This window comes from Episyrphus balteatus, chromosome 2 (assembly GCF_945859705.1).
Source record: "Episyrphus balteatus chromosome 2, idEpiBalt1.1, whole genome shotgun sequence".
NCBI classification, from domain to species: domain Eukaryota; kingdom Metazoa; phylum Arthropoda; class Insecta; order Diptera; family Syrphidae; genus Episyrphus; species Episyrphus balteatus.
In genome coordinates, this window is record NC_079135.1 from 108633894 (window position 1) to 108922251 (window position 288358).

The 288358-nt window shown below is 30.2% G+C and overlaps 3 protein-coding genes across 4 annotated transcripts; all 3 read right to left on the bottom strand.

The window, feature by feature from the left end:
- Positions 1–3671: 3671 nt before the first annotated feature.
- Positions 3672–233355, bottom strand: LOC129912160 (acetylcholine receptor subunit alpha-like). Of its 2 annotated transcripts, none has more exons than XM_055990294.1 (11): positions 231988–233355; positions 126363–127447; positions 72059–72353; positions 71803–71983; positions 58584–58699; positions 36350–36518; positions 25740–25876; positions 7432–7578; positions 7264–7356; positions 6403–7195; positions 3672–3901 (listed from the first exon to the last, which is right to left on the bottom strand). In XM_055990294.1, the coding sequence occupies exons 2-11, from the start codon at positions 126415–126417 to the stop codon at positions 3701–3703; spliced, it is 2187 nt and encodes a 728-aa protein (XP_055846269.1). In that variant the 5' UTR covers positions 126418–127447; positions 231988–233355; the 3' UTR covers positions 3672–3700. The 2 variants fall into 2 exon arrangements, with proteins under 2 accessions (XP_055846269.1, XP_055846268.1); XM_055990293.1 differs by having other exon boundaries at positions 6403–7207.
- On the bottom strand, positions 95515–96301 carry LOC129912161 (uncharacterized). Its single transcript, XM_055990295.1, has 2 exons — positions 95797–96301; positions 95515–95734 (listed from the first exon to the last, which is right to left on the bottom strand). Exons 1-2 carry the CDS (start codon positions 96212–96214, stop codon positions 95544–95546), a joined length of 609 nt encoding a protein of 202 aa, XP_055846270.1. The 5' UTR covers positions 96215–96301; the 3' UTR covers positions 95515–95543.
- Positions 127376–134129, bottom strand: LOC129909640 (uncharacterized). Its single transcript, XM_055986717.1, has 4 exons — positions 133292–134129; positions 131170–131500; positions 130839–131115; positions 127376–127447 (listed from the first exon to the last, which is right to left on the bottom strand). The coding sequence occupies exons 1-4, from the start codon at positions 134127–134129 to the stop codon at positions 127376–127378; spliced, it is 1518 nt and encodes a 505-aa protein (XP_055842692.1).
- Positions 233356–288358: the final 55003 nt, after the last annotated feature.

The window sequence follows — 288358 nt, forward strand, 5'->3', positions numbered from 1 at the left end:
GGGTTGAGTTGTGTGTGAGAAAGGTATCATAACAGCTGACTTATATTTTATTACTTTTTAAAATTTGGTGAAAAAGTTTTGTTTGGTATAAAAAATTAAGAATCTATAAAAGGTACCAAATTATCTTGAGTCAAAGGGTGTTTTTTTTTTAAAGATATGATGAAATTCGGAATTAGTATACCACAAAAACTGGTAAAAAATTGTTACACCAATAAAAATTGGTACAAATATTTGATTTATTACAGAAATCAAGAATCTAAGTAGTCTATAAAAATATTTTAGGTTAAAGGGTGTTTTTTTTTTTTTTTGAGATATAGAGAAAATCCGCGATAAGTCCGATAAAATCACCATTACGAGATTTATTAATACTAGTGGTACCCGAGTGAAATTCAGGAATTATGTTACTTTTGAGATAAAAAACAAGAATCTACAGTGTCTATAAAAATACATATCATGGTTAAAAGGGTGTTTTTTTGAGTGAAAACAAAAATGATGGGTCACCATAATGAAATTTGGTGAAAACATTGAATTTGGGATAGAAAGGAATAGAGTTTTCATAAAAAAAAAAAATAGTCGATAGGGTGTTTTTTCGAAGATACAGTAAAATTAGTAATTGGTCCCAAAAATCCAATGGTTCCTGTAAAACGTCTAAGAACTTAAATATAAACTTCATATGCCAACAGCTTTTTGCCAAGTTTCATGAGTGTAACAATTTCTTTTTTTAATGCCTATTTTACCTGTACTATAATGGAAACAAAATTGTTACTTGGTTTGAGGGATTTTCAAACTACGGTTTTATATTTTTAATTAATAAATTTTTATTGTGATTTGTGTATAATACTTAATTAGACATTCATTACTGACTTAGGGCACAATGAAGATGTTGTGCGGTATTATAATTTTTCATAAAACATAATAATTCATCATCTACCTGCCAATTATAATTGTTTCAAAATTGCCTTTGGCGTATTATATTGATCTCAGCATACAAAAGCCAAAGTGCCAATGAAAATCAAAATTAGATAAATCATTAATAATAATCGCAACATTAGGTAACTATGGTTTCGAATGTTTCTATTTAGGTATACTATAATAAGCCATCATGCATTGGTTTGAGGATTATTTCCCTAATGCATTGTTATTGTGTTTATTGTTTATAGTCATGGGTTATTTTAGACTAATTGAATTTAATTAAAAGCAATTGATTTAATTTCATTTTGTCAAATGATATGTTTAATGTTAATTTGTATACCTGCAATAGGCAATTGAGTTTTAATTAATTTTTGTTTTCTTCTTGTTTAAAAGATTGAAACTTAGTTTTTAATATTTAACTTAAACACCTTCCAGAAATTGTTTCAGAAATTTGTGAAAGTTTTCATAAAAAAAGTGAGATTCAACACCAAAGTTTAGTGTCAAAGTAATGATGAGTGAAAAATATTTTAAGGGCATTTTGTGGGTGATTTGGAGTTGATTTTGAAAAGTTTAAATATAAAAATGATTTATCAAGAGTTAATCACCAAAGAATACAAAATTCGTATATTTTTTGACATTTTTTTTAGCCGAAATATGCGTGCTTTTATATTTTTATTTTTTATTATTCATAGAACAATCAATTTTTTTTAAGTGAAAACTTCTTAAGTATCGTAGTGATTTGAAGATGAAACGAAAACGCGACACGACTTCAACTTGTTATAACTTTTTTGTTTTAATAGATAGATGAATTGAAAAATGTACTGTAGATAGGTAATTAAATAAATTATAATTGTACTAAATTTCAATTAATTTCATATTCAAAATTCGGAGATAACGGTAAAAAGATGTTTTTTTCCAACACACGTTATATCTTTTGATCTAGTGCACATACAAATTTGATTAAACTTTAATACACGTCCTGAAAACATAACCTTTTATTTGATATATCACACATAACGGTACGTGCTCTACAAAAAATTGAAAAAATACCTCAAAACATCTGTGGAGATCTGTTGGCGATGACCAGCTACCAGTGTAGGAAGCACTGTAATCTCAGTCTGGAAATTCGACATGGTTGACTTTAAAAAATTCTAACTTCTCTTGTAGACATCTTTGAAATAAGATTTATGTATCATTATACAAGGTGAAACAAAAAGCTTTCACATGGTATAAAATTTTTTACAGGTTGTCAAACAAAAAAATTGATATAATAGCATGAGAACATAAAAATAAATGTTTTTTTTGCTTTTTGGATGAAATTTCATCGAGTTTAAAAAATTCTAGCTCTTTTTGTAGATGTCTCATACACCTGATCGATATATGTATATATTTTGAGCTCTTACAATAAGCTTTCAGATGGTATAAAATCTTTATAGGTTGTTAGGGAAAAAATGCATTTACTAGCGTGAGAAGACAAAAATACGTGTTTTTTTTTCGCTTTTCTTGATGGAAATTGATCGAGTTCAAAAAAATTCTAGCTCTATTTGTAGATGTCTCATAGACATGATCGATATATATATTTTGAGCTCTTACTATAAGCTTTCAGATGGTATAACATTTTTTATAAGTTGTTAGGAAAAAAATGCATTTAATATCGTGAGAAGACAAAAATACGTGTTTTTTTTTCGCTTTTTTTTGATGGAAATTGATCGAGTTCAAAAAATTCTAGCTCTTTTTGTAGATGTCTCATAGACCTGATCAATATATATATATTTTGAGCTTAGACAATAAGCTTTTAGATGATATAAAATTTGTATAGGTTGTCATATAAAGAACATGGATTTGAAGGTGATAGAATAAAAATAGGTAGATTTTTTCTATTTTTTTTTTTTTGCAAGAAAAATGATTTCTTAAGGATCACTTCTACTACGTGTGAATTGCACACATGATTTTTTTTAATTTTCAAGACCCCCAAGACAAAACCTGAACAATGTTAAAAAGTTATGTTTTCAAAGCCATTTGGATCCTAAGATTTCTCTTTCCTTGAATGCTATTTTTTATTTGAAGCTGTTAGTGTGAAAGATGCCACATTTTTACTTGAAAAAGTTTTACCACTCTCTCAAATTTTAAGGTTATAGACGGTTTTCGCATTCCTTGAAATAAAAGTTTCTAACAGGTCAACATTGAAAGTTTTTCCAACTTAAGTCTCACTTGAGAAAATACTGATTTTCCAAACCTAGTTTTTTTTAAAGATCTTTAAGCAGAAATTTGATTCACATGGTCCATTGCAAAAAAGTAGTAAAATAAAAAAAAATAATTATAACCACAACTTGTATGTCCTCTTCGCTGCAAGAAATCGTTATACATATTTTTTATCTATAAGAGAATAGTATTTCTTCCTATCTTGTATTACAAATTTAAATCTAATTTTGTTAGTTCCCATGTTTGAAATTTCTCTTACCTTGACTTTTAGCATTAAATTGTTGTATTCTTTTGTTTCTAATGAAAAATTAATCATTTTTCATTTCTGTGTTCTTTTTTTTTGGTTTTAAGTATATAAATATAAATGTATAGTAAATGTTTTTTTCCCATGTTTGTGTTTGTGTTTTCGTTTTTTTTTTTTTTAATTTTCATACATATACACTAGAAATTATATTTATACTGTTTTTTTTTTTATAATTAATATCTATAATAATTTTTTTGTTTAAAACTAATATATTTACCTTTTTTCTATTTTATGTAGTTTTTTAAAGTTTTTTGTTTTGGTTTTTTTTAAATTTCAATAAACTTATAACACAGGTCTGGCAATGTTTGGTTTAGCTGTTGTCGATGCAATTTCGGACAATTTAATATCGATTGGTACTCGGGTGTCGTACAAGGTTGGTGCTTGTAATATGATTCCAGCTGTTCCAACAACAACAGCTATGGTAAATATCCATAAGAATAATCGATCCAATACCATCGCCACATATTTCCAATCTTCTTTCACCTAGAAAAATATATAATAAAAAGATTTTGTACATAAGAAGAGAAAAATTATAAAAAAAGAAAAAAACTTAAAAAACAATATAAATTTGGTCAAGAATAAAAAGAAAAGGATAAAAAAATTACACTCTGATGTCTGTTGTCTATATTGTCCAAGGGTTTTTATGACGTAATATAATTTTATCATCTGAAAAGTTACTATCTCGAGGATGAATAATGTCACGTTCACATCGTCGTCGTCGTGTTATATACGTATAAACATGTTTGCACATTCAAATGCTTTTTTTTTAGTCACAACTGAATTTATGGTATTAAGTGGAGAAAGCTATTGACAGTAGCGAGATATGGCTGTGCAGATGTGACAGATCCATCATATTTTGCTATAGACAATTCCGTACGACAGGAGTATTTTCAGTCGCAGCTGGTTGGTTTTTTTTTTATGATATTAATACTTTGTTTTTTGTTTTATTTTTTCGCGCTTACATTTGAAAAAGATGAAATTATCTTTGGGTAACATATTGGTATCTGATGCGTTCGCTATTGAATCGTTAGACATTTTTTTTTTTGGTTTTGTTGGTAGACGTGTTATGTGTTTTCTTTTTTTTATTTTGTGTTTCATTACTTTAATAGAAAGAAATTGATAGATCAATTTCGAATAGCGATGTTTTATTTCTTAGAAGAACCTGGATAAAGTTTGATAACAGCTGGTTCACATAAGAAAGGATAGGTATGAGATGAACGTGTACACTGTGGTGTATACGTACTTTTTTTGTTGAAGATTTTATTTATTGTTTGTTAACAATAATAATAATTTTGAACTTAAATAGTTAAACTTTTTATGAAGGCATAAAAACAACGTTTCTCATAACTTCAATATTGCCCTTAGAAGAATTTACTTTCAACTTCTAATAAAACATTGAATTTAATATACATAAGGTTTTTTTTCTGTCATACAATATAAATATGCAACATTGTTCAGCTTATCTCAGACATTCATTATTTTGATTTTTGCTCGTCTTTTTTTAACTTAATTAAAATTAATGTTAAATTTGATTTTTAATATAAAACGACTTTTTATATATGTAAAAATTCATTTATTTTTAAATTAATAAGCGAGTCGTTATTTTCCTGATTATTTCTCAAAAAGAGTGATGAATTTTTATTTTCATAGATATAAAAAAATTACAAATCCTCTGTTTTTTTTAGTTAAAACAGTATTTATTGATCTAAATGGAAAATTATCTGAAAAATTAAAAATTTTGAAAAAACTTTAATTCAAAACCTCTCAATAGTTTTTAAAATACAGCTTTACAAAAAAGTTATCATTTTTTTTGGAGACTTTGAAATATTTTCGTTATTATAAACCCCTTCTTGCTATTTTTTTTGTAGGCTACAAGTTTTTTTTATTCCCATGCTTTGTGAAAAGCTAAATTTAATTAAGTAAACAATTTGGATTTCTTTGTGTTTTTCAAGCATTTATCCGGTGCATATCGTCGGCGTAAAGCAAAACTGTTCTAAGTGTATACAATTGAAATTGGTATCAAATGAAAGGTGATGATAAGCACATTACGTGGGTAAAATATTTTCAAAATCGTTGGTGTGGTTATGGAGATATTGGAGTTTGAAGTTTCGGATTTCAAAACCAAGATTTCAGCTATTTTTTCAAACAATTAATCGTAGAATGCATAATAATGGATGTACAAAAATAATATTGGTATCAAATGAAAGTTATAGAAAATCTTTTTCTATGTTAAAAAAAATTATACATATAAGGTATTTACTTCTCAAACGGTGTTTTTTTTAAGCGAGGCCTTTGAAACATCGAAATATCAAGGTATTCAGTGGTTACATGTACATTTTTTTGTGATTATGGCATAGCTAAATGTGATGCCTTTAATTCTATATAGGTATAAAACAGTTCTATAAATCATACAAAAACCTTATAATAAGCAAAATACACAAAAAAGCGCTGAAATATGTCAAAATGGGAAGGAAACATTTTTATTAGGGTGGTGCAAAAAATGTTTTTTTTTCATTTTTTGAAAAATTTGGATATTCATGGCTACCAATAATTTCTTTATCGTGTTTTTTTGAGTTACTGAGTTTAAATTAAATTTTTGCTTATTAGGGTGGCTCTAAAAAATATCATCTTTTACAGTTGCAGTTGAAATTCAAAAAAATCTACTTTGATATTATTTTAACTAAATTATCGAAGAAACAAAAAATTTCCCATTAGGGTGGTTCAAATTTGTAACCATGAATTTATGAAAGCACCCAGAATACACAGCTATAATTCTAACAATGCAATACTGCTTCAGATTTTTCAAGATGGTTGATTTACTAGAATTTTTAGCATGTGAGTGAGGGCACGGCACGAACAATTTCCGCCAGTAAAAATCCTTTTGTACTTATATCATTTTTGTCAAATTATTCAGTACTAGGAAGTAATTTAAATTTCAATTTCATATTTTGTAAAATATAAAGAATATAAAAATATTCACTTACCCTTGTGCTTTCTTCTTCCTTTCTGGTTTGATCCGCAATATACGTAACACCATCCATCGCTTTATGCAATTCAGGACAAGTGTGCCACCGATGACGCACTGTAGTACACGATCTCCCCGACGAACAACAGGGTGCCTGTCTCTGTTGCTGTTGCTGATGACAGCTACTACTACTGCTTGCACCCGCTGCTGCAGTCCCCGCCAGCGAAGTACTCTGCTGCTGCTGTTGATGATGTGTGGGTTGATATTGAGCTTGTATACTGCAACATGACTCCGCCAATGTGGACGCTGTCGCCACCGAATTCACCGTCGTTGTGGACTTTATCACATTTGAGTTGCCCAGCAGGTCGCACGTTGTTGTTGACTGATTCTGCTGATGCGAATGCAACGGCGCTGGCGAAAAGGTCGCCGACGACGTCGATTGTTGGCGATACAAGTGATGATGTTGCTGCTGTTGCGATTGCTGCTGCTGATGATGATGCAACGTCGATGTGGATGCTGATTGATGTGGATTGTAACTGCCCATGCCATTGGTTTGACACGAGGTCGATGTCATTTGACGAAATCGTGAGGGCGTCAAGGGATGGTCGAGCAAACTGCCACCCGTCTGCTGGTACTGGCTGTGATGGTGACCGTCAATTAATGACGATGTCGTCGATGTTTGCTGGTTGACAGTGGATATTGTCGATGGATATGGCAGCGATGTCATTTCGTCCATCAGATTGAAACTTTGTACTCTGTGCTGGAGATGGGGCGATGTACTCCGTGACGTTGTCTTTGGACTATGGTGGAGTCTGTAAAAAGGACTATGACTTATTAAAAATCCCTTTTCGACACAAAAGCTTTTATTTTGGTGACTTACTTTGACAAGGCAACTGGTGGCGGCAGCGGTGGTATTTGATCCCTCAATTCCAGTCCATTGCATGTCCGGACCATTAGACGTCTAGATGATTGTCTATCAAATTGAGAAGTAACAAAATTCAATTAAAATCGATTAAATTGGTGACAACAAAAAAAAAAAGCTTCTTACATCATCTCACTGATTGGATAGAGTGGTCGCCGCATCACCAGTATTCGTGGCAATTGATTAATGAACACAGTCCGTACCCATGGGGCCATTGTATGAGTTTGTGGCGAACGAAAATGCACATTCAATACGACTACTGTAACGCATATACTGTTGTTGCGTGGTGTTATAGGAGTGTTACAGGAGTGTTACCGGAAGTCCAAGGATTAAGCGTGTAAAAGGAAGGAAGATATAAAAAAAAAAAACAAAATCATGAACATATGTATGTAAAAAGAGAGTTTTTTTTTTGAGTATTTAATAGCTTTCAGGTATAAAGGAACGTTAAGTTCATTTATTGGCAATTTCACTTATTTACTGTTTCGGGATACCATCCTGGGTTTTCTTCTCTACGGCGACGACGGACGGAGGGGTTAAAACGATTACTGGCCGGAAACAAATTATTTTACAGTTAAGGCCAAAAAGGGTTAAATCAAATTACTTGCGTTGTTGGTGGGACATGAGGTGGTTTTGCGCGCAAAGTTGATTGGGTGGTTGCTTTGGTTTGGTGTAATTGAGTTACTTTTATAATACATACATATACAGATACACAAAACTGGGACACGCGCGTAATAGTGGTGGTGGAGAATGTATAATTTGTGTTCGGGGGTTTTCTTAATTTGTTTTGAACACAAAATCAGGCAGAATCTTACACAAAAGTTAACGGTCTTGTTGTGCAGGTAAAAAGTTTTTTGTTTTTTGTTTTATTACATTTGTTTAATGGCAGAGCGAGGGATATTCGGCGAAGATTTTGGTTTTTAAAGTTAAATTAAAAGTTAAAAAAAAAAGTTTTTGTTGCACTTAGAAGAGTTTTTGTTTAAAAGTAAAATAAATCACAGTTATGGGAAAATTGTATGATTTGGAAAGGTGAACAAACGAATGTCTGAAGGTAATTCCAAACATTTCTTGATTTTGAGAAGTTTAGGAAATATTTTGGAAGAAATCCAGGGTCAAATTAAATGCACATATTACGGACGGATATTGTCCCTTTTTGTTTTGAATATTAATTTTGAAAAGCTGAAATAAGATCAAATTGATCATAACAGTCAAGTGTCTGCTTAGCTAAGTTATAGAAAACTCAATTTTAGTATGAAAAAATTACATTTTGCAATTGTTTTCTAAGCCAGACCAAACTATTAGAATGTTTTTAGTGTATGGAGGTGAGGGTTCTTATGCTTTTTATTCAGTTCTTATGGGACATTTCCGAAATAATTTCATTCAAAAAAATTGTCAGTTTTGTTTTGGAAAGCAAACAATACACAATTATCGATTTCGATCAAACTACACTGTTAAAATTACTACAAAATTTTTTTTAAAACTGTAAATGTGTAACAAGTTAGTTTAGTCTATAAATCAAAATGGCGGATACTTATAAAATACACTGGAATTGGGGAATTAAAACTAATTCCTTCCTTCCTAAATTATAACTTTATCTGGTTAAGAATTGAAATAAAATACTCGTCTTTTTTTTTTTTTAATACAAAAAAATCAAATTTTAGTCAAACTGAAAATGAAAACGAAAATAAAGCCATTTTAAAAAGGAAATAAATGTTTGTGTGTCTGGATTTAAGGTTATCGTTACTTGAAAAAGTACCTATATAAAAAAATTTGGGTTCAGAAAATGCATTTGGTAGGTAATCTTTTTCTGATAAAAAATTTAAAAAAATCTGAATTTGCACTATCTTCAAGGCGCTTTGTGTTTTTTTCGAAGTAAAATGTATGAATTACTGACAAAATTTGATCGGCAATTAGATTTCACTTCACATAGTTTGTGAAAAAAAAGAGATAATAATATCACCATTATTATTTTTATGATTAGTAATCACTTTTAGAAAAGTTTTGTTTCATTTTGAAGAAGTAAGAAAGAAAATACTTAAGATAATAAAAAATAGTAAAACAAGAAATAAATATCATTATAATAAACTTACACATTAAATTAAGGAATCTAATAGATTTTAACGTTCTTAATTCAAATTCGAAGTCGAAAAAAATCTATGACGTCACGTTTTTGAGATATAAGCAGATCAAAATTAATTTTTATCTACGAAACGTAACGTCATAGATTTTTTTTGATTTCGGATTTGAATTTAGAACGTTAAAATCTATTAGAAAAGTATATTTTGGTTTACGGAAAAAATAAATTCTCAGTTTCATTGAACATTTTAACTTTTCATTTCTCATGTTTTCTTCATTTACTTAAAAACATAGTTGGCAACTATATAACTCCAATATTTTCAATTTTCTTATGAAACATAAATAGAAGAGATCTCAAAATTGTGATAAGTGAAAAAAAAAATACATGAAATAGCGTATTTAGAGGTCTTAAAGTGTGTTTTACTAAATTGGCATTTTTTGGACTTTTTTTTCAAATTTTTTGATTTTTTTGTAAAGAATATGAATCTATGAATCCTAAATCTTAAATCTAACAACTTTTTGACATGAATTTAGCCCAATTTCTAGCTTATATACTGTTTTGAAAATGAAAATTCTATAAAGCTCATTCTTTCCGCCATTTTGGAGCCGCCATTTTGAATAAAAAGAGTTGGCAGCCTTTTTGTATTTTCCATACTATTATCATTCAGTGTACCAAACTTAATGACTTTTCGTCTAGAAATGACCGTGCAAATGAATTTTGACGCCAAAAACGAAGAATGGCACCACTGTGCACCCCCCTAAATTGGTTCCAAATCAGGAAAAAAATACCCTATTTTTTCATATTTTTGTCTCTTACCCTTCCTGGCTATATTTTGATAAGAAGTTACTAGAGCAGGGGCTATATTCTGTGTCCAGTGTTGGGTAAATGGCGGATGTTTGATCATTCATACGTTTAAACTTCTTAATGAAATAGGGTCAGAAAGGGTTAGGAATAAAAATTTGAAAAAATTAGGGCACTTTTTTCCCTGATTTGGAACCAATCTAAGGGGCGCGCCCGGGCGTCCCCAACTTTTTATCCTAAGGGCCACCAGGTAAATCAGTCAAAATATGGTCATTAAATCGCATTTTTCTTGTCAAATTGTTTTCATGGAAAGTGTTTTTGGCTGTATGTCCTGACCATTAAAATCAATTGGTTAGAATAATAGGTAGCTCAATTTGTACTAATTTTAACAAAATTTAAAGACGAAATGTGCTTTTGATTTGATATTCTTTACTATAAAATGATTTTCACATATAAATATTTGTATTAAATTCTCATACAAGCTAGTTTTATTATTTTTGCTATAATTTATTGTCAAAGTTTCTTATTCAACGGCCTTAAAAATGCAATTCAAGAATTAAAAAAATGTTTTTGCAAATAAAAAACATGCACTAAGATAAACTGTATTGTAAATATTTTTCGAATATTTTTACAATGTTGACCATTTAGCTTAACAGTAGCTGTTATTGGAAATCGAAATGGCAATTATAAGATTAAATATTTAGTAAAAAAAGTAAAAAATTCGACGACTATACCTAACTGAAAGAATATAATGCAAAATGTGTGCATTTATTATTTATTTAGTCCAAAATATGGAAATGTTTTTTAAAATTGTTTTTTATGCAATTCTTTTCATTTTTTTATTTGATATTTTTACAACCCTGATTCTAAATTTGGTTTCCATATTTATTGATATAAAATGAGTTTAAAAATATTCACTTTTAAACTTTTAGCAAAAGTGGCCTATGTTAAAAACGGCCAAAAAACTTGGGATAAAAAAACTTGTTTTTCCCGTTATACGGCCAAAAATTAAAAATTTGTAAATGCTTGCGCATGACTAAGGCCTATATTTCCTATAAATTTTCCCTACCTTTAATAAGCCTTTTGTCGAAGTTCTACCACATGTTTTCACTGCACAAAAACCTTCACAACTTAGTTTTGAAATTTTTTAGAATTTTTGCATCCGACTTTTTTATGAGGTAATTTTTCCATATTATTCAAGTTTCAGAACATTTCAGAATACAAAAACTTAAATAATATGGAAAAATTACCTCATAAAAAAGTCGGATTTCTTAAGAAAAAAAATTTTATCTCGGTTATTTATGAAATATTCCCAAGAATGTTACACCATGTTGAAAAGAGAATTGAACACACCAACTTTTAAGGCAACTTGCCGAAACATCGTAGTGCATTTTTGTTACACTACGGCTCATTTAATTAGAGTCTTGTAAAATTTTTGGTAGTTGGGTAAAAAAGTAATATTTTCTTTAAAACTGATGCATCTGAATTAAAATTTTTGAATGCATTTGATAGCAGGGTCACGGCACATGAAAAATCGTCACAGGGTGACCATTTTTTCGACTTTTTTTCAAATGCCCATAACTCCCAAAATATAATGGCTGCGATTATTTTTATTATTTTTCTGATAACTGTCACCACCTACCCTATCTACCGTTTTCGTTTCGACGTTAACTTTTGGGACACCCTGTATATAAAAAGCAAAAAAAACATGTAATTTTATTTTCTCACGCTTTAAATGTGTTATCAAATGAAAGGTAATATTATCAGGATGCTCAATAAAGATAAATCAAATTTTTATAAGCTCCAGATCAAAAGATGTAATATGTTGAAAAATATAGTTTTATTTTACCGTTATTTCAAATTTGTCATTACAAAATTAATTGAAACTTTGAACAAATATAGTCTTGCCCATTATCTATCTACACTGTAAATTTTATTCATTTATCTATTGAAGAAAAGAAGATAAAAATAAAAAACTGTTAAAAACGGACAAAACCTTCACAACTTGGTTTTGAAGTTTTTTTTTAATTTTTTCAATACCTTTTTTAACTATTGAATAAATTAGTCTATCATTTAAAAAAAAGTCAACTCTTTATGACTTACCGTTAAGAAATTAGCATCTTTTTTCAATGTCTTTTTTTTTTGCCTTAAACCTTCTCCTCTTATGCCTCTTTGATTTAAAAAAAAATTAAGAAAATAAGTCAGCCGGTGTGGCCGGTTAGCGAACGTACACAAAACTAAACTTTAATATATATAATAGATAAAATTATAATTGATCAAATACCTCGAACTAACCATTTAAACCTTGATCCTGCCTCTCCTCATGTGTGCTTGTTTTGAAAACCCGATAGACTTGATTCTTTTATGCCAGCCTCTTTTTTTTAAATATATAAAATCCTAAAATCTGATATCATCATTGGAGAAAGTTGTCCGGTTAATCAGTATTTCGCTTATGAAAAAGTTATTAAAAATGTAGTGTTTTTTTCATCGTCGATTTATCGACCAATCAGCTTAAAAAACTCCGATTAAGGGAAACTCGCATAAGTGAAAAACCCTGATACTTGAAACGTATCGCAATTAAAATTTATAAAAAAATTAATCAAACATAACAAAAATTTGCTGAACTCTTTCATTTCTCTTTTATTTTTTCAACTTCACCACATTTTCGTCACAAAAATGACATTTGAATTTCAAATTATGTCACAAACGTTTACAAACGGTGACAAAAAATCAAATTCTTTTGTGCTATTTCACAAACTTTTTTAAGTATCAGAATTAAAGCTCTTATTTTACACAAAGTTTCTTAAAATTGGAGTACACAATTTAAAAATTTTATAACTTAACTTTTGCTAATTGTCTGCATCTTCAAAGTTTCAAGGTACTTTCACTATGCAGTAGTTAAATAAAATTGGCAAAATTACAAAGAAAAAAGTACCAAAAAGTTAATTATGGTGTTTTCATTACACAAAATTAGTCACTCAAATGTTCTGTAAAGATAGCCTTGAAAAAAAAAGTTGCGTAAAAAGTAAATTATGCACTTTTATTAGCAAGCAGGCGCCAATATCAGTCAGTATAAAATAACTGCAAGTAATTCTGCTGCATAATATGCGAGTCATATAATTTTTATAACGCATAATAACTTGACATTTGCCAGTTAACTTCAATAAAAAAAAAAAATTGTATTATGTGCTCAAACTACCAGCAAATATAGCATTAAGCATGAAATTCCATTTGAAATTGTTGACCGTAATATATAGTACCTATACACTACACCAACTCTTCTTATATTTTACTCGCATCCATACATTCTACGCAATAATAATTGGGAAATGCTTTAACTTTGCAAAAGACGACGACGACGACGAGAATGACGATGATATTAAAATCCAAACGACTTATAACATGCGACACGAGTAATAATTTCTTATCTAAAGGAAATGCCATAAAAATTCCTTAATTACATAATTTCACTTTGCCATTTACTCAGTGCGAGTGTAGTCCAGTCAAATTATATTTGGTTGTATGGAGGTCTGAGAAATAATTCGCAACTGCAATTCGTACCTAAAATATGAAAGTACACTAGTACAGGAACTAAACCCCCCATTTTCCGAACAAATGTCTGGACGACTTTGGCCGCCATTTTGTTTTGAACAGTTTTGCGACTATCGCTTGTAGTTCGGCTAGTTTTGGTGTTAGAGAAAAATGTTATGAGACAAACTTGTAGTAAATTTTATTTCCCACAAAATATATTTTATAACTTTTTACTCTAAAACCCACCATTTAGGAATTATAATGATTTTCGTAAAATGCTATGCTCACTTTTTTTTTATATGCACCATAACTTTTTATTTTAAACTTTTATCAAAAAATTGTTGTTATAAAAATTGAAGAACTATTAATTAACTATGTTTTTCTCATATAAGGTTTTTTTCTCCGACGTACCGTTCCCTCACTAGAACGAAAAATCAATAAAAAAAATTAGAAAAAACAGGGTGAGGGGAGAGCACGATAACTATGGCGCTGAGATTTGATAACTGTATTTTGTAGAAGGGTTCAATACAAGTATTTTTTACTTTGGGAGGGGGGGTCTATCTAACCCTGTTTAGGCGGGAGGGGAAATTTTCTAAAAAACAACCTAATATTTAAAAAAAATATGTATTAAAAAACAACGGCAACACTAAGAGTTATGAAGGATATTTTTTTCAAAAGCCACAATTAAACGCTTTATTTTAATTTTTAAATAGTTTTTTTTTAAATTAATAGTTTTTGAAATAATCGATCTCAAAGTTAAAATTAGCGAGACAAATTAAAAAAAAAACACATTCAATACTATTTTTGTCAGGACCATTAATTTCAATACAAATTAACTATTACAATAAAACTACCTTCGCTGATTTTCTAAGCCTTCTTGTTTTTGAGAAAATTGAAAAATGAAACAAAAAAAAAAAAAACAGATTAACAATTTTTTATTTTGTTTTGCTGTTTTGATAACTTTGGTACTAACAATATCATAAACAAAAAAGATCTTATGTATTTATTACATATAGAGTTAGTTGAGAGCTTTATGCGTTAAAAAAAAAAAACATTTTACGCTCACCACAGAGATGCTGAGAACTCGCAAAGCAGGGCAGGCAAGGTACTTTTAAGTTAAAAAACTGTTGACATTGGCGCCTACCTGACGACTTTTCGTACCCTAAGTGGAGCAGAAAATTGCCAACTTTTTTGTTGATGGCCAAAGTTATCAAAATAGCAAAAAAAAAAAAAATAAGTGAACATCTGATAAAAAAGTATTTTTTTTTTTAATTTTCTCAAAAACTAGAAGTCATGAAATATACGGTTTTCAGTGTTTGACAGAAAATCAGCCAAGGTAGTTTTATTGTACCTAATAGTAAATTTTGTATTGAAATTAATGGTCATGACAAAAATAGTATTGAATGTGTTTTTTTTTTTAATTTGTTTCGCTAATTTTAACTTTGAGATCGATTATTTCAAAAACTATTAATTTTAAAAACACTATTTAAAAATTAAAATAAAGCGTTTAATTGTGGCTTTTGAAAAAAATATCCTTCATAACTCTTAGTGTTGCCGTTGTTTTTTAATACATATTTTTTTTAAATATTAGGTTGTTTTTTAGAAAATTTCCCCTCCCGCCTAAACAGGGTTAGATAGACCCCCCCTCCCAAAGTAAAAAATACTTGTATTGAACCCTTCTACAAAATACAGTTATCAAATCTCAGCGCCATAGTTATCGTGCTCTCCCCTCACCCTGTTTTTTCTAATTTTTTTTTATTGATTTTTCGTTCTAGTGAGGGAACGGTACGTCGGAGAAAGAAACCTTATATGAGAAAAACATAGTTAATTAATAGTTCTTCAATTTTTATAACAACAATTTTTTGATAAAAGTTTAAAATAAAAAGTTATGGTGCATATAAAAAAAAAGTGAGCATAGCATTTTACGAAAATCATTATAATTCCTAAATGGTGGGTTTTAGAGTAAAAAGTTATAAAATATATTTTGTGGGAAATAAAATTTACTACAAGTTTGTCTCATAACATTTTTCTCTAACACCAAAACTAGCCGAACTACAAGCGATAGTCGCAAAACTGTTCAAAACAAAATGGCGGCCAAAGTCGTCCAGACATTTGTTCGGAAAATGGGGAGTTTAGTTCCTGTACTAGTGTACTTTCATATTTTAGGTACGAATTGCAGTTGCGAATTATTTCTCAGCAAAAGTATAACTTGACTGGACTAGTGGTGTAAGCGCAGAGTATAGGTATTCCACACATTACCACAAAAGTTCTTGATGTCTTGGTTTTTTTTTTTTTTATTTCCCGTGCTTGGGTGAAAATTCCTGTTCGCAGCTTCTTCCAGCACACCCTCTCTGTCTGTCAAAACAAATTGAACTTACCACAGGAACCCATTGACATGGTTGAGGTAAGAGCCTTTAGCTCACCCTTACTTGGTTCTGGTAATGATACCAACCGCACGACACCATTTCTAGCACACATCATTATCTACAACACGATGACATAACTTCCGTCTCGTCGGCAACGATATGACGATGACGATATGGCAGGATGTAAGGAGATTAACCAGGATTCGGAGAGGACATAATACTCTTGTAGACTGCATAACGCCACACGCCATTTCTATTCCATACAACATACAGTTATGACACGTTGCTTCATTCTAATGACTAAATTCAAAGACGTTTGCAAACTTGTGCACCCCTTTGCTGAATAAGCTGTTTTGAATTTAAGTCGATTAGAAGTTAATTTGAAGAAAGGACTTTTGTCAAAAAAGCGGTTTCTGGACCAAAATTGCTTAAGTTTCAAGAATTTATTGACGAAAAGTAGCATTTATTCAATTTTTTCTTGGTAAAGAACGAAATAAAAAGTTTTGACTTCCATAAAATATTTATATATATGTACATATGTATGTGAAAACTTTTTTATGTATGTTTCACCAGACAGATAATTTAAGTGCTCTAAAGTATGTCTACGTACTTTTGTATGTTATAGTAGAAAATTACATATTTTTATTTAGATTTTTTTTTTTTATTGTGTCTGAAGATAGAAAATGTTTTAAGTCCTTGACAAATGACAATGAGTGATGAGGGGATGCTTTAAATGCTGTCAAAAGTCTTACATACACATGCGAGGATGTACGTGATTAGATTTGCTATTTTTTTTTTTTAAGATTATGTTAGGATCAAGTCTTTTGAATATAAGTAGACTTTAAATTTATTGTGACAAAATTGATTTTTGTGGGTGAGAAATATTTGTCTACCCAAGAAAAAATGTTTTCACCTTGCATTTTTGTAAAAGGTTCAAAAGGTTGTATGAGTTTAAGACGTGCTTTAAATATTCGAAACACTGAAACATTTTTAAATTAAATAAAATAAATTTTGAAAATTGACGTAACCTTGAGGAAATATTTTTGATGGAATTTTCTATAAGTGTAGCTAGCTAAAGAAGCTAAGAATAATAATTCTTATCATCATATCTTCTTGAATGTGAAGTTTCAATTTTTTTAACTACATCAAAAAAAAAAATGTATCAGGGTTTTGTTGTAGCTCACATGGATTTATAGTTACTGATTATATCGTTGGAAGAATAGCCTTTTTCAACAGGTCAAAAAGCGACCGAAGTAAAGTGAAGTGACCTGTAAGCAATAAAGTATTGCGTTCTTTCGTAGATAAAATTGCTTCATATTCAAATTTAAAGTTAGTATATGGGAAATTATGCATTGTAATTTTTTCTAGTCAAAACAGACTGTAAATCTTAAGTTAATGAAGAGAATCTCAAACAAAGCTGGCAGAGAAATGTCTAGCGTCTTAAATGCTTTTTAACTACAACAAACTTTCGTTCTTGTAGCCCAAAAAATTATTGAAAGTTCTCAACCTCGTTAGGAGTCATATTTTATTTCAATGCATTTCAAATTATCTTTTAAATTATCTTTAAATTTTTTTCCAATAGTTGTAGCTTTAGCTTAGAATTAAAAAAAAAAAAAAAACAATGCAGAACAATGCAAAAAGAAAGTAACAGTCACCCAAAACTACTCCCTCTTAAATATGATCTAAATAATGGAATTTCTATATTTGTTTTCTTTTCCCGAAACTGTTATTTTCAAAACAAAATATAGTCTGTGGATAGCTATAATAACAAGCAAAAAAAATTCATAAAGGTCATTTTTGAAAATGTCCAGCAAACCGGAAGTGCATTTTTAAACTTAAAATTACAATGATATGCAAAATTGATTTTTTCGTTAAATGTTTCCTTTTCAAGAAGCTGGAAGTTCTGGAAAAGTAAACAAAAATTAAGAAAATCAACTTATTTAAAATTTTGGATAGTGTAGATAGGACTTCAAATAGAAAAAAACATTTGGAGCTACAAAAATGATGTTTTTGCTGTTAAAAACTTAAAAGTTTTTTATTGTTTGAGGTTTTGTATATTAACTTCAGACTTATCTTAGGGAACTACAAATATTTTGTTTTAGCAACAAATTATTATCATTTAGCCCGTGTGTATATATATGCTTCGCAATAGATGATCGCAAATGTGGTTAGAGGAGAAAAATCACAGGTAGATGTAACGCTGTTTTTGGCAAAAGTCGACCCTTTATCAGAAAAAAATATATGTTAAAGTTCTAGAAAATGTCTAAAAATGTTATTCCAATCAGCTTTTAAATATCCTACACCGAAAAAAAAAACCAATATCAATTTAACATTTTTTAAATATCAAATTAACATTTTTTAAATATCAGCCAAAAATGCTCTATAAAATGTGTTTTATGATATTTAAAATGTCAAAACAACATTTTTACTATCAGGATGATATTTAAATGTCACATTTTGGTAATTTTTTTTGATATTTTATTATCATTTTTTCATATCAATTTCTCATTCCAAATTATTGAAAAATATTAAATAAAAAATTCTAAATGTGTACTAATTTAAAGGCGCTTTGTGTTTTTTCGAAGTAAAATGTATGATTTGCTGAGAAAATTTAATCGGCAAAAGGATTTTACTTCACACAGTTTGGGAGAAAATAACCAAACAATTATATCACCTGTAATAGAAATAATAATATCACTACTATTTTGTAAAGAATATTCACTTTCATTAATGTTTTGAAAAAAGAAAGAAAACACTTAAAATAATAAAAATAATAAAAAAGAAAAAGAAAGAAATAGGTTTCATTATAAAAAAACTAAAACGTAAAATCTAGTCAACATTGATATTTTAACTGTAAAAGTGAAATTTTCACTATCTACTTAAACTTAAAAAAATTTCAAAATAATATTTTAATTATCAAAGTGAAATTTTCACTATCCCATCTGAAATTAAAAAATGCCAAAATGATATGATAAAATATCAAAATTGATATTTTAATTGTTGGACGACTTTTGTCACTGAAAAATGTTAATTTGATAGCTGTTATTATCAAATTTTTTTTTCGGTGTAATAAAAATGAGGAAAAAGAAAAAAAAAAAAAGCGTGTGTGTACACCTGTACACGCGATTGAAGTTATACTTCTTCATCATTGACTTATAAGAACGCATATATCGCTCATTTACTTGAACACTGTCATAAGTCAAACAAAAAAAAAAAAGAGTGTGTGTACACATGTACACGCGACTGAAGTTATACTTCTCATTCAGTATATGTAAATGAATTTCATTTGATATTTTTAATTTCTATTATTAAATTAATTAATCCACACTTCGTTTTTTTATATTTTTATCAAGTGAACAATAAATTAATTCTTTCATCCTCCTTGCGTCCATGTAGTTTTCAATTTATTCTGTGAAATTTACTTATGTTGTAATATGGAACTTGCAGGGTTGCTACAAAGCTCAAAAGTGAGCTGAGCTCAGCTCACAGCTCAGCTTAAATTTTGAGCTAGCTCACTTTTGAGCTATGTACCATAGCTCAGCTCATTTGAGCTGAGCTGAAAGTGAGCTGAGCTGATGGTTGAGCTGAGCTGTTGGGTGAGCTGAGCTGTCGGTGAGCTGAGCTGAGCTGTTGGGTGAGCTAAGGTAAAGTGAGCTGAACTGAGCTGTGATGGGTGAGAGGATACATTGATTTTTATTTGGAAAGTATAATGAAATATGAAGATATTTTAAACTTTTATAAACCACCATAGCTTAAGATGTTTGGTTCTAGTTATTAATGGAATTATTTTAACACATGGATATTTTTATAAATAAAACAGATAATTTTTCGTGATCTTTTCTCTTGGTTTTTTTAATAGTAAATATATTTCTATTTTTTTAGTAAAATATTTCTTTTTTTATCATAAAAAAAATTTCGGTACAATCCGGTTTTTCGACTTTTTTCAAAATTCCGAGAAAATCGTGTTTGAAAGTTGGGGTAAATTTTTTTTTCGAAAAATCCCCGAATCTTTGAACGCTCCTGGAAGCTAAACCGCTTGAGAGCATTTTTTGGGAGTGATGCCAAAAGATAGCTTGTGCCATGGGCCTACGCTTTGCACATTGTCAGATTTTTAAAAAATCGCCTTCCATGTTAAACCGCCACATCATGCCTATTTTTTCAGAATCGTGCCTATTTTTTTTTTACTTTTAAGTTCTCCCGGTTTGAGAACGCGTGGACCTACAGGGATGGGAGTTGTACCCAAATGTAGGTTAGAGTCCCCGCTACCTTTTGGCATCAAAAATTTTATTTTCATTTTCTTCAAAATTCCGCGATATAGGCGTTGGAACGCTTTGATCTAGAGACAGGGGAGTGGTGCCATATGAAAGGTTATATTCTCAGCGACCCGATAGTGGTATAATCCGGTTTTTCGATTTTTTTCAAAATTACGAGAAAATCGCGTTTGAAAGTTGGGGTAAATTTTTTTTTCGAAAAATCCCTGAATCTTTGAACGCTCCTGGAAGCTAAACCGCTTGAGAGCAATTTTTGGAAGTGATGCCAAATGATAGCTTGCGTCATGGGCCTACGCTTTGCACATTGTCAGATTTTTAAAAAATCGCCTTCCATGTTAAACCGCCACATCATGCCTATTTTTTCAGAATCGTGAATATTTTTTTTTTACTTTTAAGTTCTCCCGGTTTGAGAACGCGTCGACCTACAGGGATGGGAGTTGTACCCAAATGTAGGTTAGAGTCCCCGCTACCTTTTGGCATCAAATATTTTTTTTTTTTTCATTTTCTTCAAAATTCCGAGATATAGGCGTTGGAAGTTGGGGCGCTCACTTTCAGCTCAGCTCAAATGAGCTAAGCTATGGTACCTAGCTCAAATTTGAGCTGAGCTGAAATGTGAGCTTTTTGCAACCCTGGCAACTTGCCACATGGAAATTACCACATGCAACTTGCCACATTCAACTTGCCACATGTAACTTGCCACATGCAACTTGCCACACGCAACTTGCCACATGCAACTTGCCACATGCAACTTGCCACACGCAACTTGCCACATACAACTTGCCACATGCAACTTGCCACACGAAACATGTAACTTGCAACGTGTAGTGTGTTTTATGTTTGCCGTACTGCGGCGTACTGCATTTTTAAATACTAAAGTACTGCCTACTCTAAAGGTGAAACGACAGCCCTGCTACCCAGGGTGATAGCGTCATAATCCCTTTGACATTCTTGTCAAAAAGTAAATTTTCATACCCACCCTCCCATAAGAAGTATAACTTCAAAAAAACAATCATTTTTACTTGCGATATAGGTACTATATATCATGTTATGCATTCGTACATAATAAAAAAGTTGATAACATTTTTGAAAATTTTTTTTTGAAAAATCAAATTTTCGAAAACTAGACATTGAATTTTTTTGAAATTTTGTTTTTAGATGTTGATTAGTGATTTCTACAAAATGGCATTACAATTTTATTTTAAAACTTTTTTTCCAAAAAACTATTTATAAAAAATTGTTTTTTTTTTTTAAACGGCTCTAACGATTTTGAATTTTTTTTTTTTAAAATGCACGTTAATATATCAATCAAAACTGCATACTTGTTTTGGAGGGCAATTTAATTTCAGATTTTATTTTTCTTTTCTTTTAACGAATTTTATTTTTTTTTCCAAATTTCTATATAAAAAATTCTAAAAATTTAAGCAACTTTAACTCCAAGAGCAAGTTCGTGCGACCCAGTCGTGCATTTTATTTTTATAATAAATAATGTTCGGTTTTGAAAAAAATTTAAGTAAGTTTTTATTTCATTTTAGTTTACTTAAAGCTTTCATTTTGTTCAAAATATTAATTTTTCGATTTTTAAGGTTTTTTTAATGGTTAATTTTAGTGCTTTGAGAATTTCGTACGTTTAGTAGAGTAGGTATTTGAAATAATAAATTTTAACCATTAAAGATTTCATACAGAAATAACCGACATAGCACGGGTCGTTTGAACGCGACACTACTCGAAGTGTCTTGCACTCCATATGTTTTGATGCAGAAATGTTCCTTGGGGTCTAAATAGTAAGAAAAAAGCTTTTTTAAAATTTTCTATCGAGCTATTCGTTTTTTATGAGCTTAATAAGTAATGAAAAAACGTACTTTTACGTACTTTTTCACACATTTTTGTTAATAACTCTGTTAATAATATTATTAGAAACTCAAATAATGGCTCTATTTTTAGAAAAAATATCCCTCTTTTTAACGGCATTTCAATCAAATTAGTGGCATTTTTAGATCTTCAGATATTCGAATCTAAGTCCGTTCATTTTTTCTGCCTAATTCGATTTCTCTAATCAAAAAGTTTTTTTTTATAAAAGTCAGGGTATAGTTTTCTAATGGTTTTTCGTATGCTGAACTCGAATCCAAAGTCAAAAAAATTCCATCACATCAAGTTTTTGAGATATTACCGTTAGAAAATCCAAAATACAATTTTTTAACAGTTTTTGAGGTTATGTCATCTTGCGTGATAAGTTTTTATAATTACATTTGTAGCGGTTTCTTAAAGAACTAAGTTTCTTCTTTTAAAATCCGTTTAAATCATTTAGATATCGCTTTTCTTCTCCGAGAAATCCTAAAATCAATTCAACATGTTTGGTGAATATTCTCTATGAAAAAAAAATCTTATGTTCGTTTGGGTTTCATGGCAAATCGCAAAAAATTTTTGCATTCCTTTAAGTTTTTTGGTAAGTTTATGGGTAAGAAAATTTTTGACTAACCAAAAAACTTAAAGGAATGCAAAAATTTTTTGCGATTTGCCATGAAACCCAAACGAACATAAGATTTTTTTTTCATAGAGAATATTCACCAAACATGTTGAATTGATTTTAGGATTTCTCGGAGAAGAAAAGCGATATCTAAATGATTTAAACGGATTTTAAAAGAAGAAACTTAGTTCTTTAAGAAACCGCTACAAATGTAATTATAAAAACTTATCACGCAAGATGACATAACCTCAAAAACTGTTAAAAAATTGTATTTTGGATTTTCTAACGGTAATATCTCAAAAACTTGATGTGATGGAATTTTTTTGACTTTGGATTCGAGTTCAGCATACGAAAAACCATTAGAAAACTATACCCTGACTTTTATAAAAAAAAACTTTTTGATTAGAGAAATCGAATTAGGCAGAAAAAATGAACGGACTTAGATTCGAATATCTGAAGATCTAAAAATGCCACTAATTTGATTGAAATGCCGTTAAAAAGAGGGATATTTTTTCTAAAAATAGAGCCATTATTTGAGTTTCTAATAATATTATTAACAGAGTTATTAACAAAAACGTGTGAAAAAGTACGTAAAAGTACGTTTTTTCACAACTTATTAAGCTCATAAAAAACGAATAGCTCGATAGAAAATTTTAAAAAAGCTTTTTTCTTACTATTTAGACCCCAAGGAACATTTCTGCATCAAAACATATGGAGTGCAAGACACTTCGAGTAGTGTCGCGTTCAAACGACCCGTGATAGAAGATGATTTAGAGACCCTATAACATTTTATTTATTTTACATATCTTTTTTAGTCAGCTTAATTTTAAAGGAATGAGCACACCGGATACCTTTTCGGTGTGGTCTTTCTTAATGTTTATTTAAGCTATTAGGTGTATGAGGAAATTATACTTTCTTGTTTGCATTTTCCATTTTGAAACATTTTAAAAAACGTCATGAGATCGACTTGTCACACAAAAAATTTGCAAATACATTTATGATTGCAAATATAAATATTTTATTATAATCTTTGAACAACAACAACATCTTGAAGGTGCTACCACCAAGTGTTTTATGGCTAGAGTTACAGTACTGTTTCACGGATGCCAATCCGATCATCAGACTCCTTTTTTTTATTCCATTTTGTGTGTGGTGCTTGGTCTAGTAATTTTTTCATTTGATTTGAAAAACTTCTTCCGTCACACTTGAGTATTGAACCTAGACCAAGCGAGTTCAGAAGCCAGTACACTACGCACTGCGCTACCTCACCCACGTGATTAGCCTCACCCAATTGCAGGTTTTCTTAGTTTATCAACATGCAAATGATAGAACAACAACAATCATACTTGAAGGAGCTAGTAAAAATGCTAAAGTCTATTCATTTGCATGTTGATAAACTAAGAAAACCTGCAATTGGGTGAGGCTAATCACGTGGGTGAGGTAGCGCAGTGCGTAGTGTACTGGCTTCTGAACTCGCTTGGTCTAGGTTCAATACTCAAGTGTGACGGAAGAAGTTTTTCAAATCAAATGAAAAAATTACTAGACCAAGCACCACACACAAAATGGAATAAAAAAAGGAGTCTGATGATCGGATTGGCATCCGTGAAACAGTACTGTAACTCTAGCCATAAAACACTTGGTGGTAGCACCTTCAAGATGTTGTTGTTGTTCAAAGATTATAATGGAATTGACGGAACAAAAAGCAGTCACTGCAAAGTATGGAAACATACGAAAAAACTGTAAACTTAATAAATATTTTATTTTTCTTCCCAAACATCATATTCTTATGGGTTTACATATTTTCAAAGCAAACAAAGTGTGTGATTTTAAATGTTTTCAACTTCCGCCTCTTCTTCTTTCCTCCATTATTTGACTCTTCATTGACATGAATCATGTTACAATTCCATGAAGACATTAATTAACATCAATTTTACGATGTAAAGAATTAAATTATTCACCAACAAATAATAATTTGATTACCCAGAACTATACAAATTTTATGCAATTAGTCACATAAAATATCCCAGAGCGCTCTACAGGTGAAAATAAAATTAATTAAATATTGGTAAATTTATTCAATATTCAATATAGTTCAGTTTTTCATTCATTAGCCATGATACTTATATAAATTACACATTTTGTTTGTGTGATAAATACTTTAAAAGAGATCCTTTGTTTTACAAAATGACTTATTTACCTCGAAAAATTAAATGTTATTAAAACTAATTAACACTATATTTATGAATAAAGTTTTTAATTTACAAATTTCAATTAAAATTATTTTAACAAAATTTTTGAATTAAATAATAAAAAAAAAAATAATTTCATAATAATTTAACCAAAAACATTAAATTTTATAATTTTAAATTTAAAAAGTTCAACCGAAAACCGTTAGCTTTAACCTTTTCTTTAAAAAATATAAAAACAAAACAAAAAAGAATTATTTTTAAACGTTTACATAAAAACCTACTCTCACAATCAGCCTTGAAAAAAAGGTAGATTAACACAAAAAAAAAGGAAGATAAACAGAGCCCTTGCCTAATCAATTCACTCAGATTACCTTTATTCGCAGCCATCTTTTGTTTGTTTATATTTTTTTTTGTGTTTTTTTGTTCGACCTTTATAAGAGTGGAGAATAAAACAACTGCTACTGTAGTAGAGGTCGGTTAGGTAGCAACAAAGTAGGTAATAAAGTTTATGTATTCAATGAACTTTTAAAAGTTCTGAAGAATTGCGGTTCCCGAGTGGTTAATTTTTTTTGTTTTGTTACTTGCTGTTGTTTACCTCCTGAGTTAAGGGCTTAAATGACCCATGGCATTGTAGCAAATTTACCAATACCCACTCGTTTTTTTCGTTCACTTTTTATATAAGCCTCATTTAAACAAACAAGAAAAAGGATAATAAAATAAAAAGGTTTTTTAACTTACCTGAATGTATCGAGAATCATTGTAAATAGTACGAATTTTCCTAATAACGGAACAACTAATGATGTTGGGGGTATAATTTCTGCCAGTAGCAAGAAGAACACAGTCAGCGAGAGCAGAATAGATATGCTTAATGATACCTGGAAAAAAATGGTAGAAATTAATTTAAGAGAGTGAAGAAGAGAACATAAAATCAAATTGGTAATTGATGGTTGAGTAAAAGTGTTTGCTCAGGTGAAAAACTTAAGAAAATCATAAAAGGTATATAGCAAAATGCTAAGCTTAATTCAATTTTGATTGAAGGGCGTGGATGCGTGTGATGTATTTTTTTTTTCTTTTACTTCTTGTTCGTGAAAAGAGCTTTATGTTGGAAAAAATGTGATAGGAGATAAATGGGGATTATTAAAAAATAAAAAAAATAAAAATAAAAGAAAACAGCGATTCAGTGTTCCCACATTTTAGGTTAAAAAATTAATAATTAATTAGGCATTTTACAAAAAAATTAAAGACCAGTTTGTCATTTCGGAATGGAGTTTTATAACATTTTTGGCGAGGATGTGTAATTAATAAAACACAATGTAGCAATCGAATTTATTTTTTAAAGAACATTAATTTTTAAATGACATAACACATTATTTTATAAATAGTAATTTTAAAATGTTTGTATATATTTTTAAACATTTTATAAGTGAGGAGAGTTTTGACTTTGAAAGCCTAATTATTTTAGAAAAACTCATCTTCCTTGACAGGGGCGGATCCAGGATTTTTTTCTGGGGGGGGCACAATGGACGGATTGGCAAAAAAAAACAGCAATAACAGTTAGAAATAAAGTGAAGTACCATACGACTGACTAACAAGCAGAAAATTTTAACGACCCACAGTGGTCTAAAACCTGGCCAACAATATTTAGGCACATTTCCCACATCAAATAGGTACCAAATGACCAAAAAGTTATTCGGAAGGAAAAATTTTCATTTTCTTGTAACAGTAAAAGCCACTTAAGTGCTAACCCTCTTACTCCTGGATTAGCCGGAAGAAAAAAAAATATAAAAAATCAGAAAATGCACGTACAATTCTTTATTTAATTTTTTGACTTAAGTTGTTTCACCAAATAGTTTTTGAGAAATTAAGTTTTAAAGATGAAATTTTGAAAAAATAATGTTTACGTTTTTTAATTGATTTTGTATAAAAATTTTGCAATATTATGGACATAATTATACCATTAGTTAATGACCTAGTAGTTTTTAGTCAAATACTAAAGACTTCATTCTAATAAATATTAAAGTTCCTAAGAATAACAAAAAAAACTGAATCATACTTTTTTGCCGGGAAACCCAGTTTTGTTTTTTTTTATTTGCATTAACCTTTTGTAACCCAAGGTCGTAAATTTAAAAAATAATAAGTCAATCGATTGGCCTTTATCTTTAATAAAACACGTATTTTTTAAAAATTCAATGAAGTGATTATTTACTTAGTTATTTCGATATTTTGGGAGTAAAAAAAAAGTTTAAATAATTTATTTTTATATAAAAATGCAAAAATTCAAGCAAAAAACTATCTAATATTAATTTTTAGGCACTTTCCTAAAATCCAAAAATAAAACCCCGTGGGGTTTACTAACAAAAACTATTTTTTTTTCTGAATTTCGTAGTTTTTACACAAATTTGCTTATTTTCAAAAAAAGCCCAACTTTCAACATTAACTGTCAATTAAAAACTATTGGTGCTATTTATTAGAAATTTGAAGTACTATTTCGATAAGCAATACTTAAAGATTATAATATTAGAAGCTTCAAAAGAAAAAAAAAATAGTTTGTAGAGCTTTTATGCAATCTTTTTCGGTTTGTTACAGAAATGTCACATGGGGCTACAAGGGGTTAAATTGTTTTATACCTCAAGAATATTGTGTTCAAATTGTAGGTCTCTTGGAGCCAAATTGACCAAGTTATGAGTATTTTAATACTTCCCTTAGAAACGTTTTAGTCTTTAAGTCCAGAGTTCAAAACTTTAAATCGTTATCCCCACAACTAATGTTTTCAACGCCGGTGCTCCTCATAACTTCAAAACTACTGCACCGATTTTTTTGAAATTTGGAACACTATTTTTTTTACATATTTTTAGAGGTATCCCTGGAGAAATTTTCTCAATAAAATAATATTTATAAAAATCTATAAGTAAGGGTCGCTTTTGAGGAGTTTTTTTTCAAGGGGTCTTTATTTTCGGGGTGCAAACTTGGGCAAACTTCTGAAATGCAAGTTTGTTCTACATATCCAGCAGTTCTATAATATATAGTTTATGCAATTTTGTGACGTGTTCCGCTATTTTAAAAACACTTATGTTAAAAAAAAAAAACAACGAAAAAAGTGCAAATTTTTTGACCCCTCTGTATGAAAAAATAGAGTTGCATATACAATTATTTTTTTATATCATTCAATGTCATTCGATGTCCATATCAAAATTTTTCACCAAAATCACTTTGAAAATTCACTTTTTTTTAAATCGAAAAAAAAATTCGTGTGTACCCAACAAATAGCCGTTTATTTATTTGTGAGGTGGAGCTATTCATGGGAAAGGAATGCAACAATCAACAAAATTCGCATTTTCAGCCAGGAATAGACAAGAGTTTCACTCAAGTTCTTTCTGTTATTATTCATATATTTTTAAAACTCTTATAGTTTGATTTCCTTTAAGTATGAACTTTAAGTTCTGGGGGGGGGCACGTGCCCCCGTGCCCCCCCCCTGGATCCGCCTATGTTCCTTGAAGTCAAAGGGATGGCCTTAGGCTTGGCCAATCTTCGATTTTAAAAACTGTGTGTTTTTATTTTACTCAAAAATTATTTTGAACCTTCCAAAAACACCAAAATGTTTCTTCATTTCAAAAAAAATATTAATATTTAATATAAAAGGCTTTAATTCTTGCAACTATAATCATAATAAGATAAATATTCTGCAAAAAAAGTTCTTTTTAAGACCACATAACGTAACTCAATCAAGTTTTTGATCTAGAATCATTTTTAATGCATTTTGCACCAAAATATCTACAACTTTTTTTAATTAGGTACCTATGTACTTAGAATAGAAATGGAAACAACTAACGTTGAATCTTCAAATAAGTAAGTTTTGGTTTTTATTTAATCGAAGTCAGGAATTTTAAAATTTTCGGTTTAAGTTGTCAGAAACGAAATTCAATAATAAATTGAAGCGAACGTGTTCAATTTTCGTTTGGCTTCTTTTACTATTGATTAGGAATCAGAACCAATGACATGGAAATATTTTTAATACTGAAATCAAAGATTTTTTAGGTATACTTTTTTATAAGAGAACTGATTAGGAATGAGCTTATAAATACTTTTCTTTAAAATAAATCAATTTTAAACATTTCTTTGCCATTCAAATCTCACTACGGATATGCACTATTTGACTTTGACATGTTAAAATAAGTCCGAATGTCAAAATTGGCAGAAAAGTACTAAAATCAAATTTCGAAATTAGGTGTTATTTTGCTCTACGTTTTATTCCAAAGGGAAGAGTCCCGTTATATATACGGTTATTATACGTTATTATACGGTTAACTTCATCTAGGTTCGACTTTTTCCTAGTCAAATTATTCTGTGATTCAACACTTTCACTTGTTATGTTTAGGTAAAGAAAAACAAATATTATGTGTCTATTTCTATTTTATTTCTTCTACATACATACATACATACATCATAGAGAATGCGAAAAAATGGGTCTCGCAAGTCCATCTGTCGTCTGTCTGTCAGTCTGCATAAGGAGTTACAGTCTAAACGGATGTTTCTATCTACATACTTCAAAATTGGTATGTAGCGGTTTTTGAAGACCTTACAAAATTAATTTTTTTTTTTTCTTAATAAAAATAACGGTACCTGTCATGAACAAATTTGAAAATGTAAAGTTTTCTCGAAAACGACTTTCATTCAAGTGTCAGTCCGACTTACTATAAAATGACTGGTGCAATTTTAACGAATCTCCTCAATATAAATCAAAATCAAAATTTTCAAGAAGTACACTTTTGGATTTGAAAAACAAATTGAAGTTTTTTTTTTTTTAAATCCAATTTTCGAAAACGGGATATTGATTTTTTTAAATTTTTGCTTAAATTGCTCATTACAAATTGAGAGGTGAATAATAAGCCATTATTTGAATTGTTCATGTTTTCTATTAAAAAAAAAATGAAATCTGCTTTTTAAGGCAGAACTAATTTTCAATGGCAACGCCTTATTTCTTATATATAAAACGACCCTTCAAAAACTGATTTTCCTAAAAACCAGGCATAATTTGTCACAGTTCTTTAGCGATTTCTGAATAATTTGTGTCGATGAAAATACGGCCTTTTATTTATTCACTCAATTATTACCAAATGCGAAATTAGCTTTGTTCAAAATTTTTCAGAAAAGTTTATTATAAAAAATAAATTATAATAGGTATAATCTAATATTGATTTTTTTTATTCTCAAAATACATGTTACCAAAAGAAATGCATACTTTGTTGGAACTCAATTTATTTTAATTTCATGTTTCCATTGAAAAACAAATCCTTTTTTTTTAAATTATATATTTTAGCAACTTAAACTCTAAGAGCAAGAACGTGAGACCTAGTCGTGCATTCCGAGGTTGAAACCTTTTTTGACTGGAATCAATAAAATATAATTACGTCTTAATACATTTCAGGTCTTTTTATGTCTAAATCCAATCAAAAACAAGGACCAGACGATGACTCCCTGTCATAAGAGTCGAAACCGACATACAACGTGACGCCTGTTCTATTTCTATAGGCGTTGATGGTTTTACATACCTACAATTTTGCAAATCCAAACTAGTGAGTTTTAATCGACCAGAATCAGCCAAGCATTGCAAAAGCACTAGGTACATCAGATTTGATTTTAAAATATCTGGAAATAAAATTCAACGAGCTGCATTCTGTTTAAATTCAATTACATTAAAACGAAATAATTTGGGCGTCTGCACTGGGATACATCACGATGGGACGTGAAGACAATAATCAGCAACAAGAAGCTTTACAATGCAGCAGAAATTTAGAAAACCATCCCAATCCACTCATTGCAAGTATAATAAGCAGCCCAAGACACCCCAAACAATACTTAGGAGCTAAGGATCTACTTGATGAGGACTTAATAAATGCTAAAGTAGAGGAGGACATCAGATCATATGCTCACTCTGTGTCAGAAAACTACATATATTCCCCTTCCTCTTTTGTTCTGCTGTTCTGCATAACACAACATCACAACAATGACAGTTGAACCGGAACAATCAAAAACAATAGTTTTCTTAGGAAATTCTCCCATGCAAATCCAACAATTTATAGGTCACTGTGGTGTATACGTAACATTTTTTTGCAAAAGTAAAATTTAAATCCTCAATACAAATTTTCTATCGCTGACCAGCAGTGAAACATTTCTTTGAGTAATTTTGAGGTGACCTCAAGCCCACATAGGAGTTACAATTATATTAAAGAAGGTCACGAAGATATAAATAATTCATTTCTTTGAGTATTTAGCTCAACTTATATTTAAAATACAAAATATCGTTGATAAGCAAAAGCAAATACATGAAACCTGGTCGTGAACTTTATGTTTAAGTATATTTGCTATCATTTTCCTTTCTTTAAGAAAATTAAAGCAAGAAACCTCTGTTCCTTCAAAAAGTTTCATCATCAATTTACTGAAACCTATGTAAAATGTGATTACAAAGCAAAATAATAAACTACCTACTTTTAATTTATTATTGTCTTTATAGAGGTTGTCTTAAATGAGCCTCAGGTAATGTAAATACACAATCATAAATATCACTCCAAAATAGATTGCCACGGCGGTGTTCAAATAAATATTTGTTATTTTTGTGTCATGTCATGACAAATACAAAGCAAAACACCGAGATATACAAAGTTTTTTTCAAATTTCAATCCACGACAAGTCCAAATCGGTTAATGGAAGTTTTGGTCCCCTTGGCAATCAAATTGCCAAACTAGGGGCTTCTTTTTCATTTAAAACGAGTACATATTTGTAATAACCAAGGTTTTCATTCATTTTCAAAGGCCATAAATCCGCCAGCGGATGTCTACAACGAAACTGACATACGCCGCCTACAGTGTATAGGAGTTCTTTTTCCATAGAAATATGTAGGATATAACCTTTTCAGTCTCTGATGGCGAGCTTTTGAGTTTTTTTTTTTTTTTTTAATACAGCATATATGGCTGATGTTTGAAAATTGAAATATACATTTGGTTGGTGTAAACGAGGTATTTAATCGATTTTTGATGCGCACACAGTTAAAGTCAAAGGAAGTTTAGTGTGAGATAAGAAGACTTCCATAATACATACAACATGTTCCCTCGAGCATAAGAATAAACATATCCTTTTGGGAGTTAAACGTCATACATTCATGCATATACGAACGAGTACATGGGTACATTTCGTATTTATTTTTCGATTATGAATTTTTATATTTTCCGGAGAGATTTGAATTTGACATGTGTATCAACACAGGGGGTTGTGATTATGGGAAGCTTTTAAATATAAAAGAAATGAAATATTGAATTTTATACCAGATAAATATAAAAATCAAATAAATGACTAGCAAAAAATAGTCTCAAGTGATAATAAGTCGATTGGTTATACATATTCTAAAACAATATTATTAGGTTGAAGATATTTTAAAATTTAACTCATGAGAAACGTATTACATATTCAGTAATTTGATATAGAATACTCAATTTTTTATTTACATAGCTAATAGGAAAAGCCTGTACATTTATTATGGTCTTAACATCTTTCGTTTTTGGGTTAAAACTTTTTTGTTGTTAGTTGAGACTTTAGTTTTATTACATTTGGCAAAAATTTTTAAAAATTAAAAATTCAGTTGGACTTTTTAGAATATCTACAAATTTGGACATTTTTAGAATCGTTTCTTAACAAAGTGTTTATTTAAGGACTTCTTCCAATCAAAGCTGTCGGTAGACGTATGAAGTAATTTTATCGTATTCTATTTGTTTTCAGGTTATAAGGGGTTTTTATGTTTTTTTCAGGAATTAGTTTGCATATAAGATTTGTGTAATTTACAATGTTTTTTTTTTTTTTTAATTGATACGATTTTTAAATAAAGTGTTTGTTTTTTTTCACTTTATTTTTTTTTTCAATAACTTTACGTCAAGGTAAAAGAACACCTTGCCTGTAAACAAATTTAATATGCATATGCAATAAAAAATAAAGTGATATGCAATAATTTTGGGACATGTTTTTAAACAATATCATTTTTAAAATACTGACCGTTTTCGAATAGTTGAATTATAAAACATAAAAATCCAAAATTTAACTTTTCAAACCAATGCCAATACTCCTTAAGTAAAACTCTGGCCTTATTTTTCTTACAAATTGTGTTATATTTTTTTTTTATTTTTGAGATTATGCCACTTTACTTTTTAAGAGATATTAACACCTTGTGAATTTTTGTAATGGCTAAATATTTCTATTGGGGGAATATCTCCCAAAACTATTAAAAAAATGATGTACAAAAGCGTTTTTGCACGACAAAATATTTCAAAAATCATTTTTTTACCTGAACTTTTTACGTACGCTCAAAACTTGAAAAGCGTTTTTCATAAGCCCATTTTTTTTCATCGGACGACCCACTTACTTCTAAATTTTTAGCCGATCGGCCTGAAATGTTTTGACCAACACTTATCTCGAATTCAATTTTAGTTCAACTTATAAAATTGTCACTGTTAAGTTATTAGCCCAGCCAAATTAGTTTAAATATGGTCATGAAATCGCATGTTTTGCAGGACAATTTCATGGAATGTGTTTGCGTGAATGTCCTTGTCATAAAAGTCCATTTGCTGGGATGATCGGGAGAAGCGACCATCTTGGAAAAGAGATTGGTACCGTTTTTATAAAAATATAAATAACATTGTATTTTGAAAAAAGAAGTTAATGTATGCACCTATGCATGAAATATTTCTTATTAATTTAGCTACTGAAATAAGTTGGCTTAGAACGATTTTAGATTTTTCGGTATAAAACTTAAATTCAAAAAACCCAAAATGGGCAAAATGGACTACTTAGTACTCGGGTAAAATGGTATAGGTACTTACTTTCACATGCCATTTTATACTTACTTTCACATTTTTATTTTTTTATAGTGAAAATATGGTTGCTAAATATAAAAGATCTACAGAGAGGAAGTCCTAAATTGAGGAAAGTCCTTGATTCCGTCCAAAATCTGGAAAAATGCATCCAAAACATTCAAAGTTGCAAAAACTACAGTAATGAGACCAGCAACCAACATTAAGAACGTTTTGAATGACTCGTAGAAAGATCTGGGGGGGATTAAGCACCACTTGTTCCAAGAAAATGGAAAAGGAGCCCCTTGACTCGATTTTTTATGTAAAATCACGTATGTTTGGACAGTGTGCCATTTTACCCGGATAAATTTAATAAAAAAATTTAAATACTTTTTGAAATTTTTTTAACTCGCATAGTAAAAAAATGTGAGAGTAATATTAAACTTTGAAAAGTATATGCATTTAAGTGTGAATGTTACTTTTTTTTTCGAGATATGGGACATTTTCCTTAGGGGGGCCATTTTATTTGAATGTAAATAAATTAAAATTAATTCATCCACATCAACATTTATCTGATCAAATATCGGTTATGAGTGCCAGGTTTTAATTGAAATTGAAGAATTTATTTTTTTGACCGGTTTTATGGCATTTTCTAAATTCATGAATTTGATCGTTTCATAAAAATGTACCTTTTTGGATAGGTGGCTAATTCTTTGTTGTACTAAAAACATTGAACTATATACAATTTTACTAAAGTGAAGTGAAGAGTTTCTAATTTTATTTCAGCACTAAAAACATCTTAATTTTTCAATAGAATCACTTCTTCTCACAATTTGTTTTAGGGCCAATTTTTCAATAGTCAGTTAAACAGTCAGTTAGTACTTATTCCTAAGGATAGGGAAAAATTCAATTTTTCAACAAGCAGATATAGCTTATTCCTAAGAATAAAACTATCTGCTTCTTTCGGAGACGAATAAAAATTATTCTAAGGAATAATCTCAACAAAAATATTGTGTCAGTTGTCAAAGCTGTTTTGAAAGAATTTTTAAAAAAATACAGTGGAACACAAGAAAACAAAAACAATCATGAATAAAAATGACGTTTAATTTTAAATATTTTTGAATTTGACAATTTTTTTTTGTTATTCTGTAGAATAAATTATTCTTGATTGAAAAATTCAATGTTTTTATCTGACTGTTTATGAGCCTAATAACTTTATTCGTCGAACAGTTAACTGACTGTTTATTAGAAGATTGAAAAATTGGCTCTTAAAGTAATATCAAAAACGCTAAAAAAAACGAGTAATTGTATCCATTCTCGCAAACTAATTCCCAAAAAACTTAGATAACTTTAAACAACACTTAGTCTTCAATCGCTTCATTACACTATGACCCCCTTCCCAGTCATTAATTTAATTTTTGTGTCTTTTGAAAAAGAAAAAGAAAGTATTCTTGCTCATTTTTGATGTTTTACATACAAACTAAAACACCCTGTCAAGTTAATGCATTCCCTTGTATTTGTTCTGCTTACAGCATAGATGAGTTTTTCCAAGTACTAAGAGTAGCATCATCATTATCATGCCAGTAATATAGACAAAAATCATATACACTCAACTTAAAATTACAGAAAAAAAAAAAAAAAATAAAAAAACGATGACGACTATTAAGGGAGATATATTTATGTTTTATGATGATGTGGAACCTTTTCCTGTCGCTAGATTTTCTCGTGTATATTTTTTTTTTTGCAATGATTCCAGTACAAACACTTCACAGTACGAGGTCGTAAGAGCCAGAAAGATATATCTCGATGCAGAAAATAAAAAAAAAATCTATCTTCCCCCATCAAGAGATGCATTTAACTAAACACACATACAGATCTTTTTACGTTGTATGTATGTTTGAATGTATTCGCATGAAATGTATGATGGTTTGTCCTGCAGGCAATTAGAAAGCCAAAGCATCGTTCTTTTATGCATATTTTTTGACACCCCCTCATTTTTGATGTTGTATATATTTTTATTTCTATGATTTTGCATTTAGTGACTGGTTTAGTTATACAATCGATATGAAAAGTTGAAAACATTATTTTTTCATAAAAAAAAAATCCTTCTGCCTTTTTAGTAGAGAGACAGAAAATAGCTGTTATTATGCTACACGCTCCACATTATTATCCAACCAACACACAACATACAAACACACAAAAATTGTTGAATTAGAATTTAAATTGAAAAATTATGAACTCTATTAGAAATTTCCTAATAATAAAAAGAGAATATTTTAATAGCCAGTAGCAGCAAACTCGCCATCATACATAATGAAACATTAATTTACAAATTGTTTTTACTTTTAAATTTTAATTATATTTAAGTGGTAAAGTAGTTTTATTAGTTTTTTTAATAGTAATTAGCAATAAAGTGGGAGCACTGTTTTTCAAAATAAAAAATTAAAAATTAATGAACAAGACATGAAAAACTTTTGAATATTTAAATTTTTTAGGTTATGTTGAAAACTTACCTTCTCTCCACTATCCGATGGTAGGTAAAAAACTAAAATTGTTAAAAAACTAATTCCCATACAGGGAATAATTAAGTTGACAGTGTAAAATAATGTCTTACGTCTCATTGTAATATTAAATGTTATATCTAAATATGGTTCATCGCAGCATGTGTAGAATTTTTCATTTCTGTAAATAAATAAAAAAAAAAAAATATTTATATAAACAAAATTATTTGAATCAGATAAAATTGCGCACTAATTTTTGTTTTATAAAGTCAATGGGCGAAAAGGATACAACATTATTAATTAATTTAGTACTCAAAAACGCCACCAGGTGGTATATGTGTATATAAACTGACCAAATTATTTATGCCCATTTGTGGGCATGGAATATAGAATTTTGTGAATGGTGATGATGGTAATGTTGATAATGATGATGATATGGTTGGTAGGAAGGACTATACTCGGATACCTATATATATGGGATTTAAAAGCTAAATTGGTTTGAAGTTGATATAGGAATTTAGAGTATTACGAGAGAGTGGATTTGCAAAATGAGATAATCATGTATATGGATGTGTTGTATAGTGTAGAGGAGGTATATTATTTTGCAATCCAATTAGGTTTCTACTTAAGTGATGCGGTTTTGGGTTTTGAAATGAGAGAGAAAGCGAGTATGGTGCTATTTTCGGAGTAAATTGGATTAATGGATATTGATGAATAATTGCCATGTAGGATGTTTTCTATTTGTGTACCTATATTATAACAAACCAGGTACTTTATTTGATTTATTTGAATTTTATTTTTTTGGATGAACAAATTTGTATATTTTTTTTAAGTGGATTTTTCTTGAATTTGTGATTAATTTATCTGTTTAAAGTTGAATACCAAAAAAAAAAAATAAATAAATAAATAAATTGATGTGGTTGGTAACTATCAATTTGTGTTTTTTTAGAGTCAACATTTTTAATTTGACATTAAATTCTACAAAAAAAGGATTATTGTTTTTATTGGATTGACCAATAAATTAATGCGACATTAAACTGTCAGAAAAGGTTTATTTTCAGATGTATGGCTTAATCAAAAATTAGATGAACTGACAAAATAAAAAAAACTGAAAATGCGGTAATATATGCAACCATCCGGGAATTATGATGAGAAATGTAGAAGACATGCAATATTTCTAAAAATGACAGAAGTATATGAATTAGATGTTATTTGGACTGGGATGACAAAGACAGGAAGTCTTTCACTTTTAATACATAAGCGAGCGCCTTGTCACAATCTGCATTTCCAAATAAATTTATAACATCCTTTCATCTCTGCACATGCGTTCAGAGGTGAAAGATGACCCACGACCGACGTCAAGATTATCCTTCGCGATTTTAACGCCAAATCTAGTTTTTTTTTTGGAAGTTCAAAATTTTATATCTTAAAAACTTTGCACATTAGAGCCATTATAGTGCTAGATTCAAATTAAGAAGATCAAAGGCCATTAGAAAAGTATAATTTGGTTTCTATGGAAAAATATTTCTCGCCAATATTCATTTACGGAAAAATCGATCTTAAACATCGTTTTTTGTTTTGTTTTTTTTTTTTTAATTTTTCTCAATCTTTTCTAAAACAAAAGTATAGTTTTTCTACATAATCTTAAATAATTTAAATAACTGCATTCCTTACTTTTCAAAAATCAAAATTTTTTTCCGTAACTTTTTTGATCCAAAAATTAATTTTTTCCTCAAAAAACACTTAAAATATGTAGGTAAAAAACATAACAAAGTAATTTTTAGCCAGGTATTGTTAAAATCCAACCATTTTTGTAAAAGATAAAAATAAAAAAACCAAAAAATGGTATTTTTGCATTTTTCTCAATATTTTTTAAGTTATATTAAAAAATGGTTTGAGTAAAAGTTGTAGACATTTTTACTTTCTACAACTTTTGAATTTATTTTTTTTCGATAGAAGGTGTACTTTTGGCAGAAATCGTAAAAAAATACGATTTTTGACACATATCGCAATTTTTCGCCCCCCCCCACACCCCTTTTTCTCCAATTTGTTTGTGGGCAGTTTATTTTTTTCCCTTTTATATTCTAAATTTTCATACCACCCTTTTGCTGCTAATAATTTTTTCAACAATCCATTCAAAATCGTTAGAGCTGTAAATAATTTTAAAAAATCTTAAAGCAATCAATTTAATGCCAATAGCTTTTTTATAGAACGCTTAAGCTACTACAAGAATACATTTAGTTAATTTGAATTTAAATTGAATTTAAAATGACATTTCATTGAATTTGAAAATTTTGAAAAGTAAAAACATTTTTTTATAATTTTTTTTTAACTTTTAATAATAGTTTCAAGACCTTTTTTGTGGAGCAATATATTTCCTACAAGAATATGTCCTGCCCGTTTGATTATTATAATTTTTCAGTTTGTTACAAAATTAAGTACAAAAAACGATTTTTTAAAGATTTTCTCGATTTTTGGACCTCAAATGTCTTTTAAATGGTTAGATAAACAAAAAAAAATGTACAAGCCCTTTTTTGTAGAGCGTTCAATTTACTACAAGAATATGTAAAGAAATTTAATAAAAAGTCGATTTATAAAAAAATGATTTTTTTTAGTAGAAAATTGATGTAAAAATGGAAAATCGCGAAGCGGAGGACCTTCCTATTAATATAAAGAGCTCATATTTGGTCAGTATATTCTAGAGGTGTCTAGCAATCTACATTGCTGGTTTTTTAAGAAAATTTAAATTTTTTTTAAAATTTATTTTTCCATCAAACTAAATCTCCTGTGAGCAAGCTTAAGATATAGCACCTATTAACTCAGAAATATAGGAACATCAAAGTCGGAATCTTTAAAACTTTGAGTATAAAATCGGCTTTTCACTGCCAGTTTAAACAATATGCTTTACCTTGACTTTTACATAATGAGTTTATCTGTCTTCATCAAATTCGCTAATGTTGATTGTACTTTTCAAAAATAAGTCAAGAGTTCACAGAAATTGAGAAATAAAACCCTCGAGTCCTTAAGGAATTCACTGTCCTTTCTTTATTTCCCTATATCACTCTTTATTTATCGCTACTACTATATGGCCCGTTTACGAAATCCATTACTCCAATTTTTACTACCAACTTGTTTCGTTTCCATGAAAACAAAAATTACTTTCTCAACCTCGTTAAAGAATAAAAAATGAAGCAACTATTTAAACAGAATACGACTATAATATTTTCAAGAACGTTCCATTTTAAAATCTTCAATATTGTCCCATTAAAACTACATCTACCGCGTTTTACTTTAAACTCCTAAAGTGCCTTAAGGCTTCTTTGTAGGATCCATGTTCGCAACTTAAATGCCCATCATCTTCCTACTTTACCTGAAGAAACGATGAAAAAGTTCCCATAAAAATGTAAGAAAAAAAAAAACTAAAAACACAAAAAAAAAAATATCCACTAAACCCTCAGGATGCGATTATGTTCATTATAACTATACCAGCGAGTCCTTATTTCTCAAACACGTGTCTCTTCTGTCCATCAAAGAATTCTTATTTGAATGATGATGAAGTTGTAATCAAGGGCGTATACAGGTTTACTTCTGGGGGGGGGGGGGGGGGGGGGTCACGCTGAATTTTTTTTTTACAAAAGTATAGACTTGAAAATGTGCTAGTTAAATTACAAATATTTAATTTTGTTCATTTCGCATTTTGAACCGAACAGTATCGGAGAATTACTAAGGTATGTGATTCGTTTGCTTTAGTTTAGCCTTAGCCTTGAGCCCAATTGCTTATAGTCTTAGCTTGGACCATCCTGTTCTAAAAATTAAACTGTATACTTCGATTTTCCGCTAGCCCAAAATCATGTTTAAAGATACATACTATGAAAATCTTCTTTATTAAATAAATATGGTAACTTTTTAGTTGAAAGTCTTCCTAAGGCAAACGAATCACAAAGTTAAAAAAATAGCATTTCGAAAAAAAATATTCTTTAAATCTTATCTTATCTTATAAATTTTATAAGACTATTAAATTAATGTAAATTGAAGCTAGTATTTAGCTGTACTAAATAAATAAATAAATAAATAAAAGACTAGGGGGATAACATTTTTTATAATATATTAAAATTTAATGCAGTTTGCATAACATCCAACTACGATCGACCCAAGTTAAGGATAATTTTCGATTTAAAAAACTATCTTTGGTGTAAAACATAATGCTAGTTTAAAGGTATCTATAGAAATTTTGGTAATTTTAAACGGTAATATTATTTTGAACAACATACTTTATATTACCTACTTATTTAGGATTTTACAAAATATGGGTCTGATTTCGTCAGCCTTCGGGTTACAAAATAACACACATTCAGTTATATTTATTAGATTTTCTTAAATTGGTTCTTAAATATTAATTTTAATATTCTAAGCTTGCTGGAAATATGTATTTAATTTGGCTGTACACAAGGTTACTTAAATTCTTACCTATAATCGGTTTAGCATTGATGATTAACAAATGAATAGTTGTTTCAAAAGATAAAGTAAAATTTACTATTATATTTTATAAGCAAAGAAAATTCACAAACTCTTCGCTTTTTAGATAGTTAAATAAGGGAGCGATTTCTTTTTGTGAATGTATTTGTCCAAGTGACCGATGAAAAACAAAAAAACAAAAAAATATACAAAACTTCATCGTAGGAACAAAACAACGTAACATTTGTTTGTTTTGTTCACTAAAAATGATTTATATTTCACAAATAAACAAAAATTGGCTCTGGTTCTTCATTTCTTTACAAAATTTTATTTTGGTTTGTATTTGACAAAATTGTATTGTTTGTGAAAATGTGTGTAAATACGTCTCGATATAAAAAGGATCGGTTCTTCGGGAAAAAGTAGCGAATTTATTTTCATTCATTTAAGGAAAAAGTAGCAACTGCAAGTCGACTGCAGATCGAATTTTTGGTTATTTAGAATTCGACATAATGTATAATATTTTTTCTTTTGCACTATCAAGAACGTATTTTTTTCTAGGTGCCAAAGAAGAAAAACTTTAATCGTACTGGCAAGCCACATGAAAGAACATCCATTTAAAAATAAACTGACTGTGACCTCCTGGGAAAATTTTGCGTGACCCACCATGGGTCACATGGTGGTCAACGTGTTAAGGATACGTTTAAAATTGAACAACTTTTAAGATTGCTTTATAGAAACGACTGTTATTTTATTTGCTGGTTAAGAGCTGCTCACTAAAAATATGACCACATCTTCAAAATAATATTGTAAAATAGTTCGTTCACACCAAAAAATTTGTTCACTTTTCATTAAGTTTTGAGTTCTTGGGGGGGGGTCATGACCCCGTGACCCCCCCCCCCCCTTGTATACGCCGTTGGTTGTAATAAGGCTAAACGTTTTCTGAATAAAAATAGATGTCAAATTTTTCATTCTTTGAATTTTATATATATTTTTGTGTGTTTGTTATTATATTATAGTAAACTAGGTAGATACTCAAGTTTGATAAAAAAGGATAACTTAGTTAACAACAAAAACATGTTTGTATTAAATTAAAGGACTCACATGAATTGACAATCTTTCTATGCCAACAAAATATCACGATCTTATTTTATTCGTTTTTGTTGTATTTACACAAATATATTGAATAAATATAAGAAAAAGTTTGTTTTTTTTTTTCTTTTAAAGTTAAAAAGGTATACAAGGTACCTTTTTTTTTTTTTGTTGAGAGCTGATTAAAGTTCACACGTGGCAAAATAAATAACCCAACCGGACGTGCCAGGCAAATATTTATTCTCTAACAAGTTATTTGATGAAAGATTCTTTTAGTTTGTTTTTCAAATGAAAATCCATTGAGTTTCACAATTTCCAAAGCAATGGATTCGGTTTTTTTTTGTTTGTATGTTTAAGGAGGAAAACGTGCTGTCCCTTACTAATTCCTTAAAAAAAAAAATAAAAACTGAAACGAGGATTAAGGTGTTTTTTTTACTAAATCAATTCTTAAATAAATTTCTAAATAATTTCGTAAGAATTTTTAATGTATTGGTTGTTCAGACAGTTGTTAGAAGTTTGAGAATAGGTGTTTTGAATTTTGAATAATTAAAATGGCAGATATTCAAATTTAACTTTTATATCACGACCTTTTGTGGAGAAATGGTATAAGATTTGAATAAAATTCGATATTCATATGAATAAATTGAAGAAGAAGAAACGAATAAATTTCTATACCTACAAAAGCATTTTTACACCCCTATTCGAGTGATTTGAAATAAGTATGTTCACGTCTTTTTCTAGTTCTTAGGCTGAATTGAATGTCTTTTCAGGGTCGGACTAAGTTATTTAAAAATTCAGAAAAAAAATATTTTCAATTAGCTGCAATATTACCCATTCACTTTTGAAAAAAAAAAAATGTTAATTATATTGGCAGTTCAAAACCATCATTAACAAATTATTTCTGAAATCCTTACTTTGCTTATTTTTTTTATATTTGACTTGTCCAATTTCGACTACTTTTTTTTCTACAAAATGTCTCAAAAATGTTTAAGTAATTGAGAAAAAAATTTATTTTCTTGGATAAATAAAATTAATTTCTCGGTATTTTTAGTTTTATCGTTTTTTTATAATGATTATTGTTTTAATGATTCCAATGATTTGTTTTTTTTTTTTTTAATAAAATTCATCTCATTTATATAAATAAAAATATAAAAATATAAAAACAAAAATGAAAAATATAAATATAAATTAAAAATCTAATAAATCTTGTGGGACCTTTTTTAGCAAAATAAATTCTACTTTTTTTATTTTCCTAAAGTAAAAGTGGAATTTGTAATAAATATTTCAAAATATTTTTTTGATAAATAAATTTTTTGAAAAAGGGTTATAGAATTATTTTGAAATTTTGTTTTAGTTGGCAATTAATTATTTCTTTAAAATGGTATACTAACTTTTTTTTTGACAAACGATAGAAATTTTGTATATATAAAAAATTAATTTAAAAAAAATAAACGTCTCTAACGATTTTTCAATTTTTTTTTTTTTAAGAAATTAAATGTCATATTTCGACTAAGGTCCAAACCAATTGAAATGTTGTTTTTGCTACTTTGAACCAAATTTTATAATGATTTTTAGGTTTTTATTTTTAAATTCTTAAAAAAAAATTCTTATATGAATTTAAAAAAATAAATTTAATTACCTAAATAAAAAAAAAATTATTCGAAATAATTTATGAGAGTTTTCTGAAGAGAGTGTTTGAATTTTAAAGATAATTAAATTTGTTGAATTTCGCTCATTATTTTAATAGTGACATTTTTTAAAATTGATTTTAATTTCAAATTGATCTGATACCAATTTTTAACTTGCGATATAGGTACTATGGGGCAAGTTTAGGATTCGTAAAAAAAATCGAACTCGAGATAACAATTTTACATGACATTACGATGATGGAGAATGCCAAAAAAGTGGGTCTGACAATTCTGTCTGTCTGTCTGTCTGTATGTACCTCGAGCTAGAGCCTAAACCAATGAAGTGATTTTGTTCAAACTTGGTAGTTAACAGTTTTCGGCGATTCCCTAGAGGACAAATTGAAATTTTTTTTTTAGGACCAAAACTAACAGTACCTGTCATATAACGGAAATAGAAAAATTAATTTTTTTCAAAAACGGCTCTAACGATTTTGATTAAAAATTTTGTGTGTAGTATTGCACATATTCTAAAATAAAAAAAATATTTTTTGTACCGTTATTAACGGTAACTGTCATAGAACCTTTTTTTTGATTTATGAATATCTCGTACAAGACTTACCTGATTTCAACGAAAATTTTTATACGAAAACGTTTAGGTTAGACTAATATTAAAGTTTTAGAAAATTTTCAAAAAATACATTTTTGGATTTTTAAGAAATATTTCAAAATTTTTTTTTGAAAAATCAATTTTTTGAAAACGGGTGTCTGAAAAATTTTGAAATTTCGTTTTAATGTGTAAATTAGTTATTTCTTCAAAATGGCATACTAACTTTTTTTTGAAAAATGTTAAAAAATTTGTATAGGTATATAAAAAATAATTTTTTTCAAAAACCGCTCTAACGATTTTCGAATTTTTTTTCTAAAAATTCCTTTTCATACTAGGAATAAAATTTCATACTTGGTTTTTTGTAAAAGATCATTTAAAACTGTGTTTAGATTATTACAAAAAACAGATTTTTTTTTATTTTTTTTTTTTTAATTTCTTGAAAATATCAAATTTTAAAGTTTTCCCTAATTTTCTTGAACAAAAAGCTTTAATATTAGAGTAACTTTGAGCATAAAAGCAAGTACGTGCGACCCCAGTCGTGCATTTTATTTTTTAAGAATTTGACAAAAAGCTTAAATTAATCCTTTGAGTGCCAAGCTTTTTAAGGCCCTACAATTTTGCATAAGGTGGATATCAAAAATGGGTGACATGGCAGCCAATGGCTTAAATGTTCGATTTCTAGCTTCGTTTATAAGAACAAAAAAATTATAGTAATAAAAATCTTAAAATTATCCTACAAAATGTATAATATGGGAGAATTTTAAACCAATTTATCGATGTATAAGTTAACCTCTTCTAATTATAAATGCGATAGATTTTTAAGATATTTCCTCAAATTTTTCAATTTTATTTAAATTTTTTCAACAAGTTGTAAAAAAAAGTTCAAAAGATCAAATAAAATTGAACAAGTTCAAGAAACAATACTCTTCTGGGAATAAGTATTTTATTCAGATTGACAATGTCTTGAAAATAAGAAGACCTTAATTTAGAATATCATTTATTACTGTTCCTTAGAGACTGTGGTATTCAAACTTGCAATACATGACTATAATAAAAAAAAATCTTAAACAGAATCCAGCACTGAAAAAAAATTGCATTAAATTGAGTAAAATGTGTTTATTTGCATATAAAACCAAACAATGAATACCAGAAGTAGTTATAATGCTGTATGCATCTGAACACTTTGAGTTCAAATGCAATGCAAAGAATATTTAAATATTTTAAAATCCTCTTCCCTCTTGAATTGGATTGTGAGAAAGCAATAGAGAATGCGATCTACATACTAAATAAATGCATTCTCTTCAACCAATAAGAACAAAAAAAATGAATACAAAAAAAAAGGACCGACCATCATGTGTGTATTTGAGTAGGATAAACTTGTACACACATATAGAATTTCTCAAGAAGTGCGTTCTTTGAGTGCAAAATCAATACTTAATGTGTGTGCATTATAAATTATTTAGGATGACTTGGCAAAAGATTTAAAGGTTTTTTTTTTGTGCAAAGAATATCGTCTGGGTGGATTTGAATTGAGTTTTATTGCAACATTTTATGTGAATACGAATTAAGTTTTCGGATTTGGTTTAAATTTTTACTATGCAATATCAATAAAAATTCAACTTTGACACAGAAAATGTAGCCAATTTGAAATACAAATAAAATGGACTATCATTTGCTTTCACTTTAAGGTAGTTTGGATTTGTTTAGTTTGGAATTTCATACTTACACACAAGTTGTCTCTATGTTATTTATTGGTCTAGAATTGGGTAAATAAATATTTTGGTTTTATACGTATTTAAGAATAAGAATCGGCTCTTTGAAAATCTTTTAAGAACCTCTTTTATATAGTACCTATATATTTTAAAATAAGAAGTATTAGCAAATGACATTCACTTTTTATCCATCTCTAAATACATATGTACATTCATCTTATGCTAATTTGCGACAACAGTTTTTATTTTAAGAAATGTTTTTTTTTTTTCAAAACCCTTATCACATTTTTAACGCCATCAAATCCCCATTATACCAAACCCTTTTCTCTTTTGCATTTCAAGTTTTTTCAAAAGTCTATGGGATTAAAAACATACAAAATAACGTCCGCCTTTTTCATGTTTTCCCATCTTAAGTGGATTTATTTTTCCTCCTTTCAAATATTTTATTCACTTTATTCTTGGCTGTAAACATAGGCTGTTTTTTTTTTTTTTATTTTTCTTAAAACAATAAAATCAATGTCGGATATACGCTTAAGTGATTTTGTCACATCCTTAAATTTAAGGTCAATCTAATAAATAAACTGTTTGAAGTATGCGGGAAAGAAATTAATTCTCTTGAACAAAAATAAGAAGAAGAAAAAAAAAAAACCAAACCATTATTCATTCCTAGAATCACATTTTACTCATTTATTTTTCTCGGTAGGTGGTAAATATATGAACTTCGAAATCACCTTCACATATCTAATTATAATTATAGGCCAAGAGGGAAAACCAATTTTTGGGAGTCATTCGAGTAAGTCTTAGAAAGGCTTTTAATTTTTACTCAAAAGAAGTATCTTTTAATATTCGTTTTCTCTTTAAGAGGCATTTGAAAATAAAAGTGTACCTAATGAAGTTTTTAAAATAATTCTGATGCTAAAGATTACATTGTTATACCATCTTTCTTCTTATGTACAAGATAGTTTTTTTTACTTGGATCCATTTTGTCACAAAATGCTTGAATGCGGTCAGATAACTTACTTTTTTCGATCCATCAGCATAATAAAATTTACGACTGGGTCGCACGTATGTATTTGATCTTATGGTAAAAGTAGCTGTTATCTTAGAGCTTTTTATGAAAAAAAATTTCTGATAATATAAAAACTAAATTAAATCTATTTTTATAAATAATGAAACACGGTTTTTAATGGTCTTAATCACAAAACGAAGTGTGTTAGATATCTGATTTCTTGTATGAAAAGGAATTTTTAGAAAAAAATTTTTGAAAATCGTTAGAGCCGTTTTTTAAAAAAATATTTTTTAATTTATAAAAATTTAATAACATTTTTCAAAAAAAAGTTGGTATGCTATTTTGAAGAAATAATTTATTAAAACTTGAAAACGGCATTTCGAAATGTTGCACAAAAAAAAAAAAAAAATTGAAATATGTATTGTTTGAAAATCCAAAAATATGTTTTTTTTTTTAATTTTCTAAAAATTTAATAATGATGGTTTAATAAACGCTTTTTCAAAAAAATTTTCGTTTAAATCGGGTTGGTCTTGTAAGAGATATTTTGAAACCAAAAAAACGGTTCTATGGCATGTATCGTTAGTAACGGTATATTTTTTTTATATCAAAAGTTGGATCTTTTCTGTATAATTACAAACAAATATTTTAATCAAAATCGTTAGAGCCGTTTTTGATAAAAATTTACTTTTCTATTTCCGTTATATGGCAGGTACCGTTAGTTTCAAATCAAGGGGCACGGTAGTGCCCAGCCAAGTTCTCTAGCAACTTTGGGACTACACCCTTATTTACAGGAAACAACTCAGGCCATTTTCGACCCTCCTCCAACTTCTATACCAAATATGTCAGAAATTTCAAACACGCTCCATTTGTTGAACTAGTCGAAAACAAAGTCCTTACAAAGTTTCAGCTGCCTAGGATGAGTAGTTCCTGAGATATAGGGGTTCGAAAATCTCAAAAACCGTAACTGACTGACTGATTCACTCACTGACAGATCATCAAAATTATGGAGAACTTCCCGTTATCGTAGAAACTTGTAATTTGGCTCAGTGATGGGGATTAAGATGCATACAAAGAAAAAAATCGAAAATTTGAGATTTTCAATTCAGGGGGCGTGGTAACCGCCCATTTCTGCTGAATTTTCATCAAATATTATAGAGCATTTCTAACTGTTGTAGAACCTTAAAATTTGGTAGAATGGTTTAAACAAAAAAAAAATTAAAATTTGAGAATTTTAGACAAGGGGCGTGGTAACCGCCCATTTTCTCTGAGTGTTCTTCAATTATAGAGATTTTAAGTTATACAGCAATACCTTGCAAAAAGTATAGAAATTACAACAAAACCATTACTGGTAAAAAAGGAGCCAAGTTCTCCTATGTTGAAGTTATGCTGGCACAAAAATTACTGAAATGTAAAAGTGTACCAAGTTCTAAAGCTTGGCTTTAAATTTGTATAAATAAAATGTTGATAGCTTGCTTGGCAATTTTTCAAATAGCTTTAAAAATCGGTAATTTAAAGAAAAATTTTCAAGAGAACAATCAACATTTTATCTATACAAATTTAAAGCCAAGCTTTAGAACTTGCTACACTTTTACATTTCAGTACTTTTTGTGCCAGCATAACTTCAACATAGGAGAACTTGGCTCCTTTTTTAACAGTAATGTTTTTGTTGTGATTCATTTAAAGGGAATCACCTAAAACTGTTAACTACCAAGTCGAGGCACATACAGACGGACAGAACTTCCGGACCCAATTTTTTGACATTCTTCATCATCGTAATGTCATGTCTGATTGTTATCAGGAGTTCGATTTTTTTTTCCGAATCCTAAAATTGCCCTATATCGCAAGTAAAAAACCTTCAACTAATTTAAACGAGTATGAACATTTTTTGGTTGACATAAAGGACGAAAAGGTTGCTGGAAACAACTTTTCTTAAAAAATGTATGCACCAATATTGTTTTCTCAAATATATTAGAATAAAAAGCATCTTCATAGCAATCCAAGCCCATTGCCTTTTTAGTGATACCCAAGTTATCAATCTCTAGCAATGTATAGTTGATAACACTGGTCTGAAAAGAAATCCTCCTTTTAATGAAACTATACTTTTATAAAAAATGTTGGTATTCTGATTCTGAAAAATTGATAGGTTTGGCATAATCATAACAATTGGCATATTATATTTATTTGTACCAGGGACAAAACTATACTTTTTAATTTATGTTTTTTCAATCCGAATTAAAAAATTTGCGATCAGCTCTAGTTTTTGAGATAGGAATACTAAAATTGTACATACTTGAGATTTTCTAAAAATTAAAACTGGTTTTTAATATGGCACCTAGACCAAGGTTACAAATCAGATTATTTTCACATTGTCCACGTGCACTGTGGCGTATACGTACTATTTTGTTTTTTTATTTATATCTTAGATTATTTTTTTAACTGCATGTGAAAGATTGGGTGTAGAGATGACGGTTGATCAAGCTAGAAATTTTAATTTTAAATGCTGAATCTGAATGGAAATAGAACGAATACTTGGTTTTTCGTAATTTATTTTGTTTGTGTAAAATTTCATCCCGGGCTGAATTGAAACATTTTTCCTGTGTAGATACGGCTTGTTCCTATTTCCGTTTCATTAAATATAAAAAATAAGAAACAATAAAAGTCTATTTAAATTTTTCGCGTGAGAATATATTTTTTGGGAGAAATGAGAGGATCTGCAACCAGCGCCGAAACATCCTGTGAATATAAAACTTGTGAGAATTTAGTAAAGTGTTACAATTGATATAATTTATGGCATATAATCAAAGGAGCTAATGAAAATATCCAATATATGGATATACAAAGTTTGTATTCGATACAAAATTTCCCAAAAATTTATCGATCCATTCCAAAAAAATTGAAAATTTCCACAAAAATAAAAAACAGGGTTTTCAAAAATCAAATCAAAAAATATAATATCACGGGTACTAAGAATTTTAAATACAGATGTAAAAAAAAAACGGTCTTATGAGACACTTCAACCTACTTTTTTTTCTTGATGGGGCTTTAGTTCACTTTACAGGGATTGTTGAACATAGTAAAATGGCATATTTAATTTTTTTTTTCACAAATTTGTAGTAAAAAATATTTTACTTTAGAAACTCCAGCGTCATCAATAATTTGCAAACAATTTCAGTGCTTGTACATGTTAATTAGATATTAAGAAAATATCAATGATGTCGTCCTAGGGTCCTAGGCGAGGTGACACCATAGAGAAGGGATAAAGTTTGCATTTCAGGCAATCCGTACAACGACAGCAAAAAAGGACATAGAACTTTGCAAAATTTTTTCAAACAAAGAAATTGCTCAGCAGTTGACTCTTCTAAGCTTTATTTGGAGACACTTCTTAAATGTCCTCATTTAGCCAAGACTTGGGAAGCAATTTGAAGAAATCGAAGAAATCTTTAACAACAAACTAATGGTTTGATTGAAATACCAAACCATTAAAAAACATCTCTTTTCATTTACTAGAATTCAAAACTGTTCATGAATGTACGTTTTATTTCCGCTTAATACAGCTCTAGTGTCCTAAAAAATGAAAGTGTGACTTCTTTTATAATTTATTACTATCACTTTGTTCACAAAACGATCTGACAAACCTATTTACTTATTTAAAAAAAAAAAAAACCTCTCAACTTTAATCTCCTAAATATATTTACGTGCTAACAAAAAAATCCTATCCATAAAATAAAAAATCGTTTTACAGAAAAAAAAAAAAAAAAACTAGCCATCAAGTACCTAATCCTCTCCTTTCTCACTACAAGCCTCTTTACAAACACCGGAAAAAAGGTCTTCTGCCTTTTTTTTACTATATCGAATGAATTCACTTTAAGCCCTTATATCCTTGCACATGAATTGAACCTAACTACTTTTCTCCCTTTATTCCATTTTCAATGCAACGGTTTCACATTAAATTTGAGTTACTCAAAACATCACGTACCTACTTGCTTGCAGTAGAACTACCCCCAAAACCAATACCATCATCATAGAGCTTGCTCTATGCTCAATGGAACTTCGCTCATGCAAAATTTATCCTCCTCAAGGCTTCTTTCTTTTCTTTAAACATGCTTTTGAAATTCACAAAAAAAAAAGTAAATAAAAAAAAAAAATAAACTCGCCTTTCAAAAAGGACGAATACGGAAGTAAACTTTAAATGAAGGAACTTTTAAGTATCCTGAGCGCCTCTTTCAAGACCTTTTTTCACAAGACCACCCACCCACTTTCGAGTGGAAAACTTTTGAAAATTATCCAATTCGATGGCAAACACCTTCGCAGTAAACTTATGTGTACCTTTCAAGCTTCGAGGTTAGTTTAGTTTTTTTTTTATTTTAAGGACCAACTGGGTATTGACTTGTGTGTTTTCTCTGCAATGATGACTGTGGCGGTATTTCTTGCACATAGATCCTCTCTAGTTTTGTTCTTTGTGCAATATAAGACATGTAAACAGTACAGAAGCACATAAAAAAGGTCCTAAGGACATTGCATATAGCAAACAAGACAAATCGTAAACTCAGTTATATGTGGCGAGGAGGAAGCCTTTCAAAAAGCCTTCACATTGCAACGACAGCTAAAGGTATTGCTTTGCATCAAGAATTGATGCTGAAACTTATTAGGAAACAATAACCTAGCACTCCGTCTTTTTTTGTTTTTTTTTTTGTTTTCCAGGACATTTGAAGGATTTGCAAAAGGATAAACCCCTTCAATCAACTTTACCTCGTTGTTCGTGTACGCGTGACAGTATAAAATAAACCACACTAATATAATGACAATGTGTGACTGTGTGTTGTATCCAATCCACTGATGTCGAAGAGAGGTTTATCTAAAGGTACAGAAAGATGCTTGCTTTCTCTACTCTGACTCTGTGTTGTAGCGTATAGCTTAGCTAACTTGAAACGACTTAACATTGCTGGTCACGATTCTCAATTTCCGTCGGTGTAATTTTATCTTCTTCTCTTTTATTTTTTGAGTGATGTATTTTTATGTTTACTTTTTGATGCATAAGAAAAAGGATATATGAGAAAGGTAGGGAGAGGGGGAAATAGTAGTTCAATGGGCTTGGTACCTACGTTAACTATTCTTCTATCGTAGGTATAGAAATATAGTGAAACTGTGAAACGTGTGTTGGCGTTGAGGCAAAAATTGTGTCAAGGGGCTAAAGTTTTTTGGTATTTATAGCTTCACTCTCTCGATTTCTCGCTCTCAGGGTAGTTATTTCATTTGAAAGGTTTGTGTTCTTTCCCTTTTCGGGGATACAAAACTTATCTTTGAATTGCTATTGATTGAATTCTATATTTCTTTTCTTTTATTTTTTTTTTGTTGCTTTTACTTTGGTTTTGATGAACATTTCTCTCGTTTTTAGCAGAGAGCCAATATGGGACTTTTTGATTGAATATTAGAAAAGTTAAAAGGATTTAGGTCATGGCAAATGTAATGATGGCTTATAGCTGCTACTATTGGTATGTGTCAAAAAGGAAAAGAACGATGATGATGATGGAAATATTAGAAGGGAAGTTAAAGTTTGTTTTAGTTTCTATTTTTTTTTTTTTTTTCGAAACAATAGATATTAATTGCCAATATACTGAAAGTTTGGATGGAATTGAATTGGTTATTGCACAATGTTTCAGTTTTGGAAAACGAAGGAAATTATATTTGAGCTTTGCTAAGGTTAAACAAAAAAGTATTTTTTAATTTTGATACGGTTGCTGGTTGGATTTCTTTGAGTATCAATCAAAAATATTAAATAAGCTTTAGGGACCTTTGGCTTTGGCATATTTGGTAAATGAGTTTTAAAGGCCTTAAAATGAAAAAAAAAAAACAGTATCAGTGTCAGAACATAAGTTCAAAGTTATGAGTGATATAGAACTGGATTGAAGGATAACTGCTTTTGAGAGTTGACTTTTGCCAATACAAGTACCGCGTACTGGCAAGTATACGCGAATCCAAAATATTAATGAACTTTACAGCTGTGGTAGATGTTATGGCATTGAAAAAAATTCAACTAAGGAAAAGTAAATAAGCGAGACCAAAACAAAATTTCTAATTTTCAAAACGAAGGTAAAAGTATCCAAAATTGGTATGAAAGTTTTTGTTTCCAAAATTTAACTGTTTTGAAAACTTTGAATTTAATTATTATCTTTGATTTATCTAAAATTAAAACGATATACTCGTTATTAATTAAATACTCAAATAAACTCAAGAGAATTTGATTTTGGTGATTACTGATTACAAAAAGTAATTTACAAAAATGTCGTATTTTATTTCATCTCAAAGAAAAATTATTGTTTGATGAATAAATCTGTTAATTTGCAAATTTATTTTAGGTAGGTATATGAAGCTTCAAGAGTATGGTTTTTTGTAGAAAAAAAAAAGATGAGACAAACAAAAAACTTGAAGCTTAATAAATAAAATTTTTAATAATAATAAAATCATTGCATCAGAACTGGTACTGGATTACACAGACAGCAAAAATCGATCTCAAAAATGCGTTTTTCGGTTGTTTTCGTTTTTAGCAGTATTTTGCTACAAAAACAGTAAAAGTTTCAACTAAGAAACTGTAGCATTAAAATATTCAAAATAAAAAAAAAAAAAAAATCGCCAACTTTTTTGATTGAAAAATAGGTATTAAAAAAAAATTAAAATTCAAGAAATCAAAAATTAATACTTTGCTAAACAAAATTCAAGCTTGCTTGCAACGTAAGAAACGTAAATTTTCATAAAATCATTTCAGTTAGAGCCAAAAAAAGTTTTTTTTTTATTTTTTCTCTGTATTTTCAAGGCAATGTAAAAAATTAATCCAATAAAAGTTGTAAGCCTTTGAACTATTAACAAGTTTCGTATATAACTTATTTTCTAAAAAAAACACAGTTCTGTCACAATGCACCCTTTTCTACTCCTCCATCCTACTTCTGGCCTTCTACTGCGATCAATTGATTATAATCCACTCATATTTTAAATAATCATGAATGTCCTCATTACTCATATTCTACTTTTTTTCAAAAATTAATGTAATTTTTTCATTTTTGTTGAAAACATTTTCAGCTGACATGACAGAATTTTAAATTCAATAAACAAGTTTTTCCATTTTTGACGTGATAACGTCTTATTAATCGATGAACCATGACAGCCACCACAAAAAAGTGACGCCATTTTCTAACGTTCCACTCTCGCGGCAAAAATACAAAAATCTTCTATAGCTTATTTGAAAGATAATAACTTTAAGTTTAATCCAAATGAAGGATTTTTAAAAATTCCGTCATTTAATAAGGTAAACAGGGGTAAAACGGAAAGATGAAATTTGGGCTAAAATCTAAACGCCAAGTTGAAGAGAGTTGATGTTTTTGCTATAGATAGATGAGACTAATTTAAAAATAACTGCATTTAAGAAAAAATTCTTAAAAATTTTTAAACTTAGGTATAACGTTTTATTTGAACGTTGTACACGTGTTGGGACTATGACAAAATAATTATTTTGGGTAGGGAAATTTTTTTTTGACAATTCTAAAGGTGCCAGGTGAAAAATGAGGGAAAAAAAAGTAGGTGTCTGATACGGATTTTTTTTCAACACTCTGCCTTTCGAAATATGAATTTTTGAAAAACACCTTGTTTTTAGGGTTATTTTTGGGTAGTTTTTGATTTTTAGCTTTTTTTTGGAGAATTCAAAAACTTATAGGACATGTAGTTGGCCTAATGCATACATGTGCAAAAAATTGGAATTGTTTAGTGAGTTTTGACTGAATAACGGAAGAAACAATTTAAAAAAAACACGGTTTTTGACCGTTTTTAACCGATTTTTATCGTTTTTTATTTTTATCATTTTTTCTTTAATAGATATAGGAATAAAGTATATAGAGTAATAATAGACCATGACCACTGCTAAATGTGTGCGAAGTATCAATCATTTTCGTAAACAAAATTTTGAGATAACGGTAAAATAAAATTTTAGAATTCAACAGGTTATAACTTTTGACCAAGAGCAGATAAAAATTTTATTAAACTTTTATGAGCATCCTGATACAATTACCTTTCATTTGGTATATAAATATAACACATAACAGTAGACTAACTACAAGCTACACAATGTTTAATCAAGAACTTGCGACAAACCTCAAAACACCAGTGGAGATCTGTTTTTTTTTTTTTTTTTAATAATCTGATCAATTCCAAAAACTTAAATTTTGTTTGAAATTAAAGCTTTTGCTTTTCTTAGAACAATTCAGGTCACCAAAAATTTGTTATTCAATCTTTTGAAAATGTGTAGCTTCTTTACCAGCCGAATATTAAGAGTAAAAAAATGCTCAGCTCATGCACAAGTGAAATGACCCACATAAAAAAAAAAAACGAAATTTGTCAATGTTTTGTTCAAGAGTTCTGAATATCCTTCCAGTTAAATTCAATACAATACACTGTGCTACAAAATAAAAAAAAAAAAATACACCCAAGAAATAACATAGTGTAGGCTGTTCGTATGGTCGAATAATGCATAAAAATATTTTTGTTATGTTTTTGGAACCCTCCATTTTTTTTTTTATTTACAAAAAACCATTTTTACAGACCTTACGATGTAATCTATCAATATTTCAGTCATTTTTCTAACATCTCTCAATATGTTATATGTTTTTGGAAAGAGGATTTCCAGACCTTTTAAATGATGTATAAGTCTATTGTTTAAACAAATTAAGTGTAGGTTTTTATCCCACAAATCTTGAAAAAGTGATTTTTTTCCGAATTTTTTCAACTTTACCCATTTTTTTTTTGCAAAATAAAACAAACAAAAAAATAAAGTAAGGTTATATTCTGAAAGAATATACATTTAGGCACAAATTGGCGTATTTTTTTATTGAATTTGCTATTGCTATTTTTTCGTAAATAGAAAATGTGGCTTTTCATGATGTGAATTGCAAGGTGCACAATAGGGTGTTCATTATTTTAAAATAATAAGAATTCCTATGCTCCTAGGATCTTATATGGTTGGAAATAAACTAAAAAAAATATTTTCCAAGTTTCAAGTCTCTAACTTAATTCTAACCTGTGCCGCCAAGCGGTTGAAGTTTCTTATGGGAATAACATGGGGTTTCTTGGACCTTGTTCGATCAATTTTAAATTCCAGCCAAACCATTCGTTCAAAAAATTTAAAACTTTACAGACTCAAATTTAATAAGTGTAGCTATCATGCGAAAATTTTTCAGATTTGTAATTGTTATAATTTTAGAGATTTAGCTTGGTAAAAAAAGTCATTTTTTCAGACTTTTTCAAAAATTGCTTTTTACATGTTTAATGCAAAAAACATACATTTTTATTCACAAATAAGCATAGCATGTATATTTAAAATGCAAATTCAATTCATAGTTATATAAAAAATTAGTTTTGTATTCATTCTTCAAGTCACATCGATATTCAAAAAACGTGTTCCCGATTTAAGAAAAAGTACTGTAGTAAATAAACAAAAAACTAATTAATTATATAACTTTGAATTGAATATAAATTTTAAATATACATACTACGCTTATTTCTGTTTAAAAATGTATGTTTTTTAATTTTTTGACATTAAACGGGTAAAAAGCGATTTTTGAAAAAGTCTGAAAAAATGACTTTTTTTACCAACCTAAATCTCTCAAATTATAACAATTACAAATCTGAAAATTTTCACATGATAGCTACACTTATTAAATTTGAGTCTGTAAAGTTTTAAATTTTTTGAACGAATGGTTTGGCTGGAATTTAAAATTGATCGAACAAGGTCCAAGAAACCCCATGTTATTCCTATAAGAAACTTCAACCGCTTGGCGGCACAGGTTAGAATTAAGTTAGAGACTTGAAACTTGGAAAATATTTTTTTTAGTTTATTTCCAACCATATAAGATCCTAGGAGCATAGAAATTCTTATTATTTTAAAATAATGAACACCCTATTGTGCACCTTGCAATTCACATCATGAAAAGCCACATTTTCTATTTACGAAAAAATAGCATAGATTCCGCAGTTTTGGTTAAATTCAATAAAAAAATACGCCAATTTGTGCCTAAATGTATATTCTTTCAGAATATAACCTTACTTTTTTTTTGTTTGTTTTATTTTGCAAAAAAAATTGGGTAAAGTTGAAAAAATTCGGAAAAAAATCACTTTTTCAAGATTTGTGGGATAAAAACCTACACTAAATTTGTTTAAACAATAGACTTATATACATCATTCAAAAGGTCTGGAAATCCTCTTTCCAAAAACATATAACATATTGAGAGTTGTTAGAAAAATGACTGAAATATTGATAGATTACATCGTAAGGTCTGTAAAAATGGTTTTTTGTAAATAAAAAAAAAAAATGGAGGGTTCCAAAAATATAACAAAAATATTTTTATGCATTATTCGACCATACGAACAGCCTACACTATGTTATTTCTCGGGTGTATTTTTAGTGTCGCACCGTGATTAATTAAGCTTTACTTCATTATTTACTTAATCTATTTTCTGTCCACGAAGAAAAAAAAAATACATACCTTAACAATTCCTTAAAATAAAAAAAGCGTCTATACGCCATAGTGAACGAAACTAAAAAAAAAATTGTAAAACTGGGGTCGAACTACGGCATACGTACGTTAACGTATTGACTCCTTATGTCTCTTTCATCTTCTAATATCGGTTAGGTCTGAGAATCAGCCAACATCTATTTTTCATACCTCTAAATTGTTAGGGTGGTCCAGCTAAATTTTATATCTTCTTGGAACGATCTTTTCAAAATTTTTTGTGTATGTCGAATCGGCCATTCGACCAACATGAATTTTCATATGATAAAATGGTTAGGGTGGTCCAAACAAAAAAATTTCTATAGGTATGAAATTTTGTAGGTATATCGGGTAAGTCTAAAAATCGGAAAACATTTATTTTTATACCACTAAATAGTTAGGGTGGTCCAACCAAAAAAAATTTGTATGTATTTTTGGCACGATTTTTATGAATTTTTATTTTTACGATTTTTCCAAGTCCTTGCTTCATATTGTTTTCAAGGGGTTCAAAAAAGTTAGTTTTCCAACTCATATGAATAGCCTAAATTTGTAATATTTCATATTCTAAATGAAGGAACTTTAAGCCTACAAACATCAATCTCGATAATGCGATCAATAGAACTCAAAAAACACATTCTTTTATTTATAAAGACCTGTATTTTGATGTTGTGACCCGATTTTTTTTTTGGAAAACATTGACACACTCCAAAATTGGAAGTAATGGAAGTAAATAGCAAAAGAGGCGTAACGAAGTCCGCCGGGTCAGCTAGTTTTCTAATAAAAAGAACAGAACCGAAAGAAAAGTATGAAAATTTATATGTAAAAATACAAAAAAAAAAAAATCTTTTCAATTATATATTTTATATAGGTATCTTTAAAATTAACTTCAGTAACGAAAAAAAATTAATTGAAAATTGAAACATTTTAATGTATTTTTTCCTATGTAATTATACGCCCTCTTCTTGAATGATTCGCTAAAAACAGGAAATCTAATTAATTTTTATTTTAAACATAAAGTATGTCTTTATTAAGACTTAGTTATTTTATTTCGATATAAACAACTCGCATTACATTTGTATTCAAAAGTGATTTATAAATTAATTCTTTTAATTTCACTTTTAAATATGGTCATGAATTTTAAGTAACTTTCGTTTTCTTGTGTGCTGAATAGTTAATTGATGATACAAAAATATATATTTTAAGTAGGTACTCACCTTACAGCAGGAACTTCCAGTATATCCCATTCGACTGATGTGTAAAATTCTGATAAATCAACACCAACTTCAACTATATTTGTACCATTAAGTTCATCGATATGCCTCAGGTCCACCTTAAAAAAAAAAAAAAAAATAAAGAAAACAAATAAATATTACGAATAAAAACCCTAATAAAAATCAAATAAAAAATACACATTATAATCACATATAAAAGAAAACATACTCAAAAAAGCCAATGACCTGGCTATTATCAAAATAACAAATAAAAATTCCTATATCCTTAGGCGCGGAATTGAGTTGAAAAAAAAAAAAAAATTCTTGAAAATTCAATACTTAAATCAATCGGTTTTCTTTTTAGTCCTTTCTACAAAAAAAAAAGTTGAAGAAAAAAAAAATTAATTCGAAAAAAAAACGACAACAGCTTACACAAATTCCCTGACAAGAGAATTCGAAATTGAGAGCATGAAACCTGGCAAAAAAAAGGACAATGGCAACTGAGGCAAGAGAGTAGAAAAAAGTGATTTCAACTTTTCTAACATAGTCTCACTGATTGCGGCTCGGGGTTTTTTTTCTTGATCCTTTTAACGTAGGATACACAATTTTTTTTTCTACTTATTTCTTATCCTACCAACCCATGTCCTGTGTGTGTCTAGAAGACTCTCCATTTCAGCCCACTCGACTCGTTTCATTGTTCACGTCATTTGTGAAAAGTCAAATGAACATGAAAAATCTTGGCATCCCTGCTGCTGCTGCTGCTGGTTGAGGAAGAAAAGTTTAGAAGCAACAAAGGAGCAGCAAAATGGGAGAAGAAATGTTTATTTAAATAAAAATAAGAAAGAAGAAGAGAAAAAAAAAAAATTAGTAGATATCAGTTGAAAGGATAATATTGGTCTTGTATTGGATTTGTGCAGAGGCAAATTGCTGCTGATAGGATATCTAAAGGAATTCATCGGGGGATGACAATGTACACTTTGACAGATATTCACATCAGAGTCCTGATGACGATATAGAGAGTATAGGTAGAGGTAAATTGCGTCTTTGCTGACATTAAAGATTTGCATAAAGCACACGAAAAGGACACCTCACTTTTTTTCTGCATCGCAATAAATGGACAGCACATGGACGAGTGAACAAATTTTCATCTCCTATTTCGTCCTTTTTTTTGTATTTCCCAGCTCAACAGTAGTTTCCGATTGAAATTGTTGCCAAAACTATAAAAAAAAAAAAAAATAGTGACTACACCTAAAACTCCTTTGGCACGAAACTGCATATATTCGATGAAAAAACACTGTGTTGTCCTAGTAAAGCTGAGGAACTTTGAGGATTCAGAGGCACCGATTTCCGTTTATTTATTACTTGGCATGGCAATTGCCTTAGGGTAGGTAATAGTAGAGGTAGCAAGCAACTCCCAGCTATATGATGGTGGCTTTTGGGCAGCAGCAGAAAAGCTTAGTGGAATGGAATGGAACACTGGGAACGGGGGAAAAAAACCTATATCAAAAAGCTAGCATTTCAGTTTTTGTGTTATATATGGAGGACGGAATATTACAGAGTATTGGCCCGGCAGGGGTTTTGCTTGTAATTTGAAACGTGTCTTCCTGGCAATTTGCGATAAATTGTGTACACGAAAATCTTGAGAAGATTTGACTGGAGCTGAACTGATTTTTTTTGGTTGTTGTTGTTGGGTTGTTGGCTCTTCTGTGTGATATATTGGTTCCCGCTGCAGGGTGTTGAAAGCGAAAAACAACAACAACATCAACCAAAACCAAGGATATACAAAAAACACGTAGTACACAAATTGCAAATGGTGGAATATATATTCGCAAATTGATGAAGTGATCCTTTATATTTAAATAAACGAAAGGAGATTAATAAAATAAATACAAAGAAAAAAGTGATGGTCGATATTTGTATTCTGTCTGGATAATTATATAAGAGTACGTATGTGGACTTCAATATTAAATGAATGGGTATTTTGTTTGAACACGTACGTACACATTAAGTATTGTTTTTTTTTTTTTTGATTTTCACAAAGGAAAAGAGCTCTTAATTTAGTGAGATTTTCTTTTTATTTGAGATAATTACAATGGCTAGTCAATGATTTTTTGAAAAAAAAAGGATATTTAATTATTGATGAATAAATGAGATCATTAATGTAGTTAAATGTAATGAAGGTATTATATTTTGAAGAGAAAAGTAACATCATTTTCTTTTATAATGGTTGTTGTGAATAAATAATTACATAAATAAGCTGTTTTGATAGTCAGTTGATGATAAAATCTGTAGGTAATGCTCTTCATTTCAAAAGGAACAATTACAATATCTTATTTTGGTGAAGGTGCAAGAGCTGATGATTAATTTTAATAAGCTTTCATTTTTATGTCGTGGCTATAAAAATATGTGATATAAACGTAGTATTTTGAAATAAAGTAATCGTTTTTGGCAAACGACGTTTTTAAAGCAGAAATATCAGCTACGTCGAGTTTTTCGCTGGTTCAGACCATAAGGACAAAAAATAGCTTTTGGTTGCACAAATTGCAACGAAATGATTTTTGAAGTGAAAACTTCTTTAGTATCGTAGTGATTTGAAACAAGATGAAACGAAAAAGCGACACGAAAAATAAATTGATCATAACTTTTTTGTTTTAATAGATAGATGAATGAAATTTATACAGCAGATAGGTAATTAAATAAAAAACAAAATTTCATTAAATTTCATATTCAAAATTCTGAGATAACGGTGAAAAGATGTTCTTTTTCTAAACACGTTATATCTTTTGATCTAAAGCACATAACAAATTTATTTAACTTTAATACGCATGCTGATAATATAACCTTTCATTTAATATATCACACATAACGGTACGTGCTCTACAAGTTATATAATCTTTAATTGAAAAACTTGAAAAAATACCTCAAAACACCTGCAGCAGCCAGCAGTAGAGGAAGTATCGTAATCTCTGTTTGAAATTTCGACATGGTTGGCTTTAAAAAATTCTTACTTTTTTTGTAGGCATGGTAGAAATATGATTGAAGCGTCATATAAAAGGTGAAATAATAATGATATAAAATTTATTATAGGTTGTCTTTAAAAAAATGGATTTAATGGCGTTAGAAGAGAAAAGAGTGATTGTTTTGCTTTTTTATGAAAACTAATTGGGTTTAAAAAAATTCTAGCTCTTTTTGTAGATGTTGTATAGACATGGTCGATATAAATATTTTGAGCTGAAACAATAAGATGGTATAAAATTTATTGTAGGTTGTCATATAAAAATAGTGATGGAATAAAAAAAAGTTATATTTTTTCGATTTTTTTTTAAATGATTTTTAAGGTTTCACTTCAACCACACATGACTTTTTTTTGTATGTTGCAAGATATCAGTACCTTAAAACCAAGTTTATAGCTGTAAAAGGCCTGTTCGGTACACTCAAAAAATGTATTAGTAAAACAGCTACGAATGGCATTCGTAGGTAAAATATTCGTGCATTGTACTCATATTCGTAAAATACACGCAGTATTCGTGCAGTGGAATATTTACGAATGCATTAGTGAAGTTTTACGAATAACTGTAGTAGTATCCACGAATTTCTTCGTTCAATGTACTATTTTTGTTCGTAAACAAAAATTAAACAACTTTTATGAGTACATTGTACGAATTATTGTGTACATTTTACTAATAAAATTCGTTAATTCTTCGTACGAATGACTTCGTAATTTTATGCATTAAATTCGTAGTATGTACTAATAAATTCGTACTATTTACTAAGTAAATACTAATATTCGTAGAGAAATTTATTCGTAGGGTGCCTGTACGCATTATTCGTAGAATATACGAATAATTCGTTGAGTGGTACCAAATTTGAACCGAAATATCCGTTATTTCCGTTATTTGTTAATCGTTTTGCATTCCTAAACAGCATCAAAAAAGTTAGTTGCTATGCTATACGCGTGTCGTCGCTAGTAGAACGTTTATATTTCACGGAAAATATAATTAGATAAAATAAAAATAATTTAGAAACATATAACAGTGATTACAGAACCGAGGATCGACTGAATCACAACAAAAATCAGGTGAGTAATCTATGTTTAAGATTAAATCATTGTCCTTTATAGCTTATTTAATTAATCCTCATTTATTTTTTGACTTTTTACTTTCATTTTGGAATATTCTTTCAAGGTTGCCATCAAGAATTCATCAACAATCAGCTTTACCAATTGGCAAATGGCGGACCATATCAAAACCTCTCTGGTTACTAATACTTTTCTAAAATATTTATTGTAAGTATAGACATTCTTTCGAGTGATTTTCAATGTTAAATGTTTATATATTTTCAGTGGTCTTCCTAGAAAAAGAATATGAACACCGGGGAATACATATGGTATAATATTTAAGGTCCAAAAACTTATAAATGTAAAAAATGTATGCAACAAATTTGTATAGTTTTGAAGTACTAATTATTTCAACAATTAATATTTCAGGAAAAAAATCAATGTTGGAAAGTTCTACAGTAAATAACATTCGTACATTATACGAATAGCACTGTATAATGTACGAATTATTAGTAAAGCCATTCGTAAATATTACAATGCTATTCGTACAATATACGAATAGTGCTGTACAATGTACGAATAAATGAGAAAAGCATTAGTAAACACTACAAATTATTCGTGCAATGTACGAATGGGAATGTAAATCTACTAATAGTATTCGTACAATTTAATATTTTATTAATACTAATAAAATATTCGTAAAAGTACTAATAAACGTCAAATAAATAATATTCGTGGCTGAAAATCACGAATAAAATTCGTAGAATGTACGCAGTTATTAGAACTATTTACACATGGAATTTTTTGAGTGTATGGTCAGCGAAAAACGGCGAAATTATCAAAAATTAGATATTTAGTTTTTGGCTTAATAGTTCTAAAGGGAGCATTTTATGAATAAAGGCACCAGCAAAAAGTAGAACAATTATTGTCTTGTTGCACTTTGATTGACCCAAAACAATATCCGAATGATGAGACCGAATGGACAATCAAAGTGAACATTGCAATTGAAGTGTGCTGAGTTAAACTCACGACGATTTCCTCTGGTATGTATGGAAGAGGGCACAACAATGATATAATTTGAGAGCAATTGCAGATGTGTGAATCCAAAACTTCTGAAAATACACCACTCTAAGAAAGTTGCAAATTTTTCACACACATTAGATATGGCACATATGAGGCGTTCAGAGTAATAAATTGGTTCAAGTCCACTTCTCCACAGTTTGGATGTTTTAAGGTTTTAAAAATTAAGTGTTTCGTTTTATCTTAAATAGAATGAAAGAAAGAAAAGAAATTCTGTAAATATAGAGCTATTGATCTATGAAACTTTTTTTTCAAAAGTTCTTTTAGTTGCAGAGAAAGAGCTTCTCAAATTCTGTATAATCCTTCTTTTCTATGACACCAATTTCATTATCTATTAGATAATCCTAAAACCTAACAGAACCAGAATGTGCACGTGCCTCTTTTAGCTCAGTTTACTCGATTTATACTAGGTATATTTACTAAAAGCTTTATAAATTAACTAAGTTGAACAAAAACCAAAAAAATAGCTTGTAAAAACTATCCATATTCTTTTCGTTTTGTTTTGTCTTTCTTTTTAAAGGCATTCTTTCTTAAAGCATATCTAAGCACTAAACAAGTCTAATTTGTATCTCTGTTTGTGTCTTGTGTACAAGAATAAAAACACAATTCCAAAAGACAAATCATACCTTTAGGTTGAAATAAAGTAAGAAAATTCCCGCGCACTGTGCGTACAAAAACAAAAAAAAAAAAACAAAAAAAAACAAGAAAAACATCGTAAATTGTCTTGAAAGCAGGGATAAACCCCGACACAAAAGTGTCCACAGAACTTAGAAAAGCCCTTCATGAACAATGGCAATTTTAGTGATAAAACACGTGAGCCGAGAAGAAATAAAGACAAAAACAAAAAAAACTCACAGGCAGATGGGGGTATTTTGGCCATGTTTATACACACCGTTGAGAAGCATTAAGTCGATTTACGTCGGCTCCAATATTCATCCTGATCTCAGGATTTATTATAAGTTCCCCCGTCTGGTGAGATGTATCCTTGAGCCTTGAGGGCATATCAGATGAAGGTAAACCGTATTTTTTTTGTTTTTCTCTTTTTTGTTAACTCGAATAGAAAAACCGACACAAAGGCTGATGTCGAATCGATTGGCAAAAGATTTGTTAGTCGAAATTTTTTCCCCACTTCTAAAAATTTTTTTGTTTTGCTTCTCTTTCCCAAATCCAGAGGAGTCTCTCTCTCGGATATAGAACCTTTCTCAAGTGATGTGTAAATTCAACTTCCGTTTAGGCAGAACGGATGAAATAGAGCGAAAGCCAATACTGACTTATACGTTTTAGGTTATTAGCAGTGCTGGTAAGCCTCTATCCCTCTTTATATAACCAGATGAGTAGGTACCTACAATTGCTGTCTTCTGGTAGGTACATATAGAATCTCAATAGAATCTCAAATTCTAGGTAAATGGATGTATCTTGAAGGTATAAGGAATATGGAAAAAAATACCTTAACCTTTACCAATGTTGAAATGTTAATGGAATTTTTTTCAGCTGGTTTCAGGGATTTTCAGCAAAAGAAAAAAAAAAGTGTAAAAGAAAAATAACCAAGAATTGAATTAGATATTCCCAATACTGTTGACATGATATAGGCAATCAAAAAGACTCTGGGAGTTATTATTCCTTCTATTTTTTTTCACTGAGATGGCTCTGTGTTGAATGATAGCGACACATCAGCAAAATAATTTGTTTTCTTTCCTGATAAATGCAATCAAATATTGAATTTAAATAAAAAGCAATAAATTTGTTTGTCGATGATGAAAAGAGAAATTGATTACCTCTACGAGTATAGCTATGTACGAATCAATTTTAGGAAATATGACATTTTTTTTTGATTGATTTGATTGCATGATTGAACTTATTTTGATTGAAAAAAAAATTGATATTCTATGTTGAATACATTCATGTGGGAAAAGCTTCTTATTAGAAAAATACACATACTCGTATCTGTATAGATTTAATTTTTTTGTATACTTTTGACTGAACAAACACAATTATTTGAAAACATCGATACTCATCCTTAAATTGAACATAATTTTCCAAGAATATACCATTAGCTTGCAGATAGATAAGATTTATAACCAAAGTTGAAAAAGAACTCTAAGCCAAAACTGCCAAAAATATGTGTATATAAGTTTGAAGACCATAGTTTCATAAAATTGGAAAATTGGTACTATACTTAAGTTTCATTCAAATTTATTTTAAACAATTCATATAGGGGCCAATTGATTCGTGTATTTCAGAAACGACATAAGTCCATGAGCATAAACTTTTCAGGAGCAACAAAAAACTGTTTTTTACTTAAAATTCCACCACACTTCAAATTTAGAGTATGCCGAGTTATGATCTAGCCTAAGATGCATTTAGAAACCTTTTAAATATAAACTTTTTTTTAGGTCTTTGCGGGTTTTTAAGCCTTTAAAGTCGGTGGACTTATGTTTGTGGTAACATTTTTGTTTTTATTTAGCTATAGTTTTTGAACCCTACTTTCAATTTTAATAAATTAAATAGCAGTAGATAGAGTAAATCTTTACCTTTTTCTAGATGTATAACTTAAAGGCTTTCGTGTCATGATGTTTGGCAACAAAATTTAAAACTGGTAAAATGTCATATTATTCAAGAGTTAAAAATGCTGCCACCACCAGAAATCTGGCTATAACTTTTGAATCCTGAGTACAATTTTAATGAATTAAATAGATATATAACAAAAGGGGGTGCGTGTCAAGATTGCTGCCAAAATAATTTAAAACTGGTAAAAAGTCATGTATTTAACAGTCAAAAATGTTGTCACCGGGTGAAAATTTTCCATATATTTTGAACCCTTTTCTTTCAGTTTTCGTATTTTGGGGGGTCTGACATACTTAATTTTTTTTCAGAAGATGAATAATTATACATAAATGAGAAATTTCCAAAAAAAAATTTTTTGGAAAAAGTGGACTTATTCTGTTTCTGAAATAAACGATTCAATTGCAACGAAAATAGAGCTAGAATCAAACCATACTTGTTTAAAGGATTTTTTTATGCTGATTATGAAATTTCACTGGCACGTAACGTTTTTGAAATACTTAAATATTAACAGGTCAAAAACGGTTTTTTTTTGATACATTTGACGTCAAATTAGACCACGGTTAAATATTTTTTTGCATAAGAAATGCAATTTCAAAACGCAATATTTGATCGTCCTAAATATATTTACATTTTTTTCAAAATTATTTTTTTCTCAAAGATATTGCAAAAACAAATTTATGATACCATTTTCAAAATCTAAGTATATATCGTAGTTAATGGTTTTTTTTTATTCAAATTACAGTTTGCTACTTCTAATTCGATTTCAAAAAGCAACATTTTAAGAAAAAATGTAGTTTTTCGATTAAACATCAAAAAGAACTTCATTGAAAATTAGTTTTTGAGAATTAATAATGAAAATAGAGATGAGTATAGCTCGAAAACTAGACGTGATAGAAAAAAACTGGAAGCAGTTTTGAATTACACTAGTCGGCAAAAAACAAAAAAAAAAAAAAAGTCGGGAGCAAGAACTCAGTAATGTGATTACAATTAACTTGAGTGTGCTGAATTCAAAACTGTTAACAGATTTATTCCATCACGTCTAGTTTTTGAGCTCTGCTCATCACTATTTTCGCTAAAAAGTCCCAAAAACTAATCTTGAATGAAATGTTTTTTGACGTTTGATCTAAAATATATATTTTTATGTAATATTTTACTTTTTTGTTATCCAAATCAGGGTTCCAAAACTGGAATTTGCTTCAAATATGCTTCAAAAACCAAAAGTTACCTTAACCACCAAGATTTTGAGATATCATAAATATACCAAATATCTTTTAGAAAAAAATAGTTTTGAAAAAAAAATAAACATATCGTCCCGTTTCTGCTTGAACCTCGTAAGTACATTTTTGTTTAAGATTTTTTTTTCTGTTAAAATTTGCTCTAGAACTTAAAAAAAGAATAGATACAAAGGTTTTAGTTTAGAAACAACTCAATCAATAGCTATGTCATGAACATAACTTGATTTCCTTTTGTTCAATTCATATTTTTAATTTTGAGAAAAATGTATATTTCTTTTAAGAACAGAACAAAATTTGCTATGTAGATACGTAGTTCACGCAGAAACGGGACGATATTTAAGACGATAAAATATGGCTTTTGGAGATAGCGTAAGTAGTTTGAAGCCGGAACTACATCAAAACACAAAGTCAAAAAAGTACAAAAAAGTAAACAAAGCTCAAAATAAAGAAATATATATATTTACCTGACATCTATTGGAAAAAAAATAACTAAAAAAGCTCTTTTGTTTTTTGAAGTTTTAAATTTCAAATAAAAAAAAAAATTGAAAAAGTAAACAAAATACAGTCGATTCTATCTAAGTCGAATTTTTACAGGACACGAAAATTGGTTCGAGTTTATAGGAAATTTGAGTATAGATGCCTCTTATCTTATCTTTTTGCTGCAGACGGTTTTATTAAAAATGGTGAAAAAGTTCGATTTAGAGGGAAATTCGACCGGATGAAGTTCGACATAGAGGGAATCGACTGTATTTGAAAAAAAAAATATTTATTTGTCAAAAGAGCTTTTCTTCGAAAATGACAGGAACTATGTGATCGCAGAGCTACCTTACGGAAAGGACATACAATATTGTTTGAATGTATTTGTTTTTGAAACTTTGTGAAAATTGAAAGCTTGGTCATGTTCAAGCTTTTTGACTACAATACTTTTTTAAAATGAAAGAGAGATAAATACAAATAAGTTACTAGTGAGAACAAGAAAAAAATCGTGTTTACTTTTTTGTACTTTTCTGACTTTGTGTTTTGATGTAGTTCAGGCTTTACAAAAAAAAAATATTTACGGTGATGAAATTCAACGCCAAAGGTACCAACAAAAGGCGTTTTCGACCTGTTAATATTCAAATATTTCGAAAACGTGACGTGCCAGTGAAATTTTGACTTCAGATTTGGAATCAGCACACAAAAATCTTTTAGAAAAATATGGTTTGATTTAAGCTCTATTTTCGTTGCCGAAAAGTGTAATCAAATAAGTAAATACATAGTAACAAAGAAGGTCACGTAGATACAAATCATTAGTAAATACAAACATTTTTCGAAAAATAAATTATAATAAAATATTTTTTTCTTTTTTAAGAATAAAACCACATTGGAAAATAATAATTTTGATAACAAAAAAAAATAAGATAAATCCCCAGAATTCGCTATTTCTACCACAAATTAACCATTAATGTCAAAAGATTTTATTTTCTTTTAAAATTTGGTCAAAATTAAAAAAAAAAAAATGTTCAAACGTTGAAGTACCTAAATGAAGCGTTTTTCTATTTTTATTCCCGCTCTTGGGATTTTAAGAACAAAGTTTTAATTTTGTAAACAACTTTACATTTTTGCTTTACTAAAATGATAAAATAACACAAATTTTACAAAATTCAGTTTGAAAAGCTGTCCATGTCCAATGTTTCAATTATTCATACTCCATTATATTTTAAGTTGTCATTTAAAACGGGAAGTTAGTACTTAATAATAATAGAGTAAAGTCGGGTGTTGTGGTATACATGTTTCTTTTTGGAATATATTTCGGAAAATATTATATTAAAGTAATCGAAAATTTGTGAAGATGTGCAATGGTATATTATTTTCGTGTTTTGAATGTTTTGCAGTGGTTTTTCGTTTCAGAAAAAAAGTTTTATATTAAAAAGTGCAATGACCTCCAAAATGCCACATTTGGAAAGTGGAGGGTAATGTGGTACACATACGTCTGCTAATGTGGTATACTCTTTTCCTATACAATATTATATATTTTATAAACGTCTTCATTTTTGAAATAACCAAGACAGATGTTTTTATTTGTTTTTGTTAAGAATAGCCCTGTTCCATTGGAGGTGGTAGTTTACTCGTGAGTAGAAATCTAGTACAACAACTACACATTCCTATCTCCTCGAGTAGAAGATTATATGTTAATTCTAGTACTAGATCTACTCATGAGTAAACTACCACCTCCAATGGAACGGGGCTAATGAAAGAAAAAACTTCAGAAGATTAAAAATAACTTGTGTTTTGTTAAATTTAAGATAAAATATTAATTTCATTTTTTGCATAATCTAAAGGAGTTTACTATACCACATTAGAGTATTGTAAGTATACCACATAAGCGGAAACAGAGATATTGTACAAAACAAAATGAACCAAACTCACATCGAAATCACGTAAATCAATAGCAAACTTAAAAAATACATTTTTGTAAATATTGCTTTTTAAACGCTTGGGAATGCATTTTGTAAGGCTCCTAAAACAAGTCCACGTAACCGTTTATAAAGATTTATCAGTTTTTTGAAATGTGTGGAATATTTTTGTGTGTTTGAGTACGCTTTTTTCGTTAAACAAAAGTTTTCATCTATTGCTTCAAAAGACGTCCTTCTATTATCTTTAGTATCTTAGAAAACAATGTGTACCACATTACCAACCTATACCAGATTACCCGAACTTACTCTAATAACATAAAATAAAGAAATATTTTCGAATTTTTTTTTTCAAAATTTTGATTTTGAAAAAAGGGTCTTTCAAAATTGTTCCTTAAAACATTTTTTTTTGAAAATAAAATAAAAAACATGTATTGTCTAAACAGGTATTAGCACATCATTGCCAACTAAGCTGTTGATTTTTGGTAATTTTTTTCAATTCTAAATAATTTTGTGAAAAAAACACGGAAACGAAGCAACCAAATATTTTCGGGAATTCTGAAGTTAATTATAACAAAAAAAAAAAAAAACTAAAAAAAATATAAAATACATCTGAAAACAGTTTTTCAGATCAAACAAATGAAAACAAAAAAGTGTTACAGCCTTTCCAAAATCGCTTAGAAATTCAAATTTTGTAACACGTTTTGCCACTAGTGTTATTATTTTAGCAAAGGCCATTTAAAAACAACCTGAGTTCAAAGCACATAATTGTGGAGTATATTTCAAAGCTTGAAAGAAAACCAAATATTATTAAAATTTTGGCAAATTAAAAGCCAGTTCCTGGAAGTGGAATGGTTTATATAAAACTATATTTATCTCAAATTACTCTTTTAAGCCTCATGTTACTGAGTTTTTTTTTGATGTTGTTAAGATTTTAACCAATTATATTTTAGTGGATTATGTGAGAAAACAGCGTACCTACTGTTCTTACTAATTTCAGTAAAAAATCAATTAACCTTATTACTTTTCAAAAGGCGCCTTCTTATTATGAAATGTCACACTTATGTGTAGTATTTAGGTATCACGCTGGTAAGTCTTCAAATGATTATATTTTTCATCGTTTTGTGACTTATTTTGAAAAAATACTGGAAATCAAAATGCAGACAGGTTGTGTCCCTATTTTCCATGGAATCTATCTACAATGCATCAATTATCACAATCGAGGACAACCTATTAAAATGAACTGTTTTGAGGAATAAAAAGTTGTGTTACCCTCATTCACAATAGATATCAGTGAAAATGGAAAAGCAATTTTCTCTTTAATGTTGTGTACCTACACACTCTACACTACAACAATTTTGTTTTTTATTTCATGTGCTTCAATATAACTTTTTTACTTGTTTTTTTTTCTACCCGAAGGATATTAAATTGTTTTTCTTTTCTCCTTTCATTCTTTCTATCTAGTTTGAACCCAAGATGTGTGGTTCTCTTCGTTTTTTTCTAGTACTTAATACACACACATTCCACATTTGAAACATTTTAGATTCAGACTCCAAGGATATAAGAACCACACACGTACACACGGAGATAAATCCTCCATATAAGAAATATCTACAAAAAAAAATCCCATTTACTGAGCACAAGGACGATGTATGATTGTACATATACGATGAAAATGATGAAACAAACGTCCAACCAGAAAAGATAGATCTTGTTAACGTTAGCGCAGCGTTTCTCACTAAAAACGTTGTGTCCTTTCTCTCAAAAAGCAATCAAACTTAACTGTTTTTAGGTAACACACACAAATGCCTGATGTCACATTATTTTGAGTATGTGAAAGTTTGAGAGAGGTGACATATTGGCAGGGTTTTCGGTGGACAATATAAACTTACCTGAAATCCATCGTACGTCCAGCTGCCGAACTTCATTACACACGTTTGTTCATCGAACGGAAAGTACTCTACATCGATTTCACACGAACTCTTGTAAATCGCTGGCGGACGCCATTCTACTCGTCCTGTGTAATTTAGTGTTGCTTTTGTAGCTAATGTTACCTCAAAGTTTCCATCGGCACTGTGAAGAAAACAAAAAAAGTTGGAATAGATAGAAAAACTATCTATCAACAAAAAAAAAGAAGAACTCTCTTACTTATTATACAGAACAATATCCGGTCTCCATATGTGATCCGAAGGCACATGCAGCATCTCAACACCGCCATACTCTTTTGGTTCCCACTTAAGCTTGTAATCATACCAAGATTGTTCCACCCACAAGTTGGTTGTCATTATTTGATTCTTCAAATTGACATCAATCAATTGGGAGAGCTTCAATTTGATGCGAACTGTCAGTGCATCTGTCACATTGACAACGGGTCTAACCAATTTATTATAATTACTAAGGAGATCGTCGTAGAGGCGCTTAGCATCTGGATTTGCTGTGCTGCCTAGAAAAGAAATAAAAACAAAAAATAAAGAGATAAAAAATGGTTTTTGATTTTTTGTTGTTGTTTGATAGTTTGATTAAGGATAATGACAGTTCAAGCTTCAAGAAATAATTTTCCATCTGTCAGGGATTCTGAAATCGAAAAATCTACATTTAAGAAAAGAGACAGATTTGACAGTAGGAAACGACGGCGACATATTGATATTGGAAGACAAAGGATGCTTATATAGAATCATCACATCATTGACCTTTAGACCTTTACGCTATTTTATTACCTTTTTTTTGCATATTTAGAGGATTAAAATGTTAACAAACAAAGTTTTTACATTAAGAAAACAGAGTTGTTTTTTCTTTAACCTAAGTTAATTCTAATGGTATGAAAGTTTCTTTGAAATGAAAAAAAAAAGAAAAAGGATACAGGATAATGATATCGATATCAATTAATGTTAACTTCGACATACTCAGATGTAAGTATTGATTTTTTTGGAAGTATTTTTTTTAAGGACTTTCCCAATACACAGCAAGTTAAGGTTTTATCTTCAAGAAGACAAAGTTTTATTTTAATAGAATCTTATACATACATGATGTTTTGTTTAATGTAAGTATCAAGGATAATGAGACTTTTTGTTGATACTTGGGAAGATGGCTCTCGACAAGGAAGAGATACATAAGTGGAAAGAAGATAAGAAGAGATGAGATTAGAGTTGAAAATGGATATGACTTAACCAAACTTAACCTAATACCTTATGTATAATAAGGTAACCCATCTTGGTAACCATGGCAATGGTAATTAAATAAATGTTTAATTAATATTTATTCTGTTCAGCTTCAGGGTATTAGATTTTTTTGTCAAAATATCAGTTGAACCGTTTCACAGTGATTCTTTTTTCATTTTGCATGAAAAGTAATAAAGTTTTGACCTTTAAGGACTTTAATGTGGTGAATCCAAAGCATTATTTAAAAAAATAAAATGCACGACTGGGTCGCACGAACTTGCTCTTAGAGTTAAAGTTGCTTAAATTTTTAAGACTTTTTATATAGAAATTTGGAAAAAAAAAATAAAATTCGTTTTTTTTTTAAATTAAAATAAAATCTGAAATTAAATTGACCTCCAAAACAAGTATGCAGTTTTGATTGAGATATTAACATGCATTTTTAGAAAAAAAGTTTTCAAAATCGTTAGAGCCGTTTTTTAAAAAACTAATTTTTTATAAATAATTTTTTGGAAAAAAAGTTTTAAAATAAAATTGGTAGGTATGCCATTTTGTAGAAATCACTAATCAACATCTAAAAACAAAATTTCAAAAAAATTTCATGATGCGTTTTCGAAAATTTGATTTTTCAAAAAAAAATTTCAAATTATTTTTTTTAAATCCAAAAATTATTTTTTTGGAAATTTTATTTTTGGTTTATATTTAAATTGTATAAATGCTTTTTCACAAAAAGTTTCGTTGAAATCGAATAAGCAGTTTAAGAGATAATCGGATTTGAAAAAAACGATTCTATGGCAGGTACCGTTAATAATGATTTAAAAAAAAATTTTTCATTGAAAGATAGACCTTAGCTTAAAACTAACATTTGAATTTTTTAAACAAAATCGTTGGAGAAGTTTTCGAGATATTTCAATTTTACTAAAATCGGTATATGACAAGTACCGTTATTTTTGGTCCAAAAAAATTAATTCCAAAAACCCCTCTGGAGAGTCGCCAAATAATGCTACATACCAAGTTTGACATTAATCGGTCCATCCGTTTAGGCTGTAGCTCCTTATACAGACAGACAGACAGACAGACAGACAGACAGACGGACTTCCGGGACCCACTTTTTTGGCATTGTCTACCATCGTAATGTCATGGAAAAATGTTATCTCAACTTTTTTTTTTGTACGAATGCATAACTTGATATATAGTACCTATATCGCAAGTAAAAAATGGCGCCCAGGATAAGAATTTAATTGGAATTTTCTGTTTCAAAATGGCTTTGAATGTATTCAATCAAAAAAAAATGTTCTGAAATGATAAAACACAGTTTTAGAGTTATTATTTTACTATAAAGAGGATTTTTTTTTAAGTCAGCAACAATTTTTCTAATTTTTTTTAAACAATTTTCACAAAAAGTTCACCGTTTTAAGGTTAAACATGGACATTAAAAAATTTCAATAAAATAATAATTTCAATCAACAAAATGGTATATTATATTTTTTTTGTTGTACAAAATTTAACTATCGATCAAGTAAGAAAATAAAAAAATCTATTACAAAATGGCTTTGAATGTATTCAATCAAAAAAAAAAAAAATGTCTGAAATGATAAAACACAAATTTAGAGTTTTTATTTTGCTTTAAAGAGGATTTTTTACTTGCGATATAGGTACTATATATCAAGTTATGCATTCGTACAAAAAAAAAAAGTTGAGATAACATTTTTCCATGACATTACTATGGTAGACAATGCCAAAAAAGTGGGTCCCGGAAGTCCGTCTGTCTGTCTGTCTGTCTGTCTGTCAGTCTGTCAGTCTGTCTGTCAGTCTGTCTGTCTGTCTGTATAAGGAGCTACAGCCTAAACGGATGGACCGATTAATGTCAAACTTGGTATGTAGCGTTATTCTGCGACTCTCCAGAGGGGTTTTTGGAATTAATTTTTTTGGACCAAAAATAACGGTACTTGTCATATACCGATTTTAGTAAAATTGAAATATCTCGAAAACGGCTCTAACGATTTTGTTTAAAAAATTCAAATGTTAGTTTTAAGCTAAGGTCTATCTTTCAATGAAAAAATTTTTTTTTGAAAATCATTATTAACGGTACCTGCTATAGAACGGTTTTTTTCAAATCCGATTATCTCCGAAACTGCTTATTCGATTTCAACGAAACTTTTTGTGGAGAAGCATTTATATAATTTAAATATAAGCCAAAAATAAAATTAAAAAAAAATAATTTTTGGATTTTTAAAAAAATTTTGAAATTTTTTTTTTTGAAAAATCAAATTTTCGAAAACGGGACATTGAACTTTTTTGAAATTTTGTTTTTAGATGTTGATTAGTGATTTCTACCAAATGACATACCAATTTTATTTTAAAACTTTTTTTCCAAACAAATATTTATAAAAAATTAGTTTTTTAAAAAACGGCTCTAACGATTTTGAAAATTTTTTTTCTAAAAATGCATGTTAATATATCAATCAAAACTGCATACTTGTTTTGGAGGGCAATTTAATTTCAGATTTTATTTTATTTTTTAAAAAAACGAATTTTGTTTTTTTTTTCAAATTTCTATATAAAAAGTCTTAAAAATTTAAGCAACTTTAACTCTAAGAGCAAGTTCGTGCGACCCAGTCGTGCATTTTATTTTACTTGCGATATAGGTACTATAGGGCAAGTTTAGGATTCATAAAAAAAAATCGAACTCGAGATAGCAATTTTACATGACATTACGATGATGGAGAATGCCAAAGAAGTGGGTCCGGCAATTCTGTCTGTCTGTCTGTCTGTCTCTATCTGGAGCTGCAGCCTAAACAAGAGAATTGATTTTGTTCAAACTTGGTAGTTAGCAGTTTTTAGTGATTTCCTAAAGGGGAAATTGAAATTTTTTTCTATGACTAAATATAACGGAAATAGAAAAGTTAATTTTTTTCAAGAACGGCTCTAACGATTTTGATTAAAATTTTTGTTTGTAGTATTACACATAAGGGCCAACTTTTAAAATAAAAAAAATTTTTTGTACCGTTATTAACGGTACCTGTCATAGAACGGTTTTTTTCGTTTCTGAATATCTCGTACAACATTAACCCGATTTTAATAAAAAAATTTATACAAAAGTGTTTTTATTAAAGGTAATATTAAAATTTTAGAAAATTTTCAAAAAACGCATTTTTGTATTTTTAAAAAATATTTCAAAAATTTTTTTTTGAAAACGGATTAATGAAAAATTTTGAAATTTAGTTTTTATGTGTAAATTAATTATTTCTTCAAAATGGCATACCAACTATTTTGTTTAAAAATGTTAGAAATTTTTTATATAAAAAAAATTTTTTATAAAAAAACGGCTCCAACGATTTTCGAAAAATTTTTTTCTAAAAATACATTATTATACAAGTAATAAAATGGCATACTTGTTTTTTTTTTAAAAACATCATTTAAAACGGTGTTCAATTAAATATAAAAACAGATTTTATTTTTTTACACTACCTATAAAATTTCTTGAAAATATCAAATTTTTCCTAATTTTCTTGAATAAAAAGCTTTAACATTAGAGTTACTTTAAGCATAAGAGCAAGTACGTGCAAGTACGTAATTTTTTTTAAACAATTTCACAAAAAGTTGACCGTTTTAAGGTTAAACATAGACATTAAAAAATTTTAATAAAATAATAATTTCAATCCACAAAATGGAATATTAAATTTTTTGCTGTCCAAAATTTTACTTTCGATCAAGTAAAAAATTAAAAAAATCTATTACATTACGTTTCCAATATAAAATCTCTTTTTGGAGTCATGATACATAATCTCAAAAAATTTTACGTTAAAATTTTATTGACATTTTTTAATACTTCAACTTTTTTTTTTATGTAAAGTTTTATAAATTTTCGTTGAGAAATTTTAATGAAACCATTTTTTGACGCTGAAATTGATGCGCCCTAGATTTACAAAATTACTCAAACATTCGACATTTCAAAAACATTTTGAAACTTTATGGAAAAGCTTTTTAAAGATAAGCTGAATTGAATTGGGTACCCTAGTTTAAATTTATTGATTTTCGTTTAAATTTAGAAATAATTTGTGGTTCCATTTCACTTACATGTATTTAAAATCATTAATTGACTGAAATAAGTACATATATTCATAGCACTTATCAGAAGAAAAGGTAGGTGTCCCTTAAATGTCTACGTGGTAAATCTAAATAGACATAGAACAAGAATAAAAAAAAAATCTTTTCTCAAGTACCTACTCCTCAATAATTTATACACTCATTAAGCTAATGACACACCCTAACCTAACCAGCACACATCAAACGAATAAGAGAAAAATGTCTGGTAAATTATGTGGAACAACAACTTGAATTCCACTTACACACTTTCATTTCCAGCCACATAAATCGTCACGTTTCTAAAGAGATACGAGTATAAGTATATTTTTATATGAGCTCACAGAGACCCACCTCCTCTATTTGATTAACTCGGAAAGTGGATCACAGAATTTTCTATCCTCCCTCAGTCGCCATAGAAAAGTCCTTTCTGTTCCGCACATTGATCTTGTAATTTCAAGTGCGAAGCAATTATTGCAACGTAATCAAGAGAAGGACCTTATACAAGCAAGAAGAAGTGCTACCACTGGTCGTGTATGGTCTCGTTGTCGTTCCTGTTCTCGTTCTCGTTCTCGTCGACATCGTTCATCGTCATGCTCTCGTCTGTCCGACATCGTCATCGTCGTTGTTGGAACCAACTTATGTATTCCAAATCCACTCTCATAAAGCTTCATCGTCTGCACAATTTTCAAAAAAGGAAAAAATGTTTGTTGTCATTCTGCCAGCTTGAGAGCGAGATATGGCAAGAGGGAAAGAGATAGAGACTTCTTAGTCCTTTTTCAAATGTATGTGAAATGAGGACATGGTCAATTTACTCATGTTTAAAGGCAAGGTTCATTGCTGCTGCCACTGCTGCTTGTATACGCTTGTATGGCCTTGCTTGCTTGGTATTTCCCTCAAGCTTCAGTGCCCACTCAAAAGCTGTTGCTGGTTGCACCCTGTTATTACTGAGCTGTCTAATTCATCCCAAGGAATAACGTTTTTGAGAGCACGTGATGTTCATAGTCCTTTAAATATTTTTTTAAATCCTCTGCTGGTCTAGGTCTCGAAATGAAAATGAAAGATGCACCAGGGCTAGGCTGGAGAATCAAACGGGATTAATTTATTTTACTTGAAAGAGCACCATGCAGGCAATAACATTATAGACTTGGATTAAAAACGATGTTCAAACAAGGATGCCAATCTTTGACTTCAGGACGAAATAATTAAGTAGTTTTGTTTGTTTTTTGTTTGTTTTGTTTGTTTTGTTTGTTTTGTTTGTTTTGTTTGTTTTGTTTGTTTTGTTTGTTTTGTTTGTTTTGTTTGTTTTGTTTGTTTTGTTTGTTTTGTTTGTTTTGTTTGTTTTGTTTGTTTTGTTTGTTTTGTTTGTTTTGTTTGTTTTGTTTGTTTTGTTTGTTTTGTTTGTTTTGTTTGTTTTGTTTGTTTTGTTTGTTTTGTTTGTTTTGTTTGTTTTGTTTGTTTTGTTTGTTTTGTTTGTTTTGTTTGTTTTGTTTGTTTTGTTTGTTTTGTTTGTTTTGTTTGTTTTGTTTGTTTTGTTTGTTTTGTTTGTTTTGTTTGTTTTGTTTGTTTTGTTTGTTTTGTTTGTTTTGTTTGTTTTGTTTGTTTTGTTTGGTTTGTTTTGTTTGTTTTGTTTGTTTTGTTTGTTTTGTTTGTTTTGTTTGTTTTGTTTGTTTTGTTTGTTTTGTTTGTTTTGTTTGTTTTGTTTGTTTTGTTTGTTTTGTTTGTTTTGTTTGTTTTGTTTGTTTTGTTTGTTTTGTTTGTTTTGTTTGTTTTGTTTGTTTTGTTTGTTTTGTTTGTTTTGTTTGTTTTGTTTGTTTTGTTTGTTTTGTTTGTTTTGTTTGTTTTGTTTGTTTTGTTTGTTTTGTTTGTTTTGTTTGTTTTGTTTGTTTTGTTTGTTTTGTTTGTTTTGTTTGTTTTGTTTGTTTTGTTTGTTTTGTTTGTTTTGTTTGTTTTGTTTGTTTTGTTTGTTTTGTTTGTTTTGTTTGTTTTGTTTGTTTTGTTTGTTTTGTTTGTTTTGTTTGTTTTGTTTGTTTTGTTTGTTTTGTTTGTTTTGTTTGTTTTGTTTGTTTTGTTTGTTTTGTTTGTTTTGTTTGTTTTGTTTGTTTTGTTTGTTTTGTTTGTTTTGTTTGTTTTGTTTGTTTTGTTTGTTTTGTTTGTTTTGTTTGTTTTGTTTGTTTTGTTTGTTTTGTTTGTTTTGTTTGTTTTGTTTGTTTTGTTCGGAAAAAACAATGTTGAACAGCCTAAATTAAATAATGCAGAGTGTAAGCTTCATGTATATTCAAGATTTTGATATCTTAAATATTTGTATTTGAATATGTATTTATATGACCGGCTTTCTGATAAATAGTCCCTCTTAAACCAAAAGGGCAGAAGGTGCGTCCTCATTATTTGCATACGTCTCCGAACCTTTAATTCCCATAAAGTGGATATATTGACATCAAAAATATCCCATACATCTTTTTTTTTTTCATATATTTACTTATATTCTCCTTTTCTTCTTCCTTTCTATTTGTCAGCACAACAGGCTTTTACAGTGCTTTATTAAAACCTCCTCCGGATGTTAAAAATATAGAATTGATGTTCTGTCATGTCAGGATATTACTCAAGTGTGCTTCCGTTCCGAAAATTTACATATCGAGAGAAAAAGGGAATAAATTACTCCTGGGAGAAAAGGGCTTTTTCAAAAAGGATTATTATAAACATAACATCGTACTACAACATAACAAATATAATACATATTTCTATACTGAATGTGAATTATACTTTATTATGTATTGTACAATTTTGGTCGATGAGTTAGCATTTTTTTTTTTTTTTTGGTTTTATTCGTATTTACTTGTAAATGTAATTGAATATTTATGGTGAATTATAATGAATATACAAAAGAGGATGAAAGAATTTGGAATTTTTATTGCAAATTAACTGAAAGGATGGAAACTTAAAGACTTTTCTTTTCATTGAGAAGTCAAACTGACAGAAAAAAAAATTAACCAAATAATTCAAGGATACATAAGTTGTTAAAGCCTGGCATTTTTTTTCGTTGTAAAGCTCATAGTTGTTACAAAAGAGGTCACTGAACTTACTGTGAGCTTTCGGGTCAAAAGACGTTACTTTTTAATTTTATTATATTAAAAAAAAAAAACGAATTACCGTTATTAGTTGAGAAAGTACTAAAAAAGTACTAAAAAAGTACTATTCATGTACTGAAAAAGAAATCACTTTACACACCATTTTATATTTGTTGTAACTTTTGAAAAATGTTTGTATAAATTATACTAAGCATGTATCTTTTCTAGGTGCTCAAATAGAAAACCAAATAATCAATGATTTTTACAAATTAAAAAAAGGTCACTGTGGTGTATGCGTACTATTTTTTTTTTGTAAGTTGAATAAAAATAATGCTTCTAGAATTTTTATACAAAGGCTGGTATAGGGAAAATAAAAGTTGGGCTGTCATGGGCTAATATTTTGCAGACAAACCACGATTTTAAACAAACGATTTTATTCACAGGTTTCCGATATGAGAAAAAGTTTTTTTTATTGTATCTTTTGAAAAAATGGTGGAATAAAGAAAAAAAAATATGGCTATCCTAAGCTAACGTTGGGCAAACGAACCACAGTGCAAAACCAACAGTTTTTACACCGAATAACAAAAAATATTTTTTTTGTAAATTTTTGAAGAAAAAACAAAAATTCCGTTATAATTTAAGAACTAAGGTTGGCCTAGCATAAACCATCTTGTTTTATCCTTGGCCAACCTTTGGCAGGTTAGAAAAAAAAAATAGCATTTGGGGGTACCATTTTCACAAAGCTACCTAGCCTATGACAAAAAGTTCCTCACAGACTGTGCTAGTAACTTTTTCCTACAAAAAACGAAAACATCCTTTTGAATATTATCAAATCGATTCATCGCATCTGCAAATTTTACTCTCTAATGTAACAATAATGGTTACTTGGTTACGAAGCGTAGTAAAATATCGCAAATAAAAATGAGAAAATGTCAGTATACCTATCAAAATATTCTTTCCTTGTTTTTAAAGTGTAAAGAATATAAAATAAAGGCTTTGTATACATCAATTCGAACGTGAACAACATATCTGGAGCCCAGGCACATCTGTATAAAAAAGAATTTATTTAAATAAACTTCAGAGTAGAGTGTTCCGATGGCTTTAAATATTAAATACAGCTTAGTACATTATCAGTGACTTTTCACAGATTACCATGTAAACTCATAGGTATCATAAAGAAAATCTGTAAAAATTGTGTTGAAATGTCTACTCAACAACTCAGCATTTTAAATAACATTTTGACGTAAAAGTGTTAAACATAGTTGAAAGAATTTATTATTTCCTTACGAAAAAGGCCTTTTTTCTGTGTCAATCATTTTTTTTTTCCAAAATAAACGAACTGCCTTGAAAGTCCTACACGTACCCATTTGTACATTTTATTTCATATATATTTTTTAAATTTACAAAAATAAAACTAGGTGTTAATTTTATTTAAGGTTAGATAATCTTAACTTCCAGGACATCCGTGTAAAAAGTTTCACATAAAAACGACTAAACTTTCTCTTATAAATGCTCAACAAGTTTGCTCAGCTTTAATAAGCGTTCATATATACATTAGATAACAACAAATAATAACCATCTCTGCATTTTTCTCGCACGTTTGCCTTTTAAACTTTTACCTCCCCCTATCCTCTCTACAACCGCATATATTTTTACGAAGGGCGTTTTCAAGATTTTCTGCCTCGGGAATCACACAAATTTCTATATAATATTTCCTTCAAACACCTCGCAACACTTGTTCTCTCTCCAGTTTAGTTCAAGGATGCTGATGTGATGATGCTCTCCTTCGGTCTTCGCATAATCGTCCTAGGGTGATTTTGCTTGGTGCTCTTCTCATGGCACTGAAAGTTTTATGTGTGAAATAATTTAATACCACCCGGTGTGGAATGTACATATAAACGAACGTACACAGTGTCGACCTCTCGACTATGGCTATAGGCTTTATGCTATGCATAGAAAATCCTTCGGGGCAATGTCACACAAAATGTATTTATTGTTTCGTTAATTTTGAGGCATTTTTTCGATTTAATTTATTATATTTGTCTATTCGTAGCGTGTCGCCAACATCACAGTCTTCTGAGGTCGGTCGCGTAAGACCCACTCAGTTTTCTAAGCTGGCTCTGTTGTGTCAAAGTTTTGGTTATAACGGGTGGGTGTCCTGGGAAATCCCTAGGATTTGTAATTCGCTTAAAATTTATTGAGTAAACCACAGAGAGACACTACAGAGAGGACAAAGTAATAATATAGACCTTAACATAATAATCACATAAAAGGGAATACAGCTCTCAAGTTGCCTGCCACACACAATTTGGCATGTGGCAGATGGTGGCGTTTCTTATAAACATTTCTACACATTTATTCACGGGATAGTAGGCTTTCAAAAATTCAAAAATTCTCAAGCTTACCAATGTCAGCACCACTGCTATGCCTTTTGAATGAAATACACTACGAGTCATTTAATAAGACACAGTTAAAAAACAGTTTTGTTAAATATGTTCAATAAAAATATCAAGGACATTACTAAAAAATGTCCTGAGAAAAAAGTAAGAAAACATTTATTAACTTTTAATATTTCGGTTTTTTTACAACTCATTGAATTGTTAAAATAAATGAACCTATTTAAATGACTCAAAGTGTCCTTCTGAACGAATTTATTTTTAGTATTGTAGGCAAACGCAAAACCACATTTGGTTATGAAGATCAAATTTTATTTTCATTTCTCTGTGAATTTTGAGTGAAATTTTATTTCATTTTTCTTGTTTTTTGGCCTTTAAAAAATTTAAAGGTGATGTGTTATTGCCTGAGGTTAAATTGTAACTCTTACTTCATAAATTGTATTATACTGTACGTGCACACATATCCTGTTTGCCAGCTTTTATATATATAAGTAGGTATAATATTGGAAATAAAATTAGAATGTGAAAATGTGTGGAGCTTGAAGGCGAATGAAGGTTATAGAAAAGTTTAAGGTTTTAAAGGACTGTGATGTGTATATAAAGAATTTCCTTTAACATGGATAAGAGTATGAAAATTTATGGGTTTTATGTGAGCGTGTTTGAAGAAATATTTAGAGGGTTTTTTTTTTAGAGAGGATAAAAATAACTGCAATTCAAGTTGCTTTTAGTTACACAAACAAAGTACAGAAAAAATAAAAAAAATACTTTAAAGTCTTGAGTTTTTTATGATTGTCTTATCGTAAAATCTTAAAAGAATTATTGACGTAGTGTTAAGGAAGCAACGAAGGTAAATTAAAAAGTTAGGATACTCAAGATGATGCTCGTGGCTTATGTGATGTATGACAGCATACGTTAATAAAAAAAAAATAATTTATAACTTTATGTTTTAATACCTTTTGTATAGGTACATTTAAGACCATGTAATCGTATAAATTTCTAAACCTCAAAACGGTAACATTAGAAGTACTTATTAATAACTGAAATAAAAGCTCTTACATTTCAATTAACTCTTGGGTATATATAAGAAAAACTTTTTATTTTGGAAAAAAAGCAATAAAATGAAACATGATATTACATTCGATAGCACAATAAGTTCAACAGGAGGTGTTTTAAGTGAAAATATATATGTACTAAATCCAATAGTGGTTTTGGCAAAAGAAGAAAATTTAAAATCGAACACTCATAATGTAGCATCATTGAAAGGATGTTCTGGCAAAAAGCTCAAATTGCCGTATGTATCTGCATTTTTGATACGTTAAGGCAAACGGGTTATATATTTGAATATTCAAAATTAAGACGATTTTCCAGAAAAGCAATTGCAAGAGATTTTTTTTTATTCTATCGAATTGAAATAAACTGACTTCTTACAAAATGTTAAAAATACTTCAATTCAAGTTTATACGACAGCTTACTTCAGAGCATAGATTTGAAAATCCTACGAAAAAGGACAAGAGTAAAAAGAAAAACCTTCAAGTTTTCATATTTCATACTATTATCAAAATAATCTCAGAGTCTTTGTCATTATACTTTCAAAAAATTTTTGACAAATCCAATAAAATTTTAAGCCCATAGATTAAACATCAATTTCAAAAGATTAGAAAATATTCTAAAGACCTTTTTTATTATTTGGTCAGCAACAAAAACATTGTTTACGTCAAAAGACAAAAAAATGTTACGTATACACCACAGTGACCTGAAAATCACTTAGAATGACCTGTCAAGGCAAACTTATCAAAATATAACTAAATTGAACTGCCAAATACTCTAAAACTCATTTTCTTCGGATGAATAACAGCAAATTGTACCAAGTTACCATGACTGTTGCATTTTAAAAATTTACATATTTTTACAAAATTAACTAAAATTTAAATTTAAGATAATTTCATGGCGCAATTTGTATTTGTTAGACATTGAAAATTCTTACAATGTAACATTGGTGCATGAGAGCGGACATTCATGTAAATAATTTTCACATCGTGTTTCGTGTCAAAAAAAATCGAGGTTTTAATCAAAATTTAGTTTACGATGATGGAGAAGTCCAAAAAAGTGGATCTCGTCATGACGTCCGTCGGTCTGGATAGTTCGGATAGTGGAAATATGGCGTTTGGCATTTTTGGCGAAAATTGACATTTTGGTTATTTACGCATATTTTATCAAAGAATCAACCGATTTTATTCAAACCATACACACAGATATTTCTTATTGTTTAAAAAAATTGTGTGTATTCAAATTAAAAAAAATTTTAAAAAATTAAAAAAATAAAATTGTTTATGATTTTTAAAAATTTGTTTTCTGATTTCTAACTAAATCGGTAAAATTCCAATGGTAAGTTAATATTTATGTACTTTTTATTATAAGAGCAAGTACGTGCGACCCAGTCTTCCATTCTTTCCTTTGAGGAAGGAATTTTAAGTTTTAAAATTTTTTTTCCATACACATATGTACATACATTTTAATTAAGAAAAAATTTGATCCTTCAGAGCATTTTCTTTTTCTTTTTTTTTTTCTTTTTTAAAAATACATATCGTCGGTGAAACCAGAAAAGTGTGTAACTCCATTTTAGCATATTTTATGCAAAAAAAAAAACAAAATCGTTTTGAAGGCATTTGTATGAGTTTTCATTTTCTAATTTGCTAATAAAAGAAAAACTATGAACTATAAGGGGATTCTGAGTTTAAGGAACGGTAGATTTTAGGTTTGTCTAACAGATGGCATTCAAATCTAATTTTCAAAAATTTGGAGTTACACACTTGTCTGGTTTCACCGACGATATAAAAAAATCACCATCATTACAGGAAAAACTGCATTGAGAAATCAGGCTCAAAAACCGTTTCCAAACCAAAATGAAATGGTTTCTTTAATCATGAGTTCGAGAGATTTAAAGTTTAAACTTCTTATAACTGTTTGTCAACAACTTTATGACTAAAAACGAAGTTCTTCTTCTTCTTCTTCCTTTTTCTCGGCGCTGTTATGATCTCGATGTCGAGGGGATCATAACCTTCCCACGTTACTGCTTCACACTAGTGATCCGCCTGTGGGGTTCGCCGGGTTGACCTCAGAAATCGGCGGCAAGCCTCCCGGTTTTGTATTGTTCCGTTTCTGAGGCCAACTGAATGCTGGTGTTTTTGCATTTGCTTGTACCAGGCGTTTTTAGGCCTACCTTTCTTTTTATTTCGTGTTGGAACGTTATATGATATTGCTTTTTGACGGGGTTCTCAGGATCTCTCCTTTGAATATGGCAATACCAACTGAGTCGGTCGTGTTCAATTTTTTGGGAGATGGTATTTTTAACATGAAGGCTTCCTCGGATCTTTCTACTTCTAATTCTATCAAGCTTTGTTACTCCTGCTGTCATGCGAAGCATCTTCATCTCAGCTGCCGTTAACTTACTCTCATACTTTTTGTACATTGTCCAACATTGTGAACCGTATGTGAGTGCTGGACGCACAACTGCGGTGTAGAGCCTTCCTTTCAGCTTAGGGGGCATTTTTCGATCACAGAAGATAGCAGAATTTTCCCGCCACTTCATCCACCCTACGCTTACGCGATGATTGATATTGTCATCACAAGTACCTTCGTTATTTATCATAGACCCCAGATATTTAAACTTTTCACACTTGGGAAGCACTACACCATTCAAATAAATGTCAGGAATAGGCCTGTGTGGATCAGTGACTGAAAACGAAGTTACGTGACCAAAATTGACTCCTAATACTATAGCCACTTGTGCTACTAAAAATGAAAAGAGTTGTTTGTGCCGAGTAACTGCTTTGAACAATGAATGTTGTTTCCAAAAATTAAACCTTCTAATTCATTTCATTGATTTAGGGAATTATAAACAATGAAACAATTCCCATTTTTTGTGATATATCCCAGGGGAGTAATGGACTTTGCTAATTATTAGTTTCGTAAGGTATTTGATTTGACAGCTTTAAATAAATTCATGCAACTGAAAATATGATAAACCAAATATTATCGTAAAGAAATGAAACTTAATTTTGTCAAATCAAAATGTCTCAAAATTTATATTTTTCCGGATCACCCAAAGGATTTAAAATCATAAAAATATCTATTTCATGAGCATCTCTCATTTTCAAGAACAATAAAATGTTCTTCCACATTTCCTTATTTATCTAATACCTCTTCCAAAAGGATTGTATTTCATATTTTTTTTTTTACATACCTATTTCTTCTTCTATCATAAAGATATCTCCAATCTTCTCGTCAAAAAATATAGTGTTTGTCTAAAATGACTCTCAGTTGACATTTGTAATAAAGTTCAAACCGTTATATGCTTGCACTTTTGCTTTATTTTTATCCTCCATGATGATCCTGGTGCTGCTGCCTAGCCTACCTTTTCCTGTCATGGTGTTTTATATTTTACATTTTCTCCTTTCGCTAAAAAAAAAGAAACAGAACACAAATCTAGATGTTCAACAAAAGTGGCGGATTTTCTTCCACATTTTTTTGTTCGAACAAAAAAAAAAAAGGGTGGGTAACATTATCCTTTTGGATGGGAAAATGCGTCCCTGCTGTGAGAATAGACAATAATGCATCTTGAAAGCTTGAAAGTGGCTTGCGCTTTTTTTTTTTTTTTGTTTCCTATCCAATTTGTTTCGGGTTGTTGTTGTCGTTGTTGTTGTATCAAGTTGTTGAAATCTGAAGTACCTAGGTGAATTTTAAGTCTTTTCCTTATACAGTTTTTTTTATTTTAGAAGAGGTACAAGGTTAAGTGCAAATTTACAACCTTAACATTGTTGTTTGATGAAGACAGTCTCTCCTAGAGGATATATAAAGGACATATTTCAAGTACTACACAGTATATTATAAGCTTGGGAAGGTTGTGATTTTTTTTTAGCTTACTAACTTGTTCATATAGATCAGACAGATCCGCAAATCCTTTGTGATATAAAAAAAAAATGTCCCTGGGCATGTGTAAGTTGTTATCTGACAGGTGAGATTGCACACTGACAATGACGATGAAGATGTAAAGTATATTTTTTTTATAGAAGAAGAAGTTTTTGTGACACAAATGGAAATTACATATTTTTCAATTTTGGTTTTAAAAAATTTGACATGAACGAGTAATCTCATGGCTTTAGGGGAATGCTTTGCTCACGTTTAAAAATAAATTCATGTCAACAATTTAATAAATTTTAACCTTGATGTTAAATGGTTTTGATTGTTATTTTTAGAACATAATCACTTCCTAACACATGACAAGATATCAGAAGTGGGATAGCATAATTTTATTTCTTGTTAATGTTCGCGACAGTTTATGAAGAAATACAAAAGAAAATGCGGTTTTTTCCTCGGAAATCAATTTTATCAAAAAAGCTTATTAAGATTTTTGGTTAACCTTTTCTCCCAGCGACATCTGGAGTCTCAAAGTTCATGAGTTAACGTAACAGAAGACAAAAGCAAAAACCACATCTCATTTCCTTTAAAATTTATTTTCAATTTTCAATTTAATTTAATTTTTCCTCCTGAATTCGCAGCCAAAGTCAAAATATTTAAATTAAATAATCTACAAAATGTCCTCTACCTGAGGACGAAATTGAATTCAAAACTTTTCCAAACACAATAACGTCATAAAATGTCATTATTTTCTTGGGACCGATCTCGGCCACATTGTGTATCTTACTTCAAAATGTCCATGTCCAATCCGTGTGTGTCAGCATCATTGAACTTTTTTGCGAACTTCTGGGTGACATAATCTCTGTATTAAGTAATTTACTTTCTTTGCTCACACTTTGTTGACATATTGACACAAATGTTAGCTCATTCACTTACACACACAAATACTTTTCACGTCCATTGTGTGTCTTTGTCTGGAAAAAACTTTCTTGTCTTTCTTCTTGTTTTTCAAATTTTTGACAGATTTTACCAATTTAAAATAAAAATCTGTCAACTCTGTCAATATTGTATGTGTTTTTTTGGATTTTGTTTCGTATTTCATTATACCAAACAAGACAAGACATACACACTGTCTCTCGATGATGATGGGTAAATGTATGTTGTAAAAGACAGAGGAGTATTTTATAACTTTTATCCTTTTTATCATATTTTCTTGGGCAAAAGAAAAGGGATCATAAAAGGGTCAAAAAGTCTCAACCTAGGGGTTGACACTAATACACTCATATAAAATGCAAATTAATTCAGAGAAAGTTTTTTCTGTTTTTTTTTTTTTTTGTTTTTATAAAGAAGTGGAAATGTGAATATATCCTTTTTGGTTTTGGTTTGGACTTAGTTGAAAATAGAAACAACAATTGCATTTTCTGGCCAGAGGAGAAGATTATAGAGAAAATTTTGTGTTGCTTTTATATATTCTGACCACAAGATGTTTCATTAGCATTTTGTTGAAAATTTGACGATGAGAGTAGGCGAAACCAAAAATACTGTATCTTAGCCATTTAATGTGGTTGGAAGTGAGAGAAGTTTATAACATGATACTTTGATGGTGGTATCCCTGTTTCCCTTTGGAAGCTGAAAAATCTTTAAAATAAATTTCGGTGAGGTTAAAACAACTGATTCTTGATCCCTTTGAATATAATGGTTTATATTTGCAGGGTGTTTTCTTTTGCAAAATTAAAAAGCTAAGTTGGATGGAATTGGAAATTTATTTTCAAACTTTGAATATTCAAAAGCAAATTTTGAAATAAAAAAAATAAAACATTTTTTTTTAAATTTCCTTAATTTTAACACGTAAGATTTCTTACAAATTGTTACATTATAAAGCGGCAAAAAGTTTGCTTTCAGTATAAGAACCAAGGATCAAAAGAGTCTATAAAATTGGTTGAAAGGGTGTTTTTTTCGCAGAAAAGAGGAAAAATATTGTTTGTGGAAAATAATCATAGGTATGAGTCATGTTCATGGTAATTTTTTGATTTTGAATGTAATGTTAATTTTTTAAACTTGATGAAATCGTTTCTTTTGTTATAAGAACTAAGAGTCTGTCAAGTCTACAAAATTATCTTCATTGAAAGAGTGTTTTTTTCATATAGAAATTATGAAATTCATAATTAGCACTACAAAAACTGGGACGAAAATGTTACCGCAATGACAATTGGTAAAAATATTTCATTTATAACAGAAACCAGGAATCTAAGCAGATTTTAAAAATATTTCAGGTGAAAGGGTGTTTTTTTTTATGGGAAATAAGGAAAAACCGCTATAAGTCTGATAAAATCAATGGTATAAAAGGAAAAGGTACCCTTACAAAATTAATTAAAAGTGTTGTCTTTACCATAGGAATAACGGATAATATTTTTCAAATAAAAGGGTGTTTTTTTTCAGATATAGAGAAAATATGGGTTTATTGGAAAAAACTATTTAATAACAATGGTTCCCTATTGAAATTCAGCAATTATGTTACTTTTTAGACTTGAGGCAATAATCTAAGGTGTTTTTAAGAAAATCATGGTTAAAAGGGTTTTTTTTGATTGAAAAATAAATTAACATTAAATTTGGTAAAAACTTTGCAGTTAGGATAGAAAGCAAGAATAAAAAGTTTTCATAAAATAATTTTCTGTAAAAGGGTGTTTTTTTTGCAGAGATATAAAGTATATTCTGTAAAAAGTCCCAAAAAGCCAATGATTCGACGTTTAAGAACAAACAAAAAATTTTTGAGTTAAAGGGTGTTTCTTTGGGCGGGCGGAGGGAACTTAACTTGAGTATTTACTATTAAAAATCAGTTTTAAAAGTTTTACCCGATTATAATCCACAAAAAATATCTTTTTTTATCAAGTATATTCCATATATGTTGTATTTATATGAAACTCAATAGGTTTTACAAAAATTAAAATTCTGATTAACAGTGCTGAAATCAATATACTTCTAAAGCGTAGCCCAGTCATTCTATAATTTTTTTCAAAAAATAGTCAATATTTTATTGTTTTATGCATAGTTTTGAGAAGCTCAGATCTTAGAGAATTTAAAACTTGTTTGAATTTAGTTTGTTATACAAAGTAAAAATTGGCTCAGAATAATTACTAACTAAAAACAAATTTTCAAAAAATCCATTTAATCCTAAATAATAAATAGGCATAAAATCATAAAAAATCAAAATCGTTATAGTCATTTTTAAATAAATTTTAAAAAGATTGGTTTGGCGATCAAAATAATAAATCGGTCAGTTCCATTTGAAATTTACGCATTATATAGAACTTTGAAAATCTTTTTCTCACCAATTAAAGGAACTTTTGGTAAACAAATATTTCACAGATGAATAGCTCTACATCTCCAGAATTTCTTTTTTTTTATTCTTTTTAAGATAAATCGAAACACTTATTATAAGTAACAAAAAACGACCAAATTGTTGAGAAGTGGACTTGACATATTATTATTATTCTGAACGCCTTTTATAATAACATAAATATTTCTAAATCAACTCCTTAAATCAAAATTTCAAAAAAAAATACAGTTTTAGAAAATAACTTTTCAAAAAAAAAAAAAAAAATTAATATGAAGGTCATATAAAGGCCTTTTTTAACAAAAATTAAGTTGAAATTGAACAAGTCTTAAAAAATCAAAAAAAAATACATCAAAATGCATGAAAACAAATTTTTTTTTTTCAATTTTTTGAGAGTGAAATTGCAAAATCTAGAAAATTTTGTATAGAACCTATCCGTTTTAAGTGGAGATATTAAATAACATAAATAACCTTTTCACTGAAAAATTTCGTCCACGCAAAAAAAAAAACATGCTTTTTCAGATTTACAAATAGTCGTATTGTCGGTTTTTTATTCACACGAAACCGAATGTTACCCTAAAGAGTAAGTAATAAAGTCGAAGATATGCATCTTTTGCACTCGAAACTGCAAAAACTAAAAAATGGATTTTAAGTTCTATATATCAGCCACTTACGCTAATAAGAATACCTATCTTAAAATATTTTTAATAATACTGCTACATTAAATAAAACGTTTCAAACTTTTATCTTCGAATTTGTACGAATATTTAAAATGATTATTTTTTTCTAAAATTTTTTCAAGTTTCTTTTAACTTGGTTGTAAATAAATAAACATCTGTACATACTAATGGTGCCAATTTATTTAACAGAAAACGAAATTCCAATTCATTTGAGACCTCAAATATTGATGTGCATTTTAAACTTTTCTTGCACCATTTCCATATTGAAACACCTTATTTTTCTTCACTTTGTTCCACAACTTAAAACTTTCTCCTGTACGTTTTACGAAAAACCCTTTAAAAACTTTTTGTAATGGACGTTGGTCCTTATGGAGATAAAGTTATACCAAAAGAACGCGCAAAGCAACACCGCGGGAAATCCTAGCTATAACACACAATTTGGTATATCGTCCTTGTTTAATAGATTTTTATACTCGTATTTGTACTTATAGTAGAGAAAGTTACTTTTTACAGTTCACACTTTTTATACTATGCTCTGAATATTTAGGATAAGAAACTTAAGGAATACGGATCATAACACTTTGGGGATAATTCAATATTGTTGTTGGAAGTATTATGCGAAAAATCACAGGAAGTAAGCAAACCAATGAAGAAGTTTTTTTTTTTTTTTTCTTTTTTTTCTTTTCGTTTTTTTGTTAAGACTCTTAAGGATGTGTTGAATATTGAATAAAGTAACAATTTTTGCTGTGCATCCCCTAAAATTTGAATTCACTTGAGAATTACTGCAATAAATTGCATACTTTTTGCCTGCGGTGGTAGTGTCGGTCGATGGAAAAATGGTTTGTTGCACAGGAAATAGTTCGAAGGATGTTAGAATATTTATTTTATTGGAATTGTGTGTGTTGATGGTTACTTTTATTATGCAATTTCTAAGAGGATGGATTTTCTGAATAATTTACTGCATATTGAAAAATCCATTTCGTGGTTTGTGTGTGTGTGGTATACCTGGACTTAAATCTCTATTTTATGGATGATATTTCACAAACAATATAGAATTCTAATAAATTATTTGAAGGATTTCGATGGTCCAATTTTGTTTGCTTTCAAAGTTTTGAGGGTCGAAACTGTGTTTTAGACGTGATAACGTCTTATAAATCGATGAACCATGGCAGTAGGTATCCACGAAAAAGTTACGCCATTTTCTCCGTTCCGCCTTTTTTTTTTACTAAAGTATGTGGTAGACCTTTTTTAAAGTGGTAATTATAGGTAGGGGAAACTTTTTTTTGACAATTTGCAAAACGCAATTCGAAATATAATAAAATAAAATGCACGACTGGGTCGCACGAACTTGCTCTAAGAGTTCAAGTTGCTTAAATTTTTAAGACTTTTTATATAGAAACTTGGGAAATGTATATAAAAACAAAAGAAAAAAAAAAAAACAAAAAAAAAAATGAAATTCATTTTTCAAAATTTAATTTTTTATAAATAATTTTTTTGAAAAAAGAGTTTAAAAATATAATTGGTATGCTATTTTGTAGAAATAACTAATCAACATCTAAAAACAAAATTTCAAAAAAATTCAATGTACCGTTTTCGAAAATTTGATTTTTCAAAAAAAAATTTCAAAATTTTTTTAAAAATCCAAAAATTATTTTTTTCAAAATTTTATTTTTGGTTTATGTTTAAATTATATAAATGCTATTGAATAAAAAATTTCGTTGAAATACAATAAGTAGTTTTGCACAAAATCCGATTTGAAAAAAGCGGTCCTATGGCAGGTACCGTTAATAATGATTTTCAAAAAAAAAATTTTTCTTCAAAAGATAGACCTTGTTTAAAAACTAACACTTTAATTTTTTTAACAAAATCGTTGGAGCCGTTTTCGTGAAATTAAACTTTTCCGAAATTTTTGTATGCCAGGTACCGTTAGTTTTGGTCCAAAAAAATTAATTCCAAAAATCCCTCTGGAGAGTCTCCAAAAATTGCTACATAGCAAGTTTGGAGTCAATCAGTCCATCCGTTTAGGCTCTAGTTCCTTATACAGACAGACAGACAGACTGACAGACAGACGGACTTCCGGGACCCACTTTTTTGGCATTGTCTATCATCGTAATGTCATGGAAAAATGTTATCTCAACTTTTTTTTTTGTATGAATGCATAACTTGATATATAGTACCTATATCGCAAGTAAAAAATAAGGGGTCTAATACGGATTTTTTTTAAGTTTCCCGTTTTGAAATGTGAATTTTTGAAAACCACCTACTTTTTAAGGGTATTTTTTTTTTATTTTTAACAATTTTTTGGAGCTTTTAAAATGACTTTTTGGCTGAGTAACGGGAAAAACAAATTTTTCTTCCCCAAGTTTTTTGGCCGTTTTTAACCGTTATTTATTTATATATACAGATAAATGAATGAAATCTATACAGTTGATAGATAAAACGCAGGACTTATAAACCAAAATTTAAATAAATTTCGTATTCACAATTTTAAGATAACGGTAAAATGATTTTTTCTTAACACGTTATATCTTTTGATCTAGACCAGATAAAAATTTGATTTAACTTTATTGAGCATGCTGATAATATTTACTTTCATTTGATATATCACACATAACGGTACATTCACTACAGGCTACAGAATCTTAAATTGAAAAACTTCAAAAATACGACAAAACACCTGTGGAGATCTATTACCGATGATCAGCCACCAGTGTAGGCAGCACCGAAATTTCAGTTTGAAATTTCAACATGGTTGGCTTTAAAAAAAAGAGTGTGTGTACTAGAGTGTCCGCAAGAAATCGATTTTCGAAATTTGGTCGGGGGAACCCCATAAAATGTTCCGCCTTTGCAGATTTTTAGATAGCCAAAATTTAAGCTCGATTGGATAAGTCTAAATGGTGCCGACACTCGCTCAAAGTATCAAAAATCTCTGTTTTTTCACTGTTTTTCGAAGAAAATTAGCTCTAGCTCCCAAACAGATGGGGTTATTTTCACTTTTTATATATTAAATGAAAGGTAGTGTTATTACACATAATTCAGATTCAAAATTTGTTTAGTTTTACAAAAAAAAAAAATATTGTCATCAATTTAAATTTTCAGTACCTACCTCAAAAAGAGCTGAAGTGCAAACTCGATTTAAAATGAAACTTTTTTTACTGTTTTATTTAAAAAAAAATTGAAACATTTAACAGATTTCTCAAAAACAAAATACTTAACATCGTGTTAAATTTCTTATACATAATTATTGAAGTAAATACTAAAAAATTTAATCAAGTGACTTACTTAAAGTAGTTTTGGAAGCATCAGGATATAATTTTCGGCACTCACTGACTACCTGAAGTACATATTGTTTTTGTTCCTCATCTTTAGTTAAAAGATTATTAAAATCGGTTATTAACTTGACTCCTCTTTCTGCCATGTCATTTACGACTTTAAGTGTTTTCACTTTCTTAAAGCCTTCTTTAAAATGGGGGTTTTCGGGCCAAAGATTTGGAGGTTCTTTGAGAAAACTTGTGTCTATTTTCAATCGGCCGAAAAAGTTCAATGTTTCTTTGTTCACAATATTTTTTAACCCTGCTGTGACAAATTGTTCAATTTCATGTGGATGTAGCTTTGGATTTACTATTCTGTTGGTTTCTGTTTCCCTGTTTTTTAAAATTATGTTGGCCATTTCTGATTTCTCGCCATCTGGTAAAGTTGGGTCAAAGAACGCCAGACCTACCAGCTCTGAACTCAAATACTATAAAAGGTTTGAGAATTTAGCAAGAGCCTTCTCTGAAATGTCTTTGTCTATCTTGCGGTATTCAATGAAATCACGCAAAAGATCCAGATCTTTTTTAGGAGCCAGATAAGCTCTTGGGGCATTAAACCAAGCCTTGCAGTAAATTTTTACGATGAAAACGCAGATATCACCGAGAGCGTTACGTTCCTCGTTACTCATTTTAAACTGGCTTCGAAACATGAATATTTTTAAGCTCTAATAGCTTTGGCCATCCACCTAGCATGATGAGTGGCTCCTGGTGTTCTGAATCCAACTACACTTCCATCTCATTTTCCTGCTACCCGATGGCCCAGAGGTTGCCTGAGATAGAGAAACATCCATTCTATCCCAATCCGCAGAATTCTGGCTATATACTTCTTCTTGAGCTTCCTCCTCCGTCCCCTGTGTTTCCGCGTCATCTTCAGTATCTTTTAAAATCAGTCAACATTAGCAAAGATCTAATTAAAATGATAATAATACTAAAGCTTACCAATATCAAATCTGAATTCTTCAATTCTGCGTTTTTTTTCAGTAATGGTCAAGGCATCTCGATGTGCTATATCAAAGAGATCGTCCATTTTCAACGCAAATTCTTTTATTTTATTTTTGGTGCTTTCAAGCGTTTTGTTTTTATTTCGTTGGTGATTTCTCCACTCATTGTAAAGTTTTTCTAATTTAACAATGGCATCTTTTTCATATTTTGTTTGAATTCTGGCTTTTTCCCAAAAAATAAGTACCTCTCGAATGACAAGTCTTGCAGATTCCTTTAAATTTAATTTTACAATTCGCAAATTAAAAAATAGTGTTGACAAAACTTGACGATTTGAGGGTAATTTACACCCTGTAATTTGATGAGACGGATAGCCTACAAGAAAAATTTTTTCTCGGGTGTTTGCTGCCAATGCCATATCAACGAACACAAAATATATCTGGAAAACACTAACAATTCTTAAAACTTCTTTTAATCTTAAAACAAAAACGCAACAGAACTAATACTCACATTTTATTTTAACTTAATTTATTTTATATACAAAGGAAAATTAGCAAAAAGCGAGAGTTTATCTTAATAAAATTATTGAACTGACAACGAAACGACTCGTGAAGCTTAAACTTCATAAAAAAAACAACAAATATGTATTTTACAACTGCATTTTATTTTGTTTCTATAAAAAAAAAACGTAAATAAACAGAAAAATTATTTCTCTAAAATTTAATTTTTTTTCTATTAAAAGCTTAAATCCTGAAAATTCCATAACACTTCGTTGAATATCTTAAGATTTGTTTTAGTTTGTCAAGACAATTGTCAACATTGAGTTAGCCCGATGTTAAAGCGCTCGCCTATCAATCCAGGCATAGCAGGTTCAACCCCCACTGGGTGCCCTTTTTGTTTTGTTTTTTTTTTTTCAGTCAATTTTACTCTGTGCTTCTATAATTGATAAAATTATTATATATTATTATATATAATACGAGAAGCATTTCAATTAGATAGGTAACATCAATCTATAACATAGAAAGTTTTATTTTAAATCGAGTTTGCACTTCAGCTCTTTTTGAGGTAAGTACTGAAAATTTAAATTGATGACAATATTTTTTTTTTTTTTGTAAAACTAAACAAATTTTGAATCTGAATTATGTGTAATAAGCACTACCTTTCATTTAATATATAAAAAGTGAAAATAACCCCATCTGTTTGGGAGCTAGAGCTAATTTTCTTCGAAAAACAGTGAAAAAACAGAGATTTTTGATACTTTGAGCGAGTGTCGGCACCATTTAGACTTATCCAATCGAGCTGAAATTTTGGCTATCTAAAAATCTGCAAAGGCGGAACATTTTATGGGGTTCCCCCGAAAAAAATTCGACAAAAATTTTTTTCTATGGGAGTTGCGGTCACTCTAGTGTGTACACATGTACACGCGACTGAAGTTATACTTCTCATTCAGTATATGTAAATGAATTTCATTTGATATTTTTAATTTCTATTATTAAATTAATTAATCCACACTTCGTTTTTTTACATTTTTATCAAGTGAACAATAAATTAATTCTTTCATCCTCCTTGCGTCCATGTAGTTTTCAATTTAATCTGTGAAATTTACTCATGTTGTGCGGTTCAGAACGTACGGTATATGCTTAACGAAAGTAAACAAATTGCGCATAAAATATGCTATATGGTAATTTTATGAGGATTGTGTGTGCTTCAGCACTAGTAGTAGCAATATGCAACTTGCAGGGTTGCTACAAAGCTCAAAAGTGAGCTGAGCTCAGCTCGCAGCTCAGCTCAAATTTTGAGCTAGCTCACTTTTGAGCTATGTACCATAGCTCAGCTCATTTGAGCTAAGCTGAAAGTGAGCTGAGCTGATGGTTGAGCTGAGCTGTTGGGTGAGCTGAGCTGTCGGTGAGCTGAGCTGAGCTGTTGGGTGAGCTAAGGTAAAGTGAGCTGAGCTGAGCTGTGATGGGTGAGAGGATACATTGATTTTTATTTGGAAAGTATAATGAAATATGAAGATATTTTAAACTTTTATAAAACACCATAGCTTAAGTTGTTTGTTTCTAGTTATTAATGGAATTATTTTAACACATAGATATTTTTATAAATAAGACAGATAATTGTTCGTGATCTTTTCTCTTGGTGTTTTTGATAGTAAATATATTTCTATTTTTTTAGTAAAATATTTCTTTTTTTATCATAAAAAAAATTCCGGTACCATCCGGTTTTTCGACTTTTTTTAAAATTCCGAGAAAATCGGTTTTGAAAGTTGGGGTAAATTTTTTTTTTCGAAAAATCCCCGAATCTTTAAACGCTCCTGGAAGCTAAACCGCTTGAGAGTAATTTTTGGGAGTGATGCCAAATGATAGCTTGTGTCATGGGCCTACGCTTTGCACAGTGTCAGATTTTTAAAAAATCGCCTTCCATGTTAAACCGCCACATCATGCCTATTTTTTTCAGAATCGTGCCTATTTTTTTTTACTTTTAAGCTCTCCCGGTTTGAGAACGCGTGGACCTACAGGGATGAGAGTTGTACCCAAATGTAGGTTAGAGTCCCCGCTACTTTTTGGCATCAAACAAATTTTTTTCATTTTTTTCAAAATTCCGAGATATAGGCGTTGGAACGCTTTGATCTAGAGACAGGGGAGTGGTGCCATATGAAAGCTTATATTCTCAGCTACCCGATAGTGGTATAATCCGGTTTTTCGATTTTTTTCAAAATTCCGAGAAAATCGCGTTTGAAAGTTGGGGTAAAATTTTTTTTCGAAAAATCCCCGAATCTTTGAACGCTCCTGGAAGCTAAACCGCTTGAGAGCAATTTTTGGGAGTGATGCCAAATGATAGCTTGTGTCATGGGCCTACGCTTTGCACATTGTCAGATTTTTTAAAAATCGCCTTCCATGTTAAACCGCCACATCATGCCTATTTTTTCAGAATCGTGCCTATTTTTTTTTTTACTTTTAAGTTCTCCCGGTTTGAGAACGCGTGGACCTACATTGATGAGAGTTGTACCCAAATGTAGGTTAGAGTCCCCGCTACCTTTTGGCATCAAAAAAATTTTTGAAGTTATACTTCTTATGGGAGGGTGGGTATGAAAATTTACTTTTTGACAAGAATGTCAAAGGGATTATGACGCGATCACCCTGGGTAGCAGGGCTGTCGTTTCACCTTTAGAGTACGCAGTACTTTAGTATTTAAAAATGCAGTACGCCACAGTACGGCAAACATAAAACACACAACACGTAGCAAGTTACATGTTTCATGTGGCAAGTTGCATGTGCCAAGTTGTATGTGGCAAGTTGCATGTGGCAAGTTGCATGTGGCAAGTTGTATGTGGCAAGTTGCGTGTGGCAAGTTGCCAGGGTTGCAAAAAGCTAACATTTCAGCTCAGCTCACAGCTCAGCTCAAATTTGAGCTAGGTACCATAGCTTAGCTCATTTGAGCTGAGCTGAAAGTGAGCTGAGCTGAAAGTGAGCGCCCCAACTTCCAACGCCTATATCTCGGAATTTTGAAAAAAAATGAAAAAAAAAATTTTTGATGCCAAAAGGTAGCGGGGACTCTAACCTACATTTGGGTACAACTTCCATCCCTGTAGGTACACGCGTTCTCAAACCAGGAGAACTTAAAGGTAAAAAAAAAGTTAAGCCCGATTCTGAAAAAATAGGCATGATGTGGCGGTTTAACATGCAAAGCGATTTTTTAAAAATCTGACAATGTGCAAAGCGTAGGCCCATGACACAAGCTATCATTTGGCATCACTCCCAAAAATTGCTCTCAAGCGGCTTAGCTTCCAGGAGCGTTCAAAGATTCGGGGATTTTTCGAAAAAAAAAATTTACCCCAACTTTCAAACACGATTTTCTCGGAATTTTGAAAAAAATCGAAAAACCGGATTATACCACTTTCGGGTAGCTGAGAATATAAGCTTTCATATGGAACCACTCCCCTGTCTCTAGATCAAAGCCTTCCAACGCCTATATCTCGGAATTTTGAAAAAAATGAAAAAAATTTTTTTGATGCCAAAAGGTAGCGGGGACTCTAACCTACATTTGGGTACAACTTCCATCCCTGTAGGTACACGCGTTCTCAAACCAGGAGAACTTAAAGGTAAAAAAAAAGTTAAGCCCGATTCTGAAAAAAAAGGCATGATGTGGCGGTTTAACATGGAAGGCGATTTTTTAAAAATCTGATAATGTGCAAAGCGTAGGCCCATGACACAAGCTATCATTTGGCACCACTCCCAAAAATTGCTCTCAAGCGGTTTAGCTTCCAGGAGCGTTCAAAGATTCGGGGATTTTTCGAAAAAAAAATTTACCCCAACTTTCAAACGCGATTTTCTCGGAATTTTGAAAAAAGTCGTAAAACCGGATTGTACCTGATTTTTTTTATGACTAAAAAAGAAATATTTTACTAAAAAAATAGAAATATATTTACTATTAACCCTAGAAAGATAATCTACGTCTGTAAGACGTATGGCGTGTAAAGAACTGTTTTATCTAATTCAATTCAAATTTCTGGGTTTTTGTTAAATTGATTTCATTTATTATATCACTTCTTTAAAATAATCTAAGTAATGAGTTAAATAAATATGACAAAAAGTGTTAACATAAGACCAAAAATCTTTTTTAGAATCATACGTCTCTGAGACGTATATTATGATTATCTTTCTAGGGTTAAAAAAACCAAGAGAAAGATCACGAAAAATTATCTGTTTTATTTATAAAAATATCCATGTGTTAAAATAATTCCATTAATAACTAGAACTAAACATCTTGAGCTATGGTGTTTTATAAAAGTTTAAAATATCTTCATATTTCATTATACTTTCCAAATAAAAATCAATGTATCCTCTCACCCATCACAGCTCAGCTCAGCTCACTTTACTTTAGCTCACCCAACAGCTCAGCTCAACCATCAGCTCAGCTGACTTTCAGCTCAGCTCAAATGAGCTGAGCTATGGTACATAGCTCAAAAGTCAGCTAGCTCAAAATTTGAGCTGAGCTGTGAGCTGAGCTCAGCTCACTTTTGAGCTTTGTAGCAACTCTGCAAGTTCCATATTGCTACTACTAGTGCTGAAGCACACACAATTCTCATAAAATAACCATATCGCACATTTTATGCTCAATTCATTTAGTTTCGTTTAGCGTATACCGTACGTTCTGAACCGCACAACATGTGTAAATTTCACAGAATAAATTGAAAACTACATGGACGCAAGGAGGATGAAAGAATTAATTTATTGTTCACTTGATAAAAATGTAAAAAAACGATGTGTGGATTAATTAATTTAATAATAGAAATTAAAAATATCAAATGAAATTCATTTACATATACTGAATGAGAAGTATAACTTCAGTCGCGTGTACATGTGTACACACACTCTTTTTTTTCATTTTTTTCAAAATTCCGAGATATAGGCGTTGGAAGTTGGGACGCTCACTTTCAGCTCAGCTCACTTTCAACTCAGCTCAAATGAGCTAAGCTATGGTACCTAGCTCAAATTTGAGCTGATCTGTGAGCTGAGCTGAAATGTGAGATTTTTGCAACCCTGGCAACTTGCCACATGTAACTTGCCACATGCAACTTGCCACACGCAATTTGCCACATGCAACTTGCCACATGTAACTTGCCACATGCAACTTGCCACATACAACTTGCCACATGCAACTTGCCACATGCAACTTGCCACATACGACTTGCCACATGCAACTTGCCACATGAAACATGTAACTTGCAACGTGTTGTGTGTTTTATGTTTGCCGTACTGCGGCGTACTGCATTTTTAAATACTAAAGTACTGCCTACTATAAAGGTGAAACGACAGCCCTGCTACCCAGGGTGATCGCGTCATAATCCCTTTGACATTCTTGTCAAAAAGTAAATTTTCATACCCACCCTCCCATAAGAAGTATAACTTCAAAAATTGTAATTTTTGTATAGACATTGTATAGATATGATTGAGGTAATATATGAAAGCTGAAATAACAGGCTTTTAGATGATGTAAAATTTTGTATGGGTTGTCATATAAAAAAATTGACATTGGGGCTATGGAAGAAAAAGAAGTCTGGTTTTCCAGTTTTTTTTTTATGAAAATTGATTGCATTCAAAAAATTCCAGCTTCTTTCGTAATAACCCTTCGTATGATATAAAACGAAATATAGGTTGTCATATAAAAAAATGGATTTAAGGGTGATGGAAGAAAGAAAAGTTTGATTTTGATTTTTTAGATGAATTATTTACTTTGTTAATGGTATAATTTTTTTTAAGCCTTCCATATAAAAAATTGATATTATGAGAAAATAAAAAAAGAGGGTATTTAGTTAGCTTTTTCTAGTGAATTATGATAGAATGAAACAAATTTTTCCGTTTTTGTATAAAATAAACAGATATAAATATGCAAGGTCTTAATTTTTAGCCTAAATCTTAATTTTTAACTATGAGATGGGTATCTTATAAATTTTCATGCAACAAAATAATTTTTCATTTTTTTTTGTTGTTGTGACGTTATCACGTAAGATTATTATCTTCCGTAAACCGACTTTACAGACAACCAGTTTTTTTTTTACTTACTTTATAAAGTTTTGAGTTGAAACTGTTTTCGAATTTTGGACTTATTAAAAAATGAATCCTGTTTTTATGGAGTTATTATGTTTCTCCCTAACACTACATTTTCATACGACCATGCAATTTATTCACTTTCAAAAATCCTGCACAAGGATATCACATGAAAGATATCGTATCTCTCGATCTGACATTGATACCTTTCGAAGCAAAACGTTTCAATGAAACCTCAATTTCATCGAATGCTTTAATATTCAATTTTTAAACACTACTTTAGTGATAAGCTGCTTGCAAACACACAAATCATCACACGAAGGGTATTAATTATACAACCTTCCAGTCTATCACATCCAGGCTGGGGATATGATGGCCCATAGCACAGGGTGTGTTTTTGTCCTCTTGCTGGCAGTGCTATTGAAATCATGTCCGTAATTGCAATCAATTATTATTGCCTGTAGCCTTGACTTGGTTGCATCTAATTTATATCAACTAATTACAGATAAACACTAAATCGATGTCCCTCTATATAGGAACAGTGTCTAAAAAGAGAGAGAGAAAGAGAGACTATATCGTTGGGGTATTAAAATCTGCCATTTCATTTTATCCCCAATTATATCGGATTTGCCTGTCCGCCTTTGTCACTGGTTTAGGCCCATGTCTCTCTCTCTCTGACCATCCGGTCATAATGTTTGGGTCATTCACACTCTCTGCGTCCATACAGATATTTTGGCTAACACAACAAAGTACCGAGAAGGCTATGACATTATATGGACTTTGTATTGTATGTGCCTATGTTATCAGTGTTATATCGCCTAAAAACTTTTTTTTTTTGTTCATCTTTTGTTTTTGGTTTTTCCGGTTGACCGAATGTGTTCAAGCCAAAAACATTATTATTTGGCTACTACATAGAGTTAGAGTTTAGTTAACCTCGTCCAGTAAATTTATCTCTCATTGAACATTAATAGAATTTTGCTTCGACTTGGGATTCATTGGACTCGAAATATAGTCCCAGTTAGAGGTATATCAAACGAACGGAACTTTTGCTTTGTGGTTGGTGATGGTATACAGATAGAAATAATAAGATTGAAGCAAGAGATAATCATATAGTTAATCAATTTTGTCACAATCCCTTTGTGATAAGCCTATTTTATTTTCCGAGAAATGAGGATACATGATAGAAAGTAATCAAACTTGGTTAAACCTCAAAGAGTGAAAAAATATGAGAATTTCACCAATTTATACATCTAGGTAAAGCTATTCAGCTTAAAGACAAAGCTACGTAAATAAAATGTTACTTCATAGTTACATGAATTGATACAAGGAAGTAGAAAACATTCGAAAATACTACACAAAATATAAAGTTATTAAAAATGTTTATTTATTAATGGGACCTTTTTATTTCAATAATAATAGTTTTTTTTTGACTAAAAGCCTACAAAAAACTATTATTATTGTTATTAAAAATGGATAATTTTATAATATAAGTAAAAAACCATTAAAATCGTTAATTATATAAGAAAAACTACTGCTTGTATGTTAAAAATAGAAGGGACAAGTATTCATAAAGTCGCTTACGCCGTTTCTCAATACATGAATTATTTTTTTATTTATAGAAATTTTCTTACATTCTCCATAGCTGTAAAAATATTTTTTTTTTAATGCATTTATACCTAACATTTCAATTAAAAAAATATTTATTGCAAATAAAAAATTTAATTGCATTGAAAAATACAGCAATGCAAAATGAATTTATTATTTCTTTTCGTCGAATTTCTTACAATTTTGCCTCAGTTTTTAAAGTTTTTGTTGAAATATCTTAAATTTTTTTTCTCTCATTTACTTACACTTACAGTTGGAATAACATACTGTGAAGCTCGCTGCTCGTCTGGTCTTCTACGAATGAAAAAACTGCCAAAAATCTAAGAACCTTGCCTTTTAACCAAACGATCAGAGCTTCACTATTTATGCAATTTAATTTAAGAATATCCCGTTATTCCTCGATACAAAAATTTAAGTATTCCAAAAAAACTTTAAAAATTCAGCAACATGAAGCAAAAAATTGTATTTTTTTTGCTTGGGCCTAATAATATAGCAAGGTACTGTACAATAGTGTTAATATAAAAGTTGAATAGCAGAAAATATTCGGTCATAGAAAATTATTTTTTATTGTTTGCAACAAATGTTTTTTTAAAAATAAAATGTTTTTTTTTTTCATTGAAATATTTTCAACACTGAACCTTTAAAAATAAAAATGCACGACTGGGTCGCACTATTTTGCTCTTAGAGTTCAAGTTCCTTAAATTTTAAAGACTTTTTATATAGAAATTTTATAAGTAAAAAAAAAATAAAATTCGTTTTTTAAAAAAATAAAATAAAATCTGAAATCAAATTGCCCTCCAAAACAAGTATGCAGTTTTGATTGATATATTTAGACGCATTTTTAGAAAAAACTAATTTTTTATAAATAATTTTTTGGAAAAAATGTTTTAAAATAAAATTGGTATGCCATTTTGTAGAAATAACTAATCAACATCTAAAAACAAAATTTCAAAAAAAATTCAATGTCCCGTTTTCGAAGATTTAAATAAAAAAAAAAAAAATTTCAAATTTTTTTTAAAAATCCAAAAATTATTTTTTTCGAAATTTTATTTTTAAATTATAAAAATTCTTTTTCACAAAAAATTTCGTTGAAATCGAATAAGCGGTTTCAGAGCAAATCGGATTAATAAAAAAAAAAAAAAAAACGGTTCTATGGCAAGTACCTACCGTTAATAATGATTTTCAAAAATAAATTTTTTCATTAGAAGATAGACCTTGTCTTTAAACTTTCAATTGAATTTTTTAAACAAAATCGTTGAAGCCGTTTTTGAGCTATTTCAATTTGACTAAAATCGGTATATGAGAAGTACCGTTATTTTTGGCCCAAAAAAATTAATTCGAAAAACCCCTCAAATAACGCTACATACCAAGTTTGACCTCAATTAGTCCATCCGTTTAGGCTGTAGCTTCGTTTACAGACAGACACACTGACAGACAGACGCACTTCTGGCACCCACTTTTTTGGCATTCTCTATCATCGTACACTGAGGGAAAAATAAATTGAAGTTGAAACGTCTTTGTTTCAAAGATGAACTACTTTGATTTATGTGACTTTAAGATCAAAACAATCAAAAATCAACCTTTTTTCCACGTTGATTTTAAAATGTTCATCTTCAACGCAAAATCATTCCGAATAATAGTTAAATCACTGTGGTTTTCATTGATCTTACGTTGTTTTATGGTGGCTAAATATGCAATTGATTTTGCAAGGTAAAATTAAATTTAAATTCAAATTTATACAGGGTGTCCTACAGTCACCGCCCCAAACGAAAACCATGGATTCCTGAGGTCATTTAACGTCGAAAAACTTAAGAGGTAATTTTCTCGTTTTCGTCCCGTTTTCGAGTTACCATGGTTTTTATGATTTTTGTTCTCTTTTTCCTTATCTGGCTTTATCTTTGCCAAACTAAGTTTGATTTGAAAGATTTTCTTTACAACCAATCAAGAATTCATTACAGTTTTAGTTTGTCTCAAAATTTTTTTTCTGCGGACAACCGTTTCTCCACAGTTTTGCATCAAACACAATTTTCTTCGTTTTTTAAGTGGTTTTTTACACTTTCATATCATTTAAGTCAAAAAAACACGTTGATGAGTATTACTTTCTTGTGCTTTTTATTAAAGCCCACTTTATTTTCATAAAAAAAATAAGTTTTATTTCATAAAAAAGGCTACTGAAAGTAATTTTAAAAAATAAACAAACTGAGTGAATTAAAAAAAAAATAATTTTTAAATACAAAATTAATTCAAATGAATTAAAAACCTTTTCTCAGCTATTGCGGTTAAGAAAAGAACAAATAGATAAAGCTCAGAAAAAGTTTTAGTTCATTTAAATGAATTTTGTATTTAAAAATTATTTTTTTTTTTTTAAATTCACTCAGTTTGTTTATTTTTTTAAATTACTTTCAGTAGGCTTTTTAATGAAAAAAAAATTGTGTTTTTTAGAAAATAAACTGGGCTTTAATAATAAGTGGACAAAATTAATACTTATTTACGTGTTTTTTTGAATAAAATTATATGAAAGTGAAAAAACAACTGATAAAACAAAGAAAATTGGGTTTGATGCAAAATTGCGGAGAAACGGTTGTTCACAGAAAAAAAAGTTTTGGAACAAACATAAACTGTAATAAATTCTTGATTGGTTGTAAAAAAAATCTTTAAAATCAGATGTAGTTTGGGAAAGATAAAGCCAGTTAAAGGAAAAGGGAGCACAAATTATAAAAACCATGGTAACTCGAAAACGGGACGAAAACGAGAAAATTACCTCTTAAGTTTTTCGACTTAAAATGACCTCAGGAATCCATGGTTTTCGTTTGGGGTGGTGACTGTGGGAGACCCTGTATTTAAAATGAGATTTTTTTTTGAAATTTCTGGAAAATCGGTTTAGTCCTTTCGAAAAAGTATAAAAACATAAGAATAGGTTCAGCCAGACAAACAGACAGAACTGCGAGTCACTTTCTATGATCAATGATCGTAATGTCATGTATGATTGTTGTTACGATTCTTGTCGTGTAGTTCTGATTTTTACTGGCCACAGGGATTCGAAAAAAAAAAATCGAACTCGAAATAATGATTTAACATCATAGAAAATGCGAAAAAAAGTTGGCCCGGCAAATCCGTCTACCTGCCTATCTATCAATCTTAATCTGGAGTTACAACTTAAATGACCGAAGCTTCAAATTTAGCAGCTAAGGTTCTTGGGTGATTCCCTAAATTGGAAATTTAATTTTCTAATACCAAAATAAACGATGGGCAGGAAAAGGTTGTTTTTCTAAGAAAACGATTTTAATTAAACAAATAAGAGTGTTGTGACGAACAAGGTCCTGCTTTCGAAAGAAAAACAAATTCTGGGTTTTCTTGATTTCACTGGTCTGCAAAATTTAACTTTTTTTTCTCCTTCAAATAATTTTTTGATATTATAAAAGATTAGACTTTCCTGAATCTAAATCTGGTTTCAGAAAAATTCTATTAGGTACCATTTTTGTAAAAATGATTTTTGAAAAATGTGAGTAGTTTCTAAAAAATCACCCTTTCAGATTAATTTGAACTTGTATAAAATTAAAACTATTTGTTGCATTGAGCTCAAATCTGGAGGACTTATTCTTCATAATATGACCTATCAATTTACACCAAATATGTTCTTTTACATTCATGTTTAATCATTTTTTAAAATACTGATTGACAATAAAAGCAGACATTTGGAAATCCTTCACTTTTTAGTAAATCCTACATGAACAAAAGCACCTTAATTAAGGAAAATGTAAAATATCATGCCCTTGGTCAAATATGTAAAGAAAACCAAAATAAAAAAAAAAACCAATTGATAAACTGCCTTGTAAAGCTTCAGATTTGTTTCTTCTAGAAACAATAGTACATTTTTCTTATAGTTTTTGATGTGCTCAGTTAGAATCCGAAGTCAAAAAAATTCTATCACGTCAGGATTTTAAGATATTCGCATTAAAGTATCACAAAAGCAAGTTTTTTTTATAAAATCTCCAAAAAAACTACTATATCTCAAAAACCAGAGCTGACCGAATTTTTTGAGTTCGGATTCAAAATCAGCACACTAAAGTCCATTAGAAAAGTATACTTTTGTTCTAGGAAGAAAGATATATTAATTTTTAGAGATCAGTTTCTTTATGGTAAGATATGCCAAACCTACTAAACTTACTTAAATTAAGATATCTCGGAGAAGAAAAGAGATATTGAGAAGATTTAAATTGAATTTGAAAGAAAAAAATAAGTTCTTTCATAAATCGTATTAATTTTAATTGAAAAAGATTACATGATGCCTAAATATTTCTTCGAAAACCGCAAAACAATGGGTTTTTGAGATTTTCTTACGGGATAATCTAAAATAACGTGACGTACTAGGTCAATTCTGATTCAGATTCGGAATCAGCATACAGAAATCCTTTAGAAAAGTATAGTTTTATTTAAAGGAGGATTTCCTTGCAGACCAGTGTTTTCTACTTCCTCGTGAAGGCCCTAATGGAATTTCAACGAATTTTTTTTTTCAAGACCGAGAAGGCTTTAACGATTTTGAGATTTTTTATTTTAAAATAATTCTTGAAAACTCAAAATTATTGATCTTTTTCATGCTCGCTGCATAGTTAAAAAATAATGATTTGGGATATTGAAAATGGCCCGAAAAATACATATACACAATATGAATAATGAATAACGTTTAATATCTTAAAACGTTTTTTCTAGGAACATAACGTCTTATTTCAGCAATATAATGGACCTTATCACAGTTGTGTCTTTCCATTTATTAAAAGGAAACAATAAAATCAAAAATCTCACAAACAGACTGCGATCAAATTGGGACCCATATGATTTATAGAACCACAAAAGTAATTACAAAACAATGGTGACATCGGGATCGGGTCAAAATTCTGGCTTCAAAATTCTGCTTTTCAAAATTCTGCTTTTTCAGCGAAAATTCTGTTTTTCAAAATTCTGCTTTTTTTCTATTCTGTTTTTCAAAATTCTGCTTTTTAAAATTCTGCTTTTCAAAATTCTGCCAGCATTATATTTGAACAAAAAAAATTCTGCTAATTCTGTTTTTTTTTTTATAGCATATGCGCTGGCTAAAGAAAAATACACCTCATTAATGTAATTCAACATTGGTACTTTCCAAAATTTTTTTATTTAAGTGTCGCAAATATTTTTTGAAATGCATATACTGACTTTCTTTCAAATAAAATATGTATACTAATTGGAACCGATGTTGTATATTCCTTTTCTTATTCAAATTTTTGAATATTCATCTTTATTTGATAAATTAATAAATTTTTAGTTATTTTCGGAAATGTTTAATATTAAAAACCTTTTCTTAATATTTTCAAATTTATTCATTTATAAAACAAAAATTAATTCGCATTTAAAAAATGAAAAATTATGTAGGTAAGTAATCAAATAAGCAGATAATTTTTCAAAAAGATGATTTTACAGAATTCTGCAAAAAATTAAAAAATGGTTTGGAAAATGTTTAAAAGCGCGCGCTTTTTAACATTTTCCAAACCCTTTTTTAATTTTTTGCAGAATTTTGAAAAGCAGAATTATGAAAAGCAGTATTTTGAAAAACAGAATTTTGAAAAACAGAATTTTGAAAAGCAGAATTTTGAAAGCAGAATTTTGTAAAGCAGAATTTTGAAAGCAGAATTTTGACAAAAGAATTTTGACCCCGGCAGAATTTTGACCCCAACCCGGTGACATCATTACAAGATAATTTCCTATAATGAAATTTGTTGTTTCAGGTTTCTAATATTTATAAAGTCAGCTATAATACTACTGGCGAAATAAAATGTTTGTTCTAGGTTAGGTATTCATTGACATCAAGTCAAATAAAATTCCTTATAGACCCTACCAATGAGACCCTGAAATTGGTTCTTCGATAGGTTACAAAAATGTGTGTAGGACAATGACTTTATAGCTAACGGGTTTCAACAGAAAATAGGTACCTACAGAAAGTCCTTTCAATCCGTTTAATTGCAATTAGAATGTATTTTTAGCGCATACATATTTACTGCATTTAAGAAATCCATACAAAAAATGTTCAAATGAGTTGTTATTAAATATTATAATTTTGACCTTGGTTTATTTATATTCCGACTTCGACCAAACTGTTCCATAAAATGTATAGAAAAAAATTGATTTTGACATTAATCCAATCAGAAACGTTTATAAATGCTTGGTTGACTAAATATCTAAGTTTCGTTAAACCTGACCACTATCAAAGTCAATTGAGTGGAAATAAAGCACCTTTCGTAAGAATTTTTGTTCTAATATTTCCTTGAAGCTATTTGGGAACCACGAATCTTGTTGTGGGCATAGATGAACAGGACTAACGTTAGAGGTAGAATAAATAAAGAGCTTACATAAATCAAAAATTTCCATGTTTATGGGGTTGGGGTGGAACTTTTAGTGATCAAACAAAGAAGAAAAATGTTCTCAAAAAAAGAAAAGAAAGAAAAAAAAATTAAAATGAAAAAACACAAACAAAAAAGGTGACCAAGAAGGATATATTCTCTTTATTATCGGATTCGGGACTCTTTTCTTTTTTGTGATATAAATTTCAGCAGGGGTAGCACGAATTTGTTCAACGAAGTTTTATCGAAATCAAGAAATAAAATATTCCATTTATCGGAATGGACACAAAGGGTCGGTCGTAGTCGTCGTCATCATCGTCTTTAGTCGCATATATCGACAAATTTTTGGTATACGGTGAATATCTGAAATCGAAATGTGAATAAAGGATGAGAATTGAAGATTGAAATGGAGCCGAAGTCGGAGATGGAGATGGTGGAGAGATTGAGATCGGGGATTTTTGGAGAATGAGACACATACATTGGAATGGCATTAATACGGTTGTTTATTGGATGAACATAAAGAATATTTCTTGGGGATTATTTTATCGAAGTATAACATCTTTATTTGGGTTTGAAAGGTTATGACTTTCGATATGGGCTTTTGTATTGGATTAAGTCACATAGATATTATATAGGAAGGTGGACATGAGGTTTATAATAGAAAGTGGGTGTGGTTTTGTTAGAGGTGGATAGAAGCAGGCACTCTCTGTGTGGATAGCTGAAGAGAAATGAATTTATTTCGATACTCAAACATATATATCATCGTTTTTGTCTTATTGGTTTGGGAATGGTAAATTTAACTTTGAAATATTACGCCATTGGAAAAAGTGGTTTCTATAGCATAAAATATTTAAGCCATTTATTTAGTTTATTGACATAAATGGATGAGAATGAGAGGAATCTTGTGGTTACATAGAAAAGAGTATACACCTAGATTATCTTATTTTACTTTAAAATTGTTGGATTTGACTGTAACTCTATTATTTCCTAGAAAATTATAAGACTGCTTCAACAGAAAATAAGTTTTTTTTTTTTTAAATTGTTGGAATGTGGCTGCAATACCACATGCAATTTTTTTAAAATAAGATAAATAGTCTACTGATTAGACCTTTTTGAATTGAACAAATTCGTTCAAGAGTTTGTATGGCTGGATATGATTCCTTGCCATAGAAAATGCTCTAGCCAAAAATATGCTACTAAATTTATAAGTACATTTCTGAGAACACGGCGACAATGGTCGGTTCTTAGTTTTTCGTTTTTATAACACAAATAATTTGGCTAAAAAATTAATTTTGATCGAAATTCAAACTTAATTTCCATAAAAAAAAGTTAAGAAAATGAGGATCTATTTTTTTTACAAAGCATTTTTTGAACCACGTCCAAATTTCGTACTATCAAATAATGTAATATTTAAACCTTTGATTTTATCCATCAATTTTTTTTTTTTTTTAAATGGTAAAAGTTTCTTAACAGTATCTAATTGGGTAAGCTGTTCACATTTTATTGTTTTTTTTTAGGCAACATTTTTACTTGCGAAAAAAAAATCGAACTCGAGACAACAGTTTTACATGATATTACGATGATGGAGAATGCCAAAAAAGTGGATCTGGCAATTCTGTCTGTCTGTCCGTCTGTAAGTTACTACTGGAGCGATTTTCTTTAAACTTGGTAGTTAACAGTTTTGGGTGATTCCTTAGAGCTTAGAGGACAAATTGAAATTTTTTTTAGAACCAAAACTAACGGTTCCTGTCATGTAACGGAAATAGAAAAGTTTATTTATTTCAAAAACGGCTAGAATGATTTTGATAAAAAATTTTCTACTTGGTGTTACGCATAAGAGCCTTCTTTTGAAATAAGAAAACATATTTTTTGTATCGTTATTAACGTTACCTGCCATATAACGTTTTTTTTTTCGTTTATGAATTTCAACAGATTTCAAGCAAAACTTTTATACAGAAATGAAAGATAAATTTTCTGATGAATTTTATTGAAACCTCGTTTTTATGTGTTGAATAATACTTTCTTAAAAATTTCATACCAATTCTCAAGTAAAGTAACATTATTATTTATATTATTATATTATTATAAAATTAAAAACTAGTTTTGTTCAATAAAAAGCTTTATTATTAAATCTACTTTTACCATAAGAGCCCAGTCGTGCATTTTATTTTATTGTATTTTCTCATTTTAAAATCTAAAATTTGATTAAAACTGTGTAACACAAGCGATAAATTTCTTTAAATTGAGCTCAAAAGTTCCCAAAATTTTCATAGCTTAGCTCACTTAACCCATTTCCGGCTAACGTTGTGTTTTCGCAACGTCATGTTTGAAAACTTCTGGAACATAACTGATTATATTTTTAAATAAACTAAAAAAGTATTTGGAAAGATAGTCAAATTATCTAATCGACCTGTTTTTGGATTTTTTTGTAAAAAAGTTTTTTTCGAGCTTTTTTGGGGCTATGAAAATTCGAGTTTTTCAAAATTTTGAGGTAAAATTTTTGAACTTTTGACAAATACATATAGTCAAAATTATAATTTTGTTAAATAGTCTCAACTACAGGTAAATAAGGGTTCAAATTATATTCTAAAATAGTGCTGAAGTAATTTATTTGAGTTGCCTGCTTGTCAGGTAAGATGAAAGCATTACGTTGCGTTTTCGCAACGTTAGCCGAAAGGGGTATCAACATTTTTGAAATATTTTTTTTTTTACATGGAGTATGAATAAATTTTATTTGAGTATTTTTATGAAGAAATGAACTAAATAAAGATACACTGAGAGATTGTTGAAAATAAAATAACAAAATTTGTCATAAGTTATACATTATAATTTGGTAATTTTATGCTTCCAAAGAATGGGATTTTGTGCCGTATTCATCGAAGTATTTTTGATGAATCGGGATATAACATTTCTTGGAGGAAAAGCAGTTTGGCTAGAACACTTACAACGTCGCAATGGAGCACTTCATTGGGATTTCCTTCCGTTTGGATATCTGGTTCATTGCTTGTTTCTGATTGCAACAGGGAATCTACAACAAATATTCTAAATTCTAGTTTTGACATTGGTGTTTCCTTACCAAACTTTTTGCAAATGCCATATACTTTTAGGAACGCTTCATCCAGCGCATTTGATAGTCAAATATAATTGATCAGTTCGAATCCGATAATTTGCTTGTAGCGTTATCATATAAATCAATTCCATCCATCGGTTTGATGTTTTCACGAATTGAATTTGACATTGGAATGTTGACAAGTTTTCCCTTTATTCGATCAAACTGTTTTGCCTAATATATTGGTGGATCCATCAAATGATTTAATAAGACTGTTACAATTGTTGTTCCAGCGAACAGATGCAATTTCATTTTCGTTATCGAATGCAAAATCAATGAAACCATGACTTATTCTCATTTGTTTGAGTTCGGTCAGCTCTGATTTACCACTTCTTTTCTCACGAACTATGAATGTAAATACAACACAAGAGTTGGTTTTTTGCTCTGCATTGAGAATAAATCAAAATACCTGTTAAAAGACGGTATTCTAGTTTGTGAGACTTAAAAAAAATTGTCGATTGTTGGCGGGTGCTGATTTGGTTTATCGATTTTTGAAAGGAATCAATTCAGAGAAGTTATCACTAAGTAATTGCACTACGATAAGAATTGAATGAAGTAGTAACTTTTATCATTTTTTTGACAACATCAAACATACTGTCACCAAAACGATGTCGCAAGTGTTTCAGACAATACGTTTTTTTCTTCAAGAAATGTAATATCTTGATTCATATCCAAAATGCTTCGATGAGTACCACACAAAAAACCTTTCTTAGTAAGCATAAAATATCAAAATATAATGTTTAACTTATTAGAAATTTTGTTATTTTATTTTCAACAACCTTTTATTACCCAGTGTATCTTTATTTGGTTAATTTCTTCATAAAAATACTCAAATAAAATTGATTCATACTCCATGTAAAAATAAATTATTTCAAAAATTTTGATACCCCTTTCGGCTAACGTTGCGAAAACGCAACGTGAATTTTCTGGAAAACCAAAAGCTTTTCCAAATTTTTTTTTTTTCAGATTTCCTCTAATTGGGCCAAAAACAGATAGTGTGTAAAATTTCAAGTTTCTAAGTCAACTGGAACTGGTAGCCGCCGGAAATGGGTTAAATCCAAGTTGATTTAAGATTCGAAGAAACTATTGTATGTTTCGTTAAGTATTTTAAAGATGTTAAAAACTGTAGTAACCCTTGTGGAGGTAATAGGTAGTTATAGTGCAGTTAAATAAAAAAAATAAGTATCCTTTAGTATACCTTTCTAAGACGCAAGACTTTTTTCGATGTTAATCGATAATACTCTTATAAATATCATACTCGCAAAAATATTTACAGCTAAGAATTTTGTAAAAAAGAACGAGAGAGGTTCGCGAAATAAAAAGGGGTTGGTGAAAACATTTTACCAAATATTTCATTGTATTCGTTTTTGAAATAATGTTTTTATGTCGCAAACGCGTCTCTTTAACGCGTCACAAATATGTGCTATTGCATTTGAATTCGAATTTCTGAGCAATCCAAATTTGGTAGAGGTAGTACAACATTTTGGAAATACATACTCTGAAACTCTCAAAGAAGCTGCAAAATTTGTTTGAAGAAATTTATATCAGTGTCTTAAAACTTTTAAAAAATTAAGTATTTTGCAATTTTTTGCAATCTTACATCTGGCCTAAGTCAAAAACTCCGATTTCAATTTAATTTTATACTTAATAACATTTTGCAATATTTTTCGGTTAAAAATGTTTTGTTTTTTATTATTTCTTGCTCCTTTAATTGTTAATTTTGTAAGTGGGCTAACTTTTTTGAAAAAGCTTCTTTCAGAAAAAACTATATACATTTACAATTAACGACATTTATTATTTTTTGCACTTCCGTAAAATTTTTAAAGACAAGTAAGAATATTGGTTTACTAAAAACATACCTATTGATTTTTTTATGACAATCGTACAATAAGAAAAAAGTACTCACAAAAAACGGTATTACCTGGTTCTTATTCATTGCTTTTGTTTTATTGCTGCTAAATAAACCAGATTTCAGAAAATAAACAGAAACATTTAATCCATTAATCTTAAGAATTGAAACCAACTAAGAAAACAACTCAACATCAAGTTATAACATAAGAACCCATCTTGCCTCAAGGCTTCCAATTTAAATGCCAATTTAACGAAGCACCATCTTCATAATTTTGATTGCCTCTACGCAGTCTTATTTTTTTTTTTTTTTCTTGGAAAAGTAATTAAGAAAAATACAATTTTTTGTCTTATTTTCAATAAAACCCAACATGAAGATATTTTATTTATAAAACCTCTCATATGTATACACAAAAGAATATAAATCCAACCGTCAAAGTATCTTGCACTTCACATATTCAGGATTAAGAAAAACAAAAAAAAATCAAAGAACTGTTCGCAAATTGCTACATAATACCTTCTCGCACAGCCTCATCAAACACAAAAGACGAAAAAAAAAAAAAAAAAACTGAAATACATTTCAAGAAAAGCACCTTTCGACACGAAAGTGCTTGTCTCTTGTTTCTTTGGCTCGATTGTTTTTCGCTTCAAGAAATAAAACATAAAATGAACAAAAAATATATATAAAACAAAAGAATAGAAAAAAAAAGAAACAAAAAGAATTGCGTTGATATCTTTCTGCCAAATAAATCATAAAAAACACAACACAAAAAAAAAAAAGAAGAAGAAGAATAAATTTCCACCTTTAAGAAAACAAACACACAAAAAAGCAATCAATCGTGAGATTTTGATGAAACAAAAAAGGGGCAAAAGTTTGAATAAGTTCGAAGGCTCCTCCGCCAACAAACGAAATCACTTTTTTTTTCTGTTTTCATCTTTTCTCCTGAAAAAGCTAGCAAACGATAAAGTTTTTTCCTTCTTTAAGGAAAATTACTTTTAAAGGTAAATTCTTCTTCTTTTTACTTTTTTTTTTTTAACTTCCATCCATCAGCAGTGTCAAGGGTTGGGTGTTCCTTCGTCGGTCTTTCCTTTTTTAAGTTTTAAAATTTATTAAGGTGTTTGGTTGTGTCTGGACCAACCCTCGCCATTTTTTTTTTTTTTTGGGCCAATTCACTTTGAAGGCCCTCCAGAGAATGTGGCAACCGGATACTCATATTCATCATGACATAGGATCGTCGGAATCTCTCTGAGGTATTGAAACTAAACCACGAAGCATAGAGAACAGCACAACTTCCCAGACTCGTTACAATTTCCCTTACGACTCGACGTATCCTCTATATCGCATATCCTTTTAACAACCGGAAGGACTATGTAACACACAACTATAATCACCCACCATCAACCCATTCCACCCACCAACTTGCAATGATAAGCACAAAAAAAAAGGATAAAAACAAAATCAGAACTTTTTTGTCGTGTTCCTTTTTATCCGGTTTCGTCCTTTAAAAGAAAGAAGTTTAATGTATGACCGACAAGTTGGCTGAATGCATCCACTTGAGTTGCTGCTAAGAGATTAAGTTGGGGTCGACCAACGCCAACGACGACGGTATAGTAAAAAGCCAAGGCAACAAGCAAGCAAGCATATCCAAGGAATAAAGCAAGGACCTTAGCCTAGTCGGACCTGTACCACACACACACACACACTGACAACAGAAAGAAGTCTATACAATTATATGAGGATAATGTGCAAGTGTTTATGATGGTGACTCTGTTTCTAATTCAATTTAATAAGAGCACAAGTCGACAAGCTTTGGTCTGATTTCCTTGAGGACAGTTTTATGGGGATTTTTCTTTCAAGCATTTTTTTTTTCTATTTTTTCTTTTCTTCATCTTTTTTTTTTTTATTTTTTTTGGTTTTACCTATACTTTCTTTTTAGTACTTCACATTATTCTCAAGTGATGCTAAAAGGATGTGTATCTTCTACTAAAAAGATATATACGAGTGAGTATATTTTCAGGTTTACTTGCTGTATCGACTTTTTCTTGAAAAATAATAAAAAAAAAAATAAAGGATATATGAACGGATGTTTAACCTACCTCCTTTTTATTTAGGACTACTACATACGATATAGTCACCATATAATATAGACTGAAGCGTTATTGACACTTGCAAGAGTGAGGAATTGTGTTGATGTTAGCACTTTAATGAGGGTAGGTTAAATAAGTTTGATCTATATTCTGGGTCAAGTGGTAAGGAAGTTAAAAAAAAATAATAATAAATAAAAATAATGTACCAATATAATATATTATATATCCATCAAGGAGAGACTCTATTTTAAGGGTAACTGTGAAGAAGCCTTGATTGAATTTTGAGGACCTTTTCAGTCGACACTTGTAATGTGATGGAGGATTTTTTGTTGTTTTTTTTTTTTTTTTGTATTTATGACTCATAAACTAAACGTATACTTGATTTTCAATTCAAGACAAAACAAGGAGAGCAAACAATTTTGGAAGATTTTATAGAGTATTGAGAAAAAAAAAAGAACAAAATAAAGAGATGACGACAGAAAGATATCAAATTTTATGGAAGACGTAATTTATTTGGTTGGTTTAACAAAAAAATTAAATTGATTCATTCAATATTGTAGAAAAAGTGTTTGAGACAGAATTGAAATCTCTTGAGGCTGTGTAAATTAAGGTCAAATATGGTGGTGGTAGAATATTAATGTGAGGTATTGTTTGTATAACGAGGTTTTCTTTAGTTGTGTATGGACTAGATATAGGATTGAATACAAATTAATCGATAAAAATATAGTTTTTTAGGAAGTATCGAAATCGATATGAGTGAATGGAGAACATTATATTGAATATTTGGACCTGTCAAATTTTTTGGTTCAAAAAATGTTTTGTAAGACTATTACAAAAATTTATTTAGGTACCTACATTATTTAACAAAAAAAAAAAAATTTAAATAGGTACATAATTAATTTTTTTAAATTTAAAATGTTTTTTCTGACCAATTTTTTGTATTAAGCATGCATAATGCATGTGGTAAAAACTAGTTTTAGATTTCGAAAGATTGATTGTAATTTGACATAAGAAATCAGTTTAATTTTTTAAATTGGTCAGCAAAAGTAAATTTTTGAATGAAGTTTTCCTATGTAATGAAATATTACGTATACGCCATAGTGACTCATTTAGACGAATATATATTTCATATAATAGTTTAACATTTAAAATGAAAAGACAGTTAACAAATAAAGATAAAGAGGTAAAAATAAGTCGTAAAACAAGTAAGCTTAAAAAAATCAGGTATAATATCAAAGATGATATTGGTTTTATGAAATGGTTAAATGTTACCATTTCATACCACTAAAATTTTTCCTTTTAAAAGTTTACTTTTCTGCACATTTACTAACGGAGCGTCATTTTTATTATTAGTTTATTGAAACTTTATACAATCTTTGTCTTTTTTAGTCCCCTAACTGGATTTTTACTGATAAAATTATAACTAGATCAAATTAAAGCATGAAGGAAAATTGAGTATTTTTATTAGCATCTTGTTGTAAAATACTGGACATAGGTTCAAAGTTAGAACAACAACGAGCGAAGTAAAATAAGATAGCAGCATTTAAGTTTTTAAGGTTTATCATTCAGAAATTTCGTATAAAATAGCCGGTATATTTTTATACTTCTTATTAGTGGAGTAACTAAAGCTCAAAAATTGGCAATATTAGGGAACCCGGCCAAACAGCTTAGATTTTGATGATCTTTTTTCAAACATGCGTCGGTAATTAAAAATACTTAAAAGTCTATAGATAAAAAATTGCCGGTGTTGCCGTTTTGATTTTTTAAATTTAATTGAAGATTTTTGTGAACAAAAACAAATTTTTTTCAAAAATTTTTCTTAAATTTCATAAATTAATTGATGCCAAAAGATTGTCTAGGAAATTCAAGGAAAAAAATATATGGGAGTGAGGGACAATCTTCCATAGTTCAAGCGATAGATGCAATTTTCTTATTAATTGACTTCAAACACAAAAAAAAAATATTTGAACACAACGGCAACACCTACAATATTCAAATATACATTTCTTAAAAGCTAGAAGCTTAGTCATATATGTAAAATTAAAATAAAGTTAATTGAATGAACTGCTTTTGAAAGAATGGTAATTGAACTCAGATTTTTGAAAAAAAAAAATTATTGAAAAAATTTTAACATGTCGTTTTTTAAACTTGGTCGTAATATAAAATGCATTTATTTTCAAATTTTTTTGGCCGCATTTATTATGATTTCAAATTATAAAAGGAAATGTCAATATATATTTCGGTTTATGAAAAAAATTAAAAAGTATTTCATTTTCGAAGAACTTATTTTAATAAAAGTTTTGAAAACAAATGTAACTTATTTTTTTTTTAAAGTTCAACATCTAAACATAAAATTATTTTTTATTTATTTAATAACCCTTACTGTTAAAAGTTAAATAGCAAAAATTTAAAGTTCCTATTTACCACAGTCTTTAAGAAAATTTATTATTTCAATGCAAAAATTCAGTTTTAATAAAAAAAAACCATTGAAATTGAAGTAATTTTTCATTTTTTTTTTTCAAAAGTGTGATATATTTAACCTTTTTTGCTTCGAAATTCAACTGATAATATTTATGGCCAAAAATTTTTTTTAAATAAATTCATATTTTATTAGAAAAAGTTTGGAAAAAAGTAATTTTAAATTTTTCTGATGACATTTTTTTTTTAATTCTGAGTTTGAGGACCATTTTTTCAAAAAGTCTTGATTAAATTTAGTGGATTTAAATTTAAGAGATAAGAATGAGCTTCTGGCTTTTTAAAAATGTATTTTAAAATATTGTAGGTGTTGCCGTTGTTTTCAAACTATTTTTTTTGTGTTTGAGGTCAGAATGTTAGAAAATTGCATTTATCGCTTAAACGATGGAAGATTGTCCCTTACTGCCTTTTATATATTTTCCTTAAATTACCTAGAGAATCTTTTGCTATCATTTGTTTTATGAAATTTAAGCAAAAAAAATGGTTTTGTTAAAAAAAAAATTAATTTTAATTTTAAAAAACAATACGGCAACACCGGCAATTTTTAATCTATAGACCTTAAAGTATTTTTAATTACCTACGTTTGAAAAAAAAAATCGTCAAAATCAAAGCTGTTCGGCCGGGTTCCCTAATAATTTGCTTTAGTTACTCTACTATATTGTCTTTTGAAGACCAAAGACACTATTTGCAACCAAGCAACGTTCATTTAAAATTTTTAAAATAATCAACTTAAGTCGGTGTACATAAGAAGAGAAATTAGAATTTAGATCACCAATGGCTAAAATTCTTGTATAAAATAAGTCAAATAAACCGGAATAGCTTATTAAGAAGAGCTAATATGATAATTAGCATTCACATCACATTTTTTTGAGATTCCGTGCAAAAAATACACCGATATTCAGTTGTTTTTATAATATACCATTAATGGTGCATAAAATTATTTGATTCTGAAATCAACCAAAACGGTTTATTTTGTACACTCTGTTTGGTGTAGGAAGCACACCCTGTGGACATAAAATTCACCAAAATGCATATGTGGGAGACGCCATATTTTTCAATGGACGCCATTTAAAAATAGAAGACAGCGATTAATTATTTTATTAAAATAGTATATTTATCGACCTAATAGTCCCGCATTCTTAGTTTTTTCGATTCATTATAAAATAACTTTTCTTAAAAAAATGTAAAACAACACAAAAATTATAATTTTTGAAAAATGGATTCTTAAAATCGAAAAAAAAATCATTAATTCACTGACATTTTTGAGGCGCTCGATTTTTAGAGGGGGTAGCATCTAAAATTAGTAGATAGAATGTGTTTCGTTTTAAAATTTGGCAAATAAAATCATATTTAACCATTGGTTTCTTATGGCAATATTATGAAAGTGAATAAAAATTCATTTTCATTTATTTCGTAAGAAATGGTGTGAATTAGAATTCATCAAACTGTTTGAGATAAAAAATAAACTTTGGTTCAAATTTTAAATCAGAATAATTTAAATGGTGTATTTTATCCATAGATTTATTGTGTATTTTTCAATTTCAAAGGGATAATTTTCACCAAAAACAGATCATTTAATATACCACTAGTGCCATTTATACACCAAAATCGGTATATTTTTTTAACCACCGGAGTTTATTTTATACGAGAAAATGGTGTATTTTTTATATTCAAAATGCATATCACGAAAGTGCAAAAAATACACCAAATATTTTGGTGTATCTTAGACTTTTGTGCTACTTGAGTCTCAAATCCGAAATGATTTGCAACTTACTAATTTTTATCTGTCCACCATTCACAAATATGAGCAGCTTAGAATCATTTTAATACAAGTTCCACATTTTATTATTATTAAAAGAAATAATCAAAGGTTAAAAATGACTGCTGTGAGGAGCTCTGCAGCGAAAAAGAACTTTACTTGATATTAACCCGATGCAACGCATAACTAAAGTGAAAGTTTGAACATTTTCATATGGGTTTGCATTATTTAATCTATATGTCAAAATAAGTTTTATTTTCTAACTTTCAATTTATGCGCTCATTCATAGTAGAAAGAAATCGAAATCATTATTTGGAAAACTAATTTTAAGTTTATTTTTAAAGGCCAACCGAATATTTCAAAACATACTTTTGAAGTGAAAACTTCTTTAGTATCGTAGTGATTTGAAACAAGATGAAACGAAAAAGCGACACGAAAAATCAATTGATCATAACTTTTTTGTTATGATGTTAGATAGATGAATGAAATGTATACAGTGGATAGGTAATTAAATAAATTATGATTGTGCAAAATTTCAATTAATTTCATATTCAAAATTCTGAGATAACGGTGAAAAGATGTTCTTTTTCTAAACACGTTATATCTTTTGATCTAGAGCACATAACAAATTTATTTAACTTAAATACGCATGCTGATAATATTACCTTTCATTTAATATATCACACATAACGGTACGTGCTCTACAAGTTATATAATCTTTAATTGAACAACTTGAAAAATACCTCAAAACACCTGTGAAGATTTGTTGCTGATGACCAGCCAGCAGTAGAGGAATTACCGTAATCTCAGTTTGAAATTTCGACATGGTTGGCTTTAAAAAATTCTTACTTTTTTTGTAGGCATGGTAGAAATATGATTGAAGCGTCATATAAAAGGTGAAATAATAATTATATAAAATTTATTATGGGTTGTCATTCAAAAAATGGATTTAATGGCGTTAGAAGAGAAAAGAGTTTGATTGTTTTGCTTTTTTATGAAAACGAATTGGGTTAAAAAAAAATTCTAGCTCTTTTTGTAGATGTTGTATAGACATGGTCGATTTAAATATTTTGAACTAAAACAATAAGCTTTCAGATAGTATAAAATTTATTGTAGGTTGTCATATAAAAAAAAAGTTATATTTTTTCGATTTTGTTTAAATGTTATATTTCACTTCAACCACATGTGATTTGCACACATGATTTTTTTATTTCAAATCAAATTCTACTAAATACTCTACTTATATTTTTAAATTCCTCAATATATTATTCATTTCCTCATAGAGCGGGCGGCCACTGCAGAAACGCTCAACTCATCGAGCTAAAGAAAATTTCAAATGGGAAGTGAAAGAGGGCTATTAGTAGTTACGAAAACCACAGGTCTTCCCGTTCGCATCCTGGCACGATTGGCGTGGTAAAGTGCATTGTGCATCTCATAGAGTTAAAAGACAATATTGGTGTCAAATTAAAGGTGATATTGTCAGCTATCAAAATTCAGAGGTCTTCCGGGCGAAAGTCTGGCAGTTTTGTCATGCAGTCCGTTTTAAGGTTAGAAGCGATGAAAGTGAGTTTTTTCATAAAGTCTTGTTTTTTGTATTTTGGTCGATGAGTTAAGGAGTTTTTTCACTATAAAATAAAAATAAGAGTTATTAGCATTTAAATATAAAATGATGTTTTGGAAAAAGCTTGATAGATTATTAACAATGACCCAAAGTATATGCAAAACTACGAATAATTCACGAAAAAGTCTCAAATAATACGCTGCGCCCCTTACAACTTACCGAATTAAAAGGCGAATTTAATGTCAAATTAAAGCTAATAATGCCCTTTTTTGAAAACCAGAGGTCTTCCAAGCCAAAAATTGGAAGTTGGGTCACGCAGCTTGTTTTAAGGTTAGGAGCGTTTTTCACTTAAAACGTTCACCCAGGTTGGGTGGTGAAATGTCAAGATGTGGCTTGGAAGACCTCCGGTTTTCAAAAAAAGACATTATTAGCTTTAATTTGACATTAAATTCGCCTTTTAATTCGGTAAGTTGTAAGGGGCGCAGCGTATTATTTGAGACTTTTTCGTGAATTATTCGTAGTTTTGCATATACTTTGGGTCATTGTTAATAATCTATCAAGCTTTTTCCAAAACATCATTTTATATTTAAATGCTAATAACTCTTATTTTTATTTTATAGTGAAAAAACTCCTTAACTCATCGACCAAAATACAAAAAACAAGACTTTATGAAAAAACTCACTTTCATCGCTTCTAACCTTAAAACGGGCTGCATGACAAAACTGCCAGACTTTCGCCCGGAAGACCTCTGAATTTTGATAGCTGACAATATCACCTTTAATTTGACACCAATATTGTCTTTTAACTCTATGAGATGCACAATGCACTTTACCACGCCAATCGTGCCAGGATGCGAACGGGAAGACCTGTGGTTTTCGTAACTACTAATAGCCCTCTTTCACTTCCCATTCGAAATTTTCTTTAGCTCGATGAGTTGAGCGTTTCTGCAGTGGCCGCCCGGACTATCAGTTAAGTGCCCTTTTCTGGAGATGTACATAGTTACTAAAATTAGTTTCTTCTATACGAAATTTTCTTCTTCCACTCATTTCCAAAGTCCATACTTTCTTTTTTCCATACCCAAATGTTCTCAATTTCCTAAATATTTTAAATTACTTAAACTTTTTTTTCTCTTTCTCAAAATTTTCTGAAAACTTCTATCGGCTTCACAGGCCAACCAAAAAGTGGTGGTTTATGATAAGCTTATCATCTTCTTCGAACTTAGCTTCCACTCAGACATCATTCACTTTTTCCTTCTCAAAATTTCATAGAATTCACCTTCAGTGCCATTGCAAAATCGAATTCTACCGAATCTTTCACACTCACACCAGTACCCTTACAGTTATTGGAACTGTACCAAAATTTGGTGAATCCATATTTACACTTCTGCCATTTCATTTTAACTTTAAGGACATATTGACGCTTAATATTCAGTTTATCTTTTTTCTTGAAACTTGGTGAGTCTTAGGGGTTCATGATAAAGCTGATGCTCTAGGAGTTTTACGAAAAACTAAATTATTAACTTAACGAAATTATTTACACTTTTTTGAATTATCTAACCGTTTAGTAGATATTTGAGGTCCAAAAATCGAGAAAATCTTTAAAAATTCGTTTTTTGTTCTTAATTTTGTAACAAATTGAAAAATTATAATAATCAAACGCGAATGACATATTCTTGTAGGAAACAGATCGCTCCACAAAAAAAGGTCTTATGTAACTTTTTTTTATTAACCGAACCATTTGAAAGATATTCGAGGTCAAAGTTGAACAAAAATATAAAAACTTTTTTTACTTTTCAAAATTTTCTACTTCACTGAAAAGTCATTATTATTAAATTAGTAAGATGAATTATTGTAAGGGCTTAAATGTTCTACAAAAAAGTCCTTGGTTGCTTTAACCGTTTAGAAGATATTCGCATCCAAACCAATGCCCACTGATTTCAATAGTTTTCTTATGGTCCCTATGCATTGCGACTTGGATGCGAATATCTTCTTGTAGGCATCTTTGAAATGAGATTGATACGTCATATGAAAGGTGAAATAATAAGATTTCACATGGTATATATTTTTTATAGGTTGTCAAACAAAAAAATTGATTCCATAGCCTGAGAACATAAAAATAAATGTTTTTTTTTTGCCTTTTTAATGAAATTTGATCGAGCTCAAAAAATTCTAGCTCTTTTTGTAGATGTCTCATAGACCTGATCGATATATATATATTTTGAGTCAAGACAATAAGCTTTCAGATGGTATAAAATTTTGTATAGGTTGTTAGGGAAAAAAATTGAATTAATGACGTGAGAAGATAAAAATTCATGTTTTCTTTGCTTTTTTTGATGAAAATTATTGTTTTCAATAAATTATTGTTATACTTTTTGCGCATTGTAAAAATTTAAAAATGGTTTAATTCCTAAGAAACAATACTTGGCTTTTAAATTGCATAATTTTTTTTGCAAGCTTTTAAAATAAAAAAAAAAATAATATAATGAGAAAATAAAAAAGGTATTTTTTTTTTTAGCTTTTTCTTGTAAATTATGATTGTTTGAAAAAAGTTAACGCTTCAATTGACTCATTTTAAACAAAAGCACACAACTTGTTTTCTGACGACGTTATCACGTAAAATCACCGTCCGTAAACCGGCTTTACAGACAACCTCTTTTTCCAATATGAAAGACTACGACTTGAGTCATGTGCAGACTATTTCCGTTTGTACCACTTCAGATTTTCCAATTCCCCAAATTAACTTTTCATTTCATTTAAAATCTCTTTGAAGAAAATTTTATCCCTTTATAACTTTTGCGAATGAGATTTAGCTTTTCATCTCAATTTATCTATCCCTTATATCAAATGTAACCTCAATAAATATCATTGATGCGATTGCGATCCTTATACATTTCTATACAGATATAGAAGAAAACCCGCACTCACTCAGACAAATTGACCTACAGCTATATTACATGTACTCATACAAACCAACCCGAAAAAAAAACAGTTTGTATCATATTATAGTTCAACAAAAACCTTCCAATAAATCTTCTCTGATAAACTTAACCTTACCCAAGAATGATTTGATGGGAAGTAATATATAGGACCACTTCAAAAGAATCAATCATCAAAAATCACCACCACAAGCCTTAACTTGATTCAATCCTCACACACACACAAATGCATACATATAAAAGAGGCATATAACTAATACTTACTTGATATGAATGATAGCACAAGAATCATATCTATCGCCACTTGAAACCACTTCATCTCATTTCCCTCTGAACTATTAAAAGTCCTCTGGCAAGCTTCGAAGGATTGATGTATCTCAATGATGCTGAAACTATTTTTGCTCCAACAACAACAACAACAACAACACACACAAATATGAATACGACGAATACCAACACAAGTACAAAAACCACACAAACCACCAAAGTAGTACGGCTCCACCGCGTTAACTCGATTTGAATCCAATTTGATTGATTTGCCTATTTTAATGCTGATGGAATGGTTTCTTTCCCTTTTGTATACCTACACACAACTTGTACGAGTTTGTATATTTGTCGTACGTTTTCTTGATGATGGGAACGATGTTTTGTGGCAATATGGGTATCTACGACTCCGTGACGATGTCCTCGACCGCAAAGATGCGCTGAAAGATGACAAGATAGATCGATATAGACAGTGCGTTGGTATGAGTGTGTGTGTGTGTGTGGGTTATATGTGTGCTTGCAGGATTGAGGTATTAATATGAAATTGCTTGACTCGCACAACGAACGCTGTGGAACGTCAAGAAGTTCAATTTCCGCTTCTCTTATTCTTGTTCAATTAAATGACAAAAGTCCTTGATGTTGTTGCTGTGTGTGTGTGTGTTGGTGTGTGTGCCGGTGCGATGCGGTGGAACTTGAGAGAGGAGAAATATACATTTATGCGATCCGCGGATTCCTGTTTAATTCATCATTATTATTCTAATCATTCGCATTATTATTGTTCCTTCATCGTGTATGAAGGCTGCGGTTTTAGAATTGGTGCGGTTATCCTTTTGATGGTGGCAGCGACGACGGTAGGCGATAGGAGAAACGCAAGCGAATTGCTATCTGTCGCTAATGATATCCAAACGCAGGGTCCTTGAAGAGTTATTCATGCGACAGAGTTGAAGCCAATTGGCGCTCATTTGGTGGCCTTGATTTGCAGGATATTTTTGTTTGGAGTTTCAAATTGAACACTATGATGGCGTCGTTGTCCGTCCGTTGGTTGGTTGTTGTTGTAGTCGTCCTGTGAGATATCCTTTAGTTTTCTAAAATTAAAAAAAAAAGGTTTTTATTATTTTCTATAGATACGCATTGCGACTGTAAAATAATATTTCTTGGGCAAAAAAAGGATATTTCTATCTATTCAAAATGGTAGATATATCTACATAAATTTCTAACGTATTTTTGAGAAAGTTCATTTTTCTATGTCCAGTGGGGATTCTTAACCCGAGGTTCGGGTCAAGGCGATGTGGGGTTATTTTTGTTTTTTTTTTTCTTCTTTCTTTTCCTTACACTTTAGAATTTTTATTTATTTTGTTTTTTATCAAATAATTTTTTTTCTTTTGATAAAAGAATGTTGAAAATGCGGCAACAAACAAGGATGTTGGCTTTAATATCTATCGTCACTTTTTCTTCCTTTTTTGTATGCTTTTTTTGTATTTGTGTGTGTATGTAGGATATATATAGATTTTATGTGGCATTTTGTTGATGTTCTATCGTGTTCCAACAAAAAGGATATAATGGAAAAATATGTTTTCCTCCTTTCCACGTGTAGATATATATAAATTTAATGCGAAGGCAAGTTTGCTGTTTGGCCTCTTTTTATGCAATTTTTTTTTTTTAATATTTTACTCAAACTTAAATTTTGGAAATATTCCAAAAAAAAAAAAACATAGAAAAACAACAAATTTCTATGTGGCTTTTCTATCGATTTTTACCCTTCTGCTGGTTTTAGTTTTAATTGTGAGTAGCACAGAAGGATTGTGGTACTTAAGAGATGTACACTTTCAAGTTTCAAAGGATTTTATATAAATTTTAAGAATATTGAATATATTCATTTTATGTATAAGTGTGTGTTTGTTTTGAGCTTAAGATGTTTTCTAGTTCCTATTTTTGGTCTAGAAGGATGTTACTTTGCGTATAGGAATTTTGTGGTTGAAGTTGAAAGAGTATAAGCCTTAGAAAGTGTCTGGGAAAATTGATGTGATATATTTATTTTGTCTTCAAGAAGATATCTATTTTATATAGATACAAAAAGACAATTCACTTTGAAGATAAATTCAAATGTAAATAGATTTTTTTTGTTCGTCGAATAATATTATAAGCCAGACAGAATATTTTACCATTACTAAAGAAATGCGAAATATGTAGGTGTTTATAAAATATGTTGGTAGAAATTTCTCATTTAATTAATACACAAAAGGAAAAAATTAAAGATTAAAAAGTCGAATTTTCAGAATTTTTTTTGTTGAAAATGGTCGTTCGTATGGTAGGAAATGGTTATGAAATGCCTTCTTAAACTACCATTTAGTATTGAAACTGCTAAATGTAATTTTTACTGTTCAATGAAACTTAAATTTAATAAATAGATAATATCATAGGTCTTAAAATTAAATTTGTATTTTGAATAAAAATATGAAAACATTTTCAAAAAAAAGGGTAGATATGCCTCAAAAAAGAAACAATAACGTAAACTTATAAATAAAGTTTCTAAAAATTTCACTGATACCTTTAAAAAAAAGGGATTAAAAAAATAAAAAAAAACCTTGAAGTTAGTTTAGTCTTTTACGAGAAAGTCAGAATAATACAGGTAAAATAGGCATTAAACAAAATTTTTTTTACACTCATGAAACTTGGCAAAAAGTTTGCTTTTGGAATAACAACCAAGTACAAAAAAAGTCTATAGAAAAAAGTTGGGTGGAAGGGTGTTTTTTCTTGGACTAGAGAGAGGGGGTGAAGGTCAAAAATATACTAAAAAAAATTGTTTGTCGAATATCGTCATATGACACATGTTTTCAAGGTACTTTTTTGATGCTGAATCTAATGACATAAAAATAAAGTCAGTACGATTGCTGTAAGAAAAGTTATTGCCGATTAAAAACAAGGGTGCTTGTTTTTTGACTTCAACAAGTAAAATATAACCGAAACCCATGTGAAAAACATGCTACACTGATAAAATTCGGGATGTAGGTTTTATATAAAACAGGGACAAAGGATTCATAAAGTTCTTAAAATTATTTTTGGTGAAAGGGTGTTTTTTTGATGGGTTAAGTTGTGTGTGAGAAAAGTATCATAACAGCTGACTTACATTTTATTAATTTTTAAAACTTGGTGAAAAAGTTTTGGTTGGTATAAGAATAATTCTTAATTATTAAGAATCTATAAAGTGCACAAAATTATCTTGAGTGAAAGGGTGTTTTTTTTTTTTTAAGAAATGATGAAATTCGGAATTAGTACCACAAAAACTGGGAAAAAATTGTTACACCACTGAAAATTGGTAAAAATGTTTCATTTGTTTCATTTATAACAGAAACAACCAAGAACCCAAATAGTCTATACAAATATTTTAGGTTAAAGATTGTTTTTTTTTTGGGGAAATAAGGAAAATCCGTGATAAGACCGATAAAATTAATGGTATAAAAGTTACCAAGGGTGTTTTTTTTTTAATTGTAGATAAAATATGGGTATATTTGAAAAAGTGTTTAATTCGAGAGTAATACTAGTGGCACCGTATTGAAATTCAGCAAGTATGTTACTTTTAAGATTAGAAACAAGAATCTAAAGTGTCTAAAAAAATATCATGATAAAAAGGGTGTTTTTTTTTTTGAGTGGAAACAAAATAATGGGTCACTCTAATGAAATTTGGTAAAAACATTGAATTTGGGATAGAAAGCAAGAATAAATAATAATAATAATAATAATAATAATAGAGTTTCCGCATACCATCCTGGCTAAAGCCAAGAGTACCCATCTTATAAATAAGATTGGGCTCTATTAGTCCCTAGCACTAGAAGAGGTAATTAAAAACGAGATTAGTTAAAAAACTTTTAAATATACTTTAAATTGTTATTATTTCATATACTTATGATCTTATGTGTATTATTTGTATTAGTTTATATCAATTTTAATAAATTCACACAATTTTTTTTTGAATGCATTTAAATTATTTTCACTCTTCACTCCACTTGGTAAGTTATTAAAATAGTTAATGCCATCATAGAAGACTGAACTTTGGGTATTACTTAACCTACAACGCTGTGGTCTGATGTTGGTAGCATTTCTCAAACTATAAGGCTGAACTGCGGACACTTCCACTAATCCGTCCGATAAATAATCCGGTAACATACCATTTCGTATTTTAAAAATAAAAATCATAGCGTCAAACGTCAATTTCTGCTTCACATTCATCCAACACAAGCATTCAAGTAAAACACGAATTGGAGTATATACATTCATTCTTAGGATTATTCTCATACCTTTATTTTGCAGTCTTTGAAGTCTTAGTTTCACGTCTGCATTCGAACCATATAATAAGGTTGAACAATAATTAAAGTGTGGCAAAATTATCGCGTTATAAATGAGAATCGCAGCATTGAATGTTAAGTGTTTACGTATTCTGCTTAAAAAATAAATTTTCTTTGAGATTTTTGCACTTACATGACTAGCATGTTCTTTTAGATTCAACTTTCTATCTATGACACAACCCAAATACTTAATGCTTTCAACACAAATTAAAGACTCACTATCCATTTTCACATCAATATCTTCATTCATTCCAAACTTCATATATTTAGTTTTCGTTACATTCACCTTAAGCTTGTTCATTTTCAGCCATACATCAATTCTTTTTAAGTCATCATTCAATTTCTCACACATATCTTCACCATTTTTACCACAAATATAAATCAGACTATCATCCGCAAAAAGTTTCATGCTGCAATATTTCAAACATTTTTTGAAGTCATTTATATACAAAAGAAACAAGAACACTCCCAAAACAGAACCTTGCGGCACTCCCAAATTGTTTACTTTTGCATCCGATGTCACACCATTCACACTAGTTCTTTGACTTCTATTGGTAAGATAAGATTCAAACCATTTCCATTCACGATGACATACACCATATAAACGTAATTTGCTCAGTAATATTTGCCTATCAATCGTTTCAAACGCTCTTTTCAAATCAAGAAACACAGCCACTATCGAATGTCCACAGTCAATCTTCCTCTTCCAGTTCCACACAACACAATTAATCGCTGTTTCACATGAGTGTCCACTTCTAAATCCAGATTGTTCCTGTATCAACAGATTATTACATTCTAAATAATTTTGAAACTGTTCTGCAACAAATTTTTCTAATATTTTTTCACACAATGGTAACATATTTATTGGTCTGAATTCTTCACACTTGTTCGTATTATTCACTTTTTCAACAGGGATAATCAATGATTCTTTCCAACTTTCAGGAAATGTACCAGTCAACAGGGAAGTATTTATTATTTTCATAAGTACCGGACCGATAATTTCAATCGACTGAAGAATCATATCTTTGTTTAGTCTACACATATCTTTCTTGTTATTTAATTTATTTATTAAAGTGTAAAGAGATCTTTCATTACAAAAACTGAAAGTAAAAACAGAATTTATATTTATATCAGGTGGGACAAAGGGAATATATGGTATCGAGGCATTTATTTCAAGAATACTATCAACAAAGTAATTATTAAACTTGTTCGCTATTTCACTGGATTGCATTGCAATTTCATCACCAAAACGTACAAAATCAATGTTGTTTGATTTTTTATTCTGCAAAACCATATTTTTCAAAATTTTCCACATTTCAATTTGATTACCCTCCTTAGCAGATATTTTGGAAATGATGTAGTCACTCTTTGCACTTCGAATTTCATTTTTATATTTATTACGTAGATTCTTGTACCTCAACCAATTTTCACTTGTTTTGTTTAAAACCGCTATTTTATAAGCTCTAATTTTTTCACTTTTTAATCTCTGTAGTTCTAAATTAAACCATTCACTGTCTTCAGATTGGGGACTTAGCTTTGTAACCGTTAACATTTCACAACATTTTTTAAGTTTTTCACTGAAAGTATATGACAAATCATTCAAGTCATTTTTTAAAAATACATTCTGAAAACATTCTTCGTTAAGACATGAATCAAAACGTTCTTTTGTGTATCGTAAAACCTTATACTCGCTTCTTTTAATTTCCGGTTTCTTTTTAATTTGCAGTTCAATAGTTATAGTTTCATGATCCGTAATTTTATCAACTGCATGTATCGCATATTTAACTCTTGACTTCAGATCATTATTTGTAATAACGTAGTCTATTAAAGTAGATGATTGATCAGTTATTCTGGTCGGTTGTTTAACAATCTGACAGAGGCCTTGATCAGTTAGAATTTCTAACATTTTTTCTCCGTAACGATCTTTCGTCAGAAGGTCAATATTGAAATCACCCACCATTAAAACATTATCATCACTCTTAATTGAACGTAAACACCAATCCGAAAAAAATGTAAGAAAGTCTGTTTTTGAAGTACTAGGGGATCTATAAAACACTGCTACCATCCATTTCTCATCATTTATCCACATCAACATTTGTATACTCCACACACTTGAAAAGTTTAAAATGTCTATAACTTGTGAACGAAGTCCTTTTTTAATATAAATAAGCACACCTCCTGTGTATCTTGAGTGTGAATAACAAGCCACTTTTTTGTACCCAACAATACCAATTTCCGATTCATCAATTTCACTAGTTATGCAAGTTTCTGATAGTATAATAACATCAGGCTGATAACTGTGTACTAAAAGTTCCAATTCACTTTTATTCGCCAGTAAACTTTGAATATTCAAATAATAAAATGTTAAATTTTTTGTTGAAATTGGTTTTGTTTGCTACAAAGATCTACTCTGCAACACTCTAAGCTTACGCTTATATACTTCACACTCATTATCAAACGCACTGTGATTTGTTTTCAAATTTAATTTAAGTTCTTCATTCATTCGTACGCAATTCACACATTTCAAACATTCAGCCTTGCAATCAGAAAAGATATGACATCCACCACATTTAGCACACAACTTACTCTCAGCTTTGCAATCCTTACTGTTATGATTAAATCCCAGACATTTAAAACATCTCTTAACATAAAATGATTCTTTCACTAAACATTTATCCCATCCAACACTTAGTTTACCAGCTTTCATTACTTCATTAAAACTCTTGCTATCCAATTCAATCACTGCTGTATACGAATTTTTATTTGGTTTTTTCCACATGGCTTTACACACTAAGTTAACATCTTTCAAAATTTCATTCTGGTTTTTCAAACAATTAATCAATTCATTTTCGTCCATTTTCTCAGATAAATTAAAAATTTGCACTCTTGGATTATTTCTTTTTAACTCATTCACATCATATTTCTGTCCCAGGTTCTCTTCAACTTTATCTCTCACTCTTTTCATCGATTCATCATTCTCGCATGAGACCACAATTGCACCCTTATCAACTTTTTTAATTCCCGACACTTGTATTGAAGATGTTCCTGGGTTAACACTAGATTTCACTTCCGATTTGGTTTTCTCTGCATTCTGGTGCTCCTTTGGTTTTATAATTATGGTACTCTTCTTTACAGCACTAGCATATGATTTTTTATCACTGTTTAAATTTTCATTAATTGTTTTTTTAATTGTTGATATAATTTTATTGTCACTGTTATCTTTTGAGTCACTGTTCAATACTTTTTCAAATTTGACACCAAGCTGATCGAAATTAGCTTTTATTTCTTTTATGTGTTCTTCAATGTGTCTAAGAGAGACAAGCTTATCGCGGCACAATTCACACAATATTACCAAATATGGTTTGGGTTCAATTGTTTTGGCAATATCATATTCGGCTAAGTTTATGCATTTGGGATGGTACATAGATCCACACCCCCCTCTGCATGAAACTAACACTGCCTCCGTTTTATTGCCCCTGTTAGTTTTTTTGCATTCTGCACACACACCACTTGAATTCATGTTTATTTATTTTCTTTGTTTTGATGACTTTTTTTTTCTTTGTTCAATTGTCACTCAAACTAGGTTCGATGTTTGATTAAAAATTCCTAAAAAAAATTTAGGTGAAAGGGTGTTTTTTTCGAAGAGACATTAAAATCTGTATAATTGGTCAAAAAAAACCAAGATTCATTTTATTTTTGGTTTTGATGATGATTTAAACGTTTATACATGAGTTCTTAAACGTTTTACACGAATCATTGGCTTTTTGGGACCAATTACAGATTTTAATGTCTCTTCGAAAAAAACACCCTTTCAAATATGAGAATGATTTCGGTTCCTTCCGACATACTTTGCTTAAATTACTCCTCCTAATATACATATTATCTTCCTAAAAGTTCCCAGTCTGTCAGACAAATTATCAAAAAATTCCCTTGTCAATAAAAATTCTTTAATAAAATTCAATCAGGATACCCAACCCACTCTTAATCAAAAGAAAAGATTGCTTAATTCAAATGATTGATGGTATGATTTCTCATTGAAAACGTAAAAAAAAGTACGTAGGTATACGCCATACGTTGGATAAAAAAAAATGAATATATCTCCTTTTAACTGTTCAATCATCATCATGATCATCAAATCAGTTATTTTTATTTTGACATCTGCCTACATCAACTTTCAGAACACACAGCTTCCGTTTCATTATTTCCCATCAGGAATCGTATACTCATCTTTGAGCAAGGAAATTAATGATAATTTCATACTGTGTGCAAACAATTTTAAGCAAACATTGATTCTTCTAATTTATTGTTCTACTCTATGCGGTGTCTCTCAATAAATTAATTGAAAGAGAAAATGTTCAATACCTGACGGATTTTTGTTGAGTAGAGGAAAAGTAAATATTTAAAAAACAAAAATTCTGTCCATTTTTCTAGGACTTCTCAGATTAGAAAAACTAGCTAATTAAAACAGAAACCTCTTCGTAACAAGCCAATAACTTAATTAACTCCATCTTATTTTAAATGTCACTCCTCATAATAACTACGACCGATAAAAATAATCCTTACGACTACCAACAAAACTCTGATCCGCAAACTCAATATATCGCTTCATAAAATTTAATTTTTTCCTTTTCCTTTTATTCAACCGTATCACTTTCATTTGCCTTCCGAATCAAAGAAAAGTATTTTTTTTTGATTATTCAAAAAAAAAAAAAAAAATTTTAAGGACTTTCCATTTCAAAGTGAAATCCTCCATCGTCATCGCTTGGAATGTAAAATAAAAAAAAATCGAGAGAAATAACCAAACAGCCCTTCTTAAAGAATTTTTTTTTAAATTAATTCATCCAATACAATTTACAGAAAATCCATTTTGTGCTCCATTAACCCCGAGACAACAACAACAACAAAACCAAAGTAAAATGGAAATGGAACAAAAAAAAGAAAAGAAAAAAATTTAAATACCTAACTAAATAAATAAACATTAAAACCATCACAACCTTTTGGGGATAATCTCAACATAAAATTATTCAATAAACTCTCTTTTTTACCTCCTCCACTCTTTCCATTAACGTAAAATAAAATCACAACACAACACAATCTTTCTACGCTGTGTTTTCCAAAAGTTATCAGAACAAAAAATATGTTTTCCAAACAAAGTCAAAACGTGCAGCCTAAAAAATAAACACATAACACACATAAAAAAGGACACAAACAAAAAACTTGGTGAGAATAACTTATTTGCTTGCTAAAAACAACAAACATTGACACAAACAAATAAACCGAAAAAAAAATGACAACAACGACGGTAGAATGAGCCACCATCAACATTGTGCCGGTCCAAAAAAAGGACCCTATACACATGGCTTAGAGAGGATTCAAGGCGTACAAAGTGAAAGAGGAAACTAAATTCAAAAATGCAAATGAACAAAGTTCCCCGGGCGCAATACGACCGACTCAAAACACACACCACACACATTTTGGCGACATTCAACGAGCCACCACACGCGACCAAAGAATAAAACCATTTTCACATAGACGCAAGGACCTCTCCATTGCCATTATACCTCTGCTAACACTACCGCATCGTGATAACACACACAGCATCAGAGAGATCCTTTCCCGCGAGCTTTGTCAACTTTCATAAATGTTGCCATAATGATTATGGTCAAATAAATTTATTCCATTTTTCAGGGTGTGGCTGGTTGGGTTTTTGGCTGGCTTGGCAGAGAGGTAATAAAGGCGATATAAGCCTTTTAGGATGTTTTTTCCATAAGGAGACGACGACGACAGGTCGTCTTTTCTAACCCGCCATTAGTTTGGGAGGAGAGTGGTTTTGTAATCTAAGATGAAATGAGATAGATAATTCGTGTTATTTTCGCAAGGATACTTTTGTGCCTTTCCATCAGAGGACGACCGAGAACCATAACCCTCAAGAGATTTATATTGCATACGCCAAGGAACAATATAATATCACAAAAGTTAAATTTGGACAAAACAGATTGTAATTTATTGTACGAACTTTTTAATCTAGCTCAACTCTTTTTGTTTATGTCAAAAATGTTGGAGTCCTTAGAGTTTTTGAGTAGGTATTTATTTTATACGGGAATTCCCTTTGGTATTTTCGTTTAGATCCTAAATGAACTATTAACAACCTTAAAGTTAAGAACACGTTTTATTGTGTTTCCAAAAATTTCACTGAAACAGAAATATTCTCCCGTATTTATTAATATGCAAATCATGTTTCCACCATTCAACCAGGTATAAAAAGTTTTAAAGTCAGAGTCACGGAATGATTGATGTGCGAATATTGCATAAAAGGACCTTTTGTTCATGTGAATTTATTTCATAAAATGTTTTCATACATGTACGAGTATAATATTTATTGCGTATGAATTAATAAAGTGTTCATTTATACTCCAATCCAGAAAATAGGAGGCAGATTTTTTTTGAAATTGAAAAAAGTGTCTGAGTTCAATTTTTGATTTTTTTGATTGGCATTTTATGAATAATCAACCAAAATATTTTTATTTTTATTTTTTATATGTGATGATTTTGTGAAATGAATGATTTTATTATTTTGTTGCATTTTTACTTACTTTATACAAGTTGATAGTATTTATATAGAAGTTTTTCATTAGTGTAAAAATAATTGAAAGGTTTTGATCAAAAATATATTTTTTTATAAGGATCGTAAACAAACCGGTATTCATAAATGGATGCATTAACTAATTGTAACACGTGTTTTTGAAGGTCTTTAGCGATTATTTATGTTTGAATTAAAGCTTTATAAAGAGTCCTGTCCATTAGAGAGCAGTAATATGTCATAATTTATTTTAATTATTATTGATTTAATATAGCTTTTTAAGGACTTTAGTCGATACAAAAATTTGGCGTTTCGTCCCGATGGACTCATCAGTTGACTCATTTGTTGGAAACAACAAAACCTGGATTTACAGATAAAAACGGTTTTTGGGCCTTGGGCTTTTACAAAAATTGTATCTTCGTCAGTTTAAAGGATTTTCAGTTTTTATATTTTAAAGAAAAGACATTCAGACTTTTCCAACGATGCACAGTGCGGTATTTCGGTCTAAGACTTGACCAAAAATATTTGGGCACATTTTTCACTTCAAATAGGTACCAAATGACTAAAAAGTTATTTGGAAAGAAAATTTTTCATTTTCTTGGTATGTACAATAAAACCCACTTAAGCTTACCTTCCGATAAACCATGAAAAAAAAAACTATTAAAAATCAAAAAATGCACGTACAGTCCTGTGCTATAACTTTTCCTAAAGCTGATAGTTTATTCTTTATTTTGCTTTTTGACTAAAGTCGTTTTATTAAGTAGTTCTCGAGAGATTAAGTTTTAAAGATCAAATTTTAAAAAATTGAGAAATTTTAGTTATAACCACGTTTTAGGTCAAAATACCACACTGTACAATGGAAGAAAACATTTGGTTTTTGTTTAAATGCTGGATTTTAACAAACAAAATTAACAAAATTCTGTCTTGTGCTCCATTAAATCAATAAATTTCAACAATTTGTAGAGATTTTTTACAATAATCTTCTTTATCACTATCTTGATCACTTTCGCTTGTTTTGTTTTTTCCTTTTTTTAAAATTTGATCTAGAACTATCGGATTTGACGCATGTTCTTTAGACAAAGTCACTGTGCTTCTACATATTATAAACAATATTAAGAATGATAACATAGATGGTCTACCCTGTGTTTTAACAAAATATGAGTTCACTGGGGTGTATACGTATTTTTGAAGTTATACTTCTTATGGGAGGGTGGGTATGAAAATTTACTTTTTGACAAGAATGTCAAAGGGATTATGATGCGATCACCCTGGGTAGCAGGGCTGTCGTTTCACCTTTAGAGTAGGCAGTACTTTAGTATTTAAAAATGTAGTACGCCGCAGTACGGCAAACATAAAACACACAACACGTTGCAAGTTACATGTTTCATGTGGCAAGTTGCATGTGGCAAGTCGTATGTGGCAAGTTGTATGTGGCAAGTTGCGTGTAGCAAGTTGCATGTGGCAAGTTGCATGTGGCAAGTTGCATGTGGTAATTTCCATGTGGCAAGTTGCCAGGGTTGCAAAAAGCTCACATTTCAGCTCAGCTCACAGCTCAGCTCAAATTTGAGCTAGGTACCATAGCTTAGCTCATTTGAGCTGAGCTGAAAGTGAGCTGAGCTGAAAGTGAGCGCCCCAACTTCCAACGCCTATATCTCGGAATTTTGAAAAAAATGAAAAAAAAATTTTTGATGCCAAAAGGTAGCGGGGACTCTAACCTACATTTGGGTACAACTCTCATTCCTGTAGGTCTACGCGTTCTCAAACCGGGAGAACTTAAAAGTAAAAAAAAACAAGGCACGATTCTGAAAAAATAGGCATGATGTGGCGGTTTAACATGGAAGACGATTTTTTAAAAATCTGACAATGTGCAAAGCGTAGGCCCATGACACAAGCTATCATTTGGCATCACTCCCAAAAATTGCTCTCAAGCGGTTTAATTTCCAGGAGCGTTCAAAGATTCGGGGATTTTTCGAAAAAAAATGTACCCCAACTTTCAAACGCGATTTTCTCGGAATTTTGAAAAAAATCGAAAAACCGGATTATACCACAATCGGTTAGCTGAGAATATAAGCTTTCATATGGCACCACTCCACTGTCTCTAGATCAAAGCGTTCAGCTCCCAGAAATTTTTTCGCGTCCCCAACTTCCAACGCCTATATCGTGGAATTTTGAAGCAAATGAATAAAATTTTTGATGCCAAAAGATAGCGGGGACTCTAACCTACATTTGGGTACAACTCCCATTCCTGTAGGTCCACGCGTTCTCAAACCGGGAGAACTTAAAAGTAAAAAAAAATAGGCGCGATTCTGAAAAAAAAGGCATGATGTGGTGGTTTAACATGGAAGGCGATTTTTCAAAAATCTGATAATGTGCAAAGCGTAGGCTTATGACACAAGCTATCATTTGGCATCACTCCCAAAAATTGCTTTAAGGCGGTTTAGCTTCCAGGAGCGTTTAAAGATTCGGGGATTTTTCGAAAAAAAAATGTACCCCAACTTTCAAAACCGATTTTCTCGGAATTTTGAAAAAAGTCGTTAAGCGTATACCGTACGTTCTGAACCGCACAACATGTGTAAATTTCACAGAATAAATTGAAAACTACATGGACGCAAGGAGGATGAAAGAATTAATTTATTGTTCACTTGATAAAAATGTAAAAAAAACGAAGTGTGGATTAATTAATTTAATAATAGAAATTAAAAATATCAAATGAAATTCATTTACATATACTGAATGAGAAGTATAACTTCAGTCGCGTGTACATGTGTACACACACTCTTTTTTTTTTTTTTTAATAGGTTTTGACAATAAAAAAATATATTAAAAAGATTTTTTTTACATTATAATTGTTACTAAAAGTCAAAGGAAGGCATGAAAACGCAAATTGCAGTATTCCTCTTCCCTATTCAACACCCCCCTCTCTCATTTTTACTTGGGAATTGCGATATATGTAGGTACCTACTATTATTATAACAAGTTGCCCATTCGTACACAAATAGAAGATGAGATAACAATCAGACGTGATGATTACTACAACAGGAAATAGGGAGCTGAAAATGGGTCATCTGAGAATTTTTGGAAAGGATTTGAATTTGATATTTAATATAAAGAGGAGCATTAAGACGAACATACAAATATATTTTTTTTGTCTCAAAAACGTGTGGTTTGGCCGCCATTTTGAAAAATGCGTTTTTGTGATTTTCTCGGCTTCTGTTTATCGTAGAATGGATTTTTTTGTCTTGTTTTGTAGAAGAACGTATTCTTAAATTTTTTTATTAAATAATTTTTTTTTTTGTAAAGTTTCTCTATTAAAAGTTATTGACGAAAACATGTAAAATTTTAGGTTCATCTAAGGGAAATAGTTCTCATAATAACATTGAAACAACTCAAAATTTCCTACATTTTGGTACATTAAGTTTTCTTATATGTCCAAAACTATTTCAGTTATAACCTGACGAAATCAATATTTTGGTTGGCTACAATGAAATTCTGTTGAAAAAAATTAAACTTTTTTTTTTTTGCAGAAGAACCAAAATATACTTTTCTGAATGTTTTTGTGGGTGCTGATTTTGAATCTAAAGTCAGAAAAAATGTATTGGCCTTAGTTTTTGAAATATTACCGTTATAAAAGCCAAAGACTAACTCAAATTTATCTTATAGGTAAGCTTAAACTTAAGATATCTCAGTCAATAAAAGAGATATCGGAAAGATTTAAATAGTTTTTGGAAGAAAAAAAGCAGTTCTTGCAGACATAATTACAAATAATTCTGAAATAAATTGCTACACATTATAGCTCAACCTCAAAAACTATAAAAATAACGTTTTTTTTGCGTTTTATATCGGTAATATTTCAAAAACTAAGGCCAATAAATTTTTTCTGTCTTTAGATTCAAAATCAGCACCCCAAAAACATTCAGAAAAGTATATTTTGGTTCTTCTGCAAAAAAAAAGTTTAATTTTTTTCAACAGAATTTCATTGTAGCCAACCAAAATATTGATTTCGTCAGGTTATAACTGAAATAGTTTTGGACATATAAGAAAACTTAATGTACCAAAATGTAGGAAATTTTGAGTTGTTTCAATGTTATTATGAGAACTATTTCCCTTAGATGAACCTAAACTGAAGAAAAGTGTAAAAATCACGATCATCACCGAAAATTTTACATGTTTTCGTCAATAACTTTTTATAGAGAAAATTTACAAAAAAAAATTATACGTTCTTTTACAAAACAAGACAAAAAAACAAATTCTACGATAAACAGGAGCCGAGAAAATCACAAAAACGCATTTTTCAAAATGGCGGCCAAACAACACGTTTTTGAGACAAAAAAATATATTTTTATGTTCGTCTTAATGCGCCTCTTTATATGAAATATCAAATTCAAATCCTTTCCAAAAATTCTCAGATGATTCCCTAATGCCTGTAGTAGATAGAGAATGCCAAAAAGTGGGTCCCGGAAGTCCGTCTGTCAGTCTGTCTGTATAATTGACTTGAAACTTGGTATTTAGCATTTTTTTGACATTCTCCAGGGGAACTATGGAAATATTTTTGGTTTACCAAAAAATAACGGTACCTCTCATACACTAATTTCGGAATAGTTTGATTTTTTTCAAAAACGTCTCCAACGATTTTTTCAAAAAAAATTCAAATGTGAGTTTTTAAAAAAGGTCTATCGTTGTTAGGAATATTTTTTTTTTTTTTGAAAATCATTATTAACGGTACCTGCTATAGAACCGCTGTTTTCAAATCTGGTTTCCTGCCAAACTGCAAATTGTATTTCAACGAAATTTTTTGTACAAAATCATTTATAAAATTTTGATATAAATTAGAAATAAAATTTTGAAAAAATTATTTTAGATTTAAAAAAAAGAATTGAAAATTTTTTTTTTGAAAAATCAAATTTTCGAAAACTGATTTTTTTTTATGTTGATTAAATGGCATACCAATTTTATTTTAAAACTTTTTTTCCAAAAAATTATAAACAAAAAAATTTTATATATTAATATTTTATTAATTTAATATGATTAATAAGTTTCATTTATCTTTTTGACTTTTTTTATTTAGATTGACATTTTTATGCGCAATTGTTGTTAACGGGAAAATTATTCCAAACTGCAGGTAAAGTGATGCTGTCAGCATTTATTGACATAAATTCACAAATCACATCGAAAATAAAAATACAATTTTTTAAGAAAAAAAAACTATTTTTTTTCTAAAAAATAATGATAAAAATTATAGATCTTTAAGTTCTGAAAAACAATTGTTCAGCTTTTGACGCAATATGAAATTTACGCAAAAAAAAGTCAACTAAAAAAACAATAATATTCGCTAAGACCACTCCGAAAGTTATTCGAAATGGTAAGAGCTATTTTCCAGAAAACTGCAACTGCTCAAAACCTTTGTTTGGTAAATATAAGAGATATTAAGAAAATTTAAAATAAAGAGATTTGAATTTTGAATTGACATACAAAAAAAAAAAAACAAGTTTTGCTGCAACAGAAATGGTTTTTCAATATAAGTTCAAGTGAAATGGTTTTTTGTTTCCAAAAAATCAAATTATAAATTAGATGTAATTTTTTTTTCAAAAAAAAATTGGAAATGTTTGTAATTACAATTTTGACAATTTTTAAGTTGGCAAAATAGACCTCATCAGTAAATATTAATACCCTTCTTTAAAGCCCGTTTTTTTTTTCTTAAGTTTTAAAATTATTTTATGTGTTTTGATTGCGTTATCAACTGGATCATTAATTCACTAACTGTATTTATTTTTTTTTTTATTTTACTAATAATTTGTTATGCATCACGAAGAATATCGCAAATTACCTTGAAATCATAAACAACACATTTGTTTTTACTGAGAGTTACACAAAATAATTTATAAGCAAATTTACAAAGGCTTTTGTTCTCGTTTCTATCACAGCCATTGAAATTGATCAAACTAAACAATAACAAATATTAAATTCTGTCATATTAAATCCCACAGGACAAAGCAAGCTATTCGCGCTATTATTGAACGATCAGATCAGTTAATAAATATTCCTTCGAAGGTATTATCTATCCGCCTTATCCATTCAAATTGAATCCTTTCCAATTTGCCTTTGTCTCTATCTTATTCAAACAGAGCCTATATCCAAACAGATAAACCCTTTATTTTCCTTCAAAATATCTAGATAAACATTGTATAGATATGTGTTGTATAGAAAATTATCATAACAAACAAGCCAAATCCACTGTGACATGTATTTTGATATTAACATCCTTAATCACATATCACATCCTTTCACATCCATATCTCGGCGGATTTATCGCCCTATATAAAGCTCATATCCTCCGCAGACATGTTAAACAAAATTCTTACAAGCCCACCTGGGGGCATCTCAGCCAGCCATAGCAACACACAGCAGCATTTGAATTGAACCACAAACCTTATCGCATTTAAGGATGCTCTGCATGCTTGTTAACAAATATTTAGCCCTAATTGAATTAAGGCTCCATGCAAAACACAAACACCAACATAAACATAACAAAACACAGAGAACATGTCTTCGGGTTTGACAGGCTCATTAAAAACTTAAACAAGCAAATGCATCTTTAAGATTCTGGTTTTTTGTATTACGTGAAGTAGATGGATATTTTATTTTTTTAAGATTCTAAGCTTTTTAAATCTTCAACAATCCGAGGGTGAATCCAATTCAAAATAAAAAAAAAAATAACACAAAAAAAATATATAAAACGAATAATTGGAAAAAGTTTTCTTTTTTTTTTTTTAATTTAAAAATCATCCAAGCGTAGTTCTTAAGGCTAATTAAAAATTAATGTTATTTTGCCAAACGAGGTTGCATTTTCGAGTTGTGGAACTGTGGATGCGTCCTCCATGCGGCATATTCTCCATGCTTCATGCTCCCAGAGTCTTCACCCATTTGCTCCTTGTTTCGCCCGTAAGAGCTGAAGAACAAGGGAATTCATTTGTTCGGTCTTAAAGCGTAAAATTAAATCGAAGCGCTTGAGTGGAAAGTCTATACTTATACTATTGAATGTATTTACGGTGCATAGCGATGGCCGGAGAAAGATGGCCTAGAGCAGTGTATAGTGGATTTATAGTCTTGAATATTAAGTTGCTTTTTTGAACAAAATTTATATACGTGGCTCTCCATTACAAATTTTTTTTTACAAATATTTATTGCAAATAAAAAAAATATATTTATTGTAACTCAAATTATTTTGAATTAAAAAAAAATTGTATTGGAAATGGAAAAAATTTTGCATTGAAAATAAAATTTTTATTGCAAATAAAAATATTTTACATTAAAAAAAAATATTGTATTGCAAATAAAAAATTTCTGCATTGAAAAAAAAAATTCTATCCAAAATGTGTGCATTAAATATTTTTTTTTTAGTCTTTGTCGAATTTCTTACAATTTTGACTTTTTGACCATTAGGTATTTCAACTATAACATTGAACCAAATGAATGGTCAAATATTCAAAATTGTAGGAAATTTCCTTGTATGGGGACTTACACTTAATTAAGGACTAAAATATTTAAATAAGAGCCACATTAAAAGAATGCACTATAAATATCATTTGCCGTCACATGTGCTTAAGAGAAATATAAAAGAAATAAAAAGTACAAATATTGTGCCAAAATAGAATTGTGTGCATGGTTTATTTTATTCAATTCCGTCATCTTCTGGAGCCTGTTACGCGGCGAATTCGTTTTTGTAGATTTTTAAGGGGCATGAAAATAAAATTTTACAAAAATTGTTGCGCAGAACCGCTTACTACCTACTTCTTTCTAAGAAAAAATGTCACTTGAAATTTTAAGCAACAACTTATTTAAGATCATATAAAATAGAAGATAAGCGTAACAACTTTTTAAAACTCATATCTTCAGGTAAACTAGGAAAAGATTGTTCTTCACATATATACGACTAAAACGATTTTGATTTCAACAAGTATGTATGTTTACTGCTGTTGCAAACTAGGTCGTAAATTCAAAATTGTATTTCCTTGGTTTCTGATTTTTTCCTTAATTTTGTTGTTCCATACTTTTCGGAGCGACATTTTTGAGTAGTTGGATTTTAGATTTTGAACAGATAAAGTAGATATTTTCGGAATCGCTGCAAATTATAAATAAAAGAAAAAATATTATTGTATTGTTTTGTTTCTAAAGGGTGCCACCAGTGCAAAGTAAGATAACAATTGGCCAGCGGACAAGCAATTCCATAACGATTGCAACGATACCTCATTTGTCGATGTATGACGATTGACGATGTAGTTTAAAAGTTATGATGGCACAGATGAACATCGGTAAACATAAGTACCTACATACATTCATAATCAACGGCGTATACAAGAACTCAAAACTTAAACAAGAAATTGTTATGTGCTACTAAATTCTTTTGAGTAAGATGATTTTCAAAATGTCGAAGTTTTAGAACATGAACGAAAATGAAAAGTGAAAAAATTTCGGTTTTCAAACCAACTATTTTCCCATATTTGGGGTAATGTGGTCATATTTTTAGCGACCGCTATGCTGAATTAGGATTATATGGATTTAAAATCGAAATATTTTTTTAATTTTGAGTAAACCGATAATATTAAAGAATATAAGCAACCTTGTCTAAATTCAAATTAAATATTTAAGGAAGCTTAGGTCACTTAAAATAACCTTCGAAAATCAATTTAAGAAAATCTAATAAATATAACTGAATATGTTTTATATTTTAAACTGCTGATAAATACCTGAAAGCTGACGAAATCAGAGCCGAATATTGTCAAATCCTTAGTAAGTAGTGATCTAAAGCATTTCTTTTATTAGTATTGCCGTTTGAAATTTCGAAAAAGTATCTACCCTAAAACTACGATAATTTTGTTTAATATCTTCTGTTACGCCAAAAATATTTTTTTGTCTTGACAGAGGTATTTGAATCCTGTAACCCCCTCGCTTCCTTAATTCAAAATTTACCAGTGTTATTAAATAAAAATGATTTTTATTTTAACTTGTAAAATAATTCTGGACTATAGCGGAAAACAATGCAGAGTTGTTTAAAGGCAAATTATACAATCGAATGACTTGTACATTACTAGGGATCGGGTTTCCATGCAAATGCATGTTTTTTTAGGAACACCTTGGAAGCATGGCAACGAATTATGTATACGAATCAGGAGATTTTCTTTAAAATGGCAATCAATTGTTAGTTCATATTTTGGAAATATGGAAATGGAAATAAATGCATGTTTTTCGTGCGTATTTTCGCAAAAATTGGCAAAAATAACGAAATTAGACTCTTGAAATTTTTGACTAAAAGTGACTGAAAGTCAATTGGAAAAAAGTCAAAAACGTAAGCAAATGCTGTGCAAAACTGACAAACCAACGTTGTCCAAACTCATAAAAAACACGATCAAATGATAAATTGGATTATTTAAGAGTAAATTTTCGGCAATTTTATTTATTTTTTTTTTTAAGACAACCCCAATATTTCCAAAAAGTTACATCTTTGAACTCGGAAATGGTTTCGTATATACCTAGATTTTATAAAAAATACGTAAAATCTTTTTATAATTTTAAAGAAATATTGATATTTTACAAATTCATGTGGCCTTAAATGCATATTTAAAGTGCATATTTTAAGAGCATATTTTAAGCGCATATTTTTCGTTTTTAAGTGCATGAAAATCCTATTCCTATACATTACACTGTACCTTAAGGACAGGATGGTCTTAATTGGTCAGACTTAAGGCTAAACCCTAAACAAAAGCAAACGAATCACATAACGTTTTTGTTTGGTTATTCTTAGAACCCTTCGGAACTGTTCGGAACTGTAAAACTGGTTAAAAAATTTAAACTTTTTTTTTTTGTTGCCGGAACAAAAATATACTTTTCTGAAGGTTTTCGGTGTGCTGAACTCGAATCCGTAGTCAGAAAAAATTAATTAGCTCCCGTTTTTTAAATATTACCGTTTGAGGCTAAGTTTTAAAAATTTCGTGACAGGCTATCCGTTCAAAACATGTTTCGGAAGAAGCTGCTAAACTTTTAACACTCTTAATAATTGTAAAAGTACACTTTTAATTTCAAATAACTAATTCTGTTTTATCTGAAAGTAGGCAGAGTCGTACATTGGAGCAGCTGGGTGGTGAACCGTGTTAGACAGGCAGTATTCTAAATTCTAAGTCTTTACACTGAAAATAATACCGTACATAAAAATTATAAAAACCGTTTATTGACTCATTTTTCATTGTCCCAACAAACTTTTCATTGTCCCAATAAACGTTTATTGATTTCAGATTCCCGAATTCAATAAACTGTTTGTTGGGACAAACAATCTGAGTTTATTGATTTCGAAATCCGGTAATCAATAAACTATTTATTGTCGCAATGAACTTTTACATTGTCCCAATAAACTTTTATTGAATTTCAATTTTCAGCCGAAATAACTCGTTTATTGTCGCAATGAACAGTTTATTGTCGCAATGAACAGTTTATTGATTACGGAATTTCGAAATCAATAAAATATTTAATAGTTTATTTTCTAAATCCCAGTTGTAATTCTATGTATAATAAACAGTTTATATGCACAATAAACGAGTTAAAAACTTGAATAGATTTCTTTAACAAAAAAAAAAAACAAGAAGTGGCCCATGTTAATAATGTCTAATGGTATTTTGTCTCTAATTCTAATGGATTTTTATTTAAAAGATTTGATCTTGAAATAAAAAGTTTAAAATCAGAAGTTTTTTACTTTTTATTTTTTATTTCATAAAAAAAACTATTTATTGATTTTCCAAATCTCAATTTCAAAAAACAGTTAATTTTCAATAAACCATTTATTGTCCCAACAAACAGTTTGTTGTCCCAATAAACTATTAATTGATTTTCCAAATCTAAATTTTAAAAAACAGTTAACTTTCAATAAACCATTTATTGTCCCAACAAACAGTTTATTGTCGCAATAAACAGTTTATTGATTCTCAAATCTAAATTTCAAAAAACAGTTAACTTTCAATAAACCATTTATTGTCCCAACAAACAGTTTATTGTCGCAATAAACAGTTTATTGTCTCAACGAACTGTTAGTTGTCGCAATTAAATGTTTGTTGGCGCAAACAACTATTTATTAGTTTACCCAAGCGCAAAAGAATTGTCTGAATAAACGATTCAGTCTATTCTTCGTTCTTGTGCTGAGTAAACGTCGTAAGTTGTAACAAAGTTTTAAGAAAAAGTTTTAACAAAGTGTTAATAAATAAATTTTATTCAATTAAGAATATTGAAATACATTTTTAATTGAAACATATGCTTAATAAATGCATTGAAAAATTTTATGTGGAGTGGATCAATTCAATTTTATATTTATGTAAGTATTGCATTTTTTCTTGCATCAGTGAAGTGTTCAATAATAAAATTGATTTAGCTATAATTATTTCCGTATTTGAACTTCTTTTGATCAGAGAATGTTTAATTGAGAGTTTATTTTACTTTTTATTAAATTAATTGCTTTTCAATAAATGGTTTATTGTGATTTTTTTAATATGAAATAATTTACTTATATAAAATGGTTCACAAAACAACGCTTAACTATTAATAAACAATTAATTCGCACAATAAACCATTAATTGGCACAATAAACTGTTTATTGATATTCCAAATTTCTATTTCAAAAAAACTTTCAATAAACTATTTATTGTCACAATAAACTATTTATTGTCACAATAAACTATTAATTGCCGCAATTAACCATTAATTGTCACAATTAACTATTTATTGATCTAGATTTAGAGCCGATTTTTCCATCTTAAATAAACATATCTGTCAAACAAACAAAAAGATACATTAATGCATTTTTTTAACTTTCAATAAAAAATATTTTTCATTGTTCGAATACGTTTTTACCTTCCAATGTTTGTTTGTTTAACCAGACATTTTTATCAGACGTAAGAAAAGTCGGCCCTTGTATTTGATTTTTTGTTTACTTTTTGTTTTTGTATTCTTTTTTCATATTGTGCCAACAAGTGAATTAATTAAAACTCAAACTGTTAGAGAATTTATACAACTCAGATAAAACTCGGATAGTTTTGAAAACCAAGGTGCCACCAATGAAATAAAAGTCAAGCTACAAGAGAATTAATACAACTCATTACTCAGATAATTTTGAAAAAGCAAGGTGAGTTCATTAGTAATAAAATATACAAATTATATATACAATAGTCTAATGTCCCACTTGAATGCTTTCGAATTTCAAAAACTGATGATGATTCGCATATTTTTTTTGAGTCAACATATATTTTTTCATTCTTTAAATTATCCCTTTTTTCTCTATAAATCTTTGTTAAGAAATTGGATAGGTCAGAAGTTCAAAGCAATATTGTTTGATCCGACTAAAGTTTGACAACCTCAGTTCCGAGGAGTTCGATAAATGCTGGAAGGCGTGTTCAAAATCCAGACTCACGGATATAAAGAACTTCAGAGCAACTTCGGATATTTTAAAGAAATGGCCCCAGTATAAACTTCCTACTGGATTTCGATTCGTAAGTCAAATTTATGTGTATATTTTTTTAAATTTTCTTTTTTTAAATTGCCAACTTCTGAAATTTTTTAAAATCCTTTAAAAAACACACTGTATGAATAAATTTTTAATTTTTTCTTAAAGTTGGACATGGACTTCGAGTATATTATTAAAAACCACAACTTTCTCCTTGAACGATGGGAAAACCTATACTGCAAAATCCGAGAGTTCCTAACAACGGAAGATCGAGTTAAAGAAAAATCGATCAAGGACGTTCTGGATAAAATGGAATGTAATAACACTACAGAAAGTAAGTTGAAAATAATTTTGTTAAATACAATTAATTTTTGTTTTTTGAAAACGCATATAGTTTATTTCCGTCCTCAAGATTTGGTATTTGTATTAAAAATGACAGGTACTAAAAGACAATGGGACATCCCATTGGTGTAACATTTAAAATCTGTATTATATGCAGGGAAAAAACTATATTGTAATGGTTGCATTTATTTTTACAGTTTTTTTTTTAGATAGAGTTGTATTTATTTCAAAAAAACAACCACAATAGTTTTTTCCCAGCACTACTTATGCCTTTACCATACGAACAATCACCTCTATTACAATTGTCGTTTTAATTTTTTTTTTTTCAAAACACTATCTTAATAGAGGTGAATAATTGCATCAACCATCAAGGACTCCCAGGAGTCGTTTGTTTTTGTTGCAGCATCTATACAGAACGTTGAGGACCACCTTTCAGATCGTCGCCGTACAATGAAATTTTCTAAGTCCATTTTGACTTGTAATTGTAATAAAACATCTATCTTACAATTTTAACAATTACATTAATCTATTTTTGGATTTTTATTATTGGATAATTTCTAATGCAATAATAAAAAAAAGGACTTAGGGAATTTTCATTGAACGACAACGATATGATATAGGTCTTTAAGTGTCACACCAATGGGACGAAACCATCCATTTCATTCGAGGTCTCCTTTATCTTATCTTTCACGAAAGTTTATATTATATATCTTCTAGTTTAATTTAAGTAATTGATAATTATATCACACAATTTTATATCCATCCATGTTTTCATTTATATTTTTAGACTGTCGGGATGCTGCTCTCTTGTGGGCACTTCATGGGTACCTTACCTAGTACCCACATTAAAGTCTGTGCGAAAGGACCGAAAAGGAATGAAGACAACATTGAAGACAACATTGAAACCAACCATCAAGGACTCCCAGGAGTCGTTTGTTTTTGTGGCAGCATCTATACAGAACGTTGAGGACCACATCCAGCACCTTCAACAAAAAGGAGATAACGTCCAGCCGTTTATAATTGTGGTTGGTAAGGATGTTATTAATTTTAAGGAAATATTTTTATATTTCGACGGGGTAAAGTTTACTTTTATTAGTTTCATACGGGCGGTCGATATTTGTTTTAAAACATTCTTCCTTTTTAACTTAGAATTTCCTAATCCGAGTTCCAACTTTTGGAACTTTATTCAGTCATTGTATTTTGATGATAAACAAAAATGTTGTACAAAAGCACACATCCTTCTAAACGCAATTAATGAATAATTTGTATTTAAATTTTTTTTCTAAGTATTTTGATAACTTTAATTCAAAGGGTTTAGGTGTCTATTTTCTATTTTTCACTCTTCTTAAAAAGTGATTATAATAATTTTTTATAACGCATGCACTTCTTTATCCTTTCCACTCCTATCATTATCACTAGTTTGAGATTATACATTATTTACACTTTTCAAATAATTTTTGACTATGCATTTGCACTTTTTCTTTATTATAAAAGAGTAATTATCTATATTTTTAGGTCCCTTTCAATTAAAGTTACGATATCATTAGTTTTCCACTAACATAATAGGGATGTATGTTTTTTATTTGGTGCCACTGTTGTTTTAAACGTGGAATTTATTAAAGAGTTTTCCTTTTTTAACTTAAGATCTACTTTTCCAACTTTATATATACCTATAGTTCAAAAACAAAAAATAGTTTGTATTTCTTAAAATAAGTATACATATATGTTTGATACATAAATTTATATGTTAAGAAAGAAATTTCAATTGCAAAAAATTAATAAATTTTATAATGTTTACCTAACTTAAATGTTTAATTTTTGAACTTAAAACTCTTACAAATTTCAGAAAAGGTTGCGGATAGAAAAAATAAAATGTAAGTATTTTTAACATATACATATTGCTATATAGAAATTTTATAAGTATATTGAAAGTTTAATTTATTTATGTATATATATATAAAATATATCAATAGTTTAGTTATTTATATAAATAAATAAATAAAATTTTTAATATTTTACTAAAATTTTTAGCAATATGCTTTTTGTGACAATAAACTGAGTTAATTGCGCCAATTAACTCGTTTATTGGGGCAATAAACGAGTTCATTGCGCCAATAAACAGAGTTCATTGCGCCAATAAACTCGTTTATTGAGCCAATAAACTAGTTTATTGGGCCAATAAACGGAGTTAATTGTGCCAATAAATAAGTTTATTGAGCCAATAAACGAGTTTATTGTGCCAATAAATTCGTTTATTGAGCCAATAAACGGTTAATTGCGCCAATAAACAGAGTTCATTGAGTCAATAAATAAGTTTATTGGCACAATAAACGAGTTTATTGTGCCAATAAACGGTTAATTGCGCCAATAAACAGAGTTCGTTGAGTCAATAAATAAGTTTATTGGCACAATAAACGAGTTTATTGTGCCAATAAACGGTTAATTGCGCCAATAAACAGAGTTCATTGAGTCAATAAATAAGTTTATTGGCACAATAAACGTTTTATTGTGCCAATAAACTGAGTTTATTGAGCCAATAAACGAGTTAGTTGAGCCAATAAACAGAGTTTATAATTTTTCTTTAAATTTCAATTATTTCAATTAACCGTTTATTGTGCCAATAAATCGTTTATTGTCCCAATAAATAGTTTATTGATCCAGAAAAATATTTCAACTAACTGTTTATAATATCAATAAACAGTTTATAAAATCAAACAACAAATTCAACTAACGTTTATTGAAATCAACTAACAGTTTATTGAAATTTTATGGAAAAAATAATTCAATAAACAGGAGTTCATTGTCCCAACAAACTTGTTAGTTGGACGAGTTTCAATAAAAAAGTTTATTGGGACAATGAACTTTTTTATTGATATTATGTACCTTTTTGGTTCAGTGTACTTTCAAGGGCCCAAGAAATAGATTGGTTAGATATACTATACGTGAATAGCACACAAAACTAATAAATTTTAAATATTTAAAAAAAAGCTTAACAAAAATAAAAACTCAATTCATTTTCTTAAAAATAAAAAATTAAGAGAAGAAAACGAGCACCAAATTTAGTCCTTCCACGAAAACTCAACCTTTCCTAATTACAACGTCTGCAGCCCACATATTTTTTTAATTTCTCTTCGTATTTTTGATAATAAGTTTAAGTCGATTTTCAGAAACTGCTCTTAATAAGTTTTTATACTCCAAATGCTAAATTTTCTTAAGCTCTTTCGTTTTACCTTTTCCACGAATCGAAAAAAAAAAACAATCTTGAATATCTATACCTACATTTTAATTTTGTGTTAAAAATTAAATCGATGCTGCTGAATTGAGCGTTTCGTTCTCGATATCCAAGGAGAACAAAACTGATTCATACATACCTACTAAGTTAATAAAAATGAAAAATTTTCCTAGAAACAAAAACTCAATTCATTTTCTTAAAAATAAAAAATTAAGAGAAGAAAACGAGCACCAAATTTAGTCCTTCCACGAAAACTCAACCTTTCCTAATTACAACGTCTGCAGCCCACATATTTTTTTAATTTCTCTTCGTATTTTTGATAATAAGTTTAAGTCGATTTTCAGAAACTGCTCTTAATAAGTTTTTATACTCCAAATGCTAAATTTTCTTAAGCTCTTTCGTTTTACCTTTTCCACGAATCGAAAAAAAAAAACAATCTTGAATATCTATACCTACATTTTAATTTTGTGTTAAAAATTAAATCGATGCTGCTGAATTGAGCGTTTCGTTCTCGATATCCAAGGAGAACAAAACTGATTCATACATACCTACTAAGTTAATAAAAATGAAAAATTTTCCTAGAAACAGAATTTTCAGATTCAGGAGGCAATAAATTCATGCGTTATGTTCTCTTGCCGAAAATATTTTTTTTCTCTTTTAGAATTTTTTATTAAGAATGCCTTCAAGCTTCGAACCAATCTTTATTGAAATTTTTTGAACAACCTAGTTTCGAAATGATTGCATTATAAAAATAAAAACTTAACAAATTTTGTATGGAGATTTGCTTATCATTTTTAAAGTAGATCAAACTCTGCAAAAGTTCTTTAGTAATTTTTTTTTTTTTTTTTCTTAAATTATAACTCTACCTTCCAGACTATTCTACTTTCCACCATAGTGCAATTGCATGCCATGTCAGTATTGAAAAACAATACTAGGAAAACATGGGATGCCTCTGGAATCAATGAGAAACTGTGAGAAAAAATCAGTGACTGGCTGTTGCAGTCTTGTATTGAGTTTCCATCTATAAAGACTGCCATACGACCCACATTATATTCATTGTTTATTTCGGCATACAAATTAAAGTCCGAAATTGTATTTGATAAGATCCAAATAATTTAAATTTATTCAACGAAAGCAATTTTCAGAGAGTTGAGTTTTCCAAAGAAATTGCGGGTCTTTTAATCCACTTTACAAAAAAAAAAACGAAAAAGGATAAATTTTAATTACAGACAAAAAACAAAGAACCTCGTTGACATACTAAATGAAAAGAACGATTGCCTCCAGATTGTCTTAAATAAAAGGATGAATAATTGCATTATCAAATGGAATTTGTGTTGTGTCTCGTGAATTATTCAAATTATTTTATTGTAATCCGATTTCACTGGTGCTATGCCATTTCAGTGCACATTGTTTAATATTCTTAAGATTACCATGGATTTCTTTTGGTTAAATTTAATTAAGATCAAATTACGATTATCCGCACGATGCACTCTCCACAAAACCAACTCTGAGAAATTAAACTTGGAGAAATCTGCAGATTTTTTAATGTTTTTAATGGATGTTAGAAGAAACTTAAACACCAAAACCAAAGTCGATTACGACTTTTTTTTTTTTTTAAGTTACGCAAACAAGTCCACAAAGGACTTGTGAAAAAACAAATACAAATTAAATCAATTTTGGACACCAAGTGCCGGTGCCGTTATACTTTTCGTATATATTTTAACCCAGAAAATTCGAAAATCACATTAAAAAAAATTTAATGGATAGGTTTTCGAGATATGATTTTTCAAAATTTTTTGTCTTTGTTTTTTTCAACTATTCTTTGTAATCGGGCTATATCTTGAGTAATAAATGGCCAATCTGATGAAAAGATCCGGTACCTAAAAGCTGAATAAATAAGCAAGAAATACTTGAATAATTTTTCTGGGTCACTTTAGATGTATAAGTTTTTTAAGCATTTTTTTTTTAAATCGATTTTTAAAAAAATCTTTCTCAGAGAAAAATTCAAAATCTTTCGAATTCTCAGAGTTGTAAATTTTGTATGTATATGTGTAGTCTGATTCTTGGGAAAGATAACGATATACTATCTTTTTTTTTAATTAATGGATAAGTTGTAAAAAATATTTTCGTAACGATAATAAATGTTGACACTTTTTTTTTACTTTTCGAGTTTTTTTTCTTTATTTTGAAAAGGAAGTTATTTTTGGCAGAAAATTAAATTTCCTATCTATATGGATCCTTTTAAAAATTAAAAAAAAAAATATATATTGTAAAAAATTTAAGAAAAACTATTCAAAAAAGATAGAAAAAAAAAACTGTTTTCCAGTTTATTTTAACAATTTCTTACACATCTCCAAATTAACCAAGTTTAACTTAAAAACTCATTAACCCATCAAAAACTTACAAATTAATGCCATTTATTAATATTCAAACTTATCAAACCACTAGAATAATTCTAAAATTACAAAAGTTTATCTGTAAGTTCAAGGACTTAAACAAACGATTAAAAATTATAAACTTCTCTACAAAAATGTAAAACTTTTCCGTTCCAAAAAAAAAAAAATAGAAAAAAATAAAAACATTTAAATATTTACAACATAAGCCAATCCCAAAATCCAATTCAACCTCTCTGAACCATCAAAAGAAACAAAATTGCTTAGAAAATTACCTCCTTCATTGCCTCAAGACAGACACACAAAAATTAAGCTAATTTATTGTTCAATAGGAATTTTATATAAAACGGCTGCACAAAGGGTTCAAGAAGATGGCATATAATAAAAAAAAAAACCCTTAACAGACCAAGTCCCTTTAAAAAAACTAACATAACAAATAGAAAATGAACACAAAAAAAAAAAAAAATCAACCCGGAAGCTAATAACTTTTAGTAGGTATACTCCCTTCGGATAATCACTTTAAGAAAAAAAAAAAGGACACAAACCCACAAAAATTAGATGAGCTAAAACTTTTCAAATTTAAAGCAGAAAAAACTTTTCAACAACACAATCGTTGCTAATTTTTGACCCTTAGACACAATTTTGTACCCTCTTCTTCGGTACAATATTGTTATTGCTCTGTGACATCAACGCCAAATTCAAGTTTTCCTTTTCTCTCATAAAAAGAAGAAGAAGAAAATAACCTAAATAAGAAAGTTTTTGACCAAAAGTATATAACGACCATCAGCTTCTTTCAACTTCTTCATAACATAAACAAGGACATATAAGTAGAAAACCCCCCAAGTTTTATATATCTACTTTCTATTCTACTCAGTATTCAATACAACGTACAGAAAATTGTTAGCACCATTAAGTTCCATGTCTCTAAAAGGACACATCCACATCATCCTTTAGCCTAGTTCGGGTGATGGTTTTGGTGAATTCAAGGAACCATAACGAGGTGAAAAATTAAATTAATTTTCATCAACCATCAACTTGTCATTATTTTATCTCTGTCTTCTCTGCGAAGCTTGTCTCATCAAATAGGGAATCTAAAAGGACGAACTAATGTATAAATAATTACACACACCGAGATGCTTAAGGATATCCCATCGCCATCAACCATCATATAGAGAGAGAGTGTCAGTGTTCTATCTCTAAATCGACGATACGCTCGAGACCGTGAAGAGTGGTATATGTGTATCCTCATCACGTCATGATGTGTTGTAGGAGTTGTTGTAGGTAAGTGCGTGTGCCATGAATATTTTATCCTGTTTTTCTGCAGGAAAATCTAACTCATGTATCTGTTGTCATTATGTAATGATTCACGCTCTGCTCATCAAGCTTTAAGTCTGAGGGTTGAAAAAGAGATATAGGGTCTTGAGTGACGATATCAGTTCGATATAGTAAAACATCACAGGAATCAATGACAAAAAGCTCCCCCATAACTTCCTTCCGACACAAGTTTAAAACGGTAAAACGGGAAGAGAATTTTTCAAAGTTCCTGGGAAATAAACTTTATGTTGATGTACGATACTTTAGCTCAGAGTCCTTCATTACCATAAAACCCACACAACACACACCCTAACTTTAAATGTCCCGTGTCACTGCTGGGGTTAGATGTCCTGTGATTTTGTTTTTTTCTTTCTTTTTTTTTTTGTGTTGTTAGTGTGAGTAATGTAATCAAGTCTTTTCGTCGCTTTTAAACTCCACAAATCGATTCAATGGAAATAATGGTGGTATAAGGTGGGTATATTCTGCTGCTGATGATGAATTTTCTTGATACCTTATGACAAAGCTTTGATTTTTCCCTCACACTATAAGAGTCTCAGTCAGTGTCCCAGGCAGGACTATAGAACAGTATGGGTCCGGAAATAAGGCAAAATCGGAGAGAAAAAAAAAGAATATTCCACGACAGAGAGGACACAAAAAAAAAAGAATCCTTTTTATGAGCGATAATGACAGGAATAATAATCATGATTATGACAAGATTTATGCAGAACATGTTTCTAATGCTAACGACCGAGAAAATATGCGTCCTCTAGCGATGGGGATGTTTTTTTCTTTCTGTAGAATAATTTTTATTCTGGTGTAGTCGTTTGTCAAGTCATTGTGAATTTTTAGTTGGTTACCTGGTGAGTTGTTTTTTTTTTGTGACTTTAAATTCAGACAGATACTGTTATGGAAAAAGTTTTAAGTTGGAAAACAATGGACTCTTTTTGAATTCTATAATTACATTTTGATGAGGTAATTACATGTTTGAGGTATTTTTGTCAGTTTTTCTTAAGAAATCGTAGGTTTTTTTTTTTAATTCCATTCGAAGCACACATTTATTCATCATTTCTTACAAAGCATTCTCATTTGCTTATAAAAAAGCTTAATTTTTTAGGCCCAGGGACATAGGTTCACATGAAATAAGTTTATAATGGACTTACATATGTCACACCTCAGTTGGGAACTTACTTCACGATTTCATATTAGTACAGGTAAAATAGTACATAAAATTAAGAAATAAAAAAAAAAGTTTGCTTTTGGGATAAGAACCAAGTACAAAAAAAGTCTATAAAAAAAAGTTGGGTGGAAGGGTGTTTTTCTTCGAAGAGACAGTAAAATCTGCAATTGGTCCCAAAAAGTCAATGATTCGTGTGAAACGTCTAAGAATTGAAGTATAAACGTTTAATTTGTCATCAAAACCATAAATAAAATGAATCATTGGCTTTTTGAGACCAATTGCAGATTTTACTGTCTCTTCGAAAAAACACCCTTTCACCAAAATTTTTTGTATGAAAACTCTTTATTCTTGCTTTCTATCCCAAAATCAATGTTTTAAGCAAATTTCATTAGGGTGACCCATCATTTTTGTCTTCACTCAAAAAAACACCCTTTTAACCATGATATTTTTATAGACACTTTAGATTCTTGTTTCTTATCTTAAAGTAACATAATTACTAAATTTCAATAGGGTACCACTAATATTACTCTTGTATTACACACTTTTTCAAATATACCTATATTTCTCTACTTCTAAAAAAAAACACCCTTTCACATAAAAAAAATTTATAGACTTACGTTATTAGTAATTTCGTAAGGGTACCATTTATACCATTGATTTTATTGAATTTATCGCGAATTTTTCCCTATTTCACAAAAAAAAACCCTTTAACCTTAAATATTTGTATAGACTTTTTGGGTTCTTGGTTTCTGTTATAAATGAAACATTTTTACCAATTTTTAGTGGTGTAACAATTTTTTCCTAGTTTTTGTGTTTTCATCATTTCTTACAAAAAACACCCTATCACTCAAGATAATTTTGTACACTTTTTAGATTCTTAATTCTTATACCAACCAAAACATTTACACCAAGTTTTAAAAATTAATAAAATTTAAATCAGCTGTTATTATACCTTCCTCACACACAACTTAAGCCATCAAAAAAACACCCTTGCACCAAAAATAATTTTACTTTATGAATCCTTTGTCCCTGTTTTATCTAAAACCTTCATCCCGAATTTTATCAGTGTAGCATGTTTTTCACATGGGTTTCGGTTATATTTTACTTGTTGAAGTCAAAAAACAAGCACCCTTGTTTTTAATCGGCAATAACTTTTCTTAGAGCAATCGTATTGACTTTATTTTTATGTCATTAGATTCAGCATCAAAAAATACCTTAAAAACATGTGTCATATGACGATATTCGACAAACAATTTTTTTCAGTATATTTTTGACATTCACCCCCTCCGTCTTGTCCGCGAAAAAACATTCTTCTGCCCAACTTTTTTTTATAGACTTTTTTTGTACTTGGTTCTTATCCCAAAAGCAAACTTTTTGCCAAGTTTCATGAGTTTAACATTTTTTTTTTTAAATGTCTATTTTACCTGTACTAGATAGATAGATGGATAGATAAATTCTTTATTTCATAAAATTTTGTTTCACAAATTACTATATAGACTTGTGTCACACTCAGTCAAGTCAGCTATAAATTTCATGCTTACGCCTTTGAAAAACAAAAATCAAGTGGGACATAAAACCACAGGTTTATTTTGTGGATTTAAGATACCATTAAGGTGATCTAGAATCGAATTGTGGAGTTATGTCCCACCGAACTGGGACTTTTAAACATTTTTAAACAAAAGTTAAAATAATTCTGAAAAATATTAAAATTTTTAGTAGATTTCGGGGTAGGGACGGTAAAGTAGAAATCTTTGGCGTATAATTCTTCAGCAAAAATGGTTTTCGAATCCCATTCTCTAGATTCGAGACAAGCAAATTTAACGATAGCCGATAAGAGATAAACTGATGAAAACGACTTGAGGTATCACTGTAGGGATAGTTGTAAATAAAAAAAAAATACAGCCGTGTTTAAGATAAGAACTCTTCATGAGCGTGTTAAAAATTTAAATTATGTCTGTTAAAAATAAAAAGTTGCAGGTTTTCTTGAAAAAAAAGATAGGTTTGTAAGAGTCAACTTTGGAAGGATCTATTTTAAGACCTTTTTGAACTTACAAAGCTGCTAAGATGCACTTAAACTATAGCAAATTTAAAATTTATGAACCAAAAACTAAAAAAAAAAGAACAGAAAATTTTGCTTAAGTTAACTCTTGTTTTTTGTATTGGTTCCCAAGCAATCTTTTTAAGTCCTAAACCCAACTATTTGTCTTAGTTATGGCTACCGATATGAAAAATTAACGATTGCATTTTTTTCACTGCCCTGTTCTTTCAACAACAAGAATTCGACTATTCTTGGTAAAATCTCCTACCCAGACCATTACAAACTTATCTTTCTTTGTCTCATGAAAGGAGCAAGGCCTAGTGACCAAAACCACTCTCAACTATGCTTTCCTCAAACGAGACAGTTACTCTGAATAAAATAAAAATGTTTTAAGGTGATGGAGGCTGGGATACGAACCCAGACCACTGTCGTAATAGTCCATCTTACTAACCATTGCACAACAGCCGCGTACTAGTCTGTGGGCTAGCACCCTTCCTTTAAAAAAAACTTTCAAAACACTCACAAGTTAAGCAAGTCATAGTTTTAAAATTGTGAATATGTAAAGTTACTTAAATACAAAAAAAACAATCATTAAAAATAATAGATTAGATATTAGGGTGGGTCAAAAAAATCGAAATTCTTTTTTTTGATTTGGTACTCCGAAAAATCGATTGCAAGACACCTCTATGAGCTCTATATATTAATCCGCTTCGCAATTTTCCTTGTACACTTTTTTTTTGTTAATCTAACCGTTTAATAGATATTTGAGGTCCAAAAATCGAGAAAATCTTTAAAAATTCGTTTTTTGTTCTTAATTTTGTAACAACTTGAAAAATTATAATAAACAAACCCGCAAGACATATTCTTGTAGGAAAAAGATTGTTCCACAAAAAAGGTCCTATTAACTTTTTTCATTAATCTAACCATTCTAAAGATATTCGAGGTCAAAGTTAAAAAAAATTATAAAAACATTTTTTACTTTTCAAAATTTTCTAATTCACTGAAAATTCAATATTTTCAAATAAAAAAGATTAATTGCTTTAACCGTTAAGAAGATATTCGTATCCAAACCAATGCCCACTGATTTCAATAGTTTTCTTATGACCCGTATGCATTGCGATTTGAATACGATTATCTTCTAAACGGTTAAAGCAATTAATTTGCTGCTAAGGAACTTTTTATAGAACGTTTAAGCCCCTACAAGAAAACATCTTGTTAATTTGAAAATATTGAATTTTCAGTGAATTAGAAAATTTTGAAAAGTAAAATTTGTTTTCCTATTTTTTTTTAACTTTGACCTCGAATATCTTCAGAATGGTTAAATTGAAAAAAAATTATTAAGACCTTTTTTGTGGACCAATCTGTTTTCTACAAGAATAAGTCTTGCGGGTTTGATTATTATAATTTTTCAATTTGTTACAAAATTAAGAACAAAAAACGAATTTTTAAACATTTTCTCGAGAATAAGCAAAGAAATTTGCAAAAAAGTCGATTTATAAAAAAAATAATTTTTTTTTGTAGAAGCTTTTTTGTTAAAAGCGGAGGACCTTCCCATTAATATAAAAAGCTCATATTTGGTGTGTATATTCTAGAAGTGTCTAGCAATCGATTTTTCGGAGTAGGTACCAAATCAAAAAAAAAAATTAATTCGATTTTTTTGACCCACCCTATTAGATATGTCAGTTTAGTAAAATTAATTTATTTCCAACAATTTATTTCGCGTCAAAAAAATTGAATGTTTTTCTTTCCAACACAATCTCGGAACAAAAAACCTTTAAAACTCTACAAAAAACTAAAGAAAGTTCATACAAGTTTGCGTCCTCAAAGTTCGACGTACCTTGAAACTCTTGGATACATAAATTCCCATCTCCATACTAACTTTTAGTTTTAAACGGTAATAAATCGTTCCCACACAAAAATGTATCTCGTTATTCATCTCTTATAACACATACACTCGTACCAACACCATACTCATACTAAAATTCCAATTTTCAGTCCAGATTCAGTCGGTATACAACAAAAATCTCATAACTTCTCTTAAAAAGGTATGTGTACTTTTTCCAAGAATAAAACAAGGCTACAAAAATAAATAAAAAACCAAGAAAAAAAAAAAAAACTTTATTGTCCCTGGTGGTCTGCAGGAGTGCAATAATGATGTGTTGGCAAGACCCTTACCATTTATTAAAGCCCTGAAAACGACGAACGACTTGAATTCCTTTTGTTTCAACATAATATTCTTTTCCCGTTTCTATATTAATGTCGGTATACTGCAAATGAAATGTATCTCAACGGTAGTTAACATCGCTGTGGGTGGTTTAAGTACAGTTAGGGGAGAGATTTTGGCAAAAGAACACGCGATATCGCTTCAGCTATATCATACCCACCATCAACTCAACTCAGTCAGTGGAGTGTATACAGTTTGTTGGTTAAATGACTGCAACAACGACCCACATGGAATACAATTAAACGATTACAATGGGACTTGCCGTAAACTGCATCGGCATACTGGGTAACGAGAACGAGAACGAGACATCCACTGTAACTATACTACCAACCACCCTAAACCACCTACACACACCTACATCACCACGTGCAAGCAGCTTTCTCTTTGTATGCTCCCAAACTGTAGTTAGTAGGTATACAATGCAAACACCACCACCGTAGTAAGGGTTCTAAGCAAGCAGTATTATCCTCGCGGGTAAAAACAAACCAACATCCATACGGTTTTATAGTTGGATGCAAACAAATAAACAAGAAATCGTGCACTCGCAACAATTGCTAGAGCCTGCCTGCAACATACACCCCCAACTACAACATTTACCCCCACCCACCCTAAATGCCAGGAAAATAATCTCCCCTCCCTACGAATTGTGTAGGCGAATCTGGAAGGTTGGGATCAGTAGGAAGGTAGATGGGCGACTTAAGGACTCGATTATAGGGTAGTGATGGTGGAACATGGCTTATGCTATAGGGTGTATCAAATACAAGCACTCCTAGCTCCACCTAGCTAGCAGTATTATTGTCCCTGATGTTCTTCTTTCTCCCTGGGATGAAGTGATGATAATAAGGAACATTAGTGTTTTTTTTTTTTTTTTCTGCTTTGCACTCGCTTAGTTTTCAATGAGGGGGAATATCGCAATGATGATTATAGTGTTTGGTGGTGGCTGATGATGGTGGACGAAATAACAATGCCAATGATTGTTTTTCGTTTCCATTAAGGATTTTATTGAGCTTACTGGTTGATTTCTTTGAAGATTTGTTCTTTTTTTATGTAGTTTTCCAAGGATATCAACGATTCATGAATAAATGATTTTTGTTTTCAATTTATTTTTTTAAATGAGATTACAAATTCGGGATGAATTGACATAGAGTAAGAAAAATTACTTCCCATATCCATATTACCAAAGTATTTATTTCCCGTTGGGGTAAAAACCAGAATCCCGAAAACTCAAAATCCAAAATCAAGAACACCGAAACCCAGAAAATCCATTTTCCAAAATCTAAAAAACCCAGAATCCCGAAAACCAAAAAATCCCGAATGGTATCCCGAAATTACGAAAAATTATATAAAATAAAAATTTTTCATGATTTTCGGGTTTCCCGGATTCTGGGTTTTCTGGATTCTGTATTTGCGAGATTTTGGTTTTTTTTGGATGCAGAAGTTGGGGATTGTCTACCTGTTCCATCTATTTCATTGAAGTTTGACAGTTGCTATGTTGTCACATTGAATATTTTATTGATTGAAAAAAAGTCAAACATTTTATTTTTAAAACAACGCAATAATCCTCATAGAAAATTCAGATTGAGTTCTAAATCATCAAAGGTTTCAAAACAACAAAAGAATTTAAATATTAGCTGGATTTGTAAAATTTCACTACTGCTGAGATTTTTGTTTGATATATATATTTTTTTTTTTTTTTTGATAAAATGTTTGATTTTGATTTTCGTAAAACTTTTCAGTACTGTTTTAAAAATAGAAAGTTGAAACACAAAAATAAAACTCTTTTTTATGGAAACACGTATTACTCACTGCTGGATATCTTGTGCTTCTTTGAAGTTTTTTTTTTTGCAACTTTTTGCCTAATAGGGTGTGTGTAGAAGAATACTCGATAATATCCAATTTATTTTCGTGTTTTTTTTTCAACTGTTGTTTATTAATTCTTTTTTCTTCAAAGCAGCTTTTGCTTTGCTATGATTTTTTAGATGGTTTCTCTTGAACGTGGTGATTTGCCTTGACATATCATGAAGCGGGAGCTATGTAGATTAATACAAAAACTTCAAATATATAAAACATGAAAATATGAAAAATAACGGATAAGTTTTCGAGGTATGCAAGTAATCAATATTATTTGAAAACCTTTGTTTGCATTTTTTATTTTTTAGTTTCAATAGAATTTATGCTCTTTCTTTTATTTACAAAAATAATTAAGGTTGTAATATGTAATTAAAAAATAGAAAAAAAAAAACATTGGATTATGATATGAAAAATGAACTTGAATATCTGCAATTCAAAAAAGTTTATATTTGAAAATATTCAAAAATTGAAGATAACTACCTATAACATATTTCTAGATTAAGTTTTTATGGGGGTAAAATTTTTTCTTTACTTTCTTTTCCTTTTTTAATGCAATAAAATATTCCCTTTTTAAAATTCGCAACATTAATTTGTGGGTACCTAATAACTTTTAACTGGTCGCTTGTATGGAAAGAGTTGTCATGGAGTTTCTTGTAGGGAATACTTGTCCTTTAGTTAAGTTAGTTACTTTTTGAACAAGAAATTTTGAAAACAAAACTAACCCATTCTATAAAAAATATAGTTTTTATATATAAAACGTTTTAAAATAAAATGGACGACTGCAGTGGGGTCGCACGAACTTGTTCTTTAGAAGTTGTTAGAATTTTTAGGACTTAAATTAAGTAAATAAAAACAAAAAAAAAAGTTTTAAAAACAACGTAAAAATCGGTTTTCAAAATAATAACACAACATCTGAAATCAAATTGCCCTCCAAAACAAGTAGGTATGCAATTTCATTTGTTTTATTAAGATGTACATATTTAAAAAAAATTCAAAATCGTTATAGGGGAAATACGTCCAAAATGACATACACGGCCAATATGACATACCAGCCTTAACTTGAAATGTGTACCACATGTAACCCTACCTCCTATCTTATAAGGTGAAACCAATGATTTTTGAAATTCTGTCAAAATAACAACTCAATTGACAGCCCCAAACCAAAAATATAAAGTAAAGTGTGTTTATAGGAGCTATTGTATTTTTTATGGGGTTGGACTAATTTTGTTATTTTGGGAGTTGTATGTAGTTTTTTTTGAATATTTTATTGGGTATAACGACAGTTTACAATTTAAAGTTAAAAACTTATTAATATTTTTTATGAAATCAGGGTTGAAAACAGTGTTTTGTATAAAAATGTATCAAAACTACGATATGGACAAAATGACATACCCTACCTATGGCCAAAACGACATACCTTCAACTTCATAGAAATTGTTGTTGTTTTTTAAATTTTAACTTTAAATATGTCAAATATATGGGTATAAGCGAACTTCCGACCGCCGATCATGGTTCAGGCTATGCGGGGGCCATTGAAGCTGCTAATCAAAACAAAATGGGCGGGTTTGCAACATCAAAAACATTCGGTGTCCCGCAGGCTACATTAAGGTGAAGCATACTGGACACCAAGTTTTTTAAGTCCTATACAAAGGATTAGGTGGATTCAAAGTAGCTTTCCTTTGAAAATCTACACTTGCCAACTAATTTTTGTATTTTTTTCATATAAAATGCCATATGTCGTTTTGTCCATATAACCTATGTCATTTTGTCCATGCCATATGGACAAAATGAATTTTGATACTTTTTTTTCAAAGTTTTAATTTATTTAAATTTATTTATTTTTTTAATACAAAAACTATTATAAAATATTCCTAATAATATAAAGAATGAATAAAAAATGCAAAGATTGTGTTATACACCACGGGTATTATTTTATTGACGAAAAAGCTTATGGTATGTCATATTGGACGTACTTCCCCTACCTGTTAAAAAAAAACTAATTTTTTATAAATGATTTTTTGGAAAAAAGTTTTAAAATAAAATTGGTATGCCATTTTGTAGAAGTCACTAAGAAGTCAGGTTTTCGAAAATTGGATTTTTCAAAAAAAAAATTCATTTTTTTTTTAATCCAAAAATTAATATTATCAAAATTTTATTTTTGGTTTATATTAAAATTATATTAATACTTTTTTACAAAAAAAAAATCTTTGAAATCGAATAAGTAGTTTCGGAGAAAATCGGATTAAAAAAAAAAACGTTTCCATGGCAGGTACCGTTAATAATGATTTTCAAAAAAATTAAAAAAAATTAATTGATAGATAGGTACCCCTTGTCTTAAAACTTAAATTTGTATTTTTTTTACAAAATCGTTGGAGCCGTTTTCGAGATATTTCAACTTAACTAAAATCGTCATATGACAAGTACAAATTGTTTTCGTTAAAAAAAATCATTCAAAAATGTTTTAAAATAAGCTTGAAATTCAATAAAAAAAAACCGGACCATAATGAAGAACCTTAATTTATTTATTTGATATCAAAGCTCGTTTAAATTCGGAGCAAAGAAAATTAAAATTAATTTAAATATGGTGGGATCTTTTACTTTAGGATAAGTCCTTACATAGTATTAATTTTAAAAATGGGTAACGAACGGCTAACCACTTAAAGCCTTAGGTACAAAAAAATATATGTAAACAAAAAAGACCCTTCTCTTTGTTAAGATTAATTAAAAAAAAATCCATTTTAAAATAGAGAATTTAATACACTTAAAAGATATAGATAACTCAAAATGTTTTCAAACTAAAATGTAGTAAAATCAATTTTTTAAAAGTATTTTTTTTTTTATTTCTTCAAAATCCCTTCAATATTCCATCACTTTTAAATTTTTCATCACAGATTAAATAATTTCTTTTTTTCTGTTTTTGCTTTAGAAACACAAATATTGGAAAATAGAGCAAATGTTTTTCTTTAACACAAAAACCGATTCCAAAAGAAACACAACATTCAGCTAGGGCTTTGGTTGGTTTGTTGTGCATATAAAAAAAAAAAAAAAAAAAAAAAAAACACGGAAACAAAACACCAACATCACGTTCGCCATTCAGCATGCAAATTAATTCAGCACACTAAAGGATATAACATCACAGAACACTAACAGAAAAATACATACCTATATAATATATGTATGTAGGTATGCAAAAAAAAAATTAAAATGAAGAAGGCTCACAGATAGATACACAAACAAAAAAAAAATAATAATAAAAACAGCAAAGGCATGAGAGTTTAAATAATTTATTTAGTGGAAAATTATTCTGAAACGTGACTCTTTTAAAAACCAAAGAAAAAATTATTCTTTTGTATTGGCTTTTATCTTTCCCCCCCCCCCCTGCCTCTTTGTCATAAAACGTCAAAAAATGGGTATGCAATCTAGAAAAAAAAAATGAAACGGAAAACGTATCAAAGATTTTGTGTTGTTTTAATTTAAATTAAATTTTAAATTAAGCTTTTTTTTTTGTATTTGTTTTAATAATAATAATAATTGAGCCATAAATGAAAACGTAATTTGCATAAATTATTATTATTTGTTGGTCTTACACATCAATTATGTTAAATGAACATATTGAAAGTAATTAACCGCAACTAAGTCACACACGTACCTACTCAAAATACGTAAGAAAAAAAAAAAAAACATCCCAAATTGGTTCTTAATTTAAGGCTGCTTTATGCTCAGCAGGATCATAAACAAATTAGAACCTGCAACTTGATTTCGTAATGAGCAATTGAGCAATAGACCTTAAATAATATCACTTTGAATGCTTTTTTCTTTCAAATTTATTAAATTTTAACTTTGTATCAAAACTTTGTCAAAATTGGGACAATTTAGGTATTTGCCCAAAAACCTGACAATTAGACCAAGATGATAGGATATATTGCTAACAGATAACACATCTAACAAAAAACTATGTGAAATAGAAACTGAAAGTGTTTTAAAATTAAACATCTAAGACAATATCATGTGCAATTTATTGATTTTTTTGTAGGATCTGATAGAGCAAAACTAACTTCAGATTAAGAGCTCAAAATACATAACTCTGGGTGGGTCGAACTTACTGTAAAGATTTGAGTTGCTTAGAATTATAAAGCTTCTCATTAATACAGGTAAAATGGGCATTTAAAAAAAAAAAAAAAAAATTTTTGACCAATTGCAGATTTTACTGTCTCCTCGAAAATAACACCTTTCACCAAAATTTTTTGTATGAAAACTCTTTATTCTTGCTTTCTATCCCAAAATCAATGTTTTTACCAAATTTCATTAGGGTGACCCATTATTTTTGTTTTCACTCAAAAAAAAAACACCCTCTGAACCATGATATTTGTATAGACACTTTAGATTCTTGTTTCTTATCTTAAAAGTAACATCATTACTAAATTTCAATAGGGTACCACTAATATTACTCTTGTATTTCACACTTTTTCAAATATACCCATATTTTCTTTACTTCTAAAAAAAACACCCTTTCACATAAAAAAAAAATGTATAGACTTACATTATTCGTAATTCCCATGGGAAAGAGAATATATTTAATTTTGTAAGGGTTGCCATTTATACCATTGATTTGATCGGACTTATCTCGGATTTTTCCCTATTTCACAAAAAAACACCCTTTAACCTAAAATATTTGTATAGACTGCTCGGATATTTGGTTTCTGTTATAAATGAAACATTTTTAGCAATTTTCATGGGTGTAACAATTTTTTCCTTGTTTTTGTGGTACTAATTCCAAATTTCATCATTTCTTAAAAAAAAAAACACTCTTTCGCTCAAGATAATTGTGTACACTTTATAGATTCTTAATTCTTATACCAACCAAAACATTTACACCTAGTTTTAAAAATTAATAAAATTTAAGTCAGCTGTTATGATACCTTCCTCACACACAACTTAACCCATCAAAAAAACACCCTTTCACCAAAAATAATTTTAAGAACTTTGTGAATCCCTTGTCCTTGCTTTATCTTAAACCTTCATCCCGAATTTCATCAGTGTAGCATGTTTTTCCCATGGGTTTCGGTTATATTTTACCTGTTGAAGTCAAAAAACAAGCACCCTTGTTTTTAATCTGCAATAACTTTTCTTAGAGCAATCGTATTGACATTATTTGTATGTCATTAGATTCAGCATCAAAAAATACCTTGAAAACATGTGTCATATGACGATATTCGACAAACAATTTTTTTCAGTATATTTTTGACATTCACCCCCTCCCTCTTGTCCGCGAAAAAACATTCTTCCGCCCAACTTTTTTTTATAGACTTTTTTTGTACTTGGTTCTTATCCCAAAAGCAAACTTTTTGCCAAGTTTCATGAGTGGAACAATTTTTTTTTCTTGATTTTATGTAGGGGAAGTGGGGGCAAGACCGCCCACTTAGTGTTTGATTGTCTTAAAAACCAATAAAAAACATCTTTTAAATAGAAAAAAGTTTTTATTTATTGAATTCAATGTTTTTTGCAGAAACTCTCATTATTATAAAAAAAATACTGAACAAAAGATAATACGTTTTGAAAAAACATCAAACAAAAAACCGTCTTGCCCCCACATGGGGGTAAGAACGCCCTATACAATTTTGTTGGTAGAAAGACCGTTTTTATTGTTTCAAATGCAGCCTATTTGTAATAATAACACAATTATGCTATATTTTCATTATTTCTCACTTCAGCACAAGCTTTTTGGTACCATTTAGAACACATTTTGCACTTAATCCAACAATACTTTGGATTGGATCAAGAAAAAAGTTGCAGATAGAAGGTACAAATACAATTTGCAAAGTCCTCTTCAGCAGAATCATCAATTACAGTAGGTATTGTTTGGCGCCTGTTGCTTAGCTTTTTGGAAGATTTAACGGAGAACTTCTTTTTTCACTTTGTTTAAGCTACCAGAGCTTCCAATTTCGCCCATGGGCGGTCTTGCCCCAGTCATATCATATTTGATGTTCTGTATTATTTTTTTTTAAATTAATCTTTATGACTCCTTCTTTCGCAGAAAATACTTTTTAATATTCACTTTCTATTATAAAAAAAGGAAAAGTTAAAAATTTGAATTATTACAGTGTCAAAATTATAACTGACTTTTCATATGAACGATAACAATTTGATGAAAAATCATAAAATTTACCGTAACTCTTCCGGGTCTTAACCGAAATTGCTAAAACTTACAGACGTGATCGATCGTACCAAAGGGTACCTATTTTATATTGCAAGTGTAACCAATTTTACTTTTTTCATACAACATAGTACGAAAACCGTCTTGCCCCCATAGGCGGTCCTGCTCCCACTTCCCCTACTATTTTAACTGTACTAAAGATAAAATTTAATTTGAACCGTTTTGAAAAAAATTGATTTTCAAAAAAAAAAAAAAAATTTAAATATTTTTAAAACTCCAAAACTGACTTTTATGAAAATTTTTTATAATTATTAAATTAAGGCTAAAAGGTTTTCGCGTGATAGCCAGAAACCGTGTTTTATGAGTTTATTGGGTAAGAATTCGTTTTAATGCATGATAACGCTCGATGCCTCACTGCCGTGGAACTTTCATATTCCTTCGAGAAGTTGGTGGCTATATATCCAACCCATCTATGGCAAGTACTGTTTATAAATTAATGATTTTCAAAGAAAAAACTTTTCGTCAAAAGTAAAGGGTTGCTTAGAAATACACAATTAAATTTTTTCAAAAAATTCCTTTAAGCCGTTTTTAATAGAGTTAAATTTTTCCAAAACTCTTGAAATTTTCCAATTTTAAAGGTGCATCGGTTAAGGAAGGCTGTAGTTCCTAAAAAATACAGACAGACGGACTTGTAGGACTCGTTTTTTTTTTGTGTTTTTTATTTTTTTTTTAACTTCAATCAAAACCCATACTTTTACGTGACAAACGGACCCTGGGTTCGGATCGAAATGCATAACTTCAGGTGGATGTGGTCGTAAATATACACATTTTATAGGTATAGGTATTTGTTATTATTTAACATTATTTTATGTTGTGTTTGATTTTTCATGTCATATTTTGATGATAATTATGTCAGACTCTGCATTTCAGTCAGTCATCTGCATTTGAAAGCTTTTGATGCATCACAATTAGTATTTTGTTTGTTAAAAAATATATGTATTTTTATTTAAATATAAATCAATTATGTAGGTACATATATCCTTATAGCAAAAAAACACTCAATAGCACTAGTCAGCACTTTTATTTAAAATAATGTCAGCAGAAAAAAATACTATAGACAGAAATAATTGAACCATTGAACCTCTATGAAAAAAAATAGTTATTTTTAATGAAATTCTCAACAAACAATGAACAAACTAATTTATTATTCATTTCATTCCAGCTTCACTGACTCGAAATAATTTAAATTTGAAATTTTTAATGGAATCAATTGCAGTTTGATTGCAACTTTTTTTTCCTACGTACAAGCCACATTTTGATCCTTCCTGTCAAATGGTCAAATTTTATTTTTCCATTAACATTCACAAAATAATAGCTGTGACATCGATTTTTTGCTTGCAAATCATAATAATTCTTCGTTCAATGATACACGATAAATTACAAACATAAAAAAAAATAAACACAATCCTGAACAAACGGTTAAAATATTAATTTGTTCCGAAGAGTCCTTCTTTTCTCATCCTCATTTTAATGTACACAGACACACATAATAGAATTATTATGTGGGTGAAAAACTTATCCTAATGAGTTAATTACTTCCTGTAAATAATTCATTCCTATGAAGCTGTCGTGAATATTTTATGCAGTTTTAAGTGAATGTGTGTGTGTGTTTGTGTTGAGCCTTAATAAAAATCTTCTTTACTTTTATTACACAAAAAAAAAGAAAAAAAAAACAAGGACGAGACGTTGAGTAAGTGTTTGTTGGGAGAGGGTGTAATAGTGACAATGATGATGATGAAACATAAAGATGATGATTTTCATAATAGGGTCGACGTTTAGTTTTCGTATATACCTACCCTAAAGCAATTTAAGGAAGAACTTTGGTAGAATACATTAAAGTTTCAGCGCATGGTTAAATAAAGCCTCCTCTTCCATAAGTTTCCAAGGAAGGAACAAAAAAATAAATAAGAAAAAACGGAAGAAATAACGAAATCTTCATTCATGAGTTTTTTTTTTGTTTTACTTATATATAACTTTTGAAATACCCACGAGAATGTTTTATATTTTTGAGCCTAGAAGTGTGTCAAGGTTTTGTTTCCTTAAAACTTAAGTTATAAATTTGAATTTTTTTTTGCATATTATCTAATAATTGTATACGAGCAGACACAACATATAGTTTACAATACAAAAAAAAAAACGGAAGTCTCTAATTGCTGTTTAGATTAGTATCTCTTTCATTGTTGTTTGACTTATGAAACTCATTTAATTTTATTTTTTATTTTGAATTCTGTATTTTTATTATTTAAATATTGAAATGAGTTGAATAGTCTAGTTTTCATCAGACCTGAACTCAAATCTAGCTATGTATTCAAATTTTCGTATCAGAAATGATAAAAGCCTAAAAACTTAATCGTCTGGGATTCCCGAGTTACCTAAAAATTTATATTGCTATCGGTTAGATATCTGTTTATAAGAGTTAAAATTTTTTCAACTCCAAAACAATGAACGACCAATTTATTTATATTATTTAAAAGGAAGAGAAAAAAAGGTTACTCATACACCACAGTGTCCTGTAAATTTAGTATACAGAATGATAAAGGAGTAAAGTGCCAAAATGCTTGAGAATGTAGATTGGGTAGAGACGAAAAAAATTTTATACAAGAAGGGGTCTATTATAGCCCCCCTAAAAAAAATTACTTAATATGGAAAAAAAATACTAAAAATCATCGGTTAGACAAACAATTACTCGATATACTTTTTTGTAAAGCCAAAAACCTTATTTTTATCTTGTTTTTAAATGAAGCTGTCTTCAGCTGTCTAAATTAAAAAAAAATCTTTTTTAAAAATACAAATAATAGCAAAAACAGGATAGATCATACTTTTTTTTCATTTTTAATGATTTCTTTTCTTTTGTTTTTGTTTTTTTCTGGAATTGATTTTATTGCTTTAATGTCCCTTATAGAAAGAACCCATTTGTGATACTTGTTGCAGACATAAATGTAAAATAAAAATGAATTTAAAATTGAAAATAAAAAAAAAATTGTAAGTATGTAGCTCCGATCCTAGATCAATTTGCCAAAAAACCCGTTTACTACAATCTACATTATATTGAAAAACTCTCAAGGGAAATTTATTTTTTTTACAAAATTAAAATTGCCATATTACCAAAAAGAATAAAATTTTTTTCTCAAAAATAGCTCTAACTAATTCGACTATAAAAAATATGATATTTAAATATTTTATGTCGTTATTCACGGTATACATGCAAAAGAGCCGTTTTTTTTTTATTTCTGACTTTCCCGTTAACGACTTTCAACGAAAATGTATTGTATGCGTATCAGTAAATTTTATTTGGAAAGTATGAAAAAAAAATTCAAAATAACAATTTTTTATTAAAAAAAACAAAATTTTCAGTATATACGGATGAATGAATTTTCTTAAAGTTTTGTTTTAATTTTGTGAATAAATATTTTTTCAGTAGAATAGCATAACAAATTGAAAAAAAATTTATATTATTCAAAAATCTACTTTATTTGGGGGGAGGTTTAAACTATTTAAAAAGGTATTCTTTAAGGCATTTTTTAGCTGTTCTTATTATTTCTTTTAATTTTTTTGTTACATTTTTTCGCATTGCAAATTGAAAAACACAATCTACTAATAAACTGCAATTAAAATTTCCAAGAAATAAAACACGGACCAATGAATTTTATTGAAACTTTGTACAAACATATTTATCTGGATACTAATGCATATTTTCTTTTTTATGACACACAATTTTTTTTAGTGTTTTTGAAATTTTTTATAAAAAAAAAAAACATGTACAATGAGGGAAAAACAACTTAAAATTAACGAAAACCACGTTTTTTATTTTTTGGAATAATTTTGCTTTGAAGACGAAAATTTTAAAATCAAAGTAGAACATCGTTATTGGTTTACAGTTATAAAACATCTTTAAATCAAGGTTGTTTCAACTTAATAAAAAGCATCAATTTTGACAAAGTTGTCGAACCTACAACTCTTAGGTTACTAGGCGAATGCTTTACCAACGTGCTATCTCACTGTTGAAAATTAGAGCGATAAAATGCAACAAAAGCTGAAGTCGGACAAAAATAAAAAATTTCTTACGTTGTTTCAATTTTATTTTGAAGAAGTTTCATGTTAATTTTTTAAACACTAACCCTCTGTCGGCACACGGGTGGGAATTTTGCAGGACAAAAATGAAAAGTGGTCACAGAAAAGTGTCTTTATAAGGTTGAAAATAAATTTTTTTTGGTATTGTGAATACAGTATTCGAATTCCTCGGAAAATTCTACATCAATTTCATATATGATTCTCCATAAAATAGTGAGACCGAAAAAAGTTCTAGCGCCATGAAAAAGTATAAAACAAATTCGCAAAAAAGAGGTGTGCCTACAGAGGGTTAAATCAACGTTGAACATTTTAAATTTTACGTTGCGTTTTTTCCCTCAGTGTACACATTTAAAAAAGAATGGCTCGAACTATTTTTAATTTAATTTTTTTTTTTTTCTAAAAATTCTTTGTTGTACAAGAAATTAAAGGGCATACTTCGTTTTGAGATTAAAATCATTTGAAAAAATGAAACGAAATTTTTAATTTATTTTTAAGTGGTTGGGGTCAAAATTCTGCCGGTGTCAAAATTCTTTTGTCAAAATTCTGCTTTACAAAATTCTGCTTTTCAAAATTCTGTTTTTTTAAATTCTGCTTTTCAGAATTCTGTTTTTTAAAATTCTGCACAAAATTAAAAAAAGGGTTTGGAAAATGTTAAAAAGCGCGAGCTTCAGAATTCAGTAAAATCATCTTCTTGAAAAATGATCGCTAATTTTTGTTTTATAACCGAATAAATTTGAAAAAATAAAAAAAGGTTTATAATATTAAGCACTTCCGAAAATAATTAAAAATTTATTAATTTATTAAATAAAGATGAATATTCAAAAAATTAAATAAGAAAAGGAATATTTTGTATCAAACAACATCGGTTCCAATTAGAATATAGATTTTATTTGAAAGAAATTCAGTATTTATGCATTTTAAAAAATATTGGCGACGCTTAAACAAAAAAAATTTACGAAAGTGCCAATGTTAAATTACATTAATGAATGTATTTTTCTTTAGCATATGCGCTATGCTATAAAAAAACAGAATTGGCAGAATTTTTTTTGTTCAAATACAATGCTGGCAGAATTTTGAAAAACAGAATAGAAAAAAAAGCCGAATTTTGAAAAACAGAATTTTTGCTAAAAAGCTGAATTTTGAAAAGCAGAATTTTTAAGCCAGAATTTTGACCCGATCCCATTTATAAGTTCTTTTTACCGACTTCCAAAAAGGAGGTATTCAATTCGTCTGTATTTTTTTTTTGTATGTTTGGTTTTGGTACCTCATAACCTTCAAATTTTTCAATTTTACTATAAAAGAATACTTTCCTTTTCTTGGAAAATATTTTTTTATGATTCGCATTGTTCACTTGTATGAAATTTAATTACATTCCATTGACTAAACTACTTCCAAAAACCAAAGTTCGTCTTTGATTTTCATAAAGCTTTTTTGTATTCATTTAAAGTAAAATTCTCAAAATTAATTTATCAAATTAAAAACTACTACATAGTACTTGTAAAGAATATAAAATCAATTATGAAATAGAAATATCAAATATTAAATCTCAGTTTTTGCTTCTCTTTTATATATGTATCTTTCCAAAAAACTAACACAAAAAAAAAATTAATTACATTTACAAGAGAAAAACTTTATATTTTATGTCAAATGTGTATAGATATGGCTTTTCATTTCCATGCAACATTTTGATCTTCTCTTCTTCTATTTCAATGACAAACTTTATCCTTTTATTCTTCTTCACATAGAAAAAGGATAACATCGCATATCTCTGCCCGTATATCTCTGTATTTTTGTCTCTGTTCTTTTCAATTATAAATGAAACATTTTGCAACAAGAAACGATATAGCGGCAACCATCAAAGTGAGTACTATAGTACAAAAAAAAAATCATCTGTTTTGAAGGCGAATTCAGATACAGAATCTAGAATGTGGCAGTTGGAATATGACGGCATTGGCATCAACCAAAAAAGAAGCAGGCAAAGACACATCTCTACACTTTTTTAATTCATTTACACACTCCACTGTGTTTTGGCATTTTAAATGAAAATCCTTAGACTGTAAGCTAATCTCCTTTTCGAAAATTAAACCACATCAGGCGACAAAAGGCAAAAGTTTTCGCTTATATTCAAAATAAGAAGAAGAAGAAGAGAAAAAAAAAATATCACATAGGCTCTGCTGGTTCTTAACTATTTTCGGCATCAAAAATACAAACTCCTTATAACATCCCATCCGCCATTTTGTCTCCTGACAATTGCAGAAAAAAGAAAAACTCAATGCCGGAATGAAATAAATTGAATTAATCTGGCATTAGACAATGCCGCCAGATGAAAATCATTGTAAGTCTCCTAAAACAGAGTACGTACTTAAGGATTTTTAGGTGGAGTAGGCAGAGGCTACATTGAGGAGGTAGGAGTGTTGGAGTCCTTATATAGTGTACTTAACATTTTTCTTGCCTCGCAATGGTGCCATAATAATAAAATGGTTTCAAATAGCATCCTTACTGCTGCGAAATTCCGGAATTGATTTTTTCTGGAGAATAAAAAACCTGAGCAAAAGATTGGAAAATATATAATTTTTTTCTTCACTCCTATCTGTTGATCCTTTTTCGCGTCAAAAGAAAACGACTGAGCAGAAAAAAAAAACTTTAAATAACTTATCAATTGAGAAATAATTGAAATTGTGTTTTAATAAAATGCAAAGTCCTTTTTTCGAAAGACCCAATAAGAATGGAAGTTTTTTGGTTATTATTTTTTTTTTGTCAGGGACAATGTGAGAAGGGGGACTGAAGGGTGAAATTATTTCCAGGACCTTAAAATATTCAACAAAGCCTAGAAATCAACTATTCTTTAAGTCACAAGTTGCATTTTGGAAGAATTTGTTAACACTTCTACTTGTTAACTTTTCAAGTTTAAAAAGGTTATTACAAAAATTAAACCCCTTTAAAAGAAATTCTTTGTTGCGGGACTGATTTTTTTTTCTTTGAATTTGTTATAACAACGTGGAAATAATACTTTCTTCCTTTTTCCAAAAAAAAACTGTCACGTTCAGAAGTTTCAAGGAAGAAAAGAAAAAAAAGTTAAAATTACAAAGTTGAGATAGCATTCGGAAACTATATACTCCTTGAATTCACACAAGGATATGAATTTGTTATTTTTTTTTCTCTGCTTTTTTTTTCTCCTGTAAGTTTAAAAGCATCTGAAAGAAACCGAAGTAGGAATTTAGTTTTTTTTTCTCATAAAAAAAAAAAAAAATCAAGGACGCGAACCTATCACACAGATCACATCAGCATTTTATTTATTTGTTTCGTTTCGTTTTTTTTTCTTCTTCTTTAAATTGAATTTTTGTTTTTCATATTATAGTCAATTTGTTTGTCTTTTCCTTTTTGCTGAAGAATACACAACAAAAGAAACAAAATGTATTCACTTCGATTCGAAGGGAGGCATTTGGATCTATAAATTTCAACACTTAAGAGACTAAACATTTACTGGAGAAATTGATACACATTTTTTAAAGGACTTCAAATAACAATAAATCTTGAAATTGTTTGTTTGAGAATATTATAGGACATTAATTTCATTTGGAAATAAGAGATTTTAAATTTTCCAATTAGAAGAAAAGTATTAAAAAACTCTTGATAGTAATCAGTTTTCTGTGTGTTATCAGAAAAAATCAGAAATAAATTGTAATTTTATGGGACAAAAAGTAATTTCGGATGTATTCTGTTCCTTTTTTTAATCAGAGATATGAGATAATTATTTAAGTATTTGGTGAAAAATTAAAACTAAGTTAAAAGTAGTTAAGGAAATTTGGATAAAAAACGAAAACTAAATAACATCAAGAAATCAAGATGAGATTTTTGAAATTAAAGGAATTCACTGCAGATGTTTTGCTTTGTTGAGCTTTGGTTACTTTGCTAAATTGTCAATTAGTTAATTTTTATTTTATTTTTAATGTCTTCAAACTGCTTGTTATGGTTTTGATATAAAATACATAAATATTAAATTATACAGAGTAAATAAAATTTTTAGATCTACAATATGTAACTTCACCAACAAGAATTTTCGGTTACTGAACACTGAAATTATATTAGTTTTTTTTGACGTGATAACGTCTTATATATCGATGAACCATGGCAGCCACCACAAAAAAGTGACGATATTTTCTAACGTTACACTCTAGCACTTTCGCAGTGCGGCAAAAAATTTCAATTCAAAATTAAATATAAACTATTACAAAAAACTTCTATAGCTTATTTGGAAGATAATAACCTAAAGCTTAATTCAAATGAAGGATTTTTAAAAATTCCTTCATTTAACAGGGTAAACAGGGGTAAAACGGAAATATGAAATTTGGGCTAAAATCTAAACGCAAAGTCGTAGAGAATTGATTTTTTTTTTGCTATAGATAGATGAGATTAATTTAAGAATAACTGCATTTTAAAAAATTTTTAAACTAAGCTATAACGTTTTGTTTGAACGTTGTACACGTGTTGGGGCTATGGCAAAATGATGATTTTGGGTAAAAGTAATTTTTTTTGACAATTTTAAAGTAGCCAGGTGAAAGATGAGGGAAAAAAAATTAGGCGTCTGATACGGATTTTTTTCCAACGCTCTGTGTTTCGAATTATGAATTTTTGAAAAACACCTTGTTTTTTTAGGGGTATTTTTGGGTAATTTTTGATTTTTAGCTTTTTTTTGGAGCTTTAAAAAAAAACTTAAACTTATAGGACATGTAGGTTTTGGCTTATGCATAAATTTACCGATTTTCATCGTTTTTTATTTTTATCTTTTTTTCTTTAATAGATACAGGAATAAAGTGTGTGAACACTATTTTGAGATAACGTTAAAATAAAATTTTAGAATTTAACAGGTTATAACTTTTGAACAAGAGCAGATAGAAATTTTATTAAACTTTTATGAGCATTCTGATACAATTACCTTTTATTTGGTATATCACACATAACGGTAGACTAACTACAAGCTAAATAATGTTAAATCAAGAAACTTGCGAAAAATCTCAGTCTAAAAATTCGACATGGTTGACTTTAAAATATTCTAACTTCTCTTATAAGCATCTTTGAAATGAGATTGATACGTCATATGAAAGGTGAAATAATAAGCTTTCACATGGTATAAAATACAGGTTGTCAAACAAAAAAAATTGATTCCATAGCGTTAGAACATAAAAATAAATGTTTTTTTGCTTTTTCTAATGAAATTTGATCGAATTCAAAAAATTCTAGCTCTTTTTGTAGATGTCTCATAGACCTGATCGATATATATAAGACAATATAATTAAAATTTTGTATAGGTTGTCAGGAAAAAAAAAATGGAATTAATGACGTGAGAAGATAAAAGTTCATGTTTTTTTTTTTGCTTTTTTTGATGAAAATGATTGTTTTCAATAAATTATTTTTATACTTTTTGCGCATTGTAAAAATTTAAAAATGGTTTTATTCTTAAGAATAAATACTTGGCTTTTAAATTGCATAATTTTTTTTGTAAGCTTTTAAAGTAAAAAAATTAATATATGTGAAAATAAAAAGAGGTATTTTTTTTTTAGCTTTTTCTTGTAAATTATGATTGTTTGAAAAAAGTAAACGCTTCAATTGACTCATTTTAAACAAACGCACACAACCTGTTTTCTGACGACGTTATCACGAAAAATCATCGTCCCTAAACTGGCTTTACAGACAACCTCTTTTATACTACACTGTCTTGATATAAAAAATTTTTTTGAACATAAAAGTTTTTTCTTTAACTCTTTTCTTTGAAGAGTAGTTATTTTTTTTTTTTTTCAAATAAAATTCACAAGTAATCAAAATATCATTATTTTAATTTGAAAAAAAATTAAAACTGTCTTGAAGTCTCAAAGTGAAATAACACTCTCGCCAAAATCGATAGTCAGAGCCAAATTTTGCTTTTTAACATTTTTTTTTTTCAATATCATTTTTTCCATGGATCGAAACTGGGTTTTATTGTTGTACAGACGAATTGAATACCTCCTCCTTTTTGGAAGTCGATAAAAAAAATTATTTGGGAATATGAAAGAGTTGTACGTACCTACATAATGCATGCAGGTAGATCGAATATTTTCAAATTATTTCCTCTTGTTATTCCTCTTTTATTAAATTTAAGATTTTTTTTATTTAAACCAACTTTCTATTTAATTTTTAATTCTTTCTTTTAATTTTAAATTATAGAAATCTCATTTGTTTTAATGTCGACTTAAGCACATAAAAAGTGAAAAAAATTATTAAGTTTAATTTAATTTATTTGTAAGGTTTAGTTACAATTTGTTCTATTGGAATTATTAGTATTAAGTAGAAATATATTTTGTCATTATAATTTTACAAACAAATTAAATGTTCATGCTTAAATAAATACCATTTTAGAGAGAAAGAGAGACATTTTCAAAATTTGCAAATGCAAGTTTTTGTTCAAAATCAAGGAGTAAAATTTGAACTCAAAGAGAAATTTTAGTTTATTTCCTTTTTTGTTTCAGTTTTAAGTTAGAGTTCTACAGAGAGTATAGAACAACTATCCTCTCCTGTGTGACCCAGTATTTAAGTTTTAATTAGAGAAATTCCAAACTAAAACATCAAATTGCACAAAACACTTAGCTATCACACAGATACAAACTTTAATCATGGATCATATCCTTTCTAATATCCTTTTAAAATTTTTGAATTTCTGTGAATGTGTGTGTGTTTGAGTGTACTTTTTATGTTGCTCCTCAATTAGAATTGAAATAAGAATAACCAGAAGTTTTTTTTTTTTGCAGAATTAAAAAAAAATAAACATGAATATCTCTTTTTATGCTTTCCTTGAAAATTATTATTAATGAAACAAAAAAAAACGGATATAACTATCTATAAAGGATGTAGGTACAGGATGTGTTTGATTTCAATTAAGATTCAGTTAATTCTGGTTCAATAGATTGGATCTGATAGCAAAAATTTTATACATTTCCGTGACCCTTGTCAGAAGAATATATCGACCCAAGGACATTTAAACCTTTAAAATAATACAATTCGAGTTAGTTTAGAAATGTTCTTGGTTTCCTAGTTCAAATTTGACACCGACAAAAAAAGAATATCCTTGGAGTAAAGCAATTCCTACAAAAATTAAGTAATTGACCTTGACCGCATACAAAATTTCATGCGATACTTAAAATGTTAATTATTTCCTTAAAACAAGTCATAAAGATTTAAGTTTGCAAACATTACAAACATGAAAAGAAGGTTTTCTTGTCAACAATAAAAATGAAAAAATCCAAGAAAAACATTCAAGGAAAACATAAAAAGAGTAGATTTTATGCAATGGCAAATCCACTTTTCTCTTCTATTTATAATGCGGGCAACTGGAAAGCAAGAAAAATATAAACTTTACTATACACAACCTTAAGAAAAGGAAACAAATAATGTCTCCTCTCGTAAAGATGTTGAAAAGTTATTTTCAACAATGGAGAAAAAGGCACTGACGCATGGTGCGGTAGAAAATACAAAAAAAAAAAAAAAACAAAACAAAATATTATCAAGAGATTAGGCTTTGTTCTTTTGAATATATACCTGTTGTTGGTCTTGGTCTTCTTCCCTTTTTTTTTCTTTGGCAAGGTGTTGAAGCTGAAAGCTCTCAAGAGATTTCAAATATAAAAAGCTTGATGATAAAGTGTATGAAAAATTAAATAGCGGAAAAAAGGGTCTGTCTCCGGTTGGTGTGTTGTATTATAAAAGGCCAATTTTGTTATTTTTAAATACCCAATAGACATTACCTTGTATTTTTGATGACATCAACTTGACGTAAAATTGGACGTATTTTTAAGAAATCTTATAAGTGGAATAGAATTTCTTTTAACATTTATAAACCAGTGTCAATATATTTTTTAAAAAAATAATTAAAAAAAATAAATACAGAAAATATGTGATAATGAAATTTATAATTAATATGGTATTTCTTTTTAAGGGGAAATCGATTGGAAAGTAACATATGAAATTAAGTGAAGTGGGGGAAGGAGAAAAGATGTTACAAATAATGATAGAAATTACTTTAAGTAAAATAATTTTCGCTCTGATTTTTTCATGAAAGATTTAACCCATTTCAAAACGTTTACATTCCCCTAGTTACAAAATTTAGAAAAAATTTCAAAACAATAATTTTTTTAGATTTTTTTAACAAAATATCTTTTTCTTAAAACAATATTTTCAAAACGGGTCTATAACTTTTTTTTTTGAAATTTGGTGGCACCGCAAATTTTGTATGCACTAAAAACTTAAAAGACAATTTAGATTAACAAAACCGAAAAATTATTTGTTCTTTGCTTAAATATATTGAGAAAAACGTAAAAAAAAGGCATTTTGATTGCAATTTTTATTTTCAACCAAAATATGTACATAGATATGTTCTTTGATTTTCATAAAATTTAAAAATTTTTGTTGATTCCAAATCTTATATATAAAAATGAGTTCGTTTAGTGTGTGTGGCCGATAAACTCGCGTTTGGCTGGTCCGATTTTGGTAATTTTTTTTTTGTTTGAAAGGTATTAATATGTAGATGGTTTGTATCAAAAAAAATAATACCTTTTCTCGCATCTTTACATAGCTGTCAATATGTACGAGTAAAAAACCACTCTCGCTTTTTAAAAATTTTAACTTAGCTTAATTTGTAAAGCTTTCAAAATAATTAAAAAAGTCTGATTTTGAGTGAAACAAATAATTATTCGTCTTGTGATATTAAATCCACATATGGACTGCACAAATAAAATGTATATCTCTGATTTTCATTGAGGACAAATAAGTAAAGCATTGGCAAATCAATCAGAGTTATGGTTTGTATCTACATATTATATATATTTCTCCTGTGCGTTTGTTTGTGGCCCTACTAGGCCCTACGACTAGACAGATTTTTCTGAAATTTTGTGTGAAATATATGTGAAAAGGTCCATCCGAAACAGGTTTTGTTTTATAATTGGACCCGGTAGGTGACGCTGCTGTCAAGTTATAGGCAAATTCCATATTTGCGGTCGAATAACTGAACAGATTTTTGTGAAATTTTATTTATTTGATAAGGTCTATCCGTTACAGGTTTTGTTTCATAATTTGATCCGATAGGTGGCGCTGTTTTCAAGTTATAGGCAAATTCCATAGGTGGGGTCGAATGACTGGACAGATTTTTGTGAAATTTTGTGTTATGACAAGGTTCATTCGAGACAAGTTTTGTTTCATGATTGGACAAAGTACTTGGCACTGTTGTCAAGTTTTAAGAAAATTGCACATTTTGAACGAGCGACTGGACAGTCGTTAGTGGCGCTGTTGTCAAGTTCTAGGAAAATTACATATTTTGATTTTAGTGAAACTTTTTGTGTCTGATACAATTTATTCGAAACATGTTTTGTTTCATAAATTGGACCCGGTAGGTGGCGCTGTTGCAAAAGTAGTTATAGACAAATTTCATATTTGGAGTCCGAAAGACTTGACAGATTTTTGTGAAAGTTCGTTTGTGTGATAAGTTCCATCTATGTTTTGTAAATTATAACTGTATGCGGTAGGGGGCGCTGTTGTCAAATTATATATAGAAAGACTTGACGCTGTTGTCAAGTTATAGTTAAATTCCATATTTGGAGTCCGAACGGCTGTATAGACTTTTATGAATTTTTTTGCGTTTGATAAGGTTTATTCGAGACAGGCTTTGTTTCATAGTTGGACCCAGGGGCGTACGTTGAGTTGTCGGGGCCCCGGGGCAAGACTACATTTTTGGGGCCACTTTGATATAGAAAATAAGAACAAATAAAAAAGGACGTATACGCCCACTTATTTTTTTTTGGGGCCCCTGATGCACCTATCATTTGTTGAGCGCTAAAATTATGTAAGTAATATTTTTTGGGGCCCCAAGATTATATGTAATTTTTCTTTCAAAAAAGCAATTTTTTTTTGGGACCCCTTTTTTTTAGATGAAATATTATGTGACTGGCTACCAATTCACTGAAAAATATAATGTGTCTCTCTTGTGTCCGAAGTGATTCATATCAAGTATCTTATCTTTTTGCTTCGATACTTTTAAGGCATCGGGGCACCGCCCCACTTGCCCCAATGGTGTGTACGCCCCTGTTGGACCTGGTACGTGGCGCTGCTGTCAAGTTATGAGCAAATTCAATATTTGGGGTTCAAAGAGCTCATATTCAAGGCTAATAAAAACAAACATGATTTAACTCTTTAAAATGTTATTTCCTCAATTAAAATTGTTTAATACTAAGCTATATCTCACAGTTGAAAATTTTTATGATGAACTGAAACTTAAAATTTGTTTAAGTTGTTATTATTAATACAATTTCCGCATTAATTTAAAATGATTTAATCTTCTTAAGAAAATATTTTAATATTTAGACGTATGTATAGAATTAAGACGGAATCTTTTCATTTTAAGTCGGTTTCTTTACAATTTACAAAAAAATTGCTACTTTTTGAATTTCCTAAATAGCCAAAAAAATATCATGATACAGTCAAATAAGGTGAAAAAAAGGAGTAAACCTCGGAATGAATGCTAATAGAAATTTTTTTTTGTTCAATACCTTCGGTTTGGCATTCTATAACATACCTCAAAAGTATAGAAAAATCTCATGTCCGCAAGTCGCGATTTTCAAGGTCAAAGCGCGAAATGGAGATTTTCAAAATAAGCAATAAAAGACAATGGTATTATATTCACTATGATACAATACTTCGAGGTATTTTTTAATGCTGATGCCAAAAAATCTAGACAAGATCAAGACAATCTGACGTCTCTGAAAAAAGTTATACCTGTTTTTCAATTGTCAACCCATATTATTATAACAGTTGCAAACTTACTACCGAAAAACCCTTAAAAGTTATGGTAGAGGGACAAAATTTTTCATGAAGGTTTTCATATCCATTATCATTAAGAATCAAAACAATGCAATGAAAAAAACATTCATACCTATGAAAAATTGTTATTTTTTGAGAAAAGGGACAATTTTGGGATATGCACTAAAAAACATCCTGGTACAATCTTATAATTAGTGCTGATAGGCTAATTTTTTTGTTTGTATCTTTGTTTGGATATTCTATAACTTATGTCAAAAATCAAAAAAAAATTTTTGTAATCAGCATTAAAAAATGCCTCGAAGTTATGTAATTCTTGAAATTCTAATTTTGAAAATCTCCATTTCGCGATTTGAGCTTGAAAATCTCGACTTGCAGACATGAGATTTTTCTAGACTTTTGAGGTACCTATGTTATGGAATCCCAAAACGAAGGTTTTGAGCAAAAAAAATTCTATTAGCATTCATTCCGAGGTGAAACCCTTATTTGAATGGATTATCAAATTTTAGTAGCGATTGCAAGTGATTGAAAGGAGTTCGAGACACATAAGATTTTGTTTTTAAAAACATTTTTTTACTATTTGACGCAAAAAACCCGTGCCAATAACAACATACATACATATCGCCTGGGAAAGCAAAATTATTGTAACTCCATATAGTATCTGTTAAGGACATAATACCATTTTGCTTTCCGCTGAAGATTTATGTTGCTATACCTTAATAATAATATTAATGAAACTTCATACATACACATTCTAATTAAAATTATAATAGATAGCTGTCAGACAAATGGTTTGCTTTTTTTAATACTTTATACAATTTTATGTTTCTGTTCCATATATCAAGTTGTGGCCCGATTTTTTGTATTGAAAAAGGTTAACACATTACAAAGCCAAAAATTGAAAATAAATACAAGAAAAATGCGGAACGAAGTCCGCCGGGTCAGCTAGTCTATTATATATATTAAAGTTTGGTTTTGTGTACGTTCGCTAACCGGCCACACCGGCTAACTTATTTTCTTAATTTTTTCTAAATAAAAGAGGCATAAGAGGAGAAGGTTTAAGGCAAAAAAAATTAAAGATTTTATAGTATAAATAGGGGTAACACGACATTTAAAAAAGAGGCTATTTTCTAAACGGTAAGTCATAAAGAGTTGACTTTTTTTTAAATGATAGACAAATTTATTGTATAGTTACAAAAAGTATTGAAAAAATTCAAAACCAAGTTGTGAAGGTTTTTTTTGCAGTCATAGACCTTCGACAAAAAACTAATTACAGGTACGCAAAATTTTGCACAGAAATTTGAGTTACACCATTAGAAAGATATTTAAAAAAAAAATTAGGGGTCTCATACGGATTTTTTTCATAGGCCCTGTATTTTGAAATACATACAAATTTTTGAAAAACAACTAATTTTTAGGGACACTTTTGCTAAAAGTTTAAAAGTGAATATTTTTAAAATCATTTTATGAAGTTTTCAAGTTTTGATCCTCTTTTTCATTTGAAAATAAACTAATTACAGAGTGAAAATTATAAATAAATACAAGAAAGGTCAGGTAGTTGCGTTATAAAAAAAAATTAGGTTATAGTTATATATTTTTTTGTAATAACGAAAAACGTCACATTGAAAATTGGTTGTCTGTTTTGTATTAATTTCTCAAAGAAAAGCTTCGTGTGACGGCAGGTAAGTTTAACAAAATAAAATGCACGACTGGGTTGCACGTACTTCCTCTTGTAGTTCAAAGTATCGTTATCTTAAATATCTATTGGAAATTTAAGATTTTGTTTAGTGTCAGGAAAAAATACTAAAAAAAAAAATTTTAAGTTAAAAAATATTACATTACCTAAATTTTTTTTTTCAAAAACCTTTTAAAAAATTTTTTTCAAAAACTTCTTTATAAATTTTTTTTACATTCGACAGTTCAAAATGATGTCTATAAATTTTGAATAAAATTGACTTATGCTTTGATGAAATATATGAACTATAAAAATATGTCAATTTTTGAAAAACGGCAACGCCATATTTTCGTTCTCCACATATTTTGAGAAAAACTAAAAACGCAGTTTTGTTAGAATCAATAAGAGTATTACCAAATTTAATCGAGAAAATTGCAATACCTCGAAAACGTTATATGGGAGATATGCGTTAAAATGGAGATTTTAAAAAAATAAAAAAAACGGGTCTAGGGAATTACGTAAAAGTTATCTGTACCACGTTTCAAGCAAATCCATCCATGCGTTTAGGCCCTAGCTCGATGTACAGATGGACGCACAGACGCACAGACCGACGGACGGCATGACCAAAACCACTTTTTTGATCTTCTCCATTATCGTAACGTTGGTTTTGATTAAAACCTCGAATTTTTTTTTCTACACGAAACCAATACTTGCCCTATAGAGCAAGTAAAAATTATATTTTCGTTGTTGATTAAAATTGTGTTGTGTTATATGAAAATAAATAAAATGCACAACTGGGTCGCACGTAGCTACTTATGGTAAAAGTGGCTCTTATTTTAAAGCTTTTTATGAAAAAAAAAAAAAAAAAAAAATAGGGAAAATTATAGGTAAAGCATTTTTGATAATGTAAAAATGCATAAAACTGTTTTTACGAATATAAAATTGATGAAAACCCGTTTTTATTGACTTTATTCACAAAACGAAGTATGCCATCTGATTTCTTGTAGGTATAGAAAGGAATTTAAAAAAAAAAAAAATAGAAAATCTTAGGAGCCTTTAAAAAAAAAAAAATAACTTTTTGTATATAGTATACATTTTCCAACATTAAAAAAAAAAAGTTGGTATGCGATGTTAATATTATTCCGCACTTAAAAACGAAGTTTTGATAAAATTCATCAACCCGTTTTCAAAAAGTTGATTTTTCAAAAAAAAAAAAAAAAAAAATTGAAATAGGTAGTTTTTAAAAATATAAAAATGTGTTTTTTTTTAATTTTGTGAAATTATATGAAATTATATAAAGATTACCTGTAGTAAAATTTTGATTGAAATCGGCCTTTTAAATAAAGAAAGAATTCAATGGCTTATGGTAGGTACCAATATAATATTTTTTTTATTTCATAAGAAGACTCTTGTGTGTAATAAATACAAAAATTTTAATCAAAATCCTTAAAGCCGTTTTTGAAAAAAAAAATTAACTCTTCTATTTCGTTTTAGCAGGTATATTATCTACCTTTAGTTTTTGTCCTTAAAACAAATATTCAATGTTTCCTCTGGAGAATCACAGTTTGGAGCAAATCGCTTTAAAGGTTCTAGCTGTAGCTTAAGATAGAGACAGACACACACACACACAGACAGACAGAATTGCGGGAGCCATTTTATTGGAACTCTCCATCACCGTAATGTCATATGTCTGATTGTTATCTTGAGTTCGAATTTTTTCAAGAATCCTAAAATTGCCTTATAGTGCCTATATCGCAAGAAAAAATATATAAATGTAAAAGTGTCACACCCGTAACGATGGAAAAGTTCTATTAGAAATTGTAATAAAATCGACTTAGTTGTTATGGACAAAGTCGAAACACAAATTAAAATTGAATAATTTTTCCCCTCGTTGAATTAGAATTCAAATAATGTTTAAAAATGTTTAAACAAATTGAAAAGCTACTTTTTTACTTAATAATAATAAGCTTTTACTATACAGCCAAACAAACTTATCAAAAAGTTCAAAGGTATTTACAGTTCATTAAGTACCTTTTTGCTACAACTAAACGCTACTTAATCTTCAGTAAGGATGAACATTTCAAAGAAATTTCCTCAAATGTCTACAATTTGAAATGAGAAACTCCTGTTTAATATTAAATATTTCATTTCAGGACACATAATGAAGTACTAAACGATTTCATTTAATCTATATTAAATGTAATTCTTCCTTAATATTGATTTTCTTCAAATAAACTTATCAGTAAAATGTGTATATAGGACCTACCTGAATTAATTCAAAAAAGGACATTCCCTTATTTAAGGTATTTCCAAATTATTTTACCTCTCAATTTTAATAACAAATAGAATCCAATCAAAATGTCTTATTCACTCACTCAAGGCAAGTTCAAACACAAACATTATATAGCTATATAGGTAACTACTACATAATAGCTACTAGAATTAATATATACAAAACATAAAATTTGTACTGTTTACCCCTCAAGGATATAACAAAAAGTTATTCTACTTGCTAGACGTTTGGTTGCCTAGCCTGCTCAAGTGCTCAATGGCAAAATTAAATTACTTAATTTATGATTCTTTAGTTAACTACCAATAAACAATTTGAAGCCAATTGAAAGCATATTCCATTACATTTCACAACAAGGGTTTTCTATTTCCTTTTATAATTTTATGTATATACCGAAACCCTTCTAAGGATATACATATTTAAACAACAATGTATGCCCATCATCTCGTTAACAAAAAGTATAAGTATAGTTATGTAGGCTTTTTGACATCACTAACACACACACACACACACCCACCCACCCACTGACTGAGTAAACAGAGAATATAGCGTGTCAAACATTCAATTTCCAGTTAAAACAGACCTTAAGTTTCAGTCCAGATTGACAATATGGCCCTTTTCCGTTTAAGGAAAACTTTAGAAATTCCATTTAATACAGAGATAAAGACATATAAGCATGTGGAAGCAGTTATAATTTAATTTGACCCTTAAGCCCTGCACTTTTGTGGTTAGCTCTCTACCGGGTAAAATAATAGTTAGATAACTGTATTGTGTTCAAGTGTACAGAAGCTATACCTTCTTTCTCCTCATCTAGTGGGTTCATTTATAGCCTAACAACTACCAACAAGCCATCCAGTCTCTCAACGTGGTGAAAATTTAATAACCATGCTTCCTGCTCTTGCACTTTTTTTTTTTTTCATTTCTCTGATGGAAAAGGATATGGAAATAGATACTCTGTACTATACAACACAATGACAATGAATAGGAGATAATCTCTCATTTTGACAAGACATAGACCACAATCTTTTAAGGATGATAACTAAATTAAGCGCTCAGCAAATGCTTCTATATGCGCATATGATGCATTTTATTAGTGTAGGTATTTTATGAATTTAACATGAGGACTTTATAGATGCATTTAATTCAGAATTAACAAAGGTAAATCTAGAGTGTTGGTAAAGCTACAAGAATTTACACTCTGAATTATTTAATTAAGTTCGACCAGTTTTATTTTCTGTGAATTTTCACGTAATCTTACGAGATTAAAATAAGGGGGAAAGTAAATATTTGTTAAAAGCCTAAGATTCAACTTTTGAAAAAAAGAGGACGATGTATAGGTAGGTTATAAATTGAAAAATAAAAACACCAGAAAACTTATTAAGAAAGGCTTAAACACTTTAAACCAGAGATCAGAAATAACAGTCAACCTTTATTTTCAATTGGTTTCTCTCTGAGAGTTACCACATTACTTAAAATAGTTTCGGTTAAGGTTTGAGATTTATTTTTAAAAATCAAAAATAAAGGTTATCGGTTGAGATTTATTTTTTATCTCTTAAAATATCTCTCAATAGTTGAGATTTTTACCAAAAAATAAATGGAAAAGGTCAACCTTTAACCGTTTGCGCTGAAAATAAATCAAAAATGGTCAATTCAAAGGAAAATGTCGAATAGGTCAACAATGTCAATATTTTGTAAAAATAAATATAAAGAGCATGTTTTTTCTAAGTTTATGTGTTAAATAATGTATGAACCAAATAGACTCTCAAAGTTCTTTAGACCCAAGATTATATCTCTTTTCATTTAAAGTAAAATCTAAAGACGAAAATGTGTTTTCCACTGTGATTAGAGTCGCTGGGACGACAAGCACTACCAATGCAATTTCGAATATTTCAGGAGACCGATGTTCTAATATCTAGGACAAAGCGTTCAGCTTCCAGAAGCGTTTTCGCCCGCCCAACTTCAAACTGCTATATCTCGGAATTTTGAAAAAAAAAGTGAAAAATGTTTTGATGCCAAAAGGTAGCGGGGACTCTAACCTACATTTGGGTACAACTCCCATCCCTGTAGGTGCACGCGTTATCAAACAGGGAGAACTTAAAGGTAAAAAAAAGTTAAGCCCGATTCTAAAAAAATAGGTATGATGTGGCGGTTTAACATGGAAGATGATTTTTTCAAAATCTGACAATGTGCAAAGCGTAGGCCCATGACACAAGCTATCATTTGGCATCACTCCCAAAAATTGCTCTCAAGCGGTTTAGCTTTCAGGAGCGTTCAAAGATTCGGGTATTTTTCGAAAAAAAATTTTACCCCAACTTTCAAACGCGATTTTCTCGGAATTTTGAAAAAAATCCAAAAACCCGATTAAACCACTATCGGGTAGCTGAGAATAAAAGCTTTCATATAGCACCACTCCCATGTCTTTAGAAATTGATACATTTGCAGATGAGATTTATATTTTTCTCTCAGCGATATATCTCACTGGTTGACCGAAACAGAAAAAAATACAAAATAAAGATTTCTCTCAGACCTTGACCGAAATTTGTCTTTTTTAAAAATAAAGATCAAAAAAACAAAAAATTGTTTCATAAAAAAGTTAGTTTTTAAAAAACTGCTCTAACGATTTAATTTGTTTTTAAATGCATAACAGAAATCAAATTGCATCCTTTTTTTTTTGAATAGTATAAGAAGTTTATTTGAAAATTGGGTTCGTAGTGTTCACTACTTGAGAAGTAAATCAATAAAATTTGGTCATAAGGTTTCTTTTTGCTGAAGTTAAAACACCAACCGAATTTTTGTCTATGACAGATTTTTTATAAAAAATGTTTGTATGAAGGTCCCGTTAATAGAGATTTTTGAAAACAAAAAAAATTGTAATTTGTAATACCTCGAAAATGTTTTATATATAAATTCTCATCTGTATAAAATTGTAATAGCCCTGTAAGATGAGCAATCGAAATATGTACAACTGATCGCACACGGAACTCTGCAGACGCACAGTCATGCTCATCGTTAGGTTTTGATTAAAAAATTAAATTTTTTTTTAACACAAAAGCACTACTTGCCTTATAGATGAAGTAAGAATCAAATCTTCGGTGATGCGCGCAAAGTATATAAAATATCTTTTAATCTTATCGGAAGTGTTCAAAAAGTTTCAAGGTTTGATGTGTTACAAATGGTTTAATGAATGCAAAACTTTGTGTGTTTTCAGAATTCATTTATCAAACCAAAGGATTCACTTTACATTATCTTTAAAACCGCCATTAAACTGGTAAATCGGTCGAATCTCATACTGTTTAAATTAATAATTACACATACACCACAGTGTACGTTTCAGTTTAAAGTGGGGAAAAATGATACAAAATTTGTTACTGCTAAAAATAAAATGCATGACTGGGTCCTACGTACTTGCTTTTAATTAAATGGTTGCTTAGAATATAAAAGCTTTTTATGTAATACAAATAAAATAAAAAAGAATTTTGAGAAAACAAAACTTTAAATCTTTTGGAGTTTTTTTTAAGCTTTTTAGACATACAAATTTTTGAAGCTTTTTCAAAAAAAAAAAAAAATAATAATAATAATAATAAATTGACAAATAAAATAAAAAAAAATTAAAGAAAATTCATTGGTAGCTACTTTTTTCAAAAATTAAATTTTCAAAATAAGATTGAATATAAATTACATTAAGGTGGTCCTTATATCGGTCTTTGCCGAAATTCCACGGTTGATAAAAATAAATTAATTCTAAATAGCGAAAAAAAAGGGAGCGGGTCAAAATTCTGACTTCAAAACTCTGATTTACAAAATTCTCCTTTTTTCAAGAAAATTCTGTTTTTCAAAATTCAGCTTTTTTTCTATTCTGTCTTTCAAAATTCTGCTTTTCAAATTTCTGCCAGCATTTTTTTTTAACAAAAAAATTCAGCTAATTCTGCTTTTTTTCATAGCATACGCGTTTACTATACCAAAATATATCTCATTAATGTTTTCTTAGGTTAGTATTTTCTTAACTGCTTGCTGTTTAACCATCACATAATAACCATTATAATTAACTGTAAATAATTTTCAAACTGCTTAGAGTACTGAATTTCTTATAACTCACATATATACGAGTACACTGTGTTGAAAACTAATTGTAGAAACGATGTTGTTTGATAAAGTATATTCCTTTTCTTATATTTAATGTTTTGAGTATCAATTTTAATTTGACTAATTATATATAATTATAATGTTCAATTATTATTTTTCGAAGATATTTACCATTAAAACCTTTTCTCAATATTATTAAATTTATTGATTTATCAAAAAAAATTTAATATGAATATTACAAAAAATTGACAAAGTACTGTAATCATGTAATCTCAAATAGGCAGCGAATTCTGCTAGAAGATGATTTTACAAAATTCTGCCAAAAATTAAAAAAAGGAATCCTTTTTTAATTTTTGGCAGAATTTTGTAAAACAGAATTATGAAAAGCAGAATTTTGAAAAGCAGAATTTTGAAAAACAGAATTTTAAAAAGCAGAATTTTGAAAGCAGAATTTTGACCCCAACCCGAAAAAAATTCTATGATTTTTGCGAATTTTTAATTTAAGAAATAAAAAATTTTGGTAAAATGGCAAGTATCTATTTTAAAACCAGCTATGAAATTTAGAATTTTATATTAATTACGCATACGCATATAGAGAAAATCAAATGTTATCAAAAAATAAGTTAAAAGTGATTAAATTAACTGCCACAGAGTGTATTAAATTATATGTCTTTGGACATCAATTTAACCAACATCCAAAACCCATTTAAATTAGTTTTATTGTGTTGAAAGGAGTCGTTGATTTTGGAATCAGCAATTTGCAAGGATGCATTCGTAACGGAATATACATGCAATAAAGTCACATCAAAATACAGTAACCACTTTTTGAATAATACAGACATAGAAAAATAACTCTTATCTATTTTTCACTAAAATACCATCAACCTCTCTTTTTCAGTTTATCTTCTCTCTGTGGTATAAATTTCAATGATGATCAGAACTTAAAGAAAAAGAAATCGATTTTTCTTCCTTCGTTCTGTCAGGATATAAAAGGATATCTTATAAGGAAAAAAATCCTTTTGTGTAAAGAAATAGCACAAATTTGCATACCTATCTCATTTTGAAACGGGTTCTATGTGTCCCGCAAAAAAAAAAGAGGACAACTTGATGCGGTACTCAAATAAAATGTACATTTCACTTTGCAAAATGCGATTGCGACACCAATTTTTCTCTTCAACAGCACAGCATCATCACCCAACAACTCACATCGAAGTACCATCAACATCTATCTGCTGCTCGCCTCTGAATCCCAACTTTAGTGTGGTAAAATGAATCCTCGAATCGTAATCCCAAGACATCATTACTCTACGACACTGATATTTATTTTTATATTTTTCGTCCTTTTTTTTCTGTGTCCTTTGGGAGAGTATAAGCGGTTTGGTTTCACTATGACTGTAAAAATGTACACTAAATTACTAAAAAAAAAAAAAATACAGGCAAACGTGCTAACGGACGAACCTTTAATTGGAATTACGACAAAAATTTCCACTTTCTCTCCCTCTCTTTCACTCCTTCGTATTAATGCAATAGTAGTGTAGTAGTACTTATGGTCCTTGGAGGGCCGGATGGCTGCTTTTCTTGGATTTTGTTGATTTATTTGAGTTTTATGAGACTTTTTTTGAAAGTAAATTTATAGGGCTAGGGGGGGAATAATGGAGAAAGCTGTGAAGTCTGCAATTAATTTGTAATTAAAAACAAGCCATAAGAATGCTGATACAACAGGGAGACTGTTTTACAATGCTTGATTGTACTTAATGCTATTACACTGGCAAATAAAGCCAAAAAATTAGAGTGATGTTGTTAATGTCGTCTCTAAATGGTGCGTGGCAACTCGAATGGAATAGAATTTATAATTAAGGAGTATTTTTAGAAAATTGACTTTTGATGGGACCAACTACGAACGGCGGCGGAGAAGACTTATGTTGTTGTAGATTGGCAGAAGAATTATATTTTTGGATTTTTAATTGCTTTGTTTTTTCTAAGAAAATTTTTATTGCTTTCAATCACGGTTCATTGAGATTTATATGAACTTTCTAGTTAAAAAGTCCAAGATTGTTTTATTTGTGTTTTTTATGTGTTTAATGAATACTAACTTAACTTATAATGAGCAAACTTTATGTTCTTAATCAAAGTTTCTGAAAGTTTTATCTATAAATAAATTATTTAATTAATATCTATATCTTTCAATTAATGTTTACTGAAATAATTTAAGTGTTAACGACAAGAGACAATAATTATTAAATAGTAAATAAATTGTGACTCTAGTATTTCAATAAAACTAAAAATAGGAATTAAAATGATTAACAAACTTGGGAGAGTTCTTATATATAACGTTTAAGATATCAATTTGAAATGTTGAGATGTTTAACTTAAAATTCCAGCCCATTTAGCTCCAATTAGTTATATTTTTCATATTTCATCATAATGACCAAAAATGTATAATACGACCAAGATATCATCGCCATATTCTTATGAGATGAAGCAATGTTCGACATTTTCAAGGGGAGCAGCGGAATGCACCATACCTAAACTAATTACAGATTTAGTCTACACATTCAATAAGTCATCTTGGGAAAAAAAAACATGCAGAAATCCACACATGTAGAATCCCTTTTCCCTTATTATTATTTACTTACTTAAAATCTAGAAATTTGAATACTTATAGGAATTAAAACTTTTTTATTTGGACTTCTATACAAAATAAAATACACGTACTTGCTCTTGTAGTTCAAAGTACCTTTATCTTAAATATCATTAAATTTAAAAAAAAAGTCGAAAGTTAAAAAAATTAAATTAATTTTTTTTTTCAAAAACTTTTTTAAATTTTTTTTTACATTTTACAAATGATGTTTATAAATTTTGAATAAAATTGCCTTATGCTTTGATAAAATATATGAACTTAAAAAAATATAACAATATTTGAAAAACGGCAACGCCATATTTCCGTTCTCCGAATTTTTTGAGAAAAACTAAAAACGCAGTTTTGTTAGAATCAATAAGAGCATTGCCTGCACCGAATTTCACCGAAATCGTTAGAGCCATTTTTGAGAAATTGCAATACCTCGAAATCGTAGTATGGGAGATATGCGTTAAAAGGGAGATATTAAAAAAATAAAAAAAAATGAAACTTGGGAATTAGGTACGTAAAATCATCTGTACCAAGTTTCAAGCAAATCCATCTATCCGTTTAGGCCCTAGCTCGATCTCGATGTACAGATGGACGCACACACGCACAGACGCACAGACCGACGGACGGCATGAGGAAAACCACTTTTTTGATCTTCTCCCTCATCATAATGTTGGTTTTGATTAAAACCTCGAATTTTTTTTTTCTACGCGAAACCAATACTTGCCCTATAGAGCAAGTAAAAACGGGGATGAAATCGGCTAACCCGAAAGTTGATAATAGATAAAATCCAAATCGACGATTTTTGGATCAAAATTATCGTTTTTTGACTTTCAACTACCGCGTTAGCCGATTCCACCCCAGATTTAAGGATTTTAGGAACATTTTCAAAATTTTATATTCTGTGGGTTTTTGATTTTGGAATCTATGTTTTCAAATTTTTAAATAATTTTAAAAGCAATGAAAATATCACGAAATATCAGTAGATATTTTGATAGACTCAAATTAGGTCTCATACTCAAAATAGTTTCTGGAATTCCTGACCCAAATTTTTCAAGAGGTTGCCACCACAAAAACTAGTTCCTTAGCCAAGTAAAACATTTAAAACGGTTCTCTGTTCTCTGTGAATAGTTTGAAATCGTTTAATCGCCCGAGTTAAAATCGCTTTCATCGAAATGTGGCCTTATTTGTTGACATTTTTAATTAATTATCCATGAAATCGTCGATGTTTGTTGTTTTTGTTTTTGTGAGCCGGCTAACAGATTCTTATATCGGGTTGTTAAAGTCCAGTTGTCGTTCTATCGACACGGAAGTACCGTAAACCAGAATCAGCATAGAATCGGATGTCCTCTTCGTCGACTTAATATTTATTAAGTCCTCATGGTGGAGATTCATAGCATGCTAGATGTCAAGGATGGTTTTCTGATTTCTGGAGACATCTTTTACCAGATTTAAGGAGATATATTCAAATTTGTAGGATTTTCTATTCTTTCGAGAACCTCTTTATATTTAAATGCAGATTCGTAAAATATTTCTTTCGTTGTATGTGAAGTGTCCCTTAAGTTTTTACTCGAACGTCGTGCTGAAAACAGGGACTGATTCATATTGAATTAACTTCAAAATGCACTAACTCAAAACTCAGTCATACAATTCCTAGGCCCATTATTTTTTATTTTTTATCCAACATAACGAAAGCTGTGTGGAAAATATGTGAGCTTTATATTAAAACAACTTTTCATAGAAAAATAGTACGTGTTCAATCCACATTAGGGTGGGTAAAAAAAAAATCGGAATTCGTTTTTTTGATTTGGTGCCTCGAAAACTCGATTGCTAGACACCTCTAGAATATACTTACCAAATATGAGCTCTTTATCTTAATGGGAAGGTCCTCCGCTTTCAATTTTACATTTTTACATCAAGCTTCTACTAAAAAAAAAAATATTTTTTTTATTAATTGAATTTTTAGCCAATTTTTTTACATATTCTTGTAGAAAATTGAACGCTCTACAAAAAAGGTTAAATACACTTTTTTGAATTATCTAACCGTTTAGTAGATATTTGAGGTCCAAAAATCGAGAAAATCTTTAAAAAATCGTTTTTTGTTCTTAATTTTGTAACAAATTGAAAAATTATAATAATCAAACGCGCATGACATATTCTTGAAAACAGATTGCTCCACAAAAAAGGTCCTATTAACTTTTTTTATTTATCTAACCATTTGAAAGATATTCGAGGTCAAAGTTAAACAAAAATATAAAACCTTTTTTTACTTTTCAAAATTTTCTAATTCACTGAAAAGTCATTATTATTAAATTAGTAAGATGGATTATTGTAGGGGCTTAAATGTTCTACAAAAAAGTCCTTGGCATCAAATTGGTTGCTTTAACCGTTTAGAAGATATTCGCATCCAAGTCGCAATGCATAGGGACCATAAGAAAACTATTGAAATCAGTGGGCATTGGTTTGGATAAAGAGCTCATATTTGTTGAGTATATTCTAGAGGTGTCTAGGAATCGAGTTTTCGAAGTACCAAATCAAAAAAACGAATTTACATTTTTTTTTGACCCACTATAATCCACATTCTACTTTTTTTTGTCTAATTTTTTGGAATTTCGTTTATTTTTTAATTTTTCAGAAAATTGGTAATTGCATTTTTGTAGTTCTTGTTTTAAAAAAAATTTATTTCTATCAAAGGCCATCCAAAAGCAGTCTCATGCGACCAAGTTGTGCATTTTATATTTCTACAAGAAAAATAAAACTATTTTTCGTTGAATTTTTATTTTCTTTCAATTCAAGCAAATACAAAAAAAATGTTATTGCTAAGTTTTTCAGTGAAAAACTTTTCTAACAACCATTTTCTTCGCAATTTTGTCGTCGTTATCCATGTTGCTTTTGTTGTTGTAGTTTTTATTTTTGCCAAAAATTTGCTTCTTCTATTCTCTGTTATTTTTTTTTTCTTCTTAAAAGAGTTTAGAGAACACACAAAAAAGAATTGAGAACTTTGCCCGAATACATTTGAAACTACTTACAGTCACGGTACACTTTCTTTGAAAATGTTTTTTATTTTTTACCAAAAAGGAAATTCTTTTCCAACAAATACGAACAAAATACAATTTTATATTACCTATTATTTTGTTCAACTTGTTCGTTTTTTTTTTGGCAAAATGCAAGCGGCATAGCACACCACCACCACCATCATTGGAATCCTTTTTCATTTGTTTGATCCTTGTTGTGCGACTGTGAGAGCTATTTTCTGTGTGAGTTTGGTAATTTAAATGTCTGGAATATTGGAACGCGTTGCTGCAGTATGCTCTGCTCTAAAGCTTGAGGGCAATACAGAGTTGATGCAAGTTATACTCCCTTGCACACACTATATAAACTTTTGGTGCGATGTTTCGGTAAAAAATATTTTTTGAAATTATTTGTGTGGGTGTTATTTTGAGTTTGTGTATGATTGTCATCCTTTCCCAGAATACGTTTTGTATTTTATATGTAGGTTAACATTTTACAATGCGTTAACGATTCTTTTTTTGTTTTTGTCTTTTTTAAATAACAAAACTATTAAAATTGCTCATGGTTTTGTTCGCTTGTTTTCCTTGAGGCAATGAGTGGAATTATATATTTATATGATGCTAGTTTGGGAACATGGTAATTTGAAAAAAATTATGGTTAAGAGTTTTGTAAAGAAGATTAGTTTAGTTGAGATAATATTTTTTTTTTCTACTTTGGTTAAAGGGTTTTTGAAATTATGCTTTTTTTCTGGTGCTTTATATAGGATATGTATTCGATCATATTTAGGAACACGGTCATCAAATATACTTAAAGAAAAACAAATTTCCCATTTTGACTTACACTTAAGTTGAATATAAAATACTAAAGCAAAAAATTAGGTTTGGAAATATGTATATATTATTATTATTGAAATTGCTATAATACTGTGTAGAGAAAAAGATTCTAGCAATTCTTTATAGATAAAAGGACAATAAATGGTGACCGAAAGCAGGTTGCTTTTTTTATAATTGATTACACTGGCCAACACATACAAATTTTCCAGAGTGTAGATATATTCAAATTTGTAGGATTTTCTATTCTTTCGAGAACCTCTTTATATTTAAATGCAGATTCGTAAAATATTTCTTTCGTTGTATGTGAAGTGTCCCTTAAGTTTTTACTCGAACGTCGTGCTGAAAACAGGGACTGATTCATATTGAATTAACTTCAAAATGCACTAACTCAAAACTCAGTCATACAATTCCTAGGCCCATTATTTTTTATTTTTTATCCAACATAACGAAAGCTGTGTGGAAAATATGTGAGCTTTATATTAAAACAACTTTTCATAGAAAAATAGTACGTGTTCAATCCACATTAGGGTGGGTAAAAAAAAAATCGGAATTCGTTTTTTTGATTTGGTGCCTCGAAAACTCGATTGCTAGACACCTCTAGAATATACTTACCAAATATGAGCTCTTTATCTTAATGGGAAGGTCCTCCGCTTTCAATTTTACATTTTTACATCAAGCTTCTACTAAAAAAAAAAATATTTTTTTTATTAATTGAATTTTTAGCCAATTTTTTTACATATTCTTGTAGAAAATTGAACGCTCTACAAAAAAGGTTAAATACACTTTTTTGAATTATCTAACCGTTTAGTAGATATTTGAGGTCCAAAAATCGAGAAAATCTTTAAAAAATCGTTTTTTGTTCTTAATTTTGTAACAAATTGAAAAATTATAATAATCAAACGCGCATGACATATTCTTGAAAACAGATTGCTCCACAAAAAAGGTCCTATTAACTTTTTTTATTTATCTAACCATTTGAAAGATATTCGAGGTCAAAGTTAAACAAAAATATAAAACCTTTTTTTACTTTTCAAAATTTTCTAATTCACTGAAAAGTCATTATTATTAAATTAGTAAGATGGATTATTGTAGGGGCTTAAATGTTCTACAAAAAAGTCCTTGGCATCAAATTGGTTGCTTTAACCGTTTAGAAGATATTCGCATCCAAGTCGCAATGCATAGGGACCATAAGAAAACTATTGAAATCAGTGGGCATTGGTTTGGATAAAGAGCTCATATTTGTTGAGTATATTCTAGAGGTGTCTAGGAATCGAGTTTTCGAAGTACCAAATCAAAAAAACGAATTTACATTTTTTTTTGACCCACTATAATCCACATTCTACTTTTTTTTGTCTAATTTTTTGGAATTTCGTTTATTTTTTAATTTTTCAGAAAATTGGTAATTGCATTTTTGTAGTTCTTGTTTTAAAAAAAATTTATTTCTATCAAAGGCCATCCAAAAGCAGTCTCATGCGACCAAGTTGTGCATTTTATATTTCTACAAGAAAAATAAAACTATTTTTCGTTGAATTTTTATTTTCTTTCAATTCAAGCAAATACAAAAAAAATGTTATTGCTAAGTTTTTCAGTGAAAAACTTTTCTAACAACCATTTTCTTCGCAATTTTGTCGTCGTTATCCATGTTGCTTTTGTTGTTGTAGTTTTTATTTTTGCCAAAAATTTGCTTCTTCTATTCTCTGTTATTTTTTTTTTTCTTCTTAAAAGAGTTTAGAGAACACACAAAAAAGAATTGAGAACTTTGCCCGAATACATTTGAAACTACTTACAGTCACGGTACACTTTCTTTGAAAATGTTTTTTATTTTTTACCAAAAAGGAAATTCTTTTCCAACAAATACGAACAAAATACAATTTTATATTACCTATTATTTTGTTCAACTTGTTCGTTTTTTTTTTGGCAAAATGCAAGCGGCATAGCACACCACCACCACCATCATTGGAATCCTTTTTCATTTGTTTGATCCTTGTTGTGCGACTGTGAGAGCTATTTTCTGTGTGAGTTTGGTAATTTAAATGTCTGGAATATTGGAACGCGTTGCTGCAGTATGCTCTGCTCTAAAGCTTGAGGGCAATACAGAGTTGATGCAAGTTATACTCCCTTGCACACACTATATAAACTTTTGGTGCGATGTTTCGGTAAAAAATATTTTTTGAAATTATTTGTGTGGGTGTTATTTTGAGTTTGTGTATGATTGTCATCCTTTCCCAGAATACGTTTTGTATTTTATATGTAGGTTAACATTTTACAATGCGTTAACGATTCTTTTTTTGTTTTTGTCTTTTTTAAATAACAAAACTATTAAAATTGCTCATGGTTTTGTTCGCTTGTTTTCCTTGAGGCAATGAGTGGAATTATATATTTATATGATGCTAGTTTGGGAACATGGTAATTTGAAAAAAATTATGGTTAAGAGTTTTGTAAAGAAGATTAGTTTAGTTGAGATAATATTTTTTTTTTCTACTTTGGTTAAAGGGTTTTTGAAATTATGCTTTTTTTCTGGTGCTTTATATAGGATATGTATTCGATCATATTTAGGAACACGGTCATCAAATATACTTAAAGAAAAACAAATTTCCCATTTTGACTTACACTTAAGTTGAATATAAAATACTAAAGCAAAAAATTAGGTTTGGAAATATGTATATATTATTATTATTGAAATTGCTATAATACTGTGTAGAGAAAAAGATTCTAGCAATTCTTTATAGATAAAAGGACAATAAATGGTGACCGAAAGCAGGTTGATTTTTTTATAATTGATTACACTGGCCAACACATACAAATTTTCCAGAGTGTTGTTTATCATTGCTTACTAAATTTAGGGTGCTGATTCCGAAAACAACATTAGTTTTTTTCTAGCAGCTCTAGTTCTTGAGTTATTCATACATGAAAAGGCATAGAAATTCATACAAATTTTTTTTTTGTTAAATTTGTATTTATTTAAAAAATGGTTTTTATTTTTTATTTTACTTGCTGAACCAAAATACAATACATTCAAAATAAATTTTTCCAGCTAAACTTTAAAAACGCTTGTAATAATAAAATTTAAAGAAAAAAAAATAGTATGAAATCACCCCAAAATATCAAAATTAAAATATCTAAAAAACTAGAGGTCCTAGAAAGCAACCAGTGTGATTTTTAAACTTGGTGAGCCCAAATGCAATAGGTTCAACAAAAAATTATCTGGAAAATCTTAACAAACATTTAAAATAAGAATAACTTTACAATTAGTACGAAATTACCCACAAAATGTGGAAAACTTAAATATTTCGAAAAATAGAGCTCCTAGAAATAAATGAATATTAAGTTTAATATACATTTTTCTGGAAAATTCGAATAAACGCTCAAAATTAGAAAAACTGAAATTAGTATAAATTGTATAAATATTCCCCAAATATGAAATATATTTCAAAAACTAGAGCTGCTAGAAAGAAACCAATATGAATTTTGAGCTTACTGAACCCAAATCTATAAAATTAGATAAAAACCTTTCTGGAAAATTTTAAAAAGTTGAAAATTGTTGGCCAGTGTTATTTAATAGATCAAAATATTCCACATACACCACAGTGACCCAACTGATAATAATTTTCCTTGAAATTGAAAAAGTCTTTTGGGAGAAATTTAGAAATTTAATTAAAAAAAAAAAAAAAACAAAAAAAAATCATGTGTGCAATTCACACGCGGTAGAAGTGAAACCTTAAAAAATATTTTTTCTAGAAAAAAAAAACCGAAAATATATAACTTTTTTTTGTTTCATGACATTTAAATCCATTTTTTATGACAACTTACAATAAATTTTATATCATCAGAAAGCTTATTGTTTCAGCTCGAAATATTATATATAATATCTACAGTAACCTAATCAGTTTTCGCAAAAAAAGCAAAAAAAATCATTCTTTTTTCTCTTCTAACACCCTTAAATCCATTTTTTTAAATGACAACCTATAATAAATTTTATATCATGAATTTTATTATTTCATCTTTTAAATGACGCTTCAATCATATTTCTATGATGCCTGTAAAAAAAGTAAGAATACCATGTCGAAATTTTAAACTGAGATTACGGTACTTCCTACACTGGTGACTGGTCATCGGCAACAGATCTCCACAGGTGTTTTGATGAACTTTTCAAATTTTTCAATTTAAGATTGTGTAACTTGTAGAACGCGTACCGTAATGTGTGGTATATCAATATCAAATGAAAGGTAATATTATCGGCAAGCGTATTAACGTTAAATCAAATTTGTATGTGCTCTTGATCAAAAGATATAACGTATTTAGTAAAAGATTATATTTTCACCGTTATCTCAGGATGTTGAATATGAAATTGATTGAAACTTTGTACAATAATAGTTTATTGTATTACCTATCTACAATATAAATTTAATTTATCTAACTATTAAAACAAAAAAGTTATAATCAATTGATTTTTCGTGTCGCTTTTTCGTTTCATCTTGTTTCAAATCACTACGATACTAAAGATGTTTTCACTTCAAAATATTCCAAAAAAAACTTTCTAGAGAATATCCAAAGAACGCGTCATACTAAGTTTTATGTTAATCGGTATATTCGTTTAGGCTATAGTATTCTCTATCATCGTTAAGATTTCAAAGATCAAGTTTCAAATACAATTTAAAACATACAAGCTGAAGCTTAGGCAAAATAAATATACATATTAGGGTGGGCCAAAAAAATCAAATTTTTTTTTTTGATTTGCTACTCCGAAAAATTGCTAGACACCTCTTGAATATACACACCAAATATGAGCTCTTAATATTAATGTAAAGGTCCTCCGCTTTGCAATTTTCCATTTTAAGCTTCTAATAAAAAAAATCTTTTTTTTTGTTTTAAATCGACTTTTTAGCAAATTTCTTTACATATTCTTGTAGGAATTGAACGCTCTACAAAAAAGCCTTGGACACTTTTTTCGTTTATCTAACCGTTTAATAGATATTTGAGGTCCAAAAATCGAGAAAATCTTTAAAAATTCGTTTTTTCTTCTTAATTGTGTAACAAATTGAAAAATTATAATAATCAAACGCACAAGACATATTCTTGTAGGAAATAGATTGTTCCACAAAAAAGGTCTTATTAACTTTTTTCATTAATCTAACCATTCTAAAGATATTCGAGGTCAAATTTAAAAAAAAATTAAAAAAAAAATTTCACTGAAAATTTATTATTTTCAAATTAGCAAAAAAATTCAATGTCTCAAGTCAAGAAACATGAAACTCAAAATTCCAAATCCCTGAAAATTTGGATTTTTCAAGCTCGTCCAAAATACTCATCACATAAAAATGTTCTTAGGTTTGAAATTTTGAAAAAAAACATTGATAAGTGACAGCGATGGAAAAGGTTCGGAACTGTTTTCAGGTAGAAAAGAAACTCAAGGTGCTATAGAGGTGGATTTGAACCAAGAACCTATATGAGATAACTGTGTTATGCACTAACCACAGGGACTGCTTAAAAAATTGCAATTTATATAGGTACTTTAATTCAAGAAAGTCTCGAATCAAAAAGTGTGTGCTCTTTATTCTGGTCATATTGTTTTTTTTTTCCAAGGATGCAGCTTTTATAGAAGTTTTAAGTGAAAAAAGCAAAAAAATTTGTTATATAATGTTGGCTTTTAAAGGAACAAAAAGTTATTTACTAGTTAAAACTTATTTCAAAAACTCCTCAGTTTTGTATTGCTTTCACAAATATACGTCTTTTGTTTAATATTTGGTTTTAATCAAAACCCAAACATCACCATAATCAAAAACCAAAAAAAGGACTTTCTCTAAAATTAAATTACCTTTTGCTAATTCCAAAGCAAAAACTCTTTCATGTTTATTTATTTTATTTTATAAGCCTTTTTAAGCCAAATAAAAGAAAAATTGTCGTACTCCAGCTTATAATAATTCTGCACATAGTATTTTCCTTTTTATTAAGAAATGAAAATGCAAATTTCTATGGACACACTCACTCTCTCTCTCTCTCTCTCTCTCTCTCTCTCTATAGTGCCATAGCACTCGTATATATTCCAATCAAGTTCTAAATGAATGAAATGTGGTTCAAAGCAAGAGGACCCTCTTTGCCATCAAGCATAACAAAATCCTTTCACATGGAATGTACTTCACTCGTCGTCTTGCATTCACGAGTGCTCTATTTCAAGTGTGTTGAGGTAGGCTATAGTAGTTGTAGTTGTCAACCTTCAAGGCGTCACAAAAAAAAAAAATGTATTTTTAAATAAAAGTAAAAAAAAAAATAACAGGAAAATAGTAGAAATAAGTCAACAAAAATGTTCAAGATTTGGTCCATCTGTCATTTTATAAAATACACGTGTCCCCCCCCCCCCCCCCCCCCCCCCCCAGACAAGTGAAAAGCGGCCTGATGGCAGTATTCATGTGTGGGTGAATGCTGATGGTTGATGTTTGGGGAGGACGAAAAAAAAAGGACATGGCCACTTCACATTCACCTCTTTGCATTTTCCATGCACTCACTCGTACATACAACAGAGGACTATGACTATGACTAGTCTTTTCAATTGCATTCCTGAAAATGTGCAAAAGTGCTTTGGTCTTTTGCTATGAAAAGCAAAAATGAGAGAGCGTTGTACCACTCGAGCCACACCAGTTAAGTGTACAGTGTTCAGGTTTGGTAGGTACTTTCACAGCATGCCAACCGTAACCAATATATCTCGCTGGGGTTTTTTTTTCAACCCCCCTCGTCGCCTCTTATAATTTTTTAGCTGAGGAGGTTGAGGTCCGTTTTATAGCACGGTGGTGCTCAGGCTCACTGTGCAGCAGTCACGACCATTGCATCGCGTCTGAATGTTAAAAGTCGTCCTTTTATATTTTTATTTAAATGGACCAGGACCACCTCCCACCGAGTGAGAGTAAAGTTGTCCAGACCACCGACCGTCGTCGTCCGTCCAACCACCGCCACCCACTTTTTCACAGTTTTTCACCATCACTTTGTGGGTTCTGCGATGCGATTCAAATTTCGACGTACTTTTCCGTTTTTTTTTTTAAATGAAAATGTTGTTTTTTAAGCGAATTTTCAAAAAATTTCCTTCCCACTATCGTCCTTGTCGGTCGAGTTGTCAGTTGAATGAAAGAAATGCACAAAAAAAAGAGAGGGTGGTGGTTAAAAAAAATATATATATGATTGGATTGCTGGTTGCTAGATGCTGTTGGGATGAAAAGAAGGAAATCCCATTGAATTTTCTAGCTAGTGCCAGCGCAGCAGCAAGAGCACCCCGTACTCCAATGCCGCGAATGCAATTTAAACAAATTGAAATTGCACATGCCACTCTGGGGAGCAACACAGTACAGCAGAGCGAGCAGTGTGCGGGCAAACACAAAGTGCGACTTAAGTTAATTGCAATGCGAATAACGTTATTTTGGGATTTTAAATGAGCGTGTTCAAGTTGAGGGGGAGTTATAACTATGTACATATATCCTGCCCCTCCTCTACCCCATTTGATTTAGATGAAACTAAGCTGAAACAATTAATCAGTGGACAATTCTTGTATTTAGCGGTGAGCTGAAGTTAAGTGCAATCGATTTTAAAATGGACTTAACAGAAGTGTTTATTTGATCAGGACACGTGCTTTATCGTGTTAGATGGAAAAAAGGAGAGAGAGAGAGCCAGCCGAAAACTGTTTTAGAATGAAAAGTGAAAAGATAAAAGTAATTGAAATGTTTTTTAATGGTTTTATGGGGGAGGGAAATTGATTTTTGAAATTTTGTTTAATTTTAATTAACACACAGTTGTTCAGGAAACTATTGCAGTTTATCAAGGTGAAAGGGAAGTGAGAAAAATGATTAAAAGTGAAAACTTTTATGTCCTTGATGTTAAAAAAAAAGTTGAAATTATAGGTAGATGAATGATGGAAAATTCAAAAAAAGAAAGCAAAAGCAAGGCTTATTGAGAAATCTAAATCCATTCTTCAGAACAGTTTTTGCACTTAATCAATAATATCAATCCAATAATTCAATAATTCAAATATCATACAGTTGATTTAATAAAAAAAAAAAACAATAAAAACAATCCTGCATGTTAACAGATGAATGAACAACCAATTTATTTACGAATGTTTGTAAAAAATTCGTAGAATTTTATTCTGTTATTGACTGTAACTTTACCAATTTAACAAATTTACACTGAGGGAAAAAACGCAACGTAAAATTTAATATTTTCAACGTTGATTTAATGTTGTAAAAACTAACATGAAACATCTTTAAAATAAAATTGAAACAACGTAAGAATGTTTTTTTTTATTTTTTTTACGACTTCAGCTTTTGTTGCAATTTTATCACTCTTATTTTCAACAATGAGGTAGCACGTTGGTAAAGCATTCGCCCCTAGAGATCCAAGAGGTGTAGGTGTAAAAACTAACTATGTTCTACTTTGATTTTAAAATTTTCGTCTTCAACGCAAAATTATTCCGAAAAATAGTTGAATCAACGTGGTTTTCGTAGATTTTAATATGTGATTTTCCTCAGTGTAATCAGAAATTTTGAGAATGAGAATAATTAATGACAGTTGAAACTTGGTAGTTAACAGTCTTAGGCTATTCCCTAGAGGGGAAATTGAAATTTTTTTTTAGGACCAAAACTAACGGTACCTGTCATATAACGGAAATATAAAAGTTAATTTTTTTCAAAAATGGCTCTAATAACGATTTTGATTAAAATATTTGTGTGAAGTATTACACAAAAAAGCAAACTTTTAAAATAAAAAAATATTTTTTTTACCATTATTAACGGTACTTGGGATTGAACGTTTTTTTTTTTTGTTTATGAATATCTCGTACAAAACTAACCTGATTTCAACGAAAATTTTTGCACAAAAGTATTTTAGTAAGGGTTAAATTAAAATTTTTGGAAATTTTCAAAAAACATATTTTTGGATTTTTAACAAATATTTCAAATTTTTTTTTTTTAATCAATTTTTTGAAAACGGGTTTTTAAAAAATTTTGAAATTTCGTATTTATTTGTAAATTAATTATTTATTAAAATGGCATATACCAACTTTTTTTTGAAAAATTATTATTATTTAAAAAAAAAAAAACGACTCTAACGATTTTTGAAATTTTGTTTCTAAAAATTCCTTTTTATACAAGAAATAATATGGCATATTTGGTTTTTTGTAAAAGATCATTTAAAACGGTGTTTAATTAATTTTAAAAACAGATTTTACTTCTTTTTTCAATTTTTTTAAAATATCAAATTTTCAATTTGTCTCCATTTTATTTTATTTCAATTTTGAATTGAAAAATCGGTTTTATGAAAACGGAGCAAGAAAATTAAATTAAATTATGTTTTGAATATTTTTTTTTAATTTTAAAGTAAAATATTGTTTAAAATCAATTTTTTTGCATAAAGATGAAGTTAAAAAAAAAAAACAAGTCATACATACATTTATCATTTTTTAAGCTTTATTTGTTACATTTCTTATACGAAAAAATGTAAATCAACTCTGTTATGCGTTTTTCTCAAATCTGAACTATATCAATTAATGAAATTTTACTACTCTTTACTTGCAATTTTCTATGGGGCAAGTATTGGTTTCATGTCAAAAAAAATGTTGTTTTTATTCAAAAATAACAAAACGATGATGTTGAAAACCCAAAAAGTGATTCTTGCCATCTACACACATTTCGGCTGCTTTAACGGGTCGAAGGATTTTATTCAAATTTGTTTCAAAGGATTGTTATCTAATCTTGAACTTTTTCTAAAACAGAAACGTCTCTTATGATTTTGATTATCAAAAACCAAGTATCACTTTTCGGGTAAAGTATATACTTTAACATTTTTTTTTCAACTGTTGATTAATTGATTAGGAGAATTTCAAGAAAACTGTTTGTGGATTTAAAAAAAATTTCATTTCTTTTTTTTTTTTTGAACAATCAATTTTTTTGAAAACGGGTTCAAAATATTTTTTTAAATTTGGATTTTATGTGTTGAATATTTAGAATATCATACTAATTTTCAAAAATTTGTATTGAAAAAAAAATTTGTATTGTCAAAAAAAAAATTCTAAAAACTCTTTGTTATACAAGAAATTAAATGGCATACTAAGTTTGGAGATTAAAAATATTTAAAAGGTGTTTTTGTACATTTCTTATAAAATAAGTAATAAAATTAAAGGAAAATGTTTGTTTTATTAATGCTACAAGAAATCTTTACATTCTAGGCTTCTTTCACCATAAGAGCATTTTTTTTTTGTAATCAAAGAAATTTAACTATACCACATGCTAAAAAAACGGGTCTATGAAACTAATTTTTCTAAATTATCGTTTCATTTATCATTTTCTAATTAAAATGAGACCAAAAATTAAACTTACAAAAAAAATATCAAATTCAATTTTTTTAATTGGCATCATAATAAATAGCCATAATTAGACATTTTAATTTCATGGAGCCGTTTATTTATCTTTACACAAAATAAACACCATAAATTGCGGACAACCAGAAACCACAAAAAAAAAATCTTAGCATACAAATGTTGTTTCACTGGGGCAATATTCACAACAATTCTTATGTTTTGATTCAAGTGAAAGATGTTTCTTAATGGTGCCCCCTTGTTTCTCTCTCATCAAATGAGTTGACATTCGTAAACCATCAATTTTTTTTTTTTTTTTTGCTAAATTTTAAGGGGAATGTATTGGTTTCAAACAAAAAAATATATTAGCCAATATGAAAAGAAATTATAATATAATCTTTTTAAAAACAAAAGAATTAAGTTTTATAAAAACATCTATCCAATTTTAGCTCTTTAATTTTTTTAACAAGAAATTTGGTTCCCAAAAACACTGATTTTTGAAGAACTCGTTTCGTTTAACGACCATTTGAAGTGTGTGTAATTCTGCTTACCTATATTAAAATTGCATATCCTGTGAACAACCTTAGAGTCATTACATACGACCAGGATGTAGACGTTTTCTTCCTCAAAAATACAACATGCTAGCTCAAACGATTTGCTATTGGTGAAAAACACTCTCATCTTATAGAATAATACAAAAAAAAAAAAGAAAATAAAGAAGAAGATTTTCTTTAACAAATATCCCGAGGTTGATATTTGTATAGCGTTATCTAACAAGGATATCAGACCGCAGAAAAATGAATAAGAATGAGTGTATACCGAAGGCACAACGCTTTTGACAAAGATTTTTTTCCCTCTCCTTTTTTAGATTTTGTTTGTATTTCTTTTTCTTTTCTAAATTTTTTTTTATTTTCTGTTTTCGCTAGAATTTTTTTCCACACTTATTTTTATTCATTTATTTGAAGAAATAAAATTGTTCAAAGAAAAATTCTTTTATATTTATTTTTTTTCATCACGCAAAAAGGACATTATCTGAAAGATTTCTTCTGCTGAATTGTTTAGCAGAAATATATTATAGCATTTTTTTTTATAATTTCCGCACTAAAGCAAGAATACAAAAATAGCTATTTATGCTTTTTTTCTTTGTAATTTTATTAAAGAAGAATTATTATTATTACTGTTTGTTTAGTTAAGACTAAGATTTTCTTTTGCATTAATGTCTATCATATTTTTTTTCTCTTCATGGCAATTGGAGCTTTTGAATATTAAAATTTCACAACATCTTTCTGTAATAAAATTTATATATTTAAGTGACTAGTTAATAAAATGTAACCTTATTGAGATATATTTATTGTGTTTTGAAAGATTTTTTAAGTAAATTAAATAATGTCAAATTTAATAATAGGCACTAATATTAACCTCCCATGAAGTAAGCACACGGTTAAAAATGTTGGTGTAGATTCTACGAACATTTGGGTTACATGTGAGGCAACAACAAAATTTTATTTAAATTTCATACTTTTTTAAGACTAATACAAAATCAAAATTTAAATTTTTTGTACCAAACATTTTTTTTTTTTTCACAAACTGTGTGAAGTGAAATCTTATTGCCGATCAAATTTTGTCAGTAATTCATACATTTTACTTCGAAAAAAGATTTTGTCTGTAAAGCTGGTTTACGGACGATGATTTTACGTGATAACGTCGTCAGAAAACAGGTTGTGTGCTTTTGTTTAAAATGAGTCAATTGAAGCGTTTACTTATTTCAAACAATCATAATTTACAAGAAAAAGCTAAAAAAAATTCCTTTTTTATTTTTTCATTATATTAATTTCTTTATTTTAAAAGCTTACAACAAAAATTATGCAATTTAAAAGCCAAGAATTTCTTCTTAAGAATAAAACCATTTTTAAAAAATTATTTCACCTTTCATATGACGTATCAATCTCATTTCAAATATGCCTACAGGAGAAGTTAGAATTTTTTAAAGCCAACCATGTCGAATTTCCAGACTGAGATTACCGTACTTCCCACACTGGTGGATGTTCTGGGGGCAACAGATCTCCACTGGTGTTTTGAGGTTTTTCGCAAGTTTCTTGATTTAACATTGTGTAGCTTGTAGTTAGTCTACCGTTATGTTTGATATACCAAATGAAAGGTAATTGTATCAGGATGCAAATAAAATTTCTATCTGCTCTTGGTCAAAAGTTATAATCTGTTGAATACAAAATTTTATTTTACCGTTATCTCAAAATTGTGTTTACGAAAATGATTTAAACTTCGCACACATTTAGTCGTGGTCATGGTCTATCATTAATCCATAATATACTTTATGGATGTACCTATTAAAGAAAAAAAGATAAAAATAAAAAACGATGAAAATTGGTTGAAACTTGATTCTTCCGTTATTCAGTCAAAACTCACTAAACGATGGCATAAAGCCAAAACTTACATTACCTATAAGTTTGATTTTTTTAACGCTCCAAAAAAAGCTAAAAATCAAAAACTACCCAAAAATACCCCTTTAAAACAAGGTGTTTTTCAAAAATTCATATTTCGAAACGCAGAGTGTTGGAAAAAAAATCCGTATTAGACCCCTATTTTTTTTTCTCTCATATTTTACCTTTCACCTTTAGAATTGTCAAAAAAAAATTTCCTTACCCAAAATCATCATTTTGTCAAATTTTGTTAGAATTTTTTCTTAAATGCAGTTATTCTTAAATTAGTCTCATCTATCTATAGCAAAAAAAATCAATTCTCTACAACTTTGCGTTTAGATTTTAGTCCAAATTTCATCTTTCCGTTTTACCCCTGTTTACCCTATTAAATGACGGAATTTTTAAAAATCCTTCATTTGGATAAAGCTCTAAGTTATTATCTTTCAAATAAGCTATAGAAGATTTTTGTATCTCTAATAGTTTATTTTTAATTTTTAATTGAAATTTTTGCCGCACTGCTAAAGTGCGAGAGTGGAACTGGAGAAAATGGCGTCACTTTTCATCATGGTTTATCGATTTATAAGACGTTATCACGTAAAAAAAAAAAAAACAAAAAGCGCATTAAAAATAGTGCAAATTTAGATTTCTTATTTTTTATCAGAAAAAAGGTTACCAAATGCATATTTTTGAACCAAAATAGTTTTATAAAGGTACTTTTTTCAGGTAGCGATAACACTAAATACAGGTACAAAAAATTTAAAATTTCATTTTTAGAATGACTTCCATTTTCGTTTACGATCTTACAACAGTTTGATTAAAATTTGATTTTCTTGTATCAGAAAAAAAAGAAGACGTATTCAATTTCAATTCTCATCCAGATAAAGTTATAATTAAGGTGCAAGGAATTAGTTTTTAATTCAAATTTTCTTATATTTCAATACTTTTGATTACACTTTTAATGTTTTGTATTTTAAATTAATAAAAAAAATGATTAAACAAACTGTGTAATAGAAAAGCAGTATTAAAAATTAATAATTTTTGTTTGGAAAAGGCCTAATTCCAAATGTTGTATTAAAAACTACAACAGAATTTTAACCCGTGAACAAAATAAACATTTTTTCCAATAAAATATGTTTGATAGTTCAACTCAAAAACTTTGACTTTACGAAACATATAGAACGTAAACAGTTCCAGTTTTGCGTTATCTCCTTTATATTTAGAAAAAGTAAGGTGGCTTTGCATTTTTAAATTGTAATAAATTTATTGATACTAGTTTTAGTTCATATAATAAAAATTGTTTTGGAAAAGTGAATATAATACTTTACAGTACTTTACCAATACAACAACTTCGATATTATAAGAAAGTAACGCAGTTTTTGTATTGGTAACGCAGTTTGTAAACTATCATATCATATCAAAAATTTGAACTCATTAAACAAATTGTATCATTGTCAAATCTGTAAGCTTAAAAACTCCGTCTTAGAATTAAATATTTCGTGTACAGGTACATATTTATGTATCTCTTTCAAATGCTGTAACGCAGCGTGACACATGTCACGCTGCATGTAGCTGGCTGTCATCGATTTATACAACTTTATCACGTAAAACACATATTTTTTTGGTCATTATTGTTAAACATATTTCCGCTCAGTTCAGTTAAATACTCAAAAATGGTGCGTAAGAATAAAACATTTTACGGAACAAGTCTTAAACATTTTAATAGAAGCAGTCAGTTCTAAAAAATCAGTTATTTAAAGTCTATCATCTATTGATTAAAAATATATTAAATGTTCCAAATTATAACAATTTTCAGATTACTGAATCTCTGGAATTGTCGAAGAATTCTACTTTATTATGAGTCTAACCTCAACTTTATATAAAAAGTTTACTGACCAAAAAGAAATCTTGGGTCTTCTTAAAAAAAATATATCATAAATTCAAAAGATTACGTAAGTGTGTATAATATAATTTTATCCTATCAATCCATCATTTTCAGACTTCTAAGTTTCATATATCTGTTTGTATGTATGTAGACATCAATCATTTTCCTCAACTTTGTGTTAGTGTTTGTGTATTAGGTTATAAAGTTATGTTACACATTCCACCCATGTTTACAATTTTTTTTTTTTTCTGACAAGACTTCAAATGCATAAACCAAGAAAACCACTCAACTGAATTAGACCTCAACAAAACTAAATAAATAAAGCAAAACTAAAAAGGGACTTTTGTTGTGAAGGAATTTTCATAAAATGAAGGATAACAAACCATTGCCACGCCCAGCACTCTATATTTTCCAAAGATTTTCATTTTACTAAAAATTTATATTTATATATAAAAAGAAGAATAAATAAATAAAAATTTCTATGTATGTGTGTGAGATCCTATTCTACTTTACTAACAAATAGAAGAATGTCCTTTGGTTTTTATTATATTCTTGAGAAATATATTATTTATTTTTTTCTTTCTCGAACAAAAATTTCTTCCTAAATTGACAACAACAACAAAACTGAAAAACTTAGAGATGCACTCATAAATCAAATCCACTCACTTACACTCTAGGGACAACACACTGCTGACAATGGATTGAGGTTTCATATAAAAATCTATAAAAGGACACTAGAGACTAAAAACCAAAAAAGGAAACTCCCCAACCGGTCCCAACCGTCAAACAAAATTTCTAAGTTCAAAAAAGGACATCATTGAAATGAGAAGAGGACTTCTATATATTTCCACCAGGTATCCACTAAAAACAAAAACCCCTCCATTCCTGAAATGAATGAGTATCCTTGTTTCAGTGGTAAACCAGAAAATGGGATGTTCCATTGTAGTTAAGACTGTGTTAAATGAAAATCAAATCAAGTGTGTTGAACTAGAATTTTTGGTTTTTAGTATTCACCTGCCAACCCAAAACCCAACAACCATATTTTTGTTTATGGAATAAGGATGCAAGGATACGTCGGTCGTGTGTGAGAGGGTAGAATTTTAAAGGGAAATTGAAATGAAAATTGAATTAGTCCCAAATGATGAAACAATTTCATTTTATTTTCCATTAGTGTTTTGTTGGTGTTGTGTTGTTTCACATATCTCGGTGTTGACGACATAAACACTGATTTAAATTCTTTAACAGTGAAAATTCGAGAAAGCCATCAGGTGAAACGGATTATGGCTTTCAGAATACGCATATAATTTCTTTTTGATATTTTTTTCAAATTTAGTTATTTTTTTTTATGGAATATTGGTGTTTTCTTTTATAATATCCATAAATTTATTTTTTAACACTCAAATGAAATTGAAAGAGAAGAAAGAAAACACGTAAAAGCAATGTCCTTTGGGATAATAAATTGAGGATAAAAATGCTTTGATTTGTTCAGTTTATTTTTAACACCATCACGAGAACGATCGGGAGGACTTTTTTTTTTTTGTTAGTATTGGTTCTGGTGAATGGTGTTGGTATTGTTGTGTCTCTTTTGGATTCGATGTACAAAAATAAAAATACTTAACTTGTCATTGACAATGAGAGCCAGAGCAACGATGGCGGATGTACTTTAGATTGACTAAGTGGTCAGATGAAAATGTAGTCCTTTAAGTGCTTATGGGAGTGGGATTGAAACTCTGGATAATAAAGGTTTTCTTTTCTACATCAATGGTTTTGAGAGAAATTTACTGATTTGATATCAAGTTGGAGATTGTGAGAAAGCGGGAAAAATTGTGTTATATTTTATATTTAATAGGTATTTTGTTAAGGAAAATTGAGAGAAGAAATTGATGTTTTTTTTTGCGAATAAAATGGAATACAATTGATGGCAAATAGATGGTGTTTTACTGATATTGAATAAAATATATCTTTAGGTTGAATAACGGAGTGAATATATATAAAAAAGATATATTTCTCTTGTAATAAGCAACAAAAGATTAGTTGTACCTTATTTAGAAATAAAGATTGGGTTTTGCTAATAAAGTCGCGTTACGCCTTAAACTTATATCTTATGTTTTAAGGAACATGTCGTTCGATTTTGAAATAAGTTCATCCGTGTGCTTATACCTACCTTTTATATGAGTTATTTTTGTGCACAATCTCGTATTCATTCATGTTGGGACAAAAGGCAAAAGACAAATTTTGTACCATCTGTTTGTGTTTTGTATGAAAAAAGTTACTCATACGCCACAGTGAATTACTGATCTATAATAATATCCAGTAGAATGTTTAGTAAAAAAAAAAATTTTGTTCGAAGAAAAATCGTCAGCGTATTTCTAGAAAACTAACCCTGTTTAAATATGAGCCCTTAATATTAATGATTTCCATACAAATAACATAGGTTTTCTTCTTCCGAATCTTGCCACTAGCCAATTGAATTCACGCACAAAAATATTTCATCATGTTAACGTTTAACCTTTAATTAATTATAAATGTCAAAGTTCAGCTTATCCTTAATTGGGGTAATTCTTGGATGTCACAGTAAAACTACCATGCGAGAAATTTAAGAAATTTAAGCAAATATGTATGTAAAAACTGTATTAAATGATTTTGACCACATTACGAAGTATGCCTTTTGATTTTTTGCACAAAAAGAAAATTTAAGGAATGAATTTATTTTTCAAATTTCATTAAATCCGTTTTTGAAAAAATAATTCTTTAATATAAAATTTTTTAAAAAAGTAAAAATACCAAGTGATAACAATTTCTTTAAAACTCATTTACCAGTTTTAAAAAAAAGAAATTTTCTTAAATAATCCAAAACATTTTTTTTTTTTTTTTTGAAAAAGTGCGAAAGTTTTCATACAAATATTTATTGAAATAATATAAACCATTTAGATTCAGAAACTAAATATTTAGTTCCTAGATCGTGTTGGGTACCGTAAGTAATTATTGATTAATTACACCGGCACACAAAAAAATAAATTGCACGACTGGGGTCGCACGTACTTGCTCTTATGCTTAAAGTAACTATAATGTTAAAGCTTTTTATTCAAGAAATTTAAAATTCGATATTTTGAAGAAATTTCATAAGTTATAAAATTAAATCTGTTTTTATAATTAATAAAACTCCGTTTTAAAATATCTTAAAAAAAAAAACAAATATGCCATTTTATTTCTCGTATAAAAAGGTATTTTTAGAAAAAAAATTTTGAAAATTGTAGGAGCCGTTTTTTAAAAAAATAATTTTTTATATATAAAATTTTTTTAACATTTTTCAAAAAAAAAGTTGGTATGCCATTTTGAAGAAATAATTAATTTACACATAAAAACTAAATTTCAACATTTTTCATTGATCCGTTTTCAAAAAATTGATTTTTCAAAAAAAAACTTTGAAATATTTTTTAAAAAACCAAAAATGCGTTTTTTGAAAATTTTCTAAAATTTTAATATTATCTTTACTTACACACTTTTGTATAAAAATTTTCATTTAAATCGGGTTAATTTTGTACGAGATATTCAGAAACGAAAAAAACCGTTCTATGACAGGTACCGTTAATAACGGTACAAAAAATATTTTTTTTTATTTAAAAAGTTGGCCCTTATGCGTAGTATTACACACAAAAATTTTAATCAAAATCGTTAGAGCCGTTTTTGAAAAAAATTAACTTTTCTATTTCCGTTATATGGCAGGTACCGTTAGTTTTGGTCATAAAAAAAAAATTTCAATTTCCCCTCTAGGGAATCACCAAAAACTGCTAACTACCAAGTTTGAAGAAAATCACTTCACTCGTTTAGGCTGCAGCTCCAGATAGAGACAGACGGACAGACAGACAGACAGACAGACAGACAGACAGAATTGCCGGACCCACTTTTTTGGCATTCTCCATCATCGTAATGTCATGTAAAATTGTTATCTCGAGTTCGATTTTTTTTACGAATCCTAAACTTGCCCTATAGTACCTATATCGCAAGTAATACCTAATTTTTTTGTGATACTCGCATTTTTGTGAACAACAATATTTTCGTTTAATATTGTTTTTAAAGAAATGAATTTTAAAGTTTTTTGTTAATGTTTTTTTTTTTTTTTTATTTTGTTAAAATTAATTGTTTTGTTTATTTGTATGTTGAACTGAAGAGACTACTTCTTATATTTCCCTATAAAATAAATTTAAAACAAAATGATATTAACCCACATTGTTTTGTTTTTGTTTTTACTTTAAAAACGTTGTTTTTTGCTTAATTCTTAAGAAAATTGAGTGGGCCTTATTAAGATCAACGTAAGTTTTTTTTAATACTGAAAAACAATAAAATCTATGATTTCATGTAGATAAAAAGACAAAGATTAATAATCTTTTTAGGTTACTCGGATATTCTTAAAAATCTAGCAGATATTAAGAAAAATCTGTTAGGTGGGCCTTATTTGGCCCCCTACCTTACACATCGATTCTAGTGCTATGAATTCAAAAATGACATCCAACTTTTAAAAAAATTGGTAAGGTTTTTGAGATAGGCATTTCTTTTTATGGATACATTTTTATGTATTTACGTAGTATCCAATAGAAAATTTTAATAGTATAAATATCGGACTGCAAAACATCAAAAAAAATTTTTATAGCAGAAATCAAAATATACTTTCCCAAAGGTTTTTGGTTAACTACTGATATCTCCATCACTTTTCTATCAAATCACGTTTTTGAGATATGTATTATCATGAGGAAATTAAAAAAAAAAATTTTTTTTGACTGTTTTTGAATTTTTTGAAACAATACCTAACATGACTATGGATTTTCGAAAATAAAAAATAAAACTCGTTTGCGGGAATATTTCAATAGGTAGGTACTTCATTTTAATCTTTTGTCCTATTTTATTTTAATTAATTTCACAGGCCCCTATCAATTAGTTAAAAAAACAGTTTTTTTTTTAGATCAGCAAGTTCAAGCTTAGATACCTCTAATTTTCCACGAACTCATTTCTGTACACTCTGGATCAAGACTCTAAAGCTTTTTTTTCTTATTGAAATATATCCAACTTAATTTAAAATAACATAGTGTAAGAGATTATCACGAAAGGTATCAGTGAGGACTTTCACACTTTGAACACGAAACACATGTTTTTCATCCTGTCAAAGCCCATCCGTCAATCCCTCAATTTATAATATTATCTTCTATTTTGCAGAAATAACACTCCACTTGATATACTTGAAAAGGTAGAAAAGTGTCAGTAATCTCACGTCAATGCATCTAAGCACACGCAAGCCTTACCTCTGCAGAGCTTAAAATCTCTCACTCTTGCACCATAGTAATCCTGGTTACACAAAAAAGTGTTTATATTCTCGTGTCACACAGAGAGAAAATTAACTAGCGTCATTTTTTTTGTTGGTTTTTTGGTCTCACAACAATTTTTCCTCATCATGATGGTGCCTAACGTTGCAGCAAGCTTAAACCACTACTACCATTACCACAGCAATCAAAATTAATACCCTTCAATCGGTAAGCCAATGGCCGCTGCTCCTCTCACCATCCCTTCACCAAGCCATCATACTTCCGGCCGTCCAAGCTTCATCTATTCATCTAACCATCCGTTCGTGCTAATTCACTCCCTGTCTCTCTCTCTGTTTTAGGTTTAGAATATTCATGTTCGTGTAGTTGTAATTACTTTTGCTCGATTGCATTTGCATGCACAAAGGACTCGTTGACTTGAAATTTGCGTGTGAAAGACCAAAATATTCTCACACACACACACACACACAAATGCCAGTTTCTCACATTCATTGCATCAGGAAAGGAAACCCGCACTCAATGTGGTTGACATGGAAATAATTCTCAACACAAATTTGATAACTTTACTTTAGGTCCTAGAGTGGTTGCCCATCAGGCTGTGAAGTCCTGGCATCCCAAAAATGGTTAAACTTAATTGAAGAACAAGAATTCAGGACGAATGAGGAGGAAGGACGAGGCAAATCATAATCGTTTGCCTGTGTGAATTAGTAAGTTGAAGAAGTAATCTCTTCGCCATTGTGTGATGGCAAAAAATGCGTGAATTTCGTTAAGTCATCTGACACATGCACCATCAGCAGCAACCAGGATGCATGCAATCAGATACAGGATAACCAACAATTTTCAGTTTAAAGTTCTCTGTGTTTGTGTTGTGCAGTGATGATGACTGTCCAATCTATTGTGCGAGAGTATACTTTGTGAAGGCCCTCTTCACATTATGAAGGTTTTTTTTTTCTTTTTTGACGTGGAGGAAGTTTTTGTTTTAACGCCACTTCATCTTTTGTTTCTTCAACGTAAACAGAACAAAACAAAAAAAGGCTTTCAGGATTTTAACAAAAAGATGTTGTCACGCGATTGACTACAGAAAGTTTTATCCACACACAGTTTATTATCCCAGGTGAACGACATGGAAGGTGAGTTGTGTTCGAGTTTGTTCGTGATGAAGCAGTGGTTTTTTTTTTTTTTTGTTTATACAAGAATAAAATCGCATGAAGCGAAACAATTATTATTGTTATAAACTTGTGTTTTAAGAGCGAAGCACTCACATTAATCCGAGATTACAATAAAGTATACTGGAAAAGGCTTACTTTTAATGGAACAATAAACATTTGTATAATCCATGGCTTAGATAAAATTTAAGAGCATATATTTAATGGAAGGGTAGCTAACAATCAGTTAACTAATGTAAGTTATGAGAAAGCTTCATAATTTATACTTCTTATGAATAAAAACACGATAAGTCAAATTAAACTTTGTAGGTCGTATGTAATTAGAATTTAATTACAAAAAAAAACCATATTATCTTACAGTTCACCACTCTCAGTTCACATTCACGTTTTACCGATTTTGTTTGAGAAGTTTGATTTTGAATAAGAGTAGTGTTGATATGTCAAAACTAACACAGCGCCTACCAACTTTTAAAACTTTGGTGGACACTGTGGCGTATGAGTAACTTTTTTTTTTGCTAAAATTGAAACACCAATTAGTGATAAGTCCCTAGAATTTTTTCTTTTATTAGTTAAAATATTAAATCTTGTGACCTTTGTTATCCAAATACTGGCTGTTATTGATATTATGTTATTGGCCATTTTCTACGCTTATATTTCCCAGCCCAAATTTCTTGAACAAAAAAAAAACTTAGTTCATTAATATTTATTTCGCTTAACTTGACTGTACAGAAACAAGTCTTACTTGCGCGTATTATTTGGTGAGTAGAAATAATTGTCTGGTAACTTAAAAAATTGTATTGTAAGTGGTCCAAGTTTTCTGACACCAGGGAAACTCATGCGACATTTTTGCACAATCGAAAAGTAAAGGCTGGCCTAACATTTCCTGCAACAAAACCTGCACTCAGTTCACCTCAGACATATAATAATTCAAAGGCGGGAAGAATTGAAGTTGTAGAGTTTTTGTCTAATTTTAGATCAAACAGTCAACGGAACAAGAACAAAATGTGTTCACTCGGGCGTATGAGTAATATTTTTTTCTAATATTAAAATACTCTTAAAACTATAGTAGTGCTTAAAAATATTTTAATTGAACGTACTCGTAGTTCCAATCATGGTTATGGATGCCAGTCGTTTGTTTATTTGTGTATTGGCCGTTGCCCGAAAGGAGTACCTCAAATATTAAATTTTTCTAAAGATTGTAGCTTAGGGTAATCGTTGAAAATGTAACAGGAAGCACAGCTTCTAAATCCTTGATAAAAAATATACAAATAACAGACATATATTTAAAGACGACTGGAAAAGTGTTTTGTAACGTGTTTTTTGAAGTGAAAACTTCTTTAGTATCGTAGTGATTTGAAACAAGATGAAACGAAAAAGCGACACGAAAAATCAATTGATCATAACTTTTTTGTTTCAATAAATAGATAAATAAAATATATACAGTAGATAGGTAATTAAATAAGTTATGATTGTGCAAAATTTCAATTAATTTCATATTCAAAATTCTGAGATAACGGTGAAAAAATGTTCTTTTTCTAAAAACGTTATATCTTTTGATCTAGAGCACATAACAAATTTATTTAACTTTAATACGCATGCTGATAATATTACCTTTTATTTTATTTAATATATCACACATTAAGGTACGTGCTCTACAAGTTATATAATCATTAATTGAAAAACTTGAAAAATACCTCAAAACACCTGTGAAGATTTGTTGCCGATGACCAGCCAGCAGTAGAGGAAGTACCGAAATCTCAGTTTGAAATTTCGACATGGTTGGCTTAAAAAAATTCTTACTTTTTTTGTAGGCATGTCAGAAATATTATTGAAGCGTCATATAAAAGGTGAAATAATAATGATATAAAATTTACTGTAGGTTGGCTTTTAAAAAATGGATTTAATGGGGTTAGAAGAGAAAAGAGATTGATTGTTTTGCTTTTTTTATGAAAACTAATTGGGTTAAAAATTCTAGTTCTTTTTGTAGATGTTGTATAGACATGGTCGATATAAATATTTTGAGTTGAAACAATAAGCTTTCAGATATTATAAAATTTATTGTAGGTTGTCATATAAAAAAAGTTATATTTTTTCGATTTTTTAAATGATTTTTAAGGTTTTATTTCAACCACGTGTGAATTGCACACATTTTTTTTTTTTTTAAGTTTCTTGCATACACTTTTAATTTTTCGCAACCTGACGCTCTTAAACTTAAAGTTTATTTATTAATGAAAAACTTTCATACATTTTGTTTAATTTTGCTGTATTTCTTGAACGAAAATCGCTTGCATTAAAATTTCAACCAATTTATTTAAAAACAAAATACGCAATTTTATTTCAAAACTTATAGAAATGTTTTTATATTTTTAATTAACAATTATACTCAGATTATTATTTTAGATGAAAAAGTAAATTATTTTTTTTATTAGGTTTTAAGAATATAAAATGAAAAATTTAGGTGCGTGAAATTCATGTAAGCCAACGAAAAAAAATAAAAATGGATAAGAGGGCAAACATTTTACCACGGTCAAAATTCGATTGTCAAAATTCGATTGTCAAAATTCTGTTATATTAATTTTAAAGATGTTGCTTTGATTTGTTTTTATTTAACAAGAAATTAAAACTAAAACTTTTTTTTTAAATTTTTACAGAATTTGTTTAAAATCATTCTTTCACTTATTTAGCAAGATTTGCAAAATTTTCTGCCTATTTGATTAGTTACATAATTTATAAATTTGTTTATAACTTTTTTTTTAATGAATTAAATAAAAAAAATTTAATGTTAAATATTTAATATAAAAAAAAATTGATGAGTTTTGAAAAGCAGAATTTTGATAAACAGAATTTTTAAGTCAGAACTTTGTCCCACTCCCGGTTAGTTGTTTTTTTTTTTTTCAAAATTAAATTAAATTGAAAATTATTATTTTGTATAAAATTCAAACTATATAGGTTAGGTTAGACCATGATTGGTTCGTTGTGTTACCACAATGAATCTTTGAGATTTGCTCTTCCTATTCTTCCTATGTATGTAGTATATATTTTGATAAAAGTGAAAAACTAAGAACTAAGCTTCATTCAATCATATTATCGAAAATGGCCTGAGTTGGATCCTGTAAATAAGGATGTAATACCAAAGCTACAAGGTAACTTGTTTTGGCTGAGCATATTTTAATATTCTACATTGTTGAATTTTGGCGGAGTTTTTCAGCCTTAAAAGTCAAAAATCTTAATTTTGTAAAAATGTAGGTACCTACCATATTTCGAATAAGTCTTTAAGCTTTGGCAATTTTTATCATGACAAATAATTTGTCAATTTAAATGTGTTATAATTTGATTTCAGAACTGCTTATTAAGTTCTTATTTTTTCTGATACACAGTGTTTTCATAATTTTAGGTCAAAAAATTTGCCAATAAATTTTCTATTTTCCTAAATTTTAACTTATTTTATCATATCATATTGAATATTTTATGAATAATTCTAACTTCGATCGAAGAACAACCAACAAACATTTAATGACCATCAGTACAAATTCATTTTCACTAATGTGTTTGAAAATACCAAATGTTACAAAAATACATAAATTTAACTTAAAATATGTCTTGAATCTATTAGACGACCCACTTAATTTTAAAATAAATTTTTCCGTCTCCCACAAGCTACATATCTCACTGCGACTATTTAAAATTCCTCAAAAAAAAATACAAAAAAAAAAAAACTTCAAATGGCCTTACATCTACTTCCCGTCGACATAATATTTATTACGAGAAAGAACAAAGGCCACCCAAAACGCATATATAAATTGAAATGGCACTGTCAAGTTGCACTTTCCGTTCCACATATAAAAATATGCGACACTCCACCCACACACGCTCATTTTTTTTTTCTTTTTCTTCCGTTTTTACTAGATTTTCAACAAAAAAAAAAAAAATGTTAAAGACCAGAAGAAAACAAAAACTATAAAAAAGAAAGGTCCTTCCTACATTTCTGTATAAAGATCCTTTTTACAAATGCGAATACTCGAGAGAATAATAGGTGCCGACTTCTGCAAATGTGTTTGGAGACGCAATAAAAAAAAATAAAAACAAAAAAAAAAAAACGAGAAAAATAACAACCTTAAAAGAAAACAATTCCCATTTCCCAACAAGATGCCCAAAAATAACACAAAAAAACAAAAAAAAAATATCTTCAAATATCATCTCAGTTGCCAATTCGATTGTGAAAAGTTCCGATGTTTGGTTTCAGTATTTTTTTTTCTTCTATTTTTTTGTTAATGTAAACTTTTCAAGCCATTTCTGTTGGTGCAATAAATTTTCTTTTATTCCCTTTTCCCGCACAGAAACAATTTTTCAAAACTTTTCCAAATAAGATGACAACCACGGAGGACAACATGGAATCCTGTCGTGTGTTTGCTTTGCTTTTAGCTCTTTTAGCCAGCAAAACAGCCATCCCTCCCGCCAACAAGGACACAAAATAACACAACAACCATCGCATGAAATACTGTTAGCTCAGGTTATTTCCGATTTCCTGTATTGAGAAGACACAATTTTTACCGTAACGTTCTCCATTACACACTCTCTCTCTCTCTCGCAAAACTCCTTTGATTCGACGACTTCACCTCTATAAGATCCTTAGTATCCTTGTTTTTGTTTGCAAGTGGTTTTGTTATGGCACATCACAGCAAAAGTTCAACACATAAAAAATGCTAGAAAAAAAAAACATCACCATCATCGTTAGGATGGACGAGGAAAATAGGATATATGTGGACGTAGTGTGTGACTATGATGAACAAAAGAAGTCCTTCTATCACACACACATACACACCATCAAACAGGAATATGGATTTCTGCAATGCAAAACAAAAAGTTGCCTGGTAATTGAAATTGACTGTGATGATGTAATTTCTTGTTTCCCTTATGCTTATGTCTTGTCTAGTCCTGGTCAGGGCTCAAGACTACACACATTGTGATGCTACTCTCTGCAAAGTGCCTGTGTTGAAACTTTACAGCCAGGTTTTTTTTTTTTTGCTTATTTTGCCTTCATAACATGAAAAAGGATTTAAGTGTTGTTATTTTCTTGTTTTTTTTTTTTTTTCGTTTTTGATAGGTATATTAAAAATGAAAATGGGAGAGAAGGGAATTTATATATTTTTAAAAACTTTGACGAAAGTTAAAGGAAAGTTTGTGAAGGAATTACGCAAGGGATTATGGGGTGTATGAGTACTATTTTTTTTTTTTTGTGTAATTTTTTTTTTATTTTAAAATGAAATTTTAAGCGGATCCACCTTTGTTATTGTGTTTTGTTATTTTTTTTTTTTTTTTTATTTTAATGTTGTCGGTTTTGGTATATCCATTGTGGTGAGTAAAGAGCTTGTAGTAACAATAAATTAACATTTTTGTAAAAATTTAAGAGGATGTAATAGTATGAAGAAAACTTTATAATTTATGCAAAAATAACAACTTTAACAATAGAAATTAAAAAAAAAAGAAAAATTTCATAATTTTACACGAGGTGAAGTAGTGAAGTGTTAACCTTTTACAGGGCAGCTGGAGCCAAAGGCAATGATAAAATAAAGATTGAAAAATATTTTTGTATATTTTAAATTCTTTAAAGGGTAAAAGAAAAAATAATTTCAATTCAAAATGTTTCAAAATTTGTTATTGGTCGTGTTAATAATAATAACATAACATAAGAAGAGTTTATGATTTATGCTTTGTTACGAATTTTTAGAACTATTATTTAAAAGTATTGTGTTTTGAATACATTTTTATATAAAAAACAAGTTAAATGAAAATTTAATTCCTTAATTTGTTTTAATGCTGTTGTTATCAGAAAACCCAAAGATAGGTGATTCGACTGGGTGATACTGCTTTCTTTAATTGACAATTGTGTAGATAAAAGAAAACTAATAAAAAAAATGAACTGTTGAGCTAACTTGAGTTACATTTATGAAAAAAAAAAAGTTACGCATACACCACCGTGACCACAAAAGCTAGATTTGAAACGTTAGTACAGAATTTTGTATATATATGATCAAATAATAACATCAGTTTACCAAGCTATAAGGAGGTCTTTTTAAACTTTTAATATAGAAAATTTACGATAAAAATCATACATGAAGAATTCGAAAAATTTGGGTTTTATGATTCTTGAATTACACTGGTCTGCAAAACTTTTTTTTGATATTATGACAGATTAGACTTTCCTAAATCTAAATCTGATTTCAGAAAAATTCTGTCAGATACCATTTTTGTAAAAATGATTTTTGAAAAATGTGTGGGTAGTTTCTAAAAAAACACCCTTTTAGATTAATTTGAACTTGTATAAAATTAAAACTATTTGTCGCATTGATCTCAAAGGACAATGGGAATTTTTGTATGGGAGCTGGCCCTGAGACCAATAACGATGAGTCATATGTCATTGGAAAGGTATTTTTGCGTAGATCAATTGTTTATATGGCGCCAAGACTCAATTCGCTGTGGGGAAAAAGTTATAGCCATAAATGTAGAACATAGTAAAAATAGGTAATAGACGGAGAGACGACCGCCGAATTACTGAGATCATACGGATAAGGGATAAAATTGGTGTCAAATGAAAGATAAGTTGATAGAGAAAATGAAAAAAATAGGGTTACCGCTTTTAAAATGGTAACTTCTATGTGGCAACCCTATTTTAAAAGAAATAATGGTATATTAAATATCTTTGTAGTATGATCAAATAAGAACATTTTTCAAATGCCAAACAAAAACTTAGATAGTGAAAAAATTAACAAAATAATATAAGAAATGTTGGCCGCCTAAAAATATGGCAACGCTATTAACGTTAACAAAAAAAAAAAAAACAAATCAAAAAATATTTTTTGAACAACAGATTACAATTTTGTATCCACTAAAAGGCTCAACTCTATATCAATCTTTAGCTGACAAAAAGACGATCAAGTACTCGAGAACCTTACGGAAATCCTAAGAAATACTTTACAGCCAAAATGTGTGATATCATATGTTATCTTCTTACCTTCAACTCTTTCAAATTCCATACTTTTTGTAATAGTTTTTCTGTGTTTCTAAACATTTGCGTAAGGTTGCCAAGTAGGTACTTGCTCGTCTTTTTGTCAGCTAAAGATTGGTATAGAGTTGAGCCTTTCAGTGGATACAAAATTGTAATTTGTTGTTCAAAAAATATTTTTTGATTTGTTTTTTTTTTTTTTTTTTTTTTTTTGTTAACGTTAATAGGGTTGCCATATTTATAGGCCAACATTTCTTATATTATTTTGTTTATTTTTTCACCATCTAAGTTTTCGTTTGGCATTAAAAAAATGTTCTTATTTGATCATACTACAAAGATATGTAATATACCATTATTTCTTTTAAAATAGGGTTGCCACATAAAAGTTACCATTTTAAAAGCGGTAACCCTATTTTTTTCATTTTCTCTATCAACTTATCTTTCATTTGACACCAATTTTATCCCTTATCCGTATGATCTCAGTAATTCGGCGGCCGTCTCTCCGTCTATTACCTATTTTTACTATGTTCTACATTTATGGCTATAACTTTTTCCAGACAGCGAATTGAGTCTTGGCGCCATATAAACAATTGATCTACGCAAAAATACCTTCCCAATGACATATGACTCATCGTTATTGGTCTCAGGGAAAAAATTACCATTCTCCTTTGGAGGACTTATTCTTCATGATATGACCTATCGATTGACACCAAATATGTTCTTTTACATTCATGTTTACTCATTTTTTTTTTTTTTTTTTAATGATTGACAAAAAAAGCAGACATTTCGAAATCCTTCACTTTTTAGTAAATCCTACATGAACAAAAGCACCTTAATTAAGGAGAATGTAAAATATCAATGATCATTATATTTAAAAAGTCAAATATGTAAAGAAAACCATAACACACCATTTTGTACGTGTTTTGTAATTTTATATACTATTTTTCTATTTAGAAATATCTTATTTGTAATAAACCATTCGATACACTTTCTTGTAAAGCTTCAGATTTGAAACAAAAGTATACTTTTCTTATAGTTTTTAATGTGCTGAGTTAGAATCCAAAGTCAAAAAAATTCTATCACGTCAGGATTTCAAGATATTCGCGTTAAAGTATCACAAAATCAAGTTTTTTTTTAGAAAATCTCAAAAAAAACTACTATATCTCAAAAATCAGAGCTGACCGAAATTTTTTAGTTCGGATTAAAAATCAGTACACTAAAGTCTATTAGAAAAGTATACTTTTGTTCTAGGGAGAAAGATATATTAATTTTTAGAGATCAGTTTCTTAATGGTAAGATATGCCAAACCTACTAAACTTACTTAAATTAAGAGAAGAAAAGATATATTGAGAAGATTGAAACTGAATTTGAAAGAAAAAAATAAGTTCCGTAACAATTTTAATTGAAAAAGATTACATTATGCCAAAATATTTCATCGAAAACAGCAAAAAAAAAATGGGTTTTTGAGATTTTCTAAAGGAAATATCTAAAAAAACATGACGTTCTAGGTCAATTCTGACTTCGGATTCGGAATCAGCATACAAAAATCCTTTAGAAAAGTTTTATTTAAAGGAGGATTTCTTTGCAGGAAACAAAATAAGGTTTGGTTGATTTACTCTAAACTCCTTAGGTGGTGGTTTTTGGGGGCAATTTGGGGTCTTCAGAAGTTTTTTTTTAAATTACATAAATGTTAAGTTCTTAAACAAAATTAAATTTACTTTTAAGAAAAAGGATCTACATTTTAATGAATATTTTTTTTTCTGGAAAAATGTGTTTATGATATCTAATGAAAATATCGAAACAATATTTTTTTATTATGAATGTTTTTTGACATTATCATTTCAATTTTTTATCTGTTTCTCATTCCAAATTATTGAAAAATATTAAATAAAAAAAACTATTAATTTGTACTAATTTAAAGGCGCTTTGTGTTTTGTTTTTTGGAAAGTAAATAGTATGAATTACTGAGAAAATTTGATCGGAAATAAGATTTTGGAATTTAGAAGTCATTCATATATTTTTTTATTTTTTTTTTTTATTTTTTTTTTTTTTATTTTTTAGTAATATGTATTATTTAAATAAACATATGGAATAGTTAAGCCTTTACTAACGACATGAAGCTAATAGAGTTTTAGATTAACTTACAAAATTAAATAATTGTATTTAGAATTTCTAAACAATGGCACAACATTTTCTACGTTTCTGCGCTGACAATTATAAATTGAAGTGGAATCCCTGAGACATTACAAAATGTTGCAGGGCGATTTAAAATATTTAATAATTTAAAATTTATTCATATTTAAAAATTTTTTTTTCTTATTTTTATTTTAAAAGTTCACTTACCAAGCTAGTAAAGTATTTTGTCAAAAAAGGTAAAGAAGTGTTTTAAATATAAAATTTTGAATATAAAATTATCCCTACACTGAGGGAAAAAACAACTTAAAATCAACGAAAACCACGTTGATTCAACTATTTTTCGGAATGATTTTGCGTTGAAGACGAAAATTTTAAAATCAAAGAACATCGTGGTTTGCCGTTATAAAACATTTTTAAATCAAAGTTGTTTCAACTTTGAAAAAAAGCATCAATATATTTAAAAAAAAGAAAAAATTGGCAGCCGCTGGGGATCGAACCTACAACTCTTGGGTCACTAGGCGAATGCTTTACCACTGTGCTATCTCACTGTTGGAAATTAAAGTGATAAAATGCTACAAAAGCTGAAGTCCGACAAAATTAAAAAAAATTCTTAAGTTGTTTCAATTTTAATTTAAAGATATTTCATGTTAGTTTTTCCAACATTAAATCAACGTTGAACATATTACATTTCACATTGCAGTTTTTCCCTCAGTGTATGAAAACTTGAACTGTAAAAAGTAAGTAAGTAAGTAAAGTATAAAAAGTAAAAGTATAATTCAAGTGTAAAAATTAGTTTTGTCTGTCCTTCACATGATTTTTGTAACTATAATTTTTACTTGCTCAAAAGGGCAAGTATTGGTTTCGTGTCAAAAAATTTTCGAATTATTTCAATTTTCTCAAAAATGGCTCTAACGATTTTGATTAGATTTAACATACATAATGCTGTACAAAGTTCTAACAAAACTGGGTTTTTATTTTTTCTCTAAAAATACGGATAATTTAAATATGGTATTTTAGTTTTTTTAAATCACTCATGTCGGCTCTTCCCCTAAATCTTTAATTAGTTATTGCAATTTTCTCGAAAACAGCTCTAGCTTTTTTGATTAATTTTTGCATACCTACGTTATGTTGTAGTAGAACTGCATTTTAAGTTTTTCTCAAAAATGTCAAATGACAAAAAAAAATTTATTTAACAAAATACATAAACCAAATTTCTTAAAAATTTATATAGAGGCAGCTCTTATAATCTACAAGTAAACTAACATAAAAGTGCTTTGAACAGCAAGAGCCAGTACGTGCGACCCCAGTAGTGCATTTTATTTTTCTATTATAAAAGAAAGAATATTTTTAAATTTAAAAATTCTATCACAAAGAAACTTTTTAAGAATAGATAGCATTTATATTTGTTAGCATAGTATTAAATACTGGGTATCATCTGACATACAAATTGTATTTTGCAATACTATTTGAATGGTTCTGTGAGAAAGCGTAGAGCAACCATCATGTGCCTGTCATCACGGCAAAAGTTATGTTTGTTGTTTTTAGATTTAATTTGAGTACTTTTGTTTGTTTTGCACTGGAACCCTTCCAAAATACTGAAAATAATCAGTATTAGAATTGTGCATGTTTTTTAAAGGACCTTTTCAAAATAATTATTTGTTATAAATGTTCTTTCTACCAATCGCTGCAGACTTTATGATATGTTTATTTGCTCTTTCAAAGAAGGTATGAATTAAAACTTACCTCTTTAAATTCCAGGATGATTTATCCTTTTTTTATCCATATGAAATAGAACACCCCTAAATTTCACACCAAAATCTGTATTTACACATTTTTATTTAATTTCATTTAATTTTTTTTTTTTTAACACACTTTGAATGTAATTTATTGGTCTCCAAAAAGAATTTCCATTTTTACACCTGAAGTTTTTTTTTATTTTCAAAACAACAACATCGAAAATGATTAATTTATTTTGTGTCTACTTCATCCATCGTACACTTATAAAAAAAAAAAACTATCAGTTCATACATATTAATCTCCAAGGAAATACACAGAAAAAAAAGAGACACAGACAGAGATGTGTTTTTTTTTTAATTTTTTTTGTTGAAATCCAAATATATATTTTTATATTAAATTTGAATAAAAATTCATGCACCAATGACGTTTAGTTTATGCATAATATTAAAAAACCCCATCAACAAGGATATGCACTCTTGAATCCAACCCCACCACACAATGAGCATACATTCATTTGGAGCATGTTTTTTTTTTATTTTTCGTTTTGCTTCATTCACAAACAAAATTTAAATATTTCAACATCCTTATAATAGCAGCAAACAGCATAAATATGAGAAGAGTATATATTCGACAAAAAAAAAATTGCATAAAATTATCCTTGAAGTTTTTAATTTTAATTTGTTTTTCTCTTTTTTTTTTGTGAAGAAAATTTACATAAAAATGTAGAATTTATTTGAATTTAAATTAAATTTTCAAATTTTTTTTTTTTTGATATTCGTCCTGTCTACGGAATGAGAAAATATTACTCAAGGGACAACAACGCAGTCATAATAATTCATTCAGGATATTTTAGTTTAACATCATTTTGCCATTAGTGCATCCCGATTTAGAGCATATGTTCATTTTTTTTTTTTTTCTTTTATCTGGGGACACGTAAGAATCCTTTAACAAAAAGGACCACTCGAAGGAAATATTCACGAGAAAAAAAAAAACACGACCACACGACGAAAAAACTATAAAGGATAAACACTTAGTTGGTTCTAAGGATCTTAAACACTTTAAATACAACACGCGTAGCAACTATAATTGAACGAATTTTTATGTTCGCACATTCCAACACAAACTACATACATCCGTCGTCGTCCTCGACAAGAATCACGAAGGAAGAAAAAAAAAACAAACAAACACCACACATAAGCTCACGTGTATCCTTTTTTTTTTATATATTCTCTCTCTCTTGCCTGCTGCCTCAGGATCAAGATATTTTCATGAATAATTTATTTTATTATAAGGACACTGATAACAACAATATAACATTTAAGGTGACCGAAATTGACATCCTTTAATGCCTTGATAATATTTTTTTTTTTTTTTGCTTTTGTCCTTTATTTTTATTGTTGGTTGGTTGAAGTTGTTTTTTTGTTTTTGTAACGCCCTCGCCCTTGTCTCAGATTCGATACTCTATTCTTTACAGAGAAGCACTCTAGTATCCGAATTGATGTCAACTTCGAACGATGTCATCTTACATAAGCTTACGGGATGATAACATTTTACCCATCTTCATGTTTTTTTTTTATTATTTTTATTTAACAAGGATAATGGCTATTTTTTTTTTGAACACGTTGATGGGTTTGAACGGGAAAAAAATTAAATTAACCTTAACGACTCAATTGGGAGTTACACTTCGTTATTTTTTTCGAAATCACCGTGCGATGTCGTTACTCCCAAAATATTTAGGTTGAATTCTATTATCCTTGTGTATTTTTTTCTATTTTTTTTGGGAAGAGTATGTGCAAAGGATATAAGTGATTTAATTTTTTTTATATATTTTTTTTTTTAAATAGGGACTGAAATCAGACAGAGAAATAACCCGACCGCGATAGGATTCGTGCGCCTTAAGGTATGTCCTGTTACGTACTAACGATAGAAATTCTTCATCGCACAGGACCTGCATCACAGAAAGGATGTTTTTTGGATGAAATTTTGTTCCTTTTTTTTGGTGAGAGAAAAATGTTGAAGAGAAATTTCAGATGAGTCTCTCGGATACACTATGAAGCTGATTTTCAAGGATAACAAAAAATATCCTTTCACGTGTGATAGACTTTCTCTCTCCAAAAAGGACCTTAGTCAAAAGAGATTTTCTTCTATGCAGGGAAATTGGCTTTAAGAGAAAGTTATAGGTTTTAGAAAAAAGCTTTTTGAGAATTTATTTGTATATGTGTGTTATCCTTGTATATCCTTGTGTATGTGTGTATAAGCTCTTTTGTGTAGGTCTCTAGGTCACAAGGATTTTGTTGTGACACATTAAAGCTGTCGCTGGTTTGCTAAAAAGATTTGTTTTTATCCTTTTTTGGCCAGAATCAACCCCAACCGAAAAAAGGATATACCTACTACTGCTTGCTACCGCTGCTGCTACCAACTCAAAGAACAATAGAGAAGAGATATTTTAACTACAATAGCGCGCTGCACACATAATATATTTTTTTATTTATTTATTTATTATGTGTGTGCGAAGTGCGATGTGCAAGTTAAAAGGGAATTTTTGAATAAGAGAGAGAAAAATATTTTAGCTAAGAAGAAAGAAGAATTGGCTGGCAGATTTCGCGCAGGACATACTACCCTACAAATAATATTTATTTTTTTTTTTTTTTTTTTTTTTTTGTGGAAAGGAAATTTTTCATTTTTGGGTACAAAATTTTGTGTGTGGATTTGTGTGTTTGGGTTAAGATATGGTTCCTTTTGCATTCTTTTTTTGTTTTAGCTTTTTTTTTTGTTTAAGATTTACTATCGCTGGTGGCTTAAATTGGCTGGAAGGATTCTTTTGTTACTTTTCTGTGAAGAGGGCGCGCAAAAAAAAAAGAATGATTTTTTTTGTTTTTATTTTGTTTCATTATTTTCGAGTCAAACAATAGAGGCTGACCTTATTTTGATTTTTTTGTTGTTCATAATTTTTTTTTTTTTTGTTAACAGAAGCGTAAGGATGTGCAGGCACCGATTTTTTGTTTATTTAGTTTTTTTTTTTTGCCTTTTTTTTTGTTTGATGGGGTTGGTTCTGTTTGTTGTAAATGATGGCATAATTCATTTCGCATGCTGGGTGTGTGTTGTGGCGTGTATATAAGGTCTTAGGTTAGAGATATTTTACTTAAGGAATGTATAGCGCCACACACCGTTTTGTGAGGGGGTAGGTTATAATAATAAGTGCTTACTGCTCTGTGGTGCAATGTTTTGGGGTTTTCTTAATATTGTAATAAATTTTCTGAAATGGAAAACGTATGAGGAAATTTTTTCTTCTCCTTTTTTAGATGAAAGAAAAAAATGAAGAAAACATTGGAAGAGTAAGAAAAAAAAAAGTGCAAGTTGATTTACTTCATGAGAATTTTCAAGGAAGTTCAAGACTTTGGCAGACATTTATTGAAAGTTTCAATGTTTAATGTTGGCATAAGAAACTGAGAGAGTTTTTTTTAATGGTTTTTTTTTTTTTTGTTTGTTTACTTTGGAAAGAAGAGTAAAAGTGATTTCGTTATGCATCTCAATTTAGTTGAAATTTAATTTAATTTTTAAATTTTGATTAATAAATATTTCTAAGTATTGTGCAAAATTATTAAAAGATGTACTATTTTATGCAGTTCAGTGCATTTTATATGGAAAAGGTGGTAGTCTACAGTTTTTGAGCATATTCGAAAATTGAAAAAAAAATTATTTAAATTTTTTTCTTTTCTGCATCATAAGAAAACAAAAATAGTACGTATACACCCTAGTGAACCAATTTATTTATTTTGAAAAGCAGTTCCGAACTTGTTGAAAATCAAAGAAATTCTTATGAACAAAACCACAATAAAGAAAATTTCCAACATGGAAGATTACATTTTCTTCGATTTGAACTCAAGTAGCACACTGGTGTATAAATTGGTGTAAATTCATTAATTTTGGCGTAAAATTGAGGAAATTGAAAAAATATGGTGTATTTCTCAAAATTATTGGTATACAAATTATACCACTGTCATTTCTGTAAAATTTAAACATTTTTTTAAGATTCAGTGCAAAAAATAAACCTATATTCAGTTGTTTTTATAATATACCTACCATTAATAGTGCATAAAATTATTCGATTCTGAAATCAACCAAAACGGTATATTTTGTACACTCTCTTTGGTGTAGGAAGTACACCCTGTGGACATAAAATTCACCAGAATGCAAAAGTGGGAGAAGACATATTTTTCAATGGCCGCCATTTAAAAAAAGAAGACAGCGATTAATTATTTTACTATAATAGTATATTTATCGACCTAATTATCCCGCATTCTTGGTTTTTCGATTCGGTATATTATATTATAAAAGAACTCTTCTAAAAAATGTAAAAACAACAAAAAAATTATAATTTTTGAAAAAACTGATCTTTAAAATCGAAAAAAGAAATCATTAATTCACTGACATTTTTGAGGCGCTCGATTTTTAGAGGGGGTAGTATCTAAAATTAGTAGACAGAATGTGTTTCGTTTTAAAATTTGGCAAACAAATTCATATTTAACCATTAGTTTCTTATGGCAATATTATGAAAGTGAATGAAAATTCATTTTCATTTATTTCATAAGAAATGGTGTGAATTAGAATTCATCAAACTGTTTGAGGAAAAAAATAAACTTTGGCTCAAATTTTAAATCAGAATAATTTAAATGGTGTATTTAATCCATAGATTTATTGTGTATTTTTCAATTTCAAAGGGATAATTTTCACCAAAAACCAGATCATTTAATATACCACTAGCGCCATTTATATACCAAAAATCAGTACCTATATTTTTTTAACCACTGGAGTTTATTATATACGAGCAAATAGTGTATTTTTTATATTAAAAATGTATATCACGAAAGTGCAAAAAATACACCAAATATTTTGGTGTATTTTAGACTTTTGTGCTACTTGAGAAATACATATGTCGTAGGTGCAAAAACTTAACGATAGGAACACCTCGCGGCCGGCTGCGCGGTCAGCCGAGGAATGAACCACGTCGGGCATTTGAAATGCCCCACATGGGGCATTTGGAAATGACCCACGTGGGGCATTTGGAAATGACCCACGTGGGGCATTTGGAAATGACCCACGTGGGTCATTTGGAAATGACCCACGTGGGGCATCTGGAAATGACCCACGTGGGGCATTTGGAAATGACCCACGTGAGGCATTTGGAAATGACCCACGTGGGGCATTTGGAAATGACCCACGTGGGGCATTTGGAAATGACACACGTGGGGCATTTGGAAATGACCCACGTGGGGCATTTGGAAATGACCCACGTGGGGCATTTGGAAATGACCTACGTGGGGCATTTGGAAATGACCCACGTGGGGCATTTGAAATGCCCCACATGGGGCATTTGGAAATGACCCACGTGGGGCATTTGAAATGCCCTACATGGGGCATTTGGAAATGACCCACGTGGGGCATTTGGAAATGACCCACATGGGGCATTTGGAAATGACCCACGTGGGGCATTTGGAAATGACCCACGTGGGGCATTTGAAATGCCCCACATGGGGCATTTGGAAATGACCCACGTTAGGCATTTGGAAATGACCCACGTGGGGCATTTGGAAATGACCCACGTGGGGCATTTGAAATGACCCACGTGGGGCATTTGAAATGCCATACGTGGGGCATTTGGAAACGACCCACATGGGGCATTTGGAAATGACCCACGTGGGGCATTTGGAAACACGTGGGGCATTTGAAATGACCCACGTGGGGCATTTGAAATGACCCACGTGGGGCATTTGAAATGACCCACGTGGGGCATTTGAAATGCCCCACATGGGGCATTTGGAAATGACCCACGTGGGGCATTTGGAAATGACCCACGTGGGGCATTTGGAAATGACCCACGTATGGCATTTGAAATGCCCCACATGGGGCATTTGGAAATGACCCACATGGGGCATTTGGAAATGACCCACGTGGGGCATTTGGAAACACGTGGGGCATTTGAAATGACACACGTGGGGCATTTGAAATGACACACGTGGGGCATTTGAAATGCCCCACATGGGGCATTTGGAAATGACCCACGTGGGGCATTTGGAAATGACCCACATGGGGCATTTGGAAATGACCCACGTGGGGCATTTGGAAACACGTGGGGCATTTGAAATGACCCACGTGGGGCATTTGAAATGACAAACGTGGGGCATTTGAAATGCCCCACATGGGGCATTTGGAAATGACCCACGTGGGGCATTTGGAAATGAAGCACGTGGGGCATTTGAAATGCCCCACATGGGGCATTTGGAAATGACCCACTTGGGGCATTTGGAAATGACCCACATGGGGCATTTGGAAATGACCCACGTGGGGCATTTGAAATGCCCCACATGGGGCATTTGGAAATGACCCACATGGGGCATTTGGAAATGACCCACATGGGGCATTTGGAAATGACCCACGTGGGGCATTTGAAATGACCCACGTGGGGCATTTGAAATGCCCTACATGGGGCATTTTTGAAATGACCCACGTGGGGCATTTGGAAATGCCCCACATGGGGCATTTGGAAATGACCCACGTGGGGCATTTGAAATGACCCACGTGGGGCATTTGAAATGCCCTACATGGGGCATTTTTGAAATGACCCACGTGGGGCATTTGGAAATGCCCCACATGGGGCATTTGGAAATGACCCACTTGGGGCATTTGGAAATGACCCACATGGGGCATTTGGAAATGACCCACGTGGGGCATTTGGAAACACGTGGGGCATTTGAAATGACCCACGTGGGGCATTTGAAATGACAAACGTGGGGCATTTGAAATGCCCCACATGGGGCATTTGGAAATGACCCACGTGGGGCATTTGGAAATGACCCACGTGGGGCATTTGGAAATGAAGCACGTGGGGCATTTGAAATGCCCCACATGGGGCATTTGGAAATGACCCACTTGGGGCATTTGGAAATGACCCACATGGGGCATTTGGAAATGACCCACGTGGGGCATTTGAAATGCCCCACATGGGGCATTTGAAATGCCCCACATGGGGCATTTGGAAATGACCCACATGGGGCATTTGGAAATGACCCACGTGGGGCATTTGGAAATGACCCACGTGGGGCATTTGAAATGACCCACGTGGGGCATTTGAAATGCCCTACATGGGGCATTTTTGAAATGACCCACGTGGGGCATTTGGAAATGACCCACATGGGGCATTTGGAAATGACCCACGTGGGGCATTTGAAATGACCCACGTGGGGCATTTGAAATGCCCTACATGGGGCATTTTTGAAATGACCCACGTGGGGCATTTGGAAATGACCCACATGGGGCATTTGGAAATGACCCACATGGGGCATTTGGAAATGACCCACGTGGGGCATTTGAAATGACCCACGTGGGGCATTTGAAATGCCCTACATGGGGCGTTTTTGAAATGACCCACGTGGGGCATTTGGAAATGACCCACATGGGGCATTTGGAAATGACCCACGTGGGGCATTTGAAATGACCCACGTGGGGCATTTGAAATGCCCCACATGGGGCATTTGGAAATGACCCACGTGGGGCATTTGAAATGCCCCACATGGGGCATTTGGAAATGACCCACGTGGGGCATTTGGAAATGACCCACGTGGGGCATTTGAAATGCACCACATGGGGCATTTGGAAATGACCCACGTGGGGCATTTGGAAATGACCCACATGGGGCATTTGGAAATGACCCACGTAGGGCATTTCGAAATGACCCACGTGGGGCATTTGGAAATGACCCACGTGGGGCATTTGGAAATGACCCACGTAGGGCATTTCGAAATGACCCACATGGGGCATTTGGAAATGACCCACGTGGGGCATTTGGAAATGACCCACGTGGGGCATTTGGAAATGACCCACGTGGGGCATTTGGAAATGACCCACGTGGGGCATTTGGAAATGACCCACGTAGGCCATTTCGAAATGACCCACGTGGGGCATTTGAAATGCCTCACATGGGGCATTTGGAAATGACCCACGTGGGGCATTTGAAATGACCCACGTGGGGCATTTGAAATGCCCCACATGGGGCATTTGGAAATGACCCACGTGGGGCATTTGAAATGCCCCACATGGGGCATTTGGAAATGACCCACGTGGGGCATTTGGAAATGACCCACGTGGGGCATTTGAAATGCCCCACATGGGGCATTTGGAAATGACCCACGTGGGGCATTTGGAAATGACCCACATGGGGCATTTGGAAATGACCCACGTAGGGCATTTCGAAATGACCCACGTGGGGCATTTGGAAATGACCCACGTAGGGCATTTCGAAATGACCCACATGGGGCATTTGGAAATGACCCACGTGGGGCATTTGGAAATGACCCACGTGGGGCATTTGGAAATGACCCACGTGGGGCATTTGGAAATGACCCACGTGGGGCATTTGGAAATGACCCACGTAGGCCATTTCGAAATGACCCACGTGGGGCATTTGAAATGCCTCACATGGGGCATTTGGAAATGACCCACGTGGGGCATTTGGAAATGACCCACGTGGGGCATTTGAAATGCCCCACATGGGGCATTTGGAAATGACCCACGTGGGGCATTTGAAATGACCCACGTGGGGCATTTGAAATGCCCCACATGGGGCATTTGGAAATGACCCACGTGGGGCATTTGAAATGCCCCACATGGGGCATTTGGAAATGACCCACGTGGGGCATTTGGAAATGACCCACGTGGGGCATTTGAAATGCCCCACATGGGGCATTTGGAAATGACCCACGTGGGGCATTTGGAAATGACCCACATGGGGCATTTGGAAATGACCCACGTAGGGCATTTCGAAATGACCCACGTGGGGCATTTGTAAATGACCCACGTGGGGCATTTGGAAATGACCCACGTAGGGCATTTCGAAATGACCCACATGGGGCATTTGGAAATGACCCACGTGGGGCATTTGGAAATGACCCGCGTGGGGCATTTGGAAATGACCCACGTGGGGCATTTGGAAATGACCCACGTGGGGCATTTGGAAATGACCCACGTAGGCCATTTCGAAATGACCCACGTGGGGCATTTGAAATGCCTCACATGGGGCATTTGGAAATGACCCACGTGGGGCATTTGAAATGACCCACGTGGGGCATTTGAAATGCCCCACATGGGGCATTTGGAAATGACCCACGTGGGGCATTTGAAATGCCCCACGTGGGGCATTTGGAAATGACCCACGTGGGGCATTTGGAAATGACCCACATGGGGCATTTGGAAATGACCCACGTAGGGCATTTCGAAATGACCCACGTGGGGCATTTGGAAATGACCCACGTGGGGCATTTGGAAATGACCCACGTAGGGCATTTCGAAATGACCCACATGGGGAATTTGGAAATGACCCACGTGGGGCATTTGGAAATGACCCACGTGGGGCATTTGGAAATGACCCACGTGGGGCATTTGGAAATGACCCACGTGGGGCATTTGGAAATGACCTACGTGGGGCATTTGGAAATGACCCACGTGGGGCATTTGAAATGCCCCACATGGGGCATTTGGAAATGACCCACGTGGGGCATTTGAAATGCCCTACATGGGGCATTTGGAAATGACCCACGTGGGGCATTTGGAAATGACCCACATGGGGGATTTGGAAATGACCCACGTGGGGCATTTGGAAATGACCCACGTGGGGCATTTGAAATGCCCCACATGGGGCATTTGGAAATGACCCACGTTAGGCATTTGGAAATGACCCACGTGGGGCATTTGGAAATGACCCACGTGGGGCATTTGAAATGACCCACGTGGGGCATTTGAAATGCCATACGTGGGGCATTTGGAAATGACCCACATGGGGCATTTGGAAATGACCCACGTGGGGCATTTGGAAACACGTGGGGCATTTGAAATGACCCACGTGGGGCATTTGAAATGACCCACGTGGGGCATTTGAAATGACCCACGTGGGGCATTTGAAATGCCCCACATGGGGCATTTGGAAATGACCCACGTGGGGCATTTGGAAATGACCCACGTGGGGCATTTGGAAATGACCCACGTATGGCATTTGAAATGCCCCACATGGGGCATTTGGAAATGACCCACATGGGGCATTTGGAAATGACCCACGTGGGGCATTTGGAAACACGTGGGGCATTTGAAATGACACACGTGGGGCATTTGAAATGACCCACGTGGGGCATTTGAAATGACAAACGTGGGGCATTTGAAATGCCCCACATGGGGCATTTGGAAATGACCCACGTGGGGCATTTGGAAATGAAGCACGTGGGGCATTTGAAATGCCCCACATGGGGCATTTGGAAATGACCCACTTGGGGCATTTGGAAATGACCCACATGGAGCATTTGGAAATGACCCACGTGGGGCATTTGAAATGCCCCACATGGGGCATTTGGAAATGACCCACATGGGGCATTTGGAAATGACCCACATGGGGCATTTGGAAATGACCCACGTGGGGCATTTGAAATGACCCACGTGGGGCATTTGAAATGCCCTACATGGGGCATTTTTGAAATGACCCACGTGGGGCATTTGGAAATGACCCACATGGGGCATTTGGAAATGACCCACGTGGGGCATTTGAAATGACCCACGTGGGGCATTTGAAATGCCCTACATGGGGCATTTTTGAAATGACCCACGTGGGGCATTTGGAAATGACCCACATGGGGCATTTGGAAATGACCCACTTGGGGCATTTGGAAATGACCCACATGGGGCATTTGGAAATGACCCACGTGGGGCATTTGGAAACACGTGGGGCATTTGAAATGACCCACGTGGGGCATTTGAAATGACAAACGTGGGGCATTTGAAATGCCCCACATGGGGCATTTGGAAATGACCCACGTGGGGCATTTGGAAATGACCCACGTGGGGCATTTGGAAATGAAGCACGTGGGGCATTTGAAATGCCCCACATGGGGCATTTGGAAATGACCCACTTGGGGCATTTGGAAATGACCCACATGGGGCATTTGGAAATGACCCACGTGGGGCATTTGAAATGCCCCACATGGGGCATTTGAAATGCCCCACATGGGGCATTTGGAAATGACCCACATGGGGCATTTGGAAATGACCCACGTGGGGCATTTGGAAATGACCCACGTGGGGCATTTGAAATGACCCACGTGGGGCATTTGAAATGCCCTACATGGGGCATTTTTGAAATGACCCACGTGGGGCATTTGGAAATGACCCACATGGGGCATTTGGAAATGACCCACGTGGGGCATTTGAAATGACCCACGTGGGGCATTTGAAATGCCCTACATGGGGCATTTTTGAAATGACCCACGTGGGGCATTTGGAAATGACCCACATGGGGCATTTGGAAATGACCCACATGGGGCATTTGGAAATGACCCACGTGGGGCATTTGAAATGACCCACGTGGGGCATTTGAAATGCCCTACATGGGGCATTTTTGAAATGACCCACGTGGGGCATTTGGAAATGACCCACATGGGGCATTTGGAAATGACCCACGTGGGGCATTTGAAATGACCCACGTGGGGCATTTGAAATGCCCCACATGGGGCATTTGGAAATGACCCACGTGGGGCATTTGAAATGCCCCACATGGGGCATTTGGAAATGACCCACGTGGGGCATTTGGAAATGCCCCACGTGGGGCATTTGAAATGCCCCACATGGGGCATTTGGAAATGACCCACGTGGGGCATTTGGAAATGACCCACATGGGGCATTTGGAAATGACCCACGTAGGGCATTTCGAAATGACCCACGTGGGGCATTTGGAAATGACCCACGTGGGGCATTTGGAAATGACCCACGTAGGGCATTTCGAAATGACCCACATGGGGCATTTGGAAATGACCCACGTGGGGCATTTGGAAATGACCCACGTGGGGCATTTGGAAATGACCCACGTGGGGCATTTGGAAATGACCCACGTGGGGCATTTGGAAATGACCCACGTAGGCCATTTCGAAATGACCCACGTGGGGCATTTGAAATGCCTCACATGGGGCATTTGGAAATGACCCACGTGGGGCATTTGAAATGACCCACGTGGGGCATTTGAAATGCCCCACATGGGGCATTTGGAAATGACCCACGTGGGGCATTTGAAATGCCCCACATGGGGCATTTGGAAATGACCCACGTGGGGCATTTGGAAATGACCCACGTGGGGCATTTGAAATGCCCCACATGGGGCATTTGGAAATGACCCACGTGGGGCATTTGGGGTTGGGTACGATTGACCGCATTTTAAAATCTCGTTTTTAAAATCTCGCATCTTAAAATCTCGCATTATGAAATCTCTTGTATCGAAATCTCGCAATTACAAAATCTCGCTTAACGAAAGCTCGCAACATTAAAATCTCGCAAACTAAAATCTCGCAATTTAAAATCTCGCATTGAAATAAAATATTTATTAATTCGCGCGCGCGAATTAATAAATATTTTATTTCAATGCGAGATTATAAGTCTGTCTGATATTACCTATGCATAACCTACTTCTTTACGTTTCTGGAATATTGTTGACACGAACTTTTAACGAACCCAAAATAATGTGGAAGCCTGGCATATGCACTTAAATGCCATCGTAAATAAAAGGCATGTTGGTGTCTACAGTTTGGTCGGTCATCTTTCTAGGGAAATTGTTATGAGAAAATTTAAGCTGCAGCAATCGAGATGTAATAGAAATGCTGAACGAAGGAATAAAACCGTTATCCGCAATACATCTTTAAAAAATATATATAAAAAACGACTACAACTGTCAAAAATTGATTACTTGCGAAGTGTAGCTCAAAACCTCTCGCTATCTTAAAATTATTGTTTTTGTATGGAATTATGTATATTATCTTTACTTTTTGTTTGTTAACTATTGAAGTAATTTATTTTTCAATTAAACTTTCCTGGGAATTTATTGTGTTTTGTTTTTGTTATTTTTTGTTGTTTATTTATGAGAAAAAGATAGAAAAGGTAAAAGTTTGTTATATGCATATTAGACTTCAATTTCAGTTGTTCATAGTGTTCAAGATCAACTGGCATAAGGATTAAAAGGACTTAATTCAATCGAATTTGTCGACTTTTACAATGCGAGATTTTTGTGGTGCGAGATTTTGTTATAGCGAGAATTTTATGCAGAAGCGAGATTTTTTCTAAAAATGCGAAATTTTGTTTTGCGGGATTTTGAAAATGCGAGATTTTCTTATGCAAGATTTTAAAAATGCGAAATTTTGTTTTGCGTGAAATTTAAAAAAATGCGAGATTTCGTTATAAGAAATTTTAGTTTGCGATCAATCGTACCGCTCCCGGGCATTTGGAAATGACCCACATGGGGCATTTGGAAATGACCCACGTAGGGCATTTCGAAATGACCCACGTGGGGCATTTGGAAATGACCCACGTGGGGCATTTGGAAATGACCCACGTAGGGCATTTCGAAATGACCCACATGGGGCATTTGGAAATGACCCACGTGGGGCATTTGGAAATGACCCACGTGGGGCATTTGGAAATGACCCACGTGGGGCATTTGGAAATGACCCACGTAGGCCATTTCGAAATGACCCACGTGGGGCATTTGAAATGCCTCACATGGGGCATTTGGAAATGACCCACGTGGGGCATTTGGAAATGACCCACGTGGGGCATTTGAAATGCCCCACATGGGGCATTTGGAAATGACCCACGTGGGGCATTTGAAATGACCCACGTGGGGCATTTGAAATGCCCCACATGGGGCATTTGGAAATGACCCACGTGGGGCATTTGAAATGCCCCACATGGGGCATTTGGAAATGACCCACGTGGGGCATTTGGAAATGACCCACGTGGGGCATTTGAAATGCCCCACATGGGGCATTTGGAAATGACCCACGTGGGGCATTTGGAAATGACCCACATGGGGCATTTGGAAATGACCCACGTAGGGCATTTCGAAATGACCCACGTGGGGCATTTGTAAATGACCCACGTGGGGCATTTGGAAATGACCCACGTAGGGCATTTCGAAATGACCCACATGGGGCATTTGGAAATGACCCACGTGGGGCATTTGGAAATGACCCACGTGGGGCATTTGGAAATGACCCACGTGGGGCATTTGGAAATGACCCACGTGGGGCATTTGGAAATGACCCACGTAGGCCATTTCGAAATGACCCACGTGGGGCATTTGAAATGCCTCACATGGGGCATTTGGAAATGACCCACGTGGGGCATTTGAAATGACCCACGTGGGGCATTTGAAATGCCCCACATGGGGCATTTGGAAATGACCCACGTGGGGCATTTGAAATGCCCCACATGGGGCATTTGGAAATGACCCACGTGGGGCATTTGGAAATGACCCACGTGGGGCATTTGAAATGCCCCACATGGGGCATTTGGAAATGACCCACGTGGGGCATTTGGAAATGACCCACATGGGGCATTTGGAAATGACCCACGTAGGGCATTTCGAAATGACCCACGTGGGGCATTTGGAAATGACCCACGTGGGGCATTTGGAAATGACCCACGTAGGGCATTTCGAAATGACCCACATGGGGAATTTGGAAATGACCCACGTGGGGCATTTGGAAATGACCCACGTGGGGCATTTGGAAATGACCCACGTGGGGCATTTGGAAATGACCCACGTGGGGCATTTGGAAATGACCCACGTGGGGCATTTGGAAATGACCCACGTAGGCCATTTCGAAATGACCCAGGTGGGGCATTTGAAATGCCTCACATGGGGCATTTGGAAATGACCCACGTGGGGCATTTGGAAATGACCCACGTGGGGCATTTGGAAATGACCCACGTGGGGCATTTGGAAATGACCCACGTGGGGCATTTGGAAACACGTGGGGCATTTGAAATGACCCACGTGGGGCATTTGGAAATGACCCACGTGGGGCATTTGGAAATGACCCACGTGGGGCATTTGAAATGCCCCACATGGGGCATTTGGAAATGACCCACTTGGGGCATTTGGAAATGACCCACATGGGGCATTTGGAAATGACCCACGTGGGGCATTTGGAAATGACCCACGTGGGGCATTTGGAAATGACCCACGTGGGGCATTTGAAATGCCCCACATGGGGCATTTGGAAATGACCCACGTGGTGCATTTGGAAATGACCCACGTGGGGCATTTGAAATGACCCACGTGGGGCATTTGGAAATGACCCACGTGGGGCATTTGGAAATGACCCACTTGGGGATTTTGGAAATGACCCACGTGGGGCATTTGGAAATGACCCACGTGGGGCATTTGGAAATGACCCCCTACGTGGGGCATTTGGAAATGACCCACGTGGGGATTTTGGAAATGACCCACGTGGGGCATTTGGAAATGACCCACGTGGGGCATTTGGAAATGACCCACGTGGGGCATTTGAAATGCCCCACATGGGGCATTTGGAAATGACCCACGTGGGGCATTTGGAAATGACCCACGTGGGGCATTTGGAAATGACCCACGTGGGGCATTTGGAAATGACCCACGTGGGGCATTTGGAAATGATCCACGTGGGGCATTTGGAAATGACCCACGTGGGGCATTTGGAAATGACCCACGTAGGCCATTTGGAAATGACCCACGTGGGGCATTTGGAAATGACCCACGTGGGGCATTTGGAAATGATCCACGTGGGGCATTTGGAAATGACCCACGTGGGGCATTTGGAAATGACCCACGTGGGGCATTTGAAATGCCCCACATGGGGCATTTGGAAATGACCCACGTGGGGCATTTGGAAATGACCCACGTGGGGCATTTGGAAATGACCCACGTGGGGCATTTGGAAATGACCCACGTGGGGCATTTGGAAATGACCCCCTACGTGGGGCATTTGGAAATGACCCACGTGGGGATTTTGGAAATGACCCACGTGGGGCATTTGGAAATGACCCACGTGGGGCATTTGGAAATGACCCACGTGGGGCATTTGAAATGCCCCACATGGGGCATTTGGAAATGACCCACGTGGGGCATTTGGAAATGACCCACGTGGGGCATTTGGAAATGACCCACGTGGGGCATTTGGAAATGACCCACGTGGGGCATTTGAAGTGCCCCACATGGGGCATCTGGAAATGATCCACGTGGGGCATTTGGAAATGACCCACTTGGGGCATTTGGAAATGACCCACGTGGTTCATTTGGAAATGACCCACGTGGGGCATTTGGAAATGACCCACGTGGGGATTTTGGAAATGACCCACGTGGGGATTTTGGAAATGACCCACTTGGGGCATTTGGAAATGACCCACGTGGGGCATTTAAAATGCCCCACATGGGGCATTTGGAAATGACCATTTGCATATGGCATTTTAAATGCCCCACGTGGAGCCTTTGAAATAGCGACATTGCGACATAGCAACATTACGTTATGGCGACACATGGTGATATTGCGTTACGGCGACATGGTGACATAGAGACATGGTGACATGACAAAAATAGACAACAATAGACAACATATCAACATTGCAACTTTGCAACATGATGACATGGCGACTTGAATTTTGATAACATAGCATTTACTTTTCTACAAACCATATATATTTCAGTGATTACAATTTTCTCACAACTTTCCATTAAGTAGGTATCAACTTATATTTAAACATTTTGTCATACTTTAAACATTAATTTATATTTATCAAACTTCAACTGAGTACTTCAAGGTAACAACAACAAAAACTACTTCTTTTTCCAAAAGAAACAAAACAAAACAATTTCAAATTCAGTGCACAAATATTTGTCGAAAGAAAATAAACCATTTGTCATTTTCTACCGACAAACTGCTGAGATTTTCCCGGGCTATGGGTTCGGGTTCGAGCCCATATACGAGTAAGTACTATATCATATAGTCACCCCTCAATCTTACATATTTAATCACATTTAAGTTACCGCACCACACTACACCCCTTTTTTGCTGATTGTGACACTGACACCCACCGCACACATCCAGCCAACAGAGAGAGAGATATATACACTTCCCACACATCATCCACCTCTCCACCTCCCACACGGCCAAGTCGACTATTGTCGCTTTCTTGACTTAAGTCTTCCGACAGAAGTTTCTTACACTCGTGAATCCATCTCTACTAAACTGATGCAGCTAGCAGCTCCTCATCGTCCGTATATAGCTCGGCTACTTGTACTATCTCATCTCAAATAAAGTTGACACACAGACAAAAGATGGTGTGTGTGTATAAGAATGCACCAGTGTAGGTGTGGCAAAAAGGTGGAGGAGGTTTGGGAAAAGACATCCCAGGGTCGAAGGACATTCGTAATTAGAAAAAAAAAAAAAAAAAAACAAAAGTAAAAGCAAGCCGACATCATCCATGACCCTATTTAACTGAAAATAAATTACGTCGAGAGGATTGCTCTTCCTCTTATTCTTCTTTTTTCATTCAGTGTACTTTCTCTTTTTTTATTTTAAACTTTAGTTTTTTAGTTTTTTGTTTCTGTTTCGTTTAATATTGACATTTCAAAAGCAATGCGCATTCTTTTACAAGTTTTTGAGTTATCATCTACTCAAGTAGATGCGTGTTTGTGAATGTTTGTGGAAATAAAACTTCTCTCATAATAATGGAGAAGGACTCCACAGGATGTGTGATCCTTTGAGCGAAAAAATATAAAAAAAAAAGAAAATATGGAAAAAAAAAGAAAAGTTGAATGCAACATTTTACGTTGGAGTACTTCGTTTATTATAAATGGTACCTACTCGTATGTAGCAGTTTCCTTTTTGTTTTTGCACAATATCATAACTAAATCGACTACCTTCAGACATCAGAATGATTTTTGATTTATTTATTCCCACACACAAACATATAACTGAAGGGTATTTCACTGTTTCAATTAAAAGTTTATCCTTCTACAATTACAATATGGAAGTGTGTAGATACTTGGAAGCAGTGGGTTGTATCAGACATCATTTCTATAATTGTTTAGTTCGATCGAAAACTTTTTTTCACCTTTTTCATTGTTTTGGAAAAATTTACTGAATTTTTTTCTTGGCAGGAAAAACTATTTGAAAAAAAATTAAATAAGAAAAAGTTTAATGTACGAAAAGATTATTTATTGATATATTTCTTTAAGCTTCTATCAGATGTCAACGTTAATCTTTAACGCATTAACTTTTTAATGTAGAAACGCACTGAAAATCGGTTAAATAGGTCCTCTGATCTTCTACATAAAATGCTATCAACCCGTTAATGGGAACGATGATACTTGAGTTGACAATAATAAATAATACCTAAAAACAAGAGGATTCCGCATTAAATAAAGCGGATTTCTGCATGGTGGTTTGCCAAAATGACTTCCGTCTAAAACCTGAAAATCTCACGCTTTTTAACATTTTCTAAACAATTTTTTTTAGTTTTTTTGCAGAATTTTTAAAAACTGAATTATGAAAATCGGATTTCGAAAAATTACATAAATCACAACAAAAACATTACTGTTAAAAAAGAGCCAAGTTCTTCTATGTTGAAATTACGCTGGCACAAAAAGTACTGAGATGTAAGAGTGTACCACGTTCTAAAGTTTGGGTTCAAATTCGTATCAATAAAATGTTGATCTTGACAATTTTTCTTTTAATTACCGATTTTTAAATTATTTCAAAAATTGCCAAGTAAACATCAAAATTTTATTCATACGAATTTGAACCCAAACTTTAGAACTTGGTACACTCTAACATCTCAGTACTTTTTGTGACAGCATAATTTGAATACAATAGAACTTGGCTCTTTTTTTTAACAGTAATGTTTTTGTTGTGAAAAATAAACTTATGTATGTAATTTAAAAATTAAGCTAAATTTTCAAAAATATGAATTTTGAATTTTTTTTTAATACCTATTAATTTTTTTTTTAAACAATCAATTTCAAAACGGGCTACTGAATTTTCTTTGTTTTCATACATATGAGGATTGATTATTTCTTTACAATGGCATACCAATTTTTTTTTTTTTTTTTTTTTTGTGAAAATATTTGAAAGTTTGTATGGACAAAAAATTATGTTTTCAATTTTTTTAATAGTCTTTAAATTTTTTCATAAAAAAATACAAATATTTGAATTAAAAAAAAAAACAAAATGAACAAAATTTAAAAATATAAAATATATAAATATATATGGTTTTAAAAATAACAACAGCTCATTCAAAACGTTTTACCTATCCACTTTTGCTCAAAAAAATTACTTTTTTATTTTTATTTAATTTGTTGTTATATTTATTAAAAATTGAAATATTTCGATATAGTTCAGAAAAAGTTTGGCAATTTAAAAAAAAAAAAAAAACTAACTGATCCCTCATAACCAAAAGAAAAATATGCCACTCAATAACACATTTTTTAAATGAAATTGTGTCATTGAAAAATAATAGGAAAAAATTAAGAAAATTCTCTTTTATACAAAATACCGGGAAAACTGTTAGATGTTGTAATGAAAATAGATTAACAACACCATATATTATATCAAAAAATATAAAAAATATTACAACTCAAAAAAAAGCGACAACGTGAAAATTACCTCATCCTATTGTCAAACAGGTCCGATTTCTTCTGTCATTTTTAGTTTACCAAATACGTTTACTAGGTACATAATTTATGTGTGATGTAAAAAAACCATTAACATAGAAAAGTTTTGAAATTAATTTTATAGAAAGAACCCGAAACGAAAAAAAAAATCTTATCAAAACATTATAAGCTTTCCATTAGATTTGCCTTTCGTTTGCAAAAAAAACATTAATCCTTATCCTTTTACTAAACGGATAAATTTGTAATTAACTTTCTCATTGGCCTTTTCTTATGGAAGTTAATTCATTGGAATATATATATGCGTTGGTCAGGCTTTATTGATAACCATCAGTATTGTGGCTTTGATTTAGAAAATCTATTTCCGAAGAGACCCATTACGCTGTTATTATCATTGGCCGATGAATAGAATTATCGAGCACAAAAAAAGGGATTATTTATATATAAGAAAAAAATTACAAAAATGCAAGAAAATGTATCCCTTATTAAGCTAAACATAATTAATCTCTTGTATATGTACGTAAATTGAATAACCCTAAATCACGAAATACATTTACGATTATTTATGACATAAGGTATGTTAGTTTAGTAGATTTGTTATCCTTAATTTTGCTTACTATATTTTTTTTTTTTTGTGATGTGAACGCAGGTCCTGGGAAGTAGACGAATATTTATGACATGCAAAATCCAGAATTGATAACATGCATGAAAGAGTGCATGTTTTCTATTCAACATGAGTATCATAAAATATGAAAAATATTGTACAGTTTGTTTCAACTTGAAAGTACATTTCATGCATTTTTACTGTGCTTCATGTTGGGCGCCACTTAAAAAAAAGGATTTTTCAAATATTTCTAATATATTGATTTTGCAATATAAAATCATTAAACTCAACAAATCTTATATGAAATTCCCTAAACAAAAAAAAAATCAATTTCAGTGCTCTTCACGAAATACCCACAGAAAAAAAAAAATAAAATAAAACCATTTGACACATCATCAAAGTAATTTCATGCACACGAATGATTTCAAAATGCGCGAACATTCTGACAGTTATTAATCGATTGACGGTGTTTGCTCTTTAATGGTTTTCCGTTGATTGAATAATTGATTGAATGATCCTAAGTGAAGTGTATTCCATAATTGACTTAAAATTTTTAATCTTTAAGGCGGGTATATACCAGACTGAGGAATATTGAACATGTGCGCAGTAGATTTTCATACATATTTTGTATGGGTTTTACACAGATGTTTGAAAACAAATTTAAATTTAACATACAAATAAAATTAAAGACGAATTTCAAAGTATTCTGAGAATTTTACAATAACATATACTATGGGATAAAGCAAGTTCTGGTTAATTTTTTTATATTGCGCCAAAAGAATTAAAAGGTCTGAAAATCGCAAAAAACATAGAATACAATTTTCTACACTAACGATTGTTTTTGGAAGCAAGGTACTCATTCAGCCGCTTTGTCTACATACTAATACCATTTTTATTTCTGGCCACACGTTTAGCCAATATGAGCTTATTTCTTAAAATTAATAAAAACATTGCAAAAAAACGTAGAACAAAATTCTTATGCACTTAAAGTTTTGTATGGAATTATAGGCCCCAATCATTTTTTTTCTTGCCACGTATTTAGCCAATATTAGCTTTTTTCTTAAAATTAATAAGAACATCGCATAAAACATAGAAAATATTTGTATACACTAAGGGTTGTTGTTGAAAGAGAATTCGCCATTCAGCCGCTTTGTCCACATGCCACTACTATTTTTTTCTAGCCAAGCGTTAAGCCAATATGAGCTTATTTTTAAAAATTAATAAAAACATCGCAAAAAACATAGAACATAATTTTATACAATAAAGTTTGTTGTTGGAAGTGTAGACCTAAATCAGCGGTTTTGTCTACATATCACTACCATTTTTGTTTTGCCACGCATTTAGCCAATATATGCTTATTTCTTAAAATTAATAAAAACATCGCACAAAATAGAAATAAAATTAATACACTAAAAGTTCTTGTTGGAAGTGTAGCTGCTTTTTCCACATACCACTACCATTTTTTTCTGGCCAAGCGTTAAGCCAAATGGTGTAGAAAATTTTGTTCTATGTTTTTGCGATGTTTTTACTAATTTTAAGAAATAAGCTCATTATGGCAAAAAAAAAATGGGCAGAAGAAAATCGTTTGCACGAGTTTACATATATAAAAATTAATAAATTTTTTTTTTTTAATTTAAATTCAATATTTTATTAAAGCAAATGATCTTCAAAACTTTGATTAGAAAAATATTTTTTTTTCAATTTCAAACAAACTTAATTTAAACTTTAAACTTTATCTTTTCTTATTCCTACAAAACTTTTCAAATCAATTTCCCCAATTTTTTCCCAAATAACAATAACTTCTTTGAAACTAATCGCTTCATCCAATCGAGATAAAGAAGGAATAAAGCCTTAAATAAAATATACACATGACAATATTATAAAAGTTTACTCTAGTAAAATAGGGTAGAGAGTGTGTGTGACCTTTTTCTTTACTTCTATTTGCAAAGCAGACATTTGTATAATCATATTTTATTTGTGTGTGGAAGAAAGGTAAGAAAATAACCTCTTGGAAACTTTTTTTTTTCGTCACAAGCACAACTTTATAGGCTACGCCAATGTCCTTCTTTGTTAATTCGATTTTATTTATGTTGTTTTGGTATCTAACAGATGGAATCTTTTTTTCTTTTTTGTTCTACCTAATGTTACCCCCCTTTTCTCATGTAAATATGGCTAATCCATTTTATCTGACCAACTATCAATATGGCTCATGTGAAAACCCCTGTCATTTTAACTTGGTGATTATGTTGTTTATTTTTTTTTTTTTGTTCTTATTTTTAAAAAAAGTTTAAATTTATTGAGTTGCATATCCTGTCTGTGGCTGCTTTATATTCCTCAACTACCAACCACCCTCCTCACCTCAGCTTAAAGTGTCATCAAAATTGATTTACGTACTCCCTTCACTTGCAGACATACACAATTTTAGAACCAACAGAACAAAAAAATCTCTCTCTTTTGATTTGAGGGGATGAAATTGTTTTGTTTGCTTTAACGTCCCCGATGCGATATAAATTTACGGCCCATAAAATATACGCCTCTGTAGTAATCCAGTGAAGAGGAGTGAGAGTGAGAAAAGTAGGATAACACATCTAAATGGCCTTGAGTCCTTGACCGTCTGATTTTTTTTTTCTATTCACAAACGTTATTATACTCACGCTACTGATCACTATAAACCACCACCGACTACCACTACCATCAGAAAAAACACATTGACAGCTCAAAACAGCTGAACTCATTTCACGGTGAAGTAGACAATGCGAAAGTGGCGGATTTCAAACGTCAAGTCAGTCGTGATTGATTTTTATTACAACTTTACTTTTTTCTTCAGATATGAAGTTATGGCTTAAAATGACCAGGAAATAACCTTGGGGATTTTCATCTCCCTCAACCATGCTACCATTAAAACCGCAGTAAAAATAATACAAAGCAATTAACTTTTGGAACAGAAAAGATTCTTAGATGATTCTTCTAACTCTACTTGACAAAGGTGTATAAATGAAGGGGATGTGGTCACGGGGTCATGTTGACGATGAAAGAGCAATTTTTAAAGAGCAGTGATAGCCGTGAGAAGTACCTGTATAAAAAAAGCAGCTATTAATAACTGCTATTTAATCACTCTTTAAACATCAGTTAACCCCGCAAATTACTCTTTTAAGCAGCTAAGTGAGCAGCTATATTGAAGAACAATCGAAACTGTTCTTTGCTCAGTGGAAGAGCAGAGTGGAACAGCTATCGCAATAATAACCTCAGCTCAATTGACGAGGTCAATTTGATTGATGATTTTTCGTGTCATAATTACGATTAAAATTAATTTTGCCCTTTGAAATTTTACGATGGTAAAATTTTTTACCATCGTTAACTAGCGGATAACAATGCAGGCTTTGTTTAGGTAAAACACTGTGTTACAAAATAAAAATCATGTTAATTACTTTGGAAATGACCTTGCAGAGGTTGTAGGTATTACTGAGTACATCATATTTCGGCACTTGACATTTTTCGTAGACCCTCAAAAATTTCAAGTTATCGTCAAAGAACTGTTTTTCAATGTTTTCAGATTTCAACGATTTTTTACTCAGCCATTTTTCAGTCAATTTTAGATTTTTTTACAGTTCTAAACAGAGGATTTAGTACAGGTAAAATAGGCATTTATAAAAATTGTTCCACTCATGAAACTTGGCAAAAAGTTTGCTTTTGGGTTAAGAACCAAGTACAAAAAAAGTCTATAAAAAAAAGTTGTGTGGAAGGGTGTTTTTTTTCGAAGAGACAGTAAAATCTGCAATCTGTCCCAAAAAGCCAATGATTTATTTTATTTATTGTTTTGATGACAAATTAAAAGTTTATACTTCAGGTCTTAGACGTTTTACACGAATCATTGGCTTTTTGGGACCAATTACAGATTTTACTGTCTCTTCGATAAAAACACCCTTTCACCAAAAAAAATTTTTTTTTGAAAACTCTTTCTTCTAACTTAATTATATCCCAAATTCAATATTTTCACCAAATTTTATTAGGGTGACCCATAATTTTTCTTTTCACTCAAAAAAACACCCTGGCAACCATGATATTTTTATAGACACTTAAGATTCTTGTTTCTTATCTTAAAAGTAACATAATTGCTAAATTTCAATAGGGTACCACTAATATTACTCTAGTATTACACACTTTTTCAAATATACCCATATTTTCTTTACTTCTAAAAAAAAACACCCTTTCACATAAAAAATTTATAGACATACATTATTCCTAATTTGCATTGGAAAGAGAACATATTTAATGAATTTCGTAAGCTTACCATTTTATACCATTGATTTAATCGGACTTATCGCAGATTTTTCCCTATTTCCCAAAAAACACCCTTTAATCTAAAATATTTGTATAGACTTTTTGAGTTCTTGCTTTCTGTTATAAATGAAACATTTTTACCAATTTTCATTGGTGTAACAATTTTTTCCAGTTTTTGTGGTACTAATTCCGAATTTCATCATTTCTTGAAAGAAAAACACCCTTTAACTCAAAATAATTTTTTACTTTTTATAGAGTCTTAATTCTTATACCAACCAAAACTATTTCACCAAGTTTTAAAAATTAATAAAATATAAGTTAGCTATTATGATACCTTTCTCACACACAACTTAACCTATCAAAAAAACACCCTTTCACCCAACATATTTTTAAAAACTTTATGAATCCTTTGTCACTGTTTTATCTTAAACCTTTATCCCAAATTTTGTCAGTGTAGCATGTTTTTCACATGAGTTTCGGTTATATTTTACCTGTTGAGGTCAAAAAACAAGCACCCTGGTTTTTAATCGGAAATAACTTTTCTTAGAGCAATCGTATTGACTTTATTTTTATGTCATTAGATTCAGCATTAAAAAATACCTTGAAAACATGTGTCATATGATGATATTCAACAAACAATTTTTTTCAGTATATTTTTGACCTTCACCCCCTCCCTCTTGTCCGCGAAAAAACACCCTTCCACCCAACTTTTTTTATAGACTTTTTTATACTTGGTTCTTATCCCAAAAGCAAACTTTTTGCCAAGTTTCATGAGTGGAACAATTTTTTTTTTTTATTTCTTGATTTTATGTACTATTTTACCTGTAGGTACTAATTACTAATTCCTTTTGAAAATATTTTTTTAATATGCTCAAAAAAGTTTCAGCCCTTAATGTTAACATTTAGTACCGCCGCATCGCAAATTTCTATTTCTATTAAAAATTCTAAACACAAATACACAATCTTTCCCATACAAATCGTATGGGAAATAGAAATTTGCGATGCGGCGGTACTAAATGTTAACATTAAGGGCTGAAACTTTTACAGTATTTTTTTTTTCATCATTTCCAACAATATTTTCAACGATGCTTTGAATAAAAATAAAAAAAATTTTTTTGAATCAGTCTAATGCTCAAGCACCTAAGTGGGTGTAGATTTTATGGGCTGAATCTAAAAGTACCACATTTTTTCACTGTTTTTTAGAGTTCGGAGACAAAACAAAATTTTAAAACACAAAATGAAGCTTAAAACGGTCTCCGAGCTCTAAAAAACGGTGAAAAAAAGTTGTACTTTCAGATTCAGCCCATAAAATCTACACCCAATTTGGTGTTTGAGCATAATAAAAAAATATTTTCAAAAAAAACAAGTACCTACTCCTCTGTTTAGAACTGACCGAAAAATGGCTGAGTAAAAAATCGTTGAAATCTGAAAACATTGAAAAACGGTTTTTTGACGATAACTTGAAATTTTAAAGTGCCGAAATATGATGTACTAAGAACCTACAACCTCTGCAAGGTCATTTCCAAAGTAATTGACATGATTTTTATTTTGTAACACTGTGAAATTATTCAATTGAAGTACCTACAGTGTAAGTTTTAGAACAGGAAAGACTTTATTTAGTCTTAAGGTTAAACTAAAGCAAACACGATAAAGCAAACTAATCACATAGTGTTTTTGTCTTAAAATTTTTAGAACTCTCCGGAACTATTCGATTCGAATTTCAAAACATTACTACATCGGTTAATATGGATCACAACAAAAACATTACTGTTAAAAAAGGAGCCAAGTTCTCCTATGTTGAAATTATGCTGGCACAAAAAGCACTGAGATGTAAAAGTGTACCAAGTTCTAAAGTTTTGGTTCAAATTCGTATCAATAAAATTTTGATTGTTCTCTTGACAATTTTTCTTTTAATTACCGATTTTTAAAGTTATTTCAAAAATTGCCAAGTAAACAATCAAAATTTTATTGATACGAATTTGAACCAAAACTTTAGAACTTGGTACACTTTTACATCTCAGTGCTTTTTGTGCCAGCATAATTTCAACATAGGAGAACTTGGCTCCTTTTTTAACAGTAATGTTTTTGTTGTGATTTCACTACTTTTTGCAAGGTATGGCTGTAGAATTGAAAATCTCTATATTTGATGAAAATTCAGTGAAAATGGGCGGTTGCCACGCCCCCTGGCTGAACTTCTCAAACTTTAAATTTTTTCCTTTGTATAAACTTTCATCTCTACCATTCTACCAAATTTCAAGATTCTACGATAATCAGAAGTTATCTATTATATTAAATGAAAATTCAGCGAAAATGGGCGGTTGCCACGCCCCCTGGCTGAAATTCTCAAATTTTAAATTTTTTCCTTTGTATAAACTACCATCTCTACCATTCTACCAAATTTCAAGATTCTACGATAATCAGAAGTGCTCGATAATATTTGATGATAATTCAGCGGAAATGGGCGGATGCCACGCCCCCTGAATTGAAAATCTCAAATTTTCGATTTTTCCCTTTGTATACACCACAAGCCCTATCACCGTGTAAAATTTCAAGTTTCTACGTTAACGGGAAGTTCTCCATAATTTTGATGATCTGTCAGTGAGTGAGTGAGTCAGTCAGTCAGTCAGTCAGTCAGTTACGGTTTTTGCGATTTTTGAAGCCCTATATCTCAGAAACTACTCATCGTAAAAGGCTGAAATTTTGTGAGGAGTTTGGTTTTGACAAGCTCAATAAATGTAGCGAGTTTGAAATTTCTAGCATCTTTGGTGTGGAAGTTAGAGGGGTGTCGAAAATGGCCTGAGTTGTTTCCTGTAAATAAGGGTGTAGTGCCAAAGTTGCTAGAGAACTTGGCTGGGCACTACCGTGCCCCTTGATAAGGATAAGGAAATATTTTATTTGATCCAAATTTAACTTTCCTTAACATAGGTTACCATTTTTTTTTTTTACAATCAAAAACTATTTACAAGTAACTCTTTAAATCGAACAAAATTTTTTAATGATAAATGTTACGAACGATTTCTAAATAACTTCTGAAAAAAAAAATCGGGATGATACCCCCCAAGAATTAAACCTGTATACGCTTCTGATATGGAGAGAAAAAAATGTTCTTACCATTAATTACAGGAGTAACACGCAGTGCAACAATGATGGTAAGAGTATATTCTCAACTATTGGTAATTATTATTTTACAACATTTCTCAGGAAAGTGAGAATTTTTCTTTCAGAAGTCGGAATTCGAGGCATATGACAAGGTGCTGGATGTTTCCATTTCTAACAGAGCTAAGGATAAACTTTGTTAAATAAATGAGTTCTTGTCCCTGTTTCTCTCTCTCTCTTATAAAGTTTTTCCTTTGAAGACTGTTCGAATTTAATTAATGTTTTGTTTCTAGACAATAAGAAAAGGATAATACTGTAATATTGTTTTTAACCTTTTTCAACTACAGGAAAATTTTGTGAAATAATGGATTCAATTTTGAATTTTCGATGGAAATCAAAAACATATTGAATCTAGTAGCTCACTTCATAATTTAACCCACTAAAGCAAAGATAAAAGTAGGGTTATGTTTTTGACAATAATTTTTGTTCATTTGTTGCATTATAACTTCTCAAATAATAATTGCAATTTGACAAGTAGGGTATCCATGGATGCGTCTATTTCGTCCGCTGGTTGCACAGTCCCCATGTCGTGGGGCATTTCCAGATGCCCCACATGAAGCATTTCAAAATTTCAAATGTCCCACTTGAAAAATTCAAATTTATCTAAAGACAAAATTACGAGTCCATAACTTATAAAAAAAACATTTTGTGCTCTCTGAGTTGATATCCATAGAATAGCATTCAATTGGAAGTCAAAAATGCATGTTTTAAGAAAATCACATTTCTCAATCTTAAAACCGTCATATCTCCTTAAATACACGTCCAAACACCACTATAGTTGACAAATTCAAAATTCTGTATTAACAAAACTACGAGTCCTTAACTTATATTGTCAATCACTGACAAAGTTAGGAACATATACATAAAATAAAAAAGACGCCACAACTTAAAATGCAGAACGCATACTCAGTCCTTACTAAAACCACAAAGGATAAAGTTAATTGCATTAAAGTCTCTTTAGCAAACAATTTGCTAAGCAATTTTCTGCTACCGTGGTAACTAAGTATCAACTATCTACATTTTCATAAAAGAGAATCATGCTTTTGCGGTATAGCATCGGCATCGGAATCAGCACTCTCTATCAACAGAAAATAAAGCCATGACAACGAAATATCGTGATGCTTTCAAAACTTAAAGCAAATCAGTTAACTGTTGCATGCCTTATGAAGGAGAATTATAGCATAGTGAAAAGCGACGATGTGTTTAAACACTAGATGCTGCTTGTGGTAGAGTCATCATCATCATCATCGTCATGTCCTTTTGGCAGCCAAGCTATAAGGCATTATTCATTCTTCGTTCATATAACATAACTGCCCCCAGCAGCTAACTCTTTAGGGAATGCAATGGAAGGATTATTGACACTCACAAAGTTGTACAACGAATTGCATCGCATCGCTGAGAAACCGAGAGGGTCTATGAAAATGGAGAATGAAAAGCCATATAAACCTGAATAATTAAATTTATTTCAATAGACATCATCCTTAAAGGAAAAGAGGCTTTTGCCAGTTCAAATAATGAAAAGAGATGCGGTGTTGAAATGGAAGAGTTGAAAGACGTGAAATTTCGATAATGTCAATAATTGTTGAAATGAGCGGACAAGTTAACAAGCTTAAAATCTAGGACAATAATGGATTTTCTATAAGAAAAAAAAACTTGGATATTAATAATGCTATAAGAGGAACTCGATTAAAATAGCCAAGTGAGAACTTGTGTGCTTCCGTAGATCGAATACTTACCTATAAAATTTTTGTCAGAGTTGAATAACAGCTCTTCACAACGATAAGCGGGATACTAACCGGACTATTGGTGGAATCTGGTGTTTTGGGATCCTTCTTTTTCAGAAACATCTTCAACTTTCAGAAATCAATCTTTATCCGTGTACTGCTTAAAAGAGCCAAAAGTCGTAATCTAGATGCGGCTAGCGGAAAGCCGTCGGTCCTTTACGGAGAATGCTTACCTTGGTTACTTAAAATAGAGAAAGCTAGAATCTTCGCTCTTGCAATTTTAATTCATTCATTTATGCTGGGTTACATGAGGAGGTAAGGTAAGTACTTCGTCCTGACTAAAAGTTGCATTGCTGGCTTAATCCAGGTTTAAGGCACTCAATAATTACCCGATCAGGCAGAAGGCTCGCTGTTTCCCAACAAACAGAAAAAAATTGAAAAATATTGTATTTATCATAAGTGAATGTGAATTATATAATACAGAAAATAAAATCGTACTCATTTTTTCAATTTCATGTAGCGATGTATTTGTGGCAAAACAACTGTCTGTCAATTTGAGAGTAAAATTGTTTAAGTTAGCATCAAGCTGTTTTTTTTTTTTGACGTGATAACGTCTTATAAATCGATGAACCATGGCAGCCACCACAAAAAAAGTGACGCTATTTTCTCCCGTTCCACCCTCGCACTTTCGCAGTGCGGCAAAAATTTCAGTTCAAAATTAAAAATAAACTATTAGAGATAAAAAAATCTTCTATAGCTTATTTGAAAGATAATAACCTAAGGCTGAATACATTTGAAGGATTTTTAAAAATTCCATCTTTTAATAGGGTAAATAGGGGTAAAACAATATGAAAAAAAATTGGCTATTTTCTAAACGATGTAAAGAGTTGAATTTTTTTTAATTGATAGATAAATTTATTACAAGACTGATAATGGTATTGAAAAAAAATTCTAAAAAATTTCAAAACCAAGTAATAAATGGTTTTTTAACACTAAAACATGAAGTAGACCTTTGACAAAGTAGTGATTATATGTAGGGGAAATTTTTTTTGACAATTTAAAAAATGTTATTTGAAAGATAATAAAAAAAAAAAAAAAAATGGGGGTCTAATACGGATTTTTTTTAAGTCTCTGCGTTTCGAAATATGAATTTTTTAAAAACACCTACTAATTTTGGGGTATTTTTGGGTCAGTTTTTATCTTTTTTAATTTTTTGTAGGATTCAAAAAATCACAAGCTTATAGAACATGTAGTCGATGATTGTGCGCATACATGTGCACATTTCATGGTGATATTTCAAAATGGTTTTTGACCGAATAACGGGAAAAACAATTTTTTTGTCTCAAGTTTTTTGACTGTTTTTGACCGTTTTTTTATTTTTATATTCTTTTCTTCAACTGATAAATAAATGAATGAAATTTATATTGTAAATAGATATAGGATTATAAATTTCAATCAATTTTGTAGTCAGGATTTTGTGATAACGGTAAAATAAAGTTCTATTTTTCAACATATAATATCTTTTGATCTAGAGCAGATACAAATTTGATTTAACTTTGAGCATTCTGATGATATTACCTTTCATTTGATGTATCACACATAACTAAACATTCACTACAAGCGACACAATGTTAAATTAAAAAACTTCAGAAATACCTCAAAACACCTGTGGAGATCTGTTGCCCATGACCAGCCACCAGTGTGGGAAGTACCGTAATCTCTGTTTGGAATATCGACATGGTTGGCTTTAAAAAATTCTTACTTTTTTTCTAGGCATCGCAGAAATAAGATTGAAACTGCATTTGAAAGGTGAAATAATGAGCTTTCACATGATATAAAATTTTGTATAGGTTGTCATTAAAAAAATTGATTCAATAGCGTGAGAAGATAAAATTATATGTTTTTTTTTTTTGCTTTTTTGATGAAAATTGATCGAGTTCAAAAAATTCTAGCTCTTTTTGTAGATGTCTATACACATATTTTGAGCTGAAGCAATAAGCTTTCAGGTGGTATAAAATTTATTATAGGTTGTTGTATCAAAAAAATGGATTTTTGGGTGATGGAAGTGATTTTTTCACTTTTTTCATAAGAAATTATTGTTTTTAATAAATGATTTTAATACTTTTATATAATTTAAAAATATTTTATTCTTCAGATTTTTTTTTGTAAGCTTTTAAAATAAAAAAATTAGTATAAATGAGAAAAGAAAAAAGTTATTTTTTTTTTAGCTTTTTTTCTTGTAAATTATGATTGTTTGAAATAAATAAACGGACGACGTTATCACGTAAAATCATCGTCCGTAAACCGACTTTACAGACAACATCTTTTTTTTTTCTTAAAATATAACCAAAAATCATCCTTTAAATTTTCCTTATCTTATTTCGGGAAATAAAAACTAATAAAAATAAAACTATTTTAAAAACTTTAGGGATTTTATTAAAAGGTAACAAGCTAGAACGTTGTTCTATTCACTGAGATTCAATGTCTGCTAGAATTACATCAGCGTTGCTTTCATACACTATACAACACTATACAACAAATTAAATTAACACAAAATGAAATGCTTGATATCAGTACACTGAGGGAAAAGCCACCATAAAACAACGTAAAATCAATGAAAACCATATTGATTTAACTATTATTCGGAATGATTTTGCGTTGAAGATGAACATTTTAGAATCAACGTGGAAAACAGGTTAATTTTTGATGGTTTCGTATCTTAAAGTCACATAAATCAAAGTTGTTCATCTTTGAAACAAAAACGTTTCAACTTCAATTTATTTTTTCCCTCAGTGTATGTCATTCAAAGTTACACCCAGCTTTCTCAGAATATTTTACCTTTTTGCAACTCTTCACGTGTCATTTTTCAGTACCATGATCCTGATTGAATCTTTTTCCTTAACAACTACTATCTTCCTCTAATCCTTGAACCCGATTAACTCAGAACTATGGTAACAGAATTTATGCAGTTGCAAATTATAATTTTTTTTTTGAAATTTTGTTTTAAGTTTTATTTTATTCAAGAGAGTTTATCGAGAAAAGTTTATTTTTTCCTTACCAACCATCATAACCGCCACCACAGTATATCTTGCCAATTAAAAATTAATTCTTCTAACATAATTATCCTATTAAGTCTAAATAATGAGGATTAATATTCTTGTGGGTTTTTTTTCGCATTCCTTATTCCAGAAGAAAGAAGGAAAAAAAAATTATTAAATCCATTTTGTGTCTTTGGTTTTTTCAAAATAAAAAAAAAAAAAATGAAGAAGAAAAAAATTCGTTGAATATTTCATTTGATGGATTTTTATTTTTTTGTTTTCAAGTTCAAGATAAATTATGGAATTTTCTTAACTTTTTTTTTTTTTGATAAATTGCTATGAACGAAAAATTCAAACTTGAGTTAAAATTCACAGAGAAAGAAATAAAATTTTATCTCTTCACATTTTGTGTGAGATCAAAATTCATCATAATTTTTGTATATGTATTTTTGTTTGGCACACACATAAAGGTCTTGAAAGTTCCAAATTGATGCTAAATAAATCAAATTATTTGTCGGGGTTTTAAGGACGAACGAGAGGGTAACATGTGAGATATTCGAGGATGTTCCTATATGAGGGTTAAATTTTGAGGGAAGATTTTTGGATTTCGATAATCAAGCAATATAACACACATAATCTCTGTTTTGATAGAAAAATAATTTTTCTTAAGGAAAAAAAATCCTTGTAAGTATTCTATAGAAGTATTTAGTTGTGACAAACTCAACTTAATTAAAAGCTCTATTCATGTAATAATTTATGTTCAATTTATGCATAATGCTCATCTAGGCCACATGTTAATAAACAAACACAAACAAAAACACTTCTGACCTTCTCCCATTCTAACTCAAAAGTAATATCTGCAGTCCTTAAAATAGTCCTTATTTTTCTAGCAATATGCAAATCGTTTTAGTTTTGGGTGCGATAAAAACATATTTTACTTGCCTCCGGTCGTGGACATAATGTGTACGTTATTCAAAAAATGTTACACTCGCACATCCTTGGGGCGACAAACGACAGAGAGAGGACAGAGTCTGCCTTATACAAATTGTCGTCGTACGTATCTTTTATAATGTATGTACTTAACTGGCAGCTGGAAATCCTTCCCCTTTCACATTTAAACATGTAAAATAGAAAGAGGATACATTTTTATATTTTTTATTTTTTCTGTTTTGTATAATTCTTCCAGACCCCCAAAGGCATCAGGATTTTATAACAAACTCGTTCACTCATGCTTTTGGGGTGATGTGATAATTATTTCAAGGATTCTTGTCTTATGTTGAATTTGAGTCATTCTAATCCTTAAGTCGCATCCTTTTACAACTAATTACAAGACTATAATTATCTCTCGTCGTGAGTGTGGAGAAGAATTTTGTATTTAAGAATTCTCTTCCATTTATATTAAGACACAAAAAAAAATTAAAAATCTAAAACTAAATTTAAATTTTACATAAAATATTGTTATTGCAAGACTAATTGTCTGGTTTCATACAAATACCATTTGAAAATTCCCACACAAAATTCTGAGAAAGTAGTAAGCAGGTATACCGAATTCCGAAAATCAAGTAATATTTTTTTGTATGTTCCCTTGTAACTTTTAAACTACTTATTATAATTTAACAAATAAGGTATCGTTAGAAGAGTCCAGCTTAAAAGCTGGTTATATGCTGTTTAGATGCTTTTTATATGGAGTATATTTATGATTTATTAGTTTTTTCCCAAGAGATTATCATGTAAGAAAATGCTTTTTAGCCTATAACCAAAATAAAAATAAGGTCGTTAGAACGACACCTTATTTGTCAGATTATGATGAGTAGTTAAGAAGTTATAAATGAACATAACTTTCTCACTTGCTTAAAAACCGGTTAAAATCATGACCTTCTTGTTTATTTCATTTTGAATGTACTGAATAATATCCAAAATTCATCAAAAATAATTTTCTACGAGAATATATGTATGGTAAAAGGGAGTAAAAGGGTACAATCATATGGTTTATATAGTATTTCACTTAAAGTGTAAGCTATTGAAAAACTCTAAAGAAATAGCAGGACGACAAGGCGACAGAACGAAAAGGTGACAAGGCGTCAAAAATTACATATTAAACAATTGGTTTTTTAATTAAAAAAAAAACTTTAGTAACATTAAAGTCATATATCTTGAAACAAATTTATTTGAAACCTATAAACGAATCTTTAAAAAAAAGTCAGACCTGTCAACATTCACCTTGCACCTGTGTAGCTAAAATCAAAAAAAAAATATAATTAAAAGATTTTAGGTCATGAAAACATATTGCAATCATATTTTGTCATAATATTAAGGGTTTTTTTTTTTTTTATTTATACATTTACATTAACATAAACATGATTTTTAAGGCTAAGGACACTTGGTGACATCATTAAATATGCACACTTTGGGCTAAAAAGCGAACAAAATTTAATGAAATTCAAATTTTTTTGCCTCAAGTATGGTAAAATGATTTGAAGAATTTAAAAAATGAAGAAAAAAAAAATATACACAAAATTAAGAAAAAATATAAATACTAAAAGGGAAAGATATTTGAACGACTGACACTGAAACATTTTTAATGTCAAGGATATTTTTACATAATTTACATGATGGGGTCGTAGGATGTATATAATGCAGATTTATGAAACCAAACAACAAATAAAATAAATTTACATAATATCTGTCATTTGAGTCTTTTGAAAATATTTGTGATTTAAGCACAGAAGTCTTAGGTACATTGGCATATTTTTTTTTGACTCTCAATCATCTTTGAGCAAATTTAAGAATGCTGCTCGTCAATCACCCTATATAAACGACCTGTTTCGCCCAACACTATTTTCCCGAAGCTGTGGCTTACGAGTGAGGATTTGTTATGATAAGGAAAGGATGCATTTCAATAAGCAAAAGTCAATGCACAAAATGCACTTATATATTAACTTATGAATTATACGAACTGCCTCTAATTAAAAAAAGTTTTTGTCTGTAAGGTCGGTTTACGGACGATAATTTTAAGTGATAACGTCATAAGAAAACAGGTTAAAAACAAAATGATCTAAATATTATTTATCTGTCAACTTTCTTGTAAAAAAATTTATAAGATGAAGATAAAGTACTTAAGCTAAAGATTAAGACCTAAAGATTAAAACGGAGCAACTTTTTGAATCCAATCAAAATAAGCAAGAAAGATCTAAAAAAAAAAAACAATTTTTTATCAATTTTTTCATATGAAAAGCTTACAAAAAAACTACACCATTATAAACGTTTAATATTTCTTCTAAAGAACGAAGCCATACTTAAATTTTTACAATGCGTAAAAGGTATAAAAATAATTTATTAAAAACAATCAGTTTTCATTGAAAAAGTAAAAAAAAACCAAACTTTTTTTCTTCTAACACCATTAAATCCATTTTTTATATCACAACCTATAATAAATTGTATATTTTTTGAAAGCCTATTGATTTAGCTAAAAATATTCATATCAACCATGTCTGTGCGACATCTATAAAAGGAACTAGAATTTCTTGAACCCAATCCATTTTTAAATCAATCTTATTTATCTTCTAACACCATTAGATTCAATTTTTTTATATGACAACTTATAATAATATCTAATTTATATCATCTTATTATTTTACCTTTTATATGACTCGTCAATCATATTTCTACGATGCCTACAAGAAAAGTTAGAATTTTATAAAAACAAAAATATCGAAATTTTAAACTGAAATAATGGTACTTAACGCACCGGACAATAGGGCCCCGACTGGAGACAATGCAGGGAAGGCAACTTATTATAAAAGTAACGAAGCAAAAAGATAAGATAATGCATAATGAATTGGTGGCCAGCCACATAATATAATCATCTAAAAAAAAAAAAAATACCTCAGGGGCCCTAAAAAAATTAATTGCATTTTTGAAAGAAAAATTTAATATTATAGGTATTACGGATCCAAAAAAAATATTACTTTAATAATCTTAGCGACCAACAAATGATACATACAAAAAAAAAGTATGGCGTATACGTACTTTTTTTATATCAAAGGGGTCCCAAAATTTAGTCTTGCCCCGGGACCCCAGCAACTTAACGTACGCCTCCGTGGGCTATGACGCCAGGGGCCTAAAAAAAAACTCCTTTCAAGGGTTCTAATTCTTGCGAGAAATTGACAAAGCCTCCAAGATATATCAGTACTATTTCTTGCTGTTTCAGGTTCCACCAGGGGCCTCATCCATGCCTGCCGATCTACCGGAGCTAAAGTCTGTTGTAAGGTTGACCAGACTGATTCAAATGTTGACCAATAGTCAGTAGTGCTAAGATTATTCTCTTGTACTTAAAAATAAAACAGAAATAACTTGTAATGAGTATGTTTACTACATTTTTTTATCTGATTAAAATACAAAAAAAAAATAAAAAAGAGTTGTTAGATTTTGCGACCAGGAAAGTTTCTTAGACAACATGTTCCAAGCTCATTTATAAATTTATGGAAATTAATACATTTGTGGAAATTGTGGAGTTTGAGGAGTTTGGAAGTGTTGGATAGATGGGAAGGTTTGTGAATATTGCTCGTATTGAGGATATTGATGATTATTAGCTTCACAATTTTGTGGAAATTGATGTGGTGGACAAAATGTCTGCTGATAACCATAAGAATGTTGATTAATCAGTTGAGGCTGCAAATGTTCAGAAGTCTGGTAAATATTCATGGATGAATTACTCTGATATTTTTCATAAGTCTCACGAGTCCCAGCTCTTTTATAAAATTCTTCCCTCTGATGTTGAAAATTGCCAGTAAATGATGGAGGATAAAAATTTTCATTATTGTTTACAATACTTGCTGATCCAGAAGCTTGATAATTACATCCATATTTTGAACAACTTGGATACAGATTTGACTTTTCTGCTTGATAGACTTGATGATTTCTTCGATAATCAGCAGAAAAATGATTTCCTCTTTGACCAATTTGATTGAAATAATTCGGTATATAACGTTCCATATCAGTTTTCTTTTCATTTTGTTTCTTTCGTTCCAATTCTTTACGATACAATTCCATTTCTGCACGTGTTCGACGGCCTCGTTTAGGTTTATCAATATTTTTTTGATATATTGAATTAATCATTGGTCTTTCAAATAGTTTTGAATTCGGAACCATTTCAGGTTTTTCATAATTTATCAATGGTGGAGGTGTATCAACCAATTCGATTTTATACAATGGTTCTTCAACATTTGTTTCCACTGATGGCATTGATTGAGATTGATTTGGAAGGAAAACATCCTTTTTCGAAGATATTCCAGGATATTTTGAACTATTTTGATATTTAAGGATTGGTGAAAAAACTCTTTCAATTGAACCACCAGATACTGAAAAGACTTTGGAGAAATTTGGATCTTCATTGAGGAAATTATCTGAGGGTGTATTCCAATGAGATTGAGAATCTGACTTTTGAAGACTTTCTGAGGAAAAGTTTGAGTTTGAAGAACTTTCCGAGAGACTGGGTTGTAATCCATATAGAAATTCATGAGATTTTTCTTCGACAAACACTGAATTATAACTAGGGACTTGTTTGGAGAAGCTGGAAACTGAATCTCCTGTTGGAAGGTTAATTTGGTTATTGGACCTTCTTTCTTGTAAATTTTCTTGTGAAGGACAAGAATTAAAAGAAATTCGTTGATCTTTTGTAATTTTTGGCAGCATATTCATGATTTCTTCCGGTGAACTTATATAAACCGATTGCCAAGAGGAATTATTAATTTGCTGTTCAAAATTCAGATTAATTTCAGTTTGAAGACTTTGATCTAACATTTCTGGAATTTTGGAATACTTTTGATCAGCTGAAAGTAGTTTTTCTGAATTACTTAGACTTGAGGATGAAAATTGGTTAGTATTTCTTAAAACTTCATCAGCTTTTAAAATAATTTCTGGCACCTGTGAAGTTAATGTTTTCTCAAAATTTTGTGAACTTTTTCCAAGAAAATCATTGGAGTTTTTAAAATTTTCCCCAAAAAATTGTCTGTTTGATTGACTGTTTCCATTTTGTACCAATTCAACAAGCTGATTCGTGGAATATAGATACTCTGGTAGTTTTCTGTCATTAGAAATATCATTAAAGATCTCATGAGGTAAGGTTTCTGGCAAAGATATTGGAGCAATTGAACTGTTTGAACCATTATTAGATCCTATTATTTCAGGAGTAAAATAAATTCCTTCCTGATAAAGCGAAAAGAGATACTTATCAGGATCAATAGAAGCTTCTAACATTCTATCCAAATCCATTGCTAAGTTAAATTCAGCTTCATCATTTAACTTAAATTCTTGTTCAGTAACATTTATATTTGGAAATGTATTACTTTTAGGTGGTATTACTGGATTGTTCATCACAGAAGTCAAAAGAATATCTTTTTTACCAACATGAATACTAGCTGATTTTTGTTCTTCCAAATTGGTTACAACCAATTTTAGATCTGAATTTTGTATTTTGTTAGAAGCACTTAAGCAATTTTCAACAGAAAACTTATTCATTTCTGAAATTTCATTACTGGATGTTTGGGGATTTTCTTTCAATCGTTGTCGTCTTGGTGGTATTGGAAATAGATCTTTTATCAATTCACTTGGTTCTAATTTATTTTTCGAACGAGTTAGCCGATCAGTTTCTTCAATTGTAATATTTGAAAAATGTACACTATAATCTGTGCCATCAAATTTATAAACACGTTTTGTTCTTTGGCTCGAATATTTGGAAATATTGTTTCTTTTAGATGGGACTTCAAGCTGTGGAGTTTCTATATTAGCTGAGTTTTCCATTCCTTTTTGTTTTTTCAAAAAAAAAGTGATGAACTATAAAACAATAAATCATTAAAAAAAAAAAATAAATTTAACATTTGAAGCATTAAAAACAAAACCAGGTCTTTGATTTGATAGAAAAATTGTAGGACCTCTGTTTGATAGATACCTGAAAAAAAGGGGAGAAAACAAGACAATACACCCTTTCTATTATTTACAGACCACAAAGATAAACTTTTGGCTCCAACAAGAAAACCATTTCAGAGAGATCAAGAAGTACTGGAAGCTCAGGTGGGCAAACGTCCAGCTTTCGAAAAGGCAAGGAGCACGAATTTTGAGGGCCAAAGATTATAAGTGAATATGTACAAACACGAAAGCTATAAAGAATTCAATCAAATCTGGCCTATAAAATATGGAATTTTTCTGATAAATGTGCCCCAACTGATAGTCCGTATCCTAGATTTGACTCTGGCAAGATGCTCAGGGTATACACATACAGTCTGATCAAAGGTTCGGACGAACGGACGTTTTTACCTCACCAATTGTCTAAATACGCAATTCGTGGGCATCTTTGGTTAGCTCGTATCAAGTCAAGTGGGAAGGACCCACTGCGTGGTCTTTTATGTTGGATTTTACTGGTTCTGATTTATTACTAGGGCGCCGAATGCATCGTTTGAAATTCATCGAAGATATTCGAAAATCAGACCGCAAGGCTCTTGAAAATCAGACAAAAGATTACGTTTTTTTTCAATAAATACATCAAGATCCTGCAAAATCAAGTATGCAAGAAAAATGAGCTTAATCTCACACGCAGAAAAATAATAGACCTACCGAGAGGTGGGTTAAAAAAAATGTTTTAAAATAACGTAGTCTTGGTTAAAAACTACGTAGTTCTCGTTGCTAAAATCAACGTAGTCGCCTCGGCTAAATTAAATTGTTTAAAATTAACATTTTAAAAGGTTATTTTAACCGATTAACTGGTTTATATTGATCAAGAAACTCGGTTAAAATTTGAGATTTTAGTAAAATTTAATCGAGAAAGTGGGTAAGATTAAACTTGTGTAATTTTAACCGGGATGATATATTAACAATCTTCTCTGTTAATTTTACACGAGTTTTACGTTGTTTTTAACCGATCATTTTTCTGCATGCATATCTCACTTTTCAGTACTTTTTCTTAAGATCTATCTCATTTTCTTGTGAATTGTCTCTAGAAAATGTACTGAAAAGTGAGACAGAGCTTATGTTCATTCTTTTTGCATAGGAGCCATAGGCTTTAAAAAAAATTAAGCCAGGGCTAACAGTGTTATGAAAAATGTAGAGTTATCCAGCGAGAGACTGGATCCTTATAAATTAAAAAATTAATTCTTGTCTGTCTCAAGGATTCTAAAGAAATTAAAAGCACTCGAGAAAAACCTGTACGTTTTTTTAATAGGTACGCTTTTTTAGATTCACTTGTAACTACTGACAAACTAACAAATTAGTTTTGTAATTAAATCATATAACCCAATTTCGACCCCCCTTTAATTATCGTATCAAACTTAAACTTTGTACACATATGTACTACATATTATGTTGTTCGGACGACAACACAATATTTTAACCCTCTGTCGGCACACGGGTGCAAATTTGGCAGGACAAAAATAAAAATATTACGATTTTTCAAAAAAGTGGTCACAAAAAAGTCTCTATATAAAAATGAGAATATATATTTTTTCGAAATTGTGAATACAATATTCAAATTCCTCGGAATATTCTACATCAATTTCATACTTGATTCTCTATAAAATATTGTGACCGAAAAAAGTTCTAGCGACTTGAAAAAGTATAAACCAAATTCGCACCCGTGTGCCTATCACGTCACAAAAAAGAGGTGTGCCTACAGAGGGTTAATTGTCCGGAACTAGGGCAGACGCATTTTTCCCAAATCAATGTATACCTTATGTATGTAAAAATTATAGTTTTCCAGGTACGGGCGCCAGAGAGGGGCTTTGGGGGTCGTGTTTCACCTAATCTGACTAAAAAGTAATCAGCTTTAAATTTTTTTTTATACTTTTTTTTAATAACACCGGCACACAAAAAAAAGTGTCATGTACCAGGAACCAGACCTATCTTTCTATATGTTTTTGGACTCGGTCACCCTCCAGTTTTGAGCTATGGCTGCATTTTGTTTTGAATTTTTATGACTTTTTTGGGGTTCTTTGCATTTTTCTCAAAACTGGAGGGTGACGAACTTGAAATTCGGATTCAGCAGGTTCAAAACATATAGAAAGATAGGTCTGGTTCCTGGTACATGACGATTTTTACTTGCGATATAGGTACTATAATATCAAGTTATGCATTCGTACAAAAAAAAAAGTTGAGATAACATTTCTCCATGACATTACGATGATAGAGAATGCCAAAAAAGTGGGTCCCGGAAGTCCGTCTGTCTGTCTGTCTGTAAACGAAGCTACATCCTAAACGGATGGACCCATTGATGTCAAACTTGGTATGTAGCGTTATTTGGCGACTCTCCAGATTTGTTTTTTTAATTAATTTTTTTGGACCAAAAATAACGGTACTTGTCATATACCGATTTTAGTGAAGTTGAAATTGCTCAAAAACGGCTTCAACGATTTTGTTTAAAAAATTCAATCGGAAGTTTTAAGACAAGGTCTATTTTCTAATGAATAAAATTATATTTGAAAATCATTATTAACGGTACTTGCCATAGAACAGTTTTTTTTTTTTTTAAATCCGATTTGCATCGAAACTGCTTATTCGATTGCAACGAAACTTTTTGTGAAAAAGGATTTATATAATTTTAATATAAGCCAAAAAAAAAATATTTTTTGGATTTAAAAAAAAAAATTTGAAATTTTTTTTTTGAAAAACCAAATTTTCCAAAACGGGATATTGAATTTTTTTTAAATTTTATTTTTAGATGTTGATTAGTGATTTCTACAAAATGGCATACTAATTTTATTTTAAAACTTTTTTCCAAAAAATTATTCATACAAAATTAGTTTTTAAAAAAAGGCTCTAACGATTTTGAAAATTTTTTTTTCTAAAAATGCATCTTAATATATCAATCAAAACTGCATACTTGTTTTGGAGGGCAATTTGATTTCAAATTTTTTTATTTTTTTTTTAAACGAATTTCATGTTTTTTTTTTATTTATTTATTTTTTTTGTAATAATTAAGAAAACGACCGAAAATCGAAAAAAAAGACGGTGGAAATTCTGATAGCAACAGACTTTACCAGCTGCGAGAAATATTAAACATTGCTCAGAATTTCAGTAGTGTAACAAAAAGTGTATATATTTCGAGTGTTTGAAAACGGTAGTTAGAAGAATAGGTTAAGTGAGAAAAATCATTTTAAAAGTAATGTCCATCGAGCAATTCTGTTTTTTTTTTTTAATTTTCTGACTCAAATGCTTTGAGTTGACTGATTCTCGTTGGCAAAACGGAAAATGATAGTTTCGTCGTTCATGATCGAGAACAAAAAACAAAAAAAATTAAAAAACATAATGTTCTTTTTTAATTTAATACATTTTTTGGTATTAGAATCATCAAGGGGTTTAAAAAAGAAATTGGAGTGATTTTTACTTAGGGAAGCTATTCATTTGCATTGTGCGATGCACATCACTTCAAAAAATTTGTTACATTTGAAAATTAATCACCTTGAACTTCAATTTGCTTTTCAAGCATTTCGAAACGAGCTTTTTTTTAATAAAGTAATGCTTTTTTGTAAAGACACTTAAAATTCCGAATTTGGTTTTGATCCTTTTATATTGTTCACTAGTTAAGACTGCAAATAGTCATATCAGAAAATATAAAGGTTTTTACATAATAGGTATGTAGAGTTAGTTAAATTACTTTTATTTCATATAAAAAGGTCAACTTAGATAAGAATAGAGTTGTAACGCATTACTTCCTGAAAAGTTAAATTCCTTAGAAATTCAAAAACAGACTTTTTATAGACTAAATTAAAGCTTGTGTTATTTTCCCTTATTTTTGCTTTAATACTTTATTTTGTAACACCTCGGACACTGGCATCAATATTAACAAAATAACTTCCTAAGATTTCAAGTACATCAACAACAAATTAATGTACCCGCATCATCAAATTTATTGTTTTCTTTTTTTGTCTTCCCTTTTTTGTTGCTCTCATTTCTGCCACAGAAACTTTATTACCTCCTAAAAGTAATGTTCCGGTCCAGAAAGAAAAAATCTAAGTAAAGGCTTCCTTGGCAAACGGTCATTTTGTGTTGTGTGTATAGAAAAAAAAAAACCCCAAGAACGGTATCCGAGATCAGAGAACCGAGGCAGCAATTATTAGGTATAATAAAATATTTTTGTTATTTATTTGTTTATTTTTTGAAATAACGTTTCGTCGTGTGTAGAAAAAGAAAAACTGCAACCACGTAAGTAGTTGACAGCTCCAGACTTTTACGACCATATCTAATGGGGAAACAAATCTCAACGTCTTAGCTGCTCTCGAAAAGGTATGTATACTTGTGTAGAGAAAATAAGATTTAAGTATCCAGGAAATATTGGATCATTTGGATTGATTATTTGATAATTAGATGTTTAAGGTGAATATTAACTATTTCACTATTAAAACATTGTTAAATTGTTTTAAGGGCGTTTGAGCAACACCATGCAACTTAGATGAAGGCTTATTGCTTTTTGTTCAGTGTGATGAAATATTTTTTTTTTTTACAAAAATATCAAAGACCTGGATTTGGCTTTAGTACTAAATTTTTTTTTAGCTTAGGTACTAACCTTCTTGTGTACTCCTCAAGTAAATTTTTTTTTTTCAATGAGTTTTTTAAATTTCTGTTCAATATTTACTTACAAGAGCCAAGCTCCGACACAAACGATCTCCTTTTCTAAACTAATGAGGTCGAAAAATCATGATTGAGAACTTATGACTTTTAGGCATAGCTAGAATAACTTTGCCCCACCACCATTGACTAAATCGATATACATAGTTTGATATAGATACATATATCTCGCAAAAATGGTCCCGTGTTTTGCTCGACGAAGATCAATATTTTCAGATTGAAGGCTTTTTAGGTGGGAGTTTTGATGGATACCGAATTTATGACACTTTGAATAAAAAAATGTATAATGACTATGACGGGTATTAAAAGTATTTATGTGTTTTATAGGATATTGAGAATTGAGTTTTCATAAAGATGTGATACACTAGTGGACAAAATTGAAGGTTCAACAAAAAATCCGAATTTTTAGGAATTTTTCAAATAGGCGCATTTTAAAAAATGTCTTATTTTTTTTTTTGTTCTATTAATTTGCAAAAAATATTCTGACTTAATTACAGCTTTAATTTTATTGTTTTCTGTAAAAACAATTTTTATTAAAACATTGAAGGCCTTTCAAAATGATTTTGACTTGTTTTTCTAATCAAAAACTGTGTTTTTTGCACATTTAACTTTTTTCAAGATCACCGCTAAAGTTTTGGTTGAAATCAGTTGCTTCGTTTACAAGAAGTTCAGCAGGTACAGTTGATAATAGTCCAATTTGCTTACTTCAGTCTATACGAAAGTACTTGATAAACCGCAACATCGATTAAAACGAGTTAATGATATATTTTGGGCTTTAGTTACTCGATTACTATTTAAGGTTTTTTTTTGCAATTTTATAAGCTAGTTTTCTTTAAGCTTCAAAAATGGTTAACTGAGAGCAATTTTTTATGAAAATGGAACATATTTTACACAATAAGTTTTAAGGGTGCTACAGTATGGAAATTTTCTGCAAATATTTTAAAATGAGTGAGAAAAAATATGTATTTATTCAATATTTCGATAAAAAAAATTTGGAAATACACTAGCCAAAAAAATTAAGGGAACAAAAAAATTTCAAAATTAGAAAAAAATATCCAAAAATGGTATTAAAAAGCTTTTTTTCAAAATTTAACTTTTTTTGAAAACTTTTAATTGTTCCTTGGTTTATTTTAAATTTAAACGATATTTATCAATAAAATGTTCAAAAAAACTCAAAAGAATTTGATTTCGCTCATAAAAAAGTTCAAAAAAGTAAGTCATTTAAACCTGCAGAAATATAGTGTTTTATTTCATCTCAAAAAATCAAACACTCACAACAGAAAAACTGTTCAATGAATAAACCTGTAACTTTTCAAATTAATTTCAATTATTTTAAACTTAAATAATTAAGCCTCAGTTTAATCTTATCATCCATAGAAATAAAATAGCGGTAAATTTTCTAAAAAAAAACCGTAAAAATGCCTATCTTGATAGCTTTTCTAAATTATTCTCAAAAATAAGAAAACATTTTTTTTTAACAAAACAAACTTAGTTTCTTTGTAGAGAATTGAATGAAATTTTTAAATGTGTCCTTGAATATTCTGTACAGCGATCCGTTGTTGAGATATTGATAGTCAAAGTCAAAAGTATGGTTTTTGGTTTGATGACCGATATTGCAGTTTAAAAAAAATCGATAGGAGTTTGAAACAAAATGAATCTTAAAGCCAAATAAATAGCTTTTCTAAAAATAATAATTATTTTATCAGAACAAAATTTCCCACTTTCTTAAGAGAAAAGTCTGAATTTAATAACTAATGCTTTTTTTTGGCTTATTTTTACAATAATAATGAATAGATGCAAAGAAAAAACCCAATCTACTTGAAGGTTTTTTTGAATAAAATAAATATCTTTGATTTTAGAAAGCTTTCACAGGTAAAATTCTCCTTTCTGTTGCTGAAAAATACAATTGTTAAAATAGTTAAACTGCAAATTCTTGTCAAAAAATTCGTGGCGTTTTTAGTTACTGAAAAAATGGAGTTTGGTTTGCAAAATTTGTGATTTTTAAAAGATTATTTTAAGTAAAAGTGTAAAAAAACTTGATTTAAAATAGTAAAACGAAACAATAACAAGGAAAGATTTTTCCAACTATTTAAAAAATAATCGCATACGTATTTACCCTATTTTCATATTGATTTGTGCTAATTTTAAATTACTTCAAATAAGACGCATTTTACTTCTTCTTTTTTTTTGTGCACAGCTGCGCTTAAAGCCTTGATGTAGATATTGAATTACGATGATGTCTTATAGCCTTGAATTTTTTTTGAATGGCCACTGTCCAATTCTTGAAAATTTGTTGAGTCAATTTGTTTACACAAAAACTGTATTCTCTTGTTTTTGTTTATACAACTTAGGGAAAAAAAACCTTTCGTCAAAGTTTACTATATGACCAAGTTGAGATATACAATATTTTGAACACTTAATATTCAGTTGAGGACTTAACTTTAAACAAATAAAGATAAAAAAAGAAAAAAACTATTTTCTTTGACACAATTCCAACCCACACTTTGGACAAATTTCCATATTGATAAAGATATATTCCAATGTAATACCCTTTTTAACAAATTGTCATCTTCTCTCATCAAAAAAATTTCTATATTGACAAACTTAATCCTTGTAAAATTGAATATAAAATTGTACTAAAAAGAAAAAATCATAAAAATCAAATTCATCATCAAAATATCGTTCTTATGGAGTTGAATTAAAATTTTACGACCGACCATGAAATTTTCTTCTCTCTATAATATTTTTGTAGTTGGAAAGTAACGTCGTCGCGCATCCTTGTTGTCATGTTTCTTCTAAAAATGATGATGTCCTTGTTTAAAATATTTACTCTGATGCTTGAGGGCTCTTGAGGGTTGTTGAATGCTTGTCATTGTGTTTTATTACTTCATTTTCATTTATAGAATGACATAATAATAAGAAAGTATCGTTGATACCACTGTTGAAACTATTGCAGTTTTTTTTTAAGAGAGAGAATAAGTTGTTTATTGTTTTTTAACTTGAAAGTAGTTGAAACCGCAATAGTGCTGAGGACAAAGTAAAAAATAAAAACAAAAGTCATTTAACGAAAAATTGTTAAATATTTTGGTTGTAAAGCTAAAAATCTATTCTCAAAACAGAAACAAATAGAAGATCCAGAATTATGGTTTTTAAAATAGTTCCTATGGCTAAAAGTGAACGAAATTGAAATGGGACCACACTGCAGCCACCAGCTTTCCAATACAAAAAGAATTATCAAAATTGGTTCACTTAGTCCAAAGTTATGCGGTAAAAACATAAAAAAAAAAAAAAAAAAAAAAAAATACAGACGAATTGAATACCTCCTCCTTTTTGGAAGTCGGTAATAAAATAGTAAACATCAAGCCCTCGTTTTTTAAATATTCAGTTTTAAGACCGTATAAGTCTTTGATTTGCTTTTTTGGTTGTCGAACTTCTAGGTCATTTCTTAACATCTTTGACTTTGGTTTAGACCTTGGGTTTGATTTCACTTCTTTTTCACTTTCACTTTAACTTTCATTTTCACTTTCATTTGCATTTTCACTTTCACTTTCATTTTCACTTTCATTTTTACTTTCATTTTCACTTTCACTTTCATTTTTACTTTCATTTCCACTTTCAATTTCATCTTGACTTGACTTTGATTTTGACTTTGACTTTGACTTTGACTTTGACTTTGACTTTGACTTTGACTTTTACTTTCACTTTAACTTTCACTTTCTTTTTCACTTTGACTTTGACTTTGACTTTGACTTTGACTTTGACTTTGACTTTGACTTTGACTTTGACTTTGACTTTGACTTTGACTTTGACTTTGACTTTGACTTTGACTTTGACTTTGACTTTGACTTTGACTTTGACTTTGACTTTGACTTTGACTTTGACTTTGACTTTGACTTTGACTTTGACTTGGACTTGGACTTGGACTTGGACTTGGACTTTTACTTGGACTTGGACTTGGACTTGGACTTGGACTTTGACTTTGACTTTGATTTTGACTTTGATTTTGACTTGGACTTTGACTTTAACTTTGGACTTGGACTTATAATTCGACTTGAACTTTAACCTGACTTTGACTTTGGTTTTGACTTTGATTTTAGCTTTGGCAGATCAGAAATTCCTTCTACAACTGCTTAATGTCAATCCAATCTAACAATTTCATGGAAATACCTTGACTTTTAATAGTGTTGGACGTGGTATTCAAACTTAAAAATAAGTTTATACTAACTGCAAAGGTCTATGACACCACACTTCCAAAGATCACACACACACATAACTTCACATTTCTCAATCCCCATTCATTACTCATGCAAAGCAGCTCCAATGTTTCACCACAAAATCTTTCTCGTCCCCCCCATAAAAAAAGCTTTGCCATTAATTCAGCTTTGTCTGCAGTTCAAGTTCATAAATTATCCTGCGTTAAAACAGACCCTCCTCTATAAAACAAAACCCCGTCTGATGGTTTTGGTTTTAAAGCAGTAACAGCAGCAAAAATTTCACGCATCAATTCTTTTGTTGAGTAAGCGACAGCGACCAACCGACACGAGAAAAAAAAAGTGGTTTCCTTTAAATTGGCATAGAAAACATTGCCATTTACAAGGATCTGGATTATCTTTAATGTGTCTATAATATTGCTTGTGTTCGTCCTTTTTCCAATGGACTGCGACTATTACCACAAAACACTACCATCACTATACCACTCTATTCCCATCACCTTAACTTCCTTAGACGAAGAATAGATAGAAGATTTTTTTTTTTGTTATAAATTATGTATACGTGCATAATGAAAATTTAGCTTGAGGCGAATAACAATAACGACGCCAATACTAAAAGGACGATCAAGGCATCAAGGACACACATCCAATAGCACACACCTCTCTCTCTATTATAATAATATATAATGTCGAAGAAGGACCTGAAAATTATATTCATGTGTAGAAAAGGCCTTGTCTATATAGGTAGTAAGTACCATCTTTAAGGTTTGAACGAAAAAAAAAAAGTGCCTCTGGGAACATTTATGCAAGACGTGCAACTTCTAAACCATCAATTCTATCTTCATCCTCCTTCTTCTTCTTATATTTTGTGTCTGTGTCACCTGTGTTTGGTATTTCCTTTTTTTTTTTTTTTCTTTGCTTTTTGATATTCTTTTTGTAATAAAACCGAACGAATAAGACGTCCACCAATAAGATAAAAATAAATTTCAAGGTGCGGAAATTGAGGAAAGGGAATTAAGGTATGTAGCATGAAAGAAGGAAATTCAAGCTTATGCTAAAAGAACTATACCATTTTGTAAAGAAGGTTAGCACCATCTTTTCCACCGCATTAAGTGTGTGTTAGTCAACTCAATAAGTATAAAATAGGTAGATAGTATAGAAGTGAACAATGAGAACCACATTGGGATGGATGATTATTGTCAACTTAGAGGAGGATGTCTATACACTGGTAAAAATCATGTTGAATTAACTATTTATCATGTTGAATATAAATTTTCTTCCTGAAAATTTTGTATCTTTTTTTTATAGATACATCATTTTTCAGCTTCTCAATTTAACTGGACCCTTCGGCATAACTTTTGAAAGTTTTAGAACTGAAAGTTAAGGTATAAAAGAAATTAGGTAGAGGTAAAACACCTTAAAACACAAGATTTGAAAAATTTTGGTTAGTGATTTCAACCTCTTTCCTCCATCAAAATTCAGCGACCGGTGCCAGAAATTCAAAGTGGTAGAACTTAACCTATGAGAACAAGGGCTAAGATCAAGATATGTATGTAATAGCACTGAATAAGAGAGTAAAATAAGACGAAAATTCGCCCTTCGGCTTTGATCTTTCACAATTTATACGGTTTGTTAACCGAAGTCTTAAAATAACATGTTAGGCTTATGTTATCAAACTCTACTTGAAGGCATCAATTTTATAAAGCCGAAAAAGAAGACATTTTTGGGGGACTATTTGGTAAGCACACCTTCATCGAACTAAACAACAGTGGTCCCAATATAACTCTTTTTTTTACAAACGTATTTTTACTATTATACTGATGTCAGCATTTATTACAAAACTTTTAACTTGGTGTATACTTTTTCATGTTGCTAGAACTTTTTTCTTTCTCACTATTTTATAGAGAATCATATATGAAATTGATGTAGAATTTTCCGAGGAATTCGAATATTGTATTCACAATTTCAAAAAAGGTGTTTTCAACCTTATAAAGACACTTTATTGTGAACACCTTTTATTTTTGTCCTGCCAAATTCGCACCCGTGTGCCGACAGAGGGTTAATTGTGTATTCAAAATTATTGTACTAACTGCATATTTTGCAGTTGCAGTTAAATCTTTAATCAATAAATTGTGATTGAAAATGACTGCCTTTTCTAACTGAATGCATTTTTCTATATCCTTCTAAAAGGACCAATTCCGCTACCCCGAATTTAAATATGAGTATGAAAATAAATAGAAGGGTTTACCTCTCTGAATACTAGTGTGCTAAAGAGTGATTTTCAAAGGGCAGTGAGCAGCATGTATGAAAAAGGCAGGTGTTATTAGCTGCTATTTAATCATTTTTGAAAAAGCAGGCAAATTATTCAGATTTTAAATACCTATGATTGAAAATATAAAAAAAAAAATAAAAAGTTTATTTTCGATTTTTTAATAACAAACAACTCCTTGAATTCTTTAAATGAAACAATTGTATTTCATATATACTTCTCTGTTTCGTTATCATCATAGTAAATTTCTCTCTACTGTTTTTTTAAACTTTAATCAAATCATTAGATATGAAGAATAGAATGCTCACAGAAAAGCAGCTAAATTTTTAAGAGCTGACAACATTTTCTGAAAATGAGCAATAAAATTACAAAGAACAGAAAAGAGTTTTGCTTATAAAAGCCAGTGAAATGTACTTTAATTCTCTCTGTTCACTTTATCGCTTCATATTCATCGTTGTATAAAAAAAAACAACACAAAAAATTGGATTGTGTAGGATTTTTGTAAGTCTGAGGATTGAGCAATTGCAACTGTTCTCTGCTCAATGGAAGAGCACAGTGATAGAAAGCAGCTATCGCAACGGCAGTCTCAGCTCTGTTGAGAAATCATCGAACTAGGTGGAGAAGTATTCTTTAATGATAGACAATCTTTAAAGAAATGCAAATCCTGGAAATCTCGTCAAGAACTCTTTTTTGGGATGGCTTGACTCGGGATTCCAAAAGACAACATAGTTAGAATAAACACTTCCAATGGACAAAATTTAATTCTACATTTTTTTTCCATAGAACGGTAGCGTATCATCACTTAGGAGTTTAAAACTAGTTTTTTGCCAAAATTTAGCTTAAGCAAAGGAAGCCATCTTGGATTGAGGTTTAAAACAAGTTTTAGTAAATAACTCGGCCATTTTTTATTTTTTACAAAAATAATCAAGGCAAAAGTTGTAGAAAATTTTAATTTCTACAGCTTTTATCTTTATAAATTTTTCCCCATAACCCATATTTTTCGAGTTAATTTAACCCTCTGTAGGCACACCTCTTTTTTGTGACGTGATAGGCACACGGGTGCGAATTTGGTTTATACTTTTTTCATGTCGCTAGAACTTTTTTCGGTCTCAATATTTTATGGAGAATAACAAATGAAATCGATGTAGAATTTTCCGAGGAATTCGAATATTGCATTCACAATTTCAAAAAAATATATTTTCACCCTTCTAAAGAGATTTTTTTGTGACCACTTTTTTGAAAAAATCGTAATTTTTTTTATTTTTGTCCTGCCAAATTCGCACCCGTGTGCCGACTTTTTTTTTTAAATTCTCTAAAAAAATACATAGAAAAAATGTGCTAAGATTGTATAATTTTTAAGAAGAAAAAAAAGCCTTCCAAGTCTTAATGATCTTCCAGAAAAGAAAAAACACTCAAAGCTTGAAATGTTTTGAAAACCCCAATTCTGCAAGATGAATCTTTTCCTTGCTGATTTTCAATTCGATTATTATGATGCAGTTGGTGTAACAATTTTGCATTCCTTTTTAATATTTTCAATACTACAACATGGTTCTGTTATTTTTAATCTTGATTTATTTTCTTTAAGTGTACTTTGCGGTTTCCAAACACAGCAGGACGAATAATAATAAACTTCTTCTTCAGGTGAGGTAAACCCTTGTGGCATCTGTTTCAGTATAAGTTTGTATATATTTATTTTTTTTATTTTCCAACCCAAACTTGCTTTTGTATTACTTTGTCAATCTGGGTAGACTTTCTCAATGTGTGTGTGAAGATGTATTTATGTGTTTTTTGTCTGCATAGAAAACTTCCTCGTCGTCGTTGGTAGTCCTTATACGGATGTTATGTTCATGATGACCTCTCATAAATATAATATTTATCTAAGTGGTAATTCGTTTATGAAACTGGCTTAAAGGAACCTGCGAACAGCATGTTGTTTATGTGCGGACCAAAAACTGGGCATCCTGCTTTTTAGCATTTAAATGGAAATAGCTATAAATGCCTGGCCTATCTATTCGGAATTGATTTTGAAAGGCACAAAAAGGAGGAAAATACAGGAGCCATCATGCAATATATTTGTTGTTTAGTATGTTAAAATGAATGACCAACGATATACATATATTATATACAATTCATATATATGTTTATGTAGGCTTATTTAAAAAGGAAATTTATGTTCAGTCATCAATTGGAAGCAACATGTTGCACATTTGAAACTAATGACCAAATAAATTTTGCTTGTTGGACGTCATGAAATCGCGTGAAAAAAAAAAACAAAATCAAGTGATGTTGTGGAGTAGTTAAATGGTTGTTAAATTAGCAGATTACTTTTATAAGCTCTAATAAAAACAAAGCATGGCATTGTCTGAAACTTTTTTTTTTCAGAAAAACTGTGGAAATGAGTTTGGCCAGAGGGCTTAATCGTAATGGTTTCAGGTCATCAAAATATTGATTAAAAATAAAAGAACTAGATTAGTCCTTGGAAGTGACAAATTAATTGAAAAATTAAGTTGCTTAAAAATGACTTGACGATGAAACTTTTGATTCAATATTTAAGTAGACGAAAGCTTTTTAAACATCTGAAAAAAAAAAAAGATTTTTAGCAAAGCAAAAATGTCCATCCTATATAAATATTTTGGACAGCTTGAAGCCAAAAATTAAAAAAAAAAATATACATATTTTCAAATTTAGTTAGGTACAACTATTGTGAAATTGTTTACGATGAGTTATACTCTTTCAACAATTAAATAAGATATTAAAATCAATTCAAATATACATATATAAAAATGGTATTATATGATTTTGTAGTATAAAAAAACCACGTGTATTTTTTAGATTACTTATATTTCTTTATTGATTAATAACCCTTAAAATTATGAGCAAAAATGTCAACCCCGAACCGATGGAATCAACCATTTATAAGAAAAATATGCTATCTCTAAAGATTATAAAAATGGTTAAAAAAATACAAATTAGTTTGATTAATTTATGTACAGATAGAAAAAAATGTTACGCATACGCCACAGTGACCCAATTGGATACGAATTTATATAATAGGCTTTTTCAATCGGAATCGATCTTTAAGAATGAGATAAATGCTAATATACAGGTATATGCAGTGCAGTTATTTTTATGTACAATGTTTTTTTGGCTAAAAAGCTAAAAATGGTACACCTCCAGGTACAGGTACAGCCTAAAGTATTGTAGCGATTTTCTTCAAACTTGTTTGTTAATAGTTTTTGATGATGTCCTAGAGGGTTAATTGAATATTTTTAGGAGCAAAAATAACGGTAGGTACCTATCATATAAACAACAAACAAAAATTAAATATTTTTTCAAAAACGGCTTTAGCGATTTTGATTAAAATTTGTGTGTGTACTGCCCAATTTTTTTTTTTAAATAAAAAAATATTTTTTGAACTGTTATTAACAGTACCTGCCATAGAACGTTTTTATTTTATTTCTGATTCAAGTCGATTGCAACGAAATTTGTTACAGAGAAATATTAAAGTAACCGTTAAATTTAAATTACGATTGAATAATTTCAAAGGCAAAAGTCTTAGGATTTTTAAAAATTATTTCGAAAACTTTTTTTTGTATCAATTTTTGGAAAATCGCTAACCAGTGATATTTTTTTATTTAAACGATTTGCAATTTTTTATTAAAATCCTTTTTTATACAAGAAATTAAATTAATATATACCTAACTTATGAAATTCTCAAAAAAAAAATATAATTTTTTTCATAAAAAGCTTATTTTATTTTGCAAGTACGTGCAAATCAGTTGTGTAGTTTATTTTACTAACAAAATGTTATTTTTAATAAAAAAATAAAATACTGTACCTAACGATTGTGAATTTTTTCAATTTTTTTCTAATCAATTTAAAAAGGAAGGAAGGACTATATGATTTTTTTTTCTTAAAACAAATAAAATAGTAAAATTGGAAGACTATTCTGGTTTCGTTTAAGTGCGGAAGCAGTAGTTCCAATTTCAAGATTTACGTTAAATGAAAAATATAATGTAGTTATAATGCGGTTTTTTAAAGTTAAGATTTGCCTAATTTTAACCCTCTTTTTTGCGAATTTGGTTTATACTTTTTCATGTCGCTAGAACTTTTTTCGATCTCACTATTTTATAGAGAATCATATATGAAATTGATGTAGAATATTCCGAGGAATTTGAATATTGTATTTACAATTTAAAAAAAATTATTTTCACCCTTATAAAGACACTATTTTGTGACCACTTTTAATTTTTGTCCTGCCAAATTCGCACCCGTGTGCCGACAGAGGGTTAATAAATGAAACTTCATCCCTTTTGATGCAAGGTAAATTTTTTTTTAAGTCAGTTCTTATGACTTCGAGAAAATCAATGTACAGTTAATAAAGTTTACTTTGAAAATTTAAAGGACCTACTTCTTTTTTTTGTTAAATTTATAATTGTTAAAATTTTTGAGAAAAAAGTAATAATTTTATTCTTAAAAGACTATTCCAATCATTTGTTAAGTATTAATAACATAAATATAAGAAATTTGAAACTAACTAAAGGTAATTGATAGTACTTCATAAGATAAAATTTTATTTCTTATAAAAAAAGACAATAATTTAACCTTGTAAACCAAATAACCAAATCAATCCTATTTTCCTCTTATTTTTGACACATTTACTAGCCTTTAAGTAAACAGTAAATATCTTTTTGTTATAATAATTCAACAACTAAAACTAAAATTTAGTAATTCAATTATTCTTTTTTCGTTTACAATTTCGAAAGATGAATGCATTATAGATATGAGATATGACACTTCTAAGTGCAAAATTTAATTAATTTCAAATAAGTCTTCATTACATCAGACCCAATATTGGCACCTTTATACATTCATATAGAAAATGTTCATAAATTTACAATTAATTAGTTTCGAACACTTTCAACGAAATCTACCGTCTAACCCTCTTCTTTATCCATCCATCAGAAATACATTTCTACCTCTTCGTTCGTTTAGTCTTCGTTTATATTATCAATTAGCCAATAATCATGTAGTCGAATATAATGTGTAGAAAGCAATGGGCACCCCAGGTTCATTAATCTCTCAAGGATTAACTTCACATCAATAACAGGAATTACTCTGTGAAGCTTTGATGAAAATTTTCCTAATTAATCGACGCAAATCAGTTGGCATTTCGAATATCTCTCTGCTGATGTACTTACACAAAACGTGCTCAATGTCTGTCCTCATATATAGTCCTTTATAGTTTCCTCCAACTTTCACACATGTAGTGATGTGAAAAAAATTAATACTTTTCTTATTGAATTTTTTATTTTGATAGAAGTCATTTTATGCAATATATATGAAAAAATTGGTGTTCTACTTAAAAACGTTAGGGTTTTTGGGAAATTTTCGTTATAATGAGATTAAGTTCAAAGTTTTAGCTCCTTAAAATATTCGAAACCCTACGGTTTTCAGAATTTTCCTTACCAAAATAATTTGCACATCACTGTTCACCTCACCTTCTAATTGCACGAAAATGTTGTATAAACCCGTCCGACTCGCCTTTCACTCAGCCAATCAACCGTCCAATCTGTCCAAAATTAAATTGAACACCACAATCTACCATGGCTACCATAATTAACCGCCAACCTGAATGCCCCCGCCCTCTGCTCTGTTATACACGTATAATCGAGTAGATATTATTGTGTAGGAATCTATCTGTCAGACAGTCAGTCCAATTCACTGACATTAGTCCGGAAATACTCGGCCATAATAATTATTATTGTTGCATCCATTCAAGGAGTTCAATGTTCTATAAATTTCTACAATAAAGGGGTTTATTATTCAGAGATGATTGAACGTAGAATTGGCAAAGATCTTTTAGGAACAGCAAAGATGAGTTATGGGCAATTTGAAGATAATTCAGTTACTTAAACGATTTACTTTTATAATTTCTTATTTGTTTTCAAATATAAGAAAACTGTAATTT

Excerpts from the sequence above, each read along its gene's own strand:
- LOC129912161 (XM_055990295.1), bottom strand. The coding sequence starts at position 96,214 with ATGGCATTGGCAGCAAACACCCGAGAAAAAATTTTTCTTGTAGGCTAT. Across the intron at positions 95,735-95,796 it reads AGAATTCAGATTTGATATTG|ATACTGAAGATGACGCGGAA; the intron begins GTAAGCTTTAGT and ends TGATTTTAAAAG.
- LOC129912160 (XM_055990293.1), bottom strand. The coding sequence starts at position 126,417 with ATGAAGTGGTTTCAAGTGGCGATAGATATGATTCTTGTGCTATCATTC. Across the intron at positions 58,700-71,802 it reads GGACGTACGATGGATTTCAG|GTGGACCTGAGGCATATCGA; the intron begins GTAAGTTTATAT and ends TTTTTTTTTAAG. Across the intron at positions 7,579-25,739 it reads ATGATTCTCGATACATTCAG|TATATGCGTTACAGTAGTCG; the intron begins GTAAGTTAAAAA and ends ACGCAACAACAG.
- LOC129909640 (XM_055986717.1), bottom strand. The coding sequence starts at position 134,129 with ATGTACCATCCCAAATGCATAAACTTAGCCGAATATGATATTGCCAAA. Across the intron at positions 131,501-133,291 it reads TAAGGATTGCAAAGCTGAGA|AATGTAATAATCTGTTGATA; the intron begins GTAAGTTGTGTG and ends AAAATTATTTAG. Across the intron at positions 127,448-130,838 it reads TAAAAGAACATGCTAGTCAT|AAAACTAAAGGATATCTCAC; the intron begins GTAAGTGCAAAA and ends TTTTAATTTTAG.